Source organism: Tetrahymena thermophila (genome assembly GCF_000189635.1).
Source record: "Tetrahymena thermophila SB210 genomic scaffold scf_8254617, whole genome shotgun sequence".
Lineage (NCBI taxonomy): Eukaryota > Ciliophora > Oligohymenophorea > Hymenostomatida > Tetrahymenidae > Tetrahymena > Tetrahymena thermophila.
In genome coordinates, this window is record NW_002476387.1 from 2130 (window position 1) to 219822 (window position 217693).

The 217693-nt window shown below is 23.5% G+C and overlaps 57 protein-coding genes across 57 annotated transcripts in view; 28 read left to right on the plus strand and 29 right to left on the minus strand. All coding sequences in view use genetic code 6, as the record gives it.

Moving 5' to 3' along the window:
• TTHERM_00193170 (hypothetical protein) overlaps positions 1 to 12 on the plus strand; it is a gene marked incomplete at both ends in the record, with an annotated part of 635 nt that extends 623 nt beyond the window's left edge. The window contains one exon of the mRNA XM_001017070.3: positions 1 to 12. This exon is cut by the window's left edge and continues 109 nt beyond it. Within this exon, the coding sequence (XP_001017070.3) occupies positions 1 to 12 (12 nt within the window).
• A 2930-nt stretch (positions 13 to 2942) lies between these two features.
• Positions 2943 to 4567, plus strand: TTHERM_000193177 (bowman-birk serine protease inhibitor family protein, putative; the record flags this gene model as incomplete). The annotated part of the gene is made up of 5 exons (XM_012797893.1): positions 2943 to 2952; positions 3065 to 3637; positions 3698 to 4210; positions 4286 to 4330; positions 4530 to 4567. 5 exons carry the CDS (start codon positions 2943 to 2945, stop codon positions 4565 to 4567), a joined length of 1179 nt encoding a protein of 392 aa, XP_012653347.1.
• Positions 4568 to 5530: 963 nt separating this feature from the next.
• Positions 5531 to 6250, plus strand: TTHERM_000193185 (transmembrane protein, putative; the record flags this gene model as incomplete). The annotated part of the gene is made up of 1 exon (XM_012797894.1): positions 5531 to 6250. The coding sequence occupies one exon, from the start codon at positions 5531 to 5533 to the stop codon at positions 6248 to 6250; it is 720 nt and encodes a 239-aa protein (XP_012653348.1).
• Positions 6251 to 10241: 3991 nt separating this feature from the next.
• Positions 10242 to 12577, minus strand: TTHERM_00193200 (Serine/Threonine kinase domain protein; the record flags this gene model as incomplete). The annotated part of the gene is made up of 2 exons (XM_001017073.3): positions 10242 to 11515; positions 12058 to 12577. 2 exons carry the CDS (start codon positions 12575 to 12577, stop codon positions 10242 to 10244), a joined length of 1794 nt encoding a protein of 597 aa, XP_001017073.2.
• Positions 12578 to 13585: 1008 nt separating this feature from the next.
• Positions 13586 to 15598, minus strand: TTHERM_00193210 (hypothetical protein; the record flags this gene model as incomplete). The annotated part of the gene is made up of 1 exon (XM_001017074.2): positions 13586 to 15598. The coding sequence occupies exon 1, from the start codon at positions 15515 to 15517 to the stop codon at positions 13586 to 13588; it is 1932 nt and encodes a 643-aa protein (XP_001017074.1). The 5' UTR covers positions 15518 to 15598.
• Positions 15599 to 16559: 961 nt separating this feature from the next.
• TTHERM_00193220 (hypothetical protein) lies at positions 16560 to 22739 on the plus strand (the record flags this gene model as incomplete). The annotated part of the gene is made up of 3 exons (XM_001017075.2): positions 16560 to 21988; positions 22044 to 22152; positions 22254 to 22739. The coding sequence occupies exons 1-3, from the start codon at positions 16662 to 16664 to the stop codon at positions 22737 to 22739; spliced, it is 5922 nt and encodes a 1973-aa protein (XP_001017075.2). The 5' UTR covers positions 16560 to 16661.
• A 1181-nt stretch (positions 22740 to 23920) lies between these two features.
• Positions 23921 to 26153, plus strand: TTHERM_00193230 (pyruvate dehydrogenase E1 alpha subunit; the record flags this gene model as incomplete). Its single annotated transcript, XM_001017076.3, has 7 exons — positions 23921 to 24136; positions 24576 to 24755; positions 24878 to 25102; positions 25308 to 25556; positions 25619 to 25864; positions 25924 to 26038; positions 26095 to 26153. The coding sequence occupies 7 exons, from the start codon at positions 23921 to 23923 to the stop codon at positions 26151 to 26153; spliced, it is 1290 nt and encodes a 429-aa protein (XP_001017076.2).
• Positions 26154 to 26640: 487 nt separating this feature from the next.
• TTHERM_00193240 (hypothetical protein) lies at positions 26641 to 27109 on the minus strand (the record flags this gene model as incomplete). The annotated part of the gene is made up of 2 exons (XM_001017077.1): positions 26641 to 26762; positions 26812 to 27109. 2 exons carry the CDS (start codon positions 27107 to 27109, stop codon positions 26641 to 26643), a joined length of 420 nt encoding a protein of 139 aa, XP_001017077.1.
• A 1015-nt stretch (positions 27110 to 28124) lies between these two features.
• Positions 28125 to 31870, plus strand: TTHERM_00193250 (cyclic nucleotide-binding domain protein; the record flags this gene model as incomplete). The annotated part of the gene is made up of 7 exons (XM_001017078.1): positions 28125 to 28319; positions 28387 to 29075; positions 29189 to 29262; positions 29567 to 29763; positions 29818 to 29928; positions 29992 to 30111; positions 30170 to 31870. The coding sequence occupies 7 exons, from the start codon at positions 28125 to 28127 to the stop codon at positions 31868 to 31870; spliced, it is 3087 nt and encodes a 1028-aa protein (XP_001017078.1).
• A 501-nt stretch (positions 31871 to 32371) lies between these two features.
• Positions 32372 to 35135, minus strand: TTHERM_00193260 (hypothetical protein; the record flags this gene model as incomplete). The annotated part of the gene is made up of 2 exons (XM_001017079.1): positions 32372 to 32921; positions 33088 to 35135. The coding sequence occupies 2 exons, from the start codon at positions 35133 to 35135 to the stop codon at positions 32372 to 32374; spliced, it is 2598 nt and encodes an 865-aa protein (XP_001017079.1).
• A 1094-nt stretch (positions 35136 to 36229) lies between these two features.
• TTHERM_00193270 (FHA domain protein) lies at positions 36230 to 37759 on the minus strand (the record flags this gene model as incomplete). The annotated part of the gene is made up of 1 exon (XM_001017080.1): positions 36230 to 37759. One exon carries the CDS (start codon positions 37757 to 37759, stop codon positions 36230 to 36232), a length of 1530 nt encoding a protein of 509 aa, XP_001017080.1.
• Positions 37760 to 39489: 1730 nt separating this feature from the next.
• Positions 39490 to 41458, minus strand: TTHERM_00193280 (hypothetical protein; the record flags this gene model as incomplete). Its single annotated transcript, XM_001017081.2, has 3 exons — positions 39490 to 41007; positions 41205 to 41277; positions 41376 to 41458. 3 exons carry the CDS (start codon positions 41456 to 41458, stop codon positions 39490 to 39492), a joined length of 1674 nt encoding a protein of 557 aa, XP_001017081.2.
• A 1834-nt stretch (positions 41459 to 43292) lies between these two features.
• TTHERM_00193290 (hypothetical protein) lies at positions 43293 to 45303 on the plus strand (the record flags this gene model as incomplete). Its single annotated transcript, XM_001017082.2, has 2 exons — positions 43293 to 43853; positions 43906 to 45303. The coding sequence occupies 2 exons, from the start codon at positions 43293 to 43295 to the stop codon at positions 45301 to 45303; spliced, it is 1959 nt and encodes a 652-aa protein (XP_001017082.2).
• A 942-nt stretch (positions 45304 to 46245) lies between these two features.
• TTHERM_00193300 (hypothetical protein) lies at positions 46246 to 48801 on the minus strand. Its single transcript, XM_001017083.2, has 2 exons — positions 48116 to 48801; positions 46246 to 47949 (listed from the first exon to the last, which is right to left on the minus strand). The coding sequence occupies exons 1-2, from the start codon at positions 48755 to 48757 to the stop codon at positions 46435 to 46437; spliced, it is 2157 nt and encodes a 718-aa protein (XP_001017083.1). The 5' UTR covers positions 48758 to 48801; the 3' UTR covers positions 46246 to 46434.
• A 2715-nt stretch (positions 48802 to 51516) lies between these two features.
• TTHERM_00193310 (von willebrand factor type A domain protein) lies at positions 51517 to 54826 on the plus strand (the record flags this gene model as incomplete). The annotated part of the gene is made up of 2 exons (XM_001017084.1): positions 51517 to 52467; positions 52520 to 54826. 2 exons carry the CDS (start codon positions 51517 to 51519, stop codon positions 54824 to 54826), a joined length of 3258 nt encoding a protein of 1085 aa, XP_001017084.1.
• A 1624-nt stretch (positions 54827 to 56450) lies between these two features.
• Positions 56451 to 56681, minus strand: TTHERM_000193311 (conotoxin protein; the record flags this gene model as incomplete). The annotated part of the gene is made up of 1 exon (XM_012797895.1): positions 56451 to 56681. The coding sequence occupies one exon, from the start codon at positions 56679 to 56681 to the stop codon at positions 56451 to 56453; it is 231 nt and encodes a 76-aa protein (XP_012653349.1).
• Positions 56682 to 58753: 2072 nt separating this feature from the next.
• TTHERM_00193330 (FHA domain protein) lies at positions 58754 to 60166 on the minus strand (the record flags this gene model as incomplete). The annotated part of the gene is made up of 1 exon (XM_001017086.1): positions 58754 to 60166. One exon carries the CDS (start codon positions 60164 to 60166, stop codon positions 58754 to 58756), a length of 1413 nt encoding a protein of 470 aa, XP_001017086.1.
• A 538-nt stretch (positions 60167 to 60704) lies between these two features.
• Positions 60705 to 66799, minus strand: TTHERM_00193340 (EF hand protein; the record flags this gene model as incomplete). The annotated part of the gene is made up of 7 exons (XM_001017087.2): positions 60705 to 61652; positions 61713 to 62007; positions 62101 to 62665; positions 62719 to 63511; positions 63595 to 64161; positions 64218 to 65015; positions 65192 to 66799. The coding sequence occupies 7 exons, from the start codon at positions 66797 to 66799 to the stop codon at positions 60705 to 60707; spliced, it is 5574 nt and encodes a 1857-aa protein (XP_001017087.2).
• Positions 66800 to 67392: 593 nt separating this feature from the next.
• Positions 67393 to 68412, minus strand: TTHERM_00193350 (Tub family protein; the record flags this gene model as incomplete). Its single annotated transcript, XM_001017088.1, has 1 exon — positions 67393 to 68412. The coding sequence occupies one exon, from the start codon at positions 68410 to 68412 to the stop codon at positions 67393 to 67395; it is 1020 nt and encodes a 339-aa protein (XP_001017088.1).
• A 1100-nt stretch (positions 68413 to 69512) lies between these two features.
• TTHERM_00193360 (hypothetical protein) lies at positions 69513 to 70363 on the minus strand (the record flags this gene model as incomplete). The annotated part of the gene is made up of 2 exons (XM_001017089.2): positions 69513 to 69581; positions 69782 to 70363. 2 exons carry the CDS (start codon positions 70361 to 70363, stop codon positions 69513 to 69515), a joined length of 651 nt encoding a protein of 216 aa, XP_001017089.2.
• A 413-nt stretch (positions 70364 to 70776) lies between these two features.
• TTHERM_00193370 (plasmid maintenance protein) lies at positions 70777 to 73235 on the minus strand. Its single transcript, XM_001017090.3, has 8 exons — positions 73064 to 73235; positions 72877 to 72950; positions 72590 to 72818; positions 72406 to 72533; positions 72194 to 72278; positions 71374 to 72011; positions 71113 to 71311; positions 70777 to 71056 (listed from the first exon to the last, which is right to left on the minus strand). The coding sequence occupies exons 1-8, from the start codon at positions 73142 to 73144 to the stop codon at positions 70958 to 70960; spliced, it is 1533 nt and encodes a 510-aa protein (XP_001017090.3). The 5' UTR covers positions 73145 to 73235; the 3' UTR covers positions 70777 to 70957.
• A 929-nt stretch (positions 73236 to 74164) lies between these two features.
• On the plus strand, positions 74165 to 77587 carry TTHERM_00193390 (cyclin-dependent kinase-like Serine/Threonine kinase family protein; the record flags this gene model as incomplete). The annotated part of the gene is made up of 8 exons (XM_001017092.2): positions 74165 to 74305; positions 74399 to 74771; positions 74930 to 75016; positions 75157 to 76446; positions 76500 to 76858; positions 76914 to 77038; positions 77226 to 77339; positions 77401 to 77587. The coding sequence occupies 8 exons, from the start codon at positions 74165 to 74167 to the stop codon at positions 77585 to 77587; spliced, it is 2676 nt and encodes an 891-aa protein (XP_001017092.2).
• An 845-nt stretch (positions 77588 to 78432) lies between these two features.
• Positions 78433 to 80273, plus strand: TTHERM_00193410 (serine hydroxymethyltransferase; the record flags this gene model as incomplete). The annotated part of the gene is made up of 3 exons (XM_001017094.4): positions 78433 to 79092; positions 79246 to 79490; positions 79604 to 80273. Exons 1-3 carry the CDS (start codon positions 78547 to 78549, stop codon positions 80271 to 80273), a joined length of 1461 nt encoding a protein of 486 aa, XP_001017094.3. The 5' UTR covers positions 78433 to 78546.
• Positions 80274 to 81337: 1064 nt separating this feature from the next.
• Positions 81338 to 84607, minus strand: TTHERM_00193420 (C3HC4 type (RING finger) zinc finger protein; the record flags this gene model as incomplete). The annotated part of the gene is made up of 1 exon (XM_001017095.1): positions 81338 to 84607. One exon carries the CDS (start codon positions 84605 to 84607, stop codon positions 81338 to 81340), a length of 3270 nt encoding a protein of 1089 aa, XP_001017095.1.
• A 1188-nt stretch (positions 84608 to 85795) lies between these two features.
• On the minus strand, positions 85796 to 88486 carry TTHERM_00193430 (WD-repeat cell cycle regulatory protein; the record flags this gene model as incomplete). Its single annotated transcript, XM_001017096.3, has 2 exons — positions 85796 to 86344; positions 86819 to 88486. 2 exons carry the CDS (start codon positions 88484 to 88486, stop codon positions 85796 to 85798), a joined length of 2217 nt encoding a protein of 738 aa, XP_001017096.1.
• A 1213-nt stretch (positions 88487 to 89699) lies between these two features.
• TTHERM_00193440 (kinase domain protein) lies at positions 89700 to 93022 on the minus strand (the record flags this gene model as incomplete). The annotated part of the gene is made up of 11 exons (XM_001017097.2): positions 89700 to 89849; positions 89910 to 90107; positions 90163 to 90261; positions 90312 to 90459; positions 90518 to 90686; positions 90753 to 90922; positions 91060 to 91429; positions 91484 to 91537; positions 91724 to 91823; positions 91883 to 92632; positions 92765 to 93022. 11 exons carry the CDS (start codon positions 93020 to 93022, stop codon positions 89700 to 89702), a joined length of 2466 nt encoding a protein of 821 aa, XP_001017097.2.
• A 1938-nt stretch (positions 93023 to 94960) lies between these two features.
• TTHERM_00193450 (hypothetical protein) lies at positions 94961 to 97572 on the minus strand (the record flags this gene model as incomplete). Its single annotated transcript, XM_001017098.4, has 4 exons — positions 94961 to 95021; positions 95075 to 95697; positions 96201 to 96275; positions 96784 to 97572. 4 exons carry the CDS (start codon positions 97570 to 97572, stop codon positions 94961 to 94963), a joined length of 1548 nt encoding a protein of 515 aa, XP_001017098.4.
• Positions 97573 to 99018: 1446 nt separating this feature from the next.
• TTHERM_00193460 (NLI interacting factor-like phosphatase) lies at positions 99019 to 103226 on the plus strand (the record flags this gene model as incomplete). Its single annotated transcript, XM_001017099.2, has 11 exons — positions 99019 to 99361; positions 99436 to 99477; positions 99533 to 99605; positions 99737 to 99875; positions 99933 to 100512; positions 100564 to 101417; positions 101473 to 101778; positions 101893 to 102138; positions 102190 to 102618; positions 102682 to 103048; positions 103111 to 103226. The coding sequence occupies 11 exons, from the start codon at positions 99019 to 99021 to the stop codon at positions 103224 to 103226; spliced, it is 3495 nt and encodes a 1164-aa protein (XP_001017099.2).
• Positions 103227 to 103680: 454 nt separating this feature from the next.
• TTHERM_000193469 (NLI interacting factor-like phosphatase family protein) lies at positions 103681 to 105131 on the plus strand (the record flags this gene model as incomplete). Its single annotated transcript, XM_012797896.1, has 7 exons — positions 103681 to 103754; positions 103807 to 103865; positions 103934 to 104004; positions 104064 to 104259; positions 104313 to 104464; positions 104519 to 104944; positions 105006 to 105131. The coding sequence occupies 7 exons, from the start codon at positions 103681 to 103683 to the stop codon at positions 105129 to 105131; spliced, it is 1104 nt and encodes a 367-aa protein (XP_012653350.1).
• A 282-nt stretch (positions 105132 to 105413) lies between these two features.
• On the plus strand, positions 105414 to 106990 carry TTHERM_00193470 (transmembrane protein, putative). Its single transcript, XM_001017100.3, has 5 exons — positions 105414 to 105735; positions 105876 to 106002; positions 106078 to 106281; positions 106332 to 106453; positions 106500 to 106990. Exons 1-5 carry the CDS (start codon positions 105538 to 105540, stop codon positions 106674 to 106676), a joined length of 828 nt encoding a protein of 275 aa, XP_001017100.2. The 5' UTR covers positions 105414 to 105537; the 3' UTR covers positions 106677 to 106990.
• Positions 106991 to 107330: 340 nt separating this feature from the next.
• On the minus strand, positions 107331 to 114631 carry TTHERM_00193480 (CLASP amine-terminal protein; the record flags this gene model as incomplete). Its single annotated transcript, XM_001017101.3, has 14 exons — positions 107331 to 107545; positions 107595 to 107802; positions 107855 to 108042; positions 108101 to 108977; positions 109040 to 109315; positions 109397 to 109459; positions 109516 to 111732; positions 111793 to 112253; positions 112314 to 112650; positions 112706 to 112999; positions 113058 to 113582; positions 113677 to 113835; positions 113955 to 114065; positions 114164 to 114631. The coding sequence occupies 14 exons, from the start codon at positions 114629 to 114631 to the stop codon at positions 107331 to 107333; spliced, it is 6399 nt and encodes a 2132-aa protein (XP_001017101.2).
• A 2649-nt stretch (positions 114632 to 117280) lies between these two features.
• TTHERM_000193499 (transmembrane protein, putative) lies at positions 117281 to 117679 on the plus strand (the record flags this gene model as incomplete). Its single annotated transcript, XM_012797897.1, has 1 exon — positions 117281 to 117679. The coding sequence occupies one exon, from the start codon at positions 117281 to 117283 to the stop codon at positions 117677 to 117679; it is 399 nt and encodes a 132-aa protein (XP_012653351.1).
• Positions 117680 to 118875: 1196 nt separating this feature from the next.
• TTHERM_00193500 (hypothetical protein) lies at positions 118876 to 120198 on the plus strand (the record flags this gene model as incomplete). Its single annotated transcript, XM_001017103.2, has 2 exons — positions 118876 to 119470; positions 119579 to 120198. The coding sequence occupies 2 exons, from the start codon at positions 118876 to 118878 to the stop codon at positions 120196 to 120198; spliced, it is 1215 nt and encodes a 404-aa protein (XP_001017103.2).
• Positions 120199 to 121419: 1221 nt separating this feature from the next.
• TTHERM_00193510 (hypothetical protein) lies at positions 121420 to 122076 on the minus strand (the record flags this gene model as incomplete). The annotated part of the gene is made up of 3 exons (XM_001017104.2): positions 121420 to 121614; positions 121664 to 121749; positions 121800 to 122076. The coding sequence occupies 3 exons, from the start codon at positions 122074 to 122076 to the stop codon at positions 121420 to 121422; spliced, it is 558 nt and encodes a 185-aa protein (XP_001017104.2).
• Positions 122077 to 123024: 948 nt separating this feature from the next.
• On the plus strand, positions 123025 to 137308 carry TTHERM_00193520 (dynein heavy chain, amine-terminal region protein; the record flags this gene model as incomplete). The annotated part of the gene is made up of 25 exons (XM_001017105.2): positions 123025 to 123126; positions 123388 to 124131; positions 124448 to 125108; positions 125161 to 125480; positions 125543 to 126271; positions 126322 to 127076; positions 127126 to 127563; positions 127625 to 127926; positions 127995 to 128380; positions 128439 to 129177; positions 129246 to 129595; positions 129649 to 130429; positions 130483 to 130879; positions 130934 to 131363; positions 131423 to 131812; positions 131878 to 132587; positions 132648 to 132924; positions 132981 to 133150; positions 133212 to 133695; positions 133747 to 133959; positions 134020 to 135195; positions 135268 to 135644; positions 135702 to 136139; positions 136197 to 136479; positions 136580 to 137308. The coding sequence occupies 25 exons, from the start codon at positions 123025 to 123027 to the stop codon at positions 137306 to 137308; spliced, it is 12381 nt and encodes a 4126-aa protein (XP_001017105.2).
• A 1183-nt stretch (positions 137309 to 138491) lies between these two features.
• TTHERM_00193530 (transmembrane protein, putative) lies at positions 138492 to 142596 on the plus strand (the record flags this gene model as incomplete). The annotated part of the gene is made up of 16 exons (XM_001017106.2): positions 138492 to 138987; positions 139046 to 139997; positions 140049 to 140252; positions 140303 to 140428; positions 140488 to 140670; positions 140726 to 140803; positions 140860 to 141162; positions 141216 to 141311; positions 141361 to 141447; positions 141506 to 141589; positions 141656 to 141748; positions 141803 to 141982; positions 142053 to 142142; positions 142203 to 142292; positions 142357 to 142446; positions 142506 to 142596. 16 exons carry the CDS (start codon positions 138492 to 138494, stop codon positions 142594 to 142596), a joined length of 3243 nt encoding a protein of 1080 aa, XP_001017106.2.
• A 576-nt stretch (positions 142597 to 143172) lies between these two features.
• Positions 143173 to 143508, plus strand: TTHERM_000193549 (transmembrane protein, putative; the record flags this gene model as incomplete). Its single annotated transcript, XM_012797898.1, has 1 exon — positions 143173 to 143508. Exon 1 carries the CDS (start codon positions 143212 to 143214, stop codon positions 143506 to 143508), a length of 297 nt encoding a protein of 98 aa, XP_012653352.1. The 5' UTR covers positions 143173 to 143211.
• A 1225-nt stretch (positions 143509 to 144733) lies between these two features.
• On the minus strand, positions 144734 to 148162 carry TTHERM_00193550 (DENN (AEX-3) domain protein; the record flags this gene model as incomplete). Its single annotated transcript, XM_001017108.2, has 9 exons — positions 144734 to 144865; positions 144920 to 145439; positions 145502 to 145871; positions 145922 to 146054; positions 146111 to 146285; positions 146346 to 146438; positions 146497 to 147400; positions 147485 to 147950; positions 148058 to 148162. 9 exons carry the CDS (start codon positions 148160 to 148162, stop codon positions 144734 to 144736), a joined length of 2898 nt encoding a protein of 965 aa, XP_001017108.2.
• Positions 148163 to 148736: 574 nt separating this feature from the next.
• Positions 148737 to 150473, plus strand: TTHERM_00193560 (hypothetical protein; the record flags this gene model as incomplete). The annotated part of the gene is made up of 5 exons (XM_001017109.1): positions 148737 to 149072; positions 149137 to 149544; positions 149592 to 149761; positions 149824 to 150040; positions 150084 to 150473. 5 exons carry the CDS (start codon positions 148737 to 148739, stop codon positions 150471 to 150473), a joined length of 1521 nt encoding a protein of 506 aa, XP_001017109.1.
• A 1086-nt stretch (positions 150474 to 151559) lies between these two features.
• Positions 151560 to 156623, minus strand: TTHERM_00193570 (tubulin-tyrosine ligase family protein; the record flags this gene model as incomplete). Its single annotated transcript, XM_001017110.1, has 1 exon — positions 151560 to 156623. One exon carries the CDS (start codon positions 156621 to 156623, stop codon positions 151560 to 151562), a length of 5064 nt encoding a protein of 1687 aa, XP_001017110.1.
• A 562-nt stretch (positions 156624 to 157185) lies between these two features.
• On the minus strand, positions 157186 to 158921 carry TTHERM_00193580 (intraflagellar transport complex B protein 46 carboxy-terminal protein; the record flags this gene model as incomplete). Its single annotated transcript, XM_001017111.2, has 6 exons — positions 157186 to 157443; positions 157607 to 157840; positions 158027 to 158320; positions 158416 to 158501; positions 158624 to 158759; positions 158901 to 158921. The coding sequence occupies 6 exons, from the start codon at positions 158919 to 158921 to the stop codon at positions 157186 to 157188; spliced, it is 1029 nt and encodes a 342-aa protein (XP_001017111.2).
• A 1092-nt stretch (positions 158922 to 160013) lies between these two features.
• TTHERM_00193590 (DHHC zinc finger protein) lies at positions 160014 to 161258 on the plus strand (the record flags this gene model as incomplete). Its single annotated transcript, XM_001017112.1, has 1 exon — positions 160014 to 161258. One exon carries the CDS (start codon positions 160014 to 160016, stop codon positions 161256 to 161258), a length of 1245 nt encoding a protein of 414 aa, XP_001017112.1.
• A 1162-nt stretch (positions 161259 to 162420) lies between these two features.
• TTHERM_00193600 (transmembrane protein, putative) lies at positions 162421 to 165532 on the plus strand (the record flags this gene model as incomplete). The annotated part of the gene is made up of 5 exons (XM_001017113.3): positions 162421 to 162672; positions 162934 to 163518; positions 163589 to 163843; positions 164118 to 164309; positions 164492 to 165532. 5 exons carry the CDS (start codon positions 162421 to 162423, stop codon positions 165530 to 165532), a joined length of 2325 nt encoding a protein of 774 aa, XP_001017113.1.
• A 492-nt stretch (positions 165533 to 166024) lies between these two features.
• TTHERM_00193610 (hypothetical protein) lies at positions 166025 to 168577 on the minus strand (the record flags this gene model as incomplete). Its single annotated transcript, XM_001017114.2, has 1 exon — positions 166025 to 168577. Exon 1 carries the CDS (start codon positions 168533 to 168535, stop codon positions 166025 to 166027), a length of 2511 nt encoding a protein of 836 aa, XP_001017114.2. The 5' UTR covers positions 168536 to 168577.
• A 1381-nt stretch (positions 168578 to 169958) lies between these two features.
• On the plus strand, positions 169959 to 170393 carry TTHERM_00193620 (transmembrane protein, putative; the record flags this gene model as incomplete). Its single annotated transcript, XM_001017115.1, has 1 exon — positions 169959 to 170393. One exon carries the CDS (start codon positions 169959 to 169961, stop codon positions 170391 to 170393), a length of 435 nt encoding a protein of 144 aa, XP_001017115.1.
• A 1482-nt stretch (positions 170394 to 171875) lies between these two features.
• Positions 171876 to 173993, plus strand: TTHERM_00193630 (MORN motif protein; the record flags this gene model as incomplete). Its single annotated transcript, XM_001017116.1, has 2 exons — positions 171876 to 173281; positions 173495 to 173993. The coding sequence occupies 2 exons, from the start codon at positions 171876 to 171878 to the stop codon at positions 173991 to 173993; spliced, it is 1905 nt and encodes a 634-aa protein (XP_001017116.1).
• A 1439-nt stretch (positions 173994 to 175432) lies between these two features.
• Positions 175433 to 179438, plus strand: TTHERM_00193640 (oxoglutarate dehydrogenase (succinyl-transferring), E1 component; the record flags this gene model as incomplete). Its single annotated transcript, XM_001017117.1, has 11 exons — positions 175433 to 175778; positions 176020 to 176147; positions 176413 to 176758; positions 176820 to 177013; positions 177070 to 177170; positions 177237 to 177590; positions 177658 to 177887; positions 177971 to 178773; positions 178835 to 179008; positions 179076 to 179231; positions 179292 to 179438. 11 exons carry the CDS (start codon positions 175433 to 175435, stop codon positions 179436 to 179438), a joined length of 2979 nt encoding a protein of 992 aa, XP_001017117.1.
• A 738-nt stretch (positions 179439 to 180176) lies between these two features.
• Positions 180177 to 183911, minus strand: TTHERM_00193650 (endo-1,4-beta-xylanase xylA, putative; the record flags this gene model as incomplete). The annotated part of the gene is made up of 8 exons (XM_001017118.2): positions 180177 to 182318; positions 182373 to 182498; positions 182551 to 182670; positions 182732 to 183100; positions 183154 to 183210; positions 183255 to 183350; positions 183513 to 183584; positions 183636 to 183911. The coding sequence occupies 8 exons, from the start codon at positions 183909 to 183911 to the stop codon at positions 180177 to 180179; spliced, it is 3258 nt and encodes a 1085-aa protein (XP_001017118.2).
• Positions 183912 to 185097: 1186 nt separating this feature from the next.
• On the plus strand, positions 185098 to 186391 carry TTHERM_00193660 (vacuolar ATP synthase subunit E; the record flags this gene model as incomplete). The annotated part of the gene is made up of 4 exons (XM_001017119.3): positions 185098 to 185306; positions 185424 to 185580; positions 186010 to 186200; positions 186259 to 186391. 4 exons carry the CDS (start codon positions 185098 to 185100, stop codon positions 186389 to 186391), a joined length of 690 nt encoding a protein of 229 aa, XP_001017119.1.
• Positions 186392 to 187118: 727 nt separating this feature from the next.
• On the minus strand, positions 187119 to 192265 carry TTHERM_00193670 (endo-1,4-beta-xylanase xylA, putative; the record flags this gene model as incomplete). The annotated part of the gene is made up of 10 exons (XM_001017120.2): positions 187119 to 187265; positions 187311 to 187445; positions 187500 to 187876; positions 187947 to 191284; positions 191334 to 191379; positions 191432 to 191567; positions 191622 to 191756; positions 191811 to 191913; positions 191969 to 192102; positions 192161 to 192265. 10 exons carry the CDS (start codon positions 192263 to 192265, stop codon positions 187119 to 187121), a joined length of 4656 nt encoding a protein of 1551 aa, XP_001017120.2.
• Positions 192266 to 193362: 1097 nt separating this feature from the next.
• TTHERM_00193680 (kinesin motor catalytic domain protein) lies at positions 193363 to 196918 on the minus strand (the record flags this gene model as incomplete). Its single annotated transcript, XM_001017121.3, has 8 exons — positions 193363 to 193804; positions 193869 to 194249; positions 194317 to 194791; positions 194846 to 195515; positions 195568 to 195933; positions 196101 to 196407; positions 196486 to 196703; positions 196799 to 196918. 8 exons carry the CDS (start codon positions 196916 to 196918, stop codon positions 193363 to 193365), a joined length of 2979 nt encoding a protein of 992 aa, XP_001017121.2.
• A 987-nt stretch (positions 196919 to 197905) lies between these two features.
• TTHERM_00193690 (alpha/beta superfamily hydrolase) lies at positions 197906 to 201610 on the plus strand. The gene is made up of 11 exons (XM_001017122.2): positions 197906 to 198207; positions 198297 to 198726; positions 198782 to 198849; positions 198913 to 199008; positions 199061 to 199137; positions 199199 to 199346; positions 199400 to 199495; positions 199545 to 200714; positions 200778 to 200876; positions 200930 to 201019; positions 201076 to 201610. The coding sequence occupies exons 1-11, from the start codon at positions 198037 to 198039 to the stop codon at positions 201499 to 201501; spliced, it is 2871 nt and encodes a 956-aa protein (XP_001017122.2). The 5' UTR covers positions 197906 to 198036; the 3' UTR covers positions 201502 to 201610.
• Positions 201611 to 202517: 907 nt separating this feature from the next.
• On the minus strand, positions 202518 to 206165 carry TTHERM_00193700 (CGMP-dependent kinase 9-1; the record flags this gene model as incomplete). The annotated part of the gene is made up of 10 exons (XM_001017123.3): positions 202518 to 202697; positions 202762 to 202994; positions 203052 to 203211; positions 203270 to 203533; positions 203590 to 203988; positions 204175 to 204674; positions 204999 to 205235; positions 205382 to 205476; positions 205631 to 205815; positions 206148 to 206165. The coding sequence occupies 10 exons, from the start codon at positions 206163 to 206165 to the stop codon at positions 202518 to 202520; spliced, it is 2271 nt and encodes a 756-aa protein (XP_001017123.2).
• Positions 206166 to 207420: 1255 nt separating this feature from the next.
• Positions 207421 to 209895, minus strand: TTHERM_00193710 (transmembrane protein, putative; the record flags this gene model as incomplete). Its single annotated transcript, XM_001017124.2, has 2 exons — positions 207421 to 207780; positions 207865 to 209895. The coding sequence occupies 2 exons, from the start codon at positions 209893 to 209895 to the stop codon at positions 207421 to 207423; spliced, it is 2391 nt and encodes a 796-aa protein (XP_001017124.2).
• Positions 209896 to 211307: 1412 nt separating this feature from the next.
• TTHERM_00193720 (hypothetical protein) lies at positions 211308 to 213134 on the minus strand (the record flags this gene model as incomplete). The annotated part of the gene is made up of 1 exon (XM_001017125.1): positions 211308 to 213134. One exon carries the CDS (start codon positions 213132 to 213134, stop codon positions 211308 to 211310), a length of 1827 nt encoding a protein of 608 aa, XP_001017125.1.
• A 535-nt stretch (positions 213135 to 213669) lies between these two features.
• Positions 213670 to 214982, plus strand: TTHERM_00193730 (transmembrane protein, putative; the record flags this gene model as incomplete). The annotated part of the gene is made up of 2 exons (XM_001017126.2): positions 213670 to 214681; positions 214735 to 214982. 2 exons carry the CDS (start codon positions 213670 to 213672, stop codon positions 214980 to 214982), a joined length of 1260 nt encoding a protein of 419 aa, XP_001017126.2.
• A 454-nt stretch (positions 214983 to 215436) lies between these two features.
• On the plus strand, positions 215437 to 217451 carry TTHERM_00193740 (40S ribosomal protein S2, putative; the record flags this gene model as incomplete). Its single annotated transcript, XM_001017127.4, has 4 exons — positions 215437 to 215518; positions 215636 to 215674; positions 216564 to 216869; positions 216931 to 217451. Exons 1-4 carry the CDS (start codon positions 215494 to 215496, stop codon positions 217449 to 217451), a joined length of 891 nt encoding a protein of 296 aa, XP_001017127.3. The 5' UTR covers positions 215437 to 215493.
• Between the last annotated feature and the right edge of the window lie 242 nt (positions 217452 to 217693).

Here is a 217693-nt window from a genome sequence, read left to right on the forward strand (position 1 = left end):
TTTGGATTGTGATATTTTCAACAATTAAAAATGAATATAAAACAAAAAAGCTCTTTGAATTTATTTGATAGCTTTATTTATTTTATTTTTTTATCTTTTTTATTCCACTAATATAATTTTATTAATTAATTTTAAAGAATAATTTTTCATTTAAAAGTTTATTATATTTTGATATTTATATTAAAATTTACACAAATTTATTATAAAATGTTTAGCTCAATGAATGAATCATAAGAACTCAAGTTAAAAAGCAAGTGTCTTAAATCAAAAAGATTAGTTATATTTAAAAAACAATTCTACTGATAAATAATTGGTGAAAAAAGGATGAATAAATATAAAATGTTTGAATAGTATTATATATTTTATTAAATAATATTTTGAAAAAGTGTTTTTAACCTAAAATATAAATAGATAGATAGATTTTATTATTGATTTTATATAATTAAATATCATTCATATTTTTATAAGTAAATAAATTATTTATATTAAAAAATAAAAAATTAAATTTACTTAAATAAATTAAATCCTCATAAGCAAACTCTCTCGTTTCTCCAAAAATGATCAAATAATTTGAAACTTTTAGTGTTATTTTAAATCTAATTAAATTATATAATGTCAAACTTTTATATGCCAGTTATATTTTAATCTTAAACATTATCCATCAATCATATTTTTATCCTTTTTTTATTTATCATGATCCATTAGATGCCATGATTTAAATAAAACCTCAGGGAGAAATCAAGTTTTACTTTTTATTTTAACTTTAGTGGTTTTAATTTTTTTTTTTTCTCAAATTTTTAATTTATCTTATGATCATTTTTTTCATTTTATATCATTTAATATTAACACAGAGACCTAAAAAATTTAATAAGAGTAAAATTTATTTAGATATGGTAAATTCAAGGTAAAAAGTTATCAAGAACTAATTTTGAAAAAAAATTAAATAATTCAAAGAGATAATTTCAAAGAATACATTTTTGATTAATCTTAAAATAGTAAACTTAATTTTTAATAAATTATAAACAAAAAGATGAAAAATAAAGGATATATCTTGTAATTCATACTATTAAATAGACTGATATCTTCTTATCAACCTATTTAGAATTTGTAAATTTACTAAACAAGTTAATAATTTACCTATTAGCCATGCTAATAATTATCAGAATAGTAGACTAAAATTGTTAGCTTTAAAGATTTATTTCCAAGCATTACGAAAGCTTAAAGAATAGTAATTAGTATATGGTACACACCTTACGGATACATATTAGATAAATACACACCGATTATACAAAATCTGACTCTTGCTTTGTTTACATAAATCTAAAATTTATTAGATTTTTATACTTAAAAGATATTATTTGTACTATAATAATTAAATAATAACAAAGTAATAATGCAATTAATAATTTCTTAATACAGTATATACACCCTACATCATTTAAAAAGATTACACTTGTAATATAAAAGTACCTCAAAACTATGAAGAATATTTATGCGGATTAATAGAATATATAAATGGTTAACCATTTTGTACAGTTTGCAAAGATGAAAATGCTGATCCATTAAAGAAGTGTTTATAATGCAAATAACATTTCTTTTTTAATAAATAGTCTTCAAGATACTAAAAATGTGATTTATAATGTTTAGAATGTGTAAATCAAAGTAATAATTGTATTAGTTGCTAGTTTTCAAATAGAATTTTACCAACTTGCAATTGCATTTACTAAAAAAAAATTTTTTAAATATTTGCTAATGTGATAAAAATATTTAAATTAAAAACATTAATCTACAAATTAAATAATTCAAAAAATTAATTTTATTTATTAAAAAAAGTAGTTTAAAATTAGGAAATAAGTTATTATATTTTTTATATCTTTATAAATTTTATATATTTATTTTGTTTGTTTATTAAAACTTGGAGTAATTTATAATAATAAATGCTTAAGTTAAACATCATTATTGTTATTTAATTAGTAAAAAATGACTGGGTATAAAATTTGATAAAATATAAAGAAATTTATTTATTTCATACAATAGCCTATATTAATTCTTTATTAATAAGAATAATTAATAATTTTTTTACATTTCTTATGTAAATTAGATATTATAATTTTAAAATCAATAAATATAATTTACAAAATTGCGTTTTAGAATAAAAATTAACATAATATATTTTAATTCTTTAATTTTAAGATCATATAATTTAAACATAAAATAGATTAGAAATTAGATAATAAAATTGAAATCCAACCAAATAAATTTATTACCTACGTACTATTAATTTGAAATCAAGCAAACAAAGGTTCAATAATATATTAAATACTGTAATCCATCAAAAATACTTGTAAAAAAATTCTCGTATTAAAGTATTTTTTTTCTTGTGGCATGAATTATTAGTACAGAGACCTAATAAATTTAATAAGAGTATAATTTACTTAGATATGGTAAATTCAAGATAAAAAGCTAGTTTTTACTAATTTTACAAAATAATTTAATAATTCAAAAAATTAATTATTAATTGACCTTTAAAATAAATTTAACTTTAAATAAATTATTAACAAAAAGATGAAAAATAAAAGATATCTATTGTTATTCATACTATTCAATAGAATGATATCTTCTTACCTAATTATTTAAAATTTATCAATATACTAAATAAGTTAATAATATACTTATTAACCATGCTAATAAATACTAGAATAATAAACAAAAATTCTTAACTTTAAAGACCTATTTCCAAGTATTATGAAAGCTTAAAGAATAGTAATTAGTATATAGTTCATACCATATGGATACATCTTAGATAGATATACAATAATTTCAATTCATTAACTTAATAATTGTCTAGTATCTCTAAGTTATAATCTAAATAAACATCTTCTGTATTTAGATTTATAGGATTAAGTGTTATAAATAGAAAATTTATTAATATCTTATAGTTAATGGGTATAGGTAAGTTTAGATATTTAATAATAAATTGATAGTCTTTAAGTTTAGATATTAATTTAAAGTTAAAATGGTTAGAATTACCCTTTTGGCTCATTTTTAAAAATATATAATAAAGAGCTTAATTTAAGTGATTTAGAGCTTAATTATGGTAATCCTCCACAAAAATTAAATTTAAAACCTTCATGCTCAGTAATTTTTCTCCTAAGCGTTGGCATTTTAAGTCAACCTACGTCTTATACTTTTTAAGAAATAGTAAGGTATCTAAGCTCATACTATACCTAAATTAGTTAAAAATATGATTATTTTAATTCTTTTAACAATCCAGGAAAGCTCATAAGTGATGTATAAGCATTTCAGTAAGCGCTTTTAATAGCAAACAATAATGGCATTAATCCATAAAACTCTTTATTCACTATTGCTTTGGATTCACCTTTTAATTAACTAACAATATCTTTTTTCTTGAAATTTTTATAAATACCACCCACTACTAATTAATATTTTTGTATTAATTTTGACCCAGATTTATTTTGTGTGTAATTTTCTAATAACTAGATTTTATTTGGAGGGTAATAAGCCACTTATAATTCATTAGAGTGGAATAATATCATACTCATAAGGAATCATAATATTATGGAAGGAAAAATTATACTAATTATTAATAACTCTTAATAGTTGGAGATTCCAAATAGTAAAAAATATTATAGATACCAACTAATGTTTTTTTCTAATGATGTAAGTTATTAATTAGATCTCATAAGAATATATTCTGGTTCTATATTATATTCGCAAAATAATTGTTATTTAGAAAGTACAGATGGATCATGCTTAGTTTGTATGGATAATTATTTACTTGATTTTTAAAATAAAATGTAATGCGTTCTCAAAAATACAACAAACACTGATAATTTCATTAAAGGGGTTAAAGATTGGAATCCTCCTAGAAAATTATGTCCTTAAAATATGATAAATGATAGTTCTTCTTAAAATGGTTGCAAATGTTTAATAGGATTTTATTTAGCAGGAGATAATTGCGTAAAATGCCCTACATACTGCAGAAATTGTAATAGTCCTAATGACTGCTCAAAAATCAGAGATTCATTAGGTAATTGCTTAGATAAAAATGCTTTTGATGATGGGTAGAATTGCATAACACCCTTTTTCATTTTAAAAGAGAGGTAAAATATAAGAATATCAAATTAACCAGACTATGGGTAGTTGTGCAGTAATATGGATGCAGATATCAACAAATATATTTTATCGAGTAGCTAATTAAATATAAAAACTTCTGATAGTTTTTTTTTTTCATTTTCAATCTTAGTTAAATAATTTAATTTAGGACCGAATTAAGAAATAAAAATTGCTTATATTGAAGAAAACTTAAGTATTATATAACATATTACTTTAAGCTTTTAAAAAATAAAATATCAATAAATTTTTTTTATAAAGCTTTATTTAAATAATATCTTTTCTTCATAATTTACTTTTGAATCTTAAGACTTAGCCTGGATTGCTTTTTGGACAGACAACTTAAACTGTATATTTATGGTTAGAACAAAGGTATATAATTACTATGATTAAAGCATTAACTGCCCATAGTTATATAGAACCTCTAATTTGAAAATCTGTAGAGGTAAATGCGATTCTATTATAAGTGGCTTTTGCTTAGTATTAAACAATAAGCAAATAACATTTATAAAGAATATACCAAACCCTACTTTAAATGGAGTCGATTTATTTTTTTCTATCTATCAAAATGATTCTGAATTATTTGGAAGATATAAACTAGATTTAAGTTAAATTAACTATAATTAATATATTAATGATTCTAGTGGAAATTAAATATCATAACCAAGTCTTAATTTTTCTAAATCTTTACAAAATTTTAATTAATTTTAAGGCTTTTAGCTAAATTAGGATATTTATGCTAGTTTAGTATACCCTAGTAATAATTATGGAGATTTATTTAGCATTTCTTTTACTATAGAGTTTAATTTATCTGACAAATTTGAGTAGTTCATTTTGCTAGAAATTACGAATTAATAAACTTTTTTAAGAATATATGTAATACCTGATTAGATTTAATAAATTTTATATGTTTAGTTATGCTATTGGAGCTTATGCTAAACTTTTAAAAATGCAGTATTATTTTTTAACTAATCTAATTTCTTATTTTTTCATGCAAAAGTAGAAGAATTGTTTTAGTTAGTAACACAAACTTTTTACAAAATAGATTTTATTTGTAATCATATTAAAGAAACCTTTCAAGCAAACTACTATTTATCAAGCCAGATATATAAATTACAAATTGGAAATCCTTCAAACCATTATTAGTTTTTTATTGATAACATAAATATATACCAAAGAAATGTTTTTGTCTATTACGATTATACAAAATTTGACTCTTGCTTTGTTTACATAAATCTAAAAGTTATGAAATGTTTATACTTAAAGAGAGATTATTTGTACTATAAAAATCAAATAATAACAAAGTAGCAATGCATTTAATAATTTCTTAATACAGTATATACACCCTATATCATTTAAAAAGATTAAACTTGTAATATAAAAGTACCTCAAAACTATGAAGAATATTTATGTGGATTAATAGAATATATAAATGGTTAACCATTTTGTACAGTTTGCAAAGATGAAAATGCTGATCCATTAAAGAAGTGTTTATAGTGCAAATAATATTTCTTTTTTAATAAATAGACTTCTAGATGCTAAAAATGTGATTTATAATGTTTAGAATGTGAAAATCAAAGTAATAATTGTACTAGTTGCAAGTTTTCAAATCAAATTACACCAACTTGCAATTGCATTTAGTAAAAAAATAAAACAAATATTTGCTAATGTAATTATAAATGCGGTTCTTGTAGTAGCATTGACAATAATATTTGCATTACATGCTCTTCTGAAAGGAGAGTTTTACCTAACTGCTAATGCGATAAACAGTACCAAGAAGTTTAATAAGAATGTGTTGAAATAAAAGTATTGTGTTCTGACAAATGTTTAAGTTGCATCGATTTTAGTGATAATTGTACTAAATGCTCGTTAAATAGAGTAAATCCTCCATCATGCTAATGTATTTATGGCTATTAAGAGTTAATAGATGGATCTTGCTAAATATGCTAGTAAGGTACTTTTTATGATCCTTAGCTAAAGATTTGCAAAAAATGCTCCACTGGGTGCCTCTCTTGCAGTTATTAGCAGTGCTTATTGTGTATGCCTGGATTTTAAAAGGAAGGATTTTTTTGTAATTGTACTGATTAATTATACTAATAAGAAAATTAATAGATGAAATGCCTAAAAAGCTTTGATGTTTAAATAAGTAGTTTTTATTAGAATAAAACATGGTTTATCAGTTTAAATTTTAATTAAGTTTTGAAATAATTTAATATTTCTGATAGCTAACTAAACGAAATTATAACATTTTACATCCCCGAAATATCTTAAGAATCATATTCCTTTGTTAATGCTAAGTATATTGGAAATGAATTCTTGGTAAGCTTAAATATCAAAGCAAACTTTTAGGTATCAAAAGTTTTTGTTATTCTGAATACAAATTATTACTTTTAGAGTTCAGATGAAAGTAGTATTTTGAATAAAAGCTACTTGAAATAAGGAATGTCAGTCAATATAGGACCTCTTTTTCTTAAAGATGAAAATTAAAAATCTGAGACTTTAGATCACTTTTAAAGTTAATTGAACCAATTTATAATTCAAAATAAAAGTGCATTCAAAGCTATAAATTAACTTTAATTAATTTTTTACTTTTTAAATACAATATAGCCTATTACAGCATTCTTATTACTTAATGCTTCTTTCCCACCACAATTATACAAATTTTATTAAATCGCTGGTACTTTTATTTTCCCAAGAGTTCCTGATTATTAAGATAAAAATCCTTAGATGGAATTTAGTGTATTTGGGTATAATATAGATAGATATTTTTGTGAAATACCGGATTATGGCAAATTAAAATCATTAGGCTTTTGTTAAAGTATTCTAGTAAATATATCAATATTATTGATAAAACAAGCTATTATGATCTTAATATTAACTATAGTTTTTATATTTTAATACTCTCTAAATATTAAAAAACCTATCCTATAAAAAATTAAAACTTTTATGATTCAAAGATTTAATAGCGATTTAGAGATTAATTTAACGATGATATTTGTATGTGTATTCATTTAGATTTTAGAAATTAGGCAATCTTCCTATAGCTACAGAATGAGTTTTTACATTAGCCTTATATAAATTTTAGTTTAACTGACTTTCTTTCTTTTTAATTTAAGGAACGTAAGGAGTTTATATCAAAAATAAAGGGAATATTCAATATTGTATACAGAGAGAATCCAAACCAAATTAATCAACTCATATAAGGTCTACTATTTCTAAATTTAAACATTAAAAAAGTACTTATACTTGACAATATTATGCTTTTTTTACAATATTCCAATTTTAGTTTGCATATTTTGTGGTATCTTATTTTTGATGTCAGCTATTTTGACAATTTTAATGGAAGCCTATACTTCTAAAATAAGTAGAGCAATAAAATGTTTAGGAGAACTCTTATTTTCTATAACTTGGTTTATTCATATTTAGATACTACTTTATGAACAGCAATTTAGATAAAACTAGGAGATTGAAGATGCTTCTCTTTAAAAATATATTCAACTTGGAGATATAGTAATGTGGCTACTACTCTCTTATAACATATTATTTTTCGGTTAATTTTTACTTAACATTTATCAAATTATAAAAAATTTAATCTTTTAATAGAAAACTATTAAAGGTTAAATAAGTTTATGATTTGTTTAAATACATTTATTTTAAAATGCATGTAAATAATATATATCTTAAATTAAATATTATTTGAGAAAGAATAAATAATTTAAATTGAAAATTTAGCCAACATTGTTTAATATAATTAATTATTTTTAGTTTATTCAAATAACTTACTTTTTATTGAAAAAACAAGAAATAAGTAAGTTGTAAAATTAGCAATTGAAATTATGTAAATAAAAAATTTTCTTGATGCAATTCAGTATTTTTTATGATATTTTTTGATGGATTTAAATTTATGGTTTAGATTTTTATTGTAAGTTAAATTAATTTAAAGATAATAAAATCTTTTTTATTTTACTAAATTTTAACTAAAAGGGCATAAATGAATATTTTTACAATGAATTATTAATTTGAAAGGAGTAATAATTTTAATTGTTCTTTTTAACATGGAATCAAAATAATTAGCTAAGAAAATAGAGAAAAGTTTAGTTTGAATTTTATTCATCAACTAATCATTATCCATTTATCTTCTGAATCATAGTACAATTTAAATTTAAATTGTTGCTTATTTTATAGGTCTTCAAATTAAAAGACCTAGTCAAGATATTAAGGATGTAATCTGCATGAATCATATATAAGTATTATAAAATTTATGTATTTTATGCTATTACAAAACTACTAAAGTTTATATTTATGGGGATGTAGTTATTATTTTATAATTATCAAAATAAAAAGAAAACTATTAAAATGATGAAAATTAGCTAAATAAATTGTTTTGATTACTTCAAAATAATTAAAGGGGTTTGCTTTTAGGTTTTAGTAGCCAAAAAAATTACACATTTATAATAAAAAATCATAAAATAAATATTTTACAATAAAAAGTAAAATAAAATTATGTAATTAAGTAATCTAATGTGTAGCAAATCCAGGAATTAAAATCTTACTTTTCTATATCCTAATTTAATACCTGGAAGTGCTATATTTTATAATTTCAAAAGTAAACTCAATAATAGTTTAAATATATAAGGAATTAAAATTTAATAAGCATAAGTAAATTTTAAAAATTAGAAATCAAAAATATTATTATATTCTTTCTAATTTAAAGAAAGCATTTAAATAAATAATTAATTTTGAAATTAGCAAATTAAAAACTCCTAAAATAAATATTATTTTTGAAAAAAAATTTTTTAAATTAATTATAAATTATATATAATATATCCAGTTTTTTACAATAAAAAGGTTAATATTTAAAATTTATGAAATAAAAAACTACTATTTAAGCAATGTAAAATTATAAAAAACAGAAAATGCTATTTACTAAATTATATCAATATATATTTTTAAAATTCAAAAATAAACTTAATAATTATTTGATAATACATTTTCTAATATTTAATTAATTTGATTTATAGTATTTTTTATTATATCATCATATTTATCATCCCATATACTATGTAAATCTATTAAAGCATCTTTTTTATTTTAAATTTTTCTTCTTTTATTATAATTTTAAATACCTATTTTATTAAATTTCATATATTCTCAATGGAATTTAAGTTAGGTGAAGAAGATGGATGAGGAATTAATTATATTTTAATATTTTCAATTAATTCTAATGTTTTCTTTGATATATTAGAACATTTATTATTTATATTAAATATTTTTATTGATTAAGGTAAAATCTCTTTTCTAAATATCATATTTATAAATTAGAGTTAATATTCACTTCAAGAATATATTAATAGATTTACTTTTTAGTTGAAATATTTCCCAAAAAATGTAAAGAACCTTATTTATTGCTATCTTTTTTTAGATTTTTGTATTACTATCATTCAAACTAAAATCGGAAAAGGATACATAGTAAAAATCCTATTCTTATAATTATAAGATTTTGCATACTTCAGCATTTTACTCTATAAAAATTATTTTTTGTAAAATTTATCATTAATTTAGGTTTTTTTTGAGTGTTATTAATTTTTAGCAAAGAAGACAATTTCTAGATACTATAGTATATTTAAGAATTTAATTCAAAATTATTGCATTTCTAAAAGAAATTTAGTTATAATAAGGTATTAATTTATGATCATTTAGGATAAAATACAAACTTGTAAAAAAATTTTTCATTTTGAATAAATAATTTAAATTGAAAATTTAGAATATAATAAAAATTTTAATTTTCTTTGATATATTAAAATAAATAATTTTTTATTGAAAAATCAATAAATAAATAAAAAAATTTTGTTGATGCAAATCATTATTTTTTATGAAATATTTCAATATGGGTTTTTAAAATTGTTAAAATGTAGATTGGAAGTTAAATTAATATAAAGATAAAAAAATCTTAATTTTATTTAACTAAATGTTAACTACAAAGGCATAAATGAATATTTTTACTAAGAGTTATTAATTTGAAAGGGGTTATAATTGTAATTGTTCTTTTTAACATTGAATTATGAAATAATTAGAGAAGTATATAGTTATCTAGTAGTATTTCAGGATCAATTCTTTATAGCAGAGAAAAGTTTAGTTTGAATTTTATTCATTAACTAATCAATATCCATTTTATCGTCTTCATCATAGTACAATTTGAAGTTAAACTGTTGCTTATTTTTTAGGTCTTCAAATTAAAAGACCTAATCAAGACGAAGGCAATCAAGGATACGATCTGCATGAATCATAAGAGGACGATATGGTTCAGGATCTTTGCTATCTTTAATTGAAGTTAGGATCTGCTAAACTAGTTCATGGCAATAGTCTTAAAGCATACTTTTAAGAACAGCATCAATGTTTTAGTTAATGTTAGAGGATATTGCAGCCTTGACTTATGGATCTATAGCAGAATTAATAATTTTTGGGGAATTTTGGATTTTGTCTAACATAGAGTTAAAATAAAGACGGAAAACTTCATGTTCTTTTTCAATATACATGAAAATATCATTAAAATCTTTAGTATCAACAAACATATCCCAAAGTTCAAGCTTAAATACATTTTCTTTCTTTCTCATTTTACCAGCTAAAAATTCTACAAGTTAAAGTAACTTCTTGACCAATAAGAATCCTACTAATTCTGAGCTCTTGAGTGTAGTGTTATTCATAGCATCTTCAGCAACTGATGCAAGGAAAACATAAATATTACGCTCGTGGAGAATACGGTTGGCATTACGCTTCTTGATACGGATTTAAGCTTCACGGACAGATTCTTTAGTTTACATTTCATCTTCTTCTGTTTATTTGCTTTCTTCTTGAGCCTAATTATTTTAAACAGCTGGTTAAACTTCCTCAACACGCTCTGTTTAACGCTTAATTATTGCACCCTAATAATTGTTTTAATTTTTGCCTGCTTTTGCTACGTTAATTGCATAATTATTAATTTCTTGTTTCTTTTCAATTTCACTTGGATGTTAAATAACTTTATTATTTTTAATGTAGAAACGAGACATATTCATGGAGAGTAATCCTTCATCTTTCAAAGTTGCTTCTAAATCATTCTTAATCTTATCTTCAAGGAAATTGTTGATTTTATGACTGAACAATTAGTCCCATTCGATTCTCTTACGAGGATCTACAACAAGCATTTTACGAATTATATCTTCAGTGACATCTGAAATTTTATTTATCTTTTTAGGAATTTCTAATGGCTTATTACGGATATTTTTAATTAAATCAATCATGTTGCCAGCTGTGTAAGGAGGTCTACCAAACAAAAGCTCATAGAAAACAGTACCAATTGACCAGATATCAGCTTTATTGTTGTAATCTTATCCATCTAAAACTATTTATTGATAAATTATATGTTAAATTTTTCTTTTTATTTTAAAAAAATTTGCTATTTTATCGCTAAATTTGATGATTTGTATTTAAAACTGAATTAAATCTTTATTTCAGGCTAACTCTTACTTTATTTACTTAAAAATTTTAAATACAAAAGCTGTTAGCAACTTAAAATATAACTGAGTGCCCTCTAAAAAATGTATAGAAAAGCTTTAAAAGTATTAAAAATTGACTTTAAAAAGATTTTTGTGTGTTTATAGTGAGTTTTTTATAAATTTTATGAAATTTATATATTATTTGCTATTGTAAAACTACTAAAGTTTATAAATTTTATGGAGATATAGTTATAGATTTTAAAATTATCAAAAACAATAAGAAAACTAATTAAATGATGAGAATTAGCAAAATAAAACTTATTGATCGCTTTAGAATAATTAAAGGGGTTTTCTTTTAGCTTTAATAACCATTTGCATTCATTTTATCCCAAAAAAGAAACCATTTACTGAAAAAGCCAATAAAATAAAAAATAAGAAATTTTTTTACCTTCTGGAGCCATATTAAGAGGTGAACCTAACATTGTTGAGGTAAGGTTATCATTACCTAGCAACTTGGCGAAACCAAAATCTGCAATTTTGATATTACCATTGTGCTTTAAAATATTAGCTAATTTAAAATCTCTATGCATAATTTTATTCTTAACAAGAGTTTTGAAAGCATTTAAAATTTAGATTAAAAATTCAATTGCTTCGTCTTCTGTGAGATACTTTTTTTCTTTTTGGTATTGCATCAAATCACCTTCATTGCAATATTCTAGCATCAGATAGAAATTGTTAGCTGTCTTCTTAATGTCGTAGAGCTTGATAATATTTTCATTATTGCAAGTACGAAGAACTCTAATTTCGTTTTCAAGTAATTCGTTAAATTTTCCTTTGAGTAACTCTCTCTTGACTACCTTGATGGCAATATCTTGGTTGTTAACCTTATTATATCCCTTGAATACATCACCAAATTAACCTGATCCGATCTTTCTTTCGAGTACGTAGTTATCAACAATCTTGGGCATTTTATCTCTTTCTTTAACTTAACAATTGAATGTCTGTGAATAACTATATCTTTGCTTTTTATTTATTTATTTTTTTGTTCTCTTTACTATCAATATATTTAATTATTATTATTTATCAATAAATTACTTTATTTGACGAGTTATCTAAAGCAACCTCTTTTCCTGTATTCATCAAGCAATACATTTCCATTCTTGATAGCTTTTAAACTCAAATCATCAGTTTTCACATTTCATCTTATTTGTTAAAAGGGAGAAAAATAAATAAATAAAATATGTTCATTAGCTCTCAAAATGTTTGTAATCCTTTTTAAATTTATTTAATAGAAAATTTAATTTTCAAAAGAAATTGCCTTTTTCATAAAAAGAAGATCTCTCAGCTTCATTAACTCAGTTAATGAAATAATTATTTGTGGTTCAAGATGATTTTTAACTACTTTTAGAAATTGATTTATTTGATTATGAAGTTACTTTTAATACCATAGATGCAAATAAATTATAAATAAAAAATGAGTGATAATTTATTTATATGGCTATTAAAAAGTTTTGCTTGATTCACAAAATTGTTAAAATAGATTGTTTAAAATTTGTAACAAAATATCATTTTTATAGATCATGAAAAGACTATAAATAAATAAATGTATGTGTAACTGATAAAAAACAAAAAACACTCAATAAGAAAATTTATAAACAAATATAACAAATTTAGAAAAACTCTAAAACTGATATGATATGATTGGATTTGCGAATTTTATAATTAATGTATCACATTTTAAGAAAAAAATGTGATTCGTAGATTTGAAATTGCTACTAAAACTTCTTTCTATTGATTGCTATTTTTAGGATTCAAGAATAAAATCAGTATATTTTATAATACTTCTCTTTTAAATGATATTTAGAGCCAGTGATTTATTCTGTAATCTCTTCAATTTATTTCTATTTACTTTAAATTAAAATATCATTATAACTATATGAGATTGATAAATTTTATCTAATGAATTTTAGTTACACTCATTGCTAGTATTAAAGCTATCCATAAGGTTAAGATATCAATTAAACTCCAGGAGTCAACTATTGTTGTTGTTAATAAAGAGATCCTTACTGCATACCAAAGCCTTATTAAGGTAATACCTATTAATTTACGTATTAAACTTAAGGACTGTATGCATATTAAACTTATTGTTACTAAGGTTGGTATGATATTATTTACTATTATTGTTATTAAGCAGCTTAGATTTGTTAAGCTTAATTTAAGGGAATAATTCTAATTTATGAGTTGCTTAATGGTTGTCCAGGTATTTGCATTGAAACTTGATTAACTTATTGTTAGATAGGTTACTACTATACTTGCTATTGTTAAGAGATATTTTAGCGTCCTAGTAAAGTAATTCCTTAAACTGGTTATGCTTATTATTATAGCTATTGTTGTTATTATTATTAATGCTATACTTGTGAAATTGGTACAAGTCTCAATTATGAATTACTTAATGTTTAGAATTAAGGTTGCTATATTTCTTAGATAAGAGGCTGTCCAGAAATATGAACTACTTGCTATGATGGTGATTGCTATAACTGTTCCTAGTATTAAGAACTTGGAACTAATCTAACTACAGATTGCATAAGAGGCTATTAAGATATATAATCTGTTTATTGCTAAGGTAGACCAATAACTGCAGGAGGATTATGAATTACTAACTAGTTATCAAAGGCATTCACTAACCCTTACATATCATCTACTTATACTTATTGCTATTAAACCTAATCATAAGGAAGAAGACGTAATTGAGAAGATGATTATCTTTCTACACCAGAAAATTGTTAACGTGGCTAGAGAGTAGATAATGAATTGACTCTATACTTGTTTTGTTATTATTACTACTATTAAGCCTAGTAAGGAGCATATTATTATTGTTGTTGTTGTTGTTGTTATACCTGATAGCCACCAACTATTTGCTACTAAGCTTAAATATTTTAAGGCTACTAAACATATTATACCTGCTATCCTAGTTGATTTTAACCTACTTAAATCACCTGAGGTTGTTAAGATGCTTTCTACAATTAAAGTTACTGGAATTATTGAATTGTGAGTGGTTAAGGAGGAGGCTATTAGACATATTATAATTATTGCTACTATTATTATTAGGGAAATTAAACAACTTAACGAGGAGGATATTGAGATTAAGGAACTTAGTGTTGTTAAAAACGATTTTAAATTTATTATATGATCTATTCCTAAGTTGGTAATCCAGATCCTTAAATATTTTACACATAAATTTAATGCTGAGATTATGGAGAAACTAAATTTTAGCCCTATTCTTGAGCAGGAGATCCTTAATAAACTTAATACCCTTATGGTAAGCCAGTAGTTTAGCTCTAAACTACCTATTATTATGGTTGTTATTACATCTAAACAGATTATGAGTATTATGAAAACCCAGATCCTGCAGGAACTTAATTATTAGAAGAGGCGAATGTTGGAGATTGAGTTTAGTATTAAGAATATTGAGTTCTCTACTCAGAACGTTGCATGCCAGCTAAAGCATGAGAAGGAGTACCTAAATTTATTTATTAGTCACCTAGATATTGAATCTTTGCATAGACCTTACCAGCTTCTTACTCTTTAATTATCAAAGGAAACCAATCTTAAATAACGCTTGATGATTAGATTTAAGAGAATGGAATTTTAGCAACACCCAATAGTTATCCTGAAGAGCTTTGAGGTGTTTCTAAAGCACTCAATCTGATTTCTAAAGAATCCTCTGTACTTCTATTTAATCTAATATCATCACTCCATTAACCTTAAAATTTATCGCCAGACCATACTTGAGTTCTTCTTACTTAACTACCAAGACGAACCAAGATAATAAGATGCTGATGTGCTTGTATGTTTTCGATTGTTTAGTTCAACTAAACTTATAATTAATTAATAACTAAGTTGCTCATTTTATGACTTACTTACTTAATTGTTCCCTAAAATATCGCTTTAATTGTTTTCAAAATAATTTGATAAATTTTTTATATTTTTGAAATTATTAATTGTTAGATTATTCAAGATAATTAGATATATTAGTTATCTTTATTCAAAATCTATTAAAATTAATTTTGAAATTTTATTTCAATCTTATGACTTTTTATTTAGAAAGATATTCATTTAATAAAATCCATCTATCTATCATAAGGTTATCAGCTTTGTTAGTATATTTTGATAAATTTTATCCATGAAATTTGTTTTGAATTTAATGAAAAAATAAATTAAATTTTCTAAAAATGTAAAATATTTTTTATAAATTTAAATAATTTTAATCTAATTAATTTAACTAATTCTTTATTTTTATTCATTAATTTTTCTTTTTAGGATTGATATAAAAAAATTTTTTCTCATTTAATCTTTATATTTCAGTTAAGAAATATAAATTCTATAAATTATCAAAAACTAAATAAAAAATAATAATTTAAAATATATGATAATTTATATATTTAAACTAAAAATTTTATTGTAAAATGATTTTTGGCGTAGATAATAATATTATTTAATTTTACTTTTTAATTTCTTAAAAAATCAATTTTATTAAAGCCTCTTTTCTTTTTAATTTTGGTATTTAAAATATTTAGAAAAAAAAATGTTTTAACTAATTGGGAGTAAAGTTAGGAAAAGTTGAATTTGAAATTCATAAATGATCATCTGCAGTAGTAAATATTTTTAAAAGATTATAAAATAATGTTTTTTCTAAATTCTATTCACTTACTTAAAATATTTAAATAGTTTGCATTAACCTCAAAATCAATGTTCGCATAAAGTTTCAGTGTTGAATATTTTATTTATTTATTTTCATCTTATTTTATGTGTTAAAATTTGATTTTAATAATATTTTTTGAGATAAAAGAATTAAAAAAATAAAAGTAGCATTTTTTATGATAAAACATATGATAATGATTTTATTAAAAATTAATTATTTCAGTTTAAAATAACTTTTAAAATAAAGATTTTTGGCTTGCACCTTTAAATACTCCCTCGCAAATTTCTAATATTTTTTAGAATTATTAATAATTTGATTAAATTAGACAGCTTATTATAATTTACATAGAAATGTCTGACGAAGAGAGCTAAATTAATTTCGATGATGAGGAAGACAATAGCGGAGACGCTTCTTAAGAAAAATCAAATTCTCAAGATATGGAAAACGAGGATGAAGATGAAGAGGATAATTCCTAAGAGGATGAAGAAGATAATGATGATGATGAGGATGATGATGAAAATGATGATGACGAAGATGATAATTAGGATGATGATGAAGAAGATGATGAAGATGAAGATGACGAAGAAGAAGATGATAAAAGTAAATCTTAAGAAGAAGATGAAGATGAAGAAGATGAAGATAAAGAAGAGGAAGAATAGGAAGAAGAAAAAGAAGAGGAAGAAGAAGAAGAGATAGAAGTCTAACAAAAAAAAAAGAGAGGTCGTAAATCAAAAGCTGATTTAGAAAAAATGCAAAAAGCCAAAACAGCTGCAGAAAAATAGACATAATCTAAAAAGGCTGCAGCTGAATAACCTAAAAAACCAGGAAAGAAAGGAAGGAAGAAATAAATAGAAGAAGAAATAGATGAAGAAGCAGAATAAGATGATTAAGATGAAGACAAAAGTGATTAAGATGAAGATAAAGATAGTAGAAGTGAATAAGAAAGCATGGAAGAAGAAGACGAAGAAAATGAGGAAGATGATGAAAATAATAATTAAGAAGAAGATGGTTATGATGAGGATGATGGTGATGATAGCGATAAAGATGATTAAGATAAAGAGGATGAGGAAGACGAAGATAAAGATGAAGATGAAGAAGATGATATGGATGACGATGATGATAATTTATCAGCAGGCTCTGACAAGAGTAATAGAGAGATTGAAGAAGAAATGGAAGAAGAAGAGGATGATTAAGATGGATATTATTTATAAACAGATCCAAATGCCTTTTAAGTAATTAATAAAGTAGGAAGTTATAGTGTTAATATTTATAGGCTTACAGATTTTTATAGATATTCTTCTAAGAAAGTGTAAAAACTAATCCTAAAAGAATTAAAAATGCATACTAATATGAGAAATCGTGTCTAGAAAGATAATAGGGAATATATTGAAAAGTAGTAAAATTTTGCTGATCGTCTTTTAGAAGAATGGCGTACTCATAACTAAATTTAATAATTTGATGATTTAGTTCCAGATGAGGCTAACGAAGAGGGTAACTTAGGATAGCAGGCATCTATTTAAAAATCAGCTTCTTAGAATCATCCTTAAATTTAACAAGGTTTGCATGGACATCCAAGCTTTTAAGGAAAGTTGAACTAAAATTAAAAAATTAGTCACCACACTATACTTAAAAAGAGTGATTTAAATATTACTTAACTTGAATCGGCGATTTATGAAGATGCAAAAGCAAGTAAATCAGATTATTTCCTTCACTTTAATAATATAAAGCAAAGCTTTCAAATAGTACCTTAAATGATATAACGTATTTACAATCCAATCTCTTCAAATGAGTACTTCACTTAGCTAAGAGATGAAATGATTAAAAAAATTATAAGTGGAGAGAATAAATTTGTACCAGAAGAGGAAGAAGAAGATATTATTGAAGATCTTTATGAAAAAGAATATATGAGATTATATAATGGTATGAGAAAAGATGCTAAGGCAAAAAGTTCTAGCAGCTAATAAAAAAAAGAAAAGAAGTCTAAGATGGAAGAATTTTAAAATTAATCTGATTTTATAAACGAAGATGAGGATAACGATTCTTACAAAATGAAAGATGAATCTGATAACAATTTCTTGATAAACGATGATAGCTAAGGAGAAAATGAATAAAGAAAAGGTAATAAAAGTAAGAAAGAAAAAAATAGTAAAAAGAAATAAAATGATGAAGATGATGATGACGATTAAGACTCTGGTAAAAAGAAAAAGAAGTCTAAGAAATCTAAAAAAAGTAAGAATAAAGTGAAAAAGGAAGAAAAAAGAAGAAAGAAAGACAGTAATGATAGTAGTATAAGTTTAGGTGATGATTCATATAAATTAACTCCAAGTAGAAGTGAAAGCTTTTCTTAAAGTAATAGTTCCTCTAATGAAGACAATAGTAATGCTAGCAGTAGCAGTGGAGATGATAATTCTTCAGGTTATGGTGGAAGTGATAATGATTCAGCATCTGGCAAAAAATATAAAAATTCCAAGAAAGGCAATAACAGAAAAGATTCAGAATCAATGGAAATTGGTAGCGAAAATGAGGGAAAATATAAGAGGAAATAAAAGAATGAGAATAACGATAATGTAAATAGTTAAGAAAAGAGTGATTCTGTGATTTTGAATGCTATGAGTATCGAAGAAAGAGAAATATCGAGAGAAAGAAATAAAAATTCTGACATTTAAAGTATAAATCTTCTATAAATTAAGCAAAAGAAGTACAAAGAGAATTGCATGGATTTAGAAGATAAAAATTTTTTAGAAAATTTCTTTAAATTTGACTACAATAACAAAAAGCTGATTTAAAGTAAAATTCATTCTGAGCCTAAAAATCAATCCTTTTAGTTTAAAATTGGTGATGAAATTGAAAAAAAGTAGAATTTGTTTGGAGAACCTATTGACATGGAATAGCCACCACCTTTCGCTCCCAACTCAAAAATGTTCCGTATAACTTAACAAGAAAAAGATTTTATTCACATAGAGGAACCAAAATAAGGAAATTATATCAACATTTAAATATCAAGCAACACAGATAAGAATAAATAAAAAACATAAGCTGAAAAAGATAAATAGAAAGAGTTAAATTAGATGTAATAATAATAGTTTTAATAATAATAGCAGGCATTGTAAAAGGATGGCAATCCTGCTTTTATTAACTAATAGAAAAAGAATTTGTTAGCTAAAACAGAAAAACTACCTAAAGAAACTTTTGTTGTAAAGAGACATTTGATTTCTAAATAATTTGATTACTATAACTCTGAACTACTAAATTGTGGTTGGAATTAACCAAAAGAGCACTATAATAATATTCTAATTGATTTAAATGATCCTCAATTTTTCTTAGAAAAAGTAAACACCTTTTTCTCTACTTAAAAAAAAGAACGTAAAGATGCTTTTTACAAATGGGATTAGTTGTAAAAGAAACTACACGTCGAAGAACGTGGAGATACTACATCAGTAATTCCTAAATCAATATTTTCTGGTTTACCAGATTAAGTTAATCAAGGGGTGTCTGAGGATTAACCTTCTCAATTCATCGCTTCTTTGTAACAACAGTAACAATAATATCCTGTTAATCTAAAAACCTTCATTGAATAAAAGAAAAGAGATTAAAAAGAAATACCTTAAAAATATGATCATTCAAGAGTGGCTAAATAGTTTGAATTCAATTATCTAACACAAGATGAAAATGTATTTAAAGACTACCACTACTGGGACTTATTTTAAAAAATCCGTATTGCACAGCGACAATTTGATAAATAATATTAAGATTATATTTAATATTTAAACACTATGTAGTCTTAATAACCTGGAATGCCTTTATTATAGTAGTAATAATCGTAATCATCTAATACAATTAGCATATCAACACCTAAATTAGGTCCTTAGTAACCTTTAGGAATGCCATCAGCTACTGCTTTAGGAGGAAGTGGACTTATACAAATGTAGCTTCCACCTATTCATCTAAATTCTTAATAATCATAAGGCGGATAACCTACTACACCTACTTCCACTCCTTCGAATACTCGCCCTATTGTCTAGCCAACTTAGAGTTTAAATAAGATATCAATAAAAATGGCACCAACAACTAAAGATACAATAGTGAGCATCCCTTTCATGAATTAAAATGCTAATTAGTAAGCACCTGGCGCTTAATAAAATCCTTCAAATCCTACCCTTATAACAATATAAAATCCATTAGCAGGAAAAAATTAGTCATCTTCAATTATATCTTTGACTACAAACGCTTCCTCAGATAAAAGTTCTTCTCTGTAAAAGGATAGAAAAGATAAAAATAACTTAGATAAAATAATGGCTCCTCAAATAATAGATTAAAATAAATAATCTATGCCTCTTTAGAGATAACCACCTATAAAAAATCCTATGCTAAACGAATGGAAGTCTATTCCTATTGGAATGTAACCAACTGATTATTGTCTAAAAACAATAAATCCTGATATGAAATGCTTAGAAATTTCAGAAGAAAAAGTAGAAAGTTATAACCACTTCAAGAGTAAGCGTAACTTAAGTCTAAAAAAAGACGTTGTTATCATGATGGAATACATAGAAGAAGATCCACTTGTGCTACAAAATATAGGTATGAACAGTAAAATCTTCCGTTATGCTTACCATAATAGAATATTTAAAAAAATTGAAAATGACTCTAAGAAATAAGAAACATTAAATCAAATAAACTAACAAAGCTAATTACAATAGCAAGCTAATGAGAGTATGGATTTTGATAAAAATTACAAAACTATTGGCTAATTCTAGAGCTACATGCATAGAAAGTAGTAAGAAGGATAGCTTGTAGATTTCGAAAAAGAATTGTAAAAGTTTAAATAGTATATTCAAGATTATCTTGGAGAGCTTGGTAGAGTTGTATTTTATGACGACAATGATAAAACTAACTTATTCGGTTAACTGGATGATCAAGAAGAAGGAAAAGAGTCTCTAGGTATAACTGTGCTTGAAAATCATTTATTTAAAGCTCCGATTTTCAAATAAAGGTTACCTGAAACGGACTTTTTACTTGTTAGATAGTAAGAAAATGATAAATGTAATTATTACTTAAGACCTATTGAATATGTCTATGTAGTAGGATAAATAGAACCTTCGAAATCAATTTATCGTCCTCGTTCAAGAGATATCACTCCTTACATGAAGAACTGTATGAATACTTTTATTATGATAAAAATTTAGAAAGAAAAGAAAGTACATTTCCAAGATCTTTTAAATAATTTCAGTAAAAATCTCACAGAAACATAAATCCGTTAATAAATTAAGAAGAAAAATCTTAAACCTGAGTTAAATAATAAGAATACCTTTGTTCCAAAAGACAATGATTAAGACTCGGATAATGAAAATGCACATGATCCTGAATTGACACCTGAACAAGCATGCATGTTTGAAAAAATGCTTTCACATGTATATCACCTATCAAATGAAATAGGATTAAAAGAGTTAAGAACAACTGAAAAATTAAAAAACGTTCTTGCTAAATTCTAAAGAGATTACCCAGAGGATATTAAAAATTATACAATTGCAAAGCTGATAACAGACAAACTCTCCCTCACTCCATGGTCACTTTCAAACAACTTTGCACATGATAAATAAAAGCTTTACCTTGAAGGTCTCGGTGATCCAACAAATGGTCATGGTGGTTATTCATTCATTAAGAGACCCTTAAAGAAGAGGTATTACTTAAATTAAAATGTATTTAATAATTAATTTATTTATTTGTTTTTATAGATCAGAAAAGGATGATAAATAAAATAATAAAGAAGATGAAAAACAAAAAGAAGATCTGCGTAAATTAAACATCAGTGAAATAAATAATATTTTATCGAAACTTGGAATTGTAAAAAATATTTTTCTTTCTTATAATTTACATATTTTTACCCTTATATTTTACAAAAAAAATTCATGATGTAAATAAAAATTTATTATTTGAACAATTAGAATTTGGATACAAAAATTGGAGAGACTAAAAAATAAAGATGGGCAAAAATTGAGTTAATTAAGAAAAAATTAGATGAGATCGATCTTACTGAGAGAGAAGATTTGTTGGAATTAGCTAAGTTTAAAAGAAAAGATCGTAAAACTGTAAAGGAAGCTGAATAGCATTACTAAAAAAAAATAAACTCTTTATTCCATATATTAATTTAACATTTGAGCGAACAAGATCCACCTGAAATTCCATAAGAAGTAAAAGAAGATGATGTAGAATACTTACCTTTAGATCACTACATGGAAGAAGAAAAAAAGATAAGAGAAAAGAAGAAGAAATAATTAAAAATGCAAAAATCTGCAACACCTGGAGAGGGCAACATTGGAGATCAAATGGATCAGAGCGAAGAAGATGGTGATGAAGATGAAGACGAGGAGGACGAAGAAGATGAAGAAGAAGAGGAACAAGGTGATGAAAGCATGTCTGATCAAGGTTGAGAGTCTTGTTACAAAAAGATAAATTATTCTAAACATTAATAAAAAATTATATTTTAAAATAGAATTGCTACTTAATTTGATTTTGATAGTTTGATTAAATTAATTTTAATAATATTGTTTATATTGATTATAATGTTGTTAATATAAATTTTAATTATTTGCTTAATTAAATAAATTATTTTTAATTATAAAAACTAAAATTTCTATTAGAGAATAGAACAAAAAATTAATTAAGTAATTGAAAGATTTTATCGTAATCCTTCAGGTTGTTTTTAAATAGTGAAGCATATCTATTTTTGTGATATAGAGATGCTTTTATTGATTTAATAAAGATAATATTTAGTTATGTTGTTTGTAATATTTAATTTTTTTAATTATTAGTTAAAATAATTATAGAAAAAAAATAATTTAAAGGATAGATTTATAGTAAGTGCGCATTACTTTAATTTAAAAAATTAGAATAATGTTCATATTTTTAATATTTAATTAACTGTTTTGAATAAGCTTACTTGGTTATAATTAAATACAATTCAGATATAAAAATATTTAGTTGTACTGCTCATTAAGAAGATTCTACAAAATAATGTGAAAATACTAAAATTCAAAGAAAAATTATAAATAGTTCGCATTTTTAATTTAAGACGTATTGTAGTTTTTAGATCAATATAATTAATGTGGAATAATTTTAGATATTTAATAAAGAAAAAAAAGAGTATATTTCTGACGTCAAAGAGATTATTGATATCCAGCTAATAATAATAATTATTGCATTACTTATATCAAAGACTTAATTAAATATTTTTTAAATATAAGCAAGCTACATCTATTTTTTTTAAATGAAAAAATAAATAAAAGTAAAATCAAAATAAAAAAAACGAACCATCGCTGCGAATATTCACATTTTTACATATCTTGATGGACTATTCTAGATGAAATACTATGAATTTATTGATACAAAATATTTAGATAAGCGAATAAATAGATTATAAATATATTTAAAGGTTTATAGTGTTATAATGGATAGATACATTTTATCTAACTTTGCATGCATGCTTTATTTATTAAATACAGCTTTTCTCTAATTATTTTCATTATATAGTATCTAATATTCTATTGATCTCCTTTCTTTTATTTTTTCATCTTGGTATACATGCATATATACTTGATTTTTTAATATCTTGATGAGGTACTAAAGAGTATAATTATTCCTTGCTCAAATCAAAAGAAAGGAAAGAAAGAAAGAAGAAAAGAAAGAAAAAAAATAAAAATAAAATACAAATAAATAAAATAATCATCAAAAAGCTAAACTAATGATATCTAAGTTCTTCAATCCTGTTGCTGGTAAGACCTTCAACAGACTTAACAAGTATGCCTTCTCTTCAGTCACTATTAACCTTGTAATTCAATTATTTATTTAATCTTTTGCTAAGAATATAAATTTAGATAGAAATAGTTTATATTTTTCATTTTTTGACAGAATAACTAACTAACTCTCCAATGTTCGAATATTTGATTATATGGCGATAACTACTAAAATATTTCAAATTCTTGCAAACATTCAACAAAAAAGCTTATAAACTTTAATTTAAATTTACAAAATATTTAAGAAAAATAACTTAAATATGATACCAAGCATTTCTTTAGTTAAATATTGCAGTATCCCACGAATATCCTTATTGTCTAATTTCTGTTTTAAGAAATCTATTTCTACCTAATTATTTAGCAATCCTAAAACAAAAAAATAGAAAAAAATGATTGCAACTAGAATTTAAATGAAATAAATAGTGCTTAACAACCCTTACTTAATCTGATTTTTTTATGAATGATATATGATAGGAAGGATACTAGACTAAGATGTTAGACGGATTCAAATTGCCCACCTAATCAACTGCTACCAAGGAAGAATTATTGAAGCTCTACAAAGATATGAACGTTATGAGAAAGATCGAACTTGCATGCGATAAGCTTTATAAGCAAAGAGAAATTAGAGGTTTCTGCCATCTCTACGACGGTTAAGTAAATATCATATCATCAATTTTCTTATTATATAGCAAGTTTTTTACATTGACAAGATAACATAATGAGATCAATAGTATGACTTTTTAAATTTATAATAAAATATCTTTTAAAAATAATAGGAAGCTGTTATCTCAGGTATTGAAGCTGCTTGCAATCTTGAGGATGCAATAATCACTGCCTATAGATGCCATTGTCACGCTTACACAAGAGGTGACACTCCCCATTAAATTATTGCTGAACTTATGGGAAGAAAGACTGGTTCTACAGGTGGTAAGGGTGGTTCTATGCACTTCTACAGAAAGAAAACTCACTTCTATGGTGGTCACGGTATTGTCGGTGCTCAAGTAAAAATAATTTTCTAATTTATTATTTATTTTTCAGATATCATTTTTTCAGTTGTTAATTTAATTGAATAAAGGGACATGGTTTTTTTTTTAAAAAAGTAAGTATCTTTATTCAAAAAATAAAAAATTAATTAAAAAAAATAAAATTATATCAAAGACCTAGCTTTAATTAATATTCTTAATTTAACAATTTTTTTAAAAAAAGGTTCCCATGGGTGCTGGATTAGCCTTTGCTTTGAAATATGAAAAGAAGCCCAACGTTTCTATCACTATGTACGGTGACGGTGCTGCCAATCAAGGTTAAATTGCTGAAGCTGCCAACATGGCTGGTTTATGGAATTTACCATGCTTGTTTGTTTGTGAAAACAATCTTTACGGTATGGGTACCTCTACTGCAAGAGCTTCTCACAATACTGATTTCTACACCAGAGGTGACAAGATTCCTGGTATCAGAGTAATCAAAATCAAATAAAAATATAAAAGTTGTGTCTAAATAATTTTTTAAATCAATAAAAGATGGACGGTAATAACTATTTCCATGTTAAGGAAGGTTTCAAGTTTGCTAAGCAATATGCCTTAGAACATGGTCCTCTCTTCATTGAATTGAGAACTTACAGATATCACGGTCACTCTATGTCTGACTCCGGTACTACTTATAGAACTCAAGAAGAAATCAAAGAATTCAGATAAAAGAAGGATTGCATATAATTTATTGCTAATACCATTTTATAAAATAACTTTGCTACTCAAGAATAACTCGAAGTGATAATTTTAAATTACATTTTTAATAGAAATTAAAACTTTATTTTTCTCAAAATTAGGCTATCCAAGATGAAACTAGAGAAATTGTTGATAAAGCCGTTGAACAAGCTCTTAAAGACCCATTACCTGATGATCACGAATTGTGCACCGATGTTTACATTAACAACGATAAATGTAAATTGAAAAATTTCCAAAAAAAAATTTATTTAATTTAATTTTAACAAATAAAGACTACATCAGAGGTATTGAATACGAATAAGGTTACTTCCCTGAAGGCAAGCCCTACTGATTGCATTTATATCAAAAACAGTTTTTTTAACAGTGAATATTTTATATAAAAAATTATAATAGAAGTTTAAGTTGCTATTTTCCTTTTTACTTGTTTTTTAAATATTAACATTATAGCGTATTTATTCAATCAATTTATATCCATGTTGGTATTTTTTATTCGTTTACCTGATTTCTATTATATTCAAATTCCTTTATTTCATTAAAACCATTTTATTTTTTTTAACCAAGCATTTAATACTGGAAAGATAAAAAGATCATCTTCTTTTTATAGATTCAATTAATAATTTATTAGTTAATCTACCTAATTTTTTTTTCTTTTTAAAATTTTAAATAAATTTTCTAAAAACTCCAAATAAAAACATGATAAACTCTTCTAAATAAACCAAATATAAATATTTTTCAATTGACATACTATACTCTTATTGAGTTTTAAAAATTAAATATTTTAACATATAAATAAATATACACATTCAAAAAATAATATCTCATTTTATCATTTTCATTAATTTTCTATAATCTCCAAAAATAACTCTCATTAAATGTCTCTTTTCTACCAAAAGTACTGTATTTGACTCTAATTTACTAATAACTTTAGTTGACTCCTTAACTAATTTTAAAAATGAAAGTTAAATAAGTTAAAAAAATTAAATTTTTACTTTAATCCTTATCTAAGTTATTGTTCACTAAACCTAACTTTAATTATTTAATACACCATTAAAGTTCTTACTCAAAAGAGTCCTGTTTTTAATCACTTTTATTATTTTCATCTTAAACTTCCTATTATTTTTCTTCCTATTCCTACTTTTCCTATTCTTTTTTCTGAGCCTTTTTCTATTTTTACTTTAGTTTCTTCAACTAGTTAGGTGTTAGCTTAGTCTATTGTTCAGAGTTTTATTATTCTTCTTACTTGTCCTCAATTTCGAGGTTTTAAATCTTTTCTTGTACTTCCTCCATGGCTTTATTAATTAAATTTAGTTAGTAGTTTTTCCAGTAATCAAATAATACTTTTGTAGGATTTTGATCGCAAATTTAGTTTTTAATATTGATAAAATTTAACAAAAATTTTTCAAATTTATACTCTATCAAAAAAAAATAAAAAATTCTAACTTTATTCTTTGAATGCAATTTAATTAGCTTTAAATTTATAGAATCTTCATAAATATTTTTGTTTAACTATTTATTTTTTTCTAAAAAATTATTCTAGATTAAAAATTAAGAAAATTAAATATAGAAAAAATTGAATTTTTTGTTAAAAATAATTTTCTTTTATCTAATTATTAAATATTAAAAGTAAATTGTAATAGTTTAAATAAAAATTTTATATTAAGTAGGATTTTAGTTTTCAAATAAGAATAAGTTACTTTTATTATTCCTTCAAATTTATTAAATAAGATCTAACCATTTATCTTTAATAATAAATTTAATGGAGTTTTTTATATAAAAATAAAAAAATGGAATATCTTTTAAATAAATTTTAACTAGCTTGATTAAAACCTTTCTATATAAATTATATGAGCAAGAAACGTTAAATTAGGTTTTAATGAACTAAATTAACTCATATCAGGATAAAAAATATTAATTTGACTTCAGTATATCTATGAGATAATATTTATATTTTCTCTAACATATTTATCTAATTATGTCTGCCACTAATTTCAATATTTTTGATTTTTTTTAAGTTACTATGCAAAACTATTAGTCTTATATATGCGTTAGAAGTATAATTGATTACTTCTTATTTATGAATTTTCTACAAAATTTTTTTAGCAATAAAGAATTGAATGGCAAGCAAATAAAGAAAAATAAAATAAAAGAATCAAATGATCAATTATTATTTTATATTTACATAATATAGTCTTATGATTTAATTAAAGATAGATCAAAATCATTGCAGAATTTTATATTTAAGGATTTGTGGATAATTTAATAAATTTTATCAAAAATAGAAATATAGTAGAAACTAGTTGATATGAAAAATCTTCATATTAAGACTATTTAGGAGGAAAACAGGGGTTTAGAGGATAGTTTCTTAACTTAATCAGATTCAGGATACAAAGCCTCCTCAAACCCTTTTGGTAAAAAGCGCTCCTCGTTAAGTAAAAACGAATTTTATGCAAAATATCTCAAAAAGAATTTTGACTTTTCTCAAGATGATGATCTGCAAGTATTAACTTAACAAATTCCTTTGTATTATTATTATAACATAGTGATAAACTTTATATTTTCAATAGGTTATTTATGATATAATTCAAAAATAAAATAATTCAAAATCCAATCTGGATTTGATGATCCTCTAGAATGCCTTTAAAAACATAAGATTATTTTAGGAGTTAGAGAATGAAATACCATAAAAATAAATGTTTAATTTGTATCGAGAGTTGCTTCATTATGAATACTAGCCAAGATAAGTTGTTTTTAACTAAGGAGAAATAGGTAGAGAGTTTTACATAATCTTGAAAGGATCAGTCTATATTATAGGAAATGAAGATAAAAAATAATAAGATAATCCCAAAAAAGAAGAGAAGGGAACTGAGAACTAATAAAATATTCAAGAAGAAATGGAAAATGAAAATGAGTAAAAGCATAATTAAAAATAATAGCCTTTAGTTTAAACAAATACATCTAAGTTAGCTAGGAGGTTATCTAAGAAATCTAGTTTTGTTATGTATTCTTAAATACTTGATCCAAATAATTAAACCTTGCAAAGAAAATCGACCTTAGAGCGTCCTCCTACTTTTGTTTAATAAGGAAAGTTTTTATATAATAGCTTAAAAAGAACAACTTCATTAATATATGACATCGATGAGGACATTACAGATGAAGAGTATATAAAATTAAATTACCCAGATTTTGATATATTAGCAAAGCTAGAACAAGGAGCTTCTTTTGGAGAAGTAGCACTAAGAGATTCAGTTCCAAGGTAATCTTTATAGCTTACATTAAATTATATTAAAAATTTATAGTTTTAGTTTATTGAATCTTTAATATGAGTAAATTTAATTTATTTATTTATATAAAAATTTACTATATTAGAACAGCTACAGCCATTTGTTCAGGAGAAACTCATTTTATTACACTCAAAAGGGATGCCTTCAAAAGATTTTTAGGTAAAGTAAAATCATTTGAAGTTTATTTGTAATTTTAAAATTACATACAATGATAATTAATTTTTATGATTGATAAATAAATAACATTTAAAAAGCATTTAATTTAAAAAATTGTATTATTAAAAGCATAAATTAATTTTAAAGCATCAAATTTCATCAAATTATTTTATGGCAATTTCTTTCTAAAAATTCTCATTTTTTTGTTGAAAATATCTCCTCTTTAAAATAGCTTTAATTAATGAAATGGAATTGTTATGACATTAATAAAACTAAAATTAATATAATAATATTATTTATTTAATAGAGTAATATTACAGTGTAGTACAACAGTAAAACATAAACTTCGTTAAATAGATTGCACTCTTCTCTAACTGGACAGATTAGATGATTAACTAAATGTTTTATTATTTGGAAAAGAAAACTTTTAGAATGAACTAGACTATTTACAAAGAAGGTTCAGATTCTTTAGGGATCTACTTAATAAGGGAAGGCGAAGTTAAAGTATATTTTTAAGTTTTATTTATTTTTATTTGATTTATAATCTTAATTTTAAAGTTGTATCAAGAAATGCAGTTGCCAAAAAATGAATAGGATAAGCTAAAAAATGTTAGACATTTTATGAGAAAATTAGATTTTGCTAAGCAATAACATATATTTTATGCTCCAGTAAATAATTACTTTAATATAAATATTTTTTATACTAATATTATGATTATTAATTTAATAAAGGTTAGTCATCTTGCTCAAGGATAAATGTTTGGACATGAGGATATAGTGAATTCTTCTCAAAGAAAATATACTGCCATTTGTTCTTCTTCAAATTGCTAAATTTTATTTTTAAATAAAGAAGTAAGAATTGAGCTTTTTTTATATTTAGAATTAATAATTGTTTTATTTTTATAAAAAGAAATTCTTGCAATTAAGTAAAAGAAGAAACACTATAGAGAACGCTTTTGAAGAGTCTGCGATGAAACAAGAATGGCATAGCTAATTGATATCTAAACTTGAATCTTTTACTAAAAATTAGAATGAATTTATCAAAAGACAAGAATCTCAAAAATATAAATTGCTATTAAGAAACAACATTTAAGAAGGAAAAAGAAATTCTCAAATTTTTGAGAACAAAAATTAAAAAACTCAAAGAAGAAGCAACTAATCTTTGCCTTCTTCTCTTTTAACTTAATAAAGTTGTTAAATTGGTGATTTTACCAACTAATAAAATAATCATCTGAAAGTTGAAATTAGCTAATTTGACCCTACTAATTTAAATAATTAAGAAAAGTTACTTAAAAATTTATAACCACTAAAAGAAAATAAGAATCTTTAACAAATTATTTTATTGAAATAAAATTGTTAGCTTAAATCTTTAAAAAATGATTTGAAGTGCAAGTAAGATATTTCAGATGCATTTATGAGCTTTGCCACTGCTGAAAATACCCCTCTTTAATCTGAAAAACTAATTAAGCACTCAAGTGCTAAAAATTTATTTTTAAAAAATTAAGACATATCAACAATTATAGAAGACTAAAGATTAAAAACAGATTCTTCTAAATAGAGAAGACCTCTTTCAGGTTTATCACTTGATATTTAGAGAAATAGTGAATCTAAATAAGTTTGTTAGACCATAAATTCTATGGCAAATATTGATTTACCAAACTAAAAAGCCTAAGTTTCTTAAAGCTAAATTGATATAAATGAATAACAAATAAATGATTTTTAATTCTTTAGTGATCAAAAACACAAGAGTATATCATCAGATTAGCAAAAAAAACTGAGAAGGATATTAGATAGTAATAATAAAGTAAATAAAAATGAGAGTCCAATTAGAAAATAAAGTATAAATTAAGATTTCTTAAGACAACTGATTGACAACTCTTTGCATGTACCTAAAAGAATTTAACAATCCTTGCTTAGTTGCTAAGAAGACAGCTAAATTAATTTAGAATCATAATGTATTTCAAAATTAGATATTGATAACTAGATAATACCTACTTGTTAATCTATGCATTTATTCAAAAAAAGAATTATGAGCAAATACCCAAAGCTTGCTACTGAATAAAAAGAAAGCAATTAGATTTCTTTAAAATAGTAAATAAATGATTTAGAAAGGCAACAAAGAATTCTTAAGTCTTTGAAATTGCCAAAAATCAGAAAAAATTCCTCTAATTTTATTGATATCTTTATGCCAATCGAACCTTAGAGTTAAAAAAACTTAGATTAAAAGCCAGCGTTGAAAGAATTAAACAATAGTTTTGATTTAGGCAACTAAAAGATGATATAATCCAACTTGAGTGAAATTAAAACTCCTATTAAAAGAAATAAATCTCAAAATAGTATCAGCATTATTGAAACACTAAAAAATTTGAAACAAGAGCTCATCGAAAAGAAGATAAAAAGCGATATTCAAACTAAAGATAAATAAGACTTGTTTAGAAGGAAAAATGTATCCTAATCAAGTTTATTAGAAGAAAATCACGTTTTTGATCTTAAAAAATTAGCATAACAAAACTACAACTTTTAAAATAAATTTATTGACATAAGTCATAATCCTAATATACTACAACAAATATTCACTAAACCAAACAAAATAGAAGAACCTAAAAAGTGAATTTACTAAATTTTTGAAATCCCTTTAAAATTACTACAAATCAATAAATAATAAATGTTCACTAAATGATGTATAATTTAATTTAAAAATATTAAATAATAATTTTATATAAAAAAATAATAATTAAAATTTTGTGTTTTATTTAAAATAAAACTCCTTCCTTTTGTACCAAACTTAATTAAAATTTTGACATTTATGAGTAAAAAATATTAATTTTATATGAAATTAAATGTTTAAAGAAAAATAAAGTTGAACATTTTACTTAATAAAATGATAGAATAAAGACAAATATAAACTATTGAGATAAGTAGATAGATAGAAAAATATAAAATGGTCGATTAAATATTAATATAAGTTTGTTTAAAATTTAGTTTGATATGAAAAATTTAATGAATGAATCATTGACTAAATTTTATATCTCATTAAATTTTTGTTTTATTTTTTATTAATTAAAAGAGTTATATATTTATATTTTATAACTATATTTTTTTAGGTTCGTTATCATTTACCTGCATTTTCTAATAATTTATTCTGCATAAGAGTAGGTCTTACAGGTAGTCTAGACTTTACTTACAGATCTTTAAATTATTGTTAAATATTAAATTGTTGATCTGATTACAAATTTTTTGTTTCGTTTTAAGCTTATGAAGAAGTAGTTCTTAATTTTACTTATGGTCTTTTAAACATAACTTTGACTTTTTAAACATTTGAATCTGCAACTACTTCGTTTTGATTTTAGTTGATTGCATCTCCTAAAGACTTCTTTTTTTGTAAGTTAATTTATTACTCAACCATAAAGTCATAAAATTTAAGTTCTTCTTTAAGTTTATTCATACCCTCATCATTAGTTTCTTGTTTGAACTAATCTAAAAGATTTACTATATTTTTAGGTATTGCCATCTATGTAACGGTTTCTTAGTCTATATTATCATTCTTTTTTGTTGTTAGAAATTCATTTTTTCTTTTATGTTTTAAAGCTTTTAGAGGATTACCATAAAATGCTTGGTCAGTACCTTCGACTAAACTGCTTAATGAGTCAGGTAAAGTTTATCTAATTTAATAAAGATCAAATTTAAAAATCATTTAAAAATAATCATAAATGTTGATAAATAATCAAAATTGAGAAAAAATATTTTTGAAAAAACAATCCAAAAATCATTCCAAAATATTTTTTTTCAATTAATTAAAATTTAAAATTTTATTTTATTTTTTTTTACTTTGCTGCAAATGGATTGGTGGAATTTGTATTAGAATTTTTCGAAGGAATTGAAGCAGTTTATGGTCTTCTAAAATTAGAAGAGGTGGAATTAAAATCGTTATTGATGGTTTAACCAAAAATGTTGCTATTTTTCATAGATACATACTGATTATTTTCATCTATAGTTAATTTTTTATTTCCTTTAGTCATAGTTTTTTTAACTGAGTAGATTAGAAGCTCTTCTTCAGGAAGCTCCTATTTTAATTCTTGATCTAACTCTTTTATAACATCATCAGATAAAAATTTTTCTCCATTCCAGTTCAGCTTCTTTAATGCTTCATATAAATCTTCTTCTTCCTCCTCTTCATTTTTTTACTAAGCTTTTGAAGAAGGGAGAAGGCGTCTTCTAAGACCTGTTTTAGAAGTTGATTATTCAGCCACGTTTTATTCAATAGGTATATCATCTAAAATCTACAATTAAGGTAATTTTTAGCGAATAAGCTGTCTATAATCCTCCTTCTTACTTATAGGATTTTATATTAAATTAAGAATTTTCACCTTAGACATAGTCTCAATTACTTCAATTGAATCATTGTCAGTAATTTCATTTCCCTCAAGGTCTAAAACTTCTATATTCTCATTAAAATACAAATCATTTAAATTTTTAATTTAGTTGTAAGAAGCATAAAGTTCCTAAAGAAGTGGAAATGCATTTAAACCGGAAAGATCTTGCAAACGAACTCGAGAGACCATTAATATTTTAAGATTTCTCATGCTCGTTCCAATATCTCTCAAAGTGTTAGCAATTGAATCGTTTATATTTAATTCGCTAATATTTGGACACATTTCACCTAAAACCTAAAGTGAGTCCTATTCACAATCATGACGAATTGCTATGCGCCTAATTTTATCAAAGTCTTCTTATTTTGCACCAGTTATTTTTTCAATCAGTTCGGCTGTAATAGTTTCTGAAATGAATTATTATTACACTTAAATCATTAACTCATCATCAAAAGAATTTGCTTCCGAATTATTATCATCATTATTCTTTCTATCATATTCCTAAAGTAATTCATCTAATTTTTACTAGCTGTCGAACTACTCCTCAGAGTTATCTCTACTGTTTTATATTTTCGTTGATGACATTTTCTTCAGTTTTTCTTCTTTACTGTCTTTACTCCTCCCCCTTTCCTTATTGAAGCTAATCATTTAATTGTCATTTTCATATTCCTATTCACTCGCGTCAATGCTCTTTTTTTGTGAAGATGTCTTTTTAAGCAATTGATTTGGTTGATCTTCATAAATTAAATTATCTTCATCATCCTAAACGAAATCGCTTAGTTGTTCACTTCCGCTGTAATTTAAAAGCTATTCCCTAATTCTATTCTATTCACTATCTTTATATATACTAACTCTCATCGGCTCTGCACTACCTTATCTATCTCTTATTGAGCTTTATCTCAGTAAACTTGATTCATTATTAGCAGGAAGAGGTGGTTTATATTACTATGTTTCTTTTGTTCCGTTATCTTTCTTAGGATCAGGTTTCGTGCTTTTATAAAATGATTAAGTCATAGTTTTAACCATTATATTATTCCCATTCTGGCTATTTGCTTAATTTTTTAATTAACTTTAACTATCATTTCCTTTTAACCTATTAGTCTGACTTGCAGAACTTCTGCTGCTTTGACTTGACTATTAGTTTAACCTCATTTCTATTAATTGCTGATACTAAGAATTATTAGACAATATTTGTTTTTTACTGTCTTTTTTAACGAAGGTGCTTTAAGTCTTTGAAAACCCCATCTAACTCTATGCTAAAATATCACCACTTTCTTCTCTTTTAGCGCTTATGGGCCTAATTCTAATGTTAGAATTTAAAGCAGCTGCTCCAGGAGTAATATTAATTGATTGCATCATAAAGGAAGAGTCCATGGAATCTACTTCTGAGCTAGAAACTTGTGTCGGGGCATTGCTTTAAGTTCTTAGCTACTTTGAAAATTTGTCAATATCTAAATTAATATTTTTTTCCTTTAGCTTTTGGAGTAAATTCCTGTTAACCTTCATGAGGTCCTAATGCTTAATAGATAGAGATTTATAACTAAAGTTTATCCTTGCTTTTTGTTACGAAAAAAATTGCTATGTTCTTCAAATATGATTTTTAATTTTTTGCAATCAATTTATTAAATAATTAATTAACAAAGCAAAGCAGATAGATCTAAGAATTAGTCTATATTTAATTGGAAAATATTAAATTTCATAATTATTTAATAAATTAAACAATAAACGAATGAATAGAAAACAATCTAAATTGAAGTCAATTCAATTGCAAGTAAGGATATTTAATTTATATTAATTTTTTAAATCAAAAATTTTAAAAAAAACCTTAACATTCTTTTCATCAAATTATTAGAATACTGATAAAAGAGATTGTTTTTCTAAACTTTTCTATATGATTTAGCTCAAAATTTATTTATTTATTTATTTAATTATTTTAAAATTTAGTTTAATTTAAACAAACGAGCAAACACATGTATGCTGCTAAATTGTAAACAGAAAAATAAGATTTTATTTATTTTCAAAACCACAATATATTTTTTATAAAAAATATTTAAAAATTAAAAAATAAACATAAAAAATAAATACATAAACTAATTCACTGACTGACTAATTAATTGATTGATTAATAGACTTATTGAGATTTATAAATATTTAAAAAACAATAAAACAAAAGCGTATATTTTTAGTTGAAGATTAAGATTTTTTGAGAGAAGTTATTTATTTTTAGAAATTTATTTAAAATATATTATCTTTTTTTAATGTTAAGGGATTCTATATTATTTATTTATTTAGTATTAGTTTTTTGGCTGGATAGATAGATAAATAGGTTAATTGATTGATTTACTTTGAAATTAATTCAATATCGCTTGTTTATTTATTATACATTGATTTGCCTATGTTTCAAAGACTTATCTATATTTCATGGGTGTTTTTTTTGTTGTTGATTTTATTTTTTGAGAATTATTTTTTAAAATCTGATTAGATCTTTAAAATATTTAATGCAATTTGAGTATTAAAATGATACTTTTAATTGATCTTTAAAACCTATTTTTTTCTTTTTAATTTACTAATTTAAAGTTTTTCGTAATCTAATTAATTAATCACGCTACTTTAGAATTGCTATGTATAAATCCTGTGATTAGGTATGGGGAAATAGAAATTATTTGACCATCCAGTAATTAAACGTCTTCACTTTCCTTACCCTAATGGGATAAGCGAATCCAAGTGCCTGATGCAGATGTAAGATCTGTCAAATAAACAGAACCTTTCTTGAAGCTGAGAGAAGCATGAAATTTTTCCATAATATTATCAATTGCACTAATTTCGCATTGTATGTTAGTTCCTATTACACAAGTTTTTGATTGCTTTATTGAAACATCAAAATCAAAAACTGTGTTTTTTTTATTTCCCATAATAATTTAAATTTAAACTTTTGCCATATCCTCTTCAAGAATCATTCTTGTAATTTTAAATTCAGTAATTCCACACCTAAATATAGAACTTGGAACTACTTGATACTACTAATCTGCCTTCAGTTTTACATATGTACCTGAAGAGCTTCCTAGGTCTTTAACATAATACTTATCATCTATAGCATGTATAATTGCATGGTTACGGGAAACCTAATCAGAATTCAATACTATGTCGCTTTATGAATGTCTTCCTATTTTAATTTGATCTCCAAAGTACAGGATTCTACTGTATTTGGTAATATACTTTTCAGGGTTTGACTTTTCGCTTATCCTCAAAAACATGTGAGATTTTAAGATGTTATTTTTAAAAGAAATGTCATCAATAAACATTGTATTATTTTTGTAGATTACATCTGCAATTTAATTTAATTTATTGAGGACGGCATTCGCCATGGAAGGGTTTATTTTAGAGTTTGAAGAAGTATGCATAAAATCTCTTTAAGGAGAAGAAGTAATAGAAGATGTTATGTATGTGGTGGTGCTAAATTCGAAAGGGTTGTAAGGTAGCTGCTTTACATTATAAAATTTAGTCTATGATAAATTAGCAACACTTTGAGGTAATGCTAAACTTTAATCTCTTTAGTTGTTGTGGTTGTTGTTATTATTACTATTTACAGGTTCAAATTAATATTGCGAATACTCGTTAAAATTACCTAAATTATTTAACCCATTTAAGAGTGAGCTTTGCTTTATATTATAGCTTCCATTTTTTATGTTGTTGCTTGAGCTTTTGAGCTGCTAATTAAAATTAAATTACCCAAATTACTAATACATATTAAAGTTATTACTATAGTTTTAGCTATGATCATCATCGATTCCAGAATTACTCACTGAGATGACTCTCTCCATCTCACAGCTCTCGGGAAGTGTTTCGCTTTTTAGTTTTATAAATATTTCTTCTAACTTCTCAAGCTCCTCTTTATTTTCAGGAAAGAATTTTTAAGCGAACTCCTCCTCGGAGAGCTTTTCAAAATCATCATATTTATAATTGTTGGCAATCAGAATATCAATATATTTTTGATTAGCGTTAAGTTTTTTAAATAAATACAATAAATCATGTTTATTTTAACCTGGAGTACTATTCGTAATTGAAAAAGATTCGTAACCAGTTGAAGAAAATCCTTAAGAACTTTCATTCTTCCGAGTTACTACTTTCATTTGATATGCTATATAGATTACTACTCAGTATAATTGAAATTAAAAAAAGCTAATAAATTAATTTGAGTTCCTTTTTTGCTATCAATCTTATACTTATATTTTTTTTGAGAATTGATTATTTTTTATTAACAAATTAAAAATTATTTGATATTTTAGATTATCTAAAAAAACATTTAAATTAAGGATATTCAATTATTACATTAAATTACAAGCATACAAGCAAACATAAACATATTCAAATTCTTTATACTTTTTCATCAATTTTTATTATTACTAGCTAACTAATACAACATTTTCCTTTTAAAGCAAAGAAGAAAATATACAATTATATTTTTTTCTGCTTTTTTTGATAAATATTTTATTAAATTTTACCATAAACTAACTACTATTAAAATTATAACAAGTTAATTTCTTGATTTAATCTCTAATTTCCTAAACTCTAAAAAATTAATGTAGGAATATAAATAAAAAGCTGAGTAAGTATTTTTGGTTTATTAATAAAATTATTTAATATTTTCATCAGTATTGGGAATGTAAATACTTTATAATTATATAATTATAGTTAGTTTTGGTAATATTAAATAATTATGAAATATAATTAAATCGCTGTCCGATATTTTGGTTATTGGCAATAACTTTCCTTAAAATACAATTATATCATTTAAATATATAATTAATTATTAATTCTGTTAAATGATTAAATACTTCTAACAATAATAAGTTATAAAATCAATTAAGATGATCTAAATCTAATAATTTTTTTTTAATTTAAGAACAGTTATTTAAATATTTAAATAGATGTTTTTCTTGCAAAAGTTAACATTAGTACTAACGAAATGTAATGAAAAATAATGGCTAATTTTAAAATCTTTATACTCTATATAATTTAAAATAGGTATATTAAATAAAATGTGTAAAATTATGTGTTAGGTTAGGTCTATGCAAAAGAAATATTTAATTTCTATCTTTAAATTTAATACATATTTATTTCATTTGATCTTAAAATATTCTTTTTTCTAGAATTATAAATTTTCTAACTTTATTAATAAATTATTCCAATTAAATTTCTCTATTAACTAATATTTATCCTCATTAAAAATACTAAATTATGATTAATGCACACCGTTATTTCCATATTTTTAAAGAATGTTTTATAAAATAAAAAATATTAATAAATTAAACATTTGTTAGAATTTATAATTGTTAATGATTTTAATTGGTATTAATTTCTACAAGATATTTACTTCCATATTGTTTTAAATTATATACTATATAGATTACTATTATTTTTATTTAGTATTATTAAGACACTCTATAATGTAAATTTTTTAACTTTAATAGATTGAGAAAATCCCATTATATTTTATTTTCTTTCAAAACTATTCAACAGGATAATATTAAGTTAAGATTAATAATATTTTTAGATATGAAATGACATAATTTTATTTCTAAATTAGATAAAATTTAGTTAAAAAACTTATTTAAAAACCTAAAATAAATAAATAAATCATATCACAGTTAAATAATAATTAGTAATATCTCTAATATTATTATTAATTATAAGTTGTAAGTTGAATGAGTCAAGGTTAATGAAATTGATATAAATTATAAAAATATATTAATTTTCTCTATAATTTTGTTTTATTTTCTGAAAATTTAGATTGTAATCTTTATGCTTCAAAAAAACAAGTAAACATATATGAAAAAATATATTTTTAGCAAAGAATTAATCAATTTGTCCTTTTTATATTTTATTTTTAAAATTGAATCATTAATTCTTTTGTATTTAAAATTGTGAGTTTTAAAATATTTTGTTTTGCTGTTTCAGTAATTTTTGGCTACACATAACTTATTATTTCATTTAGCTTTCCTATATTTATTTCATCTTTGTGGTTTGGTTTGAAAATAATATTTATTTAATTTGATCCTAATCTCTCAACTTATACTTATATATACTCAAGAAATATTTAAGAATTTCTTTAGTCTAAGCCAAAAACTTTTTGTAAATTTTTTTCATAATCCACATCTATATACTATGTTTTAGAATCAAAACTTAATGCAAACATTAGAAGTAATAGATCATCCTCTCCAGAGAATTAGTATACAAAAGAATAAAGAACTAATATTTCTAATTGAATGCCTTGATAGAACTTACCTAATTTTTAAATTAGATCTTCTAAAGTCTCAGTTAATGTTTTTTGTTTTTTTTAAGTCATTTCTAAGCTTGATATTTACTTTTTTAAATCTTCGCATTCCTAAATTATCTTCTTTAATTGATCTTAATAGGAAGATATATATTTTTTCTATTCCTCAGTTTTAAGCATGTTCTCCAAAGTTGCCTAATTTTTATTTTAAGTACTTAAATCATTTTATTTCAAAGTTAAGGTACTCTGTAAATTATTTAATTCCATTTAATTATTTAAAACTTATTACCCTAATTCATTTATCTTTTATTAATTGTTTTTTTATTTTTAAATAAATACTTACTGCTCATTCTCTTTTTTAATAAGCTACTTTTGTAACATACTTATTTAAGGATCTTATAACTTTGATTATTCTTGAGAACTGGTTAATAATTTCTCTAAATTATTATTTAGTTAAATTATTTGGGATTTCTACTTTTTTTCAACATCATATTGCTAATGATCACTCTCTAAGCCTTCTTTATTTGTGCAAGTTATTAAATTTTAATAAATCACATTAGCAACTTTTTCTAATTAGGTATATAAATGGTAGAAGCAAATCTAATCTCCGCAATTCTTATCAAAGATGTGTATCTTTAATTCATATCCAGATCTTATTATTTAGGTAACTTTTTCTATTAATAGATTTATTTTTTATTCGTAATTTTAATAACTTTAGTATTGTTGTGAATTTACAATAAGTTTAATTTAAATTTTGGAATTATTTTATTTTTAACTTGTATAAATTAATTATAATTATTCTGTAATTGTTTCTAAACATTTTGTGAAAGAGTATACAGTAAAAAATCCTTTATTTGAACTTGAACTGTAATAAAGAATATTTGATTTGATTTTAGCTTATTAACAATAATTTTTATAGTTTGTTTCTAAAATACTCATATCATTTTAATCAAAAAGAAAATAAACAGAAGTAGGTTTATTAGAATTTTATATTTCACTTTCTAAATATTTTATTTATTATTATAGTTACCCAATCTAATTTTAATTTTAAGCTGAGCATTAAATTTTTTATTATTTCAACTCATAAAGATTCTTGCTAATATCCTATTTTTACAAAAATGATTTAAGTAATAATTTAATAAAATAAAAACATGGTTAAAATGAATGACATTAACAAATTATATTTATTTATTAATAAATAACAAATAATTTAAATATTTAAAAATAATTTTATGATTAATTAAATATTTAAAATTTTTTAAAGTAAAAAGGAAAGTAAATAAACAAATAAATCTACATACATCTTTTTCTGAATCAAATTCTTTTATCTTCCTAGCTGTTTCTTCTTTTTCAATATTTAAAATTTCTAAATTTCTATATTTATTTAGAATATTCGTGCTAGCTTATTAAATATTTTGAATTACTTTTTAAATTTATTCATTTAAATCTGCTATTAAATTTTAGATTTTTACATAGTCTTAATCCTTTTTATATTAGCAACATTATTTCTCAACAAATTATTTTTGCTGTTCAAATTATTAATGAGCTAACTCATAATTTGATTGTGAACTTTTCAGCTAATTTTAGAGTTAATTTAAATTAGAATTAAGAATTGTATTAATATTTGTGTAATAATTTAAGTATTTTTTAGCTTATTCATAAATTTAAAGTATAGTTATCAGTTTTCTTTTATTATCATTAATTTATCAAAAAGAATGTTATTTTAATTTCTCAATTAATAAGGATCATATAAATTATGTTATTACTGATCTTAAATTTTTAATTCTAATTACTTGAAAATTAAGTTTATTTAAGGCTTATATAATTGTTAAAAGCCATTCCAAATATCAGTGTACTGTTTATTAAGTTAATTAATACCATCTTCTGGGTATTAAATAGTAAAAGATGTATTTGAGATATTATGAGTTTGATTAGGCATAATTTTTGATATTTATTTATTTTTCTTTTTTAGTAATTAATTCTTATTTTTACCAAAGTCTAACTTTTTAATTTTAAATTAGAAGTATATCAAATTTAGATCGAAATCAAAGATAAATAAAGTATTTATTTATAAAGATTTAAATAGTTAATTATCTTTCTTAAATATATATCTATTCTTTGGTTATTTAATTGAATAAGATAAATAAAAGCTTTTCAAATATTCTAATAATATTCTTTTATTATTTGTACTTTAAAGTTTTATCTAATTTATTATTTGAAGTACCAATAGAGGTAGATATTTGCTTTTACTTAATTAATTTTAAAAAAATTTACAATTACAGCCCTTTCTCATATTCATTAACAGCAAGAAAAATGAACTCGAAATAGTAATTTCAATTGCATGCAAAAGTTTGATATGATTTTATAGATTTAAATAAAATAATTATTTTTTATGTCAGTGTTATAAAAACTGAAATCGAAGAGATGACTTTTATAATTTTATTAATGAAAATATTTATCATCTTAGTGTAATATTATTTAAAGTTAAATAAGTCATCTAAAATTTAAATATTTTATGAAGGAGATATTGTGTAAGAGTTTAGATATTGTCTTTTTTGTTACAATCACATAATATTCTAACAATCTAATATTCTAATATCAAAAAAAATATCTAAATTTTTACATTAATTGAAAATTGACTGAATTTATTATATGACTGATTAATAAAGAAAAATTTATTAATACACCTCTCTTTCATATTCACTTATAGCAAGATAAATGAACTTCAAGTATTAAATTCTATTATATGTATAAGTTTTATATAAATGTATAGGATTATTACAATTTTATTTATGAAAAAATGAATGATCTAAGTGTAATATTATTTAAAACTAAATTAAATAAATAAGGCATCTAAAATTCAATATTTTTATTTATTTTACGTAGGAAATACTGCATAAGAATTTACATATTTTCTTATTTATTACAATCCTAATATTCTAAATAATCAATTATTCTAATATCAAAAATCTTTTATAAATTCTTACATTAATTAAAACTTGATCTAATTCATTAATTGACAGATTAATATAGGGTAGACCTAACAAAATGAGTAGATACTTATTTTTTGAGAATCGTTTGATAAATTTAAAACAAAGAACTATATTTTAAAAATAATTAATTTTACTACAGTATTATCAAAAATTATGGGGTAGATATTAAAGAAATTTTTATTTTAAAAAAAGATTTATTATTATCTAAATAACAAATAAATATTATTAAAATAACTAAAAACAAAAAAAGAAGAAGAAGAAAAAAAATGGAAATGGGTGATTAATTAATTAGCTAACCAAACTTAAAGGATGAGGCTCCTTATGTAAACTGTATTCAATATGATGTCTCTACTAGTTTATTTACAGAATCTTAAAAATAAGCTTTAATGATTAATTATGAAATAATAATACATAAAAGTAGAGTCAATTATAAGTTCAATAGTAAATAAATATGACGATTTTTTGGGATATCAAGATACACTTAATAATATTTTGAAGTTTATCCCCCAACCTACAGCCACTGATTAAGATGACCATAATTAATAAAAGTATGTAGACGATATTAAGAAATTAAAACATATTGTTTACGAACTTTTAGACTTCCCTTAGAAGTATAATTGTCTGTAAAATTCTATTTAAGATATTATAGATGACTACAATAAAGTACATATGGATTTAAATAACCATATTAATAATTTAATCTAGCTCACTTATAATATCGAATAAGAAAACCTTGGAGATAATTTCTAAAAATTGAATGAAATTTCAAATAATTTAGAATAATGTAAATTTGATGGCTAAAACTTACAATAAACTTTATTTAATATGGATAAAGTTAGCGATTTCATTAAAGAATATTTTTCTACATGTTATGGTTAATAATTAAGTAATTTAAAAAGCAAATTAGAAGATTACAAAGAAGAATTAGAATATGAAATTCAACAAAGTGACTTAGAAGTAATTTTTTTTTTATTATTTCTTATCTAAAATTTTTATTTTTTATTAACAGCAAAAATAGGTTTTAAAACATTATTAAGAAGCCAGTTTGTAAATCACCTAGAAAAATGCAATTATTTAGACACATTTGACACAATAATAGCTTTTTAAAAAAGATATTTATGAAATTCAATTAAAAATAAAAAAACTTGAAGAAAATATGCAGAAAAAAATCAATGGAGTTGGTGATTCAAATACTTAATAACTATAGCAAACCTTTTAATAAGAAGTATAAAATTAAAAGATATAAATAAATGATTTGATAATAAAAAAAGAGTCTTAAAATTCTAAAATAGAAGAATTAAGAACACAAATAGGATTTATAAAGCTTGATTTCTTAAATAAAATTATACAATTGACTTGGAGACTTGAATAAACAGATATAGAAGAAGAGCTTTCCAAAAAGTTAAAGTCTATACAAGATGCTTACTAAACGAATATTAATGAAATTTAATAAAAAATTAAGGAAGCAAATAAAAAAATCTAAGATCAACAACTAAAACAGGAAAAAACTTATATCTAACTTGGTTTTTAAAATTATCAACATTTTAAAAAATTTAATTGTTTTTATGATACTGTCAAAGACATATATTTTTATTACATTAATCTTATTTAAGATATATTAAGTTTAATTAAATAGTTATCATTCCAAAACTAAGCTTTTCAAGAATCATAAAAAAATTTTGAAATGTATCGAGAGGAATCAAACAATTTATTATACTAGCATGATGTGTTTACACGATTCAAATAAATAGATCAAAGCATAAATCAAGTAGATTCTTTTAGTTCCATCAAAAAGATTTTATTCATAATAAATAGTTCTATTGAATAAAAGTGTAAAGAGGAAAAATAAGAAGCTTTTTATGATCATGTAATCAGATCTATTTCTTTTTATAAAATAATTAAAAATTTCGTTGATTTAAGCAAGAAAGAATAAGATTAATATTTTGTGAATGATATTATCCCTGAAATTATAAGAGTACCTAATAATTTAAGAAAACTTGAAAATAGAAATAAAATTTTTCTTGAAAAAATAAGAAAAAAACAAAAGATTATTACAAATTTAAATGATGATTTGAAGGAGGAAGTAGATAGTTAAAAAAAATAGGAAATTCAAGAAGAAATCAAAGAATGTGAAAATGATTTGAAAGAAATGAATACAGACTTTGAAGAAATTTAAGAAGAATTAGAAGATATCAAACATGAATTTGAAACAGATAATTCAGATTAAATAAATATTATTAAAGATGTTGTGTTTGCTTTGAAAAATGCAAATAATTTTGCTTTATTGGAAAAAAAAAAATATGCAATTTAAGCCTCATTTAATTAATTGTTGAAAAGAGATTAGAGTTTCATAAAAGCACTTAAATAATACAAAACTCTTGCAATAGAATGCGGATCTAAAAATTGATTAAAACATTTATAAATTAGATTGAACACATACTCAAAAATAGACTTATTTATATTTAGTATTTGTGGTTTATAAACAATAAATAATAAAATATTTTATTTTTTAAATTATTATCCTTATTTTATGTAATTAAGTTTGAGTTATTATTTATTATTTTTAATAAAAACTATTTAGTATTTGAAATATTTATAATTGCAGATTTTTTCTTTTGTAATAGAGAGATAAATAGTGATAGTTTACACCTATAATTAACTAACTATTTATCTTTCTAATAGAAATTAATATAATATTAAATAAATTTATATAATAGTATTTTATAGATATTCATGTAATTTGTTTCTATTTTATAATAATTTAAATAAATTTAAAATATTAAAAGTTTTTAAGAATTTTTAATCATTAGTGATTAATTGGTATTAATTTCTATAAGATATATATTCCTATTATTTTGAATTTCATGCTAAATTACTATTTGCTTTATTTAATATTATTAAAACACATATAATTAAAATTTTTAAACTTTGATAGCAAAAATTAATAAAATACAATTTTATATTTTAAAATGCAAATAAAAGGCATAAATATTAGTAAAAAAATCGATAATAGTTTACTATAGTAAATTATAAAAAGTTTTTTTTAAGATTTTTAAAACAAAATGTATAATACTTCTATGAAATTTATATCTAAGCTTTGTCTAATTTTACCTATAACTTTTCTTTATTTAATAGATTCATAAAGGATCAGCTTACTTGAAGAAAAATAATTATACCTTTTAAATATGAAATAGATGGATAGCTTATACATAATTTTTTTAATCAATTAATCTAATATGTAAAATGCTATAAAAAAAGGGAAATATGAAAAATAGAAAAATAAAATTAAGAATCTTTATTTTTATGTTTTGAAAATCTTTTCTAATTAAGTTATTAATAGAATCTATGAATGTTTATTTGATTTTTATAAATTTATTTTTATATTAGAATTTATTAAATTTCATAATAGAATTACTGATGATTCAATATAAATACATATATACATACATAAAAATTGATATGACATATTTTTATAACCTTTATGCACCAAATAAGCAATTAGCAAAGAAGAAAAAATATATTTTTAGCAAATAATTTATCAATTTGTTCTTCTTATATTTTTTTCTAAGGATTGAATCATTAATTCTTTTGTATTTAAAATTGCAACTTTTAAAATAATTTCTTTTGCTCTTTCAGTAATTTTATTCTACACTAAATTAATTATGTCATTTAGCTTCTCTAATTTTATTTCTTCTTTGTGGTTTGGAATTAAAATAATATCTATTTTATTTGATTCTAATCTCTCAACTTTTACTTAAATATACTCAAGAAGTGTTTTTGCCGTTTACTCGGTTAGGCCAAAAACTTTTTGTATACTTTTCTCTTAATCCTCATCTATAAATAGGATTTAACAGTCAAAACTTAATGCAAACATTAGAAGTAATAGATCATTCTCTCCAGAGAATTAGTATACAAAAGAATAAAGAACTAATATTTCTTATTGAATGCCTTGATAGAAATTATCTAATTTTTTAATTAGATCTTTAAAATTTTCAGTTTATTTTTCATTATTCTTTTAAGCCATTTCTAAGCTTGATATTTAACTTTTTAAATCTTCACATTCATTAAAAGCCTTGTCTAATTGATCTTAATAGGAAGATATATATCTTTTCTATTCGAATGTTTTAAGTGTGCTCTCCAAAGTTGTCAAATTTTTAGTTTATGTAGTTATGTCTCTTTATTTCAAAGACAAGATAGTCTGCTTATTTTCTAATTCAATTTAATTTTAAAAAACTTATTACTCTAATTCGCTTATCCTTTATTAATTGTTTTTTAATTTTTATTGAATTTCTAACTGCTAATTGTCTTTTTCAAAAAGCTACTGATTTAGCATACTTATTTAAGCATCTAATTACTTTGACTACTCTTGAGAATCGGTTACTAATTATTCTAGTTTCAAATTAAGATTCATTATTTGAAATTTCTTCTTTCTGTCAACATCATATGGATAACGATTACTCTCTAAGCCTTCTTAATTTGTGCAAGTTAGTAAATTTTAATAAATCACATTAGTAATTTTTTCTAATTTTGTATATAAGTAGTAGAAGCACATCTTATCTACACAATTCTTATCAAAGATGTGTATCTTTAATTCGTATCCAGATTTTATTATTTAGGTAACTTTTTCTATTAATAGATTTATTTTTTATTCGTGACTTTAATAACTTTAGTATGTTACTGAATTTACAATAAGTTTAATTAAAATCTAGGCATTATTTTATGTTTAACTTACTTTAATTTTTTCTAATTGTTCTGTTATTGTTTCTAAACATTTTGTGAAAGAATAACTACCAAACAATTTACCTTTACCTGAGCTGTAATTAAAATTATTTGATTTGATCCTAGCCTAATTACAATATTTCATATAATTATCTTCTAAAGGACTCAGATCATTTTCATCAAAAAGATAATAAACTAAAGTTGGTTTATTAAATTCTTATTTGTTACTTTCTAAATCTTTTATTTATTCTTAAAGAAACTTAATCTAACTTTCTTTTTATTTTTAACCATTAATTTTTAATTGTTTGAGTTCATTAATCTTGTTATTAATCTCCTATTTTACAAAAATTACTTAAGTAAGAATTTAATAAATAAAAAATGGTTAAATTTCTTTATCAAAATACATTACTTAATAAGTAATAAATAGTTTAAATATTTAAAAATAATTTTTGTGATTAATAAAAATTCTTTAAAGTAAAAAGAAAATAAAATAAATGTACTTCTTTTTCTAAATCAAGTTCTTTTCTCATCCTTACTGTTTCTTCTTTTTCAATTTTTAAATTTTCTATGTTTTAATTTCCATTTCGAATGTATGTGTTAGCTAATTCACAGTCTCGAGCTGCTATTTAACTTTATTCATTTAATTTGGTTATTAAATTTTAGATTCTTACATACTCTTCATCCCTCTTATATGAGCAACATTATTCCTCAATAGATTTTTTTTGCTTTTCAAATAATTAATTAGCTGACTGATGATTGTATTACGCTCTTTGCAGCTAATTTTAGAGTTCCTACAATTTAGAATTAAGCATTTAATTAGTTTTTGTGCAATCATTTAGATATTTTTTAGCTCTTTCTTATATTTAAAGTACAGTATTCATTTTTGTTTTGTTCTTATTAATTTTATCAAAAAGAACGATATTTTAATTTCTCAATGCATAAGGATCATAGATTTAATATTATTACTGATCTTTTATTTTTGACTCTAATTATTTGAAAGTTTAGTTTATTTAAGGTTTGTAATTTATTTAAAAATCATTCCTAATATCAGCATATTCTTTATTAAGTTAGTTAATACCATCTTCTAGCTATTAAATAGTAAAAGATGTGTTTGAGATATTCAGAGTTTGATTAGATATCATTTTTGATATTTATTTATTTTTCTTTTTTTATAATTTATTATATTAATTGAACACTTTTCTCTGGTATTTATTTTAGCTTTTTTTACTAATTATTTCAAGTCTAATTTTTTAATTTTAAATAGGAAGTATATCAAATTTATATTGTAATCAAAGATAAAAATATTTTTTAACTTTTAACGATTTAAGGAGTTAGTTATCTCTCTTAAATATCTCTATCCTTTGAGTATTTAACTGAAGAATATAAATGTTTTTAAAAGATATAACTTATTGCTAATAGTATAGATAGTTAGTTACCTTGAATATTTAAGAAGATGAAATAGAAGACTCGTATATAGAAGACAAAAGATATTTGTTTTTATTAAATCCCCCCAATCGAAAAATATGATATCTCCCAATCAAAAAATATTAAATAACTATTTAAAATTTATGGTAAAAGTTAGTACTTTTTATTTTCAAATATTTAATTAAATAAAACAATCTAATATTCTTGCAAATAAAATTCATTGATAGCTAGAAATCCATAAGCAATTCTCAAAAAGCACACTTTGTCTATAACTTACCAAACGTGGTGTTTAAGAAAATAATTTATTTTTCTATTGAGATAGTATTTTTTAAATCCAAAAAGATTTACTTGTTAGGTTTACTTAAAAATTTCTATACATATTTAAAACTTCCCAAATTTAGTTTTAAGCTAATCCATCCAAGCAATTTATAAAATACATTATGTTGATTTCATATAAAAAAGTAAAAATGAATATACATTTTTTATCTTTTTCATGTTTAATATATTACTATTATAAAATACATACAACTCTTAATCAAATTATTTTATAAAACTAAAAATGTATTTAAAATCTTCATGAGATACGATTTAAAACATATTGATAAGACCTCTAAAATTTAAATAATTGTGAGATAGAATGTAAGAATAAATATGCAATCACTTCACTTCTAATTACCTAATATTCTAATAAAACCAAATTTTCTAATAAAATCAAATATTCTAATAAAATCAAAAATTCTAATAAAACAAAATATTTTAATAAAATCAAATATTCTAATAAAACCAAATATACTAAAAAAATCAAATATTCTAATATTAAAAAATATCTATAATTCGTTTATTATTTGAAGTATTAATAGAGTTTAATATTTGCTTTTACTTACTTAAAGAAAAAATTACAATTTTCCCCCTTTTTCATATTGCCTAATAGCAAGACAAGTGAACTAAATCAAAGAAATGTATTATAATTTTATTAATGAAAATATGAATGATCTAAATGTAATATTATTTAAAACTAAATTATTCATCTAAAATTTAAATATTTTCCTTATGAGATAGAATGCAAGAATGAATATTCATGCAATTTATTTTATTAAAAATAGCCTAATATTCTAATAAAATCAAATATTAAAAAATATCTTTTATTCTTTTATTATTTTAAGGATTAATAGAGTTTAATATTTGCTTTTACTTAATTAATTAAAGAAAAAAATACACCCCTTTTTAATACCACCTAATAGCAAGACATATGAACTAAATCGAAGCGATGCCTATTATAAATATATTAATGAAAATATGTATGACCTAAATTTAATATTATTTAAAACTAAACTAATTAAATTAGTCATAGAAAATTTAAATATTTTTTTTATGAGATAAAATGTAAGAATGAATATTCATGCAATTTATTTTATTAAAAATAGCCTAATATTCTAATAAAATCAAATATTAAAAAATATCTTTTATTCTTTTATTATTTTAAGGATTAATAGAGTTTAATATTTGCTTTTGCTTACTTAATTAAAGAAAAAAATACACCACTTTTTAATACTGCCTAATAGCAAGACAAATGAACTAAATCGAAGCGATGCCTATTATAAATATATTAATGAAAATATGAATGACCTAAATTTAATATTATTTAAAACTTAACTAATTAAATTAGTCATCGAAAATTTAAATATTTTTTTTGTGAGATAGAATGTAAGAATGAATATGCATGCAATTTATTTTATTAAAAATAGCCTAATATTCTAATATTAAAAAATGTTTAATAATTAATACTTTAAAGCTTGATCTAATTTATTATTTTACTTATTAATAGAGTTTAATATTTGATTTTACTTGATTAATTTAAGAAAAAATTAGAATTACACCCCTTTTTCATACTGCTTAATAGCAAGAAAAATGAACTAAATCGAAGCGATACCTATTGTAAATATATTAATGAAAATATGAATGACCTAAATATAATATTATTTAAAATTAAACTAATTAAATTAGTCATCTAAAATTTAAATATTTTTTTTGTGAGATAGAATGTAAGAATGAATATGCATGCAATTTATTTTATTAAAAATAGCCTAATATTCTAATAAAATTAAATATTCTAATGTTAAATAATGTTTAATAATTAGTATTTTAAAGCTTAATCTAATTTATTATTTGATGCAAAAATACAGTTTAATATTTGATTTTACTTAATTAATTAAAGAAAAAAATTACTATTACAATGTAATAGATATTGGTAACGTGACGTTAGTGAACAAAAAATTATTTGTCAAATTTTATTGATAATTCGGGCTGTTTTTAATAATAAAATAATTAACTTTGCTACTGTATTGTCAAAGATTATAGGGTAGGGTTAAAAAATTGTATTTGATTCAAAAAAGAACTACTAATATCTAAAAAACAAATAAATATTATAAAAAAAACTAAAAACTAAAAACAGAAAACAGAAAACAAAAAAAAAAAAATGGACTTTGATAAGTTGTCTGAAGAAGATTAAACAAACTCAGGTGTTGTGGCTCCTAATTTAAACGATACTGCATCTACTATCCCTAGTTAATCCACAGAACCTTAACATTAAGCTTTACACGATGGTGGAATAGGAGGAATTCAGTAGCCTTTAAACGCAAAGGTCTCTTAAGCTACCTCTCAAGTTGGTGATATAGCATAAGGTGATACTCAAAAAACCCCTTCCTCTTCTCAATAATAAAATTCAGATCCAAATAATTTGAAAAACGAATAAGAAAATAAATAAGAAAACAGTGAAAAAGCTAAATTGGAACCGAGCTAGTTAGTTGTTTAAATCTAAAATAATCAAAATTAATAATAAACACAAATAATGAGGCATGGTGAATTAACAATTCAAAATTAACTTGAAGTATAGTCAGTTATAAGTGCAATAGTAAATAAATATGACAAGTTTTCAGTATACCAGGATCAGCTTAATACCATTTTGAAGTTTAGCCCTAAACCTTCTGCCACTGATGAAGACTAAGATAGCTAAAAAAAGTATGTAGAGAATGTTAAGAAATTAAAACAAATTGTTTGCAACCTTTTGGACTTCCCTTTGTAGTATAATAAACTTCAAAATTCTTTTACAGATACTACAAAAGACTTCAATAAAATACATTCGCATTTATGTAGCCATATTAATAATTTAATCAAACTCACTTATAATATCAATCAAGATAATCTTGGAAGTAATTACAAACAATTGGAGGTAATTTAATAAAAGTTAGATGCTTGTAAGTCTGATGGCGAAAACCTACAATAAACTTTGTATAAATTGGAAAAAGTTAACGATTCCATTTTAGAACATTTTTCTACATTCTTTGGTTAATAAATGAGTGATTCTTAAGACAACTTATTTTCTTTAAAAGAAGATTTAAAGAAGGAAATTCAAAAAAGAGACAAAGAAGTAATTTTTATATTTTATTCCTTAACTAAAATTTTTATTTTTTTATTTCTAGCAATATGATGCATCATAAAAGTTTTAAGAAGCCAGTTTGCTAATTACCTAGAAAAATTCTATGATTTCGACACATTAGACAAGATAGAAGCTTTTGAATTCAGATATTTAGTAAATTGAATCTAAAATAAAAAAACTAGAAGCTGATAAAAACAAATAAGTTGAGGACTTAGAGGCTCGAAAAGATAAATACCTGAAATAACTTGAAGAAGAAAAAGCTAAATTGATCAGAGAAAAATCGGCTTTCTGGGATAAAAAAAATAGCAGTTAAGAAGCTAGATTAAGTTAATATTCCCAATCAATCAATAGCTTGAATTCAAAATATCCACTTGGTAAGATGTGCTCTATTGTAGAAAAGAAATACTTTCATTATTACTTCATCTAAGATGAAAGTGGTAGCTTTTCAAATGATCACTAGTATGCTATTTAGGGAGTCGCTTAACTATTTAATAGAATAAAACCTAACGACTATATCACTTATATTAAGTTTGATAGTTCATCTCATGTCGATATACCAAAAACCCTAAAAAGTAGTTTATCTTAAGGGGATTTTATAAGCAAAATTTAGAAGTGCAGAGGCGGAGGAACTAACTTTTAGTCAGCATTCCAAACTCTGCTATAATAAATCTAATCTAAATATGATTAATAAGAATACCCAGTAGTTATATTTATCACAGATGGACAAGATAACACAGATTTGGATTCTATTATATCATAAATTACTAGCTTATGTTAAGATATTGTATTTTACACTATAGGATATGGTAGTGTTAATGAAAAATATTTAAAGAATATTACAAATAAATTTAATAATACTGTTGGCGAAAAAAAAGAAATTAATGGTAAACCAGTGGACCTGTTTTATGTAAAAAATACTCCTAATGATCTAGTTTAAAGTTTGTCTTCAATATCATAGTAGCAATCCTCAATATCAATAGAAGACATAAAGAAAGCACAATAGTTTTTAAAAGAATCTTTTGAATAAATGACGAAAACGGCTGAGGAATACTACTCAAAAACAGAAGATTCATATGATAAAAAGATAGGTTTAATCACAAGTTAAATTTATGAATTATAAAACAAAGATATAAGTTCAGCGTAATAACTAACAGAATCCGTGTAAAAAGATATTTTAAAACAAAATTAACTTAAGAATTAGTAGATAGAATAAGTCAGCAATGAAAATACTCAAATAGAAAATTTGAGATAAGAAATTAGATGCGCAAAGCAAACTTTCCTAAGAAATATTGGGTAATAAGATACTGGGAAAATTGATGATACAGATATAGAAGAAGAGCTCAACAAAAATTTAAAGCTTATCTAAGATAAGTATTAAAAGGAAATTCATGCTATTGAAGAAAAAATTAAAAATGCAATTAAAAAAATCGAAGAAGATTAATAAAAACAGGAAAATACTATAATCGGATTTGGTTTTTAAAATTATCCACATTTTAAAAAATTTAATGATTCTTAAAATGCTGTCAAAGAAGCATAGATTTATTACATTAATCTTATTTAAGATTTAATGAGTTTAGTCAAGTAGTTATAATTCCAAAACAATTCTTTTAACGAAGCGATAGAGAATTCTCAAACTTATTTAGAAGAATCAAATAAATTCGATAATTAGTATCATGTGTTTACATAATTCAAATAAATAGATGAAACCATAGACCCTGAAGATTCTTTTAATTCTACTAAAAAGGTTATATTTATAATAAATAATTCTATCCAATAAAAGTGTTAAGATGATAAAGAATTATTAGCTTTTTACGATCATGTAATCAGATCTATTAGATTTAATTACATCATTTAAAACTATGTTGATAAAAAGAAAGAAGAATAAGCTTAATACATAAAAAATGAAGTTATCCCTGATATTATAAAAACAGTACCTAAACAGCTAAGCAAGCTTGAGACTAGAAAAAAAGGTTTTGACCTAAAAATATCTAAAAAAGAAAAGGAGATTAGAAATTTAAGATCAGATTTGAAGGATGAAGTAGACAGTTAAAAAAAAAAGGAAATTCAAGAAGAAATCAAGACTTGTGAAGAAGTTTTGAAGGAATTAAATAAAGATTTAAATGAACTTTTAACGGAATTAGAAGAACTCTAATCAGAATTTGAAACAGAAAATTTAGAAAAAATAAATATTATTAAAGATGTTGTGTTTGCCTTGATACAAGCCGTTACTTTTGCTTTATTCAAAAAGAAATTTTAAATGGCTTAAGCCCCTTTTTATTAGTTGTTGAATGGAGGTTAGAGTTTTATTAAAGCACTTAGTTAGTACTAACCTCTTGCAATATCAAATTGATTTAAATATTAATAAATAGAATTAGCACAAACTTAAATATAAATTTATTTATATTTAGTTTTTGTGGCTTATTAACACTATATAATAAAATATATTATTCTGTTTGTTTTTATGCTTATTATATGTGATTAAGCTTGAATATTTTTACAATTTTTCATTTTTACTGTTTAGCATTTGAAATAAATAACTGTTTAAATTTTTCATGTTTTCTTTATATTCATTTTTAGTTTACTAAAATTAATTAAAATAAACAAAAATTTTTTTTTTTAATAAATTTGATTTTAATTTACACCTTAATATTTTTGAGGATATGGAAGTTGAAACATCTTAATATATTTAAAAATTAGTTCTTTTTATTTTAGAATATTTAAATAAAACAATCTAATATTCTTGTAAATACAGTTGTTAATATATAATCAGAAATATAAAAGCAATTCTAAATAAGCACAATTTGTCTATAAGTTAGCTAATGTGGGTTTTAAAAAAGTAATTTATATTTCTATCAAGAGAATATTTTAAATCTAAAAAGATTTATTTGTTAATTTCCTAACATATGAGATAGTATGTAAGAATAAACATACAGTCTCTTTTTTTATAATCACCTAATATTCTAATAAATTCAAATATTCTAATATTAAAAAATCTTTTATGATTTGTGCTTTAAAGCTTGATCTAATTTATTATTTGACAAATTAATAGAGTTTAATTAATATTTACTCTTACTTAATTAACTAAAGAAAAATTTACAATTACACCCCTTTTTCATATTCACTAATAAAAAGATAAGTGAACTCGAAATAATAAATTCAATTTCATAATTTCATGCATAAGATTTATATAAGTTTTAAGCTTTCAATTAAATTATTATTTATTATGTTAGTGATGTAAAAATAAAAATCGAAGCAATGGCAATCGTAATTTTATTATGAAAATATGAGTGATCTTACCAAGTGTAATATTATTTAAAACAAAATTAATTTAATAAGCCATCTAAAATTTAAATATTTTTATTATGTAGGAGATATTGCGTAAGAATTTAATATTGTCTTTTTTATTACAATTACATAATATTCTAACAATCTAATATTCTAATATCAAAAAATCTATATAAATTTTTACTTTAATTAAAATTTGATAGAATCTACACAAATAGATAATAAAACTTCAATATTTTTTTTTTTAAATTAAAAAATTCATTTTGGATTTGTGATTATAATTTAATATATTTATTTTTAAATAATGGTTTTAATTGAATCTTATTATAAATTAATACCATACATTTCAAAATACATACAGTACCCACCTTTTTAAAATATAAATCAAAATATCCACTTAAATAATTTTTAAAATCTTTACAAATAAACAAAAAATATATTTCTATATAGCAAATTCATTATCTTATACTTAATATATATTTATATAAAAATATATAAATAAATGCCAAAATAGGTGGTATTTTATGTTTATATTTTTTTTTCTGTGTCATAACTTCTCAAACAATATGCTCAGAAATAAATTAGTTGAGACAATAAAAGTTTTCAATAATAATCACTAGAAAATCTTCCTAAAGTTGAATCTAGCTAAAGAAATAGTAGATAGAAGTTATGGTATCATATCATCTATATCACCAGCCAATACAGAGCCATAAGTGGCAAGATTAGGAGCAACAGTCGTGATCATTACTACAGGGATGGAAGTTATCTATGCATTTAAGGTTAGCAGATTCAGGTTATTCAGGTATTTAGACTTCGTTTATAAGGTTACTGTCCTCTATTTTTGCTTATTATTTTGTTAGAAGCAAGAAAAATGTTGACAATAAAAGCAAAAGAGCAATAAGGTAAGCACTAGTTTTCATTTTATTTATTATTTATTTTTTTTAATTTTTAATTTTTATTTTATTTAATTATTATATTTCTAATCCTACATTTCTACTTATTTATAACTAAGCTCATCAGAATTAGTAGGTTTGAAATAATAATAATAATATATCTATAAGTTAAGTATTTTAGGGGTTTGTTATTAACACAGAATATTTTATTATTAAAGAAAAAGTATAATAAAATTAAGCAAGTATCTTAATTTTATAATTTATGGTTTTTAATAATATTATTGTTTAACAACAATTTTTGGAAAGAATTCTATACTGATTACTTATACAAGTAAATTTTATGTACAAAAAATATTTTATGTAAAAATCTTAAAATGTTTCATTCACTATTTAATGTAAAAAAATAAGTAAAGATTTATTATTATACACAAAAATAATTAATTTAATCTAAAGTGTTGATTTTAATTTTTTCCAAAATTAAATTTCCAAATTATTTATTGACTCTAAAGATTTTTTTTTATTGAGTAAAACTTTAAAAAAGATTAGTACTCAGTAAGTATATGAAGGAATATAAATCAAATGTTTAGTCATTAAAATCATACTTTATCTTTTCTTATAAAAATGTAATAAATAAAATTATTTTGATTTTAAAAAAATACAATAAAAAAATAGTTACAACTTTTATACGAGAAAAAGTATTATAATTATTATAAAAATATACTTAACTTGATTAATTAAGGTTAGGAATATAAATAAAGCAGCATTTAAGTATTATCATAATCAATCAATCAGTCAATTTTTTATTTTCTTATTCATAGATCAATAAATAAAATAATAATTGTTGTAAACCAAATTAATCTAATCAGAGAAAGAAAGCAAAAATTAGATTGATGATTCATTATATTTAAAAATAATTATTCTTTAAAATAAATCTAATACTCAATGATTATACATGAAACCTGATATATCTATATGATCTAATAAGAGCTTCATTAACTTTTACTTTTATATATCATCAGTACTCGTTTACTCATTCGCTTTCAAAGGTATTTTTACATTTTTCTCTTCAAAATAAAAGATATGGGATTTGTAGTAAAATTATAAGAGAAAGTGTTGACTTATGAAAATTTATAATGTATTTTGAGAGCCACAGAAACTTAATATTTATTAATTAAATAATATTAATATTTACAATTTTAAAAAGGGTAAAAAAGAAAATAATAAAAAACTCTAACTCAACTTATTTATAAATAAATCATGAATCTATTAATCAAAAGATAAAATTAGTTTTGTAATTATAAATGTAAATGAAATTAATATTTTCAAGAAATACAAATCTAACTAAAAATAGTAAATAGATAAAATAAATATATCACTTTAAATAAAATCCATGATTTCAAGCTTAAAAAAAAAATTGTATTTAAATACTATTTATTATAAAGCAATTTTTCTGAAATATAAGTCAAATCAAATTATTATTGATGTTTATCCATATTTTAATTTGATTTGTATTTATAAAAAATAAACAAACTTTAATTTTTAGTTAAAGAATATGTTTGTTTACATATAATAACTCTATTTTTTATAAAAAAATAACTATTTACAAAGTTTAAAAAAGATGTCATCATCCAAGTTTTTGTTTTTCATTTGATCAATTAATTGTTGTTTTTTAGTAAAAAGAAATAAGTTGTACTATCATTCAATTAAAATAAAGTTAATTTTTTATATGAAAAAGATATATTACGTTCTTGTGTGGATTATTGAATAGATTTATGTTTGATAAATTATTTAATATTAAAAAAATTGTAATAATTAATCAAAAATATTATGGAAAGTCATAATAGGATTATTTTTGTTTCAGAATTTTTTAAAATATTTGTGAAAAATATAATGTATTGTGATCACTTTAATCACAGTATAATTATTTTATTAAGAAATAACAAAAGTTTTTTTTTAAAAAAATTATAAAGTGACAGACAGTTGTTTTTAAAAGTATTTGGACATAGATTAAAGTAATATAAAAAAATTAGAGGGCAATTAATATCATTATAATTACTATACAGTTGAAAAATCTTGAAGATCAATAAGGATTTTAAAAATCAAACGTTATATAAGGGCTCAACTGATTTAATTGGAGTGTTGCAATCAGAACGAAGACAGACTTTAAAACTTAATTTTTAATAGCAGGCTTTGCAGCATATAACATGTTGGCATGGGTTTGCTTAGATATTGGCTTTAACAGCTTTACAGTTTAAACACATCCCATTACTGTACTGCTAACTTTAATTAACAACAACATCGCCCATTTAATTTATTTTTACTATTAACAGAAACGGGTTTATTTTAATTTCACTTTCATTTTAAATTTAATATTTAGGACTCTCTTCTTTTTATGGAGAAAGACGTAGCCAGGTTCCCTTTTACGAATCAAGGTCCATAATTGATAAGACATTATCTTTTATAGAGAGCTTAGCATGATAAGAACTAAGGTCCTTATCATCAGAGAATTGAGAACCAAAATGGCAGCGGATATCACGACCTATTAAAAAGCGGTTCTAAATGTTAAGATCAAATTGTTTTCCTTTGTGTTGCTCAATGCCATCGTAGATAGTTAATTTTACTTTTGCTGAATCGCCTTCTGCTTAGATTTTATTAATTTAAAATTCTTAAAAACCGCATTCGAAAATAGATCCTTCTTTGAGAGGTATTTAATGGTTTTTGATTCTGATAAAAGTGCCACAGGAGCTTCCTAAATCTCTAATGCTACATACGCCATTAATATTTTCTATTAAGACATGCTTTCTAGAAACAGCATTGTCTTTTAGAATTATATCACAATATTTAGTACCTAATGTTACTGATTAATTTTCTTTAATTGCAAATTTTTCGACAGATTAGGAGCCAGGCTCATTCTATCCCTATGTTCTCTTGATTTCAAGGATTAATTAGGTTTCTATTTTACGATTAATACTTCTTTTTGATTTGTAATCTTAATACTAATGGTATAGAGGGCATTTTCTTAAATAGCTTTCATAATCATTTTTTGCTTGATCGTATTGCATAGGAGTATCGAAATCAAATGGATCATAAGGTAAATCGTAATACTTGATTATCATCTCATTTGCTTTTTCTATGTCCGTATTTAAACTGTCAGAGTACTCTAATTTCTTCGATGCCTGCCTAGAATCGAAAATATCATTATCGTTTGTAACTATAAGCTGAACTGAATCTTAAATAATATCAAAATCATCGATGTTTTAACTTTTATAAGTATTGTGCTTTTATATTATTTGATTTTTCACCTCTCGCAATTGATTTTTTTCTTCTGGGGTAGAGGCCTTAAAGAAAGCAAATATCTAAACTTCTTCATTCATGATAAAATCAGAACCTCTATACTTTGCTAGGTTTTGTTGGTTATCTAAAAGCTTTTTTAAACATTTCATATTATTCATAAAATTAAGAACTTGATTTTAGTCCCAATCAAAGGGATCACTATCATACATGCTGTTCATTTTACGCTTTCTTTTTAACTATATAAATCAAAGTTTCCTTCTTTAATATGAAATTGAGCCTTCTTAACGCTATGCTATAAAATTTATTATGTATTAATAGCTTTCTTCTATTTTTTTATTTTTTTCTCCCTTTTTGATAATTTATTTTATAAAAAAAAGAATGTATTTTTTGTATTTGTTTTGTTTGTTTGTTTGTTTGACAATCTAAATTTTATTAAATTATAAATTGTAATTAAAGTAAATTTTCATTAATTCTTAAAAAGCACACAGATATTAGATCTTATGTATGTATGATGCATAAATATATAAATAATGTATGCAAATCTGAGTTTATTTTATAAATAATTAACACATATATGATATTTTATAATAGTTTACAAAAACAAACAGATAAATTTACATTAAAAATAAATAAACTTGGTTAGTTACCTAGCTAGTTGGTAAGTTGTTTATTTATTGTTTTGACTTAATTTATACAATAGTGTTATAAATTATGTTAAGGCATAATAATTCATTAAAGTAAATACATATATTAAATTCATTTATTTTGAGTAGATAGCCTTTATGTTGAAAGCTAAGTTTCGTTTCTAGACATATCTGCATCTAATTAAGTCTTATTCTAAAATTCTTGTATTGTGGTGTTCATTTGGCTCTGATTTGGCTTGCTATTCATTGATTTTAATATCATCTATAAGTCGTTATCATCTTCATCTTAGTAGGTGAATAAATCTTCATCATCGTCATCATCATCTTCTTCATTTTCAGCTCCTTTTTTACCCTCCTCTATAAGTCTTTACAGCTCATCATTTAGCAATTTATGAGCAATCAATATAGGACGCAAATTCTCTTCTTAGATTTCCTCGTCTAAAATTCTGTGTTCTAATACCTTTAAAACTTCAACCCAATTTTTATACGATTCAGGTACAACAAATGGTTTTAAAACTTCTATTTTTTCTTTTATTTTTTATTGTTCGTCGTTCCAGCTTTCTTGTAGCTATTGCATTTTTTGTAAGATGTCTTCCTTGTTCTATACATTAATATATTTATCTTATATCTGTGTTGTAAACAGATTATAATCTATGCAGATGGCAGTGAACTTTTCAAAAGAAAGGTTTTTTTCTTCTTCTGTAATGATATCAGCTTTTTCTTCAAACATTTTAATGCATCTCATTAGATTGAACCTATTAGACATTATGTGTCTGTAGAGAGTGAGGAATTCATTGAGATTAATTCTTCCATTACCATCTAAATCAGCAGCAAAGAAAGCATTTTTCACGAAAAGTTGAGTCTTATTCATCAATATTCTGTACTTTTGTAAAACCTTACTCATAAATATATCGAAATCAACCACATGAATTTTATTAGTGTGTTTTAGATCTACTTCTTTCATATTATCTAATTACTAACGAAGATCTACCAAGTCTTCAAAAGGCATTATCTTTTCTAATATAACTTTAATGTAATCTAAAGCCTTCAGATGAGGTACCTAAAGAATAATTTTTGCATTCATATGTAAAGTATTAAAATTAAATTCGATAAAAATTACCATAAAAGTAGAATCTGTTTCTGAGTGTGAAGGATTAAGCACACCCATTGTGGAAAGATTTACAATAAATTCATATGCTTAAAAGTATTTTTCCATTTCATCAATACTGTAATTCATTTTTTTATCTGAATTAACTGTGAGCAGTCTAGTAAACATGTTGACTCTAAAAATAGACTAATATTAAATAACACTCATCAAAAATTAAGTATATTTATTTTCAGCAACTTTTTTAAAACCGAATATCTGCAAAAACTTATTAAACGAGAAAATGGGCATTTCTTAATCTTTTGGAAGTCTTTTAATATTTTTAAAAATGAATTTAGCAAAAAAATATTTTTAAAGTTTTTAATTTTAATGAAAAATGAATGAATTGCTATTTATCAATTACCTCTGCTCTCTAATCATTCTCACCCTTTCATCAACTAAGTTTTAAATGTATTTTAATGTGTTTTTAAGAGGTAAAAAGGTAGTAAACTTCTTAGGAATTCCTTATTCCCTAATTTTATTTACAAGGATAAAACCAAAATGAGTATTTTTATCTACTTAAGTCATCTTGTTAAAGGCCTACGTTCTCTAAACATGAGCCAGGAATTTAATAGTTGATTTTTTATTTGAAAATTTAAGTCTAAGGAGTTTTTTTTTTTCGTCCTCCTTATCTTCTTTTAGCACCTCTTTTTCAAAGTTTGTGTCAAAATCTTTGGGAAGTTTCCACTTAATTGAAGTGAATTGCTAAATAAATCCTTCTATGATAGATTTATGAGTGTGTTTTTAAGTTTTTTTGATATGAATAAAGAGCATCTTAAGGAATTAATACATTTCTCTTAAAAGCTTTATCAGTTCTTCTAGCGATTCTCGAAGATTACAATTCTTCTCTATTTCCATGTTGTACAGATGAATTAAACTCATTACTTGCTTCTTTATTTCAGAGTCATTACCATTGAGACTTTTGAGATCTATATTCATTCAAATTTTTTAAATAAAAATTTAAATTTAATTAAAAATTAACCTGCAGGAATTATGTTTTAATCCTAGAATATGAGAGAATTATTTGTTTCCTCTCTTTCATCAAACCTATGAATCGATAAGCTAGTGTTTTGGCGATTTTCAGTGTTACTTTTACCTAGATATTCTTCACTTTCTTCAATTAAATTAATAGCCTTAAACTGAACTCCTTTTAAATTGGATGTAGACATTAATTATATCTTATTAACAGCACTTTAATTTGCTAATTGAGAATTATTTTCACTCACTAAGAACGGGCTTTTATTTACTTAAGGAGATGAATTAATGGGAGTCATAAAACTCTACTTTTAGTTGGGGGAAAAATTAATTTATGTTTAATCCTAGAAAGAACCTTGAATGCTAGTTTTCTTTCCTATATTAGTTTTGCTTTAGGGACTAGAGCTAGAGGTATTTGCTTTTTTGTTGAATGATTAATCTAAGCTAGGTTCTCCAAAAGCGTATGGAGTCATCTATTCAATAAGCTGTTATTGCTTTTTAATTTAATCTATCAACTGCTAATTTGTTAGATTCTAATAAAAATTAATTTCAAATTATTATTTTATTTGATCTCTTAATAAATTCTTTTCTGCTAAGCTGGAGGCTTCAATCAATTTCTACTATTTTTTCATTTGATTTAATGTCATCGATCTTTAATTATTTCTTTAAAACTCATTAGTCCTACCTTGCTGCACTTAAGATGGCGGTGCTACAGAACTGGGGATATTTGTTTAAGAAGCCGTTTTAGGGAAATCATTTTATTATACTTCTGGTTTAACTATTGTGGTTTTCTTCGATTTCTATTTTTGAAATGTAAAACAAATAAACTTACATGAATAAATTAAGATTTCATAGACAAGTTAATAATATCAATAAAAAATACATCTTTTCTTTTTTTAGGCTCTCTCTCTTATTACTCATCTTCTTCTTTGATTTCTTTCATTGAAATTAAACCATGTAATTCTTCTTTCTTAATGTTTTATTAAATCATATTTTTGAGATTTTCTGTTCTGTCTTTCTCTATGTTTGTATCAGGTTCTCTGACGTAGCTATACAGCACACCCATGTTTTCAATAAATCTTTCAAGTTAATTTTTTGGAATTTTTTTTTTTAACTTTTTTATTGGAAGACCTTAGAATAAATTTGATAAAATAGGTTTATCTGGGTTTCTTGAAGAAGGAGGTCCACTTTCTTAGTCCATTAAGGAATTATCATTCTCATATTCTTCCTCAAGTGCCAGCAAATCTGCTTTAATTTATTATTCTCTTACAAAGTCATCTACTTTTTGTTTGCTTGCAAACACTTTATCATATTTCTTATCCATCAAATCTAAATCAGTTTAAACTTTTATGGATTTAGTGTACGTCAAAGTCATCATAGGATCTGTCTGACATTCTTAGCAAACAAGGGCATTTGTCTTTTCTTCAAATACTTATTTAATAATAACATCCTAAAATAAAATAAATAATTAATTAATTATTTTTCAAGCTAAAATCTAAAATTCACATTTTAAAGGTTGTTTGCGTCATTTTCTGCTTCCTTGATAAGCTCAGTAAAAGAGAGGTCTATTTTATCATTTATATCATCTATTGTTGTTTTACTTGCTAGTTTTTTTTACTAAGGAATTTAAAGCAAACTTTAAATCAATTGTTAATCTGACTCTTCTAGTTTCTCCTATGAGCGAACTGAATAATAAGAGGTACTTGCTTATCTTTTAATATTTGATTTATAATCCAATAAAACTTTTTCTAGCTTTTTTTATTGGAAGAGTTCTTTGCTTTAAAGACGAGTCCTTAAGTCATCTATTTCCCTTTTCATTTTTATAAGCTAAACCTTAGCAAAATCATTAAGCTTTTTTAGCTTATCATTTTTAAAGATATTTTCTCTTTCCCTAATCTCTTATTATTTGATATCTTCCTTTAACTGAGCATTCTTATCTTTTTCTAATTAAAGTAACTCCTAAAGCGCTTTTATTTAATTATTTTTGCTATCTAAATCATCATCCGAGTTTTTTTATAGTATCAACTTCTCATAGTAGTTCTAAATTGTAGCTTTTCTCTTTTCTTCTTATTCGTATTAACTAACTTTCTTAATCAAACTAAAATAGCAGCTAAATACAGTTATTAAAAGCATTCCTCTTTCTTTGCATTAATATGAAACTTATCTAACCATCTCATTAAATGTCAAAATTAGAGAATCATCTATCTTTTAAAATTTTTCTTTAACATCGATTACATTATCATTTTAGATTTATTCAAAAGTTCCCTCTAACCAATTTTTTATAATTTGAACTTCAGCTCTGCCCTATAAAATCAATTTAAATTATATTTATTATTTTTTTAATAACAATTTTTATTTTAGCCAAATAAAAATTTAAATTTATTTTAAATAGAAATTTTGAACTTTCTTTGAATTTAATAATTTAATTGAATGAAACATTTTTCTATATAAAATTTAATAAAATAAATTTATTTATTTACGGATGGCTAGCCAGTGTATAAATTGGGTAGTTATTTCTTCAAAGATTTTGCAAGGTCAACTAATGATGAAGGGATATTTTCTTGAATAGGCTTTATTGTTTAGTTAGTTAGAATATTTTAAATTTCTTAGTGGATTTATTTCAAAACTTTAGTGCTAGATTAAGACCCACTACTGTTTTTTTAATTTCTTATTGGGCTTTATAGGTTAGATTATATGATTTAGGAGTTATTTTCAGAAATATTAGTTTCTTTAACAATTTAAATAAACTCATCTATAAAACTATTAGGCAGATATGGTAATAAATGAAATTGGATATCACTCCCCTACTTTGAAAGTTCGTTTTAAGTGCTAAAATTTTAGTTTTACCTCTTCATACTATTTGAAATTGGTGTTGATTAAAAATTAGAACCCAGGCTATTTAAATTAACTTGTGATTTAGAAGAGAAGTTGCTATTAGTAGTTTTTAAATCATTAAAAGAAGATTTTCTACTGCTAAAAATCAACTTTTTGGAGTCAGAAAGCACAGACTTTGGGCTAATTAACATATTCATGTTCTATTCTGTTTTTATTTTAATTCTATTCTCTGTTTACTTACTTAAGTTCTATCTTGGCTCTTAAATGTATGATATGTCTCTTGAGCTAATTATCTACTGAATGCTGGTGTTCTTATTATTTTAATTATCTAATTTAGTGAACTTATTAATGTTTTTCATGATATCTCTTTGAGATTAACTTGATTTAAGATAAGTATTATCAGGACTAGAAAAATTGTCTTTCATTTAATATCTCATCAATTTATCTAATTAATACAAATTACTTTGAGTTTAAGTGAAAATTTAGCTAGGTTGCTATTTATTCAGTAACCTGCTAAAATCATTTTAAGAACCTAAGGAGTTTTAAGATTAAATTTGCACTTAGAGATTTTAAGAACTGTTAATTGTATTCTATTGTCCAGTTTCACTTAGTAGAAGAGTGTGTGAAAATCTTTTTCCATTAAAAATTGGAGAATTCTACTTTTTAGAAGACTGTGTTTTATTAACTTAAATAACTGATGGAACACTCAGCTTATGCTAGAGTATGTTTGAATTTTATAATGCACTAGATAAATTTATTTAGTCTTCATCTTCTTTAAATAAATAACCCGATTTTTATAACTTTTTCAAATGACTTTAATCCATTATTTAAACATTATTTTCTAAAATTTGAGGGAATTTAGGATCTAATCCATTATTAGCACTGGCTTTTAAATTTATATGACTATTCGTTAAATTAAATTATTCTTGGAATAGTGACTCTTTCGCTTTTTATGGTGACTATAATTTTCTGTAGCTTCCGTGACTTGAACTAGATAAACCATTAAGTTTGACTTATATTATTTTTTTTTAACTATCGCTTGTAATTTAATCTGAAGATTTGATTCTCTCAGAGTTGATAATATTACTTATCAAAGACGCATTTTTAGCTATAATTGATTCTTTTTTATCAATATTATCTTAAGAGGCACCAGATGAAGATTTTGATACTCTTTAGATATTACTATTTTTACTGTTTTGCTTTTCTTATAACTTCAAAGAACTCGGTGTAGAGTTTTAACTCTCCTAATTCATTTATAAAATGCTTGTTCTAATTAAGTTATTTTCTTTTTATTTGTTTATAATAGCACAGTATCTTTAATATATAGTTTGATATTATTAAAAATTAAAATATTCGCTTTTTTTTTGCAAACATACAAAAATAGATTAGTTATAAATCGATATTAGAAACCACATTTTTCATTATAATATTTGTAGATCTTATTGATAAATAACGCAGTTAGTCAGTCAATCAATATATCGATCAATCAACTAGCTTTATATTCAGTCAGTCAGTCATCTTACTTTTTTTATTTGCTATAAATTTTACAATTTATCATATTAAGCTATCTTCAGCTAAAATTTGATTAACAATAGACAGAATATTAAAAAGCTTTTGCTGAAATTGCGTTAAGTGTAATTAAAACATTCAATTAAATTTCTGCAGTGTAACAAATAAAAATAAACCACTTATTTTGATAATTTATAATTTTTAAAATTAAAATATATTACACACATATGATTTATTTATTTAACTAAAATACTTCTTTTTTAAATTTTATTTAAATTAACTAAAATTGATTTATTTAAATATTATTGAAATTTTTATGTTTATTTTTATAATTTATTCATTAAAGCTTAGATTTCCATGAGGATGTGCAAAGAGCTATTGCAAAGGCTTAAATAAAGCTAAAAGGATGTCTATAATCAACAATGTAGTTGCAAGATGATGTTTTTCCCATTTGGAAAATAGGGAAATAATCTTTATCTTCGTATTGCTGCTAATTTAAATTCGTTTCAGATTAAAAGTTAACTTAATCAAACAAAAGCTGAAAGTTTCTTTTTGAAGGAGATTTTATTCTACCATATGAGTCTATAACCCAAGATTTAAGGTTTTGGCTCCAACTAGGAAATTTAGTTCTTATGTAATAACATTCATCTGGTAGAGTGGTGTCTTTAGATTAGAATTCAAAGTAAGAGAATTCCTTATCGCTATAATTATATTTGCAGTGCTTTTTGTCCATTGTTTTTGGACATATTACTTCTTGTCTTAGATCATCGTCTGACCTTGGAATAAGAATTTACAATACATGGACTGCATTTTCAGCTTCCTTTTAAATATCATGCATTATAAACATCAACCACTATCTACGATTAGTGTATGGCTAACATTGCTTTTTCTAATAACATAATTCGCAACTATTGCTCCATAAAACCCATTCTTTCTTATTCTATCTAATTTAAAGATAAAACTAGGGATCTTATTCATTAAATTCTTCGTTTTTAGGATCTAACATATAAATAAGCCATTAATTGTTTTTAACATCTAATTTTGCATAAAGCATTTAATTTTTATTAACATCTGAAGTCATTTTAAACTCAATATTCTTTTTTTATACTAATTTAACGAAGCTATTATATAAAAACTATATTGAATCTGAATTTTTTTCATCATCATCGTCATCATCATCTATACTATTATCTTATTCGCTATCTGAACTATCGTACGAATATTTATTTTATTTTTTTTTCTACTTTTCTTCGCTAGACTGCTAGTCCATAATTTAAGGTGGAGCAGGCTATAATATTCTGTAAAGAGTCTGAGTAACTTCTATTCCTTTTTCTGTAAAATCATATATGTCTATCATTTCGACCTTTTAAAAAAATATGCTTTTTAATTAAGTTCTCTTTAGTCCACAAATTTTTCACTTTTATTTAATAAACATAAAATATTTATGTTTTAAAATTTTAGTAAATAAAAACTCAAATAAATTGCAAACTTAAAAAAATAATCAAATTAGAACTAATAGATTCTATTTATTTTTTTAATTAGTCTAATTTTTAAATTTTTGCTTCACACAGTTATTGATAGACTGACTATTGTTTTATTAAAGTACTGGATAAAATAAAAAATAAATTTTTTACACGCGTTTTTGTATAACTAACTCATATAAACAATTATTTATTTGCATTTCAATTTAAAAATTTTATAGTTTAAGTATAAAAAAAAGTACTGAAATAATATTAATTAAGCACGGATGTAAAATAATAATTAGAATTTCAGGTATTATTAAAGGTGTTAAAAAATTTGAAAAACACTACCTTTAAAAAAATATATATATAATTTATAAATAGCCCCTGACTAATGAGTAAATATAAAATTTTTTGTTTTTAATAAGATTATTTATGGACAGTTAGTTAATCAATAAATTTATATTTTTTTCTTAAAAAAACTTTTGTTTAAGTAAAATTTTTTATTAATACAACAAGGATTAATTAATAGTAAGTATTTGATGATAATTTAATATATTTTTAACAAAGTTAGCAAACATATTTAATTAATTAATTATTACTTAATAAATTCAAGATTAAATAAAATATTTAAAAGAAAAATAGTTTTTAAGATTTTAGATTTATATAAAATTTTATTAAAATTTATTTTATTTTATACATTTTAATTTTTAATTGATTTGTCATTTAATTATTTCATGAAGGTGAGTAAAAATTAGCAATTTTTTAATAGCAATTTATAAAATTGCAAGTAGAGGGTTTTTAATTTTTGTAGCATAATAAACACATCATTTTGTGCTTACATGGATAATAAATTATTTTTAATTTATTTGTTTTGCAATATTAGCAATGGCTTATATCTATATCTCCTAGAATTTTATCGAGCTTTTTAGTCTTTTAGTTGTTATATTATACATTTATAAATACTTAAATAACTTAATCCCCAATCATTAAACAATCAATATTCTTAAGACTCTGGTAATGGCTCTAAACACTTTCTTTTGAAAGTCGTATCCATGTATCTCTTCTATCATAATTTTTAAGATATATCTAGGTACCATCATTGTATATATATTCCTTAAACCGAATATTTTTATCTTAACTTATCTTTTCATCTAAATTCAAACTTTTACTACTTAATATTAGTTTCTCATATTTATAAATATTAAAATCAAAATATTCTCCTTTTGTGCGTTTTTTTGAAGCATCTTTTATAGTTATTTTTACTTTTTCTTAGTCATAGCAAACTTAATTGAGCTCGAATTCGCAGTCTCCTATCCTTAAAATAGAATCAACAAATAAAGGAATTTAGAAATCTTCCTTGAATTTAACATAAATTGGCTAAATACCTCCTTTATCCTATATGTAATACATTTAATCAGTATCAACAAACTCGATTAATACTTAATTATTGGATACCTCTGCCAGTTTTTATATAAACTTTACTTAATTTGTAGTATTGTCTATTTCTAAGCTCTCACTAGAATTTTAATTTAACTACAATTTTAGCTAAACAGATGTATTTTTTTATATATAATCATTACTTTGTTCTTATAATTGTAAGAAAAGATCGTTTTTTACTATTTTTTCAAACATATCCGCAGCTTCTTTAACACTTGGATAACTGTCATAATCATACACATTAATAAATCTAGTAGAGCTTGCAGAATGCTGGGTATAAGTTTATGGCAAATTAATATTAGTAAGCTAATTTGTTTTTTGCTAAAACTCTTGGTCTTATTTGTCATCTGTCATTGAATCTTAAGTATTAAAATCATAAGTTTCATTCAATTCCTCTGTTTAAACCATTTCAACAATCGTATCTATTGTCTAAGGTTTTTTCAGGTAAATTATAATTTCATGCATAAGTTAGCTGGTTTTTGAAAATATCCTATCAATTTCTTCTTGCCTCGAATTCATTAAATCATTGATTTACAATTTATTTTCCTTAATAGTTTAAATGATATATTTTATTTCATCTCTTTAAATACTGTCTAAAAAAGTTAAAAGTTTTTATTGTGTCCAATAGATTGGATCTTCTTTGTATTTTAGATTTGTTAAAAAAAATGTCTAAGAAGAAGCTTATTCCATTTGAGATTTGCTCATTTGTTTCTCTCAATTTTTATATGGCTAATTACTTCTTAAATGATTCAATAAATTTTGATAAATATATTTATATAGAATAAAAAAGCTAAAGCAAATTTGATTAATTGATCTATAGATAGATAAATAGATATATACAAACAGACAGAAAAAGTTGTGTTAACATACTTAGAATTTAGAAATTTAAAATTTAATTTTCCAATAAAAATAAATAAAATATAAATATTATAAACACAAACAAAATTCAACTTTAAATAAAATCATATTTATTTATGAGTTTCAAATTTTATTTAAACAAAATCATTTTTATAAATCTTATTTTTCCATTAGGATCATGGTTACATCATTTATCGTCCCTATTGGGCTATCAATAAACATAGCATGTCCATGCTCTGCAATCTATTGATAAAAATTGAAAATATGTTTAAAAAGATGAAAAATAAAATATTTATTACTTTTTGATAACGATGCTTTTCTAGTATCTTTGCTACATTTTAGTCTCTAGTAAAATGGTTCAATATAATTATATGAGAAGGATTTTGACTTTCAATTATATTTTTGATAAATTCCTATGGATATTTGAATAGCTTACTAGAATCTGATCCTTTTATTCTATTTTCAGGCTTGCAATCAGGGAAGTCCATATAAATATTCCTAAAATTTTATTAAAATAAATTTAAATAAATTAAATTTTAATTAATTTTTTGTGACAATACTTGTGAACAAATGAGTAGTAAGGTGTCTGATGACATTCAGTAAAAAAATATACAGATTTTACTCTATCTCCTTATTATCTCAAAGAATCAACAACTGAAAAGGCACCTCTTTGGTGATGTATTCCCATAAAAGCAAACAAGCCAATATTTGATATTATTGAAATAAAAAGTAGATATTTCAGGTATCTGCTTGATTTTAACTAAACACACCCATAGCAAGTAAAAAGCATAAATAATGGCCACAGAGGTAATAAAAAACGATCCTCCTTATGTGCAGAAAGAGAAAGCACCAAAATAAAGTAAATCATGAAAATAATTAAATCCAAACCTGCTCTCTTATTTAACTAATCAGAAACATACTTTACTAAACCAATAGCAAAAAAAACAACAGAACCTAAAAGCAAGTAAGGTATGCATTCAGTAACATACCAAAATTTATGATGTGTTCCATAAAGGCTTGAACCAGCTTCCAAAAAGTTAAATTCAAAGAAGTTGTATACAGTCCATGTGAATCTTTTATAGTATAGTACATCAACTAAGAGAGAGCTAACTATCATCACTAAAACAGTAAAAACGTTTAAGAAGAAGTATTCAATCTTATCTTTGATTTTTCCAGGCATAGTAAATAATCTATAAGGCTATTTAATTCATTAAAATATATTAAATATATTTAAAATTTTTATTAAATACAAAAGTATTATGAAAATCCTTATCTTAATTGTAGAGAAAAAATAGTATTTTGTAATATTATTAGCAGATTTAAGTGATGTTATTAATCAATTTTAGCATTTAAAAAATAAACTAATTAATTAATAATTACCCATATTAGTGTCAAAGGAATTATGGATGTAGGCTTAGCAATAAAATTTATAGTAGCTACAATTCTTGAAATATAATCAAAGGTCCTAAATTGTTTGTTTATTTAATTTATTTAAAATATAAAATATTTATTTGTTTATCAATAAAAATATTTCTTTTTTTGTAAATTATGCAAAATATTATTAATTTTCATTTAATATCAAATCTTCATACTTGAAATTTTTTGAAATAGATAGCTTATAAAAGTATAGTGTGATTGCAAATAGTGTCATTTCTAATACATTAAATATTAACCTAGGGATAGCAAAAAGAGAATACCAGTTAGTAAGATGAAGAATCATCTATTTTATATTTTGTAGATTTAACATTTAATTTCAAATGAAATCAATTTACTTACTGCTGGTAAAACATGAGTTTATCCAAAATAAACATAGACAATCTTTAATAAAAAGTAATCAAAAGTGGCAGCTTATGTTGCAGCTATAAGCTTAGGTAAGTATGCAACTAAAATTGGAAAGTCTAGGCTAGTATATTTTAATATATTATACATAGTGCTAAAAATAAAAACATATAAAGGACTTCTCAAAGGAGCTTCTCTTGTCCATTCCCAAGACTTATATCCATATCTAAATTTTTTATTTAAAAGATTTAATATGAACTTTTTATCAATATATTTCAGAATACCCAAAAACATCATTATGAGCTATTTCTGTAGATTACCAATACTCATCAGCTGCGTAATACGTTCTTAATAAATACTATTATATAAAAGAGTATGTTGTAAAATTTAATATTAAATAATAATATCTATTATCATATTAAATAATCATTAAAAAAGTCATTTAGTAGGAATAAAAAATATTTATTTTACAGCATTTATTATTCTGAATATAAGCAAATATATGAATTGCTTCTTTGAAGGCCTTTCAAAACCTTTTAAAAATGACATCATGTAGTGAACTTTCAAAAATAAAAATATGTATCTATCTATCTTTTAAATTGCTTATTTTATGATTGATGATATTAGTTGGAATATTTTTTATCAAAAATATATTTAAAATTAAAATATCCAAAACAGAATTTGCACACTCAACTTTTGATAATAGCAATAAATAGATTTTTAATATTTTTTGTCTTGCATAGCAGAATTAAATATTAAATTTTAATTGCAAAGAGTTTAAGTCTAATACAAATATTTTTACAAAAATTGTAATAGTTTATCAAGTATTTTTAATTTTTTAATAAAATATTTAATTTATTTATCAAACATTATTTTTTCTTAATCATTTATTTTACAAAATAAATATAAAGTAAATCAATTAAAAAATATGATATTAATATCATTTTATTTTTTGAGGTTTTTAAAATTTATAGGGTAGCTATTTAGAATAAAGATTTTTTTAGAATAAAAATTTTTTTTAAGCTGATAAGAAAATAATCAAATAAATATTTTTAGTAATTATAGTACCCTAATTAAAAAAATTTAATGAAATTAATCAATAAATTTAAGTTAAGAAATATTTCTAGATTAATAAAAAAATAAAAAAAATATTATTAATAATCAAATCATTATAATTTATTCATGAATTTGGGAGATAAAAATTGTTCTGCTCTCTTTTATTACACCTGAAATTTAATTTGATTTAAGTTATTGTTCTAAATAATTTAGCTTTTGAATTTTAAATATTAGACACTTTCTAAATTATAATATTTTTATGCCAATAACTTGATTTATAATAATTTATTTGCATAAATAAATAAATTTCAAAAGAAGAATTATGTTAAAATAGTTTAATAAATATAAGAAGTCTATTGATTAGATATTTAATTATATAAAAAACGTGTTTTGGAATAAATAAATTTTAAAATTTAAATAGTCTTTGCCTAATTTTGAAAATAAATTTAAGCAAAATTGATTTATTTAATTTATATTCATCAAATATTTTCAAATATTAAATTTTATAAAATTAAAATGACTTTGTTATTTTGGTAAATTTAGATAAAGAAATAACAATTCTTGATAGATAATTTATAAAATTACTTAATAAACTAGTTTCAATATGGTAAATTGAATATAAATAATACACTAGATAATAGTATATTAAGGTAGAGGGTAAAAATTTAGGATTTTTTAATTATTCATTTAATTTCTAAAAATTTATATTATTTTTAATATGCATTAATATAATATTTATTTATATATTAGAACCAATTAAAAACTTGTAGAGTTGAATCTTTAAAGAAAAACAATACAAGAAAAGAAACACCTAGCATACCAATTTAGTATAAAGTACTGTACCTATTTATAGAGTCTTTTAGATAAAATAGCAAATTAGTATATAATATAGTTGGATTGCTATCACTATTATTTTAGCAATAAATAAATAATTAGGATTCGGACTGGTTTAAAGAAATGAGCATGTTTGATAAAGAATATGATAAAAAAGGATTTGATATAAAATAGATTTAAAGTCCAATATTGAAATTATATCAAAATGCCAAGTAGGAAATTAATAATAAAAGCGATAATATATTTTCTCCAAGCCTCAACTCGTAAAATATCCAATCATCTAAGAAAAGTAAGCATAGTATTTATTATAATTCAAGTTGCACATTTAATTTAATAATTTAATCCAACATAATCAATTGTTCTCATCAAAAAATTAATTTTGCAAGAAAGAAAGGGAAAATTTTTAAAAAGCAATAAAGTCAACTAACATTAACTCTTTTTTTGCAGTATATTAACATTAGCTATAACCGCTTTAATTGGTTTAGAAAGATGATTAAAAGGAACACAAAAAGAAGCCTCAATCAATTTAGTCAAGTAAGCTTTAAACTTAAAAAAAATAATATTTTCAAAATTGTTTTCACTTTTGATTCTATTAATATATGAATGATTATGCGGTTCATATAATTTCTAAAATTAGCAATTAATTATTTTAAATTATAAAATTTGATAAAAAGGTGATCGAATCCTTTCAAAGGACTACTCTAAAGGGAAAATTTTTTAAATTTAAAAAGATGAAATGAGTGGGTTTGCTATTAACAACTTTAACAATAACAATAAATTAAGTGCCTTCCAAAGCTATCCATAATCACCCACTTACAAAGACTAATTTAATTGTAAATTGTAGAGTAAACAAAGTGAAGAGACTCCGACTTAAAAATCTTAAAATTAACCTTTATATAGATTACCTAATAATGAAGCTAATCCTTTTAAGGATGGAAATTAATTGTAAATTTAGAATGATAATATAAAAGCTATAAAATTAGAAAGCGATTAGAAATCCATTTCTTAGCTTTAAAGTCCTAGAGTAAGGATTAAAACAATATAAAAAAATATGAAATCCCCCACATATTAAAATCTAAACAAAGAAAAATTAAGTTAAAATGATTTAGCTGACTTTGAAAATTAGCAAAATTAAAATGGAGAGAAAATAAAAACAGAATAAAACAAAATAGATAACGAAGGTCAATTTTAAGTCTAAAATGAGGAAGAACAAATATCACCAATAAAAAACAAAATTAATAAAATTTAATCCATAAATGCTATTATACCAGAAAAATACCTCCCTAAGACACCATCGGGAGAAAAATTTCATTAGAAATAGGAAAGTTCACGCCCAAGTTCAGGGAGAAATTAAAATTTTATTATAAAAATGGTCAATAATCACAATTATTCAGATGTCAATCATATACATAATAACAATTTAAATAATGCAAATAATGGATCAAATACTGTTATAAGACTTTAGTCAAAAGAAATAAGTGATACACCCAAAAGCTAAAATAGAGAAGAAAAGTATTAAGAATCTTATAATGAAATTAAGGATAGAATCGACACCCAAAATTCATAATAAATAGGTGATTCTTTGTAAAATTTAGATGAAGAATAAAAAAACGAAAAGCAAATTAGTGAACAAAAATAAAATAAACCTAATTCTAATTAGAATATATCTTCAAAAATATAATCCCTTAATTATATAAATGAAGAGAGAGAATTAGATTCATCTCCCATAGAATAAGGTTAAAATAGTAAACTGAAAGATAAAAATAATGATAAATAAAATATTATCAAAGAGTAATCATAAAATTAAAGATAAGAATCATCCATGATGTTACAAACAGCTTCTGAAAAAAAAGAAATTAACAATTTAAAATATATTATTGAATCAAACAATTTAAATTAGAATAATAACAATAGCAGCAGCAATGATTATTTGGACGCATAAGTTGGGGAGTTAATTGGATAAGGTAAAATAGTAAATCAGATTTATTTAATTTTGGACAAATAAATTATTCAAAAGGTGCATATGGTCGAGTTTATAAAGGATTTGTCAAGAGTACTGGAAAATTTATTGCAATAAAAGAAATGAAAGAAGAAATGATGTTAGGAGAAGATGCTCACTCTTTATTAGAAAGCATTTGCAAAGAGATTTAATTGCTGAAGTAGCTTTCTCATAAAAATATAGTAAACTACATTGGATCAAAAAAGCAAGAAGGTAGTGTGTATATTTACATGGAATATATGCCAGGAGGATCAATATCTGAAATGCTGAAAAAGTATGGAGGATTTGATGAAGAAGTTATTTAAAAATTTGTTAAACAGTTACTTGAAGGTTTAATTTATCTACATTCAAAAGGAGTTATTCATCGAGATTTAAAAGTAAATATTACATTTAAACTTAAACAAATTTCAAATATTTATCTATTTATTTTAGGGAGCAAATATTTTATCTGATGGTTAAGGCAATGTGAAGTTAGCAGATTTTGGAGCTGCTAGAAATATAGAAAATATTTTGTAGCATTCTCTATCATAGTCAGAATTTTGCAATTCTATAAAAGGGTAAAATAAATTTTATAAATTATTCTTTATCTTCAATTTAAACTAAAAAACTAAGAAATAATCATTTTACTGTTCTGAATTAAGTTTAAAACAAAATAATAAATAAAAAATGAAATATGATGTTATGAATTATTTGATAAAATATATTTATAATTCAAATTTAATGATAATAAAATTTTTAATTTAGATCCCTTTATTGGATGGCTCCAGAATTAATTAAAAATGAAAAACATGGAAGAAGAATAGATGTTTGGAGCTTGGGCTGTACTGTAATTGAAATGGCATCTGCTTAGCATCCATGGTAAATAAATTAATGTTAATAACTTAAATTGAAAATACATTGTTTATTAAATTAAATAAAGGGAAAACATTAAAAAATTCTCAGATTTAGCAAATGCTGTGATAGAATAATAACCCATACCAATACCTTAGCATTTGAGTGAAGAATGCAAAGATTTTATCTCGAAATGCTGCACTTATGATAAAAAAATGAGACCAAAATCTCAATAACTTTTTAATCACCCTTTTCTATAAAAAAAATACTCCTGAAATGTTTTAAATATTAATAAAAATAAAAAATATCATAACACCTCCTCTAATTTTTCAATTAAAAACTAATGAAAAGAAAAAGTCAGAATAAAATTTTAATTTAATTTATTCAATCATCCATCAAATCATCCATTTATTTATTTATTTATATTATTAATAATCAAATTTTAATAAAAAATTTAAACATTATTTCTGATTATTCTTAAAAAAATTTAATTGTTTTAATTGCATAATTATTTCTTTTAAATGTATCTCATTTTAAATAATTATAAATTAATTGAATTCTTCAAATTATTTCTATAAAATATTCTTTAAAACAAGCTATATTTTGCTTTTAAAAAATCATCTTTTTTTCACCCTTTAATGATGATTCTTTAGAGTATCTATTTATTTATTTTTTGAGTTGCTCAGTAAATATTTTCATATTAAAAGAAAAGTGTTTGAATAGTTTTTAAGTGACATTAATATTATGTAATTTATACATTTTGTTAAATCAATTCATAAAGAATAGTATTTTTTCATATAAAAAATATTAAATTTTGAAAAATATGTAGTAATAAAAGAAGTAAATATTCTTTAGAAAAAGATTTATCACTTTTGTTAACATAATTATGATGAGGAATCAAAAAATTTATGATATGAGCATTGAAGTGTAATATATTAGAAGAAAAGTGACGATATTAAGATAAAATATAGGAATTTACCTTGTATAGAAGCCTAAATAGAATTGGAAAATAAAATAAGAATGAATTTTATATGCAAATAGAAAGATATCTTTCAGATCTTTATCAAACTATTTGCAAAAAACTACAAAGGGCAAACTTTTAAATAAATAAATAAACAAAGAATCATCAAAACTTAAAAATAAATAAATAAATAATTATTATAAAATACATAAATTAAATTCGTACTAACAAATATTTATCAATAAAACGCTTTCATTATAATAGTTAAATAAAATGATTGTTGGAAGAGCTTTCAAGTAAACATGCAAGCTATTTAATTAGTAGTAAGCAAGAATAGTATTTGCTACTTAGGGATTAAACTAAGGAATAAAAGAAGCAGATCCATAATTAAATGAAATTATTTAAAAAGAAATCTAGCGTTAAAAGAGCACCATTAATTTAATTCCATCCGAAAATTACACTTCATTGTCTGCAAAATAAGCAGTAGGCTCTATCATGAACTCAAAATATTCTGAAGGTTTACCTCTTAATAGATATTATGGAGGTAATTAGTTCATTGATAAGATGGAAATTCTTTGTTAAAATAGAGCTTTAGAATTATTCGGATTGAATCCTAGTGAATGGGGTATTAATGTTTAGGCTCATAGCTTGACTCCTGCCAACTTCCATGTATTAACTGGTCTTTTATAAAATCACGATCGCGTTATGAGTTTATCAATTGAACACGGAGGTCATCTTTCTCACGGCTAAAACTTTAAAAGAGAGAAATTATCTGCTGGCTCTGTTTATTTTGAGATTCTTAACTATGGAATTAACGAGGTAAAAACTCATTTCAAAATAAATATATTTCTTTATGGGATTTATTCGTAGCAGTTAAGAAGATGAGATAAGAATCTTAATGGAGTCTTAATAATAAAAAATTAATTAACAATTATTTGATCTTCTTTTTTTAATTTATTTCTTAAAAACTAGAAATCTGGACTTATTGATTATGATAAATTAGAAGAATAATCTAAGTATTTCCTTCCTAAAGTTATTTTTGGTGGAGCTGACTTATATTCCAGAAAGATTGATTATGAAAGATTGAGAAAAATCTGTGACTCTATTGGAGCAACATTAGTTGTTGATCTTGGTTAAGTTAGTGGCTTAGTTGCTACTAAGATTCTCCCTGATCCATTTAAATATGCTGATATCGTAACTTCTGCTACTCATAAGAGGTAAAAATAAATACTCTTTAAAAGTTATTTTAAAATTAAAATATGTAGAATATAAATAATATCATAAAATTTAATGTAGAAATTCTAAATGTATTTTATTATTATTAATATAGTTTAAGAGGACCTCGTGGTGCATTAGTTTTTTACAAGTAAGGTGTGAAAGGTGTAGATAAAAAGGGAAATGAAATTAAATATGACTTCAAAAATAAAATTGAGAATGCTATTTTCCCAGGTAGTTAAGGTGGACCTCACAATCACACTATTGCAGGTATTGCAGTTGCCCTTAAAGAAGCCTAGCAATAAAATTTTAAGGAATATTAATAGTAAGTTGTAAAGAATGCTTAAGCTCTTTTCTAATCTTTCTCATAAAAGTAATATAACATTCTCACAAACGGAACTGAAAACCACTTAGTTTTAGTTGATTTCAAGTCCAAAGGTATTAATACCTTATAATTGATCCATTTGCTTGAATAAGTCCATATTGATACCTATAGATCTACTCTTCCTAATGGCAAAGAAACATTTATTAGCTCATTCCTTGCTCTCGGAACTCATCCTATGACTACAAGAGGATGTACTGAAAACGATTTCAAAACTATTGCTGAGTTTATTGATAGAGGTGCTTTACTTCTTAAAGAATTATCTACAAAGTAGCCTGCTCCAACTTCAGCTCAAGAAATTTAAAAGTGGGCTGAATAGAATGTCCAATCTAATTCCTCTCTTCAAAAATTGTAATAAGAAGCTGCTTCATTTGTTAAATAATTCGAAGTTCCAAGCATTTGAAACAAAAAAACAAACAAACATAAATAAATAAAATTATAATAATTTTTTAATGAATTAAATTATATTTATGTAAATTAATTTAATAATTAAATGCTAAATAATTTTATTCCAACAAAATCCAATTAATTTTTAAACTATATCAAAAACATTAATTAATTATCTATTATTAATAATAAACAATCACTTCAAAATTTAATTATATTTTCTATCGATTATTCTTTAATCAATAAAAATTTTTATTCTTCAATTTGCTAATCTGCTTGTTGTTTTAACGAAATACTAAGTATTTCATTCTAACAAAAATAAATAATCTATGAGTAAATAATATATAATTATTTCTAAATTTAATTAGAATTTCTATCAATATTACTTTTGATAACTAGAAATATTTGATCTTTAACTTACTATTTATGTTTAATTAAGTGCTAGCTTAACAAAAACTAATTAATTTTTAATCTTTATCAAAAACATAAATTGTTTTTTAGTAAATAATCAATATTCACTTCTAAGCTTAATTAGAAATTCTATCCATTATATTTTGTAAAATAAAAGTATTAAATATTGAATTTGCATATTTAATTTCAAGAAAACGTTAAATTCTCACTAAAAAACATTAAAAAAATATTTAAATAAACTTTTTCAAACAGAAAAAGGTTTATATTTAAGATGAAAATTATAATGAAAGCTTTAAATTGACATATATATTTCAAACAAGTTATTTTAGAAGATTCAATTAAAAATTTTTGATAATCATAAAAATAAATAATTTGATGGTATTGAAAAGTGTTTGACAAGTAATGAATTATGTATTTATATTTTTTTTTTTTGAGATTGTATATATATTAATTTAATTAATTAGAATAGTAAATTTTTAAAACAATAATTTAAACTAGTTTTTATAGTAAATTCCTAAATAAGTTGATACATTTTTTTTTTGGTTGAAGTTTTAGTGTTTTTAATAATTTTTAAATTTGTATTTTAGGTTTAAGATTTGCATTTAACTTATTTAAGGAAATCTATCAGTACTGCAATTCATTCCAACTTGGAGTTGGGATAATAATTTATCAATAACGACAGAAATGGCATGCCCACCTGTCAGTTGGAACTCTGTTGGAATTTATTTTTTCATCGCAGAAAGTATGACAGTAATTTTCGTCACAAACATCGCAAATAAGTAGCAAATTTTCTTTATCTGACTTGGTACATATGTAGCAATAGCTTGGTTCTTAATTTACTGGTTCTTCTTCCGCTGCTTCTCCAAGGGCAGCCATGTCTTCTTAATCTTACAAGGCTTAAGCTTCTTAAATGTAGTCTTCTTCATTAACTTTTTATTTTTTTCTGTGAACTTTTATGGGTTTTGCATTATTGACTGTACCATCAAAATTTCTCTTTAAAATTTAGTTAAACTCTTGTCTGCACTCAGGGCAATTATTAGCTACTTTAGACCAATTTTCTATGCATTCAAAGCAAAATCTATGAAAACAATTGATCTCACCAAAGAAAGTCTATTAAGGATAATCTTAGCATACTGAACATTTAAAATGATCTATTTATCCAAGGTTAGCTCCTTTGACAAGTTTCTTCTTTTTTCTGTTTGCCTTTTGGTCTGCTATGCTCAAAAATATCTTCTCAGACTGAGCATTTTCTTCACCTTCTTCGTTGCTAGGTGAATGTAAATTTATTTGATCTTCATCTTCATATTAGTCGCCTTCATAGCTGTCGTCATTAATAAACGAATCAGCCTCATAATCATCATTCTCATCTACAGCTCCTTCAGATTCTGAAAAATCAAATTTCTTATTTCTATTCTACTTCCTTGATGAGGATCTTCTATCTTTTTTATCCGAAGAAGAGATAGCTCTCTCAGATTCAGATTAATCCGAATCAACGACTCTCTTCTTATTTTCTTTATTAGCTTTTTATTTATATTCTTCCTTTGATTTCTTTTTAGCCTCAGTCAAATAAATAGATTTTTCTTTTCTTCCTTGGAAACCATCATCAAAGTCGTTTTCATCATAATCTTCTAAACATATTTTTTTTCTCAGCTATTTTCTACATCCATTTCGATTATTACTTCTGTCTTAAGCATCAAAATCATCATACTCAGATTCCTCATCGTCATCATCAAAATCTTTCATTTCGTTTTTCTTTTTATTTTTATAGATTTTTTTTCTATTATCTATAAAATCATCTTCTTCATCATAATCATCTTCTCCAATACCATCTGATTTTGCTTCTTCTTCAAAGAATTAATTTACACTATCGTACTCATCATCATCGTCACTATAATCTTCTTCCTCTTAAATTAAGCGACGTCTTTTTGAATTTAAGTTATTGTTCTTCTTCTTTTACTCTTTTTATTTTTTAGAATTTTAAGAAAAGAGCTTTTTTTGAGATTTCTTTTATGTTTTAGGCTTATCAAATTCTTCTGAGTCTTCACTATCATCAAATATTTTAGATAAATTAGTTTTTTCAGATACATTTTTTTATTAATTGTTGTAGTTCGATGAAGATTATTTGAGAATTTAAAGTTAATGCTCTTTATTGCATTTAAATTTGTTAAGGATATTTGTCAAACTAGAAGATCTTTATGGGGAAGGAGTTGATTTTGATTTGAATAAAGTAAGTCCTTCTATTTGTTTATTGAGAGCCTACTATGATGAATTTCCAAGCAAATTTTTTTATTATGAATTCTAAGCAATTTTTTTGAGGTATTCAATGTCTTCGTCAGAATCATCATCATCTTGATCATTCCAATTCTTATTATCATTTGAATTGCTTTTTTATTGAAAATAACTGTTGCTTATAGGTTATGTTGAGAATTTTTATATTGGTGAGATTTTTTTGAGAGTGAATTTTTTAGATTACTGATTTTCACTGAATAAAGAGTTACTTTCTTCAATTTAATTAGAATTTTATTTATTTTAGCTTGAGTAAAGAGACTCATATTTTTTAAATTGTTCCTTTTCAGATGAAAAAAATTTATCTTAATCTAAAAATAATTAATTATTTTGAGAATTTGAACCAAAATTAATTTGATTCTATCTATTTTATGTTAAGTTATTGTTATTATTAAAATAATTGCTACTTTCGAATCCAAAAGATTCGTTTTAATTAATTGCTAAGTGTTTAGTTTAATTTTAATTAAAGATATTTTTTGGCTGTAAGAGAGATTGATTTTAATTCTTAATCTACTAACTCTTACTTATACTTACTGACGCGCTGTTTTTTAGGCGCTATTCATATGGATGAAAATCATATTCACTTTAATGGCTTTAGCAGTTTTCATCTTCATGAGTTTAATCTTCTTAAATCTTTGATAAACTTGATTTATTTGATCTATCTCCTAATGTTGTTAAGCTGCTTGCCTAGAAGACATCATTTCTCATACTCCCTTAGCTTTCAGAACGGTACTTATTTAGCAATTGATTCATTGATTAAACATGATTGGAGCTACTACGCTACAAATTTGCTGATAGTTTATAATTTTCATTTTAATTTTTAATTTATTTTTCTTAAAATGAGTTAATATAAGTCAAACCTTTCTTTTTTGATGAGTCAGACCAACACCCCTTCTCAACTGAGTCTTTGCCAACTGTAGTTTTATCTTGGCTATCTTTTTGATTATTCCCGCAAATAGAGGATGATATTAAATTATTTTTGCTAGATTTGGATTATTATAATTCGCAAGAATTATGGGAGTTCAGTTATTAAGAGTTTTATCTTTAAAATGTATTTATTTATGGGTTATTATGAAGTGAATTTTAGCGAGAATTAAATTATTAAAGGTGTAAATCATCTACTTGGCTATTTAAATTACTCGAAGCGCTTCTGATATCGTTTAAAATAGGAGTGTTAGAATCTTATGATTAAGTGCATAATACATTGTTTTTATTTTTAAAATTGTTAGTATGGGCAAAAGAATTTGGGGCTACGTTAGGAGTTACTTTTTGTTTGTAAAAAGCAGCTGAATATGGCTTGAACTACTCTATTATATTTTCGTCATCGCTTGATGAATCAAAGTAATTTTGGGTTTATTTTGTATTTAAAGAGGCAACAGTTCTCTCTGAAGATTTTAAATCTTTTTGAGATGATGTGAAGTTTGGCTACTTAGAAATTCCCTAAGTATATTAGCTTTATGAAGACACATCGGATTTTTCAAAAGATTTTGTTTTTAATTTATCGAGGTGTGGCTACGTACCATGGAAATTAGGTCTTTTAGCTGCTTAAAATTTATTAGCCTGGAAAAAATTATCAAGAATCTCATCGAGCTAAGAAGCGTTGCTGCTTGCGGTTGAAGTCTTAGAAGAATCCTTATTGCTTTAAGTTTTCATTTCTTATTGTTTTCTCTAATTATAATGAACAAGTATTTGCTCCTTTTTTGAATTATAAAAAACCGCAATACCCTTTATTTTATTATTTCTTCTTATGTTTTCTCTTTGTATTATCTTATATAATCAAGAGAATTTAATTTTTAATATTTCTTATTTTTTTATAAAATTTATATTTCCAAGCTATTCCTCTTTATATATCAAATTTCTTATTTTGTTGCTTTCTCTCCTTTCCCCTCTATTATCAATTAATTAAAGCTAAATTTGAATTAATTAGCTATTTATTTATTCATTCATTTATATGATAATTAATGCAAAATATGAGACTACATAGGTAATCCCATTTTTTATAATTTCCCACCTTAATGAATTTCAAAACAAAACACATACTTTTAAAATAAAATTGGAGCAACACAAGCCTTATCATAAAAAATGGAGGGATTTTCATATTTAAATTTTCGATCTTTAACAGTAATTAATTAGATATCATAAGATCAAAATTTTTTAAAATAAAAAAGTTATCAATATCAAAAATGCATTTTTATTTCAACTACTTTATGTTATCATCGCTATATCCTAATTTGATAAATAGATTCTCCATTGCTAATTGTAAATTATTTTGTGTTCCTTTATTCAAATATTCTTAAATATAATTAATTATTATTTGAATTATATTTTAAAACATTATATTTTTAAACAAAAAAAACATCGGAATATTTATTTTTATATTTAAAAAAAAAGAAAAATAAATTTGTTTGATTTTTAAAAAAAAAATAATTTGCTCAAAGAGAAAAAAGATGTTTATTATATGATGATTTCAATATTGATAATTAAAATAAAGAGAAAGCAATAATTTACTCATTCTACTAAAAGATAAAAAATGAATTAAAGTTTAACGAATTATAAGTACAATAAATACATAGTAATTTACACTGTAGAAGTAATTATATTTTATAGAAGTGACTATATTAAAAAAGTTGCTTAATGCATTTATTTATATAAAAATTATCAAATATGTTTTTAATCAGTATTTTATATATATAATTTATATGTGCGTTTTGTTTGGTTGATAGATAGATAGTTAGTTAGATAATAGCTATTCAATTAAGAATGTTAACTGTTTATTTTTTGAATTTATTAAAAATATCTAAAATATTTCATTTGAAACAAACTAATATGCCAGAACTCTTTTCACCTTAAGTCTATGCAAGATGGGAAAAGAGAACTAGTTCCTAATAAGTTTGATTTATTTTTTACAGATGGGAATATATTCCAGAAGCGAAGTGTTTCATCACCAGCTCCTGTCACTACATTCTATCCACAAGGACTCATAGCTAAATAAAGAACTCTTTATGTGTGTCCTGTCAAAGTTTAAATTTTTTTCATTGAAGGATATTTCCAAACTATAATCTAATTTAGACTATAGCCATGTGTTGATACTATTTCATTAACATTTTTTGAAAACATCAGATTGCAAACTTGAGAACCTGTATCTAAACAGTCAATTTACTAAAGTGTCTATGTGTTCCAAAATCTAATGCATCTGTCTGCTGTACCTCCTCCACTAGCCAAAATATTGTGTTGATGTGGAGAAAAACCTAAAGCTTTAACAGCTGCTGTATGTTGTGAAAACTTAGCTAGCTCGTCTTTTGTTTTCAAAGTCCATAAAAATAGCTTATTGTCATTACCTCCTGAAGCTAAGATATTTTCATCAAACGACCATTTTAGTCCACATATTTCCTAAAATAAATAAAAATTAATTAATAAAAAAAAATATATTTTTTTAACATTTAAAATATTGAACATACTCTAAATTTATCAATATGTTGGAATAAAATTAATTATTAACATTTAAAATTTTTATAAAATTAAAATTAGATATTAAATTTTATAAATTTGATATTCTGGTCAATTAATATTGAAATCTTACAGTTTATTGCGTTTTTAAGAAATAATTAATTGTAAATTAGTTCTACTTGAATTGAAGTTTTGTTGAAAATTTGTATCAAATTTTATTGATCAAATAAAAAATAAATAAATTAAATTGTGTTAGTTTTGTTTTATTATTGAGTAATAAATTTAATACTAATTTTAAATTAAAAAGTAGAAAAGAAGAACAACAATTAATTTATTATTCATCATATTATATTCTAATTGAAGAATTTTGATTGTATAAAAATTTGTTCATTTTTTTTGTAAAAAAAAATATTTTACTTATTTATGCCCTGAGTATTTCTATATATATTTCTAAGGAGCTCTCAAATCTCTTACTAAGATGTTTTTATCTTTAGATCCTGATGCAATCAGTGATCCGTTCCAAGCTATACTGCCGATTCTATCGGAGTGACCGTCTATTTTTAATAGTGGTTGCTCTTTATGATGAATGTCATAAATAAGTATATTTCCAATTGAATCACCAACTGCTATATGGTTACTGCGCTAGCTACAAGAAACTGAACTAACACCAACATCTCCAAGACCACAGAGTCTTGAAATAGTTGAGTTACAACCTGACCATATTGCAACTTAATTTTTCAATCCAACTGCTAGATAATTAAGAGGAGACCAATCCAGTAGATTCAAATAAAAGTCATCTTGTAAATTTCTTGATTCTAAAATTTTATAGGGTTGTTTAGGTATTTTTCTGATATTTTATTCATGTGACAGAATAATTTAATTATGTGCAGCAATTTTAAGTTCATTTTCATAATTTTATATTTACTGCTTAGTGCTGTAAGTTAATATCTTTTTTTATTTGTATGTTTAATATGCATTTATTTAGCCATAATTTATCATTTGGGAGTCTTTAAGAATATAATCTGCATTAGATGAGCCCCAGTGACGGCTCTATTGAAGAAGTTCAGGCGATTCTCCTAAAATTGAAGACTAGAGGAGGTTGGAATACAACTTTGAATTTTGCTAAACTCTTGGATTATCTGATTATCTCCTCATGGTTCCATCATCAATCTCATCTCCATTTGGTTATTAACTGCTATTTGAATTTTATTAGGAAGAGGAAGAAGAGAGTTGAGTTGGATTTATCAAATTATATAAATTTGTTGAAACTCTATTAGGAATGTACCTATCATTGTATTTTTTACCACTACTTTTCTACTTTTATCCGCTTGCATTACTTTTTATTTCTAGCTAACTGCTATTCTCATTATTTATGATTTACAGGCTAGATTATTATGAATGACTAGGTGTGCTTTCATTATTTGATAAATTCTCATATGTTTGAAAGTAAATCTAAGTCTTATCGCTATCTATTTACTGGGATTAATTTTTATCCATATTCAATGCATTTTCATTAAAAATGTGTCCTATACTGCTATCAGAACTTACTAGTTCTTGGCTTAAGTAAATTGATGGTGCTTTATTTAATTCTGTTTTAGTTTGGCATAAACTCTCACTTGCTTCGCTCTGCAACTTTTTATTTACTTTCCAAACCTAATTTTCTTCCTCCTAGTAATTATAGCTGCTTTGGTCAAAAATAATGGGTTTTACCTAAAATAAATATGGCTATTTAAGGCATTCTTCACCAACCTTACTATTTTAGTTAAAATTAGTTTGTTAATGGACAGATTGCTAATTTTCTATATGATTATTTGGAAATTTGGAGTTATTTTAAGATTATTATAATGTATTTGAAACACTTTGGTTGTCATTAATACTGTTAAAATACATTTAGGTATTGTTGCTTGAATAGAAATTTGGGTAATTATTTGAAGCGGAGACATTAAAGTTATTATGAACCCTGTTGTATTCATCTGAATTAGTTTTATCTGAAAGATAACCTCTTATCTTCTTAGTATCTGGATCATAAAACTTCAAACTTTCCTAGAGCTAATCTGCTTCTTTCTAGTAGACTTATTCTTCCATATACTCTAATTATTGTTTTTGCTTTTTTATTTATCAATTAAGTTAATGAAAAAAATTAAGTAATTTTATTATTATTTTTTAACTTGTTTAGTGTAAAATATTTATAAGCTACAAAAATGCGAACTTAGCTTCGCTTTATATTTGCATATATAATAAATACATGAATGAAATACATGCATGTAGGATTAATGAATTGAAATTTTTTACTAGAAATCAATTCTACTAATTTTTATTGATATTTTATGTCAATTTTTAGAATGTGCGCAAAATTTTGTTTATTAATCATTCATTGTTTCATTTCTTTATTTCTTTTTTTTGCTTGCCTTTTTTTATTAGATTTGATTATCAGAAATGGTATTTTAATGCTCAGTAGATTGATTGTTTATATATTAACAAAAATCATATATAATTAATTTCTTCTATAAATTTATTAGGTAAAAAATTTTTCTGTTGAGATTAACATAATAAACTATAATAAAAAAGAAAATTTTCAATAGCTTCAATTATCAAATCACTGACTCAAATAAATTGTTAATGATAAAATTTATATTTACTAATATTAAAATTTATTAATTAATTATTAACATCTTTAAATATTGAATATATTTTGTATATTTTTTAAGTATTTAATTATCAATAACAAATTAAAGTTAATTACTTCATAAAATAAATTCAATTATTAAAAAATTTATGATTAAAATTATACTTTTGGTATTTGTTGAACAATTTTAAGGAGATATTTTGTATCTTTTTGTATTAAAATTAAATTTTCATTACAATAATTTTAATGAAAAATTCAATATTAATATTTAAAAATTAAAACTAACAGAAATCTAATAAACATAAATATTTATTAAAAATATCATTAAAATTATTAAAATAGTAAATTAAATATAAATATATTATATAAGTGATTGATCAAATTAATTATGAAACTCTAGATAATTAAACTATTATTTTAAATTCTTTTATCTAAAATTTCAGTATATAGCCTTGAAAAAGGCAGTACCCTTGGGTACTATACATATATATATATTTTATTTTCAAGTATTTTAAGTTTTAAACAAAAAGTTAAACTAAATAAAATAAGACATAAAATTATTTATATTAAAAAGTTAGAAAAAATTCAATCAAGATCATTAAAAAATTTTAAAACTGTTTAAAAATGATTATTTAAAAATTTTGATTGAATAAAATAATAAAGCTCATTTATTCACAACTCATTTTATATATGACCAAAATTTTTAAATGCTTTCTTATCGTTCTAAATTAATTTTTTATCATAAACATTTTGATTTCTATTAGAATCTTAAACAAACGCCACATAGGTATCTTTTGTTACAGGATTTTCAATATCATAGTCCTTTTTTTAAATTTTATTCAATTTAAATACTTTTTAAAAAATATCATTAAATTATTTTACAGTTTCAAATTTATCTTTGATTTCTTAGTAAAGAGGTTTTTTAATATAGAACTCATTCATACTATTGTCTAATACCATATCTTTTAACTTATCCATAGGAAGTACGGCATTTAGAATACCGATAACAACACCAATAATTGCAAATGTCGAAGTTATATTATCTTAAGAAAGCATGTGCTCAAAAATTAAATTTGAAAACTAAAATTATTATTTATTTTAATACAAGAATTAATAAAAGTGTAATAAATGATACGCAGTATATAGGTACAATCAATTCTAACATCTCAGTCATTTCAACACAAAGCTCTGATCCAACATTATTTAACAAGCTTCTATGTTTAGCTAATTTGAACTTTTAAAAACAAAAATTATTTTTAAATATAAAAAATGAGTTAAATTTACTTTATGTATTAGATAAAATAAAACTAAAGTAAATAGAGTAGTTGCAGAGCCCATTGGAATCAAAGGTGAATAAAAAGCCATAAAATACATCTAGCTGATAATTAATGCATAGTCATATACTAAATCAGAAGCTGGGTCAGAATAAATACTAAGTTTAGATTAGATTTAAATATTAATTTAGTTTAGTGAAAAATTTGTAACATTACTCATTTAATTGTTTTTAAGTAAAATTGGATCTGGCGTAATCTTTAAGTTTTTTATCAGTCTACCATTAATAGTAAAGCTAAAAAATTCTAGAGACATCAATTAGCTGCATAAGAGGAATAATAATAGCATTCATAACAAAAATGTATTACATATTATATATTAGACCACCTTTATTTATTTAAATATTATTAATTTTTATAATTTTACTCATCGCAATTAAGCTAATCAATATACCTGTTCTATAAATTGCAACTCTGGCTGCTTAGATTCCATTTTCTTTAGTAAACCTTGGTACAATAACATCTATTATAAAAGACATAATTCCTGAATTCAAAAAATAAGCAATTGCCAATTTTCCTGCCATGTTAGTAGAAGCATCTGTTCTCAATGTAAAGTATGTTTTTCTATTTAAATTATTAAAAAATAAAGCAAATAAATTGATTTTAATTTTTTATAAAATTTTTAAATCCTATTGAATTATTCAACAACTAATTCTAATTAATTAAAAATAAAAAATGATTTATTAAAATAGTGAATTTACTAGTTGAAATAAGAAAGGAGATATCTTAAAATTGTATTTAGAACATAAACAACAAGTGAAACTAAAATAGCAAATGATTATACCCATAAACCATTATGCAAAAGACCAAGTTTTGATGTTTAAAACATTCTTTATAATTACAGCATACCACCAATTGAGCTATAACAAACTAGCATACATAATACGCTTACAAACCAAAATATAATTTTTCTCTTTTGAACAAAAGAGTGACTGTATTAAGTATTTTCCCAAATAATTTCATTTGGAGGAACAGCTTTAGTTATTTTAACTCCCTTATTTTATTTTTATTCATTGTTTTTATATAAAGCTGGAGGATCAACGCTATTGTCATAGTAATCTCCTAAAAATACTAAAAATTATTGCATTTTATGAATTTGAAATAAATATAAAAAAATTAAATTACATTTATTTTCTGATTAGTTTATTTCAGCAAATTTTTATATGACTAAATCTCTTTCTATTAATTAAAATTAACAAAATAAGAAAGTATTAAAAAATTAATAACAAAAGATAATTTTGATAATTTAATTAATTTTTAAAAACGGTCAAATTTAGGATTTTCTTTAAAGAAAAGTGTAAATTGATATAGCAAATAAAAAATTTAATTAGATATAATTAAAACAAAATAGTATAGTTTGATTACCCTCAACTCTACTAAAAACAACGAACACTTTTCCTGTAAAATATTTTATTAAATTTTCTTCAGTAAGATTCAAAGAAAGCCTCTTTTTTATCAAGAATCCCTATTAGCCAAAAATATTTAGTTAAATTTCTTCTATCAATAATAATAATAATAATTTACTTATTAAAATTTTTCTTCTTTTAGCTTCTATATCTCTTCACGAAGTTATCTTACTTTATATAATTCGTTTTCTGGAAGATTATCTATTATTTGCTGAAGCTAGAATATCTATTTATCTTTCTCACTTTCTATTTCTTAAATCTCTTTTAAATTCCAGCATACATTCACTGAAATAGGCTAAACTCCAAAAACCTATTATATTACATCTGCTGTATATCTTTCTATAGATTTTCCTTATAATCCCTCTAAATCGTTAGGAATGTTTTGAATAAAAATGGTGTAGGCAGAAGGACAAAATAAGGTTGAAACATTTTAAGTTAGTAGATAGAATTTTATTCTTGCCTTGAAAAGCAGTATTATTATGGTAAAAATTGTAAAAAAGTTTAAAACCTATTATAAACTCATGATCTAAGGAAGATTCCTTTTATTTGCCATACTAAAATACGTACTCCACGAGAGCTGGCATACTTCCGCTGCTTCAGGATCATATTCATCTATCATATCATCTGGTAAACAATCACATCCAAGTAAAGCATTTGACAAAATGTTAAAGGAAGATGAAGAAATGATGATAGCAAATACAATGTATATTTGATATTTGAGGAAAGTGTAAAATTATGGATAACCAACTCCTAAGAACCCGATATCCTCTGGCTCAAAATTCCAATTTAAAGGTTCATCAATCTTCCTTAAACAGCATGGGCATAACTCTGGAACAGTAAGAGATGGTCTACCGACCTTAATTGCAAGCTTTTCAATTGTAAAAATAATTATTTTTATATGAATACATAATTAACATATTATCAGTCTAAATAGAATTTAAAATTGATATCATTTTTTAAAATTAAACTAATAAATAATAAAATATCAAAGCGAGATTACTGAATGCTTTATAGCTATGTCATGTGATCCTACATAATCATCGCTGAGAATTCTTTTTTTGCTTTGTACATTTTGTTTCTTTTCCTATTGTTTAAGAGCATCTTCAATTCTTATTCTATTGCTTTTTATATTCGAAAGATCTAATTCAATCACATCATGGCTTGGCTTTGATAAATCCTTTTTATTATATGACTAAGTGAATTCAATATCACCTTTTGATCCATACTTATCCTTGAAAAGGTTATAACTTTTTTGCATTATTTTATATTGATGAGCTAGAATTTATTAAAATTACTTATTTAAAAGCTTTTATAAAAAATATCTTTAATTCAAACCATCAATAAATAAATAAATATTTATTAGTAATATCCCATAGCAAAAGTAAAAGTTAATAGGATTTATTAAATTTTTAGTGTTTTGTTTAGATCAAAGAAGTAATCAATATAAAGAAGAAATCTTTTATAAATTAAATTGAAAATATAAATTTATTAATTTTGGAATTATTTTAATAAAGTATTTATTTAAGTTATTTCAATGATAGAAATAATATTTTTGAAAATTTTACTGTCTCATATGTCTCATAGACTTCTTAGGAATTTCATCTAAACAATTATAAATATTTCTTTAAAAATTAAATAAATTTTTCAATTAAATCGTTTTCTAATGAGAAAATAAATCTCTCTATTTTTAAGAAAATTAGTACTTAAATTTTTTAACTTCCTTAAATTTGTTTGCAAATTGTTAATTTTTAAAAAAAATAACACAAATATAGCTGACTAATTCGTTGATTGATGTATTTATATAATTTCAAAAAGTTTAAAAAATAAATATTTGAGATATTTAATATAGTTTGATAGAAAATAAAATATAAGAATAAATATATATACTTTTACAAATTTATATAATAAAAATGGAATAATAATGAATGATAATTCTTAGTGGAAAAATGAAATATTATGGTTTAATGAATGAATAGTATACTAGAGATTATTTATTAGTTTTCAGATTATATTTGCTTAGCTTTTTTTAATGATATGTATGTAGGTAAGTGTTTGCTTATTTGTTTGAGTGTCGTTTTTAATTAAATACAACGGTAGATTATTTTACTATTAATTACAGATTTCTATTAAGGAACGAGTGTTTGTTTACATTTATAACTATCTCAACATATTTACTTTAAGTTGGTATCATTAGGCAATTTCAGTAATAAATAGCTAAGCACTCATTAAAATAATTAATTATCATTTTTATATTTGGAAAATAGGAAAGGTAGTTAGTTGTTAGTGTGTGAGTATTTGGTTTAGTTATATTTGAAAGAAAATGTATGAATAAAAAATGTGAATATTTTCTTTCTTAGCACCTTTTTTGAGTAAATGTACCTATTTCAGCATATCTACTTTATTGTTAAAAAATTGCTTTAAATGCGATTGATTGAGTTGGAATTGACTTACATAAACTATTATTATTATTACTATTATTATTTCTATGGATTTACTAATTATTTTTAGTTTAGATAGTTAATTATTTATTTATTATTATTAATATTATTTTTATAATCTTACATATAAGTTGGTTGGTTATTTCTATATTATTATTATTACTATTATTATAATATATTATGCATGTATATAACACTGGAGTTTAGGAAAATTATTAATCGAAAAATTATTAAGAAATTTGAAATAGATAAATTTTCATCCTTTCTTTCTTTAATGAATAGTTGAGATAAATAAATTTATTTATTTATTTATTTGATCTAGCTTAAAGCATTAATTATATAATACCAGTTTGATGTTAGTATTGTAATTAATATAATATTGTTAAATTATTAATTAGTTTATTTTGATTTTTTATTAATTTACTTGAATTAAGATTTGTTTGTTTATTTGTTTGTATCTTTTTGTAGTTGTTAATTATTCAAATGCAATTAAGAATTAACTAATTTTTCTAATTTCTTTTTATTTTATGCTATTTTTCTATAAAAGAAACATATGACTTAATCTCCACAATTAAAAATGAAATAGCCTCTTTTTTAAAGCTTTGTTTGGGAGCAATAAAATAAATTTAAGGAGCAATTAATGATTACCATTACTTTTACTTACTTAGTTACTTACAGATTGATAGATTTATTTAATTATTATTAATTAAATGTTTTGGCATCTTCTTTAAAAAGAAAAATAAAAACTAGCGCTTGCATCATCTATAATTTCTGCTATTTTTGGTTTCAGATTTTGATCTTTTCTAAATCTTATTGGGACTTAATATTTTTATTTTAAATTATTTACATTAAATTTTTCTATAAAAATTTACTTTGAATATAGATTATTTTTTTTGATTTCACTTTTAGGACAAAGCTGATGATCTACCATTTTGCATTCTAGCATATCTTCAAATTAATCGCTTATGATGCTTAAAGTTTTTTTGTTGTTTTTTTAGTTACTTCCTTATGAAGGAGTATTTTTTCTTCTGAGCTCATATCTATTGTTACAGCTAGATCTAATTTAATTTGGTTTTTCAAAAAGAATCAAATCAGGCATTTTATTATTAGCAGATGGGTGAGTATTATTAAATTAATTTTTCGAGTATATGTGCTATTCTGATAAATATTCTTGGTAATCTTTTTAATTGCAAGTGCTTTCAAAATTAGCTTTAATATTATTATCGCTATTCTACTACTTATTTCCAGACTCATCATCTATCAGCTTTGTTGTGTCGTGACTTGAGGAAATCTCTTTAGCTATAAAAGCCTTACTATATTGCTTTCCGTTTTTAGGATATGGAAAATGACTTGCAATATAATTTCCATTTATGTGATTTTCATTTCCACATTAATCATAAAAACTCTTTTGATCTGCGCTTGTCAATATGGCTTCATCTGAAGAGCTCTTGTTATTTGGATTAATACTCACGTTCTAATCATCTGTAGTATCAGTCTACTTTTATAAATTTTTTAAAATGAATTGTCTAAAAATTAAAAATTAGATTTAATAAAATTTGTTGGAAATAATTCTAAAAATACATACTTAATAATCCTCAAAGCAATTTTCAAAAAAGGAAAATTTCATTTAAAATTAATCAAAAGATTCAATTAATAAACAAATATTTTTGAATATTATTAGCTCTTTTTTCAAAAAAAATATAGTAAAATTTTTGAATAGCTTTTGCTGGAAAAAAAGTTCAATACTAATCTTATAAATTAAGTGGATTTGGAGTAGATCTTTGAATAATCTAACAAATTAATTAATTAATTCAGCTTTGAGTTGTAATTAATTTATTTTTTTAAAAGATTCTCATAACCTTAATAAAGTAAGAATATTTCTAAAATTTTGGTAAACTTTAACCAGTAAAGAAAATCATTATTTAAAATATATTTAATAAATTGATAAAATCGAGTTAGAATATTAGCAAATCGAAATAAGATCAAAAGAATGCTTACAGTACGCTATTCGAGGTAGTATTTCATATCCTTTTACTACTTTTAAATGAGCTGCTTTATGTAATCGAATGTTTACTATTTTATAATAAAAATAATTATAAAATCCAGATTTCTTTATTATATTCTATCTATATAGTTTGAGCAGAATTATTAATTTTATGGGAGACTCTTAACAAAAAATAATAATAATTATTATTATTATAATTCATGGAAAGCTGATTTTCAAATTTTATAAAGCTCAAACTCAATTAAAAATTGCAAATTTGCTAATGTGCGCTTTTCATGAACAAATCAAACAAACTAACAAAAAGAACAATCCCTATTTATATTTCTTATCGAAAAATAGATATTCTTTATAATAAATATTTTCTTTTTTCTCTAATTCTATTTGTTTGTTTGTTTATTTATCTCCATTACTGCTGCTTATATACTTGTCAACCAAATTGACTTCCCCCAGTTTATTTATTTATTTAGTTTGTTTGTTTTTCACTTGTTTATCTATTTGTTTTTTTTTTTTTTTGCTTTTTAGTTGGTTAGTTAGTTATTTATATAAACTAAATGCTAAGTATATTAATGAAATCACCTTTTAATAATTAATGTTTTTAGCTTAGGGTTTTCTATATTAAGTGCGTGCATGCTAGTTTATTGAGAGGATGTAACCTTCTTCTTCATTCATATACTCATTTCTTTCATTTGTATTTGGAACTGTATATTCAAATTCTTCTTGATAGTGCGTTGAGTTTTCCATCTAATTGGCTAATGATTCTTAAATTTAAAGATCTCTTCCTTACTCTCTATTATACTCATCTCTAAGCTTTTCTATTTTTAATGAGTGCTGATTGTCATTGTTTATTAAATTGTAATTCATATTAAAAGCAGTCTAGCATTAAACTTATCTCTTGATTTTATCATTTATCGAATGTTGATTTACACCTCTTGGGTGATTCCTATATTAATCCAAATTATTATGATTATTATTTTGATGCAAATCAGTATTTTCTATGAAGCAATTTTTATCCCAATAACACACCTCTTATCTCCTCTTATCTAGAGATGAAGACCTTTATGCTGAATGAGAGCGAATTTACTTTGCTTGCTTACTTGTTTGTTGAAGTTTATGTTAATTCTAACTTTATGCTGCATTGAAAGTATTAATATTTTCTTTTAATTTAAATTAATGAGGCTTTTAAATCTGCTCAAGTCTTTAATGATGCTAAAATGAATTAAGTTAAGAGTTTGGCTAAATATGATGCCAACTTTCATGCTCTTCTTTATCCTTTTCATATTTTTCAGTAACTGTTTAGCCAGAGTTTTTTAGCATAGGGGTTACTCTTGATAGTTACTCATAAAGGGAACCCTTCCTCTTGTTCATCGGTTCTGTTTTTTCAAACTACACCTTATTTATTAAATTGTCAACTCTGAAATATCTTTCTTCTTTATTTCTCTCTAAAATCACAGATACAACCTTTTGAATAGTAATTATTAAACTAAAATTGCTTTTTGCCTTGTTTCTTCCACTTTTTCTTTATCTAAAATTCTTTACTTCCTCTATAATTTACTTAGGTTCTCTCTCTCTTTCACTCTTAATAATCAAACAAAAACTAATCAACCTAATCCTATCCAATCCAATCCAATAATTATTTATTTATTTATTTACTTCAATTAATCAATATCTCATCTAGTCCCTTTAATTTTTTCTTTATCATTCATCTTCCGTCAATTTTACTCCAAAGCACTTTTTCACTTAATATCACTCAAAAATATTATAATATCAATTCACTTTTAGTTATATAAAAACATAAAAGTATTGTATGCCTGTATATATGTATATATGTATGGAATTTTAGTTTGCCAAATTATATAATTTAATTTTCATTTTTATCACTTTTAGACATTTTATACAAATTTCGTATTAAAGTATGTTATTCAAACGAAATGTGATAAAATTACTTTTATAAAATTATTTCTATTTTATATACTCAGAGTTCTTTAGTATAAAAAGCTTTTTATTTAAAAAATATGGTTAGAATCGTTTTTCTAAAATTTCACACATAAAAATTCTATCATCTCATTAAAGCTTTTATTTGAAAATATTAGAAATAGTTCAATTAAATTTATTAAAAACTTAGTTTAATATCTTGATATACTTTTCTTATTTGTTTCTTGGTATTCCTTTTCAAATTTATTTTAAATAAAAGTAGCTAATTTGGCGTAAAATAAATTTCATTTTTTTTTTTCTAAATTAAGATAAAATATTTTAAAGAAAAAATAAAATAATTCTTTAAATAAATATTCAAAGGATATTTATTTAATTAAAAAATTAAGCTTTAGATTACATTCTTATATTATTGGCTATTCAATATTTTATTCCAATTAATAAAATTCTTAACTCTCGCATTACACATGACTTAAAGTAAATTTACAAAACAAAAAATATTCAGCTTGCTTGTTTGTTTATTAACTTTTCACAAATATTAATACATAGATAGATATGCAATCAATGAAAATTGTCATTGTTAAACATAGTTTTTTTATAAATATATCAAGAAATTTATGTAATCATATCACACAAGGTTAAAATCTTTTAGAATTAAAATAATCTTAAATTCATGTAAATTATTTAACAAAAAATAGGTACATATTTTACCACTATCTTGTTGCTGTAATTATGAATAAATTGTAAAATATAAACTCTTAAATTTTTGGTTAATTAAATAACGAATAAATAAATAAATATATTTTGAATATAATATTTAGTACATATAAATAATAATTGTAATAAAAAACACCATAAACAATAAATTTTGATTGCTTTATTATGGTTCCTATAACAAGCTTTATATTTCAAGAGGGAAATAAGTCTCTTAGGAGTGATTTGGTGTAAGATTCTAAAATTAGCCGAGTATTTTCTCCTAAGAAAACTAGTAGATAATTAAATGATAACTACAATATGTACGATTAAAATGGACATAAAAAATAATTTGCAGTCAATGAATAAAGATAAAATTTTCAAGCTGGTAAAAGTCTTGATCGAAATCTAAAACCTTTAGGTTAATCAAATAGAAAAAACAATAACTCTCAAAATTAAAATGGCTAAAATTAGTAAACAGTTTTGAGACAGTATGAGTTAAATTATTAAAGACTTTTGAAATACAAGTAATGTAATCAATTAATTTTTAAAAGCTTAGTTAATGCATGAGCTAAATAAACTTTATATATTATTATAAAAAAATAGTCTTGGAAGAAAAAGCTAGAGAAGAAATCGAAAGATAAAATGGTAAAGTTATGTTGAAATATAGAAGCTTATTTTGATGTTTTTTGAATTAAAACAGATGTATAAAATGTAATCGTTGTCAATAAAAAAAATCCTGAAGAAAGATTTGAAATACCACCAAGATATATATAGTAAAGCTTTAACAATTTCTAAATTCTACTTTAGACTAATAAAAAGAAAACCTGTTAAACTTAAATAATTAAAATACATTTCTAATTATTATGTAATTTATTAAATTATAAACTTTTAATAAAATCTACAGAATTTCAAGAGAAAGGTCTGAAGATAGAAGGTATAACTAAATGAATGACTCTTAGTATATGAATTCTTCCTTAAAATAATCTAAATATTAAAATTAATACACGTCACCTAGAATTTAATCACCTAAAAGCCCATATAAAGTATTATTAAGTTTGGTTTAAGCAATATTTTTTCATTCGTCTTTCCTTTAAATAAAGAGACATTTAGAATTAAGTTAGCAGATGCCAACTCAGAGAGGCTTATCTTCTCTTGATAATAGAAAGACGCCTCCTTATACTTATAGATAAAATGTTTAAAAAGTTATGGTATAAGCATAGTAAAGTAAAACATTGGAAGAAGATGTAAATGTTGTACAAAGTAATTATAGTACCAAGCTAAATTAACTGATGCCCAAAATAGCTCCAAAAAAGATGATTGAAGAATTAAGTTCCAGTTCTCCAAGCAATAATAACAATTAATTTAGATAAACAAACAGTTCAAAAAAATATTATTAAACTCAAAATTTTGAATTTGTTATGGAAGAATCGCTAAACACAACAACTATTCATGGGACTAAATAAATTAATAAAATAAATATATTCAATAATCAAATATCTAAAACATTTTACAAACCTAAACAATAAATCTAATTGGATAATTTTATGAAAGATATGCAAGAGCAGTCACTAGGGTTAAAAAAAACAGATTTATTATTTGACAACAACAATTAAAGTAGTAAAAACAAGTCTCTAATTTAAAATAGGACTCCTTCTAATTAATACCAAAATGAATCAAAAGGTAAATTATTAAATCTATTATAAAACTTTTTAAATTTGAAATTTTTTTTAGGGGAAGTTATAAAGTCATTCAAAAGTGCCACTCCTAATAATCTTGAAGCGTCCAATAGATAAAACATAAGGGTCTCTCAAATAAATAGAGTTGGTCTTAGGGAATTAGTTAGACCCTATGCACGCCCTCCTAATATTGTTTATGATCAAAGTGAATTATTATCTCTGAGCAGGAACTAAAGTCCTGATGATTTTTCATAGCAACAATATCAAAAAATTAATGGATAAAATAATTAATTTAATATGAAAAACGAAAAGGCTATTGAAGAAAGCAAAATAGTTTAATAAAATTAAAATGGTGAATTATAAAATGATAAGTTAATAAGTTAAAATATCTAAAATTAAATAACAAACAACACTAACAATTATCCTCTTGAAAGCCATCAAAAAGTCAACACTAATTCAAACAATAATAATTAAAACAACAATAACTAAAGTAGTTTGCAAACAAGTGGTCATGTATTTTCAGAAAAGTAGTTCAATCTTTAGATAAGAGAATCTAAAATTCCTTTACTAAAGAATTTACTTAATAGTGATGGAGCATTTATATAAACACCCGTAACTCCGTTTGGAAATAATGAAGTTTATGATGCTTAGTACCATGAAAAAAAAATGGAATATAATTTAAAATAAAACTTAATTATTAATTAAGACTAAAAAAATGGCCTTATCATTTCAAACATGTAAGATGGTGAAAGAAAAATAAATAATCTAAAAATAAAATCAAAAGAAAATAGATTTAATTATGGTATATTAGAAATAGGTTCTTTGTCTACAAACTTTGATATAGCAATTTAAAATGTTAAAATGGAAAGTTTGTTTATGGTCGAAGAATACACTTTCGATGTACTAAAAGTAATTATATTGTAGTTTCTGTATTTATAAGAAATTTATTTTATTTTTTTAATAGTTCATCAAAGAAAACTTTAAAGTAAGAAAAATATGTAAACTTTACTTAAAGAATACAAATGATAATAATTACAAGATAATAGAAGGTATTTTTAAAGATAAAAAGATCTTATTGAACTATAAACGAATGATCATCTTTGAAAGAATTGTCATTTTAACTCTAATTTTGTTTAGCTATACTCCATAGTAGCCTATGCCTTTGGATATTTAAGTTCTCCTAAAAAACTTATGCTATTATATACATAACAATGCTACTTTACTTATAGAATTGCTATTAGATATTTTTACATAGACTAAAAATCTTCATGTAAAATTTTTCTTTAAAACAAACTTTAAGCCATATTTTAAAGCTTAAAAAGACATAAATTAATTAATATTTTAAAATTTTATGTCATAAAATAAATATTTTTTTTATAAAAAGCCAAATTGGGAAAAACTCACTGAAATTTTTCACTTAAGACTGAAAAAATAAAATACAGCTGATAAGAATGAAATTGTTGATTTGATTATATAGAATAACTCTTAAATTGAGACGCTATTTACTTAGTTAAAGCAAAAATACAATTATGAATTTATGCTTCATATATCTAAATACAAGGACGAGGCTCTTTAAGTAGATAATCTAGCAGACTCCTTAAATATGCTTTAGGTTAAATCTCAAGAAATAGTAAAAAATCTTTAAATTTTATTTTAATTCTTAAAATATTTAAATTAAAAGCTAACTACTGTTAACGAAACTAAAAAGTCTCAATAAAAAACTGATTATATTAAGTAAGACGATGAAGAGAACTAAAATAATTTTAATAACATTGAAGATTATATTAAATATGAATAAAAAAATAAAATTATCTACTCAAACGATTACCAAATCGATGATGACGAAGAAGGTGAAGAAGAAGATGACAGTGAAGAAGAAGAATAATATTAAAGTTCTATTGCTTCTTAAAGTAGTAGTGGAAAGATAGAAAAAGAAAGGACTGAAAAAGATAGCTAGAATGAACAAAATAGCAAAGAAAAAAAGAAAACAAAATCATAAAGTTAGAGAAAAGGTACTTCTGTTAAAGAGCCTTATCTTCCACCTATTAATACTAAATATAAATACACATTAGTGCTAGATTTAGATGAAACTTTAGTGCACTATCATGAAGTAATTTTATTTTTCAAATTAAATATATTTTTTTTAATTAATTAACTCTTTTATTACATACAGATGGAAGATTAAACTGGTGGAGAATTTTTGATAAGACCTTTTGCAGAATAATTTTTATATGATATGAGTAAATATTATGAAATAGTAATTTTTACAGCAGCTGTTAAAGAATATGCAGATTGGATTTTAGATATTATAGACAAAGATAAAAATATTTCATATAAACTTTATAGGCAACACACTGTTTTTGATGGACAATATAACTTAAAAGACTTAAGTAAATTAGGCAGAAATATAAGTAAAACGATTATCATAGATAATCTTCCAGAAAATTTCTCAAAATAACCAGAAAATGGTATTTTTATTCAGTCATGGTTTGGAGAAAAAGATGATAAGGCTTTGTTCGATTTATCTCCACTTCTTAGATGTATAAATTAAATTAAATGATATAAAGTTTAATCAACGTATTTATTCTAATTTTTAAAACAGAAATAGTAGAAAAAGAGAGTCCAGATGTGAGAATAGCATTAAGAAAGTTCAGTGATTAAATAGAGGAAAATATGAGAAACGGTATTTAATACCCACATCTTAATCTTATTCTATGACATAATTATAATTTTAAAAAGATATTTTAAAAAAGAAAAATGTAAAAAAGAAAATTTCCATAAAAAATAATTTTAAAAAAATTCATAAATATTTTGAAAAATTATATAAAAAATTAATTTAATTATATTAGTTAAAAACACTTATCTGTTTATTTTATATAAAGTATTTAGATTATCTAGTTTAATTAGTAAAATATTTCAACGATCTACATTTTTTCATTTATTTTAGCTTTCTGTATGACTTCTTTGCAAACATGTTTCATTGCTTGCTTAATTGCTTGTTTTATTGGTTGACAGATATTTTTGATTTTGATTGCTAGTTTGTTTTTTTCTTTATTTGTTTGTTTGGCTGCTGACAAATTTTGTTTTTAAGATTTTATAGTTTTAAATGCGTTTTTAGCTCTTATTGAAAAAATAATTAAAAATTGTGTAATTGAATATTTAATATTAAAAGATGATAAAAAATATATAACTCTTAAAGGGATTAGTAGCCATATTAGTATTGCTTGTTGTAGTTAAAGCATAAGAGTAAATTAAACTTAAATTAGAATTTAATGAGAATATAATTTTATAAAATAAGAGTTTATTAAGAACCAAAATGTGATGTAGAATTAGATGGAAGTTTATGCTTATTTAATGGTATAAAACGGAATTTGCACTATGAATTAACATCAACATTACTTTATAATATTTTATATTAAAAAAAGGTGATAAAGTACTAGTACCTAGAGCAAAGCTACCTGGATTGCTTCTTCATTATAGTTTTGATGATTCTTAAGTAGAGCATTTTGTTTTGTATTATTTAATTGCTAATTAATTTAATATTGCATTTAATAGAATTTAGACTTGTCAGGAAATGGATTTCATCCTGCAATAGGAAAACCTATTGTCAAAGGGCAACCATGGGGAGGTTCTGGTAACAGTGCTTACTTTTATGGGCCTAATTTTTTAAAGTTTAATATCCCAAGAGACAAATTCAAAGCATCAGAGTATTCCATCTAATTTTATATATTTCCAATCCAAGAATAGTAGAGTAATAAATATCATACAAAATATTAGATATAAATTAAAAGATTTTTTATAAAGTGAAGGGGAAAGCTGAATGTCCAATTTTGTAAAAGGGCTTTGACAATAAAGTTGATGGCAATTACGAAAGATCTCCAGCTATTTATTTTCATAAAATAAAAAGATCTATTTTGCTATATTTTAGCACATCTGATAAACAAGAATACTAATAAGTAATCACGTTTTTAATTCATTTTAATTGCTTATATGTTTAATTAACTAAATAGGGTGAGTTTTTAGAATCAAATGCTAGACTACCTTACAATAAGTGGGCTCACATTGTTGTTAGTAAAACTGGGTCTAAAATAAAACTTTTTGTTAATGGGCTCCTTGACTCAGTTCAAGTTTTAATGAATTTCGATATTGAAAACGATTCCTCTTTTTATCTAGGTAATGCTCCTTGGTTAAGTGATGAATGTTCCTTAAATGCTTATATTGATGAACTTAAAATTTTAGATGTTGAAACAAAAAGCTATTAGGTTCAAGCTGAAGCCTCTTCTTTCTTAGCTGGTATTGAACCAAATTTTTTGCATCTTGGATGTATAAACTGTCCAATAGAGACAGCTAAATCTGCATGTATAACAGGATATCATTTATGTACTAACTTAGAATTATACTCAGGCGCTTACACAATAGCAAGGTTTATGGGATGGGTAAATTAAATTATTAAGTTTAGTATATTAATTTACTAAATTCATTTTTAATAAAAAAAAGACTGAATTAAATAGGAATATTTGGACATATAATTAATTATTTAGACAAGATAGCGAATAAGAAGAACGTGTAAATTCAGGAATTGGAATTTGCTGTCTAGATTTAGAAGAGCCCAGTTAAATGTGAAAAAAATTAATATTTGGAAATAAATTAAAAAGGTTAATTGCAAATATGTTCATCAAAAGAGAGCAAGATCTGCACTCTGTCAAAGTGAATTACATTAAGTGTTCCAAAAATGATGGCACTGATTCTATTTCATTCCTTCAAAAATTAATATTATTTATTTTAGATATAATTATTAGAATACATTCTACTAATTTAAGTTTTGTATATAAATAAATATAGCTGTTGTTTCTACATCATAATTATTCAATTAATAAATCAATCGATATTCTTTATTTGAATTAAAATTTCTATTTAAAAATCTAAGTACATTCTATTTTAATAGAAATAATTAATTCAACAAAAAAGTTTAACTAAATTTTTACATTTGCGAATATTAATATTTAAACTATTTACTTTTTATTCAGAAATGTATGATGAGAAGATAGAAATATAAAAAATCTTTAATAGGATGAAACCTTTTAAGGTTAAAAAAGTAGATTAAAACAACCTAATTCATCTCTTAAAGCATATGAAGGTTTTGCAGAATATGGTTTTTAGTAAAGATCATACTTTTAAAGTAGACGATAGTGTTATCATAAAAATAGATATTCAGCAAGACGTTGATGTAAAATAGAAAATTCATAATTAAAATAATGAAGATTTTTTATTTCTTGATGATTCAATAATAGTTTATGAAAAAATTTTTATTTTTAATGGAAGTATTGATAGTAAAAGCAGTTAGTTTAATTTAATTTTTATAAATAGTAATCTAAATTGTAGCTTGATTGCATATTTAAATCAATTATTGAGGATAATCCAAAGTCAGAAGTTGCTGAAATTCATAAATAATTAGGTACAGTCTTGCAAAATATTGTAAAAAAAATGGAACAAAGTAAATTTTATATCAATCTTAATTTTTTTCAAATATTTAAAATAAATTTGAAAATATAAATATTAATTTGCATAGTTAAAAAGGAAGAAGAGGAAGAAAGGTTACGAAAAGAAGCGGAGGAAAAGAGGAAGTAAGAGGAAGAAGAAAAGAAGAAGAAGAAAGAGTAGGGAATAGAATCAGAAGATGAAGAAGAAAAAGATTAAGAAAAGGAAGAAGAAGATTAAAAGAATAAAAAGCCTAATCCTAAAGATTTATTTAAAAGGCAATTTGATGAAAAAGGTTACTTTATTACTATTTGAAAACTAAACTTATTTTAAAATAACTTAAAGATCTGACAATAGAGAAAGAATAAGAATATAATATTGAATTAGAATAAAAGCTTTTAGAAAGTGTGGAAGCTATGAAGTGGATAGCAAAAGGAATTTTAATAGATTTAGGAAATGATGAAAAAGTATTTAATTTTATTATATTAATTAATCTAATAAATGTTTTAATAGGTACGTGAGAGTGTTAGAAATAAATAAGATGATTAGATCAACTAAGTTAAAGATGGTAGTCATAAGATAGATTAGTTCTTATCCAATAAAGATTTAAGTTTACTTTAATTAATATTTATGCTTCTAATTAGTATTGGTTTGACTATTTTTACAATTGTTTTTATTCATATTTGGTGATTGGTGTGCTTTAGATAAAATCTGAATTAAATTTACCTTATACTGCTTCGATCAATTAGCAATTTTTTATAAAATAATTTATTCGTATATTTTCCAGCTTACTTTCATTATAATTAGCTAATTCTCTTATAAAAAATTTTGAACAAGTCCAATTATTGCTTAATTTAACCAAGTATTTAATTATGAAATATTTTAATTAATTAAAAAGTTTTTTATATAAATTAATCTGTCCAAAACATGAGGGAATTTTAATCATTGATTATATATAATATGTAAGATAAAAAATAATTAATTTTTTTATTTTTGAATAATTTTTAATGACAATTAAGAATAAATAAATAAAAATTATTCTTTAACCTTTGAAAATGAATTTAATTTTAAATTAGTTAAATGAAAATTAAGAATATACAAATTCATATAAATAAATTATCGAATTGAGTAGTTATATAAAAATATAGATAGTTAGTTAGGCAGCATTAAAGTATTTTTTTATTTATAGAATAATTATTTTATTTTTTTATTGAATAATTAGCTTAATTTTATATATATTTTATAATAATTTTATTCTTAATATCTAGCTTATTTTTTTATATAATAAGTTATTTATTTTTATATTATTTATTATTAAAGTATTATAAAGATCTTAGTTTAATATCAATTGCTTGCAATAATATCTTATACAAATTTCCTCTTAGACTAAGCTATACCATCAAAAATTTGATTTCCTATAATTTGATTAACTTAAATAATCAGCTATTTACAAATAGGTCTAAGTTCAGGTTTATTTTCTTCTAACAATTTATTTATAACAGTTGTAATTTATTTTGTATACAGAGGTCCTTTCTTTTCGTATAACATTTATCCTTAGTCTTTAAAAAATTCAAATTAATATTAAAAAAAAATCAATTATATTTTTACCAATCAAAGTTTTTATAATTAATTATTTTGCTTTTATTGGAGCAAATGATGCTCCATTGCACAGCTGAGAAAAGAGTTAGCTACCATCAACTATTTCTGTCACTTTTGCATATATTTACTCTCCTAATAGTCTATTACTGCTCTGTGTAGATCCGATTGCCTAGCAGACAGAATTAAAAACTATAGGAAGATTTCCTTCAATTCCATTCTACAAAAAACAAAATTTAATATATTAAGGCTCTTTTATTTAATGAATTTACTTTTAATTAGGTCACGACACCTAAGAATGAGGTCAAAGCTTAATTGCTAACCTTTGTATTTGAATCATTTAGCAAACACATGAAATTATCAAAATATTTATTTGAATATTTAGATTTAGCCAACTAATCAGCATATGTCTAAGCCAAATCAGTTAATTTTGAAACTGCTTCTATTCTTTGTTTCCAATCTATAAATTTAAATATTTTAAAATTTAGTAATTTAATTAATTTATTTGTATGATTTACCCTGGTTTTCACAAAGGTTAAAATAAGAAGGAATATTTTCAAATTCTTATGGATCTTTCATTTTCATGCTTTGTGTTTGCTTACTAGTCTACATTCTTATTGTATTCATAGACGTTAGTTTTGGTTCTTTGTCATCTATTTCATTTGCTTGTTTTTCATCGTTTTGAATGCTTGATTAAGACTAAAGTGCCTTTAAAGGCATATTTTATGTATTTTATAATTACCCTGATGGAGCCATTATCTAAGTATTATTAGCAGATACAGCCAAGCTGCTAGAATTTTTTTCTTAGCTTTTTATTGTCTTATTTTGAGTACTTCCTGTAATGTAAAGCTGCTCAGGGTTTTTGTATTCTTTTTCTATGAATTATTTAATCTTTTAATATTATTAGTCAGTCAAGACTTTGACTAAAATTTTATCTATTTCTGATTTGTTTGTTGAATTAAAATTTAGCATCATGCTAAATGTTTTCTTTGAATAAGTTCTTACTTCTAACGCACCATCCATTGTGAAAAGACTAAGAATATAAATAAGTTTTTCTACTTCTTTCATTTATAGAATTTTGCTAGCAAATTTTTCTACTAATGTATTTATCATTAAGGCAATATTTATCTTGAAGCTTATAGCCTTATGTTAATATTTACTAGCAATTATAGAAATTATTTTATATTCTGAGCAATTCTAACTGACAGTTATTAATGCATTTTTAACTTCTTCAAGAATAAATGAATTTGAATCTAAACCTTTTTTAAGTAGCTTAGTTACAATAGACTCGCTTTCAGTATCAAGAGTTCTTTTGAGCTTTTCAGATAGCTCAGTCAAAGTAATCATGGCATTCTTAGCTAAACTGCTTCTTAGATTCTCAACTAACTTTAAAACCTATACCATAATATTTAAAATATGAAATCTATTTTACTCAAAATATAAAAATAATTAATTACTTCAGTGATTACATTATGCAGTGTGTTTTAATTTTATAAAATTTCTGAATGGTGTTGATTAATTCTTCTAAGATTGTTTAATCCATCAAATTATCTAGACCAGTCATCAATTTTTAAATCAGCAATTACATGTTTTAAAGTTTATTCAGGATTCTATAAAGGCTCAAGCTCTTACCTAGTTAAATAAGATTATTTTTATGCATCAAAAGCGCTGTACTTTTGGCTTGGCTATTGTGTTAATTATGTTTCACTTGGTGTAATTTACTTACTAATAGACTAATTTATAAAAATATTTTTTTATGAATGAATTGTTAATTAAAATAAATATGCAAATAAGTAAGTAATTAAGTAAGTTACTTTCTTTTTTAAATTCCTCAAATTAGGCTTCAATATTTTTTTTTCTTCCTCTTCTTCATTTTCCTTAAATCAATTATAATTTATTTTATTTTGAAATATTATTTTTACAATAAATTTACTTAAATTTCATCTTTGTTCGAAATGGATCCAGAATTTCTTTTATGCTTTCTTGCTAAATTTTTTGACAGTTGTTTTGTTGAAAGAGAGTTAGGTGAGTTTTCGTTTGGGTCTTCATTAATTATTGGTGGGTTTTTAAACATGTATTCTCTTGATTCAATAACTAAATTATTGTTATTTAAATCAGAGTTTGAAGTTTATGCTTACTAGGACATGTTTGCTCCTTGATTTTCATTGTTTCCACTTGAAGCTACATTTTAATTGTTATCAACTTGTACTCTTTTAGATTTCTTTATAAGATATGGCTTATATTAATATTAGCTAGGTGTTTTATCTTCTTATTCTTCTTAGATATTATTAATGCTATTAATATTCCCTTTGTAGAGGTTGAGAGGAGGATTGAATTCTTTATTCTTGAGTGCAACTTTGCCAAGAGGGTTATTATTTGGTTTTTAAGGATTTTGAACTTAGCCATTAGTTTGATTTATTTAGTTATTTTCTTTAATCTATTTATCAAAAGTACTCATACTAAACTCATCAAGATTCTTTTAAGTTGAGTAATTTAAAATAATATCAGGATTTTCAAATTAATTAAAGTTTTATTTATTTTCTTTTCCAGATTAAATATTTTAATTTTATTTATTTTTATTTAATTCTGCATTTTAATTATTATTATATTTTGCCTCTGAAGATTTATCTTCAATATCATTAGATAATTCTTTTTATTTATTTTTTATAGAGCTATTTTTATTTTATATATCTTTTTATTATTATTAATCAAATGATAAATCACTTTCTTTTTATTTGCTTAAAGCTTCTTCACTTTCTTCATCTTATTCTTAATCTTCACTATTATTATTTCCATCTTTTTAAGATTCCTCATTATCATCATCATCATCATCATCATCTTCTTCTTCTTCTTCATCTTCGTTTTCAGACTTCTCCTCTTCACTTTCTTCCTCTTCCTCATCTTCTTCTTAATTAGAATCTTAAATCTCTTCATCTTCTTCTGCTTCAACCTCCTCTTTTTCATTACTTTCTACACTTTCATCATTTTCTTCATCTTCCTCTTCTTCTTGATCATCATCTTCTTCTTTTTCACTCATTTCCTCTCCTTTTTAGTCATCATTATCTTCTTCACTTTATTCTTAATCTTCTTTTTCTTCTTCTTCTTCATCTTCTTCTTGTCTATCTTCATTATCTAGAGATTGACTTTTAACATTATTTTTAGTTTTAGATATTTCTTTTTGATCATTTGAACATTCGCTTTGGTTATTTTCCTCCTCATTATCAATTTAAGAATCATTTTCTGATTCTTCTTTTTCTTTATACTAATGAGTTTTATCGGTTGTTTTTTTATTTTTTGATTTTTTATTGGATTTAGGCTTACTTTTCTTTTTTTTATTTAGCACATTTTATATTTTTGGTTTTGATTAATCTTGCTAATCAGCTTCAGTTTTATCATTGTTATTTAATGCAAATGATTAGTTTTAGAATTATTCTTAACTTTTTTATTCTGTTTAACTTATAGTTCTTGAAGGTGGTAAGGGTGGCAAGTTATTTTTTTGCTAATTAGAAACCTCTTCTACATTAGTTTTTAAAGGTGAGTAATCTTTTTATATAATTTACTCAGCTAAACTATTTGTGAAGGAAGCAGAATTACCCCTTTTATTTCCATATGGAGTATTTGATATAGAGCTTTAATTACTACTTTCTTAGTGATTTCCATTTCCAGATATACCTCCTCTTATATTTTATCTAGATAATTTGAGCTATTCAACTCCGCTTAATTAAGATTAACCTAATATAGGATTAAGGTTGTTAGATTAGCTAATTCCAGACTTAACTGCAGACCTAGAACTAGATGATGTAGAAATATCTATTACTCCATGACTATATGCATTATATCCGCTTTTATTTTAATTGCTCATAATTTATGGAAACATAGTATTTGAAGAAGTAGACATAGTATTAGTAGTTCTTTAGGAGAATCTAGAGTCTGGAGCACATCCTATTTCATTCATACTTGACTGTTAGTAAAGTTAATCCTAATTATTATACCCTCTAACTGAAGATGATGAAGAGTAAGGCTATTTATTTGCACTGTTGTAATTAAAATTACTATAAGAATTTGGATTTTATCTATAAACACTATAAGAACTAAAGTCTCTTTACTAATTATTAGATCTTAATTGCATACCATCTTCAGTAATTTAAGACTAAATATATTATAAATTAAACAAAAATTAATTATATTAAAAATAAACAAATTAAAATACTTGAGAAAAAAGGGAAATATCTATCATTTCGTTTTAAGATAGTATTCTATTTTATGTTTGCATAGGAGATATTATACTTCCAAATATGTTTGAAGTTGAGTGTTCAAAAGGATAACCAAATTAGCTCTAGGTATTGGTATAAGAAGTCTATTAAGCAAATCCCTATTAAGTTGGATTGTAGGAAGAAATATTAGTAAATTAATTTTAGTTTGGAATAGAGCTCATTTTATATTTTTCAGGAGTAACTGAAGTCATTTATGTTCTAAAAGAATTAGTGTGTGAAACATCCTAATCAAATTATTTGTAATTGAAATTAAAGCTTCCAACACTGCTTTAAGCGAGATTTCCTTAGCTGTCAATGAAATTAAACTTAAGATCATTCTCCCTTTATTTAAAGCTTTCATTAGTTTTATTATGAATAGAGTAAATCGAATTTTAATTAGAGCTCACATAATTATCTTCTATAAAAATAAAAATTTAAAATTTTAATCAAACATATTTATTTCATTAATAAAAATTACCTTATGCTTTTTCTTAAATTTTTTGTTAGAGTTTTTCAAGAAACATTTCATTATAAACTTTATTTAAAATAGAGGCAATTAGCTTTTTGCAATTTTCTTTATTGTTCTTCATTGTAACAATAACCATACAGTCAACACATTTTATCTTTATCTTAGTTTTTGTGTCTTCTATCAGTGGAGCAACTTCTCTCAACACTTTGTCATAATTGTAATTGCACATAATTGGAATATCTAAATAGAGTTAAGTAATTAAACTTAATACTTCTTCTTTTGTGTTTGAATTTTTGCTCTTTAATCCAGTTAGGCAAGCGTCAAGCCACTTAAATTATCCAAATAGCTATTTTTATTTATTATTTAAATTAGTGTTTGCTAATATTAATTTAAATAATTACTTTGATGTGCTCACGGATTATTTTTATAACTTAAGAACGTATTGCAACTTTTGAATCACCTAGTTTTGAAACGATTTAAGGTGCTATTTTATCAATAACATTGGGGTTATTAAATTGCTCATGTTTTGATATTTTGCTTATAATTTGCAAAGCAGTTAAGCTAATTTTGAAATTAGTGTCGTTAATTAATTTAATCAAGATTGAAAGAAACTCATCTAATCTTTAGAAAAGTATAGTAAACTCCTAGATATTCTCTATTTGACTGTTAATTTCTTCTATTGCTGATGTTCTTGACTTTAATTATACCAAAAATATATTTTTTATTTGATTAGTTTATGTTAAAACAATTTACTCTCCAGTCTTTCTCATTTAATAAATCTTTAAAGATCTGTTCATTAATAAATCCGAAATGAAGATCAGGATTATTTTTTTATTGAAGAGAGGAATTACTTTTGATTAGAACATCTAATGTATGGTTCTGTTTATCAAGAGGACTCATAGGAGTTTTAATAGGAGAAATGTCTTTTACATTACTGCCAATATTATTACCTTAATTTTTGTGTATAATGCTTGATTAGCTCTTTGGAATTATTGTATTATTTTAAAGAATATTTTATCCTAAACTAGCAAATTTATGCTAGAAAGAAGGCAGCTAATCAATATTTTTTTATTGTTAGGAAGAGTTTGCCATATTATTAGAATATTGTAATGATTAAGCAGCACTAAATTGGTTAGTTGAATCAATTTAATAGGAGGATGGGATATTACCTAAAATTTGTTAACCTTCAACGAATTTCTTAAGCTTTTCAGAAATATCCCTTGGCAATTTTTTGACAATAACTGAAAATTATTCACATTTTGTAAATTAAACTAAGAGCTAATTAAATAATAATAATGTTAAGTAGGATTTTATACATTCAGAATATTATGAATAAAAATAATTCATTTGTAAAAATTAATTAGTTAATTACTTATTCTGTAGCTTTTTATACATGAATATTGTCGTCATTTAACAGGTTTACTGAACAAAGAGTTAAATCAACCATATCAGGAGAATTCCAACTTATAAATTTTGATTCAGATACTACAATACTGTGAAAAGAATTAATACTTTTCTATCTTACAACCCACTAAATTTATATTATTTGATAAAAACAATAAATATCTATCTCTAAATCCATACAAACAAACGATTTTGTAAAATCTAAATTTTTAAAAATATTTTTTGTAAGATTTTGCAAAACTTTACATTTTGATTTTGAAATCCTGTGGAAATAAATACTTTAACAACTATTTCTGAATTCTGATAAGTTCTAATGTATTTCAGTAGAAGTGAATGACACTTTCTTCTGATTCCTGCCTGTTTTATAATAATATTTAGATTAAGTTTATATTAAATTTATTTTTTTTCTATTTCAAATGTACTTAATAATTATAAAATTAATATATAATAAGTACCTGCTCATCGCCTATATTTAAAAGAATCAAAGAGATCTCATTGCCTATTAAAAGCTCGCTTTCCTCTACATATTTACTCACTAAAATTTCGTATAAAGTAAATATTTAATTCTTTAACTCAGTTTTTGTACTATTTCCTATTGATTCACGCAGAATTGTTGAGCAATTACTTACAATAGCTTTTAAGTGCAATCTTAAATTGTTATTATCATTTTGAGCCAGTTAGATTATGCTTTTCAATGCCTCTTACTATTAAATTATTGTAGGGTTGCTAAGCTATTTGATAAACTAATCTAAGTTATTTGAATTAACTTCTCTCTACCCTATATTATTGCTGTTAGAAATAATCCCTCCTAATAAGTCATCATAGTCATTCACATAATTTTTTGACTATCCGAAATTCTACAAAGCAGTGCTTTGTAAAAGTAATTTTCCTGCTATATTTTTTTATGGTGAACATTAAGACATCGCTATCACTACTTAAATTACTTGGATTCCTACTTCCAATTGAGTTTGTTTTGAAATGCAATCTACTAATTGAATGAATATATCGCCTCTAAAAATTATATAGCTTATAGCTTTGAATGTATTTTTTAATTAGCTTTTGCTATAAACTTTTTGATATTAAGATTTTGGTATAGAAATGTATTAGTTGAAAAAATTATTATATAACTTAACAACTTTGTTTTACTTGTTTTTTAACTAATTTATATTGTTTAATCTTATATTCTTCAAAACAAACTTGATGCATTTTGCTTAGAAAACAAGAAATAATATTCTTGTTTTATAAAGAAACACAACACATACACACATGCATATATATATTAATTTATTTATCATCTCTATCTGTTTAAAATCATAACTAAATAAAAATTGTTTACGAATATAATATATCAAATTCTAATTATAGCTTGTATCAGTTTTTTCTTTAGAGTGCTAAATTATTATTAATATTGCATTATTACTTTTATTTTTTCATAAATTTCTAGAAATTTTTATTTGTTTATCATATTTGTAAAAATAAATTAATTTCTAAATGAAATTAACTAACTTACTTACTTACTCATTTAATTATTATTATTAGAGATTTTCAAAAGTTAGCAGATAAAAAAAACAAAATATATTTTTTCAAATATCTAAATAAATAAATAATAATTTATTAAAATATTGTTAGATGAGATATATTTAACTTTTTGTAAATTAAATGCTTACTTTTTTATATATTTAAATAGAATCTACCTTTTTAAAAACTAAGCAAAACTTAAAAACTAATCGATATCATTTACATATTTGTAATTTCTATCTAATAAAGGGTATTGGACAAAAAAAATATTTCTTTGAGTTAATTAATATTTATTTATTATATACTAGATAAAATCAATAAATTGACCAAATATTCTGGTCCTAAGGTAAATGAATAATAGTAGTTAGATTTTTTCATAAAAAAGAAACAAAAACCTTATTAAAATTTTTATTTTTATCAGTTATATTATATATTTATTATAAAACACTACAATTAATAAATAAAATAATAACTTTTACCTAAAATATCAATTCTTTATTTTTTTCTTAAATTTCATAAAAAACCAAATATTTAATGTCCTAATATTCAAAATTTAATATTTAATTGAAGATTTTATTCTTTTTCTACATATTAAAAAATGTGTTTGCTAAATAATAACACATAATTTATGTCCAAAATAAGTAGATTTTAATTTATAAATAAGATATTGAAAATAAACTAAAAATTAAATTAAATTTAAAATTATATTTTAATTATGATAAGAATTAAGAAAACTTTATGTAAAAAGATAACTTAATTTATAAATTATATGATTGAGATTGACAATAGGATTAATTTAATTGGAAAAAATAATTACGTTAAAAAAAGTAAGATACTAATTACTAGAAATATTCTATTCATTTTAAGTTGTTTTATAAACAAAAATAAAAGTATATACATGTATCGAATAGCTTCAGTAGGTTTCCATTATTAAATTTAAGAATTTATCATATATTGTTTTAATTTTGTTTTTTTTTTTTAGACTATGAGTTGATTTAATATTTATTTATTTATTTATTTTAATTTTAACTTTTTATTTTAAAGATTTTATTAATTTTTTTTGTTTCTTGATTTTATTTATTTTTTGTTATATTTTCAGATATTTTTCATCTTAATTTTCAACTAATTTTTAGCTTTACATAATGGTAAATAAATGAATATTAAGTGTTTTTAAAAAATTATAAATTAAAAATGATTTTGTGCAATTAAGCCTAGAATTAATTAAATATTGTGCTTTAGAAAGATGCATATAAACTAATTGCATTTAGCAATTTTTTTTATAGAAGATAAATTATGTGTTGTAGTAAATGCGATAAGGCGAATAGTATGAAGTAAAAAAATAAGAAAATCAGCTGGATCTGATTTATTTGGAACCTTATATTTTTATCATACTATTCTTCAAATCGTTATTTAGAAACAGATTTTATTCTAAATTTAAAGATTCTATCTTATGTGAGGATTAAAAACTATCATTACTACAAATAAATATCTTCCATTAAGAATATAAGCCTATTTAATTTTGAAAGATTTGTTAGCAAGCTATTAATTTTATTAGGAGCGACAAGCAGAGAGTAGAGTATGAGCGAGTGAGTAAGCAGGCTATAGCTAGGTTGATAAGGGATAATTTTTTGGAAACAGAAGCCTAAGGAAAAAAAAGCAAAAAGAAACAGAAAGAATCTAAACACATCCCTTAAAAATAGTCAATAAGATAAAATCATACATTTGCTGCTTTAATTATTAATTTTGAAAATTGATTTGAATTATTTTGACAATCCCAAGATATATGCGATATCTTTGCGCTCATTTTAAGCGTCTTTTTGAAAAAATATAACATTTTTAGTGCTATATTTATGTTGGTCTCGATTAGGATAAGGTAATGTGCTGATTTGATTAAAAACTTTGCACAATCGTAACTCTTTTAGAGTTAAATAGCCATGCCTCTTTTCCTCAATAATAATATCAATTTGATATTTTATAATTAGAGCTTAAAGCTACTTAAACTGTTTTGAGTTTAATTTAAAAAATTTATTGAAAAGGATAGATAGCTTGTATCTATGTATCCTTCTTCAAAAACTTGTAAAAAGATTAATATTTTGTAACTATATAATAGATTTTATTAAATAGATACAAATATTTACTTTTACTCTTTTTACCTTTTTACTTCCTTAAGAAATAATCTTTATATTGTTATTTTTTATTAATTAATTTATTCATTCAATTTTTCTCAAAACACATAGAAAAATTTTCAAATTTTAATTATTTATTTATTTGTCAGTTAATAAACACTTTTTAACAAACAATACAGAGGGAAGCAAGAGTGCGTACCAGAAGTCATAATTTATAAAAAATTTTTTTTTGTTAATTTAGATATTATGAATTTACTAAAAAATTATTCATTTTTAAAATAAATTTTTTACTTTCAAAATGAGCAATCTTTATTTGATAAATTTTGAGAATAAAATATATCTAAAAATATCAAAATTTAAAAGTGCATAAATTAAAACAACTAAGAAAAAATAAAAATTTATAAATTACAAAGTGACAATAATAACTAAATTAATAATAAACTTAATAATATCAAACTAAATAAGAATTATCATTTACTCCTAGCAACGAAGATTTGAGTAAACTAAAATCATTCTATTTACCAATTAAATATATTAAGAATGATAGTTATATGTTACAAAACTTAACTAATAATTATAATATCAATCGGTATCTAAATATTATCAAATAATTCAATATATAAAATTATTAAACTTATAAAACTAATTTTAATCATACTATGAATTCCTAATAACAGGAGAACAAATTAGGAAAATTATGTACCAAAAAAATTATTTTCTACATAAGATGTCATATACTTAAATAGAAAATGAGTAAAACCTTTTAGACTGAAGTCATAAAAAATAAAGTGAACAAATCAAATGAAATAGAAACTATTGCTAATTGCGGATTTTTTTTTTTGTAATAGAGAGATAAATAGTGATAGGTTACACCTATAACTATTTATCTTTCTAATAGAAATTAATATAATATTAAATAAATTTATATAATAGTATTTTATATATTTACATGTAATTTGTATTTAATTTAGAATAATTTAAATAAATTTTAAAATTTTACTTTTTATAAAAATTTTACTTTTAATTACATGTTTTTTTTAAATTTTATAATAGAATTAATTTAATTTTCAGTGTTTTTTAATTAATTTTTTTAAGTAAGAAAAATTATTTATTAAAAAAATAATTATTTTGTTTAAATATGAATTATTTAATATTTCTTTTAAATTTTTTTAATTCATTTATTCGTTGATTTTTATATGAAGTAATTTAATTATTTTTAATTTAAATAAGTTATTTTTATTTTATAATTTTTAAAACAATTTATTATAGATAGTAAGTAATTTAAATAAATAATTTATAAAATTAGAAAAAAGGCTTTGATTTTTGCTTTCAATTTAGATATCCACATTTATCATTAAATATTAGTAGAGGCTTTATACTTTGATGCAAATCTTAAAGAAGTAGATAAACAAGTCTGAAGAAATATTTATAAATATAAATAAGAGTTTAAAAGAATCAATTATATAAATAATAATACTAACTTAGCATACTATTTTATTCATTCTAAATTAAAAGATATATATATGATTTTTGTTTATAGTCTAATAGCTGATTTTGCTGATTGCATAAAGGAAAGTGATATTCCTGATAGTGACTGTATTAAGAATTAACTTTTTTATAGAAGCTAACTTGAAAAAGAACTGAGAAGATTTCCATCTGTGGGGTTATACGAAGGAGAAACTAAAGAAGATTGGGATAAATTCGTTTAATATCTTGAAACTGTATATAATGATATTGATGGTGAAAGAAGAGAAGTTATTGATAAAGTTAAAATAGAGTTAAATAAGCGTAAATAGTACTTTGATGATTTACTTTCAGATATTGGATTAAATTCGGATTCTTCTATCAGAAGAATAAATAATAGACTTTCAAATTATATATGTTGTCCAGAATATAAGCAGTATATAGATTTAGAAGCAAATTATCAAAAAGCACTTACGCTTATGAACTAATACTAACTTCCGGATTCAGATATTAGATAAAAGATTTTAGTTGGATTACGAAAGAAATATTCAGAAGACGTGTGTTAAGACAAACTAAAAGAAGTTATAGATAAAAACTAGAAGGTAGTATAAAATGGAAAATAGTAATTAGATGATCTTTTATTATAGCTATAAGGTATTATATAATTTGATAGATAATATTTAATAATTTGAATAGATTATTTTAATTCACTAATTCTACTTAATTAGATAAATATCTTTTTGTTATTTTAATTTTAAATAGCTAACGATAAGTACTAAAGGTACTAGTTGATGTTACAAGAGTTAAAAGCATATAGAGAAGAATGGAAAAAAGTTGATAGTAATATTGGCAAAGAAAATATTTCAAGAGGGAAAAGTTTTGAAGATAAATGTTTAAAAGAAGGAGTTGATTTAATCCTAAGGTAATTAAAGTTAAAAAAAAGAAATGTAAAAGTTCTAACTAACTTGTAATGGGCAGAGTGTCCTGGAGAAATAGATATTGCAATATTTGATAAGTATTAAACTAAAGTGTTATGTCTGGCAGAATGTAAATCTAGATTATTTGATTTAGTCTCTGGTTATAAGTAGAGTGGCCCTGACAGATCTCCTGAAAAACAAAGTATAAAATTATTCTAAAAAAATATACCAGTTCCAAGGGATGTACCTTGCTATGTCCTAACTTGTCTTCCTCCAAATGATTACTTTTTAGGAATAGAATCAAAAGTAAAGTTGGATCTAAATAAATATACTCTAGAAAGCGATTTTGCTGACATAAACTTTGATGAGGTCTATAACACTTTAAGACCCAAATACGAAAAATAGTAATCACCAATAAAGTGGTTTGAAAAATATTCAGAGACAAACTTGATTGTTTTGAATTGAAATAATGTGATTATATAAATATTGATTCAAAAAATTCAGAAATTAAGTATTTTAAATTTATTGAGAAATAATTGATCAATTGGTAAATTCTAAAAATTTACAACCACAAATATCAAGATGAGTTTTTTTAATGGAGAGTATAAGTAAATTTTATACTAATAGCAAATTTAATGAAGTTTATTTTTTATTATTTAATATTGAAATTTTTCATAAAATAATAATTTTTTGTTGTTAATATTGCTTATTTTCTGTTTTAAAATAAATAAAAAATAGTTATGTTTTGTTAATTTTAAATTAAATAAAAATAATGTTAAAAAAGCAACAATTGTTTGTAAATTTTACTTTTAATATAATATTTGTTATTAAATTTAATTGATTCTATTTCACTTGAAATATTATTAATCAAAATTATTTTTTATTTTTATTGAAGGTAAATAAATTATCAATTTATACTAGAAATATTATTTTTGACAAACAAAATAGAAAAATATAAACATTTAATTAATATCATTAAGAAATATTAAGAAAAATAATACTTAATTTATCATTATATGAAGCTAAAAATCATAATTGAATTCAATTTTATTAACTTTTAAACATAAAAAACTCTTTAATTATCTAAGGTCAACAAATTCAATACATAATGTTTTTTTGTTTATAAAAATATATTTAATTGAAATAATTAAATTCTAATTAGTTTGAAATGTTTTAAAAATATATTTTGATCAAGAAAATATTTAATAAGATAAATATTTTGTTATTTATGTGGAGATAATTAAAGATGTGTTTAATAAAAAATATTATTTTAATATAGTTTAAATAAGTATTTTTTAACTGATTAATTAAATCTGTAGATAGATGTAAAGAATTACTTTTTTATCATTAATCCTTATAAGGATTGAAAAATCATATTAAATTCATAACAAAGGTTTTATTAATTCAATTTTAAAATTTAATGAATTATTAAGGAAAGATCTATTAAATAAATTAATTCAAATATTTTAGATTGAATTTTTTCAATTTTATTTGATTGAAAACATTTTATTCAAGACTTTAATTTAGTTTTTATGAAATATAAATAAATAAATAAAAATAAGTAGGTTTGTTATTGAAATATGATTTTAGTATTTAACTAATAATATTTGCATACAATTTAGATAAATATATTTGATTAAATTATTTAATTCAACAACATGCAAAGAAAAAAAAAATCTTATTTCCTCACTATTCATCAACATCAGGATCGAAAAATCCTTTATTTTTCATCATTTATTCTTTAAAGTATTTTTGAATTTATTGTTCATTCTCAGTATTGCTAATTTAATCTGGCTTTTTATCAGCATTTTAAATAAATACATCATAAAACATATTTCTACTTTATAACTTTGGTTAAATTGATCCATTTTCATTTAAAAACTATTAGAAAAAATAAATTAAGAAATTAATAATTAGGTATTTTATTTACTTAGTTAAGTTTTTTACGCTCTTCTAATTTCCCATTTATCCAATTTTAAAATTCTTCATTTGTATCAAATTTATAACAGTTCATACCTTATTTGATTTTAAATTTATTTTAATGCTGATTTCAAAATTTATTTTACTAATTTCATGGAGATTGTAACATTAAATACTGTATTTAGTAGGAGAACTTGATACTATTTCTTAACATTTCTTGAAAGCATCATGATAACCACTGCATGAAATTTCTCCTAGTATAGGATGTTCAATAGTCTTGTCTGGTCTGAAAGTGTTATAAAAATTTAGTAACATAGCTATGTGATTGCGTGAATTTTTAATTTGTAAATTAAGAAATATTATATATAATTAGAATCTATTTTCTGGAAATATCCTTTTAAATTTATTAATGGTTATTTACATAGTATCTTAAGATATAATTTAGGTATTTTGCAAAAAAAAAAAAATGTGTATCAGTTTTCCAATTAAAATATACAGAATACTTTTTTATACAAAACTTTTTGATTGTTTATAAATTTATTTTAAAATGATTTTTAATCAAATTATTTATTCACTAAAAAAAAGATAATCAATAATAAATTTATTATTGTTCACTTATATCAATTAATTATGTTTAATTTTAACAAAATAGAATTTATATATTTTGAATTTTAAAGCAATAAACTAAATTATTTTAAGACTATTTTTGATGGACTATGTAAAAAATTAAATGAAGTATTCACATTACTTATTATTAATAAATTAAATATTAAATATTTTACATAAATTAATTCTAAAAGTAATAAAGCTGATTTATTTGATGATAAAAATCTTTATTAAACTTATAAAATTGTTTCAATAATAAATCAACTATTAATCTGATGTCTGATTTGCTTTTTTTTTTAGTTTTAAAACTAAAATATTTAATTAGATGATATTTTTTAGCTTTTCTAGTGCTTATATTAGATTTAAATTTATCGGTATTTTAAATAATTACAAATAGAGTTTTACGTTTTATTTGATAAAGGTAATTAGTAATATATCTATCTTATTCTAAAGATAGATGCATATAACTAATATAGTGCTTTTAGAATACTGAAACATTTTTAAAAAATAACTATGAAGATTTATGGTAAGATTTTATATTGCATTTAAATAAATAATAAAATCAAAGAGTCATTTATATTTAAAGAAAAAATTCATCAATAATTAATTAAAAGAATCTAGTCAACAAAGTATAAGTAAGTATTATTTTGAAGAATAAGAAAAAGAAGTAGTTTTAAAAATAGAAAGTCAAATATATTAATACTACATTCATTCATTAATACATACATTCATTCTTGACTTTGATAATTAATCAAAATAATTTTTATGTAAAATCAAGAGGATTTATACTAGCAAAAGCAATAGCTTATTTAGCGCTTATATAGGAATAGTAGCTAAAATAGTCTTTCAAATCCTCTCCCTGGTTTGGTAAATATTTTATTAGTTCTCTTCATTTCATATCTAAGCAATTAGATGCTAAAATATTAAAGCATAAAAAAATGAAACAGCTTTCAATTTAGGAGACCTACTTCTACTTTTGTAGAATTTAGATTTTAATAAGCATAAGATATATTAATTAGAATATGATTCTTTTTTAGGGGATTTTTATTATCAACATTTATCAAAAAAAAAACTATTTTTTTAGCAAGTTTTGGTTGAGTTATTCATGTTTATTTTTAAATAAAAAAGAGATTACCTTAAGGAAAGAGCGGAAGTCAAAGAACTTAGAGAAATGAAAGTACAATAATAGGGCAGGGAAAGTCTTTAAATACAACAATGGCAAATAGGTATATGCTATAGGAATCTGAATTGGTACCAAAGATTGTGAAATATAACAAATTGCCACCACTTCAAGACACTTCTAGTTTACCTGTGATATTTAATAAGGGTAAAATATTGGTTAATTCAACCAAAAACTATGGATCATAGAGCTCTCTACTTATTGGAAATATACTAAGCACTCACAATTAGCAAAATTCAAACATAATTAATTTCAATCAGTCATCTGTGATTGATTAGTCTTCTATAAATATTTTAACTAATCCATTTCCTCACAATCGCTCAGTCAAACATCTTGATCAAATTAATAGATCACAATTATCTATAAATGCTCAAAGGATTTTAGATGATGTTAATTTAACTAAAGATTCTATCCCACAATAAGATCAAAAATTAAAGGAACAAGAAGCATAGAAAAATAAAAAAACTCATTTCAGAATTAAAAAGGGATAAAAACAAAAAAAGAATAAAGATGATGATGGTTCTAAGATGTAAGATTATTTAACTCCTATGGATTTTATACATCTAATTCGAACTGATCCTGAAATGGCTGACGAATTTTGCTACTTAAATAAGAATTCTAATCCTTATGATTTTAAGATAGTAGAGTTCGATGCTCGTAATCCAAAAGAATATATGACTATTTCTGCAAGAGTAAATCATTATATTTAATAAAATCATAAATGCACACAAATAAAATACTGATTCAAGATCAATATTGATATCAATTGATTATTTTAAGCACAATTAAATAATTTTCAAATACCTAGCTGATTTTATATTTAGGAAAAATATTTGTAATTACAAGCAAGCAGTCAAGAAATTAATTAAATCAAAAAGCGTTTCATTCACAAAAATAATAAATAAATTAATATATAAATAAAGCTACGTTATTTTAAAATTAATTTTTATTTTATTAGAGAATTTTTATCAAATTGTTTGAATAACATTTTAAAAAATTATATTTTAGGGAATAACTCATTTTATAGACGACTAAGCTGAATTTAAAACTATCGAAGAATGGGAAAGAGAATCGAAAATGTTCCACTAACTACTCGAAATAGAGTTCTTTAAGCAATATAAGAAATGGAAAAATTTCTCATTATGGAAAAAGCTTATGAGAAGAAATATGATGAGAGAATGCTCACATGTTTTAAGCCAGTAATTGTTTTCTGTTGACAGAAATCTTTAACCTGCTCTACTTGAAATTAGAGGCTTGTGTCTTATGAGCTAGGAATTCAGATACATGGAAATGAATATCAATCAACCATTAAAATATGAAGAATTTAAAAAAACATAGGAAAGTTATAGAGTTACAGCTACAGATTATAAGTTAGATAAGTTAGAAAACGGTATTAAAGAATTAGTTATGAGCAACTGTAAAAGAAGTTTATAAGCATTCAAAGAGGAAAATCGTATTCCATCAAATGATGCAAACGATACTGATGAGCTTAAAGAAAAGGCTCCTTTGTTGGTAGGTGATGAGACAGGAAAAGAAATGCCATACACTTAAGAAGCAACCATCCGCACACATTATAAAAGACTTAATAAATTTGTACGTCTCGTTGATTATTTAATAGTTGATTCAAAGATTTAAATGATAAACAATTCCACTTCTTCGATTGTTAGACGTAAGATAATAAATAGTTAAAATGCTTTTATTTATTTTTTATTGAAAAACAGATATTGAAGATTTAAATGATAGTATAGGAGATAAATACCAATCTGTAAATAGCATGATTATGGTGGAAGCCTCTAACATAGGACCTGAGTTAGTGTTTACCCCAAACAGAGATATTTTAAGAAAAATGTTTGAAGAAATAATTAGCAAAAGTGTATAAAGAATATGCAACAAGCATAAAATGCTTGTAAATGTACAAGAACTTAGAGATTATATTAGGATTGAAGATTCAGAAGATAGAAATGGTGAAGATAGTATAGATTTATATCAGATAGTACATAACGATGGCTTGTATAAGCAAAGTCAAGTAGACATAATAAATGTATTAAAAATTAATTTAACTATTTAACTAAATATCTTATTAAAATTATAAACTAATTAAAGGTTTTAAATAAATCTTTTGATTTCGTTGAAGAATACTCTAAGATTCTTATTCCATTTATTTAGATATACATCACCAATAGCAATATTAATTGGAATTAAGTAGAATAAATGGAAAATGAATTCTTTAAAAAAATGATTGAATAATTCCGTGAAGAGGATAACAGATTTTAGTCAATAGAACCTAATAAAGAGCTTGGTTTAATCTTTTTCGATAACATTCATCTCAAAGATAAAATCAAAAATATTTCTATCAATTGCTTGACAGAATTGACCAAAATGATGCCAGATCTGCTTTTTAAAAAGGCTAAAAACTTTTATACAAAGTTGCATGCATTCAATTAAAAGATTGCCCTTGCACCAGTCAATGTAGAATAGTTTGTTTAGTATAATGAATATATCTCCGAAATTAGCAATAATCTTGAAGAAATGACTTCAGAAAATGCAGAAATTACAGAATTATTATTTTTAATAGAAGAATATAAAATTAAATTACCTGAATCCTATAAAGCAAAAGTCAAAGAAGCTTCTCAACAAATTTAAACTCTCAGAACAAAAATAAGTGATGCATAAGCTTCTGCAGATTAAAATTCTAAAAAATTCTAAAAATAACTGGATTAAATGATTCCAGGAATCAAGGAAGATGTAAAAGAGCTCGAAGAATAGCTCATTAAAGTTGATTATGCTAAAGTAGAAGCAAATATAAACTAAACATGTGGCCAAATACAAGAAGTAAATTTGAAAAAAAATAATTTTTGTTAAATATTTTTGATAAAATAAAGATCAGTAACAGATTGGCAGAAATCGTTAAGCAATCTAAGAAAATTAACGATTTCTAAATTGCTATGTAATTGGAATTAACTATATTTGAGAAACTAGACATATTCGTTAGAGAATTTGGTATGATAGAAAAATTATGGATGAGCAGAAAGGAGTGGAAGAGAGAATACGATAGATGGGATATTTAGCCATTTTTCGAAATAGATATAGAAGATGTCAGTAATAAGGTTGAAAAACTAGGAAAAGCTGCTAATCACTGTGCAAAAGAAATGGAAACTAATGAAGTTGCTCGTGTTTTTAAAAATTAAGTTGAAGAATTTAGAAATGTCTTATCCCTATTACAATCCCTCAGAGACCCAGCTTTGTAAGAAAAGTGGGATGATGTAAGGAGCTTAATAAAGGAAAATAGAGCATGGGAAAAGGAGCCATTCCATGACATAAAAGATTCTATGTACACTCTAGGATGGATTAATAAACATAATTTAGTTGAATATAAAGATAAAGTAGCTGAAATTGCATTAAAGGCTGCCAAGGAAGCTGAATTAAATAAGATGTATAAGGGAGTTGAAGCATTCTGGACTATGAGTTAATTGACAGTCAATAGCTATAAAGACAGATAAGATGCTTCTATTTTGGGAAATAACGATGATTTAATTGCTAAATTGGATGATGCTCTGTTAACTGTAAATAACATATTAGCTTCAAGATTCGTTGAATCAATTGCTACTAAAGTTGAAGCTAAACAAAAAAGTTTAAGGTATATTATTTATTAATTTAATTATTTTTAAAAATATTATTTCTATTAGATAATTTTAAGAATTAATGGATGAGTGGATGATGCACTAAAGAAATTGGCTTTATTTAGAGCCTATTCTTACTTCTCCTTATGCTGTTAAGACAATGGCAAAAGAAGTAAAAAGTTTTAATAACGCTGATGCCTAGTGGAAAAGAATCATGAAAGCAGCAAGAGATAATCCTTAGCTAAGAAGATTCAATGATGAATTAATCAAGACAACACTTACAACTTTAAGAAATAACAATGCTGCTTTTGAAATTATACAAAAAGCTTTAGATGAACTGCTTGAGAAAAAGAGAGAAATCTTCTAAAGATTCTTCTTCTTATCAAATGATGAATTATTGGAAATTTTAAGTTAAGCTAAAAATATCAAGTCGGTCATTCCTCACTTACGTAAATGTTTTGAAAATATTGTCAAGTTAGAGTTCGACCATTTGGACACTGCAGTGTAAATATTTATAAAACCATTTAAAATAATAAAATCCTTTTTTTTTATATCTTATTTTTAGTGGAATGATATCTGCTGAAGGTGAAAAGGTTGTCTTAAAAGGTTACTAAGCAAGAGGTGAAGAAGTTGAAAACTGGTTTAAAGATTTGGAAGAAGCTATGAAAAATTCATTGAGATATGTGATGAGATCTGCTCTTCTTAAGTACGATGATGAAGACACCCAAAGATCTCAATGGGTAATATCTTTCCCATCATAAGTCGTCCTTGCTCTTGATGCTATATATTGGACAAAAATCACAGAAGAAAATTATTTAAGTCCAGAATCTGAAGGCGATTTATACGATTGGCTGGAAGGGTAGATGTGTAATAACTTCTAAAATTTTTAATTCTATCAATAAATAAATAATTATTCTTTAAAATTATAAAAATAGCCTAATTAGAAGAATTAACTACTTTAATCCGTGGTGATCTAACTGAATTATAAAGAAAGACCCTATCAGCTTTAGCTGTATAAGATGTTCATTACAGAGATATCATAGAAGAGCTAGCTTAAGAAGGAGTCGAATCAACAACTGAATTCAAATGGCAGTAGTAACTAAGATTCTACATTGAAGATGAATCTATTTGGTGCAAATAAGTAAATGCTAAACTTCCTTATGGCTATGAGTATCTTGGTGCTTCTCCAAGATTGGTTATTACTCCATTAACAGATAGATGTTGGATGACTATAACTGGAGCTCTTGGTATCAAACTTGGAGCAGCTCCTGCTGGCCCAGCTGGAACTGGTAAAACAGAATCTTGCAAGGATTTGGCAAAAGTAAGAAAAAAATTAATATTTAAAAAATCTTTCAATTTATTTTATGAATTAATTTTAGGCACTTGGTAAATATTGTATTGTTTTTAACTGCTCAGAGTAAATTAATGTAAAAATGATGGAAAAATTATTCATGGGTCTTTGCTACACAGGATCATGGACTTGTTTGGATGAATTTAACCGTATTGATATCGAAGTATTATCAGTTATAGCTCAATAAGTACTAACAATTAGAGAGGCTCATTTAAGATTATCGGCCTCTTCTGGAAACGATAGATAATTCAACTTCTTTGGAAAAATGGTAACTTTAGCTTTAACTGCTGACATGGGTATATTCACTACCATGAATCCAGGTTATGCTGGTAGAACAGAACTTCCTGATAACTTAAAAGTACTCTTCAGACCTGTAGCTATGATGGTTCCTGATTATGCACTTATTGCAGAAATTATGTTATTTGCTGAAGGTTTTTCAAATGCAAAGGATTTATCACGTAAAATGACTAAACTATATACTCTAAGTTCTGAATAACTTTCATAGCAGGATCACTATGATTTTGGTATGAGAGCTGTAAAGAGTGTTTTGGTCATGGCTGGTGCATTGAAGAGAGCTGAGCCAAATATTTCTGAAGATATTGTTCTTATTAGAGCCATGAGAGATTCAAATGTGCCTAAATTCTTGAGTCATGATATTCCTCTATTTAATGCAATTGTTTAAGATTTATTCCCTGGATTAGATATTCCTCCTATCTAAAATAAATAATTGGAAGATGTCATTAGACAAAATATATCTGATGAAAACCGTAATTTATTTTTAAACTTAATTTAATCAATTAATTAATTAATATTTAATTTTTAAATTTTATATTAGTTGTGCCTTGTAATACATTCATAGAAAAAGTTTTGCAATTCCATGAAACTCTTAAAGTACGTTTTGGAGTTATGGTTGTAGGACCAACTATGGGAGGTAAATCTAAAGTTATAGATGTTTTGAGATTGTCATACTGTGAGCTTAACAAAAGAATAAGAGGTGATAATGAAAAAACTGTTAATAACCATCCTGACTTTTAAAATATTTAAATGACTGTTCTCAATCCTAAGTCTATTTCTATGGAGGAATTATATGGAGACTTTGATCCTCTTTCATAAAGTTGGACTGATGGTTTGGCCTCAACAATCATGAGGTAATACGTATCTCTTGAATCAACTGACAAAAGATGGGTAATTTACTTTATGATCTTCATATATGTCATTAAGTTTTTTTCTTTTTAAAGGTAATTTTTGATGGCCCTGTCGATGCTCTGTGGATTGAAAATATGAATACAGTGCTTGATGATTCAATGACACTCTGCTTATCAAATGGTGAGAGAATCAAACTTAAGCCATAATTAAGAATGCTCTTTGAAGTATAGGATCTCGCTGTTGCCAGTCCTGCCACAGTAAGTAGATGTGGTATGGTCTATATAGATCAAGATGTTGTTGGCTATGAAGCTATTGTAGAAAGTTACTTTTAGAAAGAAATATTCCCCCTTTTGAAGAAAGAATAGCACAAAGAATAACTGAAGAACAGTTTCAATATTAGTTTCAAAAAGATTCTAAATCATATGAAGAAGAAAAAGATTTAACAAACTATACCAACAGTTGAAGCTAACATTGCGATTTCAGTTTGTAGAAATATAAAACTTATATTAGAACTAGATTAAAAAGATAATCTTGAAAATGAAAACTCTAAGAAAGCTATTGATAAGTTACTTCTCTGGGCTATAGGCTGGGGTATTGGAGCAACTGTTTCTACATTGAACATTAAAGAGTTCTAAGATGGTCTCTCAGAAGCATTCACTGCTGATATTTCTCCTCGTGGATCTCTATTTGAGTATTATTACACTATCGGTAAGGGAGAAGGAGATTTTATTGCTTGGTCAGAAATTATTCCTGAATTTTCATATTCCCCTGAAATGTCTTATTTCTAACTTGTGGTACCTACAACTGACACAGTTTGTTATTCATGGTTCTTAGATAAAAATATATAACTTTTGCATCCTATTTTCTTAACAGGTAAAAGTCATCAATTAATTAATTTATCTAATTTGAATTGTATTTCTATATAGGTTTAACTGGTACAGGTAAGACTATTATCACATCTAGTACTCTTAACACTTTGAAAGATTAAAATTTAGTTGCTACTTGTGAACTTACTTTTTCAGCAAAAACTTCTTCCTTATCAACCTAAGGTTAAATTGAAAATAAGCTACAGACTCAAAGAAAAAATAAAAAGGTAATTTTAATGCCTCCTCCTGGACGTAAGCTTGTTGTATTCATAGATGATATTAACATGCCTTCTGTAGAAATATATGGAGCCTAACCTCCAATTGAATTATTGAGATAATTTATGGATTACAAAGGCCTATATGATAGGAAAACTTTACAATGGAAGTAAATTGATTCAACTGTCTTAATTGCTGCTGCTGCACCTCCTGGAGGTGGTAGAAGTTCTCTCACTGCAAGGTATAGTTTAAACAAATTTAATAGAATAAAATAATAACTTATTTTTGAAATTAGATTCACAAGACATTTTTCAATTATGACAGTACCAGATAGCTAAGCTGCTTCATTAACACACATTTTTAGTAGTATCTTCAATAACTTTTTGAGAGTGAAAAAATTCAGAAAGGAAATTACTGAGCTAGGAGAAAATGAAAGTGTAGTTAATGCTACTTTGAATATTTATAGATACATATCTGAAGAACTTTTACCTACACCTTCAAAGCAGCATTATGTTTTTAATTTAAGAGATGTGTCAAAAGTATTTTAAGGTCTTCTATTAGCAAAACCCCACATTATATTGAATGTAGATTCTCTTGTTAAATTGTGGATTCACGAAATGTCCAGAGTCTTCTGTGATAGATTGATTAACGAATAAGACAGAAACTGGTTTATGGATACAATTTAAAAATAACTTTTTATCAACTTTAAACTAGACTGGAAAAAAGTAAATAAAATCTTTTAGAGAAGCATTTAAATTAAAAATTTTTTTATTACATAAAAAAGGAGGATGTATTTAACGAGGTACCTCTTATTTTCTCTGATTTTTTGAAGCGTAATATCGAATTTGAAGACAGGGTTTATGAAGAAGCTAAGGATTTCTAAAGACTAACTAAGATTATTGAAGAATATATGAATGAAGATACTAAGCTGCAATTAATTCTTTTCAAAGATGCTGTCGAGCATATGTCTAGAATAGCCAGAGTTCTTAGTTTACAGAGAGGACATTTCATGATTGTTGGTGTTGGTGGCTCAGGAAAGAAGAGTATCACAACTCTCGCATCAGCTCTTGCTGGGTGTGAGTTAGATAGTATTGAACCCAAAAAATAATATGGTAAAAAGGAATTCAAAGAGGATTTACTTAGAATGATGAAGAAAGTAGGTATTGAAAATAAGGTAAATTTTTTTATTTATTATTGTGATTAATGAAAAATTAATTAATCTTGCGAAAATAAAAAAAGAGATTAACTTTCTTATTTGCAGACACTCAAATACTTTAAGAAGGATTTTTAGAGGATGTAAATAATTTGCTAAATAGTGGTGAAGTTCCTAATATGCTTCAAAAAGATGAAGTTGAAGATATTATTTAGTAGTTATCTTAAGAAGCTAGGGAGCACAAGATTACAGACATATACTAGTATTTTGTAGAAAAAGTGAGAAGCTAAATGCATATTGTTTTGGCACTTTCTCCTGTAGGTAACGCCCTTAGAGTTCGTATGCGTATGTTCCCTTCTATTGTAAACTGCTGTACTATTGATTGGCTTAATCCCTGGCCTTAAGAAGCACTTATGACAGTGGCAAAGATGTTCTTGGAAAATTTAGAATTCGAAGGACTTACGAAAGAGAGAAAAGAATAACTTTCAGAGTGTTGTGTGTTTGTACATTAATCTGTAGAAGAAATGACTGAAACCTACTTCAAAAATTTAAAGAGAAGAGTTTATATCACCCCTAAAAGTTATATCGATCTTATAGAAAGTTATAAATAATTAATTAAAATGAAATAAGATTAACTTGAGAGCTAAAAAAATAAACTTTCAAATGGTCTTTATAAATTAAAAGAAGCTAATGACACAATTGCCTCATTAAAAGAAAAACTTACTGAGTTGCAACCTGTTTTGTAAAAGAAAACAATTGAGCAGGATGAATTGATTAAAAAATTAGAAGTAGATAGGTAAAATAAGCGTTAATAAATTAAATTTTATTTATAAATAAATATTAACTAAATAAATAGCTATGAAGCAAATAAAGTTAGATCAGTTGTCAAGGAAGAAGAAGCATAAGTAAATGAAAAAGCTTCTGAAATCAGAGAAATGAAAGTTGAAGCAGATAAAGTTCTTTAGGCTGCTCTTCCTATGCTTTAAGCTGCCAATGAAGCACTAAATATTTTGGATAGAAAAGTTATTTCTGAAATTAAAGCTAATAATAACCCTAATGAGCTTGTTCTCTTTACACTTTAATGTGTTTGTTGTTTATTTGATGAAAAGTAAGATTGGGATAGCATTAAGAAGGTATTTATTCTTTTTTTGTATTTATAATATATCCTTCAACTCTTTTTTTTAATCAGCTTCTTGCAGATCCAAATTTGGTATCTCGTATGAAAAACTTAGATGTTTACAATATAAGTCCCAAAGTAGAAAAAAATATTAAGGCAAAAATAGCAACAAATGAAAATTTCAACCCTCAAAAATTAGCAACTATCTAAGCAGCTGCAAAGGCTATTTGTGAATGGGTTATGTAATTCTTTTTGATTTAATTTTTAAACTTAAGTTTTTAATTATGAAATTTTATTTAAAAGTGCCGTTGCCAACTTTACAGATGTCAATAAATAAATTCAATCTAAAAAGAATGTTGTAGATAAAATGAACTAAGAGTTAGATAAGGCTAACAAAGAACTTAGTGTAAAGCAAGCTGAATTACAAAAAGTAGAAGATAAAGTTGCTAAACTTGAAAAAGAATACAACGATAACAAATTAGAAAAAGATAGATTAGACAAAGAAATTCAAACCACTGCAGATAGACTTGTTAGAGCTGAAGAACTTACTTAAGGTTTAGCAGATGAATAAATTAGATGGAAAGAAACAGTGGGAACTTTAGGAGATCAAATTAAACTTTTAGTTGGAGATGTTTTCGTAGCAGGTGCCTCTGTGACTTATTATGGACCTTTCCCTGGTACTTATAGAGAAGATTTAGTTAAATAGTGGCTCTAAAAATGTGAATAAATGGAGATACCCAAAAGTGAAAATTATGTTCTTGAAAACGTACTTGGAGATCCAGTCGAAGTAATTTTTCTCAAAAAAGGAATATTTTATTTAAATAATTTTTAAATTTAGATAAGAAATTGGAATGCAAAAGGATTACCATCAGATAGCGTTTCTATTAATAACGGTATTTTAGTTCATTCATGCAGAAATTATCCTCTTTTAATAGATCCACAACTTTAAGCTTCTAAATGGATTAAAAATTTGAATTCTGAATCTAACATGATGTGCACTAAAATGAGTGATGAAAAGCTTTTCTAGACCTTAGAAGTTTGTATAAGAATGGTATTTATTTTCATTGATTAATTTGTGTTAAAGACAAAAATTGATTTTTTTATTTAATAGGGTTAACCATTGATGATAGAAGATATGGAAGATACTCTTGATACCATACTAGAGCCTCTTTTACTGAAATAGTTTACTATTAATAATAGAAGAAAAATGATAAAAGTTGGTGATGCAGATGTTGAATTTGATAATAATTTCAAGCTTTACATTCAAACAAAGAGTCCTAATCCAAACTTTTTGCCAGAAATATTTATTAGAGTGACTGTAATCAATTTTACTGTTACTGAATTAGGTTTGGAGGAATAATTATTAGGAGATGTTGTAAGGAAGGAAATGCCAGAAGTAGAATTAACCAAAAATGAGCTTATTATCTCTATTGCTCAAGGTAAAACTTAGTTAAAGAAAAATGAAGACAGAATTTTAGAATTACTGACTAGCTCTAAAGGTATGATTCTTGATGATGTTGAATTGATTGAAAATTTGAAGCTATCAAAGAAGACTTCAGAAATTGTGAAAGAAAAGATTACTGAAGCTGAAGAGAAGAAAGTAGAAATAGAAGAAGCTCGTTCATAATACAAGCCTGTTGCTCAAAGAGGCTCTTATCTTTACTTTGTTATTGCTGATTTAGCTTTGATTGATCCTATGTACTAATTCTCATTAGCCTATTTTAGCAGATTATTTAATTTGATTATTGAAAATTCAGAAAAGAGTCCAGAAATTACTCAAAGAGTTGAGATATTAATAAATTCAATAACACAAACTATTTTCTTAAATGTGTGTCGAGGCTTGTTCAACGATCACAAGCGTATATTCTCATTTTTAGTCTCTGCTACCATTTAGTAGAGAAGTGGAATCATCACTAAACAAGAGTGGAATCTCTTTTGTAGAGGTGCTCCAATACTCAAAGAAAAAGCTCCAGCAATTCCTCAGGGACTTTAAATCAACTAAAAAACATGGAATAGTATATTTAGTGCTTCTTAGGTAATTTCTAACTTTGGTACATGGTTCTAGAATTTAAAAGAACATTATAAAGAATGGGATGCATGGATTAATTGTGCTGAACCTTTTACTACTCCATTCCCTAAATAATTTAAGGGTGAAATTACACCATTTTAACGCTTAATTCTTGTAAGACTTTTAAGAGAAGAGAAATCATTGTATGCTATGACTTACTATGTAGAATAGTCATTAGGGTCTAAATTTTCATCAAACAATGCAGCAATAATGGAAGAGGTAATAATTACTTAAAACATATTCAAATTATTTATATATTTATACTGATTTTGATTAATAAATAAATAATAGGTTTACAAAGATACAGATTATAAAACACCTTTGATTTTCATTTTATCTTAGGGTGCTGATCCTCTATTAAATTTACTGAGATTCGCTAAGGATACGAAAATCTCTTCTGAAAAGTTAGTGGTAATATCTTTAGGTTAAGGCTAAGGACCAATAGCTCAAAAAGCTATCGAAAACGGTTTGAAAAATGGTGGATGGGTAATATTACAAAACTGCCATTTAGGTAAATCTTTTATGCCAAAGCTTGAAGAGCTGATAGCAGGATTTAATAATGAAGATTAAGAATTTAATACCGAATTTAGATTATTCTTAACATCTATGCCTTGTGATTATTTCCCTGTATCAATCCTGTAAAACGGAGTTAAGCTTACTAACGAACCGTAAAATCAATTAAATTATTTAAAATTTATATATTAAAATTATTTATTTAATATTAGACCAAAAGGAATAAAATCAAACATCTAAAAGAGCTATGCAGAACTATCAGAAGAAAGATTTGAAAGCTGCACTAAAGAAAAACCATGGAAGAAATTGCTTTATTCTATATCATTCTTCCATGCCATTATTTAAGAAAGAAGAAAGTTTGGTCCTTTGGGATGGAATATTAGATATGAATTTAATGATTCAGATTTGGATACAAGTATCACTATTCTGCGTGATATGTTAGAAGTGAATGAAGAAATTCCTTGGGATGCACTCAGATATGTTATAGGTTAAATTACTTATGGTGGTCGTGTTACAGATGATTGGGACAGAAGAACATTGATGGCTATTCTAAATAGTTTCCTTAATGAAGAAGTGCTTTTAGATACTTATAAATTTTCTGAGTCAGGAATTTATATGTCATCTAAAATAGGAAAGCTGAAAGATTATAGGTAATTTATTATTTTATTTTTATAATATTAAAATTATTTATTTATTTATAACAAAAGATCATTAATTGAAAAATACCCTGCCTTTGAGTCACCTGAAGTGTTTGGTATGCACGAAAATGCTAACATAACATTCTAGCTGAAGGAATCAAAAATAGCTCTTGACACCATCTTAAATATGCAGCCAAGAGAAAATACTGCAAGTGGAGAAGGTTAGAAGACTCCTGACCAAATTATAGAAGAAATGTGCAATATGTTTGAAGAAAGATTGCCTCCTCCTCTTAAGAAAGAAGTATTCACTTCTAAAAAACCTGAATCAATCGATTCTTTGCAAGTTTGCATGGTAAAAATAAATAAATAAATTCATAAAATTTATTCAAATAAAAATTCCTAATTTTATTTATTCGTTTTAAATATTCATGTTTCATAAAAAAATAAAATAGAATCAAGAGTGTGAGAGATTTAACAAATTGCTTTCAGTTATGAAATAGAGTTTGAGTAATTTGAAAAAAGCTATTAAGGGTGAGGTTGTTATGAGCGCCGAACTTGATAAGACATATACAAGTATGATGAATAACACAGTGCCTGAAATGTGGAAGGCTCGCTCTTATCCTTCGCTTAAGCCTTTGCAAAGTTGGTTTGAAGATCTTGTAAAGAGAACTGAATTTTTCCGCTAGTGGCTTAACTTGGATGGAAAGCCCAAAGTGTATTGGCTTCCCGCTTTCTTCTTCCCTCAAGGTTTCTTAACATCAGTTTTGCAAAACTTTGCTCGTTAAAATAAAATTGCAATTGACGTGCTCAATTTCGGATTTAAATTTAGTAAATATACTGAACCTGAATAGGTAATAGAAATGTCTATTACTGGAGCTTACATATACGGTCTATTTATAGAAGGCTGTTAATTTGATGTAAGTAAGGGTATTTTAGAAGATAGTAGTCCTGGTGTAATGTATACTTCAGCTCCTGTAATTGAATTTGTGCCTAACGAAAATTATTAGTCAAAATAAGAAGATTATAGAATGCCTGTATATAAAACAACTTCAAGAGCAGGTACACTTTCAACAACCGGTCATTCAACTAACTTTATTATAGGTATTGATACACCAACTAAAAAGAAGCCAGAATATTGGATTTTAAAGGGAGCTGCTTATACTTGTGCTTTGAATGATTGATAAATTGATTTAAAACGAACGAAAGAAACAAAGAACGAATAAAATTAGTTTGAATAATTTATTAAACCAAATTTAATAAAATTCTATTTATTTGCATTAAAATACTTTATACTGAATTTTTTATATTTTAATTTTGTTTAATCTCAAAATTAGGTAATAAATTAAATTAAATAAAATTGAAATAAATTATTAATTTATTTAATTTGAATTAGCTTTAAATCAATAAAATAGATTTTTGTAAAATAAATTTGCTTTGAATTTCTTTTGTTTTCGAATAAAATAATTTTTGGTAGAATAATTTGGAATAACAATTTAAATCTTTAAATATTTTAATTTTTTTTAGTTTAAATTTATTCATCCCTTATGATGAAGACTCATAAATAAAAAAATAATGTCTTTTAGAGTGTATTTATTAACAGTAAAATTACTATACTACAAAAAAATAAATAAGATCCAAACGCTTCATATAATGAAAATCAGAGTAATCAAAAATACATTAATTAATAGGAAAATTATTTAAGAGATAAAAATTAATAGTAAAATAAAAAACTTAAATGATATACTATATGAAAGTATTTTTATATTTTTTAAATTGGAATATCATGGCTTATATATTTTTGTACTATCTACTACTTTAGTAATATAAGTAAAAATATTTTTAGAGATTGGTTTTAAAATTATAAAATTCGTTAATAAAGAAAGCCAATTAAAAAGAAGTAATAATTTACCAAGAATTAACAATAAGAGCTTAATTATTAATCTTAAGGAGTAAAATACAAATAATTATTAGTATAATATAGATATAGTAATGTCAAGTTAAGGATCTGTTACTATTTAGTTATTTATTTTTTTTATAAATATATGCCTTGCCATTTTTGATAAAGTGACTCATATATTGTATTATTTTAAGCAAACAATTTAAGCCTAGTACCTTTAAGGTTTGATATTATTTTTTCTGTTTGCTTCTCCTATAGTATAGGCTATATCATGGGCTATTATTTTAGGTTAGATTAGTTTAGGAGAAAAGTTTTCAGAGAATGTAAAAGTAAAAAGCGCTAAGACTCAATTTTAGTATTATAGATTAATTGTCTTTGAAGGATTTTTTTACATTTTAAGGCTTATCTTTTGCACTATTAAGCAGATTCCTTTATCAATTTTTATTACCATACTTTAAGAAATAAAGATGTTCCCTATTGCTTTATTTGGATATTCATATTTAAAATACAAAGCTATCATTACAACAACTATAATGAATAATATCGCTCCTCTAATTGAAGAAAAGAGGAAGCTTTAGCTATAGCAGAAGGAAAAAGAAATTAACTATTCATAAACTTTAGAAAAAATTCAATAAACTAGAAGAAGAGGATTAAACCAAATTAATAACTTTTAAGATGCTTTAAATCAGTATGATTAGAGTTCAAATAAAGCTAATTTAAATTAATCAATAGCAGAATAATAAGAAAAGAACTTAGATATGTCAATGCAGCATCGATAACATCTGAGATAAAGCTTGTTAGAAAAAAATTATGAAAAGAAATAAACGAAAAACAGCTAAAAAACTAGCATAAAAAGCAATTTTTTTGAAAATTCTGATTATCATGTTAATTAAAAAGATATTTAATTCAATTAACAAAGTCCTCCAAAATAATTAAATAATCATAATATTCTCCTAAAGCAGTGTAACTAACTTATTTTCATTTTTTTAAAAGAAATAAAATTTTAAAATATCTAAATTAGAAGGTTCAAACGAAAACAGCATAAATATTCCTATGAATATCCTCGATAAATATTCAAATTAGCATTAACAGTAAACATATGAATCAAAAAATTCAGTTGTGAGCTCTTAAGATGAAGAAGATGATAGCAATTATATGTAGGAAGATGACGATAAAGATGAGGAATCTTAAAGAAAAGGATCTCTTTATGTAAATAAATTAAAATAAGGAGGTTCTGAAAAGAAAGGCTTTGCTAGAATTGTACAAATTGTTCAACAAAAGAATATTGAAATGACTGGAAAAAATAGTTAATTTGCTCCAGGAAATAGCAGAAAATCTAATATCAATGGGAAAATTTTTAACTAATAAGAGGATGAAGCAAATAGTTAATTAAAACATAATTTAGATGTGCTTCTAGACGCAAATAGTCAACCTAGTCTTTAAATGCTAGTGTTCGATAAGAATTTAAATAATTTTTTCTTGATAACCAATATCATTTAAACTTTTTTTGAAGCCCTTCCTTTGAGTATTTTACAATACATAAATAACGAATTAGGTCATCTTTGGTATTACAAAGACGGAAGCTACAATTATTTAGTCATACTGTCATTTTTTTCTAGTTGTTTAATGATATTTCAATTTGGTGTTTAGCTTATTTAGTTGCTTTACAGTAAAAATATTTCCATATTTTACTAAACCATGCAGTATCTTAATAACTATAATCTTTAGAATTAAAAAAAAAATTCTTCTTCATACAATCTTGGATCCCTATTTCCAATGACATCTACAGTCAATATTTAGAAAATAAATTAGCTTGAAAAATTAAGTAATTTGTCTTAAAATGCTTTAGACAAGATTACCATTCTAACTATATCATTGCCTGACAATGCAGTTTATTTCGAGTACATTATGCATTTAACAAAAGAATCAATTGTTAAAATAAAAAATGTATAGCAGCTGCATTTAAATTTTAAGTAAAATTAAGTTTAATTATCATGAAATAATTTTCAAACAAAAAAAATTAGAAATAATAGGATAAAAGAATTAACAAAATTGATAGAAATTTTAAATTTAGCATTCAGCTAAAAATTGTTAAGCACAATAAGTTTAAAGCTTTAAGATAATATTTATGATATTAAAAATTCTAATGAGTTGGTAAATAGGGTTCAACTTTGGGAGTACAACAAAATTAAAAAGGAATCTGTGAAAATAAATAAAATAATAATAGAGTAAGTTTATTTAGCTAACTTTTAATATTTATTTTATCATTAAAAAAAAGTGACTATCAAACGATAATTGGGATCAAGAATGATGCTCTTTTGCAAGAAAAATACCGTGTTTATAAAGAGCTTATTCATATTCCTAAGAATCAGCAAAAGAAATATAAATTTTACTTTTAGTCTAAGTAAAATTAAAGCTAATATTGCAAAATATTTATTTATTTTAATATATTATCATTAAAAGTTCTGAATAAATGAGTTATAAAACATTCACTAACATTTTATCTTATGTTTTGAATTACTTATAGAGTCTAAAAAACTTTTAAGTAATCCTCTTTTAAGTCTTAGGTGAATAATCAAAATATTAAAAATTATTACATGAATTTAATAAATGTACTTCATTAAATTAATATGTAATTGGCACTGAGTAAATAATTTTAATTATTATTAAAAAAGCTCATTTAAAATTTAAAAATAATTAGAGATAATGGTATTTTGGGTTCTTATGGCTTTGACTTAGAAGTAAAAAACTAAAAAGTTGTTTTTACCAAGTAGAATTTGTAAGGTTTATTTATTTTATTAGATTTAATATTTATTCATTTTTCTTAATTTAAAGTGACTTATAGCTCGATTCTTAGATTCTTATTTTAGACTATGAACTTCAAAAATATAATTTAAAAAATAATATTGAATAATTTACCCTTAACTACCAGCCTTAGATTATGTACAAAACTGTTGACAAAGAATAAAGCAATGATTGCTTAATCTCAAGAGGCATTGATATTATAACAAAATATACAAAGGTTTCCAGCTTGGAATTTATTTTAAGAGATTGCGTTTTGTAACATAGATTCCTGGTGAGCATGAAAGATATATTTACATTCCTTCCTAAATTATAAGCATTGTGTTTTGACTTTAGGTAATTAATAAAAAAATAATTTATATTTATAAACAAATATATTTATTAAACAGTACCTGCACTTTAGATTCAAGATTTTTGCATACTTTCTTACTTGGATTTTAATTTTCAAGCAATAAATTGTTAAAATTCTCCATAGACCTTTCAGGGTAATTTATAAATTAAAATATCATTTCATTTTAAAAGCATTTAAAATAGGGTTTACTTTGATGAATCAATTTTTTTGCTCTTTAAAAACACTATAAAATAAATGGAAAACTTGGAAGATTTAACTATCAAAATGAAGTAAATAAAATATCTCCTCAAAATAAATAAATAAATTAAAAATTTTATTGGAAATTAGGGGAATACCTTTTGACCACTTTTAAGATAATAAGGCCTTAATTTAAAATTCTGAGAAATTAAGATCTATAGAAATCTAGCTTTGGTAATTATCTATTTTTCTTTGCTAATCCACAAAATATATTTAAGTCGACTATTCAAATTTTATTAGGGAAAATTCAAAAACTGAATAAAAGGAATAACCATCCATAAATTTATTTGATGGAACATTAAGTTATCTTCAAAAAATAAAATTAAGCTTAAGGTAAATCAATAAATTTGTTTTTTAAGTACTTTAAAAATGTATTCTTTAAATAAGGAAAAATCAGATAAAAGATGATAATTTGTAAACTTTAGTGAAAAAAATCAAAACTCCAGAAAGTCTAGAAGAACTTTATCTTGATTATTAAAATAATTTAATTGAGGGTAATAGTCTTTAATAATTTTCATCTGATTTGTAAATAATGTGCAATCTAAATCATCTAACTATTAACTTACAGTAAATGAAATTTTCAATTCAAACCAAAATAAATATTAATAAAAATTAACACATAATAAATAAAATAAAGTTAAAACTAAGTTGGGGATTTTTTCTGCAAGCAAATCTTAAGAGGATGTATTGCTTTACAAAACTGCAAGAAGATGGAATTAGATTTCGGGTATTAATTTTATTTGAAGCTTTGATATTTTGAAATTAAATTATTCCATTTAAAATATAGTTTCAATAATATTACAGACGATTCTGCCATTGATTGGATTAAAAATCTCAATTTACTTCCTTGCACTTAATTTTTTTCATTGAATTTTGAGTAAATAAATAAAATTAGCTAAATTTACATTTTTTTTAAATATAGATTTTTAATATAATTAAAGGAATAATCATTTGACAAATTAATTTATTGATGTTTTTTGTAGCAAGTTGTAAAATTTACAATAATTTGCTTCCTACTGCATATTAATTAAGTAAAATTTATTTGCTTTTAATTTTAGCTAAATTTATTTTTTAAATACTTTTAATTCAGCAATAATAAATACAATGTAGAAAAAGTAAAGGAGTATATTGTTACTTCTTTAATTATTCAAAACTAGAGCAGGTATATTGGTTATCTGTGAGTTGTTCTCTCTCATTTTTTCAAATATTTAACAAATTATTAAACTAAAATTTTATAAATTTATTGTTATTTTAATTATTTTCTATAATATATTTGCTGTAAATATTTTAATAAATGAAGTTTTCTTTTTAGAAAGAGAAGAAAAATTAATAATGTAGATAAAAAACATAGGAAAATTTTTTGATTAATTTACTGCTTATTCGATATGTATTGAAAGATACTTATTAATTTATTAAAATATATTTTGGATTGAAATAATAACAGTGTTTGTATTCTAATTATTAATATTAAGTTAAATTTAATCTTGACCGATCAGAAATAAAGTGTTATCACTAATTTTAGAGGTATTTCTAAATAATTACAAGATTTATAAAAATTCTTTATGAGAGTCAATAAAATTTTAGATTCTCACTTTGAAGATTAGATATATTAATTTATAAATTGTTCCCTAAGATAAATCCACTCACTAAAAACAAAGAAAAATTTGATAAAGCCTTTAAAATATAAATACTTTTTTTGATTTGTGAGTATATTTTGAAAAGGATTACCACTTTTACTAATTATTATAAAATTTTGGAAAAAAAAAAAATTCAAAAAGAAGTATAAAAATAAAAAAATGAATAAATAATTAGTTTTATTTTTGGTTTCAGTCTTGGCTTTAGTCGGTCTTTCCATCTTCATGCTTTAACCTCTTGGTGATCATACTGACTGTTTCTAATACCACGATTCTAATAAATGCACTCATATGGGATGTAAATGGGATGGAAGCATGTGCCATGATTCTGATTCTGAATTCTTCTTAAAATCATCAGGCTAATATAAAAAACATAGCTGCCCAAGCACTAGCAACCCAGAAGAATGTGCAAAATCTGGATGCTAATTTGTTGCACACATTTGTGTTGACATGGATTGAAAAAAATCATTAATGATATGAAAATATTTCAACAATAAATTATACTATTATAAAAAATCTATTTCAAAATATTGTAATGCATTTATATTTTACTTTGCAAGTTTAAGTATCATAATTTTGTTTGACTCATATAATAATTACTTATTCCAAACGTTATTAAATCATTTTTTAGCTAATGTTTTTAAACTTGTTGTCTATATTTTAAAATGTGATTTTTTTTTCAAATTTATGAAGAAATAGCATAAACCAATAGTAAAAATTATTATTAGAAAGACTATATCAAAAACCAAATGTATATTTTTTATAAAAGAAAAAATTGGCTAATCATATAAAAAATCAAATTTCTGAAAAGAATATGAATCATGAGAGAAAGGATAATCTAATTATTTTTTAATCTAAATAATAATTTACTTTTTTAATATTTTAATTTCAAAAAAATAAATTATTTTTATTATGATAATATCAATAATAAATTGATGAAAATTCTAATTTTTGAAGAAAATTTTTATCTTTTATTCAATTAAATTATTTTTTAAATCACTTTTTTGATTAAAACTTGTAAGTCCTTCCTAAGTAATAGTTAAAAAAAATATTTGCTTTTGTTTTAACAAATTAATTTAGATACTTTTTTTATTTTGAATGATGATTTATATGAATAGAATTGAAATTAATGTTTGCTTATTATTTAAAAAAATACTTTATTAAATTTAGGATAGTATTTTGATTAGAAATTAATTTATTAGTTAAATATAAAATTTATCTAGAGTTAAATCTAGTATTGAAAGTATAATTTTTGGAGGGTAAATATGAAAATATATTTGCTAATTTACATGAAATAAATATTTTAAATTAATAAATTGAAACCAAAAATAAGAAGGAAATTAAAGATTTTTAAAAACATAAATCTCTAATTTACACAAAATTTATAATAAATTAAATGATAATGAAATAATAAAGTAAAAATTTGATGTAAGTTTTAACTTGAGGATATGATTTTTATTGTAAAGAAAGAATACTTTTTGGAGGGTAAATATGAAAATATATTTACTAATTTACATAAAATAAATAAATTTTAAATTAATAAATTGTAACCAAGGATAAGAAGAAATTAAAGATTTTTACAAACATAAATCTCTTAATTTACACAAAATTTATAATAAATTAAATGATAGTGAAATAATAAATTTAAAATGTATTAATGAGTGACAGTATAGTTTGTTTAATTTCATTCAAATTAATAATAATTTTCAATAAAATAAGTAAATATTTAGGTGTTTATAAAATTCTTGATGAAAGTTCTATCTTGAGGATATGATTTTTAAATTAGATTTTAGGAAAAGTTCTGGTAGTCTATTTGCTTTTATATTAAAAAAATAAATTAACATTATTCTAATAAAATAAGTAAGATTACATTCGTTTCATGATTAATCATATTTTCTATTTTTTAAGGAAGAATATCAACAAAACACTGCCTTAGACTTTCGTTGAAAATATTTAATATGATTTCTGAAATTTAGTCATCTTATTTTGTACAGAAATATTTTAATTAATATTCTTCTTTATGTTTTTCTGATTCTTTTCTTGATGGGTCACTAAAAATTGATGGCTTTTTTTACAATAAACCTTAAGGATTTATTTGTTAATACACTTTTTCAATCTTATTGTAAATGTTGTTGAGATTAGGCTACTCAGTTTATATTTTTTTTATCAGCTATTTATTGTTGCAGTAAATTTTGTGGCAATCTAGATCAAAGAATATATGATCAGGATATCTGCTATAAACATCTTCTTTTTAAAGATGATGAGTCGAGTTGTTCACTCCCATTATAATAGGGACTGGGGAATCAAAAAGAGTTTACAGAGTCTCTGGAAGAAGGTAAATTATAGGATAAGGCCAGCTAAAGGGATAAATTAGCTACTCAAATGTATGGCTTATTAATTTATTATAATCATTTTAGTATTCATAAAAAAAAAATCATATTGTTTAATTTACATAGTTTGGGTAAGTAAGCATTTGTTTCTGCTATTAAAAATAACTGTGTTTTCTAAGAGTATTGCATGGAAAATAAACATCAAGTTTTATAAGCTTAAGTTAGAAAGAGATAATGCTAAACTCCATTTATGTGTGTGAATTTGTATTATTTTTTAACTTCCAATTACATATTTGTAAGGACCAGCCAGAGTGTCTATAATAATAATTTACTAAAAGTCTGTTATTTATATATCTCTATATGATAAAAACACATCTTGCATATTATCCTTTATTATTTATTAAACACAATCTCCATCTAGTTTGTAAATTATCTTTGGATCAGATGATTCAAACTCGCTAAATGAAGAAGTTCTTGATATTTTAATCTAGTCTTTTCATTAAATATAATATTTATTATTATTTGATTAAAATTTTATTTACTTAAAACATTTATAAGCATTTCTTAAAATAATTCCTAAAACGGATATAGAGTTACAAAGCAATACACTCTTTTGGTTTCCCAGAAGGATCTATTTTTATGATTTTCAACTTGGAAATTAGATTCATCAAAAGTCTTTTATTAATTATAAATTATTATTTTTTATTTCATTTTTAATTTATTTTTATTACGGTTTCTAAATAATCTCTATTTTTGAAGCAATAGCAGTATAATAACCTATGAGGATTTATCTAATTCAAAACACTTTAATCCTTGTAGTTAATGCTGTCATAATGAGTAGAACCTTTCATCGTAAACATATAAAATTTATTCTAAATCATTGTTTTACTATTTGAGAGAATAAACCTTTTATTTAAAAATTTTTTAACTTCTTGCTTATGAAAAAGAAAAATGATTTATTTTTACTGTGTCACTTTTCTAAAAGAAGTCGAAATCTTTATTTTTTTTGACTTAATTCCTTTCGGAAAAGCAAATTCATGAGCTATTTTTAAAACCTAACTATAAATTAAAAAAAATAATACATTTATTTTTCCTAAAGAATCAAATTATTTTTTACTCTGTTGGATCGTCAGGATTAAGCGAGGGATAAGAATATAGAATTTTACCAGGGAGAAGTCCTTGCATTGTTTAGCTATCTTAATCAAATTCTTTCATATCATCTTTGTCACACCCTAAGATGAAAAACTTTTCAAATAATCTAGTGTTTTACTGTGAAACATTAGGATTGCTTGTAGAGAGAGTAAGACCTTCTTCTGGAATTTAATTCAAAGTAGATTAGTTTTAATTCATTATTATATTTAAATTATTTTCACTGCTTTTTCTATTATTGGCATTTGTTTCAATTGATTAAGGAGTTTCAAATTCGAATTCTTTTTTTTAACTTCCCTCATTATTCATAGAAGGAGTTTTTAATTTATTTACAATATCATCAACATCATTATTGGAGCTACTTTTTTTGTTTGTCAGAATGATTGATTTTATTGATTAATTTTAACTTCCTCCTACAGCGCCACAGCTATCTATTTCTTCTAATTATTCTATGGTTGATCTAATAGTAGAATGGGTCTTTGACATTCTTCTTTGGAATTTAATATGGACTTGCTATTTAAACTAACTTGTTTTATTGCTTGAACTTTTCTTATTAAATGTTATTTATGGAAGATCTTAAATTGCATTGTTAATTGAATCATTAACAGAAAATGTATTCTCTTGCAAAATGTCTGCTTCTTTTATTTCACTCTACCCTAATCCCTTTTCTTTATCTTCGCCATTCTAATTGTCGTCAAACCCACTATGGCTGCTCGATACTTATTTTATTTCTTTCCCAAATAATTTAATTCCTTAGCCTTTATAATCTTTGTAAGGACTTTGCAATTAGCTATTATTGACTCCATCTTGATATTCACTTTCGTAATTTCTTGCTACAATAGATTTGCTTATAGCTCTTATATGATCAACTCCTATATTTTATCAATTTTAATAAACTTTCTATTACAAAGCTTACTAAAAATTTTAATAGTTATATAAATATTTTAGCTATTTACCTTTATCATTATTAAACCTCACAGAAATAGTCATAGTTCTCTTTCTATTCCTTTCAAAATGCTAAGGAGGAGACTCTTCGTCTGAAATTTAAGAACTTTAGCTGCTGGCTGATAATTAACTACTGCTACTTTTCCTTTAAAGTGATTTTTCACATTTCATAGCTAATGCAGTATTGTTTCCGTTTTGAGTGTATAAAGATTAAATCATATTAGAACTTAAAGTAGGTGTGATATAGTTTTTATTACTGCTTTGCATTCCCTAAATCAATGGCTGCTGACATTTAGAACATAAAATTATTTCTGGCTTAGAAGAAATTTCTAAAATTAGCTTATCATTTTTTTTAACTTCATTTTCTAGCTATTCTCTTGCTTCTTTAGCCTCTTTTTAGGCTCTAAACAGCTGCTATCTTAAATTATTTACTTCTTGATGTATTTCATCATTTTTTTCTTTCTCAAAGTCTAATTGCTATATTTAAAAATGAAATTTTTTCTATGTTAAAACTATTATAAACAATAGAATCAGATAATTTTTAAGCATTTTAGCTACATTTAAAAATAAATAAAAGTAGATACTTTTTTTATTTAATCGTTTAACGTTTTCAACCTCTCTGCTCTTTTTTCACTCTTATCCAACAGATCTTCTAGCTGCTTATACTTTTCTTTGCTAACCTCACCCATTTTTAATGGAAAACTTGATATTAAATTTAAAAAATGCAGTTTATAACTATTTTTAAATTGAATGAATCTTATTAATTTTTATTTTATAAAAATAGGATATTTAATTATGAGTATTAATTATTAAAAAATAATTGCGTAATTTGTATTAATTCTAACTTTTAGTTCATAAAAATTGAATCTAAATTCGACATAATTTATCATATAAACTTATTATATCAACCATAAATTTTTATGATTGTATATTTGTATTACTTAGTTAAAACTTTATAAAAATTCTAACTCTAAATCATTTTAATTTATTATCTTTTTATTAATTAGCTAAGAAACCTATTTAAAATTGTAAGTGAAATTAGGGCATTTACGAATATCTACAAACAACATTTGCTTATTTATTTATTATTAAGTCTGAAAATAAAATAGCAAGTTTCCTTACATATCCAATAGAAAAAATTGTACTGAATTTCTTTTGATTAAATTAGTTATTTATATATCTTAAATACGCAATCTATGTATCTCATCAAAAAATTAAAATTTATAACGAAATTTAATTGCGAAATTACTATTTTTCTAAAAAATGAAGCTCAACAAAAACAATATATAAAAATTATTTAAGAAAGATGAAGATGACACCATCAATTTTAAAAATTCTCAATTGATTTCAATTAATAACCTTGGTTAGTTTATTGATTTATCATAGATAACTTCACTAAATCTAGATAGTAACCATCTCAAAGAAATTGAAGAAGTATTTAGCTAAATGGTGAACTTGAAATATCTTTCAATGGAGATGAATCACTTAAGATATCTTGCATACTTTGATAATTTGCAATCTCTTTAATAATTAAATCTATCAATGAATAGAATAGTAAGAGTAGATCAACTTAATTCATGCAAAAATTTGAGACTTATTGTAAGGAAATTGTAAAACTTTTTATAATAAGTATCTAATTATAAATCAAATATAATTTTAATAGAATTTAAGTATGAATTATATCGAAGAAGTAGAAGATTTGTAATTACCTTACCTTGAATAATTGTATCTTTAAGGAAATAAATTGACTAGACTCCCTTCCTTTTAATATTTGCCAAGGCTAAGATATCTAAATATTTCCAAAAATGAATTGAGCGATATCAATCCAATATTATCATAAAAGGCTCTCAATTACTTAGAAAAGCTAATATGCTCTTATAATAGAATTCCTAGTTAGTATTTGGAGGATTTTTGCTTTATTCTAAGTAGTTTACCTAATTTACTGGAATTAGATGCATCTGGAAACGAAGTCACTATTAATTCTCTTTACAGATCATCTGTATTAACAGCAAAAAAGTTAAAAATGCTTGACGGATTAGAAATAAATGATAACACTATTGAATAAATACAAGTAATTTTATTAACAATTTTAAGTAAGAATTTTTTTAAAAATATTAGAATTTAAAATAAACAGAAAACTTCGAAAGGGCAATACAAGACACAAATAAAAATTATATTGAGAGATTGTAAAAAGAAAATGAAGCAAAGTTAAGAGCCAAAAAACTTTTGCTTGATTAAATTGATAGAATAGATGACATGTTTGAAAACTTTTAAAGAAAAACAGAAATGTATGCATTTAAATAAGTTAGCTTTTATATAAAAGAATTGACTAGTAGTTTATTATAAATAGGGAGTAGAAATAGTTTTTAGAATATATTGCTATTATGGAAAAGAGGTACAGAAGTGGAGATAAAATATAGTTAGACTAAGATACTGTAAAACTTTGGAGTCAAAGAATTTAGCAACACGAAGCAGAACTCAGGCAAAAAATAGATTATCAGAAATAAGTATAATAACATCAAAGAGATGTCTTTCTTTAAAAAGAGGTCAATGGTCTAACTCTCAGAGTAACTTTTTAAAAAATTATGCATTTTATTTATTTTTTTTAAGGAAAAACTATATGATATTGCTTTAAACGATCCAGATTTGTGGAGAGATTTGAAATCTAAAGAATTATAGTAAGTTTACAAAGAAGAAAAGAGAAATGAATAAAGAGAATATGAAGAACTCTAAAAAAGAATAAGAGATTAAAGTTCTGTTAATTATGGATAGCTAGAGGACGACATCAGAAAAAATATAGCATAAAAAATTTAGAGCAAATTACAAATGATTGAAGATTACTCAAAGGATGACATTAACCAATAAGACAATGAAAGATAATAATTAAATAATTTATCCTAAAATCAGTCGATGAATTTTGACTAAAAAAGCTATTTAAGTGGAAATAATAAATCAAGTTTTTTAGGAAGCAATAGAAATATTTCTCTTTCAAAAAAATGAATTTAAATTCCTAAATAGGTTTTATATTTTAATGTAAAAATAAAATAATATACTTTATAAAGCGTTTTTAGAAGTAGATATTATTTTATTATTTATTTATTGATTTTATTAAAGAATAAATATTAATTTTTTTGAGAATTTAGCTTTTTTATCAAGATTATTATTAATTATATTGTTGTGAGAAAATTGCTTTTGAAGCTCTAAACTAAATATTAATTTAAGACCAATCAATTAAAATTATAATCTTTTCTTAGAATTAACAAGTATTAGTTTTTTTATATTAAAAAATGGTCTTTTAATTTTATAAAAAATTTAAATATTTTTTTTCAATAAATATAATTTTTAGTATTATAAATTATATTGTTCTTTTTAAAATTGATTTCAGTTTATTATTAACCATTTTAAGAAATTTAAAATTAAAATCTATTATTTCAGTTATCAAATACAATTATTTTGTTTACATTAAATATATTAATAATTTTTTTAAACTAAGTATGCTATTTTATCCAACAAAAAGATAATTTTAAATCAAATTATAATAATTATAGAGTGATTTATGAATTAATTATTTTTAGTTCAGTTAAGAAAGTTACGTTTCAACTTTTACATAAAATAGGACTCTTATTGTTAATAAATATAACATAATTTATTAGTCTTTAAATTTTAAAAATTTAATTTTTTAAGTTTAAAAGCTATTGTTTAATATTATGAAGTTGATAACTTTAATTAAAAATGATTTATGCATAAAAATAAGCAATACAATATTAAATTTTAATTAAAATATGAAAATTAGTGCAAATTAATACATTGAGTTGTACTCTAATTAAATTAAAATATGTCTTGCTTTACTAGCAGAGCATAAAATTAAACAATCTATTTAAGAAATTTTTAATAATAAGTTAAAAGAACAATTTAATCTAGCTCAATTAATTTATTAATATTTAAAGTGTACTTGATTTGATTTGAGTTTGAGAACTTAATTATATTTTTATAAAATTTTATTAAATTCTTTTTTAGAATAAATTTTTATGATATTTTTTTATAAATAAATTATAATTTGTTTTAGAATTTAATTTAAATCCTATTTCAATCTATAGTATTATTATTATTAGCTGCATTTGCTGTATTTTATCTCACTGAAGGTAATTTATAACTTTAAATTATTTTTAAATATTTATCTGACATTTCTGTTGGAGCCACTTTTTACCATTGACCTAAGTAAGATGGTGTTTCACCAAATTGTCTCAGCTTTTGTCCACGGAGAATATAATTAAGGTCTCTATTAAGTTGCAACTTTGAGTTATTAGTTGTGTTTATATTACTTTTATTACCTTACTCTTCACGAATACGGCGATCTAATACTTCCAAAAGGCGAAGTCGATCAAATTAAACTGGTGAAACTAAATCTATTGCATCATCAATCATTTACTATTTTATTAAATCATCTATTATAAAATCTCTTGCAAGAGATGGGGAGGAATTAATTTCTAATAAGCAACATTTTAAGGATGAGTCAATAATTATATCATATCCAAATATTTCAAAACAGTTAGGATTATTAGGAATGTCTGCTTGGCATGCTAAAACACTTTTTACTATAATTTCCTACACTTAAATCCATATTTTATCCCAATCTATACCTTTCTAGCGGAATTTCTCTTGAAGCATTTTCAGAGATATTTTTGTTCCACCAATAAAATTGTTATTTGAGGCAGGATCATAATGATGCTTTTGTATACTGAAGTTAGTTAAATGAATCTAATTATTTTTTATTGTTTGAGCATTTAATTAATATTTTTCAGTACTAAGACGAGCAAAACCCTCTTTATATACAAAAGCTTCTAATGGTTTCATATGAGTAATTAATGCATAAATACGCATATCAAATTTATAACCATCAAGAAGCAGTGGGTCTTTCATATATTTTTATACTACAACTGGCTCTGCATATACTACTTATGCTATGTCATTTACTAATGAAATACCTCTGCCCTATGATTTACCAACAGGTTTCATAATCCAAATATTATTTTCGCCTTCTCGCAACATTTCTTCATAAAATCTTTCAGAAAAATTACAATATTCTTTTGGAAGCACAAACGTTAGAGGTAAAATGTTGAATGCTTGAGCTGCTTTTTAGCCTAATTTAGTAATACGTTCAAAGTTCTTTTTTAGTAGATCTTTACGAACTAGGTTTTTGTTGAATGGAAAATGATTTACTTTTTAAAAAAGTAGCAATTTATTAAAATCTATCTATGGCTTGCTCCAAGTCCACAAAAGATTCCATGATGTTCTTAGTTGTAAACCATGAGGTAATTCAAACCAATCTTTCTTTCTCATAAAAGAACGAGTGATAATATCATAAACTTCAGGTTTGCTTTTAACAACACGATAGTAAAACTCTTCATGTGGCAGCAAGTGACCTGCAAAATTCTCTCCATTCATACGCTAGGTAAAAATAATTTGTCTTTCTATAAACTTCTTAATGTCTATATCAACTCTGTTTTAGTAAACTATAACCTTTTATGGATCATTAACATAGTATACTTCTGAAGGAAGCACCTCAAGAGGTGTAACTACTTATTTATATCTAAGTAATCCTTTATCAGCATTATCTACCTTTTCGACATGCTATTAAAATAATGAATAGATATCCCTCATGGCATCTATCAAGCAAAAATTAACTCCTCCACCGCCAGCAATATTTATATTAATAGAGCTTCCTACATTTCCGCCCATCATGGGATTATTCTGACTCCATATCTAATTGTAATATCCTGAAAATAAGTGAAAGAAAGAAGGTATAGTTTATGTATAATCAATTAAATTATCATCACTAATTTCTTTCATCATTTTCATTAATAATTTGCTAGTCATACTTGGAGGTTTAGGTGCAGCTGTAGCAGTTGCTTTTTTCTTCATTATTTGCTTTTGCTCTTTTAGGAATTATTCTTACTCAACTTATAAAGCTTCTAATTCAAGCTCCTCTTTGCTTTTTAATTTTTTTTCTCCTGATTTTGAAACTGCATTTGGATTACCTTTCAGTTAATTTTATTTTTTTTCAGTATTATTTGTTATATCATTTCCAGTCCTTTCTTCCTTGCTCTTTTGCTGATTAGCCTGATCATTTCCTTGGGTTTTAACTTCTTTCTTTCCTTTAGGATCCTAAGTGTTTACTCCTTTATTATATTCATTCTCTTTTTTAGATGCAATTTTATTAGCATTTCCCGTTGTTAAAGGTGACTCAGGTTTTTTTTTAGAGGGTACTCCAAATATCTAGTTCTTATTTTTCTTAACTTCTTCTGAATGCTTTTTATGCTATTCTTCACTTTCATTAAAGCTTTATTCAATTTCTTAAACTTATTTTTCATTTTGCTAAAAGTTATTGAGAAGTTTTTCCATTCTATTTTTTAGCTACTCGTTAATCCCTCTGTTTTCTAATATTTTTTTAGCATTAATAACAATTTATTTGCTATCTTTTTCATATTTTTCAATTAGTTCATATTCTTTACCTTTCTCTTAGTTTTAATTATTTAATAAAAGTTATTCGTCTTCATCTAATTAGTCTTCACCTTAGTAATCCTCCTCTTCTTCTTATTTATCTTCTTTTTCGTCTTATTAATATATGTCAGTTTTAGACTTAGAATGTTTATTGTGATTTATCAGTTACTTTTAATCGAAATTTTTTTAACTTAATTCTTTTATTGATCCTTTTCTACTATTATTTTGTAAAAGTTCCTTTTCCTAGTCTTCTAAGTGGCTCTCTAAAAACTCTCCATCAGAGGTTTAATGTTCTTTTGATTTTTCTTCATTTTTTATTTGAACATTATCATCAGATGGCTACTTATTGTATAAAAGCAACCTCTCTTCTTCGTTAAGATCATCTTCAGAATCAGTTGGATTTTCATCAGCCTCTCTTCTTTATATAACATTGTTATTTTAATTTTCATCTTAATTTAAAATAGTTTTAATTGAAAGAATTCCTTCTTTTTCAGGTGGTATAATTGATGGTATAATAGGATGTGTATTTTGTTTTTATTTGTCATTATTATTATTATTATTTTTGTTGCTGTTAATTATGGCTAAATCATTTGAATTATGCTAATCCTCATTACTTATATAAATATTTTAATCATTATTATTTATTTTTAAATTTTAATCATCGACTTTTCTGTTTATTTCTTAGTCATTCTTTTCTACGATTTAGTTTTTGGTTTAATCTTCAACAATCACAGTATTCTTGAGAGAGTGAAGAGAAGATCTGCTTTTTGTTTTAATTAATTTATCTCTTAGTTCATTATTAGATTCTTAATTACTTATATCTTCCTCTATAAATTGCTATGGATTGTCTGAAAAATCAAATTTAGATGGAGTTACAGATTCACCCATTTAACTGTTACTGCTTTTATCGGAAGTTGCACTTCTTGTACTTTTAATTCTAAATAACTCTCCCTTAGTTATTTTTCTTGGTTATCCAGGTATAATTTTTTGGTGTTACTCAGCATCGCTTTCATTATTGTTCTCATTTATTTCTTCCTATATAATTTCTCCTTATTATTGATTTTAGGTGAAATCGTTGCTAATGCTTTTATCTGAAAAAGGTTTTTTATAGTGTTTATTAGAATCTTGAGAATGATCATCTCCTATTATATTAGATAAATCCACATTTTAAGCTGATATTTTTTCACTAAGGTTGTCAGTAGATGCTGAGGTAGTCACTGAAGCAGCTCTACTGATAAATGGATTGCTCTTTTTATTTTCTCTTTCTGACCCATTCACACTAGAATTGTCAGCACTACCTGATTTAATTGCAGGTTTTTTTTAATTTATAGGAGGTAAGCTGACTGAGGGCAAAGACTTCTTTAAAAAATTTTTAGTCCTATTCTTTTTTTCTTCTTCAGGATCTACTTTCTTTTGCTTTGGAGGTTTATATTTAGGATACGAAGCTTTTCCTGTTGTAAAATAAGGAGTTTCAAGTTTTTTTAACTTTTATTGTTCAAGATCCATTTTAATTCTACTCTAAACTCCAGCATATTCATTAGAGGTCTAAACCTTATCACTTATACTTTACCTTTTAGGTAGCGATGTAGCTGTTACTTAAGCACTACTAACGGATTTAGTTTTTTTCTTAGGGATTGAAATCTCAGTTCCATCACTGGATTCTTCACCCTAAGTTTAAGTGCTAGTTTTATTAAAATACTATTAAGTATAACCAGATGATCCACCAACATACGAACTTTAAGTTATTTTTGTTTTTTCTAGAGTTTAACGAATAAATTCTTGCATCTCTTCTTATTTTGATTTAGTTTTCAATCTTTTATGATGAGCTATATATTTGAGCTATGAGGATGTATGGCTTCCTCCTGATTTTCCACTTATTATGCTATTATTACAAAAGTCATTATTCGCTTGTTTATAGTTTTTTTGGTTTTTTTCATAAGCTGACTTTTGATTTTTCATTACTGACGCAGAGTGTAAATTTTCCTCTTCGTCATAGTTGTTCTAATTTTCGTAAGCATTCTCATCATCATCCTCCTCCTCATCATCTTATAATTTGTGTTGAGAATTAAATTTCCTTTAATCTGTGTTATCATGCTTATTTATTTGCTGAGGTGTAGATTAATAATTTTCATCATCTTCCTCTTCACTTTCCTTGATTTAGTATGGGACAGAATAGTGTTTCTGCTAATTCGTAGCAGATTTTTTTTCTTATTAATTTTATAAATTTGATGCAGATTGTTATGAAATCTACTAATGCAGCTTTATCCATTCATCAATATTTCCAAAGGAATTTTTTTAATTTTACTTATTACTGGTTTGTGCTTAATTATTCTATTATTCCATTTTTTTTACTGAGGAATCAGATATGCCACTTGTATCTTCTACATTTGACATTAAAATGGAGTCATTATTCGAAACACAGTAATTACCAAAATTCTCAATAGCTTTTCTCTCTTCTATTTCCTATAATGCTAATTCTAAATATCGCTTTGCTTTCTTCAACCATAAAATTTAAGCTTATTCTTTTTATTCTATATTATCAATTTTTTAAAGAGTTAATTGCACCTTTTCTGTTACCTCTCTTAGGGTAATTGTGTCAAAATCATAAATATCTTCTATGATAGGAATTTCAGGAAGCTTGATAGCCATTTTTTCTTTATTGTGTAAACTTTCACTGTAAAATTGCTTAGTTTATTTTGGCTAATTATTATATTCCTACTAAAAAATCCCTATAGTTATTCAATAAATTATGAGCAAAAATTCTTAAATCTATATATTTTTAACAACTTAAAAATTTTTAAAAAATTAATCTTATCTTAAGTATTAAAAGATGCAAACAAACAAACAAACAAACTTTAAAAATTTCAAAGTCTATCGTTTAAAAAAATCAATTTTTAACTTGACAATGATTAATCACCAATATTTTTGAAACTCTTTCTAATACTTCACAGAATGTTAAAAAATATCAGATCATGGAATTACAAATTAAAAATTAGCTTTCTGATTATAGCTGATACAGTGAATAAATACATATTATATAATTTTAAAATCCAAAGAACAGTAATATATTTAGATTTTACACAGTTTATTACTAAGCGTCATATATTTATTAATATGAATTTTCAATTTAATTAAAATATTTATAATTAATTTTTAATTTTAATAGAAAAATCAATAAATGATTTAATTTATTTATTTATTGATTGATTCTTCAATTAATTTGGAGCTGCATCTAATCGTAATTACCATCATTTTTATTTTACTAAAAGTGCTAGTTAGATTTAAACTCAGAGTAGAGAGTAAATAATACATGTAATGATTCTATGACGTTTGACTCATTTGGCTAATCGTGAACTGGAATATCCAAAATAGCACAAGCGAGCTTACAGAAATCAGATAAATTAAAATCAAGCTCTTCACTAGGAATTTTTAAATGTTAGAGGATTTCTTCGATTTCTTAAGGCCATTCCTTTTGTTCAAAAATATATTGTTAAGTAAAAGTCCAAGAGAAGTGAAACAGGTGTTGATGGAACAAAAATTTAAATCATTAATTGAATTTTTTCGATTTAAAGTAATTTTAGAAATGATTTTATAAATAAAGCTATGAAAAAAATGAAAAAATAAAAGATTACTTGCATAAGCTCATCTATTTCAGGCATAGGTTTGGTATAGGAAACACTATGGGGTTGTTTAGTTTTACGAATTTCAGCTACGTTATTTATCCACATTTATATTTACTTAGGATTCTTTTCAGCGTTTTAGATGGCATCAATTGCAACTAATTTACCATCAATCTTTTATTTTGATGAATTACCATATTTCAATGTAACGACAGCTTTATTTGATTGGTTTAAGCAAGGTTCATCCTATATTATTAAAATTTCAAAAAAATTATTAAAATTCATTTAATTTTTGAATTATCAAACAAAATCATAATTTAAAGATTCTTTTCTATATTCGATTTTTAATCATTCAGTCAGTATATATCAAATTGAATAAAACCTTTGTTTATTTTATAAAAAACTATGATAATTCAATTCAAATTATATTACAAGAATTTATAAACCAAGTATTTCATCTTTCTTATCTGGTCTAGGCATCTTTATATAAGCATCGACTTCACCGATAGCAGGATAATAATCAGGAATAAAAGGCTTAAGCTTGGCATCTAGTTCTTTAGTTTCAGGTTAATATCTTTAAACGTATCTAAAGAGTTCTTTAATTTCATTGCTAACATCAAGATGAGCATAATCAGCTGGATTATAAGCACCTGGAATATTTGTGTTTTTAGCTTCATAATCTTACTCATCTTCATCAGTGCGATTATAATTTTATCTACCTGCATTCTATGAAACAAAAATAAATTATTATTATGTTAAAAAAAAATAATGATAAATAATATTATCAAACATTATTTATTTTTAAAATACAAATAATTTACCTTTCCTTTATTTTAATTAGAATTTTATAAGGAATCATCTTGTTTATCGTCCTGATGATCTTCTTCCTCTTAAGACTAAATTTCCTCTATTTAACATATAAAATTAGTTAAAAATTTGAAAAATAAACATATTTTAATAAAAGAACGCTATTATAAGTTTTAAGTAGATTATTTTAAAATGTGAAAATTAAATTTTAAAATAAATTACCTGATTAGCCTTCAGAATCTAGTTCGATTCTTTCATCCATATGCTAATTTTCTATTTTTTCTGCTTTAATATCTGCTCCTTTTTTACTATCTTTATTTTGCTTCTATTTATATTCAAAATCATCATCTTCAATCTACTAATATTTAGAGATAAAACAATTTCAAACTTGTTGATTTTATGATATTTTAGTGTGAAATTGCTTTCTTGATATTACAATATTTGTTTATTTGCTTCAAAATTATATCAAGCTCATATTTCTAATATTAAAATATTTTACCCTATCGTCTGAATCGCTCATTTCTACTCAAATAGTCCTTTTATTTATGTTATTCTATTGAATTATCAAAAATTTTTCTAATTTTTAATTTATTATGAATTAAAAAAGTAAAGATTTTGATTTTTGCAACTATTTAGTTTATCATTAATAAATTAAAATATCAAGTTTTAAATTTTCTTTAAATATTTATTAGAAAAATTCAAAAAATTAATTGCCTATTTTAAATAAGATGATAAAATAAACTATTGTTTATTCATTAAATAATAAATTATTTGCTTACTTTTTATACACAAAAACCTCTATTTCGTAAAATATATATTTTATAAATTTAAAAATAATAAATTTAAAATAATTTCTCTATTAAAAATTCTTTTGCAATAAAGAAATATCTAAAATTTATTAAAATAAATAACCTAATTATTAATTAAAACGAAATATGATCTATCCCTAAAAGATATTTAGAAGCCTATTAGTATTTTAACTTTTTGATATCATAAAAAAATAGTTAACATTTAAAAATTATTTTAATTTTCTAAAATTAATAAATCAATTCCAAATTAAAAAATTAAATAGATATTTATCTTTAATTATTTAAATAACTTCTCTCGTTTATTTTTAAAAAGAATAAAAATTTATTTTCACTCTTAAAAAATGACCAAAAAATACCAATCTAAATATTTTTTTGATTTAATTATTGAAGCTAAACATTAATAAGCTTAATAGTGTGACAAATAGTAATTATTTTTGGTCATATTTAAAATATTTTTATTCTCAAACTAAAATATAAGTGCATATTATCAATTATAATTGTTAATTATATATAATTAAAAATTACTCTAAGATTTCTTTTTATATCAGATAATAAAATAATCAACATTTTACACAAATTTTTAATTTCATCGCTCTTGTTTTTAAACTTTGAAGAAACTTAAATCTACGTATTAGCATAATGTGTGGTGAATAAATAAAGTTTTAAAATATGATTATATTATATTAAATTTAAATCCATAAAGTTTAGTTTGTTTATGTTTTAAAAAAACTTAATTTTGAAGGGTTAATTGTAATTTATTTATAAATAAATAAATATTGTTATAGTTTTAACAAAATTAGCAAATGCAATATTTTCCTCTAGATTTAACTTAGCAGTAGACAGTTACTCTATTTAATAATAGACTATACTTTGGAAATAAACATGATTATTTAGTTGTTTTTCCGACTTGGTTTGCCTACATATCATTAAGTATCCTCTTTTTGATGACTATTAATGAAAATATTATCAATGAAATATCATTGGGTTTAGGAATATTTTCATATGTTTTTTCTCTGCCAGGAATTTATTTTGCAATTAAATGCTTTGGTACAGATCCAGGTATTCTTAAAAGAGGTAATTTGCAACCTCCATCTGAATCTGCTGAAAATGATATACATCACCCAATAGCTTAAGATATTGGACTTCTTGAAAGTAATAAAGAAACAGTAGAAGAATTGAAAGAATTTGAAAAGTCTAATGCAGCATAAGGTGAAAAACAATCAAAGCAGAATGAAACAGATGACAGCGAAAATAGCTAGAATTCAAGAAATTAAGCATAAGATTAAGAGAGTAATTAATCAAATAAACAAAAAGATGAATAAATAATGGAAGCAATACGTTAAATAGAATAGCAAAATGTGCAAAATAATAAGGTAAGAGGAAATTTATTTTAATAAAGATATTGTAATACATGCAAAATTATGAGACCTCCTTTGTCCTCTCATTGTGGTCACTGCAACAACTGTGTTAAAAACTTTGATCACCATTGTTATTTTATGGGAAATTGTATCGGTGAGAGAAATCAAAAGTATTTTGTATTATTCTTGTTGAGCACACTAATTTGGTCAATTTATGTAGAAGTCTTCACTATAATTGAAACAATATTTGCTTTTCAGGATAATTCATATATATTTTTGGATATGATTCACAATCCTTATCTTATCTATCCTTTTATTTTCTTTTCAGCTCTTACAGTCGTTACTGCTGTTATTAGATGTCATAATTGTATTAGATAGTGGATTTTTGTAGGGTTTGTATTGCAAATATTAATAATAATAGGAGATAGTTATTACAACAATATGGATGTCCCCTTTGCTGATAATCCTTTAATTTGTTTAGTTATGATAGGCGCATATTTAGGCGTAATACTTTTCGTACTTCCTTAAGCAAGCTTAAATCTCAGTCTTGCATGTAGAAATCTAACTCTTAAGTAGGAATCATATATCGTATCTTACTAAAGTTCTGAACATAATGCTTCAAATCCATCATTTTCTAATTTTTGGAAGTTAATAACTAGGCCTAAAATTAAGAGTGAAATTCTAAATTGAAATTTATTTTAAGTTAATTAATTATTAAAAAATATTTTTTAACTTTGCAAAAATGCATTTTAAATTTGAATTAAAATTGTTGAAATAAAATATTAAATTTTATAACTAAAATAATTTGTTCAATACATTTTTATTCTTTTACATTTCTTAATTTTTCATTTTTTTTAATTGAAAATGATACATAAATTTTATTTTATAATAATTTGTTTGGCTTAAAAAATTCTTTTTTCATGAAAGCTTTTTTAGCTTATATGTTTTGATTTATCACATTTATTATTTCAAATAAAATATGTTATAAATATAAAATATATTTTTGTAATTAATAATACTAAGTATTAATACCTTAAACTATCTATCTTTTGTAGAAATATCAAAACTTCTTAGTCAATAAAATTATAATTTAAGGCCAATTTTTGAGAAAAAACATTTTTTGTCAACTGGCCTTAATTAATGAGAATGCACGGTATTTACATAATTATTTTTATATTTATATTAATGCAAAAAATATCACAACTTTTAAAAATTAATGTGTTAAAATAAGTACATACTAAGGGTATATTTATTTTTATTTTTAAAAATTAAGTAAATTTACTAATGTGTATTATTAAAAAGTAAAACTAAAATTAATAAAAATTATTTTTTTAATAGTAAAATTGAAAATTATCAAAAAAAATAAAATTTAAAAAAAATCTAACAAGAGTATTTTGATAGTTTTAGCAAAATTTTTGAGATTATAATACTTACAATTATTTTTTATTTATTTATTTATTTTAATTAAAAATGATTTTATATTATTTAGAGTAAATTATTTCATAAAAAAATAATAGAACTTAAATATTTTACAATTGTGAATCAAGCAATACAAAAAGATTAAATAATATATATTCGTTAAATTTTAGTTTAATAGTATTAAAAATGCTTTTATGATCACAGATAAAAGTTGATTGAATATCATATTATTTAGGATTATAATAATTTATCGCAATTTTTAGTTTCTTAGTATAGAGTAGTTTATTTTTAACTGAATTTCGACTAATAAATTATATCAAAGTATTAAATAATAGAGCAAAACAACACAAAAGCAAATTTGGAGCAAGCTGTGTTTATAATTTTGTGATAATTAATTTATTAAACAATAAACAAGATTAAATACTATAGCAGTATGAAGTCATCAAGTTTTGGATTTGGCCAGAATAAATTTTCTGTTAATGCAAAGGCAAATGAAAATGAAGGTTTAGAAATTGGGTTTAAAGATTCCAATTTAGATATTGCAAGCAAGTAGCAATAGTAATTTTATGATAAGATAGAATAAGCAAACTAGATAGGAAAATAGTTATCTAACAACGCATCATCTATATAAAAATAAGCAGGTGATTTAGCATCAAATGCAGAAAAGCTCTCAATGAAGGAATTAGTAAAAACCTAACATATTTTTGAATTAAAATACCTCAATAGCTTTATATTTTATAAAATTTATTAAGCATATTAGTCAACAACATTTTTTTAAAAGATTTAGACTTATATCACATAAAAAAAATAGAGATTACAAATTTATTATAAATTAAAAATATTTTAATAAATATAGCGCTATTTTTTTAATGAATAAAATTGCTATTTTACATTTGAAGCTAGTTAGAAATATTAAAATTTATTTTATCTTATAATAAATAATTAGGGAAAAGATATAAATGTTGCTAAGTCAACTGTTAAATAAGCAGAAAACATTTCTTCTTCTATAACTGGATTTGGAAAAAGTATAAAAAATGCTGAGAATGCTTTTGAAAAAAATATATCGACAAATGCATCTGTAAATATTGATGGAGGTTTTAACATTAAAGTGAATGATAATAGTGCATTTGGGTTTTCAGGATTAAAATCTGTCTAAAAACAAGCAGAATCTACAGGCAAATAATTAGGATAGCTAGCTCAAAATGTTGAAAATATAGGCGAAAAAGGATTGTCTTTGAATAACTCTCTCAACTCAAATTTAATTGGAAATCAAAGCATTAAAATAAATGAAAATAAATTAGGGCTGCCAGGATTTAAATAGGCTTCAAACTTATCAGAATCCTCTATAAAATATGCAGATAAAATGATAAAAGATTCAGAAAAAGTATATGACTCTACAAAAAATTAATATTCTGAAGCTGGAGGCTTGTCTTTCGGGAATACCAAAAATTTCTCTAACATAGGCGCGAAAGTAGATTAACTAAATCCTCTTGGACGCTTAGAAGATGAATACAAAAATGATTTAAGCAAAGTAATATTTATAAATAAATTAAATATCAAAACAATATTTGTTAATATCCTACAAATTATATTAATAAAAGGTAAACCAGTTCTCCAGTGATATGAACAAAAATTTTAATTCTTTAAATGAGAGTTATAATGAAGCAAATAGGTAAATTGGTTCTCTGAATCCATTTGTTTAGAAAAATGATTTGGCTAATTTTCATAATATTAACAACGGGTTTGAAAAAACAGTGAATGGTGTGAATTCTTTAGTAAAGTCTACTAATGGTTAATATATTAGCAAAGCTTTAGAATAAGAAACTTAAGATAATTCTGTTGATATTAGCTCTAGAGTAACAAAAATTAAATTTGATTTATAATTTTTATTTAATTAAAAAAATTGATTAAAAAATTTTTTTATGAAAATTAAAAAATAAACTTAATCACTTCTCACTTATACATATTTCGATGCAAAATTAAGAATCACAATTTTCTAATGTAAATGATCGAAAATACTTTTATACGCAAACACATATTTTGAAAATCTTAATTAAGGATAAAAATTTGCTCATTTTAATCCAAAATAAATTTAAAGATATTTATTTTTTTTGAAATAAAAATACATAGAATCCATTTTAATAAAGTCAATTCAACAAATTTAGACCAGATCCTGTAAATACTAATTAAAGTGAAAGTGTTTTAGCAGCAAAACAAGGCAAAAGAATATTTTAGTAAGAACTACCATAAAATAGTTTGCAAGTAATGAACAATGGTAAAAATTTAAACAGCAGCCAAGTTATTTAGGTGTACGATGAAAAAGTATTTAATTTTTGCATTGTTATATATTATATCAATTAAAAAAATACCACATTCATTTAGATTGTTATGTGTTTTCATTCATTTTTAATTTATTAATATTCTAATTTAATTAATTCTAACAAAATTTATCAGAATTTGGTTTATTTAAGTCATATTCCTTTTTATTAATTTACATATAAAAGGAAGAAAAAGTAAAAGCTGGTAAGATGCTTAAAAATATCCCATGGGCCTTGCTAGGTATAATAGGTTTATGGACATTTATATTTATGATATCAGATATTATAGACTATTCTAATTGGAAATTTGTTCAAGAAAACTCTTTAACAAATGTAGCTAGTTGGTATTCTTCGGATTTAAAGATGCAATAAGCTGCTTTAGGGTATAATGGAGGATTAGGAAGGAATTATATTTCACTAATTGATTTTATTCTTTTCTATTATATCACGAAGATTTTCTATAATTTATGGCTTACTAATGAATATTTTGCTGCAAGTACAATAAAAAATTTAGTAACTGTGGTGCTATTTTTGAAAGATATAACTGTTATAATTCTAGCACTTACAGCAGGAAATTACTCATCTTTTTCTGGATGGTCAGGTTTTGGGTTTTTCTGGCTTTCTACTTTTGCAAAAATTAGTATTATCCTAAGTTTTTCTAAAATATTTTTCTTTCGTTTAAATTATTTCAGATAATTTTCATAACAGAAGGATTGTTGTTGTCATATTCTAACTAATTGGGGTAATAGTTTATACAACTGGGCTTCAGCTGGTGGTTAAAGAAATGCTGAGTTAATGTTATCTTTATTAATTTTTGGATTATATATTCCTTTAATCCTCCATTGCATAGTTGGTATAATAGAATCTACTTATGTTCTGATCATTTGGATTTCTATACTTTTCTTCCTTTAATAGTTTATTTAATTATGCTTTGAAATATGTAAACCACGAAGTGAGCAAGGCAATAAGAATTTGGTATAAAGACTTTTGGACAGTTAAAAATAAGGTATATCTGAATTAGCAGGAAAATTCTGGGTTTACTTTACTTTGCTATATGTAATAATACCTGGAGTAGCTAGTGTTAGCTTCGGTGCTAATTTCAAGAATGCTATTTAATTCCACTTTAACGGCTAATAACTTATGTTTAATTTCTTTTCTATTCCTGCTTCTGGTAGTGGATATGAAGATACTATGACTTTTATTTGCAATTTACTTTCACTTATTTGATTGTAAAAAAGATATAGATAGATAGTATTTTTAACTGAATATTGATTGTAAGAAATTAAAAAATTTTCCTTGACACCTTAACATTTAAAAGAAGAAAGAAAAAATTAGTTTTTAAAATATGTTCTATAGATTCATAATATAAACGTTAATTTAATTGAAAAATCAAAATAAATAAAAAGCAAATTTGTATATAAGTATTTGAATTTTAATTATTATTATTATTATTACTATAAGTATTCCTTAACACTATATATTTTGTATAAATATAATATAAGATAATAATTTACTTCAATCTATCTTTATTTCTTTGTTCCTTAATATATATTCACAAACATTTTTTACTCAAATTTGCATTTTATTTTTTGTTTGTTTTTATCAAATATAAAATATTTAGTTAATATTTAACATTAAATGCATTAATAAATTATTCAAACTATTTAAATAAAATTTTATTTAAGATTACAAAGATGAAATAAAGAAATATTTAATTTTTCAAATTTTAGATTCGTTTGATTGTTATGTATTTGTTGTTTCTTATATTGTATTTTTATTTCTTTTATCTAACTTTTCATTCAAAATTTATATTTCTTACTTTCTTAATTTAAGCAACTCATATAATTACTGGTTTTCATTTTAGAGTTTATCATTATTTGAAGAAAAAGCTTGTATTTTTTATTTGAAGTGGTTTAGTTGCATTTGAGAAGCATCCTCTGAGTTTAACAATTATTCTTTTTATTAATATTGTAATAATTTAATTCTCATTTACTCAAATTCCATATTTATTATTTGAATTTCTTTTTCTTTTTCTGAAAGTCTTTGCATTAGAATCTAATTTTATGATTTTTATGTGTCTAATAGAGTCTCTACTCTATCAGCCTAAGGAAGACTGTTAATTTAAGAACGGAAACTCTCGTTTTCTTTCTAAAATTATAGAAGTAATTTCTTTTTGATGTCTATTTCTTCTGTTTTATACTGTAATTGTTTTTCTAACTTTTCATTTACTTTTACTACCCTTTCATTCTCAGATAAAATTAGATTTATTTTACCTATCAATTCAAGTTTTTCTTTATTCAATTCATCAATAGTTTGTTTTGAAGCATCATTTTTTTGAAGCTCTTCGTTAAACATTAATATTTCTTAATTATTTTTTAGAAGATTGTTGTATAAAACTTAATTTTCCTTTATTTATTCTAATTAGCTACTAATTTGTGAGTTTTTTTATTAGATTACCAATTCTAATTGCTGAATTTTTAGTATCTATTCTTAGTACTTGCTTTGAAAATCTTTTACTTTGGCTTGTAATTACTAATTTACCTCCGCAAGTTCTTGCACTTAGCTTTGGAATAACTACTATTTCTGCATTTCTAACTGATAATTGTCTTTTTCTTTTTAAACCTGAACATTTAGAGTTGCTATTTAAAGCTAGTATTTTTATAAAAGCTCTTCCTATTCAGTTATTTTTTTATTCATTTACTAAATTTGAAGTTATTAATCTTTTACTTGTTTATTAAAAGCTTAATTTTCCATTTTAAGTGAGTCAATAGTTAAATTTTTATTTCTATTCTCTTCTTAAAGTTGACTTATTTAATTTGTTAAATCAGATTTAATCTGAAGAAATGTCTCTCTTGTTACATTAAGTTCATTTATAATCACTTCCTTTGAATTTTGCAAATCAAAATTTTTGTCATTTAATTATTCTATTGAAAGTTATAATTCACTATTCGTTTATTAAAGCTACTCTATTTAGTTTCTTCCTTCTAACAGATCTATTCCTAATTTCTCAGTTTCAATAGTTGATTATAAATGCATTATCTCTAATTATTTTGATTATTAATTCATAGATATTTTATCACTCTCAAGTTATTTAATCATTTCATTTCTTTAGCGAATTTCTTTTGTCAAATCTTCTATCTGTTAGAGTTATAAATTTTAACTTAATGTTTTTTTAGCTATTTCCTCTTAAAAATTAAGCTTTTCTTAAAATAAACTATCATTAATTGTTTAAACTCTCTAGTTTTCTTCTAATAATTAATTGATTTTTATTTCATTTTCTAAGTTAATAGTTGCAGCATTTTCTTTTTATTTATTTAATTCTTTTATTTGTAATTGTAAATTTTCTAAAGCGCTATGCAATTCTTTTCGCCTTTATTCACTTTATTCTAAGCTTTGTTATTTCTTTTGAATATCTTACTCAATAGCTTATTAATTTTCAGTCAATTATTTATTATTTTTTTAAAGCAAGTCATTCTTTTCTTGAAGCTGTTTATTGTCTTCTTCGTATTCTATGATCAAATTTTTCAATCTCTCTATTTCTTAGGTAAGAAGTTATACCTTCTCAAATATCTCTTTATTTTTTTCAACAATTTCCAGGACATTAAATAACTTTTAATTATCTATTTACTTTTAATCATTATCTGACTAAGCTTGATTTATATTTGTGTCATTTTAGCTCATTTCATTTTTGTTATCTTCACTTAATTAATTTAAATTTTACACTTTTAAAGGACTTCCTTAACTATAAGCCTTATTTTCTAATATTTTTGTTGCATCTTTTTTAATATCCGTATAGCTATAGTCGCTTGATAAACTTCCTTATTTTGCTTTTTTTATTGTATTTTCATTCATCTAGACTATATTATCATTTTTATGTTTAATTGTTTCAGTTTGATCCTATACCTAGGTCTCCATTTCAAATTTCTTAAGCATATTTATATTCTTTTACATTATATTTTGAAATTATTGAGTATTTTAAATAAACTGAGGCACAATGTTAGTATTGCGTAATACTTACTATTAGATTATTATTTTTTGATTTTAGTTATTAATAGGATTATTATAAATTTAGGATTGAATTGAACCATATTGTGCTAAGTTACTATCTTTAATGAGTTGTTTATTTAATTATTAAATTTAATAATTCGATTATCCTAGTACCTTTATTTGATTTGCATCTTTCAATTAAGTAGTAACATTTTTCTAGTTTATATCATAAGAATTTTACATAACGCACCTAAAATCTCTTTTTTGATAAAAATTAACGATAATCACTATTTAATAAAAATCAATTCATAATAAAAAAAAAAATAAATAAATTACTAAATATTTCTTACTTTATGAATATGTGTGTTCAAACAAAATCTTATCAAAAATTTAAATGATTTTCAATTTTTTAAAATTGATACCATAATTAATATTTAGTTATTCATAAATTCTTATTAAGTAAGGCAAATATAATTAAGATTTTAGAAATTAATTTTCTTTTTATATTTATTAAATAAATAATATTAATAAAGAAATTATAATATATTGAGTTAATATCTATAAAAATAATTAAAGTAATAATTTATTTTATTATTTTTTAAAATAGGTTTATGTATATCTAAAAATTTTATTGAATACTATCGTTTCACTATTTAGAAATTATGCCTATTTATTTATTTTATTAATAAACTTAAAGTAAAAATATTTAAGATATTTTAGATAATTATTTTAGCTTTATATTGTTTTTTATTATTTCAATAGAATAAATATTTGATTTATTTTAACTATTTTTATGAGAGTTATCAATTATCAAAATTATATTTTAATTGAAATATTTTTAATTTTTTTCAAATTAAATCAATTCATTTATCTTTAAATTGTTAATAGAAATAATTTTTATATTAATTTAGTTTGGTGTTTAAAATAAGCAATGGATATTTAAAAATATTAAAAGTTAAATGATCTATAAAATTTTTAGCTTCAAATTATTTCTCACAAAAAATATAATCTTACATTAAAAACCAATAAAACTTATGCAATAAATAAAATTTTGTTTTTAGCTCCTAATTAATTCTTACAATAAAATAATCTTACATCAAATAACCCACAAACATCTGTAATTAGTCTAAAAACAACTTTTCTATATTAAGAGCTCTAACATAAGATGCTACTTAATGTTTACTAAATTGGTTTTAGAACAATAAATATAGGTAGGTATATTAAAATAATTCAATTTTATTTTTAATATAAAAACTAGATAATCATTTTAAATTTATCTAAAAATATGTATATAAATTTAATCATAATAGTTGTCAGCATAATTATTATTTATAAAAATGCCATAAGTTACAAATAAATTTCAATGAAGAAAATAATTCATGAATCTTATTTTACAATAACACTCCTAAAGCTATACCATCCAATATTAAATTTACATTTTCTTATATATTTTTACGATTATTTTAATAATTTTATTAAAAAAAGTGTAAAATAATTGGTCAGCTTTAATTAGAATTAGGATATTAAGAAAAATTAAAGAATAATCTTTAATAGAATTTTATTTTATTTTTTCACTTTAAAATGTTCAGCTTAAAACAACTTGGCTAATCTTAAAATAAATTTAATAAAAAAAAATAAATAAAATTTTATAAAAAAGCTATAAGTAATGAAATCAGTCACTCCTCTCTTAGCTTTATTTCTTGTTTTGAGTTTAATTAATGTTTAAGTATTAAGTGCTCCTACTCCACCTCAAATACCTACTTTTATCACTAACTAGACAAATGGTTAAAATTTTGAAACTTGCATGACCAACCTCTCAACTTCAAACCCTAATCCTTGTTCTAGTAGCTCAAATGCTAATTGTAGTACTATTTTGGGAACTTTTAGTACATGCTGGAATGGTTGTTACTCCTAAACTAGCTTCTCTACTTTTTAAACTTGCACCAATGGCTGTAGTGATACTGCTACTGGAAGCAGTGGAGATTCTTCTCTTAGCTCATTTATTAGCTCGATGAAGACATGTGTAAGTAAACTAAGCAGTCCTTCTTTATACGTATCATTTTATGTTTTTGCCTTATTTGTGGTAGTGTTTATTTTATGAGATTAATATAAAAATAATTAGTATGTAAATATAGAAATGTGTTATTTGAAAATGTTTTGATGTATTTACAATCTAATTTTAAATTTTTATAATACCCTTCTTCTAATCAATTTTTAATCATTTTAGTTGATTAAACTAAATTTTTATTTTTATTTTTAATTATCGTGATATATAAACTGAATATCGAAAATATTGAATGAGGCTACTATTTAGACTCAAAAATTGCAAGTCTAAAGGCAGAGTAACTCAAAAATATAATTGAAAAAGTTAATACTTTATAAAAAAAATAGTGAAGAATATACAAATATATTGATTTTTAATTTTTAAGTATAATTTTTGATTTAAGCAATAACTATAATTCTTTGATAAATATTAGTTGAGTAGGTAATATACATTTAATAAAAAAATAAGTATTATTTAATAAAAAAAAATTTTAAAGAATAAATTTTTATTTAATTTATAAAATAATATTTATTACTAAACTAAATATAAATTTCGAACTCTAGAAATAATTCTTTGAAAATAATAATAGTTTTGTACAAATAAATATGAATTAAATACCATTTGAGAGAGCTTTAAAGGATCTATTATGATCATATAAAATTTTAATAAATTAAATATAAAGAGAAATTTTTTAACTTTTAGTTTTTTTATTCTTGGAAAATTTGATAATTAATTGATCATTATTCATTTTATTTAAAATAAAAATCAAATTTTTTAGTAAAATAATTATTTTTTATTATCTATATATCTTATAGACCTTAATTTCTAATTAAAAAATATATATTTAAAGTTTAGATTTTGCTGATCTAATTTATTTTTAAAATTTTCTTGATTTGAGTGAAATAATTTTCAAAATTTATCTTCATTAATAAGAACCACGGTATTTTGTTTTTAAAATTACTAAATTAGTATTACTTAATAATTATATAAATTAACAAATTTAATGATTTTGATAAATCTTTAAAAAATATATTCCTATTTTTAATTTAAACTATTTCTTATTATAGCTACATTCTCGTTTGTATTTAAAAATAAAATTTAACTTTATTCATTTATTTATAAGTCTTTAATAAATTTTGATAAATAAGTAAAATATTTACTATTTGTAATCCAATAATTGTTTTAAATTATAAACTAATATCCTTTTTTATAATTTTAAATTTTAATTTATTTTTTAGGTTTTTGTAACCTTAACTTAAAACATAATTTTATTTATAGTATATGTCTCTCTTATAATAATCAATTTAGGATAGAGATTCTTAGTTTGTTAGTAGATTTTGTGCGAAAAATTATAACTTTTGGTTATAAGTTTATCATAAAATAAAAAAGTTATAATCTGATACTATATTATTAAATTAATTTTGAGCTAAGTAATTTTTACTTTCGTTTATTGAAATTGTTAGGAGAAGTAAAAAGGGACGGAACTAAAAACAAAAATATTACAAAAAGGGTTAAATAAAATTAAAATAGGAACTACAGATGACTGATACTGAGAATAATTAATAATATGATAATTATGAGGATAATAATAATGATTAGTAAGATGGATATTATGATTAAAATAACGAAGGCTATGAAAATTAATCAGGTAACTATGATGATATGAATTTTGATGATTTAGAAAAAGAAAGGCAAAGACTAGAAAACGAATTAGGAATCACTTAAAAAATTACTTAATCTGAAAGGCTAATTTAAAAGAAAAATTGGGAGCATGTAGATGAGCTTGGAGGATTGGAAATAGATAATAATTTAGTTTGTGATTTAGAAGATCATGATAGAGAAAAGATATTATTTGTTTGTAAAAGTCCTTATTGCGATGCTCCTCGTCGTTTATGTTGCGGTTATTGTAATCCTTTACATGCTACACATCTTAAACATCTCAACAAATTATAAAATTTTCGTGATACAAGTTTAAATTCTAGAGTTAAATTATAAAATACTTTAGCTGATTTCACTTAATTTGAAAGAAAATAGCTTATTGAAGGTAGCTTACTATAACTTATCAAGAAAAGACAAAAAGAAATGCTTGATTAATTCATTAAATTTTAGAATAACCAGTATAACTCTTTGCTCAAATTACTAGATGGTGCCACAGAAAATTATTTGTTTGAAGAGATGAGTCTTCTAAAAAGTATAGGAGGGTTTCATTAGAAGGTAGATGATATATTTGGTAAGGAATGGTAAGAACTTAAATCAGATGATGTGATGTCTCTAATTCGTTTACACGAACATTTAAATGAGTTTGTTGATCCAATTAACAAATTAGATGAGAATAGAGCTAGGTTAGCCAAGGATTTAACTGACACAATTGATAGTTTTTTTAACCATAACGAAGTTCTTGTTTCTACTCTTGAATAACAATCAGAAAATCGTATGCAAGAAATTTTAGATAAAGTGTATAAGGAAAATTTGGAAAACAAGCCAGTAGCTTATCAACTTAGTGAACGCCATAAAGATATAATTGAGAGTTCTGCAATATTTTAGAGAGGCTACAATACAGAAGGATCAACTAACGGATCCCCTACGAAAAAGAATTAGTCTAAAGAGTTTCACTCAGTATTGCTTAAAGATGATCATGCTCCTAAAGCAGGGTGGAAAGAAATACAAAAGCTCCCTCTTTGGGCAAAGTACTTAAGAAATGTTGAGCTTTGTAGTAAGAAATATGGATAATTCAAGAAGCAAAAAGATTTGCCTAATACAATGGACTTCACAACTCTTGGTCCACTTGAAGATAACAAAGGAGATATCTACATAGGATAATGGCGTCAAGGATTACGCTGGGGTCAGGGTACAATGATTTGGAAAAATGGCACGTATTATGAAGGAACATGGTAGAAGTCAAAGATGGAAGGATATGGAAGAAAAGTGTTTAAAAATGGAAATATGTAATTAATTATATTTTTATTATTTTTCTACAATTTTAATCATTCTTTTTCCTGATCAAACAAACAAACAAAAACAAAATAATAAATGCAATTTCATCAAGTTTTATTTAAATAAAATAAAATAAAAACGGTGAATTAAGTTTTTGTTAATTTTAGAATTTAAATTTATCAATTTATTTAATATATTTAATAAACTATTATCAATATATTAAGGTATGAAGGTGAATTTAAAGATGATAAAATGAATGGTAAAGGTGTCTTTTATCATGTAGGAGGCTCTAAATATGAAGGTGAATGGAAAGATGATTTACCTCATGGAAGAGGAGTAGAAGTAATGATAAATAATGATGTTTTTGAAGGAGAATTCAAAAAAGGATTAAAAGAAGGAAGAGGTAGATTAAAAGGAGCAGATGGCTCGTTAATTACTGGTATTTGGCAAGAGGGTAAACTACAGGGAAAAGGTGAGTAGCTTTATGCAGATGGAAGACTTTATCAAGGTGATTTTAAGGATGATAAAAAGGAAGGAGAAGGTGTCTTAACATGGAATGATGGCAGAAAATATGAAGGCCCTTGGGTTAAGGGAAGATAACACGGTATTGGTATTTTTATAAATCCAGATGGTACTAAACTTAAAGGAGAATGGATTAATGGTAATCGTATTAGATGGATAACACCTAGTAGTGTAGGAGGTAGCTAAAATAACTTAAAATGAAAACGATACCTTAGAAAATTTAGAAAATATAAAATTTTGAAATGTGTTATATGATAATTGTAATATATCTCTTTTAAAGAATTCCTCCTTTTAAAATTAATTAAAATTTTATGAGTATTTATTTTTACTTTTTCATCATTTGGTGTTTATTGTAGAAGTTAATTACGTATTATTAATTAGATTGACTATATCAAAATTTTAATTACCTTTATATATTATGAATTTTCTTATTGATTTCTTGATATTTCTTTTCCAAAGTCTTCCTGGCTAAAATAATCAGATCTTTAAATTTATTAACAGACTTGATTGCTTGGTTGGATTAGTAAATATTCGCTTGTAAGCAATCATATCGATTTACATTTCATCAAAGAAGAAGAAAAAACTAATGTATAAATAAATATTGAATGTTTCATTCGTGTAACATAATTACATGCTTCTTAACATGTATTTAAAATCTGCAATGCTTTATATGTGTAATAGATTTTTAATTATTTAAGAATTATTTAAAGAAGTTTCTGGCACCTATTAAAATTTTCTCAATACTAGATGAAAGTAAGTGGATATCTTAAATTTACGCATAGTACGATATATGATGACTTATAAAACGATATCAATTAATTTTTGTATTAAAGGGAACAAATATTAAATATAATCCGTAACATATTCAATTTCTTGTATTAAAGAAAATGTTTCCAAGAAATTTTATCTAAAAATTGCTATTCTATTTCATAAAAAATGGCTGAACTTGACGTTACCTTTTAATTAAGCTTAAAATTTTGCAAAAATTGAAAAAAACTGAATCCCTTCAACTCCATTTTTAATGAGAATTAAAGCAGTAATGTGAAAGTTTAACTAAGAAGTGAGGATTTTTTTTTATCATTCATTAAAATTACAATTAACAAAATCAAGAAAATAATAAAAGTAAATTAAAATTTATAAAAAAGTAATAAGAAAATATAAATTGGCATTGCATAGAATTTTTATTTATTAGAGTATCTATCTATCTATTTATTTATTGATCTTGTCTGTCTTATCTATTTGATTTATACTAATTTAAATGAAATATAAGCAAAAAATAAATAAACAAATAAAATGACCGTCTGTCACAGCCAATACAAAGATCTTTCATAATTAAATGAAATTAATAAGAGCTTCTATCTAAATTATTAAGAATTATTGAATGAAAATTTTGTAAATAAATTTGATGTGCTTAATGTAAATTTTATACCTATGAAATAAAACAAATAGATTATGTCAGTTTACGCATTATTTCAAGCTAATCCTTTGTAATTCTTCATTTAAAGACTTGCATGTGAATCCTTTGTCATAATTTTCTAGCAATAAATAAATAAATTATATTAAGATTTAAAGGAGAGAAATCAAAATAAACAAAAAAATTTTCACTTTTATAAATAATATAAAAAAAATAAGCAATAAAAATGTTGGCATAAAAGACTAGCAAAGCTGTTTCTAAGATGCTCTTCAAGAATAAGAGCTTTTTTAATTTCAGAACCACTAAGAATCTCTTAGTGCAAAAGGAAAATCCAAGCAATTTATATGTAGAACAGATGTTCGATTAGTGGTCAAAGGATCCAAACAGTGTTCATGAAATGTGGAGAGATTATTTTAGTTAAACCTCTCAATAAATTATTGAACCTACTCTTTCTTCTTCATAAGTTTCTCCTTTTGCTATAGAAAACGCTTCTACAGTTGCTTTCTAAGCATACAACCTCATTAGAAACTATTAGGTTATTGGTCACTCACTTGCTGATATTGATCCTTTGGGTAAATAGCCAAGATTTTTAAACAAAAGCTTGTTTTTATAATTATCTATTAACATCAAGATAAAATCAGCTTAATACGTTGATTTCTGTCAAATTCATTTATTTGTTTTAATCTTATTTGATTAATAAACGAAATTCATTCTTTATCTTTATCATCTAGTGATAAAACTTAAATAAATATGCTAAATATCTTTAAATTCTATTTAACAAATTTCAATTTCTTTTTAACCTATTAAATGTAGAGCTCTAAAACTTTAAGGAATTTGGTAAAAAAATTTTAAAATATGACTACCTTGGTACAAATTTGACTGAAGCTCAAAAGAAGGCAACATTCTCCGTTTCTTAGGGTCCTTGGATTAAAGAAATAGCTGTAAGAAATTCATAAATAACTCTAAATTTAATTTAAAATGGCATTATTGAATTGATAGGATAATATAATGAAAGAATAAATGAATAAATAAATAAATCAATCAATAAGTATATTTCCTATGGATTTTCAAAATTTATTTATTTATTTATTTGAGGCAATATCAAAAATTCTAGAAATATTAAATAAATACTGAATAAATTAATTTAACTATGAAAGTTTTATGCAAATTTGTAATGAATTAACTGTAACTATAAATATAAAATAGCATTTCTTAGAAGGAAAAGACACATGGAGCATTGGCGAAATTATTGAAATTTGCAAAAAAATCTACACTGGAAAGATAGGTTTCGAATACTATCACATCGAAAATGTAGATGAAAAGCTTTGGTTATAAAAGAGAATTGAAGATATTGGTCTTAAACCTTAAAATAATGTAGATCGTAAAAAAACTCTTGAAAGACTTTTAAGAAATGAATAATTCAATCTCTTCTTGAAAAACAGATTCTCTACTTCTAAGCGTTTCGGTATTGAAGGTTGTGATTCTTTCATTTCTGGTTTAGGAGCTCTTGTTGACCATGCTTGTGAAAATGGAGTTTAATCTCTCATTTTAGGTAATAACTATAGCTAAAATGAAGCAGTTAAATATAATTCAAATTTAAAATAAATTAATAGGTATGCCACATAGAGGTCGTCTCAATACATTAGCATGCGTTTTCAATAAAAATCCTGAATAAATTTTTGCTGAATTCCAGGAAATTAGAGATAAGAGTTTAGATGATGCTGAATGGGGTAATTCTGGTGATGTCAAGTATCATCTTGGTTGCACAACTGAAAAGGTCAATCCTAGTGGAAAGAAAATCAAAATGGTAATTTAAAATATTTTATTTGAAGCAAGTATTAAAGAATTTAATAATAAAAATAGAGCATTCTTCCTAATCCTTCTCACTTAGAAACTGTTAACCCCGTAACTATGGGTTGCGTTAGAGCCGTTCAAGATTTCAAGGGTGATTCTACTGGTTTAAAGTAAAAAATTGATTAATTTAATATTTTGATTTATTTAATATTTATAATATTGTTAAATAATTGTAGAACTTTAGGTGTTTTGGTTCATGGTGATTCCTCATTTTCTGGTTAAGGTGTCGTTTACGAATCATTGTAAATGTAAGAATTAGTTGGATACTCTCCAAGAGGTATTGTTCATATTATTGTCAACAACTAAATTGGTTTCACTACCACTCCTGCTGAATATAGAACTGGTTTATATTCAACTGATGTTATGAAGTCAGTCGAATCTCCTATTTTCCACGTTAATGCTGACGAACCTGATTTGGTTGATGCAGTTTTTAGACTTGCTGTTGACTATAGAAACACTTTCCATAAGGATGTTATGGTTGATATTATTGGTTACAGACTTTTTGGTCACAATGAATTGGATGAACCCAGGTAATTTTTCATTTTATATTATAAATAAGCGTTTTTAGCTAAATTAATTTTCAAATTTATTAATAAGATTCACTTAACCTATGATGTATTCCAAAATCGAAAAGATGACTCCTGTTTACTAAAAGTACTCTAAGAGATTATTAGATGAAGGAGTTATTACACAAGCTGAAATTGAGGAATTAGAAAAGCACTATACATAAGCTTTAACCAGATCTTACATGACTTCTAAAGAAGAAAGCTTCAACGTTGCTGATTGGAAAGCTAAGCCTTGGGAAGTAGTTGATGTCATGCAAACTGGTAAGAAACTTTAATAAATAAATTTATATTTACAAAAGTGAAAAGCATTCGAGATATTCATTTTTATTTGCATATAAAATTAGGTGGCATGAAGGGAACTGCTTTTGATTTAAATATGTTAAAGGATATTGGAAAGAAGATTTGTGAAATTCCAACTGATTTTAATATTCATCCTTAATTAAAGAAAATTTTCTAAGCTCGTTAATAATCTGTTGAAACTGGTGAACATATTGATATGGCCACTGCTGAAGCTTTAGCTTTTGCTACTCTTTTAACTGAAGGTTTTAATATCCGTATTAGTGGTCAAGATGTTGAAAGAGGTACTTTCTCTCAAAGACACGCTGTCTTAAATGATTAAGTTAGTGTAAAGAAAATCAAACCTATTTTATAATGCTTGCCTGAAAATCAAAGAAACGACCAACGTTTCACCGTTGTTAACTCCCATTTATCTGAATACGGTGTTTTAGGTTTTGAATATGGTTATTCTATCACAAATCCTAACTGTCTCACTATTTGGGAAGGTCAATTTGGTGACTTTGCTAACGGTGCTTAAATTATCATCGATAACTACCTTGCATCTGGTGAAGCTAAGTGGAACGTATAAACTGGTCTTGTAGTTCTTTTACCTCATGGTATGGATGGCCAAGGTCCTGAACACTCTTCAGGAAGAATGGAAAGATTCCTTTAAATGTGTGATGATGATATTTAATCTGCCATTTCTTAACCTAAAACTAGACAAAGAGGTCAAGGAAGAAAGATTAACTGGTCAGTTATTTGCTGTTCTTTCTCTGCAAATTATTTCCACGCCCTTCGTAGATAAATGCACAGAGATTTCAGAAAGCCATTGATTGCTTTCACTTCTAAGAAACTCCTTAGATTTAAACCTGTAAAAAAAACTCATCTAAAATGAATTTATTAATTAAAAAATTTTAATTTAATCAATAAAGGCTTGCTCAAATATCAAGGAATTCACCGAATTCACTGATAACCCTAATCTATTTAAGAACGTTGTCCCCGAAACTGAAAAGATCGTTGAAAGCTCCTAAGTTAAAAAGGTTGTTATTTGTTCTGGTTAAGTTTATTGGGATCTTGTTGAATACAGATAAGAACACAAGAAGAATGTAATTAATTAATTAAATTTAAAACTTATTTAAAAGATTTATTAAAATTAATGTATTTTGAAATTAGGATATTGCTATAGTAAGAATTGAATAGATTGCTCCCTTCCCTTACGAAGATATTAGAAGTGCTATTCAAAACTATAAAAACGCTGAATTTATTTGGTGCTAAGAAGAACATGAAAACAGCGGTGCCTGGACCTACATTGAACCCAGACTTGAAATAGTAAGAAATTAATTAAAAAATCATAAATTTAAAATATTAAAATATCTTTAAATAAAATAGATTTTAGATGAATTGAAATCCGAAGGATCTATTAAGCACAACAAACTTAATTATATTGGCAGAAAGAGATAAGCTTCTACTGCTACCGGCTCAACCAAGGTTCATAAGCTTGAATTAGAATCTATCTTGAAGAAAATATTCAACTGAATAAAAACAAAATAAACATGACAAATAGCTTTATCTAAAAAAATATTTAAAAGTGGATAGAGTACAAAATACTTAATTTAAATCTAAATAAACTCTTTGAAAAGATTTCTGATAAAATATACTAATATATATTAGAAAGTTTATAAAATATATAAAAATATTAACAAATATGTTAGTACATATGATAGTAGTTCATATCTTTACGAATCTATCTAAGTTTTTCTAACTAATTTAATTCTCTTTATCATTTCATAAATACACACTTAAATCCCTACGTATGTATACAAACTAGTTTAATATAGTATATAATATATATAAGTATAGTTTTAAAAAATAAATCGTTTAATTTTTATCTAAGCAAAAATCTTTAATTTATGAAAGTTTATTAGGCCACTAAAAATTTTTTTCAAACTATAAATGATTTTTAATCTTATTAAAAACCAAATATCAATTAAAATATAAATCAACATTAAATAACAAAGTATTTTTTATTGTTTGTTAAGTACTGCCAATCCTCATAAATTAAGTTTTCAATTAATTATTATATAAAAAAAATTTTTTAAAGTTAAAAAATTTTAATTAAATTGAAGAAATGGTCTGAAAAAATAAATGAATTATAATCAAAATACCCTTTTAATAAATATAAATTTGTTTACCATAAATTAATTGTATTCAAAAATGTTTCTTTAAAATTTTTGTGTTTGTTTGTTTTTTGTAATTTAATTTAAATTAAAGAAATCAATGTTTATTTTAACTTTCATTATTTTAAATTTTATCTTTTTTTGGTTCAGAATTCTACTATCTTTCATTCACATTGCTTTATACTTTTTGTGATGGCTCTTATTTATCTGGAGAATTTTAATCTGCCAAAATTACATATTAAGGGATATTATTTTCCTGCATTAGATTTAAAGAATTCTGGGATTGTTTTATATTATATTATTAACTTTCTCTTCTTGAATAGTTTGAATTAGATTTAATGTTTCCAAAATTTTAACTGAATTGTGTTTCTTAGAATTGCATGTCAGTCTTTTCATCTTTTAAGTTTTTATTTTTCTTCGGATCAATTTTTTATTTGCCATTACCATTATAAATATCATACTAAATAGATTACTTAACAGTAGGTTCATCATCAACTCTTTCTGGATTAAGCAAATTTCTATTTTGTTAATCCACCTGTGTATTTTATTTATATTAAGTTTGATTGAATTGTTTGTCAGTATCAATAGATGATTTTGATTTATCAATTTTATTAGAATTATCCTAAAAATTTTATTATTTATTAATTGTGTAGTTTGAAATAACAATACTTTCATATTTTTCTTAATTACACCTCTCTCCACTTCTTTTACTTTACTTATCATCGTTTTCTTTATATCTATTACTAGCTCTTTTTGTATTACTTCCTGTGTTTCTTCCTTAGATTTAAGCTTAACTATAGTCATTTTCACTAACTTCTATCGTAGTTTCTGTTTTAATTGATTTGTGATTTTTTTCTTCTGTGTTTTTTAAAGGCTAAAAATTTTAATTGCTTTGGTTTAGATACCCTTCAAATTACTTCAATTTATCTAGTTTTATAATTTTAGAATGGGTTGAGATATCACCTTCTGCTCTTTTTTGCTGGAGCACAGACACTTTAGGTGTGTTAGAAAAAATATTTTATTAAAATGAATCAGGACTTCCTTATTTTTAATTCTACAGTCTCTTATTCTTTCTTTAAAAGTAAGGTGCTTATTTGTTTATTAAATCTATTTGTTCATCGTTTTTTCTTGGACTATTTTGATTACTTTTATAAATTTTATTAAATCTTGTCTAGACTGTTAAAGACTCGTTAGAAAGAGGATTTAATCTATATTTATCAGGTATTGGTGATTGATTTTAGCTTTAGCGATTAATGAATAATTAATTTTTATTTTTAGATTGTTCTTATTTACTATCTAAAGTCTGAGATGGTGATTGATTTTAATTTTAACAACTGTTTACTTAAATTGTCTTATTTTATGTTTTGCAGCTATCTTCGTTATAAAAATCATAAACTTATTTATTCTAGCTTTTTTAGATTTAGTTACTTTTAGGACTATTATACTATGTTTAGCAAAAACCTATTGTTTTATTTTTTTTATTAGTTGTCGAAATAGGTAGTTAGTTATTTTAGATGCTCTGAGTGTCATTAGAATTATATATACTGCGATTTTATTTAGCTTTACTGAATCCAGATGATTCCTATGAAAAATTAGCATTTTTTGTTGTTTAATTATCATAAAAATTCGAGTCTTCATCAAATCCTTCATACGATGTTATGTTACAAACTGAATTTTCTTAAAGACTTTTTTCTAAACCTAGAGTATCTTTACGTCTGAATGCTCGTAAAGCTTTTTTATATTAATAATTAGCTGATTATTTTTATTTATCTAGAGATCTCTAAATATTTTCCTTGATTCTTTAAAGTTCTTCTTTTTCAAGCAAAAGTTAATTATACTTTTCATCATCCATACTTATTTTTTATCTTATATTTTATAGTTTCTTTGTTTTGAGAGTTTAGATTCTATCAATATTCTCCCTAGCACTCTCTTGCTTTATCTAGGATTTTATTTGCAATTTCATAAGATCTTATTAAATTTTTTATTGTCTAACTTATTCTGCATATTACTCTTTCAAAAGCATATTCTGATGCTCTTGTTTTCTTTTTTGCTACTTTAAATGTTGTAATTACTAAGTCTTTTGCTAAGCAGACTCCTATCGTTTTTCTAGCTCTTCTTGCATTTACCTTACTCTTTCTTCCTCTTCCATTTCTATTTTTTCTAACCTCTTATCAGCTTCTCTACTTTTTGAAGCAAGCTCAGACTGCCTTTTCTTTTTCATCAACTCATGTCTAGTATTCTGGAAAAAAAAAAAAAATCAAATTTAAAAGTAATAACATAATAATAGATTTACAATAGATTAGTAAATAGAGGCTTATCTAAGCTCGGAATTAGCTCTTCTTTCTTAAAGATAATTATATCTTTAATTGTCAATTTGCTTTTTTCTTTTTGACGATGTTTTATCCTTTTCACCTATTTACTTTTAGATATAAAATTAGTTATGTAAATAAATATCTTTAATTATAATCTACTTCATCTAACATCATTAGGTATATTTGTTTTTCAGCTTTTAACTATTAAATTTTTTCTTCTATTTTTTATCTTTCCTCTTCTGCTTACATGATCTTTTGTTATCTTTCAAATTCTATTTACTTTATAAATTTTTTTTTGGTTTTTAATATTTATTTAACTTTAATAATGTGATTTATTTACTTTTCTCTTTTCCATCACCTACTTAAACTCCTGCTTAGATTTTCTGTTGTAATTTTCAGTTTTACACCTTTGATTATTGTACTGGTTTTCAAGTTTATTAACATAAGTTTGTTATCTTTTAATTTCATTTGTCTATTTTATTTCATTTATTTATTTTAATTTTTCACTAGAAAGTGATTTAACTCTAGCATCATCTTTTTCTTACTATGCAATTATTTATTTAGCTACAGCTAATCTTATTTATTAGTCTGTATCTTTTTTTTAATGAATAGATTTTTATCTCTCCTATTCAATTACTTATTTTTGATTCTGTTTAATTTACTAATTAAGTTAGATTTCTTGAAGCCTTTACTCTGCTAGCAGGTTTTTCTATTAATACATAAATTCAATTTTAAATTTATATGGAAAAGCACAAAATTTACTTATTCTAATTCTTCCCAAAGCATTTATTTATCATACAAAAACTCAATATCCTTTTACTAAAAAGAAGATTTTAGCAATACATAAAACGAAATATTTTTACATTTTTGCTTTTAATGTGCCAAAGTTCTTTTGAGCCTCTTTCTAAAAATGATTCTTAAGTCAATGAAATATTATGTGTTTTAGATCCACTATTAATCTAGAAATTAAAATATATTGAATTAATAACATTTTTAATTAAAAAATAACATAAAATTAATAATTAACTTTATTTGTGGTTATATAACAAGCACTAATTTCTTATAAATAATACAGCCTTAAAATTAATAAATAAATATAAAAATACTATAATGTGTTTTACATGGAAGGTTTGAGAATATCTTGACCTATACTCGTTTTCTTTTTCCTCCTATTTAATGATCTTATTCCTTTCCTATATTTTTTAGCAAAATAATTATAATATTTAATAAAAATTTAACTCTACTTGTGAAACTAATCTAATTTTTTCTTGTCTTTTCATTTCATATTATTAATATCTCTCTTTAATGTAAATATCAGGATCTAAATGCTATTAAGCCTTAAAATTAATGGCTTCTTCTTCAAATTCATTTATCTACTTTATCAAGAATTCCTACTACTTATATCCAAGATTATCAATCGCTTTCAAAGAGCGAGGGCTGAAAATATTTTTATAATAAAATAAAGAAATTAACATAGATTGTTGTTAAAATTTTCGAGCAAATAATTTTATGAAAATCATTAATGGAAAATGGTCAACCTGTTAATCTTTTAAAATTTATTTGGGTCTGGATTAAAGTTTTTTATGCTAACAATATCTTAGTTTTCTACTTTTTGTGGTGTTTGCATGAAAAAAGCGATAGCAGCTTAGCTAGAATAGTAAATATTTACTTAATAAAATTTGATGTAAAAATTATTGATTAATATAAAATTTATACTTTTAAACAGTTGAAAATACTGAATACTCAAATCTCTTAATATAAAAACAACTGAATTTTTTAATACTTTAGCTTTACCATTAACTATTACTTCCAGAATTTACATACTCTGTTATTATTGACCATTCCTCTATTGTTATTAAATATTCAAAATAGAGAAACAGAATAACTCGTGTAATTTATTATTGCCAATGATCTGATTATTAACCATATTATTTAAAATAAATGAAAACACTATAACTAACTATATATCAAATGAAACCCATCACTAATAAATATTTTTATTGAATTTGATGAATATAAAATTTATAAAAATTAGGTAAAACCATATCTTAAAAAATAAGTAAATAATATAATTTATTTAACAATTTAAATTAAATATTATAAAGGCAAAATTTTTTTTTTAAATTGAAAAATGGAATCAAACTGAATTGAGTTTTTTTATTTAAAATAATTTATTAATAAAACTTTGAAATAATCAATAATAAATGTTATTTGAGTTAAAATATTAATTTGAATATTTGATAAATAAATGTAGTATGTTGTAGATGTTTAAATGAAATTTTATGAAGTAATTAATTAATTTATTATTTATTTAAGGAGATTCACCTATTAGTTAAATTATTTTTGTTTTAAAATTTATTATATGATTCTTGTTTGATAAGATATATGTTATGATAGAAGAATTATAAGAAATTAATTTATCTAAAATCAATTATAATACCGCATTGTTTGTTTAGATATCCTTTTTTTTTATTTTGGATTGTATTTTGATCAATAAGATTTCATTAAAGATTATTAAAAGCAAATAAAATTATAGGGAGAAAGAATCAATGAAAGAAAGTGCAATAAATTTTTTGGTTTATTTTGTTTATGCCCTTTCCTGAGAATATTATGATGATACGCATAAATAATTTATGATATAAAAGAAAAAGGAAATTAATTAAAATAAAATACAAATAAAAAGAAAGAAAATTAATTTTAATTAAAATGGCAGATTTTATTAATAAACCTCAAGAAAACGTTTAGAAGATCGTTGAAGCCATCAAATCTGAAGCAGAAGAGAAGGCTGAACAAATTAAAAAGAATGCTGAAGAATAATTTAAGATTCAAAAAAATAATATTGTCAATACTGAAAAGGATAAAATCATTGAAGAATATAAAAAGAGATTAGAAAAGCTCATAGTTGACAGAAGAATGTAATAATTTTATTGAAAAAGAATTGAAAATAATTATATTTTTAAGCAGTAAATTTAACAATTAAGCACATTTATTACTAAAAAAATCTAAAATTATTTTCAAATATCTTAAAATAGTCAACGTTCTGCCAAAATCAATGAATAGAGATTAGAAAAAATGAAAGCTCGTTTTGACTTTATTGAAAAGCTAAAGGGTGAAATTTCTAATAAAATCGTTTAATCCGTTTCAGACCCTAATAAATATAAAAATGTCTTCAAGCAACTTATAATCTAGGTAATCCATTCAGCTAATATCCTTCATGTTTTAACTAAAAAATATAATTGCATTTGAAATAAAATAATCAAATGATAAATATAGCAGCAGATAAAATAGTAATCCTATAATTTAGATTAGCATTAACAAAGACCAATAAGGTTGTTCAAAAAATATTAAAATGTTAGCATTGAAATTTAGGTTAAAAATTTAGCATAATTGAATAAAAAATAAAATGATTCTATGGCAAATATTATATATCGAAATAAATATCAAACTTTGCTAAACACAAGATATATTAATTACTGCTTTTAATTAAGTTATTAGCAATAAAAATCGTCATAGTTAGTGCATAAAAGGATTCAACAAATGCAAGTGAATCAAATATTTAAGATCGATTTTTATAGTGATAAAAAAGTAGAATTATATAAATTTTTATTGTATTATTAGGCCTTGATCAAGTTGATGGAACCTAAGGTTGAGTTAAAAGTAATGAAGAAAGATTTGTAGCTTGCTCGTGAAGTAAAGACAGAATGTGAAAATGAATTCAAGGCAATTGCTAAGAGAGAATGTAATAGAGACTTTAACTGTACTATTATTATAAATGAATACCACTCTCTTGAAGAAGAAAATCCTAAAGTGTAAACAAATTCATCCAAAGCATTTACTTTATCAATATTATTACTATTATTTATTTAGTATTGGAGGTATTGTTCTCACTTGCGATGGTGGTAGAATTTAGGTAAACAACACTTTAAATGCAAGAGTTGATCTTGCTTTCTAAGAATTCCTTCCTGACATCAGAAGAATTCTTTTCCCTTCTATGAAATGAAATGAGGTGAGTTTATAAAAAACAAAAATCCAAATAAAAGTAGCAATCTGAGTAGGCAAAGCGATTATTCAATAAGGATTTTTTAACAGCATATAATAAATAATTGGAAGTGTATTTATTTGCACAATAAATAAATTGTTAATTTAATACACATTAAGACTTTATCAATGAATATTATTAATATATCTATTATTATTTTATATTTGTTTTATTTTTTAATTAAGTACATTCAAAATTGAGAATTTATTAAATATATTCATTCAGACTATCTAAAATTATTTCTTTTCTATCTTATTTATTAAATCAAATAATATTTTAAACTATTCAAAGTCTTTCATTATGTTTTTGATAATAAATTGGAAATTTATTACGATCTAAAATTTACTTTATTTAACTTTAAAAAAGATATTTGAATAAAATATATATTTATAATTGAGGAATTATCTTAAATTGATTAGCATTTAAATTTTCAGTAATTTTTTTATAAATAAAAATATCTCTTTTTAACTTTATTTTTGTTGATTTACTTATTTTTTGATTAAAATGAAAACTATTAAAATAATAAGATACTAATTTTATAATTAAAGATATTTTTTTTAGCTTTTAAGAGAGTAGAAATAATTAATTTTATTTATTTATTTATATACTTTGGATGGAAAGCTTTAAAATACTATTTTATTATTTGTTTGAGTGAAGAAATAAATTAAACTTAAATAAATTTTTGATTTCATATATAGTTTTAGTACTAATAAAGCTATTAATCTTATTGTTGTTGGTAACTTTAATTATACTATAGTTAGTTATATGATTGAATTTGAGACTATTACATTTAACTCCTATTCAAATTACTGTTCTTCATTCTCTATCTTAATTTCTGTTAAAAAAAATTAATACTTTCAATAAAAAATATTTATTTTACTTGTTCGTATTCCTTTTTATGTTTAATTCTCTCTGCCATTTCTTATCTTTTCTTTTCTTCTTCCTTCTTTTTTTTTATTTCAGGCAAAAGCTCATAATTTTTCATTGTTAATTTTTTATAATCTTTCTTATCAACCTATTTATTCATATAAAATATTATTAAATCAAAAGTAAAAAATTTTTTTCTTACTTTTGCTTTCAAGCCATAAATCAACCTATTTAATAGCTCAGGTGGAGGATCTTTGATGCTCTTATTTTTTTAATCATTTTTAAGCTCAAAACTCATATCTAAATTATGAGAATTTTATCTTCCTCTACTCATACTTCCTTAATTTTACCTCGTATTATTGTTATTATTATTTGCAGATAAGTCTCTTCTACGAGTCTATTATAGCAGTTCTTTCCTTATTTGAGCTAATTCTTCTTTTGTTTTTGAAGGTTGCTAAGAGTGGTCTCTAACTTTTTTCTTTCTCTGATCTTCTAATTTATCTAATAACTCTTACTTTCTACTTTTAAAAATGTCTGCCAAGGATTACTTTGATTTGGAAACATCATCAATATTATCTCCTATAGTTTAAAATAGATTAATTTATTTTTTATTTTCGATAAAATATTAATAAAAATAAGTAAAAATTACCATCAAAAACAATATTGTAGGCATTAGCTTAATTATTATTTTAATAATTGGTATCTTCAAATTCATCATGGTTTTCTTCTGAAGGTTTAAAACTTTCCTAATGAGAAAATGTGGGTGGTTTATATTGTTAAAACTATTTTTTAATATGTTCTCTATCATCTTTCTAATGAGATGATAAACTTCTTCCCTTTTAATTTTAAGTTTCATTTTTCTATTCAAATATATTGTTTAGTGTTTGCTTAGGTTACAAATTGCTATTATTAGCAAAAGGAGAAGTGCTTGCTTATATTTCCTTTCGAGAATAATTCCTTTTTAAATTGCTTTGTGTTTGTTTTTAAGAATTTTTAGGGTCTTCTTAATTTTCATTATCCCAGTTTATTGTCCATTGTTAAGGAGATTTCTTCTCTTAAGGTTGTTTAGACATCTAATAAGATTCTTAAAATTCATTTTGTTCATTTTTTTAATATTTATTCTATTCTGATTATTTATTTTGAGGTATATCCCATCTTTTAGGGCTTCTAATATTCTATTAAGTTTAGCTGCCATTGCTATAAATAGGTCTTACTTACTCTGCGAAATCAGAATCTCCTTCTTTTTGAAATAATTTTTATTTATTTGATGGAGAATACTCCTTTTTGGAAGGAGGGATATTTTTTTAATTGGATTTTTCTAAGTATTTTTTAAAATCTTATTTAAATCTATGCTTAATATCTTCTATTTCTTCCTATTCTTCGTTTCTGAAATTAATCATTCCTTGAGGAGTTTCCACTTCATTTAAATTTAAATGTTGTTACTTACTAGAATTGTATGTAGAATCATCTCCCCATCTTTTTCTTTATGTATTAGGTTTAGAAATACCTTAAGTAATAACATTATTTGACTCTTACTATGCATGATTTGAGTAAGCTATTTAATTTTTTCCTTTTTACTCTTTTTCAAGTACATCATTCACGTGTTTAACATTTTACATTAAGTCCTTGGTTGATTTGGTTTTTTATTTATTGGAATCAATTTAATTGCATGAATTTTAAAAATTTTTGATATAGTGTTGTATTTCAGAGAGCTCCTTACTAACTATTTCATCAGTAGAAGTTTATTAAATTGAATTCTAAGAATTTTCGTATTGCTCTTTAGCAATTTTGCTAAGTTTTCTTTCTCTCTAAAGGTTTTTTATTGTAACTTCTTGCTTATAGATAATATCATCCATTATTTTAGAAAATTTTTAGAAACTTTATTTATTATGATGATCTTTAATTTCTTAACTTGAGTTATCATACACATTTAATTAGCTTTTACTTCTAGGCAAATTTTTTTATTCATTATGCTATTATTGTTTATTGTTATTAATAAATTGTTCATTATAAGCATTTTAGTTTGTTTCTGCTGCTTAGTTTTAGTTAGGGAGACCGTATGTACTTTATATTTATTTCTAGCTTAATGAGGAGTTAAGTTTTTTTTTAGAATAATCTAATATTTGGTCTAGTCTTCTCGACATAGTATCTTACTTCTCTGAGATATCTTTTAATTTGTCTTCAACTAATTTGGCAGGGCTTTAAATTAAATTATTATCTTAAAGATTTAAAATTTAAGTATTGCTCATAGATCTTGGTAAAGTTCCTTAGAGAATATCTTCAGATAATAACTATGTATTTAATTATTAATTCAATTTGAGACTTTAATTAGTTTGATTAAATTGCTCCTAAGCTTGAAGTAAATTTAAAAGCAATTATTAGTTTATAGGGTTAATTAACTATAATAAATTAGAATCTAAAACATTTTAGGATTTTTATTATTGCATTTACTGCTAAAGCAAGTAGTTAATTTATTACATGTTGGATTATGATCCTTATCCTGTTTAATTTTTCAAATAATCACTCTAAGATAAACCAAAGTTATTTACACCTAGTAAAGATTATTAATTTGCATTGTTCTTGCTTATTGTGTTAACCATTTACTAAGCTTAAACTTATAATAGTTGGGAAATCAGATTTTATATTAATAAATTTTACTAAGAAATAATATTGTTAACATCAGATTAAACAGGCTGCTATTATAATTTGCTATTCTATTGAATTTGCTAAATTTGCTACAAATTATTTTATTAGAACTAATTAATATTGTTTTAGCTTCTATTTTGTTGTCTCATTTTTCTGAGAGTGTTTTCTTCAGAAATTTTCTATAAATCAAGTTCTAAGCTTTAGTGTGCTGAATGGGCGTTTTGAATTAATTAATTTATAAAGAGCTACTACTAATTTTATTGAAACTACTATTATAAATTACTTGAAGGATGTTATGAATCATTCAGTAGCTTTTCTTTATTGTTCCTTTAGCTGGTTTATTCAAATTAAATTTATTTCTAAAAACCTATACTTTAATTAGACTAATCAGTCAAATTGTATTCATGCATTATTTATTAACTTTGCTTGTTAGGCTATTTTTTTATTTACTAACTTTATTCAAATATTTAGCTGTTATCTCTACTTTAAGAACCTTCTTAAAAGTAATTATTTTTTTTTATTTCTCTTTACAGCGATTTTTCTGTACCTTCAAATTGCAATCTTTGCCTGATTGATTTATCTTAATAAGAATAAGAATTAGGGTCAATAGAGTTACTTCTTTCATAATAATTGTATTCTAAATTGTTTTATTTCTAATCTCTTTGAGTTTAAGGATGCTAATAGTCGTGCTAGCTTTGACTTCTGCTCCTATCTTAATTTTGTTATTCAGTGCTATCATCGTAGTCTATATAATTACTCTTTGAAAGAAATCCCTTACCCTTTGTGTCATTATATGAGTTCTATAAATATGAATTATCTTAATTATTGCTTTTCTTAATGTTGCTGTTATCTCTGCTATGCATGTGCTTTCTCATATTCCAAAATTGATTCGCCTGCTATGAATTATTGCCAAAATCCATATTTTTATTAGAACTTCTTTAGCTGTGTCTTCCTTCTTCAAAACTCTAGTTACCTTAATAAAGAATATCTTCATATGAAAGTTCACACTCACTATTGTCTTATTTATTTTAACTATTTTAAGATTTATCATTGTCATAGTATTATCGATCTGAGACTTTAGGATTATATCTCTATGAATAAGGACTTGCATCTAAGTAATTATCTTTCTTTTTATAATATTTTTCATAGATGCCATCTATTGCTTAATCTTAAGTTTATTCAATTAATTTTAATTTTTTTTAAGAGTGCTAATGTAAGTTTTCTTTATGGAAAGCATTAACTTTATTTTGATAGTCTTAAGAGTCATCGTGATAAAGCAGTTGCTATCTTGAACCTTATTTATTCCTAAACTATCCTCTTTCATTCTCGTAAGCATCTGCTCTTTTTTAAAATAAGACATTAATCAAAATAATTTCTTAATTCTTCTTACTTCTAATAATTCCTCTAAGAGCTCTATTCGACATTAGAAACCTACTCTAAATAATTTATTTAAATATTTAAGATATATTTAATTAAAATTCAATTTACTTTTGTATTAATTTTATGGCTTATTTTGATATTGCTATTATAAATAAACATTTTCTGGATAATCCAAATATTTTTCTTAGTATTCACTCTCATTCATTTAATCTTTGTACTCATAATTTTCTCTATTCGTTTAATTCTTTTTTTTAAACTAAGTTAAAATCAAAAAATAAATGATTTATTTATTTATTACAATATTAGATTGCTTCTAATTTTATAGCCAATTTTATTTATCACTTTAGGGACTATATTCTCCATATTCATAGTTTTTTATATCGTAAACATTGTATTACTGACTTTGCTTAGCGCTTTTCTTCTATGAATATTGCTTTTGATAATTTAAAAATATGTATTTCTTAACTTAAAAGTTAGCGTAATTTACATTTTGAGCATAATATTTTTCATTCTTGTGGTTGCTATCTTTTTTTAATTTTTTATGATCTTCCCTAGCTTGCAAGTAGCTTATATTTTTCATTACAGGTTGCCTTAAAAAAATATTAATCTTAAAAATAATACTCTTTTCATATTTAAATTAACTACTCATTTTTATTATAGTTCTTATTGTTAGAATATGCCTTTTCTGATTGATCAATTCTATCAAAATATTGATTAAGCTTTTGCTGAACGACCTTTTTATATAATTCTCCTGGAGTTTGATTATTATTATTATTAGCCTTTGTTGTAAAATAAAGGTTTAGCATTATTAGATTAACATTTGAATTTATAATTTACAATTTAGATATCTCTTGAGTTTTTGTAATCAAAATCATTTTACAAAGTCATAATTTTTTTCTTTTGCTATGGTGAAGCTAATTAAGAAGAATTTTTTTTGTTCATCTTTCTCCCTATTTTATTTTATAAAAGCAATAACACAGCCTTTTAGGCTTCCTTTTTAAATAATAAGAAATTTTTAATCCTTTTAAATTAAAAAATAAACTTTTCAAACTTGATTATCAATCAAAAAATATTTATTTTTTAAAATCACAAATTTACAATTTGAATATATCTTTTATAGTTAATTATTCTAATCAAATAAAATATCATTCATTATTTTATTTGTTTAATTGTATTTAATTTATTTCAGTAAACAAAAAATGTTAAAATTATTTCAACTGATTTATTTTAATATAAAAACAAATAGAATTTCTTTTGAACCAAAGAAATTTTTATTTAATTAAGCAGTGAAAATATTTATCAAGTTAATTATTTTCTAAAATTTTTTGCTTTTAATCCTTATTTTTTAGTAAAAAAACTCATCTTCTTTATGATGTTTGAAGTAAAAAAAACATCTTTTGTTAAAAATACTATTTATTTAATCAAAGAGAATAGAAAAAGTAAATTATTATTTCATTCATATTTTATCAAAATAAAATAAGTGGAGAACCCTCAAGAAACGATTAAGAGGAATTAAAGATAAAAGAAATAATTATCTGTTCATATAATTTCTATCAATCAAGAGAAAAAATACTATTTATATAAAATAGTAAATGATAAATTATTAATATATTTATCCAATTTTTAATAGGAATTTTATTAGAAAAAAAGTAGATGATTATCTTGATTGAGTAAAATAGATATTTAATGAAAATACGAATCAGTTAACTACAAATATTTATTTATTTACACTTTTTAAATTTATAAATTTTAATTATATTTATATTATATTTTATTATAAATAAGTACAGTTAATTTACTCACTCTCTACCAGTTATTAATTTGTCTTTATCAAATAATTCAATTGATTTCATTTATCTTTTATTAATAATTCAAAAGTATTTTTCAGTTATACTCACTCAATACTGATTGACTGAATAATTGAATAAAGTATTATCCTTTCTAATTCTTATAAATATTAATTAAGTATTCATTTTTATAGTTGATAATTTAAAATATAATTTCATCTATTTTCAATCAACTATAAAAAATTTAATTTATCATTAATTTTTTGAACTAATTGCAACTCGGTTTTTTAATTTAAGACTTTGTCTTCCAATATGGATAGAATGTTTTCTATTAATCCCAAATATATCACTAGAATTAAGCTTGCTTACTTAGGGAGATTCACTACTTTCGTTGTAAAAGCTTAAATTGTTATGTGATAAATTCATACTTTTTTACTTTTAAAGAGGTCTTTTTGTCTGAGTTATATCACTCATATTCAAAATATCAATGTTTTCTTCTTAGAACAATTACTTTTAGTGAGGAGGTTTTTAATTTCCGTTTTAATATTTATGATTTCCATATAAATTCTCACTTATATTATCATCTTCATAATCATCGTAATTAGAATTTTCTATTCTACTTAAATCGATATCAGCTAGATTTTGATCTAAAACCTCTGAGAACTTTGAAGAATTGCTCATATAACTTTAATTCCTGTATGAAAAATTTAAATTAATATGTATAAAACAAATTATTAGTTAATTTATTAATTAATTACAATCTATTCGAAGGAGTTATCTCTTATTAATTGAAGTAGCTGTTGTAAGGCTTGAAAATGCTCTATGGAGTTTTTTCGCCATAATAACTTGAATTTAAACCATTTTTATACATTTTCATTTTATCTCTTCTGCTAGATCCTCTGTTCTCGAATGGTAAAATTGAAGAAATTGGACTCCTAATTTCCTCATCATGTTTACTTTAAATTCCTAATTCTTCTATTAAATTAAGAGGAATAATTGTGTCTGACTAGGTTTAGATTTTATAAAAGCTGTCAAAGTCGTTAACATTTTTTTCAACAGCACACCTTTAGTTCATAACCTTAAATTTGTTAAGTTTAGCACTAAATTGCTATATGCTTTCTTATATTTACCTATCTTATCTATATTTATTTTAAAAAAGAAGAAAGTAAATCAAATGAATCAATTTATTTATAATAAATGTGTTACTTTTCAAATTCATTTATTTCTTTGTTGAGATTATTTAAAAACAACTCCTCTTATTATTCATCATAAGACTTCGTAAATAGCTAGTCATCATTATATGATTTATCGTCAATATCTACTAAGCTGTCATGATCTCTTGACATCTAATATTGGCTTTCGTTAAGTATATTAAAGTCATTTACATTAATTCCTTTCAGCCTTTAACTTATCTCTTATAGAATATTTCTGCTTTATTAATTTTCTAAGTAAAGTTTTGAGTACTGCTTTTCAAACTCCACAAATAAATTTTCAAACTTTTTAATTTTAAGCTTGTTGTTAATACATTCAATATAACGACAGCCAGTACTATCTTCACTATTTCTAGCAGCTTCTTCATCTTCTGTAGAAATCTAAAAGTCATTTTAGTTTTTCATCATTGGAGAGGTCTAAGTCTCTGCAAGTACTTTCTATACATCTCTCATTATTTTTTTTTCCTATTCTTTGTAAATTCGTATTTTTAATTAAGAATTAAATTAAATAAAATATATATTACAAATTTCTTATTCTTATTGATAATATTTAGAAGAGAGTTTTTAGATTGTTTGTTCTATTTCTTAAATCATTTGATCACTTGGTTTTGCCAGTTATTAATTAAGAAACTGAATTTCTTTGTTCAGCTTCATTATTTATTCTTCTGAGGAGTTCTTAAGTGAATCATATCTCATTTTGTAGCTCATAAGCTCTTAATATTGCTTAGCTAATATACTTTGATCAATACCCATTGATGTTTATTTGCTTTATTATCCGATATCATTTCTAGATTTTAAATTATTTGACTACCCATTTTTTAGAGTATCTTTGTTATTTTTATTTATTTATTCTATTGTATTTGCAGAAGTAGCTGTTAAATTTTAGCTAATTAAATCTAGATTATTTGCTTAATCTTGGCTATATTATTTTTTTAAATTAAATATCTGGTTGATCAGCATTTCATTTTCCTATTTTAATTTTTATATTTGTTCAAGAAGCTACTCTTCAGTGTAAACTATTTTAACAGCAAGTTCATTTTATATTTTTTTTGCTTCTCTTGCAAATCTTAAGGTTTAAATTGTTTCCTCTTGAAATCTATCTGAAAATCTAGCAGCACATATCAAAGTAGTTTTAGAGTTACCTCCTAAACTTTCTTTTAAAATACGCGTGAGCTTAGATTCTCTAAAAGGAACCTTTTTATTTATTAAAGAGATTTTTAAAATATAATATTATTTGGGTGTTTACATGCTTTTTCTCGTTCTTATCTTGCGCTTTAGAAAGATGAGTTATACATTTAGCTAAAGTAAGTAGACTTGTATTTATATTTTTAGTTTCTTATAGCCTATTCTTATGATTTGATTAAAGTTTTTCACTTCCAGCAAGATCTACTATGCAAAGACGAGATAAAATTTAGGTCTAATCTAACTAAATTTATTCTAGATTCAACATAAAAATAGTATGAGATCTGCTTGATCTACTGTTATCTTGAGTTATACAAACTTTTCTATTGGCTAAGCCTTTTTAAAGGCATTTCATAATCTCTTTGTAAGAATTAACAGGCTCTTCAACCATATTCTAAATGACTATCCCCTTTTTAGGACATTCTTAAATCTTTTGAAAATAAAATAGAATTTATCTCCTATTTAAATTTTTTATTCTAAAATAAATAAATATTTTAAAAGCAAATTTATTTTATTTTTTAGAGAATCACTGATATATATTGACTGATTTTTACTTTCAATCTAATCTCTACTTAATTTTAATCATAAATATTTTACTATTGGCTTTTTACTTGCTTGGTTTTATCCACTCCTACTCAGCATATCAGTTAGTTCTTCATTATAAACTTCTAAGTAACTGCATCTTAATTAATACTTTATTCCTTTCTCATGCGCTTTTTCTAGTTCATCATAAATTGTTTATATACTTCTAGGTAAAATCCCATACTTTTCTTTTTATTCAAAGCTATCTTGAAAGTTGCTTTTTAATATCTTAGATTCTATCGACTCATCACCAACAATTGTGAATGTTTTTCCACTTCCTGTTGATCCATAAGCAAGAATTGTGCTATTATATCCTTTTAAACTTAAATTTTAGTTATTAGAAGTTAGTTTGATAATAAATCTGTTTGTTTTTATATAAAAATCAATAAATTTAGCTTACAATGCTATTACATTATCTTTGGCATAACTTTCATAAAAAAATTTTTGATCTTCTTTGTCAGTAACTGCATCATATGTAAAAAATTTAGTTTTTTATTAAATATTAGGATCTATAGATACTCCCCTTATCGAGCCTCTATGGGTGAGTGTTTAGCTTTTTCTTAAGTTTTCGTTTCTTTTAATTGTGACTGATTTACCATCTTCTTTAATTTAAATGCTCTATTATAGATAAATAGTTTTAATTTCATAAATTTGTTATCCTATATTAGTGCTCATTTAAAAAATTAATTTCAATTAATGTGTGTAGATTTTACATCAATATCCTTGGAGTCATTTGTTCTAAATCTGACGACAACCTTAATTTTTTCATTAGAATCGCTACAATTTATAGGATGGAAATCTATAAATGGTAGCAGTTTTGTTTCCGTTTACATACAAATTTAAGATTTGATTTTTTTAATTTATGAATAAATATATCTTTTGTAAAAAAGCAATATATATTAAAATTCAATATTTTATATTATGAGTCAATACAATTATCAACTCTGTTATTTATTATTAATTCTAATACAAGCAAAATTCTAATGCAAACATAAACACCATTAAAATTTACTATCCAATTTATCATTTTGCTATGTAATTTTAATCTTTCTTCACTGAAAAATTGTAAAAACCTAAATACTAGCCTTTTTGTGAAAGTTTTATGTTAGGTCATTTAATTTTATGAAAATTTAATTTGTAAATATTAATTTAAAAAGTTGTTCATTTTTTTTAAATTAACTCACAAAAGTATACCAGAAATTGTTTTGAATTTCTCGTTCAAAATTACGTTTTAATTTTTAAATATTTAAGCTTGGTTAAAATTAATTACTTAATTAATTAATTGATGATAATAATTGTTTCAAAAGTAAATTATTACGAACTAAAGAATATTCATATTGAAATTTTAAAAAGAGTTATGAAAATATTTTCATAATATAACCATAAACTACTTAAATTGTATTTATGTGTTAAAAAATACATTTTAAACCTTAAATAAAATAAGATTTTATTTAATAATAACTAGGATTTAATATAAAAATCTGTATGAAAGAGAATCTCATATAGATGTATAAGATATTTTAATTCATAAATAAATTAATAAATAGTATTCAAGTTAATTTAACAATTTGTTTTAAATTTAACAAAAAATAAAATTTTTAATGACAAATTTTCTTAATTATCTTATTTACATATTTAAAAATAAAATTTTTAAAATTAACATAAATAATGTTTTAATTTATTTCGCTTATATTTTTAAAAAATGGTAAATTTAACGAACTTTTAATTTCCAGCTTAAATTATATATTTCTTTATTTATTAAAAGATAGATGTTGATTAAAAAATATTAATTTTTTTTATAATTTGCAAACAATAAGTATAGATTATTACATTTCATAGAAAAAACTATACATACATATATGATTTCGCAATATAAAACTTAAGATTAATTTAAAAGCACTGTAATACACGCTTTTATAAAAAACAAACTCAATTCCAAAACAAAAATAAAATGAACTCGCCAAGAAAGAAAGCTAGCAGTGAGTAGGATAAATGCTTAAACAATAAAAAGAATAAGCTAAAAATTTGTTTCTTAATTTTTGTAGGTCTTATCATACTTTCTTTAATTTATGGAGTGTATTCTCTTCTAAATTTATTGTTGCCAGGGGTTATATCAATGCTTGTAATGTTAATTCATAAATTAATTAGTCTATCTTTATAATTTAATCAACATGCAAATAAAATGGAATTTTTTAATTAATAATTATTAAGGTGATTCTGTTGCTTTTTTTTTATGCTTTGAAAGTTTTAATTCGAATAATGCTATTTCCTGGATCTGTGAAGCTTATGCAAAGATCAACTGAATATAATTACATGATTAATAGAGCTAAAATAATGCATTCAAAAATCTAGCTTGTTTTAAGTATAATTGAAAGCATAGAGTCTTAAAACATTTTCTTGCTTATGGATTATAGCGGAAATGACTTATAATCTGTATATGATCGCGTTACTACCATGATAAAATCATATTAAAAACTAGAAGAAAAGAAAATAATAAGTAGTTATTAAGCAGATTTTTATGAAGCTTTGAAAAAACTTCAAGAATAATGCTAAAAGACTATAATTACTACTGACTGTACAAATTTCACGTTTTGGGATTTGATAAGTAATAATGATCATCTAACAAATATTAAAAATTAGGGTAAATTTTTGGTTTTTTTACTCAAAAAATAATTTCTTCCTTTTATTATTTTTAGGGTATGTTGTACACTTCTAAAGTAAATCACAGGTTAGCGATCTAAAAACCATAGTTATGGAAACTATTGTAAATTTTTTAAATTTTGATTCATTAATCTGATAATTAACAATATTTCTAATTCATTATCAGGAAAAATTTGATTCAATTATCTTCAGTGACAAATTAAGTTTTAAATAGAAGTGGAACAAATGGTTTAAAAATGACTCTTTTGGATCTCTAGATTATGTAAGATAATTCAAATAAAATTAAACAAACAAACCATTCAATTTTATGTTAGTATAAAGCAGAATTACAAACTACTTATAAGACAAAAGAAATTATCATAAACACTAAAGATAACTCTAAGCTTGATTGGTAAACTTCAAATTAAAATGTTCAATTTGTAATTCATTTATTTTAATTTACTAATATTTAGTTTACTCATATACGGTGATAAGTAAACAAACGAAAATAATGAAACACAGTAAAAATAGCCTGAAGATTTTCTTTTTCTTTAAGAAGGCACACCAACTATAATATTCTCAAATCCTAATGCAGGCTTTTACGAATTTTCCAAATATTCTGTAAAATTAACCAATTAATTATTTATATTTTATCATAAAAATTATTTTTTCAGAATGAGTGGGTAGATTTTTACTTCAAAAAAGGAATAAATACACTTGTATGGAATTATAGAGGATACGGAAAATCTTAGGGAACACCTTCTCCAGCTGTAAAAAATTTTATTCTAGATTAATTTATTGATTTCATCTTCAATAAAGGCCGCTTTTAGTGATGCTGAAAAAATTGTTGATTACTTGAGAGAACATGAAAAGGTAGGATTATTAGGATCTCATGGATAAAGTCTTGGAGGTATGGTGGCATGTCATATTGCAGCTAAAAAAAATTTGGACTTTCTCTGTGCAGATAGAACTTTTTCTTGTGTATCTGACATTGCTTATTACTCAATGCCCTCATTTTTCAAGCAAATTGTCAGATTGTTGACAAGTTATGATGTTTGGTCACCAATCAATTATTATAAAGCAAACTGCTACAAAATACTTGCTTATGATCCAAAAGATAATATAATCATTTACATGTCATCTTTAAAGAACGGAGTGTCAAAGCAAATTGCACAAAGCATGTTTTTAAAGAATTTTTAAAACTAGCTGTACCACTAAGAGTAAAATGAAAGTCTCCTTAAAAATACTAAAGGTTACTGTATGAAAACTTGGAATGATGACACTACTGTCTCATAGGTTACTAGTATATGGTTGAATGAAAAAGATTAAAAAGATTTATATGGAGCATTCTCTAGAGTGACTAAAGCAATCAAAATCGTTTTGGATAAAAAGAGCATTCAATCAAGCTAAGATAGCAATAATTCAAAATAAAATCAAAAATCAAAAACACAGAATTAAAATACTCCATATAAAACAAGAAATAATATAGGATTTATGCAAAAATAATCTCAAAGCGACCTGAATAGTACTCTTGATTATAGCAACATTTTGAATGGTAGTTTGCTTGTTGATAATATAAAAGATGAAGAGAATAAATCTTCACTTTCCAACTCTAAATAGAACCAATCTCTACATATTTCTAATTCAGAGTATAACTGCTATCCATCTAATATGGAACAACGAGATATCTGTGAGCTCTAAGATTTAGAGAGTCAAAATAAAGGAATTCAACCATCCTCACCAAAAAACAATAATAACGATATTTCTTTAAGCCAACAACCATCTTGCAAAAAATAAATTATTCCTTTTGACGAAGCTAGCAATTCTGGTTACATAAATCTGATTACAAATGAGCATAAATAGAATAAAGAATTTTCTAAATTAATGAAGAGTATATTTACAATTTTAGATTCATTTGACGCCGGAGGTCTTTCATTGCTTGATGTTTTTTACCTATACACAAATAAATATTCATTCTAAATATTCCAAGTAATTAAATTTTAATTTTAAAATATTGAATAAATGAATTATTTATTAAATCTATTAATATAGCTTTTTATACTAAATCTTAATATATGGGGTTCTTATCTTCCATTGACTTAGATCATTAGGAAAAACATGATTGGGATATTACCTAAAAAATATGCAATTGTAAAACATCTTCGTAATATTTATTTAAGTTTAAAAATTATTTTTTCAACTAGGCGAAAGTGAAAGAAATGATAAGAAAATTAGAAACCCTTTCTAAAAATCATTAAGAAATACAAGGAATTAATGAAGAAATTTAATCTAATGTAAAATATTTCAAATTTTAAATAAGAAAAATGGTAATTTAAAACTTTTATTAAAGATAATAGCTGATTTAAACACAATAGTTGCAAAATTAAAAATACTCAAAGAAAAGTTACAATAAAATTAGATTGCATAAAGTAACGATAAACTCTTAGAAGCTATAAATTAAAATAAAGATATTTAAATTATGAATGATGGTGATAGTAGTAAGTCTTAAGAGCCAAGCACAAGCTCAAATCCCTACTCTTTAAGTAGTGGATAAAACACTCCTAAAAAAGTTAAGTAAGACAATGAAGGAGAATCTAAAATTTATTAAAACTTAAAAGAAGAATCATAACCATCATAGTTAATAGAACATTCTGATATAAACAAAATTATTGGTAACTTACTACCACTTTAATGTGGTCATAATGGATTCTACTCTAATTTTGAAGTCTAGTTATTTGAGTTCCATTTAAAAAATGCAGGGTTTTTAAAAAACTGAAATTAAATAGAAATCTAATTTTTGTAAATTTATTTATTTAAATGTAATATTTAAAAATATTATATCTTTATTGTGCTTTTATAACCATCAAAAACTCCATCACCTAAAATCAAATTTATTATTATTTATTCCATATTTTATTTAAAAAGTAATAGTGAATAGCATATTTTATTCTTACTTTTAAAATATTCAAAATATGAATTTTATTTTTTTTAATTATTTATAAATGAATTTTTATTTCTAAACTGAAACAATTTATTTAAATGATTATTTTTTTTAATGTATATAAAAAAACACATAAATAATAGTATAAAGTAAAAATTAGAGAATTTGGATTATATAAATTTAAAAATAATGAACAAATTTTAATTTATTTATTTTTGGAAATAAAAAAATCTTTTGAATTAGCCTTTATATAAAATTTTGATATTTAAAATAATAAAGGAAATTTTGAATTAATAATAAAAGGAAATTTTGAGTTTAGTAAGCATAAATATAATCAATCAATAAAATGTTAAGAAATAAAACTGTTTAGAGTAAAATTAAATTCAATACAAAATAGATTTTATAATACTTATATATACAAAAGAGGATGAGAATTAAATAGAAATATTATCTTTAAAATTATTAATATATTTAAAGAATAAGAAGAAATAAATTCTGCTTTTTATTCCTATTTAATTGTTTATTTTAGATTACTTTATTAAAAATAAAATATTTTTATTTAAATCTTTTTTAATTTTGATTAATTTGTTTTTGCTTAATTATAATGTAATCAAGTGCTATGTTTATTACTTTATTTATTTATTTATTTTTGTTGGTTTGTTTGTTTGATTTTTTGTGTTTGACTAATAGATTTAGAAATCCTAATAAGGTTTTTATTGTTTTATTTAAAAGTGTAATATAATTATTTTTGTTGCTTATTTTAAGTTTATTAAATATTAATTCTAGAAAAAACTTCATCAAAAACAAAATTTTGATATAATGGAATAGTTTAAAATAGTTAGCGATTATCTTCAAAAGATCTTGTCCCAATCGACTACTTTAGATGCATTTGGTAATTTAAGAGCTCCAAATTCTTCTTTGATTTATTATTGAATTTACTTTCCAGGCGCCTTTAAAACTTATTCTGTAGTTAAATAGCTCTAATTTGAAGGCTGATAAGGTGGTTAATAATTCATATCAGATAATTTAATCTATTTTTAGAATGATGAAATTTCAAAATTAAATTTTCAAATAATTATTTATTTATTAATTTACCCAATCAACATTTCTGAAGAATTAATGGCTTTTCAAAGAACTGTAAGAACCTCCTGTTCTCATTTCAGGAACTCTGGATAAAAGCTATTCCATTAAAGATTTAGCCATAGGATCACTTAAATAATTGGGGAAATTAATCTCCTTTTTTATAATTTCCTCATAGATTTCATAAGGGTCTTCAGCTTCTTCACCAAAAGGAACATATCCACACATAAATTCGTAGAGGCAAATACCTTTATTTTATATTATTCTATTTAACTAAAAATTATTTAAAAATATTTAGATATTACCTACTGACCAAAGATCAACTAAATAGCTATAACCTTTACCAGAAATAACTTCAGGTGCCATATAATGAGGAGTTCCGATAATAGTAAATGTACGTGTCATTGTGCCAGCATTAGTTTACATGATCTTTGCAGTACCCATGTCTATTAACTTAAGATATCCCTGTATTTAATAAATAACACTTATATTGCTTAGATTTTAATGAAAATTCTCTTTTTACCTTGTGAGTAATCATGATGTTTTCTGGTTTAATATCTCTATAAATTATCTTTCGAGAATGAAGATATTCGAGTGCTAGAATAATAGAACCAATGTAAAATTGTGAATCCCAAGTACTAAGTAAACCTATTTCTCTGATAACTTCAAAAAGCTCTTAACCTTAAATGAATTCTAGTAAGAAGTAAATATAGTAGTCATCCTTAAATGAGCGGAAAAATCTCATGATGAAAGGATAGTTAACTGTTTGCATGACTTTCTTTTCTTGCTAAAAAGAGTTAAAGAAAATTTATTAATTTAATTATAATTTGAAGAATTATTTACAATTAAATGCTTTTCTAGGCTGGTCTCAACAACGCTTGATTTAGAAACACATTTAAGTGCATAGATTTGTTTTGTGTCTTTATTTTTGACCAAATAAACAGATCCAAATTATCCATTTCCTAATTTTTTTACTACTTCAAGATCGTCTATTGTAAGATTTTCTATATTTTGTCTGATTTAAGATTCTTTGGCTTCAAGCTATTCGCTAACTTTTTAATTTTTCTTCAAAATATCCTATAAAGTTCCACTTAACTTTGCAACAAGGTCAGAAATTTTCACTTAACCAATAACTGAATCTTCTTCTGTGACAATATTTTACTCATACACAGAAGTCTCGTCGGCATTAATAATTTCCTTTGCTCCAAGCAATTAACTTTTCTAGTAAACAATATCTCCATCCTTTTATTTAATTAAATTTTAATTTAAAAACTGCTTTTATCCAAATTCTTAAAAAAATTTAATCAGTCAACTAACTAATTTTACTCTTTAATAATTAATAAGTAAACTAAAAACAATTTAAATACAATATAAAATCCAAAAAATATTTTTTTTTAGATTAAAAATCTATTTAATTTTAATAAATACCTTAACAGATCCTTTAAGAATGATGTATAACTGTTGTGCCTTTTAAGTACCTTTAGGAATAATAACTCTACCTTTAGTAATATGAGAAATTTATATGCTGTCTAATATTTTATCTAGTTAGTTAATAGTTAGCTCTTTGAAACCATCAGATTTTTCTAAGGCCCACTTAGATATGTTTCTATATATGATCATTTCAACTTTGTCTCCGAGTAACTTTGTAAGTACGTCTCTTCCTAGGGCAAGGCATGTAGTGTCTTCTAATGCTTTAATAGTCATAGTTCTAGTTTAATCTCCTTGTAATAGTGCAGTTTCGCCAAAAGATTCACCTTAACCCAAAGTTCTTACTTCTTTATCACCGAGCATTACACTCACTTTACCTTCTTTAATAATGTAAAATGAACTTGCTGGATCATCTTTGTTAACAATATTCTATTCTTTCAAAAAGCGCTGGTCAATTAATACTCCTGCTATTGCGTCTTTCTAATTTGAAGTCAAATTTTCTATTTTTTTTTTTTAAATTAAAGTCAGTAAGATAAATAACAAATTGAAAAATTAAACAAGGCTAAATTATTGATTGATTGATTTATTTATTTATAGCTTTTTATGAAAAATTTAAATTTAAAAATCAAGATTTTCCAAAAATATTCTATGTTCTCCCTAAATATTTTTTCAAAATAATTTTGAATTTTCTTCCAACTAATTATGATGCTAATCAAGCATAAACTTTTGAAAATTTGAAATCTTTTATCAAGCTTAGCTTAAAAAATATTTATTTAATTTGAAATAGAATGAGAAGAGATAATATTAATATTTGAAATTCTTACAGAAAAAAGTTATCTTTTCTATAAATTTCCTATTTTATTGGTATTCCTACGTAATCATTTCTTCAACAGCCTTCCTAAATGTGTTTCTTTCAATCATCCAGAAGTAAGATTTGGATAAAGCAACACAAGTAGCTGAACGAGGGGCATTGTATAGAAGGGCCAATTCGCCAAACCCTTCACCATCTTTTAATTTTCTAACTTTCTATTAATTAACCTGAACTTCTATCTCTCCCTTTTCTATAACCAATTTATAAGGATTAAATTATAAATTTATTAACATTATTTTTAATCTGAAATTAATAATAATAGTAATAATGAATGATACTTAGTTGATTATGAAATTAAATGGAAAAATATATAGGAAATAAATAATTAAAAATTACCCAAAAGGAAAAAGCAAAATGCATCATCTCCTTACTTGATTACTTACTCTCCTTGGTTAACTTCACAATAGCTCATCTCATTTACTAAAGTCTCCCTTTTATATTTTTATTTTTTAATAGGGTGTTTATTTTTATTTAAACATATAGAGAGGATAATAATGCATCATTCTTTAGAGATAATGCTTGCTTATTAACATTCTATAAATTAAGGTATGTATATATATATAATATTTCGCTTTAAAATATTACAGCTACGAGTCTTGTAAGTTGTAAAATACGAAGTGGTTTTTTAAGCATGTAATAATAAATTTAATGTCTTAATATGTCTTTTTCTTCTATACTACAGTATACTTTTCTGGCTTCTCAAGTATCCTTAAATCTATATTATTTTTTGGAATGCCACCAATCACTACTCTCTTATCAGTTCTTTTTTTCTAATTTAAATTATTTGATTATTTTTTTTAATCTTAAAAATAAATCTCAAAATTCCAATAGCTCTGCATGGTTAATCGATTGTTGCTGCTTTAAATTTCAGAGATATATTGTTACAATAATTTATTATCAAAGAAGACTTTGACATTCTAAAACTAAACTAGGTTAATCGCTTAAGAACCCATTCACATTATTGCATTATAAATTAGTATTAACTTAAAAATAATGCTAAAGCTTCTATAAAAATGTATTGGGAGTAAAATATCTCTTCTAGAGACAACGATTAGCTTGCAGAGATCTTGTATGGCCTAAAATATATTTAAATAATGATTACGTCTAAATTTCCTATCATTTTGCTAATATAAATTTTGGTTCTATATCTAATTTTTCAGATATTTTAGTATTGGTTAATACTATGCTTTTGTAATATATCTTAATTGATTTTTTTCTTGATTTTAATTTTTCTTCTTTTTAATTTTTTTTTTTTGCAAAATTAATTGAGTAATATAATATATCTAATAGTAAGAACAGACTTTAGCTTAAAGCGCAAACATTTGATTTTCTTCTACACTTAAAATTCCTTGTTAGCCTTCAGAACTTTTGTTTAATATTTTACCAACCACCACAATTTTTATTTTTGTAAGTAAAAATTGAGCGAGATAATAAATAATTTTCTAAAAATTAAAAATATAACAAAGTAAATTAATAATTATATTATAAGAACCACTATCAATAATATATCTATAGTAGTGTTTTTTAAAAGTAAGCCATACACCTACCTACCTATTTTTTATACTTTTAAAGAATTTAAAATAACATTTATAATTCATGAATACAAAAATTGTATCAAAGACTTACTCAACGTATTTGTGGTCCATAAATCATTTTTAGATATTAAATATTTCAAAATAGATTTTTATATTAAAGAAATCAATTTTGGATAGTGGCGAATTTAATTTTTTAATTCATTAAAATCCATTGTTTTTATCATACATTATTTGGTCAATATTAAAAGAAAAATATCCTAGTATGAATAAATGCTTTTTCATTATAAAATAAAAATAGATCAGGATAAAATCAATAATTTAATTTCTATATTTTTCATAAAGTAACATAAATATAACCTATTTTAATAATATTTTAAATGAAAAAAAATATACCTCAATAGCTCAATTAATGGATTTAGATTCTTAATTTCTTGTATATATATCCAAAATTAATACAAATATTTCCACAAATCAATATTTTTTAGCAAAAAAAAATCAAATAATTGACTTAATATTACTTTGAAATGAAAAATTAATTAAGTTATTAATTAATGATGTAAAGAAAATTATATTTAAAAAAACTAAAAAATTATGTTGTCTTCTCTATTTATTAGAGTAAATTATTTAAGCAATTAGTAATTCTTGTAAATAAAAATTTAATAAAATAAATATCAAATTATTGAAATATTTTATACAAAATATAAAAAATATTAAGTATATTTACCTTTAGCTTACATTTTAATAATTTTGTTATTTAGTATTTTTGTTACAGGATTAAATTTAATTACAAGCAAGAAGAAATTTATTTATAATTTTATTAATATTAAAAGTTAAAAGAAATCAAAAGCTTGCCATGTTTTTAGAGGGTGATTATAAATATTAATATCTCCTATGCATCATTTTATGGCAGAAATTTTTAAACTCTCTAGCTGTGGAATAGTTAGAGTCATATTCAAACCAAGTATATGAATTTTATCTTTAGTATATTATACTTGACTTAAAATCAGTCAATTAATAATAAATTCTGATAAAGTATCTAGTAAGTCCAAATGGTATTAGCAACACACCTAAAGAAATCAGTGTAGCATAATATATTGCATGAACTAAAATCAAAATCACAAGTAAAATACACAAATAAAGAGTTACTAGTAAAAGCATGATAATCAGATTCACAACTTTAACAAACCATAGAAAAATATGCTATAAAATTAAAACAAAACAGCTTTCCTTCTTTTTTATCACCCACGATTTGTTAAAGACATTTATAAAAGGCATAAAAATTACATCCAAAAGCTTCTTTCCTAGGAGAGGGTTATTAATACAAAAGAGTTTCAATTTAATATAAGATATAGCTTAAACACAATTAAGTTAAGAAGGACAACACCCATTCTGCTCATTGTACTCCATAATAAATATTTCTGATATATCCTCGCACTCTACCCCAAGTTCAAATAGGTATCTCTAATAACTATTTAAAGGGTTTTAAGCTTCATCTGAATTATTGATATTTTTTTATTAGCTTGCATTATTAATTCCATAACCATCTACTTCTTTCATTTCAAGAACAATATCATTATTATGATTATAAGATATATCTATCTTATTTTCTTCATTTTCTTTTTTATTGCTAAATTCTATAATTTTAGATTGATTTTAATTTGATTCCGAAACTCTTTTTGTATTTTAAGGTGTTTCTTGAAGATCTACTACTAAGGGTTTATCTTGTTAGTTTTCCTTTTAATTGCTTAAATAAACTACATTAGATGTATTTTTCAAATCAATCTTTTGAGAAACAAAAAGATTAGACTGAGCTGGAGTTTTTTCAAAATCTTCTAAAACAATAACCTTTTCTACTTAGCTCTGATTATTATTTAATTGAATGACTTTTGAGTTATTTTAACTCACAAATTTATAAGATGTTTAAAGATTTTATACAATTTTATTTTAATTAAGATCTTCCATTTCAATCACTTTTTCTTCTTAGTTGATTTATTTGACATCTGCTTCTTTTGCTTTTTCACTATTATTTAAATCATTTTCAGCTTTATCATTTTTTACAAGACTCTAATTTTTTTCAGGTTAATTACTTTAATTATTGTCTAAATTCTGTTATTTCAGAGGTAATTAACAATTAGAAATTGAGCTAATATACTTATTAATGATAACATTTGGGTTGAGAATTTATAATTTTATATTTTTGTTTTGATTTTTATGATTATTGTTGTAAGTATTTATTTCACTTTACTCTATATCATCACCATTATCGTCTTCACTATCATCATAAATATCTTTCTTTTTTTATTCTTTTTTAGATACAGTGTTATCAAACTAAGTCTACTCATAAGTATTATTTTTTTAAAGTAAATTTATTAGCGCCTGTAAATCAATATGGCTTTTAGTATTTAAACTACTTTAATTCATGATTTTTTAATATAATTAATAGTAAATAGTAGATTTATCAACACTCACTAAATTTTCAATTTCCCCTTTTAATATATAATCAGTGAGTGTAAGCTCGTCTATATTATTAATATATTGATTACAGAAATTTTGCCAATTTGATATAAGAAGAATAAATATTCCAACAACCTAAGTATTATTTAATCTTTGATATTAACATTCTATCATAGCTACCAGTCTATTCTTTAAGTTATCATTTAAATTTTATTCAATTTTTTCATCATCTATAATTTTTTCACTTTCTATAACTTTAAGTAATAGCTTAGGCTTGTAATCATTTATCAAATAGTATTGTAAGTTTAATTTTAAATTCACTCCATTAGATATCTTTTCTGATAATTGAATAGTTTGAATTATTTAGATAATTATTTCTGCTTTTTATTATTCTAAAATATTTTAATTTAAAGATATTCCCTCATTCAGAAATTCTATTATATTTTATGGCAAATATTCGATTTCTTAAAATAAAAGCCCGTATTGATCCTATTCTAAACGCCAAAAATCAATAATCTAAACAATGAATTATGGATTTTTATGAGAAAATTGTTTAAGAAACTCCAATTTCTCATAAGTAAAATGGCTATTTTAGTATTTTTTTACTTTAATAAATACAGTTGAGTTAAATGAAATATCAAAGGCTTTAAGAGATACAGAATCCTATTTTACTTTAACGTAAGACACATCCTTGAATCTTTTTTAAGATTTCAGACCTTCAATAATATTGAGGATAAACTCTGGTTCTACTTAAGTCGAATTTAGCGCTAGTGAAAGATGATGAGATTCATTAGATTACGTAGAAAAATCAGCATTTGCGGAAATATCTTCCTGATCGTTTGTATTTTTGTTATCTCCCATAAATCCTTTCTTTAAACAATATTCTTTTTTCTTTCTACTTCTGCTATTTTAACAACTAAAATTTTCTAATGATAAATTAAGAATTGGTTGAAATTTTTTTATAATTTGGATTTTTTTAATTAAAAAATCGAATAACAGATTGAATAAATAAGCTCTCTCAATGAAATGTAGAATATTAAAAATATTTAAATTTAATGAAATAGCATATATTTTACAAATCAATCAAAAAAAATAGAATTATTGCTTTAAAAAAATTATATTTTATAAAATGAAAGTTAAAAACTTTAATGTAATATATATTAATAGATGATCATTCAGAATCTTAAACTGCTATAGCTTATAATACTTTTAATTATCCATCATAAAATAGAACTAGACATACGATTAATTAAATAAATTACCACATTTTTTAATTGTTTTTCACTTTCATATCAAATTTCGCTTTTTGTTAAAGAAAGAAATAAACTTTTTATTAATTAATTATAATAATTTTATAAAGCAAATGTTATATGAATGCTCCTTGAGTTCCAGTTTAATTTGAGCACAAATTAAAAATTATTTAATATTTTGCTTAAACAAGTAATGTTTTACACTTTTCTAAAATATTTAATATATCATTATTTATATTAGGGTTAGTTTTAATTTGTCTCCTTTTTTCTAACGTTGAAGAAGAAAGATAAAATACTAATCATCTCAAAATTTTCTAAATAAGAGTTATAAAAAATTTATATTTTAAATAATTTATAAAAATACTAACTTTAATAATAAATCATCCATCCATTCAAATAATCTATTATTTTTTATTTACTCAAAAAAATATTTTTTTGATTGAATATTCAAACCCATAGTTGTTTTTTAAATATGATAATCATTAATCAGAGTTATAATTTAAATTTTTTAAATTGTTTTTTGATTTTTTTGTGAAAATTCTGTCTTTTAAAATAAATTTTTTATTGTTTTACGTTAAATATTTTTTTAATTAATTAATTATTTATGTAAATTTACAGAAAATAAATTATAATTTTTGTTAATTTAATACTCAAACAATTGATCAGAAGCAATAAAAAATTAGAAATTTTTAAATAGTATATAGAATAATCTGATGTTATGAAAGTTTATTTTTATTGGTTAAAAATACAAAATATTGAATGTTTGATACAAGATAATAATTTTAAAATTAATGTTTGAAACAGTGAAGTATTTTATTATTAAAAATAAATACTATTTATTTTATAGATATTTTCATATGTTTAACTTATTTTTTGGTATTTAAAATAAAGTAGTTGGTATAAATATTATCTAATGAATGATAAAATTATAAATTATTTTATTTATTTATTTACAAAAAGATATTTTAAAATTTATTTATAATTAAGATATTTAAATTATATCTTTGAAGTAATTTTGATAAATCATTAATCGCATTTATTTTGATATGGATAAGACATTCTTACCTTTGAAGGAGATGCAACCAAAGCATGTGTAAAGCTAACAGAATTTTCTTTAGACTCATCAGAGTTCAAATTAGTTTCTTCATAATTTTATAACAATTTTTATTTTTTTATCAAAAGATTTTGATAGTAGTCTTTATCATTTTCATTTTTTACAACTGATTGATACTAATTATCTTAAAACTATCTATTTTTATTTTTACTATTGCTATGTCTGAAAAAGCTGGGATTTTGTGCCTGTTGTTAGTTACTTTTACTATCATGCTTCTTATTTTATTTAGTTAATTAATCAACAGAATTTTAATGAGATTCTGTTTGGACAGACAATTAATTATAAAGCTTTTCTTCAATTATTTACAGATCGTTAGGATCTTGTAACTAATCGACAAATAATCTCCTTCTTTCTTGCATTTTATTATATTCATAATTAGTGCTATCAAAACTTATGGGAGTTTTACTGGCTTAATCTGATTTAGTGTCAACAATAGTGCAAAGATTTTAGCCACTATTTATTGTTAATTATGTTTGATGTTAATTCGTACCTTCTAAATGCTAGTTTAAAGGACTTATTTTGCTAAAGCAACTCAGAAGAGGATTTTATTTTGAAATAGGACTAAATATTTAGCTGTCATCTGTATTGATGTTTTTTATTGAAAATTTTTATTTTATTTTACTTGTATTACCAGCCTTTTTGACATTAGTAGAGTGTATAGAAGAAGCAGAGGAAGAAGTAGTTAATCTTGGCTTTGGTAGATTACAATCTTTTGAATTGACATTTTAATTTTTTCCACCACTATTTGATGAGGAAGAGTTTATTATACTCTAATTAAATTCGTTTTAGGAAAGAGTTTTGAGAATTTTATTATTATTGATAGCTTGAGTCTGATTATTTGGAGAGTGACTGCTAGAATTTTTTTATAGTTTATTATTCAGCTAATTACTAATTTGCTTATCAATTGATGGACATTATTTCTTTTAAATTATTTTCCGTAATAGAGTAACTTCCTTTTGCAGTTAACGTACACTTTCTTCTTTAAGTTTTAATTGATGTTCTTTATCATCTATTTATTACTTGTAAGCTTAATAGTCATGTATTTAATGAAGAGATTCAAACTTTTTGTCTAATATATTACTATGTTTCTCAATATTTTGATGAATATCTCTCAATTATAGGAGAATTTGTTTATTATCTTATTCAACTCTTTTTATCTATTGAGCCTTTTCTATTATTTAATCCCATTCCTTCATCACTGTTTATTTGCTTTGATCTAACAATTATTATTATTTGCTGCAGTTTTCTTGCATTTGCACCTGATAATACTTCTTCTCTTGCAATATATTTTCTTTTTCATTTATCCTTGAACATATTGCCTAAATTTATAAGTTTTTATCATACTCAAGGTGCTCTTACCTCTAAATTTACATATTTTACTTTTAATCAATCTATTGTTTTTCTTACTGAAGCTTGAATTCTTTTTATTTTAAAGCTTTCAGATTTAGGTCTACCTCCTATTTTTCAGCAAAAAGAATCTTTTCTCTCGCCTCTATTTACCTTTCTCTTTCTTAAATCTAAATTTTAATTTATGAAAGCCTTATTTGAGTATCTTCGTTATTTTGAGAACTATTAGACTGTATATTTTTTAATTTTTTAGAATTTTTAAGAAGACATTGCTCTCTCTCAATAAGATTTTATTCCCATTTATCAAATAAATCAAGTAGCTTATTTATTTTTCTATTAAATAACTTGGGATCCTTAGTTTCACTTAACTAGTCTATAACCCTTTGCATGTGAATAAGTTAATCTGATAATATTTATAATTCTAATTTATAAATTAGTACTAGAAACAATCTATTTAGGAAATAAATGGTCTATTTATGATGATCTTTATTTCCAACAATTTAATATCTTGAAGTGCAAAATTAGAAATTAAATTATTGAAATTTAATTTATGTGATCGTTTATTAACCAAACTTTAAAATTAATTTTTATTTTTAAGCTCTGGTCTTTATTGATTATGCATATATTTCAGTTAAAAGCTTTTTAAAGCTAAAATCATATTTTGCAAAAAATAATTTTTATCAGTTTTTACTTTCAAAAAATCATAAAGATGTAATGATGTCTTTAATATTACTAATTAGCATTAAAAATCATAATTTATCTATTATTATATGCAAATTAATTTTATAAATAAATGTTATTTGTTAATTTGTTGAATTTTATATTAAAAAAGATATAAGAATAAATTCATTCATTCTAAAATTGATATAAACTGCATCTATTTATTTTAATCTTAAATCTGTAAATCCTTTAAAACTTTAAAAGATGATTGAAAACAGATATATTATTTAAGAATTTAAGCCAGAATTTGAAAAGAAGCTTTAAATTTTTGAGAATTCTTTTGTGACTAATTCACTTTTATTTGGATTAATCAAAGTAAATAGAAGCTATGACAAAGTCTCTTATGAGCAATATTTTAATCAAAAATATGGAGAAGGGTTTATTTTACTCTTGCTTGATAGAGAAAATAATGATAATTTAGTTGGAAAAGTTTTGTTTGGAATGAAAGAAGTTTTAGTTAATAACAAAACTTTTAAAGCTGCTTTTATACACGAAATTAGATTTGGTAACGTCTGCAATACTAATTTAGCAGTTCAGTAAAAATTAATAGACTATGGCTTGCAAAAAGCTGCCAAGTAGTATTAATGCTAATTAGCATATCTAATTTTTGATTAGGCGAAAAAAGGTGATTTTGAAGATTTATTTGCAAAGGAGCTTAACTTTCAAAAAGTTGGTGAAATAGTTTCTTAAATTTCAATGCAAAACAATATGATAAAGCTATAAGATGAAATAGGAGATAACCTAAAATTCAAAGAATTTCTACCATTAGAAGCATAAGAATTTCATAAGAACTAATTGAATAAAAAAAGTGAAGATTTTTATTGTAAAGAATTATTTAGCAGTGAATAAACTAAAACATTTGTCTTTGCTAACTTAGACAATACAGATGTGTATGGACTTAGTGTTTATTTTGATGATAAAAGATTCTCAAAAAACTTTTCAAGATTTATAATAAGCTCAAATCTCTTATAAAATAAGCTTTTTATAAAAATATTTTATTTACTAGTGAATGTGTTGTTTGCAACTTTGTTGTTTTTATAAAAAAGTGAAGAAGGCTTATTAAATGATGATCTAAAATATTAAACAATAATCTATTTGGGATTGAATATAGGGATATGTCTTGCTTTTTATCAAACTTAAAAGGCATTTTAAAAGTTTTCAGGAACAGTAGGCAGAATATTTTAGCCTATAGAAATTGAAAAATTAGTCCAATCATGTAATATATTTATAAATTTTTTTAAAGGAATTAAATTTATTTTAAATTATTAGAAACAAAAAAGAGAGAAATATATGAAACCCTCATTAGAAATATATAAGGCATTTGCTTTTAGAATAAAACAAGCTAAATAAGGGTGGATATAGATACAAGAGGAGATCATTTGGACTACTTCAACTAAAAAAGTTGTTTCACACCTTATAATGAAAATTAATTTTAATTTTATGCAGCTAGCCTAAGTGGAGAGAATATTAACTTAGTTGATATTAAACTTTTAAGCGTTGATCCAAGAGATTTTTGAAAGAAATAGATATTTTTCTCTATTTAATTTAAAAGATAAAGCCTCTAGTATTTCAATCAAATTAATTAATTAATAAATAAATAATTAATTCATAAATGTATAAATTTTAAATATTTAATATTTTTAAGTCGTAGTTTTAAATTTCTAAAATAATTTTAATTTATTCATTTTTATATCCAATTAATAAGAAACATTTTTTTTTCTACAGAAAATGTCAAAAATACCACAAAATTTGTAAATATAAAATTTGTTTGCTTAAATACTGAGCGCTGCTGCTAAGCGGTGTATGAACTGTTAGCGAACCGAGAACCTTATTTATTATGCATAATATTGAGTTATGGATTGGTATCAAATTTATTGAGAGAAAATTAAAGAGTAATGAAGAAAGCGACGAAAAGAGTCAAATTTAGAAAGATAAGATTAGTTAAAAGAAAAATCAAAAGTACCTTTGTAATAAAACAAAGAAAAATTAAAAAATTGTAAATTAAAGACAAATAAAAAAGATATTAAAATGGCTCAAAGAACTGAAAAGAGAGGTACTTAAATTTAATTCATTTTCCTTCAAAATAAATGGCAAATAGCATCACTGCTCAGCAAATTCAAGGCCATTACCAATACATAACTTTTTATTAAATTTCATTTTTTAATTAAAGGCTTCGGTAACAAGAAGGGACCCAGAGGTGACAGAAGAGGTAGATATTATCAAATCATATTTACACGAGTTTTTTTTCCAAAAATTCATAAATATGCAAGTTTGTTTTGCTTAAAAGAGAAGCTTAGTATTCTAAAAAGTTGTAGATAGATAGATATTCTTAATTGTAAATGAGCGAATCTCTAACAAATTAGGTATTGGACCTAATAAAAGCTTTAATGGCTATTAAAAACAAACAAATTATTAAAAATAGTAATTAGTTGTCTTAACAAATGCTCTACATCCAATATAAGATAAGATATGTTTTTTTAGTCATTTATAATGCTATCTCAGATTAAGTATGATAAATATCTTTCAAGAAACAAAGAATGGTTGATTACGCAATTTTAATCAAAAATGAATGAAAGACAATTCTCTCAAAACATAAACTACTTGTTTATTGTTAAAATTGAGTTCAAAATTAGTAAATAAGCAAGCAAGCATCAATCAATCAATAGAATTAAAATGATAAAACTTGCAGCTCTAATTTTGCAAATTTATAATTTACTTTAAATATGTGCTCCAACAAAATAAAAATGTTATTTAGTGCAAAGATAACGAAATATCTAAATTTCTATGAGTTACAATAATATGCATCTTGCGAAACTTGAATATATCTGATGATTTTAAACTAAAAAAAGATAAATAGGCATCTTGTTGAATAATTCTAAATGTGCAAAAAATCTAAATCTATCTATTTATCTTTAGAATATAAAAGTGTAGCTTCAATTGAATGCAATAATTGATAATAAATCACTAACTAATAACAAAGAAATATTTGTTTATTAACTAACTAACAAACAAACAAACAAACTTGCTTAATTATGAATTTTATGGATATTGACTCATTTTTTATAAGGGTTTTCTAAAATAATTTTGTAAAATAATAGGTGACAAGAACGACTGGTAACCCCAAACCAAGTTGGGTAGACTCGTCAAGTACGGTAAGATTTCTTCTTTGGACGAAATCTTCAAGTACTCCATCCCCATCAAGGAGCCTGAAATCATCGATCACTTCTACCCCAAGAACAAGGATGTTTAAGCTGAACACAAGCTCATGGAAGAAGTCTTATAAATCACCCCCGTCCAAAAGCAAACCTAGGCCGGTCAAAGAACCAGATTCAAAGGTTTCGTCGTCGTCGGTGACAGCAACGGACACATTGGTCTCGGTTGGAAGGTTGCTAAGGAAGTTCAAGGTATAAAATTTTTAAAAAAATTATATTGTAAATATAAATTTTGTAATTTATAATAAAATAGGTGCTATCAAGGGTGCTATTACTCACGCCAAGTTGAACATGGTTCCCGTCAGAAAGGGTTATTGGGGTAACAAGATCGCTAACGCTCACACCATTCCCCAAAAGATCACCGGTAAGTCTGGTTCCGTCAGAATTAGATTAGTCCCTGCCCCCAGAGGTACTGGTATCGTTGCCGCCCCCATCCCCAAGAAGGTCTTACAATTCGCTGGTGTCCAAGATATCTACACCTCCTCTTAAGGTTGCACCAGAACCAGAGGTAACTTCTTGAAGGCTACCTACTACGCTTTGGCCAACACCTACAGATATCTTACTCCTGATTTCTGGGGTAAGCCTGAAGACAACGAACTTCCCTTCGAAACTTTCTCTGAATTCTTACACACCAAGGCCTAAAAGAAGGAACCCAAGCAATACGAAAACAAGAGAGAAAAGAAGCACTTCGACAGACCCAGAAGAGAACACGGTGACAGACAACCCAGAGGTGAAAAGAAGACTGAAGAAGTCCCCGCCACTGAAGCTCAATGATCTTATTTCTAATGAATAATTGATATAACCTAATATAAATACATTTAAATATAAAATATATCAACGACTATTTGTATATCTTAATAAGGTTTTCTATTTAAATTCATTTCACTTAACAAATTCCACAAAAAAAATTTACTATCTTTAAATTCTACAAACTAATTGATTAATTAATATATATCAAATAAATCATTCATTAAAAAAATAAATAACTTATATAAAAACAAATTTAAAGTTTCAAA